The sequence below is a fragment of the Triticum urartu genome, chromosome 2A, assembly GCF_056163025.1.
Source record: "Triticum urartu cultivar PI428250 chromosome 2A, HENAU_Tu73, whole genome shotgun sequence".
NCBI lineage: Eukaryota > Viridiplantae > Streptophyta > Magnoliopsida > Poales > Poaceae > Triticum > Triticum urartu.
Genome location: NC_141874.1, coordinates 295,542,044 through 295,830,401, shown reverse-complemented (window position 1 = coordinate 295,830,401; position 288,358 = coordinate 295,542,044).

The window sequence follows — 288,358 nt, the reverse complement described above, 5'->3', positions numbered from 1 at the left end:
ACGGTTCAACGGCACCTGCAAACTGGTTTTGGAAGTATCTGTGAGTCACGGGGACTCAGCAATCTCACACGCTCGCGATCAAGACTATTTAAGCTTATGGGTAGGGTAAAGGTATGAGGTGGAGCTGCAGCAAGCGACTAGCATATATGGTGTCTAGCATACGCAAATGAGAGCGAGAAGAGAAGGCAAAGCATGATCGAGAAACTATGATCAAGAAGTGATCCTAGAACAACCTGCTTCAAACATAACTCCAACACCGTGTTCACTTCCCGGACCCCGCCGAGAAGAGACCATCACGGTTACACACGCGGGTGATGTATTTTAATTAAGGTCAACTTCAGGTTTTCTACAACCAGACATTAACAAATTCCCATCTGCCCATAACCGCGGGCACGACTTTCAAAAGTTCAATCCCTGTAGGGGTGTCCCAACTTAGCCCATCACAAGCTCTCATGGTCAACGAAGGATAAACCTTCTCCCAGACATTCCGATCAGACTCGGTATCCCGGTTCTACAAGACAACTTCGACAAGGTAAAACAAATCCAGCAACACCGCACGGATGTGCCGACAAATCCCGATAGGAGCTGCACATATCTCGTTCTCAGGGCACATCGGATTTTCCAAGGTACGGGTAGGCCAGCCCAGAGTTGCCCCTGGTGGCCACCGGCAGCTGACAGGTTGGACCAACACTCAGAGGAGCACTGGCCCGGGGGTTTAAATAAATATGACCCTTGAGTCCACGGAACCCAAGGGAAAAGAGGCTAGGTGGCGAATGGTAAAACCAAAGTTGGGCATTGCTGGAAGAGTTTTATTCAAGGCGAACTGTCAAGGGGTTCCCATTATTACCCAACCGCGTAAGGAACGCAAAATCCGGGAACATAACACCGATATGATGGAAACTAGGGCAGCAAGAGTGGAACAAAACACTAGGCAAAAAGGCCGAGCCTTCCACCCTTTACCAAGTATATAAATGCATTAAGATAACTAGATAATATGGTGATATCCCAACAATTAAACAATGTTCCAACAATTAAGACAAACGGACATAGATGAACGGGTCCTCACAAACGCGACGTTATTGGAACTAACCCGAAGAAGCAACACAGGAAAAGAAGCAAACAACATAGTAAACAACCAACACATAAACATGGCATGATGCACAACAAGTATGATGCATGTCCGGTTTAATGTAGCATGGCATGGCAAAGAGCACAAACAAACCTACAAATTAAGTGGAGCTCATTATGCAGCGGAGTTGCATATTGAAGAAAACACCACATGACTTATTTAGTCCTCTCCCGTTTATGTACCCAACAAGGTTAAATGTTATTAGCATGACAAGAGGTGAAGCATGATGAAACTATCTAATCTAGGCAAGTTTAAATGAGGCCGGAACAACAAAACAACAAGTCCGGAAACTCCTCATATGCATATATTAGGTTTGGTACTGTTCTGCCCTAAACCATATTTTATAGTTATTAAACATGCAAGATGATGCCACCATGTTAAACTACGCAAAACTCTACCCCATTTACATATAAAGATTATTTAAAACCGAGCTACGGTTATTTAGTTATGAAATAAAGCATTTTAGCATGGCATTTATGCAAAATTAAACAAACAACTTTTTAGACATTTTTAACATTCATGAAAGTGGCATATTATTAATCTACTCAAAATTCTAAGCAAGTTTCCTATATAAAACATTTTAATCCGATGCACAGTTGTGAAGTTATTAAATGCATGAAGAACAGGGACTTTTCTGTAAAATAGTCATCTCTGGAATATTGGCAAAAATAGCAGGACCAGGGAGAAACCATAGCGGGCCAAATCTGGCCGCCCAAAAGTGCAGGGGGGGGCTCGGGTGCATGCTCACATCGGGCCAGCTCTGGCCGAAACCGGAGCTGGGCCGGCTCTCCAAGAGGCCCAAGCGAAGGCGATGCTGGGCCGAAGCGCTGGACTCGCTCGAGTCAACGCGGGCGCCTGACTTGGAACGGATCGGGCGAGGCGTTCGTCCTCCTCTTCTCGACAGGAAGACGAGCAGCGGTGGTGTGGATGAACTCCGGCGAGATCTGGGACTCCAGCGGCATGGGAAGATGGCGGGAATGGGTAGATCCGGTCTCTGGGCACCGGATCCGGCCGGAGGTGGACGAGGACGATAAGCTGTGACACGGATCCGAGAGCAAAACGACGGGGGTCGCGAGATCCGGTGAACTCCATGCGGCGGCGCGATGAGGCTCCGGGGTCCTGCGGAACATGGGGAGAGAGAGCTCTGTCAGAGGAAGAAACAGAGGCAGGGGAAGGAAAGAGGAGCAGGTGGCGGGATTCTGCCTAGGTTGGTGCTCGTCAGCGGCGGAGTGACGAGGAATGTCCGGGGCGGCACCGGCGGAGTACGGCGGTGGGGATCAGGGTCGCCGGCGGGAGGTTTGCGGGGTGCTGCGTGGATCGTGCGCGCGGGCTCGCGACGGGTGGCCTCGGGCCCAGGTCGGCCCGCGGCGGGTCTGCCATGGGCTACGTCGGGCTCTGCGGGCGGTGGAGGGAGGCAAACACTAAGGTAGCGTGCGGCGGTTGGTTGCAACCAGCGCGGATGGCGGCGGGGGCGAATGGCGGTGCGCCAAGTGGCGGCGGCGGGTTAGGCCGACGCTGAGATTGAGGAGGGGGGTAGGTGGCTGCCGGCTGAGAGGTGGGAGGAGGTTTAGGGTAGGTTTAGGGGCTAGGGACGCCCAAAATGGCAAGGGGGGCTGCTTAAATAGGAAGGGGCTAGGGTTTTGTTGGGTTTGGGGGGCTTTTGGAGCATTTCAGAGCCTTCAATCGCGATCTGACGGTCCGGAACGGAGGGGGGTTTTAGGTGGGCTGCAGGTGGGTTGTGAAAAGAGGTTGGGCTGAGATGAGAGAAGAGGAGTGCAGCCCGGCAACTGTTTCCGGAGACCGAAAACGTCCGACGTTTTGACCGACTATATTGCCGCTATAAAATATCCGTTGGGGCATCAAACGGACTCCGATTGTGATGAAACTTGGCACGCGGTCTACCTAAACTATAGCAAGAGCACACGCCAACTCTCATCCCATTCCAAGAACATTATCCGGCCACTTATAAAATAATATTCGGATGTGCCGCGGGCGCGTGCGAGTGTGACTGGGCTCAGAACGGACAACGGAAGGAACTGGGAGACCGGGATGGATGCAAGTTTTGAAAACATGATGATGCAATGCACATGATGACATGATATGAGATGCATGACACGCAAGCAATGACAAGGCAACAACAGCGAATAACTGGACGACACCTGGCACATTGGTCCCAGGGCGTCACACTGGGCCCGCATATCAGTGACCTACACTAACTAAAATTAATTAGCGCTAACCCTAGGTTAATTAGCAGAGGGGGGGCCACTTGTCATAGACTTAGGGGAGTCAACCTGGGCCCACCCAGTCAAAGTCAACGGGTCAAACCCGCCAGTGTTTAGCCACCGGCGAGGCCAGACGCGGCGGAGGGCTTCGGAAAATGCCCACAGGTGACCATTTGCGCGGCAGAGAGGCTCTACGCGTTGCTGGGAGCAAGCCGCAGCGTTTGGTGGTGGAAGTGGAGCTCGGGGAGGCCGGGAATGACGCTGGCGACGACCTTGGCGGTCGCTGTAGCTCGGGTGAGCTCGGGCTCGTTGCTGCAGTGGCCTAGGCGGGGCGGCGCTAGCATCTACGGCTCCTACGCGATGCGGGGAGTGTGTTGGACACAAGCCCGGGACCAGTGGGTGGCCGGATCATCATCGGCGACGAGCTCCGTGGCGGCGCGTGCGGGTGAGCTACATGCGGTCGCTACGGGGCTCGAGAGGGAGGACGGAGAGGATAGGGAGGTGGCCAGGCTCACGGTGGTTGCAACGGAGCTGACGACGAGGTCGGGGACGACCTGTTGCGGCGGTGACGGCGGAGGGGATCTCCGGCGGTGGTCGACGAAGACGGGGTCGATGGGGGCGGTGCAGGGCGTGCGAGCGCTCGGGGCTCGGCCTGCGCGACGTAGTCGACGACGGCGGACCGAACGGACACGGTGGCACAGCACGGGGACGACGGTGGCTACGGCTACGGCGGCGGCTGGGTCGTCCATGGCTTCGGAGGAGCGAGGGAGAGAGTAGGGGGGAAGAGTGAGGTGTCCAGGGGGTTGGGGTGGCGCCGCGGAGGCATTTCGAGGCGTCGCACTGGCGCAGGCGATGGCAGGCAGGCAGGGAGGTGGCGTGGCGAGCTCGGCGGTGTCGCGGTGTCCCTCCTCTGCCTACTGGCAGAGGTTGGTGATGACTGGCACAGGCCACATGGGCCGGGCCAGCCAGGTAAGTGGCCTCTGGCCTTTCTCTCTCTCTCTTTCTAAATTGTTTTCTGTTTTCTAATTTTCTGCAACTGTTGGGCTTTATTAAAAATACTAAAATGTTTCCAGAAATCCTGAAAATAATTACAGGCTCTGTTTAGATTATTTCCAACAGCCCACACTTATTTCCAGAATTATTTGAGCATTTAAAATATTTTATAGTATTTAAATGCCCAAATTCAAATACTTATGATTTAATTCAAAAAATCTAGAATGTCCTAGAAAAGAGTGCACCATTTTTGCCAGGGCTTTTAGCCCAATCAAGAAATGATGAACATTTTGTGAAGGGCATTTTGGGTTCATTGAAACCAATTTTAGTAAACCCTAGTTGGTTTAAGGGGGTGCTGGGGGTTCTATTATCCCCATTTCATCTTTCTGGGAGAATTGAACATGATGCAAACACTCTAATGCATGAACTTGCTAGGATGTGATAGTTGGAATTTAAAATATTACCTTCTGTTTGGCTGTTTATCCAATCTGAGAGATGGCTAGTCCTCGGCTTCTGCCCCCATGCCACGAGTGCTGGGGTGTTCGGGATAAACCTGAGCACTCTTGTTCCCATGTTTGGGTCCTTCGAGGGAGGTGCTCAACACAACAAACAAGGCAACCGGACTAATAATGCTTTATCACTCTCACTTAGCCATAGAATTCTATAATTTTAAATTTCGGCGAAGCCCCTGGTGTTCAGAAGGCCGAATTCAGGGCGCGATACACGCGTGTAAGCCGGACATGGCCAGCCCCTCGCCCTAAGCGGCATAAATCTTTAGGGACTCGAAAAACCTCGCCGAATAGCGACCAGTCTCTCGCCTTATCATGACAGTCAGTTTTAGCTTTCTCTACTGAGGTGCTAAGCCCGGCAGAACCGAGGCACAATCGCAGTAGTTCTCCTAGCGATACCTTAGCCGATAGAGCGGAACGTAAGGTACCAAAACATAGGAGCCGGGCAAACCCAACATTTGACCAAAGACATGATTCGGAGCTGATGCATATAATGCTATAAGTTCGGGGTGCCGCACTTGTGAAAGTGTTCGGACTTTTCACACCGCATTGTGGTGTACGTGAGCCCCTGGTGTATTGGCCATACCATAGTGTACGGTTGCAAGGCATCATCAATGAACACATAGATATATATAAAAAGAATGCAATAATAGTCGTAATGTCATGCATTGTTTATTAAAAAATTGCGTTAAAGCAGAGTGATACAAATAGTGCGATAAGCAAAGAGTAGGACTATGTCCCTTGCAAGGGCAAGCTGAGGAATGATGTTAAATTGAATATTTCACTTGTTACTGTAATCAACCTGGGAATTCTGTGGTATAACGTAGTTGTCTACCTCCTTGGTTGCTGCATCATGTGTTCGGCAATAGTGCTGCCGGGCAGTGTTTCCAGAGATTAAGGTCCTGAAAGAAAACGAAAAATAACCGAACGGGAAGCCCCTAGTGCGGTTTACGTAGCGTCTTGGGGCGTTCCGCAGTTGTGCCCCCCTCCCCACCTGTGCCCATGGTAAATGCGTAATTATGTATGCACGGCACGAGTTTCGCCACTGGGCTGGGATTGGGGTGGCCGCTGCATTGCTGCGCGAGCTCAGATCGCGCCAGTCGGTCTATTTGCCGATTGCCCCGAGCGCGCTTGAAGGTGTCCGGGCTGTGAAGCGCCGAACTGGTTGATTTCCTCGAGAGGCTGCTTTGCGTTTCTGCTGCGAGGGCTGCGGTGTGCTCCTCTGTTCGGAGAGAGCGCTCTGTGTTTCCATTGACTGTAATAACTCTACAAGGTCCTGGCATCTTGAGCCTGAGGTATGCATAATGCGGTACCGCATTGAATCTAGCAAATGCGGTTCGCCCGAGCAGCGCGTGATAACCACTACGGAACGAGACTATATCGAAGATTAACTCTTCGCTTCGGAAGTTATCCGGGGATCCGAAGACCACTTCCAGTGTAATTGAGCCTGTGCAATGGGCCTCTACACCTGGAATGACACCCTTAAAGGTCGTTTTTGTGGGTTTGATCCTTGAGGGGTCTATACCCATTTTGCGCACTGTGTCCTAATAAAGCAGGTTTAGGCTGCTGCCGCCATCCATAAGGACTCGAGTGAGGTGAAATCCGTTGATGATTGGGTCTAGGACCAGTGCGGCGAATCCGCCATGACAGATACTAGTGGGTTGGTCCCTGCGATCGAAGGTGATCGGACAGGAGGACCAAGTGTTGAACTTTGGGGTGACTGGCTCCAATGCATATACGTCCCTGAGCGCACGCTTCCGCTCCCTCTTGGGGGATGTGTGTTGCGTATATCATGTTCACCATCCGCACTTACGGGAGAAACCTCTTCTGTCCTCCAGTGTGCGGCTGCCGGGGCTCCTCCTCATCATCGCTATGTGGCCCCTTGTCCTTGTTTTCGGCAATTAACTTGCCGGCCTGCTTGAGCACCCAACAATCCCTGTTGGTGTGATTGGCTGGCTTGTCTGGGGTGCCGTGTATTTGACACGAGCGATCGAGTCTACGGTCCAAGCTGGACGGACCTGGCGTACTTTGTTTGAATGGCTTTTTCCGCTGACCGGGTTTAGAGCCTTAGAATCCGGCATTGACTGCCGTATCCTCAGTATTTTCGCTGCTAATGCAGCTCTTATGCTTGTTGTGACGTGACCTGCTATTGCCGTCCTTGGTATCTGAGGTACCATGGATCTTTGATATGTTATTACTGCAAGCCAGCCAGCTGTCTTCTCCCGCACAAAAGCGGGTCATGAGCGTCGTGAGAGCTGCCATAGATTTCGGCTTTTCCTGACCAAGGAGCCGGGCTAGCCACTCGTCTCGGATGTTGTGCTTGAAAGCCGCTAAGGCCTCCGCATCCGGACAGTCGATGATTTCATTTTTCTTTGCAAGGAACCGAGTCCAGAATTGCCTGGCCGACTCTTCTGGCTGCTGAATTATGTGGCTGAAATCATCGGCGTCTGGTGGTCGCACATAAGTGCCCTGAAAGTTGTCGAGGAATGTGGCTTCCAGATCATCCCAACAGCTAATGGAGTCCGCTGGCAAGCTGTTAAGCCAATGCCGCGCTGGTCCTGTGAGCTTTAGTGGGAGGTATTTGATGGCGTGTAAGTCATCGCCGTGGGCCATGTCGATGTGGAGGAGGAAGTCCTCAATCCATACTGCGGGATCTGTTGTGCCGTCGTATGATTCAATATTTACAAGTTTGAAACCTTCTAGGAATTGATGTTCCATTAATTTGTCTGTGAAGCATAAGGGGTGTGCGGCGCCTCTGTATTGGGCTATACCGCGACGCAGCTCGAATGGGTCTAGCCCGCTGTGTTCGGCCCGGCCGGATTTGCTTTTACTGTATCCGGCGTGACGTTTGTCGTCTCGCAGAGTGGTGCGCCCTCGTGATCCTTAGATCAATCTTGAATGCTTTTCCTTGTCCTCCAATATGTCTCGCAGGTCTGGCGTATCTCCCCATGCCTTTTTATTTGAATGGCATTGAGGTGGAGGCTGAGCTTTTGGCTGGAATGCGTGTCTATCGCGGCCACGAGGTGGCCGATCAGCCGTATCATACGCTTCTTCCTCCAGTCGGCGTAGTAACACCCGCACATGAAAAGAGGCAAATGGGGGGCGCCTGAGGACGTAGGAGTGTCGGAATGCGAAACGGACAACGGGGAAAATGCTCGGATGCATGAGACGAACACGTATGCAAATGAGATGCACATGATGACATGATATGAGATGTATGACATGGACAAAATGCAAAATGAAGACAAAACCTAACCACGAGGGAATATCATAACTTAGTGCCGAAAATGGCAAGAGTTGGAATACAAATATGGCAAGTTAGATACGGGGCGTTACAACACTCCACCACTACGAAAGGATCTCGTCTTGAGATCTAGGACTGAAAAACTCCGGATATTCGAAACGGAGGTGGTCCTCGTGTTCCCAGGTGGCTTCACGGTCGGAATGATGTGACCACTTCACTTTCAGGAATTTGATAGACTTGTTGCGAGTCTTGCGCTTGGTTTCTTCAAGAATATCAATGGGATGCTCATGATAAGACATGTCTTCTTGGAGATCAATCACTTCAAAGTTGATGGTGCGGTCAGGAGTCTTGAAACACTTGCGAAGCTGAGACATGTGAAACATGTCGTGCACATTTGCAAAGTTGGATGGAAGCTCAAGTTGATAGGCGAGATCGCCTCTTTTGCCAATGATCTTGAAAGGACCCACGTATCTAGGCGCAAGCTTCCATTTGATACCGAAGCGACGAGTACCTTTCATTGGAGAGACGCGGAGGTAGACATGGTCTCCGATCTCGAAAGCCAAGTCACGATGCGTGCTATCATAGTAACTCTTCTGGCACGATTGCGCGGCTTTGAGATTTTCACGAATGACTTTGCACATTTCTTCAGCCTCTGTGATTAAGTCATTGCCAAGAAGTTGGCGTTCACCAGTCTCTGACCAGTTAAGAGGGGTACCACTTTCTGCCATAGAGAATCTCGAATGGGGCCTTGCCCGTACTCGCTTGGAAGCTGTTGTTGTAGGAGAACTCTGCATATGGAAGACAATCTTCCCACTTCATACCAAAAGAAATGACACATGCCCTGAGCATATCTTCAAGAATTTGATTTACTCGCTCAACTTGTCCACTAGTTTGAGGATGAAAGGTTGTGCTGAACCGAATGATGGTGCCCATGGCCTTCTGAAAAGAATCCCAGAACTTAGAAGTGATGATGCTTCCATGATCTGAAGATATCAACTGCAGAATGCCGTGCAAAGACACAATCTTGGAGGTAATAGCTCTACCAACTGAGCCGCTATGATAGATTGTTTGATAGGAAGAAAATGAGCCACTTTAGTGAGCTTGTCGATGACAACAAAGATAGCATCACTACCACGCTTGGACATGGGAAATCCAATCAAGAAGTCCATCTCAATATGGTCAAACTTCCATTATGGAATGGCAAGAGGTTGGAGGAGACCAGCTGGTCGTTGGTGTTCTGCTTTCACTCTTCTGCAGACATCACATTCATTCACGAACTAAGCAATCTCGCGCTTCATTCGAGTCCACCAATACGACTGCTTGAGGTCATCGTACGTATTTTTACTTCCAGGATGAATAGATAGGAGTGAATTGTGAGCCTCATTCATAATGACTTTACGAAGGTCACCCTTAGGAACAACAATTCTATCCTCAAAGAAAAGACCATCTTTGTCATCAAGGCGATAGCACTTGTACTTGGGTTGGCTCTTGGCAATCCCAATCTTCACCTTCTTCACCATTGCATCAAGAAGTTGAGCCTCACGAATCTGATCTTCCAAAGTAGGAGAGACTTGGAGGTTAGCAAGGAATACTTGAGGAACAACTTGGAGATTAAGTTTGCGGAAAGCTTCACAAAGATCCGGTTGGAAAGGCTTGAGAATCAAACTGTTGCAGTAAGCCTTCCTGCTAAAAGCGTCATCAATGACATTGGCCTTGCCTGGAGTATATTCGATACTTGGATTATACTCTTGAATCATTTTGACCCAACGAGTCTGCCTGTGGTTGAGGTTGGGCTGAGTGAAGATGTACTTGAGGCTCTTATGATTAGTGAAGATGTCCACATTCCTTCCCAACAAGATATGTCTCCATGTTAAAAGAGCATGGACAACTGCTGCCAACTCGAGGTCATGAGTGGGGTAGTTCTTTTCATTGGGCCTCAACTGGCGAGAGGTATAGGCCACAACTTTCTTCTCTTGCATTAACACAACACCGAGAGCTTGTAGGGAAGCATCACAGAAAACCTCAAACGATTTGGTTTCATTAGGAGGAGTCAGAACTGGAGCTGTGACTAACTTCTCTTTTAGGGTGTTGAAAGCGATGTCACATTCAGTCGTCCAAATATACTTCACATGCTTCTGGAGGAGGTTGGAAAGAGGCTTCACGATCTTAGAGAAATTCTCAACGAATCTTCGACAATAGCTTGCGAGCCCAAGGAAGCTGCGGAGTTTCTTCACATTCTGAGGCGGTTCCCAATTCACAATTGCAGACACCTTCTCAGGATTAACAGCTATGCCCTTTGGATGAGATGGTATGCCCAAGGTAGAGAACCTCATCGAGCCAAAACTCGCACTTTGAAAACTTCACATAGAACTGCAGTTCTCTGAGTTTGTCCAGCACCAATCTCAAGTGCTTGGCATGATCCTCCTTGTTCTTGGAAAAGACCAAAATGTCATCGAGATAGACCAAGACGAAGTAATTTGTGTAGGGGTTGAAGATGAATTTCATCATGCGAGAGAATGCTGGAGGAGCATTGACAAGGCCAAAAGACATGATAGTGTATTCATAGGAACCATAGCTTGTTCTGAATGTTGTCTTGGGGATGTCTTGTTCACGAATGTGAATCTGATGATAGCCCATACAGAGGTCAAGCTTGGAGAATACATGAGCACCTTTGAGTTGTTCGAAAAGCTCATTGGTGTTGGGAAGTGGGTACTTGTTCTTTATGGTCTTCTTGTTTAATGGACGGTAGTCGACACAAAGACGGTCCGTGCCATCCTTCTTCTTGACAAAAAGAACACCACAACCCCATGGAGAAGAACATGGTCGGATCAGACCCATATGCTCTTGTTCATCGATTTGTTTCTTCAGCTCCTTTAACTCTTTTGGTCCAAGCTTGTAAGGACGTTTGCAAACAGGTTCTGTGCCAGGCTCAAGATCAATGACAAATTCAACTAGCCGGTGAGGAGGCATTCCTGGAAGCTCTTCTGGAAAGACGTCTTGATATTCACAAACGACTGGAATCTAAGAGATGGCATCTAACTCGCCCTTCTCATTCAGAGAATACAGTCGAATGGTATCGTCACGAGTTGCATGGATGATCACATGCTTAGACGAGTGTGTCAATTGAATCTGCCTGGCAGCACAATCAAGTTGAGCCTTGTGCTTAGAAAGCCAGTCCATGCCGAGAATTAGATCAATATCCAAGTTACCAAGGACCACTGGAGAGGACAGAAATTTATAATCTCCAATCTTGATAGAAACATCCCGAGCCATCATTTTGGTGTTCATGAAGAAACCTGGAGAGGAAACTGCTATCGGCTTAGGTAAATCGATAGTATGCAAATCGTGCATGCATGCAAAAGGCTTCGATATGAATGACAAAGATGCACCAATATCAAAAAGAACTCTTCCAGGAATAACATTAATGGGAAGGTTACCCATGATCACTTCTGAAGAGTCCTCTGCCTGAGCTGCGTTCATCATGTTGACCTTTGCAGACTTGGGATTATGCTTGACCACTTCATTGCTGGCAGATCTCACAGGAGGAGGAGGCGGAAGACGCCTCTGGTTGAAGCATTTGTTTGCATATTGACCCTTCTGCTGACACTTGTTGCACGTCACCTCTGAAAGCGGCCGGTGATACAGAGCAGTTGACCTTGGAGCATGAGACGAAGCTTTGTTCTGAAAGCCTGGGTTGGGTGGGTGGGAAGATCCATTGCCACCTTTTCTCTTCTGCTGATAAGGCTGACAGAACGGAGGTGGAGGAGGCAACCAATACTTTTGCTGCTTAGCTACCATTTGAGTTGCAGAAGAATAAGGAGTTGCATCCCTGACTCTCTTGTGGGAAGCATCGCACTTGAGCTGAGCAGCCTCTTGCTTTAATGCCATGTTGTAGAACTCATCATACTTTTTCGGCTCAAAAAGCACAAGAGCTAGTTGCAGATCTTCTCTGAGGCCACCTCTGATCTGATAAATCATGCTCTTCTCGTCAGGGACGTCTTGCTTGGCGAAGCGAGCGAGCTTCTGGAGCATGATGTTGTATTGGTAAACAGACAAGTTGCCTTGCTTCAGGTTGCGGAACTCCTCACGCTTACTCTCAACAACACTCCGAGGAATGTGGTGAGCTTTGATGCCTTGGCAGAAATCATCCCAGGTAATCACACGACCTCCTCTGGAATCTTTATATTGTTGATACCACTCAGCAGCTTGGTCTTTGAGTTGGAACGAAGCAAACTTGACAAAGTCCTCAGGCCTGACGTTGCAACACTCAAAATGTTTGGAGATATCCACGAGCCAATCATCAGCGTCTATGGCCTCGACACAGTTATTGAAAGACTTCGGCTGGTTTGCGAGGAACTGGTTGAGGGTAGCAAATAGAGTTTGATTGTTGTCATTGCCTTGATTTCCTTGGTTGCGCTCTTGCAAGAGTTACATAATCAACTACGTGTTGGCGTTGGTAGCGGCCATCACAGCTTGCCATGCCTCCGGAGGTGGAGGTGGTGGCGGAGGTTCCAGATTCTGACGCGTTGGAGGAGCCATCCTGAAGAGGGTGACATCCGTTAGCATCTTGACAGACATATATTCAAGATGAATCAAATGGATCAAAATATCAACATGTAGCCTTAACATTTGAACAAGAATGAACGAATGAGTTCCAAATAAATGATCACACTTCCATAAATTGAGAAGCCACTTAGATAGAGGTAGATGAATAAAGCAACAAGGTACGGATATGAACAAATACTTGGTATGCATTACGCAATCACAAACCAAATATCTGTGGAAGAAATACTAGAGCTACATGAATTCCCACCTATGAAACTCCCGAAACTTTCCGGTTATGCAATCAGGTGTTGGGGATACAGGGGAAGCATAATATCACACCCAAAACTAGCAAATCCTACATCCAGCTATATCCATCCTTCAACACATAACCAAAAAACCTTCGGAAATCATTTACCTCAACCTTCTAAAAGCATCCGTTATACGAGTTATGGCAATACTCCCAAACTCCCGCCCCAGTACTGGGTGGCGTCGAGGTTATCTCACCAACAACTGCATAAAAGAGATTTTTGATGTCGGCGAAACTCAGGTATTCCAGAATTGCAACAATAAAATTGTGACGACAACACCTCAGAGCTCAACTCCTCGGGACACTGCCACAACCCCTAAAAGTCAGGAGGCAACAAGAACAATGTTCTCGTCACGAAACCATCGGAACGATTCCAAGATACCCGCGTGATCCTAAATTTTTTTTAGTGAAATTTGAGAAGAGAAGAGTCAAAACTCTATGTTAGGATGCCTCACCAGAGCAACGAAGGGACTGAGGAGTAAAAAGAATCCTACTCTCCGATATATATAATCCTAAAAGACTCAAAACATTTTTCTAGACTCAACAACGCCAGCGATTCGATCAAGCAGGGGGCTCCTAAGTCGGGGAAGGCTCTGATTACCAACTTGTAACACCCACGATGCGGCTATATCTCCCACGTGTCGGAGCACGACTTAGAGGCATAACCGCATTGTAGGCATATCGCAAGAGGGGTAATCTTTATACATCCCATGCACTGAATAAGAAAGAGGTACATAGTTGGCTTACAATCGCCACTTCACACAATACATAAATATAGCATTACATCATCCAAATACAATCAAGGTCCGACTACGGAACAAAAATAAAGACAACCCCAAATGCATAAGATCCCCGATCGCCCCAACTGGGCTCCACTACTGATCGTCTGGAAAGGAAACGTAGTAATGTCCTGAGTCCTCATCGAACTCCCACTTGAGTTCAGTAGCATCCCATGGAATGGCATCATCGGCACTTGCATCTGGTTTTGGAAGTAATCTGTGAGTCACGGGGACTCAGCAATCTCACACCCTCGCGATCAAGGCTATTTAAGCTTATGGGTAGGCCAAGCTAGTGAGGTGGAGCTGCAACAAGCACTAGCATATATGGTGGGTATCTTACGCAAATGAGAGCGAGAAGAGAAAGGCAAAGCATGGTCGAGAATCTATAAGATCAAGAAGTGATCCTAGAACTACTTACGTTCAAGCATAACACGAGACCGTGTTCTCTTCCCAGACTCCGCCAAAAACAGACCATCACGGCTACACACTCTGTTTATCCATTTTAACTAAGTCTAGTGTCAAGTTTTCTACAACCGGACATTAACAAATTCCCATCTGCCCATAACCGCAGGCACGGCTTTTGAAAGTTCAAAACCCTGCAAGGGTGTCCCAACTTAGCCCATCACAATCTCTCATGGTCAACGAAGTATAATCCTTCTCCCAGGACAGCCCGATCAGACTCAGAATCCCGGTTACAAGACATTTCGACAATGGTAAAACAAGACCAGAAAAGCCGCCGATGTGCTGACAAATCCCGATAGGAGTCGCACGTATCTCGTTCTCAGGGCACACCGGATGAGCCAGACGTCGGGTTGGCATAAACCCTGGATGCCCAGAGGGCGCCGAATATCACTCAGGTTGGACCAACACTTAGAGAAGCACTGGCCCGGGGGGTGGTTAAAATAAAGATGACCCTTGAGTCTGCGAAACCTAAGGGAAAAAGGCTAGGTGGCAAATGGTAAAACCAAGGTTGGGCCTTGCTGGAGGATTTTTATTCAAGGCGAACTGTCAAGGGGTACCAATTATAACCCAACCGCGTGAGGAACACAAAATCAAGGAACATAACACCGGTATGACGGAAACTAGGGCGGCAAGAGTGGAACAAAACACCAGGCATAAGGCCGAGCCTTCCAACCTTTACAAGGTATATAGGTGCATTAAAGTAAACAAGATATAATAATGATATCCCAAATAATAAACATGTTCCAACAAGGAACAACTCCAATCTTCACCTACAACTAGAAACACTATAAGAGGGCTGAGCAAAGCGGTAACATAGCCAAACAACGGTTTGCTAGGACAAGGTGGATTAGAGGTTTGACATGGCAATATGGGAGGCATGATATAGCAAGTGGTAGGTATCGCAGCATAGGCATAGCAATAGAGCGAGCAGCTAGCAAGCAAAGATAGAAGTGATTTCGAGGGTGTGGTCATCTTGCCTGCAAAGTTCTCCGAGTTGACGTAAGCTTGATCCTCGTAAGCGTACTCAACGGGTTCCTCGATCACGTACTCATCTCGCGGCTATACCCAAAGCAAGAACACAAGCAAGGGAAACACAATCAACCGCGGTGCAATGCACAAGCAACATGATGCAAAACATGGCATGCCATGCGGGATATGATATGCAATGCATATGCGTGCTCCGGAAGGAAAAGATTGAACCAGGCCTCAAATTGGCAAACCAAGTGCGCCGCTGGAAAGATGAGTTTATTTCGGTCGAAATCGATATAAAGATCACCGGAATCGGATGCACGGTTTGCAAATGGCAAGCAAAACAATAATGGCACTATTCTGCGATTAATAGCATGATGCCATCTAGAATGCAACAAGAAACAAAGCTGCTGCACTCTAACATAACAACAAAGAACATGGCAGTGATCCACTCAAGATGCTTGACAAAAGATGAACACTGAGCTACGACTAAATCACAAAATAGCAGGTTCAAACAAACATGGCAAAAGTGCAAAAGATATCAGGTTCACAGACTTTGTGAAAATAACATGTCAGGATTTAACATCAGGAAGCAATGTTTAGAGCAAGATAACAACATGCTACATGAACATATCATGGCAAAGAAAATCATGGCATGAAACTACTCAAAGCATATAACAAAAGTCCCTTACTGACCATAAGCCAAAAGGGATCAGAAAATATTGTGGCACCCATGTAAACATAGCAAGTCGTTAACAGATTCAGACTTAACAGAAAACTGGACATGGCATAAACAGAGTTACGTAGGCATGTTTGCGAGCTCGATGCACTCACCACAAGGCATTGCATGAAAACTAAGCATACACCAAGCAAGAATACATGATCAAGTAGCTAACCATGGCAAGAACAATCTCATAGCATGCATGGATCAACTACAACAACCTTGGAAAAATTGATTAACACGTAAAGAATCTGCCAGGAACATTTTATAGCAAAAGTAGAGCAAGATTGAGTCATGCTAGGTTACTCCATAATTGCAAACAAAGACATGGATGGATAGAACATAACAATATCTCAAAATCATCCTTACTAAACATGCTCAAAAGAGGCATGGATCACTCTATAGCAACATGTCACACCCTAGCTGGTTCATGCATTAGAGTGTTGCATCATGTATTCTTTTACAGAAACTTGAAATGGGGATGACAGAACCCCCAGCACCCCCTGGAAACAACTAGGGTTTACTAAAATTATTTCCAATGAACCCAAAATGCCCTTCATAAAAGCCCACCATTTTTGGTCTTGATTAAAACCTCTGCCAAAATGGTCTTGCAATTTATGGAGCCATTCTGGATTCTTTGAATTAAATCATAAGTATTTGAATTTGAGCATTTAAATGCTATAAAATATTTTATATGCCCAATTAATTCTGGATTTAAGTGAGGGCTGTTAGGAATAATCCCAACAGAGCCCACAATTATTTTCAGGATTTTAGTAAGTGCCTAAGTATTTTTAATAAAGCCCTAAAATTACAGAAAAATAGAAAAAGAAAACAGAAAAGAGAGAGAGAGAGTTAGAGCTTACCTGTCGCCCTGGCCTAGCCTAGCTCGGCCCAGCCCACTGGCTACTGCCAGTCATCCCCCTCCTCTCGCCAGGTGGACGAGAGGCGCATGGCCGGCGCCCGCAGCCACACGCCGGCCACCTCCTGCTTCTGCCGACACCTAGGATGCCGTCTACGAGTGCCACACACTCTCCCTCATCCCCCTCTCACTTTCCCCACTCTCCCCGTGCCCCTCTCCCCCCTCTGGCTCTCTCCCCATCCCCTCCCGAGAGGAGCTCGTCGCCACGGACGCCGTCCACCGCGGCCATCGACCCCCTCTTGTCTCTTCGTCGTGTCCCCGAGCACCACCGACGTCTTCCTCTTCCTCACTGGCGAGCCACGACGCCTCGAACACACTGCAATGCCGCTAGCGCCATCTTCTTCCACCTCGGTCCGTCGAGATCGCCGGCAACCGTATGCCGCCCCTGATGCCTCCCCGAGCTCGCTGAGGCCACCGCTACACTCCCTGTGAGCTCCTTCTCCGTTCCCCTCTCTTTCCTTTGCCATTTTCTCCCTCTAACCGCGGGCTCCGTTGAGCTCGAGAGCTCGGCTCCGCCGGCCATGTCGCCGCCGTGTCCACAGGCGCGTAAGCTCGATTCCGAGTGTGTCACCACACTCACCACGTTCCCAGGAGCCTAACGCACCACTCCCCGCGCCTCGCCATGCCCCGTAGCTTCGCGTTTATCCTCACCCGAACTCCGGCGACCGCCAAGGTCATCGCCGGTGTCGTTCCCGACCTCCCCGAGCTCCACTTCCACCACCAAACGCCACAGCTTGCTCCCAGCTATGCGTAGGACCAATCCGCAGTCGATTTGGTCAACTGTTGGCAAAACCCGAGCCCCTCCGCCGCGTCTGTCGTCACCGGCGTCAAGCCACCGGCGAGTTGACCACGTTTTGACCCATGTGGGCCCAGGTTGACTTCCCCCTTGAGCCTATGACAGGTGGGGCCGGCCTGTTAGTTAGTTTAGGATTAGCTATTAATTACAATTAGTTTAGGTCACTGACATGTGGGCCCAGACCCCACCGACAGTTAGTTACTATTAACTTAATCCTGTTAGTTAGCTGAGACACTGATAGACAGGGCCCACCAGTCAGGTTTGACTGGCCCTGGTGCCTTTGACTCGCTGACGTCAGTGTGACGCAGTACTGACGCAATTATTCATTTTCTGGATTTATTTTTATATAGGAAATTCCAGAAAATAGCCAAAACTTCTAAAAATCATAGAAAATCAACCATAGCTCCAAATCAAACAAATTATATATGAAAAATGATCAGAAAAATTCAATCTATCCATCCGTAATGGTTTCATGCAATACAAACCACTTTAACCTTGCTGTTTAGGTGAAACAGGCTAATACACTTTTTATGCATAAGAACTTTAACCTTCATTTGAATCTTTGATTCAAATGGACCCATTTCAACTTGTTTCACATTGCATTAGGCAGGACACATCTTTTTGCCATGTCATAGCATGCATCATATTGTTTCACATTGTCATGTGATGATTATGTGTTGTGTGTCCTTCGTGGTAGGTTCTGCCTCCGAGGATATCTCCGAGTATCCAACTGAAGGGCAGTACCCTACTACCGCTCCATCAGGCAACCAGCCCCATTGATCATACCGATACAATCCCATGTTCTCGCATCTGCTCTCATTTACTACATTAAGACAACAACATTTCAAACTGTTGTGTGCTACGGTAGTTGAACCCTTATCCTCTGCATGACCTGTCATTGCCACCGTAATTAGATGAAACCCACTTGCATGTGTAGGAGTTGATTGAGCCATGTATGTGTTTCCTACCTTGCTATGCCCACTATGCTTAGAGTTGTGTCAGGTCTGGTTCATCTAGGTGATGGGCTACAGTGAAATGATTATGTCGGTAATGTGAGGGATGTGTTGAACATGATTTGGTAAAGGTGTCTATGAGAGGCCATGTAGGAGTACATGGTGGGTTGTTTCATTGAGGCCGTCCCTAAGAACTGAGATCTGTATGCGTGATTTAAGATTCAGCTACTACCACACATTGGGCCTTGAAGTATGACTCCGCTCGACTTACTGACCCCTCTCGTCCTCTGTCCAGGAGTTGCAACTAGTTTCTGGTGTTTTTAGGTTATGTGTTGGCGGCCGTGCATAGCGCTGACCTTAGGGGTGGGCTATGATGCGGTAGATACACCGTGGCAGGGTGTACCGAGTCGCCCGTTTGGTGTCTCGGGAACCCTGCACACATCGTTTGGGGCCGTTGAGGACACCCTGGCCGGATTTCCTTGCGGATGGAACGTGAATAGGAGATAAACCTGGACTAGGGACTTGTGTGGTTAGTCAGGTCGTGGTCTACACCGACGTCGGCTTTCGCTTGAAGTCTGCCGAGCACATGTCATGTGCAGATGCTAAGTCGTGGAAACATGTGTGATGAAGTACACCCCTGCAGGGTATAAAACTATTCGAATAGCCGCGTCCGCGGTAAAGGACTACTTGGTTGCCTATACAGTTCATAGACAAGTTAATGGATACTACTAAAAGACTCAAGATAAGTGTGAGTACCGAGGATGGCCCTCTCGTAGGATGACGAGAGAGGATCCCCGGTGGAGTATTGTCTTGGTGAGTAGTGGACTCATGTGCGAAAACTATTTTACTAGTGGAGTCTCGTAGGATAGCTTAGCCAAGAGTCAAAGCTGGCTTGCTGCAATAACTCCACCACCTTCTTGAGAATGAGCATGTATAGTAGGTTCTGATGTAAGACTTGCTTAATTACTGATTTCAGACGACGACAACACCCCCTCCGATGGGTTTTATGTAGATCTCGACGTTGATGAGTGACTTGCCACCCAGGTGGTGATCCTGGCCATGGAGGGCCCTATGTAGATAGACAGGCTTCGAGAAGCCTTCTTTCTTTCTAGTGTCTGTACTCAGACTATTTGCTTCCGCATGTGCTTGTATGCTTGTATGACTTGAGTGTCGGGTCATGTGACCCCTACCTATATGAACATGTTATGTATGGCTCTCTGGAGCCTTTAAAATAAAGTACTTGAGTTGTAGAGTTTTGTTGTGATGCCATGTTGTATTTGCACATATCGAGCATATTGTGTGTATGATTGAAATGCTTGGTATGTGTGGGATCCGACAATCTAGTTATTTATCCTTGGCAGCCTTTCTTATGGGGAAATGTAGTCTAGTGCTCCTCGAGCCATAGTAGTCCGCTATAGCCCGGTTCATGGGAGTCCTGCTAGCCCAGCACTACTTCTCAGGACACTTGACTGGCCGGCATGTGTTTCACTTCGTTCCTATGTCTGTCCCTTCGGGGAAATGTCACGCGGTGACATCCGGAGTCTTGCCTAGCCTGCTACAGCCCGGGTTCCCCGGAGTCCTGTTAGCCCAGTGCTACAGCCCGGATTCACTTGCTGATGACCGACATGCTCGATGTGATTCATGTATGCCTATCTCCATAGGTCTGTGCCGCTTTGGGTTCACGACTAGCCATGTCGGCCTAGGTTCTCTGTCATATGGATGCTAGCGACACTATCATATACGTGAGCCAAAAGGCGCAAACGGTCCCGGGCCATGGTAAGGCGACACCCGTGGGGATACCGTGCGTGAGGCCACAATGTGATATGAGGTGTTACCGGCTAGATCGATGTGACTTGGAATCAGGGTCCTGACACAACATGAATACATGGCATAAAAATAACATCAGGGAAATGACTTGGAAGAATTCTAAGTCCCTGAAATCAGCAACATCACGAGAGCTACTTTGCATGCTTGTGCTAGTCACCACATTGATCACAAAAATACATGGCATACACCCCTGTAAAGATGGCATGGCATAGCCCAAAACAAATGTAGGGCTCAAGTTCATAGGAGGCACACAATAATCATGGCAAAATGACAAGTGCTCAAGATCTGCTAAGTACCAGGAACCAACATTATGAAGCACTCTTGCAACATCATTATAGGCATGAAGATGGACTCAAACAAGCATGATGCAATGGAATGAAATGAAGAGAACATCCAGACGAACAAATTGATATATGGCACGCTCAAAACAGAGCTATATGCAACAAGTTATGGCACGTCAAACAGGGGCTAAAAATATGATAGAAAAAGACTTAGACGAAAATCGGGGTCAACCTTCCCAACTGGATCTAGGGTTCCGGGGCACAGGGTTCGAAGATCGCCGGAGCAGCTGGCCGGAGAGATGCGGGGCTCACCGGAGTGATGCGGATCCAGGCACCGGGGAGGAGGAGCAGGGCGGCGGAGACGGTGGCGGCTCTCGGTGGCGGAGCAGCGGGCGGCGGCAAGCTCCGGTCGCGGCGGGCGCGGCCGGCTCCGGTGGCCGCGAGCGGCGCGGAGGAGCAGGGCGGCGGCCGGCGTCGGAGATCGGCGATGGGCGATGTGGGGAGGCGCCTCGCAGGCGGCGAGCGGCGACCCAGGCGCGTGGGCCGGGAGAGCCCCGCCTGGGCCCGGCGGGCTGGTGCGTGGGTGGCGTCGCGGGGATGTGGGCGCGGGCGGCGGCGAATCCGGAGGCGACACATGGCTGCAGGCGGCGGCGGGATTTGTCCGGCGGCGCCCGGACACGTCCGACAACGTGGAGGGGAGAGGGAGCTAGGGTTTGGACCCGAAATTTCGGAGGGGGAGGCCTATTTATAAATAGAAGGAGCCAGGAGACTCCAAATGGAGTGCGGTTTTCGGCCACGCGATCGTGATCGAACGACCGAGTGGATGGAGGGGATTTAGGTGGGTTTTGTGCCACTTTGGAGGGGTGTTGGGCTGTCACACACACGAGGCCTTTACGGTTCCTCGGTTAACCGTTGGAGTATCAAACGGACTCCAAATGGCACGAAACTTGACAGGCGGTCTACCGGTAGTGAACCAAGACCGCTTGGCAAGTCTCGGTCCAATCCGAGAACGTTTAACACCCGCACATGAAAAGAGGCAAAAGGGGGGCGCCGGAGGACGTAGGAGTGCCGGAATGCAAAACGGACAACGGGGAAAATGCTCGGATGCATGAGACGAACACGTATGCAAATGAGATGCACATGATGGCATGATATGAGATGTATGACATGGAAAAAATGCAAAACGAAGACAAAACCCAACCACGAGGGAATATCATAACTTAGTGCCGAAAATGGCAAGAGTTGGAATACAAATATGGCAAGTTACATACGGGGTGTTACAACAGCGTCCGCCTCAAGATCCCCAAGGTGACGGACGAGGCCATGATATCCATGTTCTCCGATGGCGTCTGCGACATCATGATGAAGGAGGAGCTCACCATCCATGAAGAGCTATGCTCGGTCCTGGAGATGTTCAACATGGTGACCAAGTGTGCAAGAGCTGAGGAGGGGCACGTCTCCCTCCTCGAGCTCCCTGCTATTGACCCCGAAGAGAAGAAAGCCAAGGCCAAGGACGTGAAGCGCAAGGGAGTAGCTATGCTCGCGGTGGAGCCGGACTCGAAGCGCGGTCGGGACCACCCCGAGTCGTATAAGAGCTGCCGTACATTTTGCGCCTTCCACAACATACACAGCCACAACACTAACGACTGCCAAGAGCTCAGGGCCATTCGAGATGGACGCTTCGGTCGGCGCCCTGAGCGCAATGACCTGGGCTACGGTCGAGGAGAAGGACAAAGTGGGGGACGCTGGGACGACCGCAGCCCCCGTCAGGAGTGGCGTGACTAGCCTCGCGAGGACCACTAGTAGGACTAGCCTCGTGAGGGTGCCTGGAGGGACCAGCCTCATGAGAACCATCCTCAGGGCAATGCTGGCCTCCCTCCGCTTCCGCCACCACCGAGGAGGAATGACAACCACCACCAGGACAAAGGGGCTGGGGGCTTCCAGGAGCCGCGCGCTATCGCCTGCATCCTGGGCGGTGCTCAGGCCCCAGCCTCCTAGTGCATCTTCAAGCAGTTTGCTCGTGAGGTGAACGCGGCCCTTCCAGGCTCGAGGCCACGCGCCTGCTCAGGTGGTCCAAGTGCACCATCACCTTCAGCTCGGCAGACCAGCTCAAGTGCGCGGCGACCACCGGCGTCATTCTGATGCTTTGTTCACTCGTCATCAGAAACGTCCAAGTCACGAAGACCCTCATCGACGGCAGCGTAGGGATCAATGTCATGTCCGTCGAGACATTCGACAGCCTCCAAGTGTCGTACGATAGCTACATCCTACCAAGCCTTTCTCAGGAGTGACCGACGGCTCCACCACCCCGATAGGGCAAGTCCACCTCCCTGTCACCTTCGGCCAGCATAACACCTACCGCACCGAGCTCATCGATTTCGACGTCACCCACATCCGCCTGCCGTACAACACCATCCTTGGGTATCCAGCATTGGCCAAGTTTATGGTCGTGACCCACCACGGCTACAACATCCTCAAGATGCCAGGCAGTGGAGGCATCATCACAGTCCCCTGTGAAGAAAGAGATGCGGTGTGCTCCCTTGAGCACGCCTTCCGAGTTGCTGTGATCGAAGACCCCGACAACGAAGGCATCATGTACCCTCCTGAGGCGATCCCCAAGAAGAAGAAGCAGCTACTCCTCTCGGGGCCTCAGGAGTGTAGCGTCTCCAATGGCACCACCTCAGGATCTACGCCAATAGCTGGGGCGCCCCCTCCCTCGCATAGGAAGGCGCGCCCGATGCCCTCCTCCGGCAAGGCTCGGGGGCTCTCTTCTAGAGGGCCTCAGACCTATCCAACATCACGAGGGAGGCGCTTGGGCACAATGTGGAGGCATGCTTCGCCGCACGTTTCCCTTAGGAGGGCACTGGGCAAGGAGCGTCCGGTGCTCAGGAGTTCATCGTCAAGGAGACCCAGGAGCTCCAAGAGGCCAGTGCCATATGTGGTGACCGCCACCGACCACCTACTTTAGCCCCCCATCCTAGCGAGTACGGCGGGCTGCGCGTCTGCATCGACATTCCAGGGCTCAACAGGGCCGCATCTCAGGAGCACTTTTGGCCTTCGCGCGTTGGTCGGTGCGAGGGTCCACCTCACCGCTATGTTCGCATGCCATTTGGATTGCCGAACGCGGCCGTCACCCACCAGCGCCACTTGCGGAGCATCTTGGCGGCTTAGGAGGCCAGGCATCACGCTGTCCTGGCGGAAATGGCGACGGTCCTCAAGGAACCACCCGAGCCCCCGGACCGCCCTGAGGCTCAGGGTCCTGGCGACTCGTGAGGAGCGACTCTTCGGCACACATCATCGGCTACTCCAACACCACTCCGGTGGCATTATCAGGTGACTTTTTTTAGTTCATTCAGTTGGGGGCGCCCCTCGGGTTGCATTATCCCCAAGTCATACGTGTCTGCCCTACGACGTGTATCCTTTTGCATCTCTAAGCTTACCCTGCTGGGGCCGCCCCTAGGGCTGCATCATCCCTAGGCCGCTCGGGTCTGTCCCGGTCGCATGTATCATTCCTGCATCTATCTGAGCTAACCTGCCCCTTTGCTTGAGTCATTTCATGATCATCACCTGCTTGCCTATTATCCATCGCGGCCAGCCGCCCTTCCCATTGGCCCCCTGCTCATCCCGCAATGGAGGCTACCCATGCTGGCACGACGCTTGTGCTCAGGTCCGTCCGTACACCGCTCACAAACCTGAGCAGTCGAGCTCTGGCTCGCGGCTCACCCCGCGCATGTCACCTCACCAGGCCCTCAGTGCCTTCACCTTCTTGCGGAACGACCTATGGCAGACCAGCAAGCACGGTTGTAGCCTGTATTCCTCCTTCGTGCTAACCTGCAGGAACCCCTAGAGGTGGATGGTGGGCGGCACGCGGGCTCCTCTCTTTTTTCACACAATTCACTTGCGCATTAAAGGGGGGACTCCTGAGCATCGCGACTCAGAAACTCTTACTATCTCTCCAGCCCTCAACCCCTGGCCTTGACCATGGCATCATGACCTGCCATATCGACGGCGGCTGAGCTCGCTCGAGGGCCGGGACCCGAGGACGCAGAGCACATAGAAGGGCGTGAAAGGAGGGGAAGGCTCGCGTGAGTTCGACCCAGTTGACACACGAACCAGCGCGGCACAAGGAATCGACTTTGGACCACTAAGATAAGTTTCGCAACCGAATCAGCCAAGCGTTGCGACACATGATTCCCATCTCTTGCAGCCTTGCTACAACGACGCCGCCTTCCTTTCCTACCTTCAGGTAGTTGCTTGCATGCTAAAGGGGACCTCTTGAGCATCGCGCCTCAGGAGCTCTTTGCAACACCCACAATGAGGCTATATCTCCCACGTGTCGGGGCACGACTTAGAGGCATAGCCGCATGGTAGGTTTGTCGCAAGAGAGGTAATTAATCTTCACACAATCCCATGTACTGAATAGAAAGGGATAACGAGTTGGCTTAGAATCGCCACTTCACACAAATACAAGTTAAACATACATCATCCAGAATACAAACAAGGTCCGACTACGGAACCAAAATAAAATAAGACAACCCCAAATGCTAGATCCCCGATCGTCCCAACTGGGCTCCACTACTAATCAACAGGAAACGAAACAAAACAACGATCAAGATCTTCATCAAGCTCCCACTTGAGCTGGGTTGCATCACCTGCACACTGGTATCATCGGCACCTGCAGCTGTTTGGAAGTATCTGTGAGCCACGAGGACTCAGCAATCTCACACCCGCGAGATCAAAACTATTTAAGCTTATGGGAAGGAAAGGGTAGTGAGGTGGAGCTGCAGCAAGCACAAGTCATATATGGTGGCTAACTTACGCAAATCAGAGTGAGAAGAGAAGCAACACAGCGATCGTGAACTAGAAGTGATCAAGAAGTGATCCTGAAACTACTTACGTTCAAACATAACTCCAAAGCCGTGTTCACTTCTCGGATTCCGCTGGAAAGAGACCATCACGGCTACACACGCGGTTGATGCATTTTAATTAGGTTTAAGTGTCAAGTTCTCTACAACCGGATATTAACAAATTCCCATCTGCCACATAACCGTGGGCACGGCTTTCGAAAGTTCAAACCCTGGAGGGGTGTCCCAACTTAGCCCATCACAAGCTCTCACGGTCAACGAGGGATATTCCTTCTCCCAGGAAGACCCGATCAAACTTGGAATCCTGGTTACAAGACATTTCGACAATGGTAAAACAAGACCAGCAAAGCCGCCAGATGTTTCAACAATCCCGATAGGAGTCGCATGTATCTCGTTCTCAGGACACATCGGATAGGTCAAGCTACGAGTAAAACCAGCCCTCAAATTGCCCCAAGGTGGCCCCGCAGGTTGCCCGGTTCGGACCAACACTTAGAGAAGCACTGGCCCGGTGGGTTAAAATAAAGATGGCCCTCGGGCTCCGGAAACCCAAGGGAAAAAGGCTTAGGTTGTTAGGAAAATGTGAAACCAAGGTTGGGCCTTGCTGGAAGAGTTTTATTCAAAGCGAACTGTCAAGGGGTTCCCATAACACCCAACCGCGTATGGAACCCAAAATCAAGGAACATAACAGAGGTATGATAGAAACTAGGGCGGCAAGAGTGGAACAAAACACCAGGCATAAGGCCGAGCCTTCCACCCTTTACCAAGTATATAGATGCGTTAATTAAATAAGATATATTGTGATATCGCAACATATCCATGTTCCAACATGGAACCAAACTTCAGCTTCACCTGCAACTAACAACGCTATAAGAGGGCCTGAGCAAAAGCGGTAACATAGCCAAACAACGGTTTGCTAGAAAAGGTGGGTTAGAGGCTTGACATGGCAATAGGGGAGGCATGATATAGCAAGTGGTAGGTAGGCAGCATGGCAATAGAGCGAGCAACTAGCAAGCAAAGATAGAAGTGATTTCGAGGGTATGGTCATCTTGCCTGAAATCCCGCAAGGAAGAAGAACGAGTCCATGAAGAAGACAAACGGACGTAGTCGAACGGACCCTCACAACTCCGGAACGGAGCCGAAGCTAACGAGAGAAGCAACCCGGAAAGAAGCAAACAACATAGTAAACAACCAAGCATAAACATGGCATGATGCGCAATCAATTATGATGCATGTCCGGTTTAAATATGCATGGCATGGCAACGTGCACACACAAAAACTATAAGTTAAGTGGAGCTCAATATGCAATGAGTTGCATATTGACGAAACACCACATTCGATCATTTAGTTCTCTCCCGTTTATGTACCCAACAATATTAAATGTTCATTAACATGGCAAGAGGTGAAGCATGAGTAAAATACACAATTAGGCATTTTAAATGAGGCCGGAAACATCAAACAACAATTCCGGTAAATCCTCATGTGCATTTAGCAATTTAAAGCAAACAACAATTTTAACCATTTTAAATGTTGTTATCATGATGCGCATGACATTTGCAAGTTTATGCAAGTATTATGAAAATGTTGATAGGAGAATTATATGAAGCATTTTTCATCGTGGTGGAAACGAGAGTGGTGCCACGGCAACAAATCCAAAAATGATGCCACGACAGCATAACGGTTCCGGTAGCTCATGGAGATACCGGTGCAAAAGGAAAAGTGACGTGAGCGTGTCATGCAAGATGGTGGGGTGATCTCGGTAACCGGGTTCCCACGGGTTAGCGGAAAACGAGGAGGACCGAGCAAGCAGCGATTCGACCATGGTGCAAACATGGGCATCTCAAAACCCGCATTCCTTCGTTCACGGGCATCGTCTCGGGGTTATACCTTCAAAGCGTGCAAACGGGACGGTTCGAGTTCGTCGAGGGAAGTAGACGAAGTAGTCGTTCTGTGACGGTAGTAGAAGTAGTGGTTCTATCGGTCGTCGTCGGTAGTGGTACATGTTTGTTTTTAAAGAGGTACTTGACGCATCCGAGGTTTCCGGAGGCAACGGTAGTGGAACTTGGTGAATCCGAGTTCTTCGGAGGTCGTTATCGAACTTGGTCAAAAAAGACACGGCGTGGGTAGGTTCACCCGACGGTCTTTGGCAACGGCCATCGTACACGGTTCGTAGATGTTCGGGTCTTCCGTAGAGGTACTCGACGCATCCCGGATGTGTAGTCGTACACGCATGTAGATGAACTTGGCGGGTCCTCAACGTCATGGTACTTGGCGTTCGGTGTGGTACTTGTCGAGCAAGAGGCGAAGTCATGGTACTTGGTGTATCCAAAGGGTACTTGGTATTCGGTCAGAGGTACTTGACGGTCGTCAATGAGGATCACAGATGCACGGGGTGCAAGTTATGCCAAGGTGGAATTTGGCAGCGAGCGTGGAGGCCTCGGGGCTGCGTCTTGGCGGTCCACCGACCGTATGGCCTCAAGGTTGCACAACCAAGTCAAGAAGTGGCAGGTGAGGGAGTCCTGGATTAGGGGGTCTCCGGACAGCCGGACTATCTCCATTGGCCGGACTGTTAGACTATGAAGATACAAGATTGAAGACTTCGTCTCGTGTTCGGATGGGACTCTACTTGGCGTGGAAGGCAATATAGGTAATACGGATATGGATATCTCCTCCTTTTGTAACCGACCTTATGTAACCGTAACCCTCTCCGGTGTCTATATAAACCAAAGGGTTTTAGTCCATAGGACAACAACCACAACATACAATCATACCATAGGCTAGCTTCTAGGGTTTAGCCTCTCCGATCTCGTGGTAGACCTACTCTTGTACTACCCATATCATCAATATTAATCAAGCAGGACGTAGGGTTTTACCTCCATCAAGAGGACCCGAACCTGGGTAAAACATTGTGTCCCCTGCCTCCTGTTACTATCCGGCCTAGACGCACAGTTCGGGACCCCCTACCCGAGATCCGCCGGTTTTGACACCGACATTGGTGCTTTCATTGAGAGTTCCGTTTTGCCGTCTCCACCAGGAAGGATGTCTCATCCCGTCTTTAAAGACGACACTGTTGCTGAGGGAGCTTTGGCTATCGGCCAAACTCTCCGGCTAGGTGGTTTTCTTATGACCGCCTGTTCGTCCGCTGCGTCGACGATGACTTCTCGGGTCATCGAAAGCAATCTTCACGTCAACTCGGAACTCGCTGAGCAGTTAGATCCAAGGGAGCTCTCTTCCCTGAACGAGCTCTTGGATCGCATCGCCGCCCTGGGAGTCGCTATAGACTATGATTAGATTGGGCTATAAACCCGATCTGAGAGAGATCAACTCTCCCCAGGTCACCCATCACGTTGCAGTGGTGGAGGAACAATGTGGCAACCCTTCATCTATCTTAAGGACTAGCTATGTCCGGATTCCCGATCCCTCCAAGCTGGATACCCGCGGAGGGGAGGACGTCACTCAAGGCCCGAACCTAGAGTCAGGCAGCGGGCTAGATTTATCAGAAAACATCCAAGAATCGAAATTTCCGGAACTGGGACATTTTTTCCTGGCAAAAATAGCTTCCGTTGGGGCACAATTAAACCCTGATGTCGACGCCACGCTGCGAGAGTTTCTACGCGAGAACTGGGACATTTTTGCCTGGCACCCTTCAGACATGCCAGGAATCCCACGCAGGCTGGCCGAGCACAGCCTAAATATCCTAAAAGGATTCAAGCCAGTTAAGCAGGCTCTTCGTCGTTTCTCCGAACCTAAGAGACAAGCCATGGGAGCGGAACTAGCCAAGCTATTGGAGGCCGGATTCGTTAGAGACATAAAACATCTGGACTGTCTAGCAAACCTGGTGATGGTACCAAAGAAGGACAAATCCTGGAGCTTGTGCGTCGATTTTAAGGACCTTAACAAGGCCTGCCCAAAGGATCCTTTCCCCCTACCCCACATCGATCAAATCATCGACGCCACCGCAGGACACGATTCATTGTGTTTCCTCGACACATACTCCGGCTACCATCAAATTAAAATGGCAAAGCCAGACCAAGCCGCAACGGCATTCATCACAGCATACGGCCAATTCTGCTTCAACACAATGCCCTTCGGGCTCAAAAACTCCGGCGCAACATATCAGCGCATGATTCAGACATGTCTGGCAAACCAGATTGATAAAATAGTGGGGCATACGTAGATAACATGGTCATTAAAACCAAGCATGTATAAAACTCTAGTATACGACTTGAGGCTCACATTCGATAACCTCCGAACATATGACATCAAGCTCAATCCGGAAAAATGTGTTTTCGGCGTACCAGCCGGAAAGCTCCTGGGATTCATTGTCTCCAGTAGAGGTATTGAAGCTAATCCATCAAAAATCCGAGTGTTGTCGTACTTGGCTACCCCAACAGACCTCAAACAAATACAAAAAATGACTGGATGTGTGGTGGCTCTAAGCCGCTTTATCCCCTGCTTGGGAGAAAAGGCATTACCCCTTTATCGCCTCCTCCGGCACACCGAACACTTCGAGTGGACGGATGCCGCCAGGGCCGGACTCAACGAAATAAAAGCCATATTGGCAACAAACCCAGTCCTGGCCGCGCCAAACATTGGCGAAACAATGCTATTATACATTGTGGAAACTCATCAAATAGTAAGCGCAGTACTCGTCGTTACTATGTGTCCACTGCGCCAAACATTGGTGAACCAATGCTATTATACATTGCGACACAAATTCCCCCTTCAAAAACTGGTTTACTATGTGTCGAAACGCGGTATTTATGGCATCCCGGAAGCTGCGACACTACTTTCAAGAGTGTTCGATAACGGTAGCCTCGGAAGTACCACTTAACAATATTATAAACAACCGTGACGCGACGGACCGGATTGCCGAATGGGCCATTGAGCTCCTCCCGTTCGACATAACTTACAAGCCATAGCGAGCTATTAAATCGCAAGTTTTGGCTAACTTCGTCGCCGAGTGGACGGAAGCCGAACTCCCTAATGATTATGGCACATATTCAAACTGGATCATGCACTTCGACAGCTACAAAATGTTGGCTGGTTAGGGGGCTAGCGTCGTTTTGACGTCCCCAACAGGAGATTCAGTTCAATATGTACTACAGATAATGTATACGGACACCAACAACGTAGCATAATATGAGGCCCTTCTACATGGTCTCCGAATGGCAGTATCCATGGGCATTCAACGCCTAGAGATGCGCGGGGATTCGAACCTCGTGATATCCCAAATAAATGGAGACTTTGATGCCAAGGATCCGAAAATGGCAGCTTATTGCAATGCCATCCTAAAAATGTCAGCTCGGTTCGAGGGGCTCGAATTTCACCATGTGGCTCGGGAAAATAATCAGGCGTCGGATATCCTCGCCCGCATCGGCGCAAAACGCGACGCGGTCCCTCCCAACATATTCCTGGAAAGGCTCTTCAAGCCGTCCGTAGCATGGGAAAGGGACACCGGTAACAACAGTCCGGACCCGGCCAAAATACCCGATACCGAACTCTCTGACACAATCGGAGGCTCTGCCACCGAAATAACACATTCAGCCCACGAAATAATGGCCATTATTGCCCCGTGGATAGAACCATTCCTGGCCTACCTAACTAGACATGAACTTCCGGAGGACAAAAATGAGGCATGCTGCGTAGTGCGGCGATCCAAGGCCTACAGGGTCCATGAGGGAGAATTGTACAAAAAAGCGCTACCGGAGTCCTTCAAAGGTGCATCTCCGAAGAGGAAGGGCAGATCCTTTTGGCAGAAATTCACGCCGGACTCGGCGGTGATCACGTCGCAGCCCGGGCTCTTGTAAGCAAGGCCTTCCGTATAGGATTCTATTGGCCAACGGCCCGGGCAGATGCACAGGATTTGGTCCAACATTGCGTCGGTTGCCAGCTCTTTGCAAATCAAAGCCACATGCCACCCACCACCCTCCAAACAATCCCCATTATGTGGCCCTTCACGGTCTGGGGGCTTGACATGGTAGGACCCCTTAAAGGGGGAACCCACAAGAAAAAAAATACTTATTGGTCATGGTGGATAAATTCACCAAATGGATAGAGGCTAAACCGGTTAAAACAGCCGAATCCGGACCGGTGATAGATTTCATATCCAGGGTTGTACACCGTTACGGCGTCCCCCGCAGCATCATCACTGATAACGGCACGAACTTCACGGCCGACGAGGTAAAACTCTGGTGCAGCAAAATGGGCATCAAGCTCAATTATGCTTCAGTCTATCACCCACAAACCAACGGTCAAGTCGAACGAGCAAATGGTCTCATAATGAGCGGCATTAAACCCAGATTAGTGCCCTCCTTAACGGAGTCTGACACGCACTGGGTAGAGGAGCTCGACTCCATACTCTGGGGGCTGTGGACCACGCCGAATCGTAGTACTGGATATACACCGTTTTTTTATGGTGTACAGCGTAGAGGCAGTCCTGCCCTGTGACATAATTCATTACTCACCTCGAGTGCGCATGTACGAAGAAAGAGAAGCCGTGCTCAATCGGCAGGACTGTCTGGACACCTTGGAGGAAATGCGCGACGTAGCCAAAGCCCGTTCCGCATTTTACCAGCAACAAGCTCGCAGATACCAAAGCAGGGAAGTACGGGCCAAAACTTATAACGTTGGCGAACTAGTTCTACGACTGCCGGATAAGAAAAAGAACAAGCTTGAGCCCAAATGGGAATGTCCCTTCATTATCGACCAAGTTCTGACCAGTGGAGCGTACCGACTGCGGGATGCATCGACTAGTCGACTCGAGCCGAACCCATGGAATGCAGCCAGGCTTCGAAGATTCTACGCCTAGCACCGGACTCTATGTTAGTCCCCTCCCTTTGTCCATTTTCTGCATTTGCATCATCTGTCTTGTTTCCCTTTCTTTCTTTTATTTCTCTAGGCCTTCAAGGGTCACCTTGTGCCTCACTCATACATTACAGATGCGCTAGCCGCACTCTTCATACCTGGGGGCTTCTTTCACAGAAGCTTAAATTATTTACCTGGGCCTCACGCCCAACACATGTGTTATACTTCCACATGTACCTTTTTTTCACCATTATATGCATCAATATGACTTCAGTTTTGGCCAAGATGGGTTGCCTGGCTCTTGTATTTATGCCCTACGTTCCCGTTAATTCGGCTAGGGCATAAGGGGAGCACCTCTGTGATTGTTACCGCCGGGTCAGCCGGACGTCTACCTCAGACTATGTGAAGCCAAAAGCTAGCGTTCTTAAGGGAATATTCGGTCGGTGAACAAAAGATGACTTTTATTTATTATCCATATCTACCCCCAGATGCTTTTTCTGCACTTCTTATCGCAGTCCGGACATGCACTTTAGGGCATGCTTACCCAGGGAAAGGAACCCTTAATGGAACTATTCTCCCTGGAAGATGTTTCTTACTACCCATGTAATATAACGTAACTAGTTGGGCACTTGTCTGATAAAGCACTAATGTCTCCTATGTCTGGTCTCCACGCATGCCCCGGTTCTTACATAACCGAGAGGGTATTAGGATACACTCCGGACCGTCGGGTCGCGAGGTTCAAGCAAAAAGGTCCGCCACGACAAACGATCTACAATACGGCTAGAAGGCATTATACATGTCACTTTAAAATTACATAGTCAATATGACTGATTGAATTCCTCTTCAATATCATCCAATAGGCTGTCCAGTCTACAGTCCTGTTGGGAATACTTTGCGGCCAATTCTACTTGGCCATACACTAAGCTCACAGGGATCTCCTTCCCATCAGGCCCCAAAGGTCCGACTTCGTCCATGTGGTTCGGGTCAGCCTTCGTGTACCATGTCTTCACCATTGCCCAGGCTTCCCTGGCGCCCTGACGGCAGGCCGATATCTTCCATAATCGGAAGCACTACCGCGCTCCCTTCAGCTTTTCTGCAAGCTCTCCAAGGCCTTCGGGTATGGAGACGGATGGCCACAAGGCCTGGGCGACGCCTTGCATCACCTGCCGAACTCGTTCGTGCAACTGTGAGAGCTCGGGAAGAAGGTCACCCGTTGAACCGGGCATTTCCTTGGCAGGACAACCTGTTAGCATACCTACAGACATAACTCTGTCAGCCAGCTTCATCGCTGAACTCTTTTTCAAAGTTTGTTCAAGCACTTACTAAATATGCCGCGTCGAAGCCGCCGGTTCTCCTTAACAGAGTCTGACAGTTGGGCACGAACATCTTTTAGTTCCACACCCAGCTTGGTGTTGGCATCTAGGAGATCATTCTTCTCCTGCCTCACCCTCATAAGCACGCTCTCACCGGCCTTCAGCTGGCGTAGGAGCTGTTGCTTATCCAGATTTATTCCAGCGTCATCTGCAATTTTATGGTCAGATCTGCATATACGTCGCATTCTATATGATACTTATCATTTGAAGGATATGTTACCAGAGGGGGTCTCTTTGGGCTCCCCTGCTGCGGCCAGTGCAGCCTGAAGTTGGCCTTTGCACTCTTCCAGCTCCTAGGACAGTTGAGTATTCTTTTCTGTAAGAACTTGCATATCAAATGATCCTTAAATCAATTATCCTAACTGTTTCAAGTCTCAGGGGCTACTGATATATATAATCACCAAATTTTCTCACCCGTATGTCTTTTACACACTGCTCCGTGGCTCTGACTAGACCATTTTAAGTGGCACGGAGGTACGCGTCTCCCGAGTTGAAGGCATCCAATGCCTCTTGGGAGAAACAAGCATCACAAAGAACAATCCGGCGACGCCTGTGGTTCACGACACTTTCCACCTCGGAATTGGTGGCGGACAATTTATCCGCATCCTCTATCGGAGGAGCGCCCAGAGCACGCCTTGTATTCGTTCCCGCCTCCGAATCTGGCCTTGGAGCCTGGCTGGTGGAGGCGCGATTGGTAGCCTCTCCGGGTACAGTCCGGCGAGCACTCTTTTTCCTGAAAAGAAGGCATGGGCGTTAATATGCCTCTAAGAATAATGTCTTGTAATAAAGACGGCGCACCGTACCGCTACGCCGGTGTCACAATACGGACTGTGGGTCTTTTCAGCCGCCTGGCCTCGCGGCCCCTTGTTGGCGTCGCCACAGGCTCGGCCTTCCGCCTCGAGGACCTCCCCTGCAAAACACGGCTATTATACAGCAATCAAAAAAACGCAAGGACGGATCCCCTTTCGAAGTGCTGGGACTTCGGTCTCAGTCACCTGTGTGGCTGGAAGTAGCCCAGGGTAATCAGCCGTAATGGCCACCAAAGCGTTGTCATTACTCGATTGGTAAAATACCCCATCGATCAGCTCCACAGATATGTCCGGATCATCCTGGGAGGCCGGGTCAAGGGACCGTCCAGGGTCCTCTGGTTGTGGAGGAGGGCTGTTTATCTCCTTTATAGCCTGGCGCAGCTCCAGCGATGAAATCGCTAGACTGAATACTTAACCACGGGAATATGAAACGGATGGGCGAGAAAAAGTCTCCGCTTACCTAGTTCGGAGGATTGTACATAGAAAATCCGCACTGCCAGTTGACACGAAGGAATTCCTCCTCTTCTCCCTCGTAAAAAAGTGGATAAGATCTTTATTAGATCAGCAGCCGATCCCGGCCCTTTGCGGCCGTGGCGGGTGGCGTCATCCTCCCCGTTGAAATCCCACATGGGGTGGCCTCTATACTGAAGCGGCTGCACCCCCCGCATAATACATATGGCCACGACCTCGATCATGGTCAATCCTAATCGAGCTAAAAAACTTATCCGGCTCATCAGGTAAAGAACGTCCATGTCATCTTCCTCCAGGGAGCTCCATGGACGCCAGCTCCGGCGCTCCTTCAAAGGGGCGTTGTCAAAATCAGGAAGGCCGATTCTAATAGGATCCGGGAGGGGGACGTCTTCTATATAAAACCATTCTGAAGACCAGTCTTCGGACGTCTTCTTTAGGGTTCCGGACAGGTATCCAGTCCCGGCAATACGCCACACTTCGGCTCCGCCCACTTGATATATTGACCCCTTCTGAGAACGGGGCACAAGGCAGAACAGCTTCCTCCATAGAGCGAAATGAGCCTCACAGCCCAAAAACAACTCGCAAAGGGCTACGAATCCCGTGATATGCAGCATGGAGGCAGGCATAAGGTTATGCAACTAGAGGCCGTAGAACTCCAGGAGCCCCCGGAGAAACGAATGAATTGGAAATCCAAGCCCTCTTACCAAATAAGGGACAAGGCATACCCGCTCTCCCTTGGAGGGATTGGGAATGCTGTCCGCTTGCTCTCCGCCATTATAGGTGGCATGCCCGACTTGAACTGGGACCAGGTACGCTAGGGGAAGAAATCCCTTGGTCTGAAGCATCACTAATTTGCTGTGCGGGACGGAACATCTCTCCCAATATCCAGGCTTGGGGCTAGGGGAGCGAGAGAAGGAGCTGCGTCGACCGGCCATGATGGAATGGATCTCTGTCGAATGCGCTCCAATGAAGGCTCGCCAAGGAAGAATGGTGTGATTTGGATCTGAATCCTCGTCTTTTTAATAGGCAGCTCATTCACACAGCTAGGGGGGTAAATGTAAAAACACCCTGGCTCTTCACATTTGCTCGACACGTGGAAAGTGGCCATTATTGGGTGTGGAAGCCAAGGAGTGCAACATTCACAAGAGGCCGAACACTATTTCGACAGGTACACGGGATTTGGAGAGGAACCCGCCTTGCAATGCCGAAGACAATACTGCGTGCCGGACTCATCGTCATTGAAGCCTGGTTTAGGGGCTACTGAGGGAGTCCTGGAGGGGGTCTCCGGACAGCCGGACTATCTTCATTGGTCGGACTGTTAGACTATGAAGATACAAGATTGAAGACTTCGTCTCATGTCCGGATGGGACTTTACTTGGCGTGGAAGGCAAGCTAGGCAATACGGATATGGATATATCCTCCTTTCTAACTGACCTTATGTAAACCTAACCCTCTCCGGTGTCTATATAAACCGAAGGGTTTTAGTCGTAGGACAACAACCACAACATACAATCATACCATATGCTAGCTTCTAGGGTTTAGCCTCTCCGATCTCGTGGTAGATCTACTCTTGTACTACCCATATCCTCAATATTAATCAAGCAGGACATAGGGTTTTACCTCCATCAAGAGGGACCTAACATGGGTAAAACATTGTGTCCCCTGCCTCCTGTTACCATCCGGCCTAGACGCACAGTTTGGGACCCCCTACCCGAGATCTGCCGGTTTTAACACCGACAGCAGGACACAACATCAGGTAGAGCCATGGCAGCATGGAGCATCCCAGATGGCGAGCTCGGGGTGCTCGGGGCTTTGCGGCAAGGCGATGAGGACGAGGCACGTCGGGACCGCAAGGCGGAAGGTGCATAGGTGAGGATGAAGCAGAGAGGTTGCCGGGGTGCCTTGGCACAACGAAGGTGGAGCAGAGGAGGGCAGCAGCGGCGCGCTTGCTGGACGAAGCAGGGGCGGCAGAGCGGAGCAGAGCTGCAGCGCTCGTGCTCAGCGGCGGGCAAGAGATTTCACGGCGTAGATGGGAGCAAAGGGCGACCTGAGGAAAGGGCGTCGGAGTTGGCCTCCAGTGGCGGCTCGGGAGTCCCGAAGCGGCGGAGGGGACGCCCACGGCGGAAGCTGGTCGCCGGCAGGGGCGGCTAGAGCGGGTGCAGACGCGGAGGAGAGGAATGAGTGGAGACGGGGTCGGCCAGCAGGTGGTGGCACGCTCGGGCTCCAAGGCGATGAAGAGGAGGAAGTGGGATGAGGGAGCGAGCGAGAGGAAGGAAGAGCATGGGGATCTCCTCTCCCTGGTGCGATGCGGTTGTTGCGAGGCGGCGTGAGGGAATGGGAGGAGGAGATGGGATCGAGCAGAGCCCTCTCCTATGGCTAGGGTTAGCAGAGAATGGGCCTTGGAGGCCGGCCCAGTGGAGAGGGAGGCGCCTAGGCGCAGATGGGCCTTGCTGCGGATGGCCTATAGGCCAGCTGTCCGCTGGCCTAAGAGGCCGGCTGGGCTGGCTCCTCTCTCCTCTCTTGTATAAAAAAGGAAATCCCAGGCTAAGAGAAGGAAAAGTCCCAGCAAATTTGAAAAGGAAAAAGAGGGATATAAACATACCCTTGTGCTCCTGGATTTATCTAGTATTTGAATAAAATGCCTTGGCAATTTTAGAGGCTGCAATGTTTATGCATGTTTGAAAATAACACAAACTCGAATAAATCCTTAGCCCAACCAATACACTTCCACAAGACCATAAAATTGGAGGAGGTGCTCTTGGCACGGTCTAGTATTTATAGGTAAAAGTTGAATATTTGAAAGAAGGAAGAAGTGAAATGGGTGAAAATGGGTGAAAGAGGAGTACGCCACTTGCAATAAATGGGTGAAAATTTGAAAGAAGGAAGAAGTGAAATGGTTTACACTTGGAGAAGGGCCTTGGAGGAAAGAACATGGATGCAAAAAAATAGTTTATAAATGAGAGGGATTTATAATGCAAGTTTGTTGCGGTTAATTCCAAACAAATGGAATATTTTATATAGCTCCGTAAATATCGGGAGGGTATGTTTTAAAGAGAAACCACCATGTGAATTCCCTCAATTTAAATAGATCGAAAGATCTATGCAATTTATTTAGTTGAGTTGAGATGCAAAGATTAATGACATGATGGCATGATGACATGATGCAATCATGAATGCAACAAACCAACAACTCACATGACGAAACTCGGAAAACATGGAAGGCATCTGAAGCTCCGGTCTTGGGGCGTCACACACCAAAACTGTCTGGTTATGCAATCAGGTGTTGGGGATATAGGGGAAGCATAATATCTCACCCAAACTAACAATTCCTACATCCATATGTATCCATCCTTCAACACATAACAAAGAAACCTTCGGAAATCATGTACCTCAACCTTCGAAAAGCATCCGTTATACGAGTTATGGCAATACTCCCGAACACCCGCCCCAGTACTGGGTGGCGTCGAGGTTATCTCACCAACAACTGCATAAAAGAGATTATCAATGTCGTCAAACTCAGGTATTCCAGAACTGCAATGATAAAATTGTGACGACAACACCTCAGAGCTCAACTCCCCGGGACACTGCCACAACCCCTAAATGTCAGGAGGCACCAAGAACAATGTTCTCGTCACAAAACTATCGGAACGATTCCAAGATACCCGCGTGATCCTAAAAAAAATTGTGAAATTTGAGGAGAGAAGAGTCAAAACTCTACGTTAGGAGGCCTCACCAGAGCGACGAAGGGACTGGGGAGCAAAAAGAAACCTACTCTCCAATATATATAATCCTAAGACTCAAAACATTTTGTTCTAGATTCAACAACGTCAGCAATTCGATCAAGAAGGGGGCTCCTAAGTCGCGGATGGCTCTGATTACCAACTTGTAACACCCACAATGCGGCTATATCTCCCACGTGTCGGGGCACGACTTAGAGGCATAGCCGCATGGTAGGTTTGTCACATGAGGTTCCAGGAGCCTTGTCTACAGGCATCACCGCCGATGCCATCATCAACAGTGGGCCACGATGGGCTAACACCAACCCCATCCAGATCAACAGCGACGGCGGGAAGACGCCGCCGCAGCACTCCGGGCACGGCGCGAGCTCAAGGGCACATAGCTGTCATCGCTCGTCTCCGGAGTCTCGTCGGGCTCGGGAGAGTCGCTGGCCCACCAGGAGCCACCGCTGCTGTTGGAGGAGCTGTCGGCAGGACCAAGGGCGGGCTGAGCGCCTGCCGCCGCACCGTCCTGGTGGCCCCCTCCAGGAAAGCAATCCAGGTGATTGCCCTCCTCGTCGAAGACCTTGAAGAATAGCATGGAGGTGCCGTCATGCTCGAAATGGATGGTGAGCGCCCCCTCCGCACAGGAGGCACAGGCGACATCACCCCATCCGCGGGTCATGAAGACCTTGCCCCGGGAGACGACCTCAACCTCCGCCCCCGTCGCCTGGGTGTCGCACCCAGCATGCTACAACCACAACTCCAGCGGTGCCCTCGGTGAAGAACAGCGGGAACCAGATCCACGTGCTTGGCGGCATCACCTCCCACACCATGAGTTCATGCGAGGAGCCCTCGGTGTGGGTTCACGGGGTGGCGGCGCGCGTCGCCATTGCATGCCCACCGCGGCCATGGCACGGGGGGCCGTCGGTCCCTGCTACCTCCTCTGGAGCCCTCTGCCTGGGCATACAAAGGTAGAGGATAGCCCGGGGGAGGCCGTTCGTGCCAAGGACTCGTCACCTCCAGCCTCACAATGGCATCACGCGAGCGAGCCAGCCTCTTCTTCGGCGGGTGTCGGTGTCAACACCGGCGGATCTCGGGTAGGGGGTCCCGAACTGTGCGTCTAAGGCGGATGGTAATAGGAGGCAGGGGACACGATGTTTACCCAGATTCGGGCCCTCTTGATGGAGGTAATACCCTACATCCTGCTTGATTGTTCTTGATGATGTGAGTAGTACAAGAGTTGATCTACCACGAGATCAAAGAGGCTAAACCCTAGAAGCTAGCCTATGGTATGACTGTATGTCGTCCTATGGACTAAAATCCTCCGCTTTATATAGACACCGGAGGGGGCTAGGGTTACACAAGGTCAGTTACAAAGGAGCAGATATACATATCCATATTGCCTAGCTTGCCTTCCACGCCATGTAGAGTCCCATCCGGACACGGGGCAAAGTCTTCAATCTTGTATCTTCATAGTCCAACAGTCCAGCCAAAGGATATAGTCCGACTGTTCGGAGACCCCCTAATCCAGGACTCCCTCAGTAGCCCCTGAACCAGGCTTCAATGATGATGAGCCCGGCGCGCTATATTGTGTTCGGCATTGCAAGGCGGGTTCCTCCTCCGCATACACCATGGTAGAGTTTTGAATACAAGGATAGTGTCCGGCCCTGCAAAATAAGTTTCACATACCACTAGAGAGAATAATATTTCCACAAATCTAATCTGCTGACACGTTCTAACAGCATGACATCACGCCATGGCCCGGTCTTTATTCGAACCGTTTTTCTCAACCATCTCCACACATATCGCGAGGCGGTTTTCTTGACATGTCATGTCAAAGCAGATATCGTGTTCCCCTTATCACAGGATTCTCATCAATACAGACGTGGGTAACCCAACCGTGCCTGTTGGTATGACTCCTAGATCTTAGGCAAGCCCAAATGGCCACAAGGAGGACGCTTGATATTAACCCTCTTTATAAAGAGGACGAGGCTTTTTCTTTTTTCCCTCCCGTGCTCAATCGAATCCTACCCCCGCCTCGAGTTCTAACACCCAAAGCTCAGGTCAGGTGCGTTGGACCTTCAACTATGTCCGGATCCAACCTTCAAGGTTGGTGGATGCCTTCCTCCGTCACAGAGGAGGACATCAAGAAGTTGACAGAGGCCAGATATCTCACCGCCGAAATTTCGCATAGGCTGTCCCTACTCCCGAACCCAACGAGAGCGTCGTGTTCAGCTCCCACTTCCTGCGAGGATTAGGCCTAGCTCTGGATCCCTTTGTTAGGGGTCTTATGTTCTATTATGGGCTGGATTTTCATGATCTGGCCCCGGATTCCCCTCTTCACATCTCGTCATTTATTGTCGTATGTGAAGCCGAAGATGATCGAGGGGCGACACTCAGCGTGCGGAGGCGCTTTAATAAGCAAAATCGCTGACGCTCCATGCCCTGAGGGTTCCTTCCCAGAGGTGTCCGGATTGTGGCAGCGGGAGTGGTTTTACATCACAGCTCCCCGAAGTGCCAAGTGGGTAGCTGCCCCCACCTTTCGCTCTGGTCCCCCACCACAACTGATGTCATAGATAAGCAGGGGGCTGAGCTAGGGTCCAGCCAAGGACGTGCCAATACTACAAACCGTATCTGAGATCTCTTTGAGAGAGATTTCAGTCTGGTTATGGTAATGCAAGTTATGTTAGTTCGTCAAGTCCAGCCTTGCAAACGCCGGCCCCTCCGCATGTGGGAATTCAACCCGGAAGGACTGCGAGCTATTCAGCATTTCCTCGGCATGACGAACGAAGAGATGTACAAATCGTTCATCGGACCCCAAATAGAGTGTCCGGATACCACCGAGGATGTGGGCCTGAGCTGCAACCGCCCTGCTGACCAAGTAAGTAATCCCATGCCGAACCTGCTGTCCTTTTATTTATCATGGCATCATTCTAAAGAGCCACTCTTTGACCAGGACTGGATAACAAAGGCGATGATGATCAGGTGTTCGTCCCCCCTTCCTGAGGGCTTGGATAATCTGGTACTGGACAAGATGCTCGAGCCGGCGTCGTATCCAGTTCCCTCAAAGGAAGATGATGGGGGGAATAGAGAGGGTGAAAGCGGGCCTCACTCGCTATTTATTCCAGCCGGGGGAATGAGCGCCTCCGCGAGGGAGAACAACCAAAGGGAAGAATCTGACATTCTCGCTCCCCGGGGAAGGAAGGGGACTACCTCTGAAGATCCAGAAACTAAGGTTTCCAAACGGGAGAAGAAATCTTCATTAGAGGGTCCTGCCTAGGAGGGTATTCTTGCCGCACAATGTCCGTGCAGGGATCAGCCCTCTGTCAAGCTATAAGTAGTCGAAAATTACTTAATAGTGGAAACATCCTACCTTACTTCCGAAGAAATTAACCAATGCTTATAAATTGTAGTCCGGATCGCAGCCCGTCTCGACAGAGTTCGTCTTCGGGGGATCTTCTACCAGAGATGATGGAGAGCGAAATGCCTCCCCTCAACACCCCGACTCATGAAGCAGGCGACCTTGAAGTGTCGTCGCGAAGGGTATCTCCGGATCCACTAAGGCCAGGGGATAACCCTTTGGCTACTCGGAATCCCTGGTATCCGGCTCCTTAGGAGAGCGACAACAAGGGTCCGGAACCGTACAGTGTGCGGTCAGAGGCTCTGAAGGATCTTCTAGGGCAAGCGGCTGTCTCGAAAGCGCATCATACACTAATGGGTACGGTGATTGAAAGGATTTCCTCCGCTGAAAGCGGTTTGCATGAAGCCTTTATGAGTCTACTAAAAGGCTTTGAGGTACGTGAAATAGTGTATGTCTTCGATAGTACCGCATACATTAGGTGTGCCCTATCCAGATAGTAGCCCCTAAGACTCTGGTTGTCGTCAAAAACGGCGGCAAACAGAGGATCATAGTCCCAGGAAATAACCAGACCGCCTTGATGTGCAGGTGGCTGAAGCTCCTGTGGCTAGCCGGACTGATGGGTTTGACGAGCTAAAGAGACAACTGGATGCGGCAGATGCCGACATCGTGCGTGTCAACAAGCGGCTTGTCGAGGCACAGGGTAAGTGATTTTTCCGGTGATCAACACATAGTAAGAGGAGCATCATGCCAATATCTTCAATATGTTGTGACTGCAGATGGAGCTACCACCGTGGAGACCCTTCGGGCGGAGCTTGCCCGAGCCAAGGAGCAAGCAAGGAGGAGCAATGCGGCCGCTCTAAAGGCGGCCGAAGAGTTAAAGGCCGAACAGGCCGCGCATTTCGAGAGCAAGGAAAAAAAATCCAAGATGGCTGTAGAGTTAAAAGATGCCGCTGACCATTACCAGATTGTTGAAGAAGAAAACCGGGCGAAGGTGACGGACATGGAGAAGGCCCTGGTGGCTGCCAAGGAAGCCCGCTCCAAAGTTAGAGCGACAAAGGAGGAGCTGAATCAAGCTACGTATATCGTGTCTGGGAAACCCTTCTTGCTACGGACTAAGTTCGGAGATCCGAAGTATGCACCTCTGGACCGGCTATAGAGTTCTGCGGACGCCTACGTGGATTTGGCTGCAAGTGCTGCTGATGCGGCAGAGTACTTCAAGGATCAGAAAGATCACGAAGTGGAAAAATTGTTCTGGTCAAAGTTTCGTGCTCCAGTCCGTCCGCTGCTGTTGAATGAGCGAATGGCCGAGTGGGCCGAGCTCCATAGGTTGTCCGGACTTGCCATGTGGTCCGTTGTGGATCACCTGTGGCCGGGAGGGCCAGGGCCGAATAGCTACTTTAGTTTAGTGCAACAATTCCTTGGTGATGTGCCACGCATCGATGCTGTAAAGAGATCGGCGTGCATAGAGGGTGCACGGATGGCCTTTGCCCATGTCAAGACATGCTGGGCAAAGATGGAGGCCACCACTGTTGCAACACAGGGTTCGGCCATAGGCCGATTGGCTACCGAGCACTACTTTGAAGAAGTTCTTGAAGGCGCTCGTTCGATAGAGGCTCAATGCTCGAAGAATATTATGTTTTAGTGACATGTATTCCCATTGTAAAAACAATGTTTATTAAATTATCAAGGTTGTATTTATACTTTTGCCCGAAAGTTCTATGATGCCTCATGTGCGGCCGTTTATGTATATATGTATATAACCTGAAAGTTTGGAGTCGTCGGCTTCTGCCCCCACGCATATAATGCGGGGGTGTTTGCAAAAAATGCATATCCACACTTGATCCAACGTCTTGGTCCATTAAGGAGGTGATAGCGCAGCGAACGAGGCAACCGGACTATATTGCTTCAACACTTTCTCTTAGCCATAGGAGTTTGACAATGGGGTTACTATATAGCCCCTGGTACTTCTGCGCTCGTCCGAATACGGGGCACGTACGTACATGACCGGGAAACGGCCCTTCGTTAATGTGGAGGAATCCCGAAGATACCGATGAGTCATCGAGTGGTTGACCAGTCTCTCGCTATATCATGATAGTCAGTTTTCGGCTTTCTCTACTGAGGTGCTCATCCAGATGAACCAGGGCACAATCGCAGTAGTTATCCCAGTGCTACCTTAGCCGATATGACGAACCATAAGGTACCAAAACATGGGAGCCGGGCAAACCCAACATTTGACCAAAGACATGATTCGGAGCTGATGCATATAGGGCCAAACTCGTGACACCGAACACTCCCTAAGGTGTTTGGTCCTTATAACATATACCAGGCTAAACAATGCCCTTAATATGAAACCCCATGTGTGCAGGTACGTGCAAAATCCTGGCGTGGCCACATGCCAATAACGCCAGCATCCTTCTCGGTTGTGTGGAGTATCCGGATGATGTGAGCAACAAGAGACAGTAAAAAATGTTTACGCAGGGTCTTAATCTAAAAAGAAACCTTTGGGTGGGTCCCTGCTGCACGTCTGCGCCTGTGTCTCCGTTGTGTCGTGTTGTGGACGGCTGTAGCACGATTTTCATCTGTAAAAGGAAAGAACTTAGGTGAAAGTTGTCATGCCAAAAAAAAGAAGAATTGGTTATTATCGATGAACTATCAAAATTCAGGAGAAGTCAAGTTGAGCCGGGCTGGCCCTGATTACACGCGGGGAGCCCCTTGTATCGTTTATGAGGGTTTGATCATCAAACCCATCTCATGAATATGTGATGGAATGCCAGATTCGTCTAACCGCGTACATGGTCTTGATGACCTGCCATTTTTTCTAGTTGGTGAGGCCGTCTAGTTCGCGGCTGTTAGAGCCGCCGCGTCCTCTTCCGTACGTAAAAAACATTCGGTATTTCCACTAACTATGATGATGCCGCCCTTCCGAGTAGTGCTTGATAATCACTTCGGAATGGAGTGACATGAAAAGTTAACCTTTCGCTTCGGAAGTTATCGGGGGAACCGAATACTACCTCTAGTAGTAGAGAGCCCGTACAATGGGCATCTTGGACTGGTATTAATCCCTTGAAGGTAGTATTACTATGGCTTATTTGTGTCAGGTCTATCCCCATTTTGCGGACTGTGTCCTGATATATCAGATTTAGATCACTACCGCCATCCATGAGGACTCGTGTGAAATGGTACCCGTTTATTATTGGGTCTAACACCAAGGCCGCCAGTCCTTCATGCCGGATCTTTGTATCGTGATTCCTACGATCAAAAGTGATCGGGCAGGCCAACCAGGGGTTGAACCTAGGGGTGACAGGCTCTATGGCGCGTGTGTCTCGGAGTGCATGCTTGCTTCTCCTCTTTGTCACATGGATCACGTTTACCGTTTTAACCTCTGGTGGGAACTTTTTCTGTCCTCCGGCGCTTTGCTGGCGAGGTTCATCCTCGTCTTCGCTTGGCGTCTCTTCCCCTTTGTGTTCGGTGTTTAGCTTACCAGCTTGCTTGAAGACCCAACATTCTCTATAGGTATGATTTGCAAGCTTGTCTGGGGTGCCATGAATCTGACAGAGTTTGTCAAGAATTTTGTTTAGGCCAGATTGTCCTTCTCTGCTGCCTTTGAAAGGCTTTTTCCGCTGACCTGGTCGGGAGCCCCTGAATCCGGCATTTACCGCCATGTTATCTGGGCTACCTTCTTTATTTCGACGCTTGTTTTTGTTGCGTCATGGTTTACCATTGCCATCCCTAACTTCGGATGTGCTTGGGTCGCTGGTGCTGCTACGGGCCAACCAGCTGTCCTCGCACACACAAAAGCGGGTCATGAGGCTTGTTAGGGCTGCCATCGTTCTCAGTTTTTCTTGGCCGAGGTGTCTGGCGAGCCATTCGTCTCGGACGCTGTGTTTAAAAGCTGCTAAGGCTTCGGCGTCCGGACAGTCGATGATTTGGTTCTTCTTGGTGAGGAACCTATTCCAAAGCTTTCGGGCGGACTCTCCGGGCTGTTGGATTATATGACTTAAATCGTCTGCATCCGGAGGTCGGACATAAGTCCCTTGAAAATTGGCTCGAAAAGCGTCCTCGAGCTCCTCCCAACTTCCGATTGAGTTTTCGGGGAGGCTTTTCAGCCAGTGCCGAGCTGGCCCTTTAAGCTTGAGGGGCAAGTATTTAATGTCATGGAGATCGTCTCCATGAGCCATATGAATATGGAGGATAAAGTCCTCTATCCAGACTCCCGGTTCTGTGGTCCCGTCATACACCTCTATGTTCATCGGTTTGAATCCCTCTGGGAATTCGTGATCCAGCACCTCATCAGTGAAACATAAGGGGTGTGCGGCACCCCTGTATTGGGATGTGCCATGGTGTTCGGACGGTTGCAGTATTCGGTGTTGGTTTTGTACCATAGCACGCTTCCTAGATCCATAGACGGATCTGGTCGCGCCGGATTTTTGACACAAGTTCTCACCTATATCGTGTGTTGACTTATGCGTGACTTTGTTAGCCGCTCTATCGCGTTCACAAGGTGGTGAATCCAGCCAGTTGGTCGTATCATTCTTCGGCTGTATCGGCTCTAAGGCCTCGTCGTCGAATTCCGGTAATAGCTTGCGCTTTGGATATCTGTTTTTATGGTAGCTTCCACCATACTTTGTTACTTTGTTCCACCTACTATTGAGCGTATCTTGTGCTACCTTGAGCCTTTGCTTCTGTTTCTTCAGGCTCCTCACAATGGCAATAAGCCTTCTGCGGAGGTTCTCTTGCTCCAAGTGTGTTTCCGGGATGATGTGTGCATCTTTGTCCGGACTGTTTTCTTCCCCAGACGGGGTTTGATGAGGCTTATCTTTGGCGTCATCGTGTTCGGACGTCGGATCCATACTATGTTTGCAGTTTGCATCTTGATCGTGCTCTGCCGCCGGGGTGGTACAGTCGTCGTTTCTTCTAGAGTCGACTAGACTATTATTTCCTCTTGCGCTGTTATCACTGTTTTTGCTATGGCGGGACTTAGAGTGGCGCCGCTGACGTCGGTGCTTGGGTTGCTTGGAGGGGGCATCCTCCGCTGTCTCTTTGCCATTGCCCTCTCTGGGTGTATCCACCATGTATACGTCATGTGATGAAGTGGCGGTCCGTCGCCCTGTGGGCGGTGGTTCCTGTTCGTCTCCTGTGTCGTCGTCCATACCGTCGATGTCTTCGGAGTCGAAGTCGAGCATGTCGGTTAGGTCATCGACAGTGGCTACTAAGTGGGTGGTCGGTGGGCCGTGAATTTCTTCGTCATCCGCATCCCATTCTAGCCGGACATAGTTCGTCCAAGGTTCTCCTAACAGGGAGAGAGACCTTAATGAATTTAGCACATCTCCGAAGGGCGAGTGCTGAAAGATATCCGCAGAGGTGAACTCCATGATCGGTGCCCAGTCGGATTTGACGGGCATGGATGTGAGCGGCTCAGAGTCCGTTGCCGGAGATGAACCGAGTGGTTCGGCGATACGGCTCTCTTAAAGGGTGAAGTCAGTATCTGGCTCTATCGCCACTGAGAGGGCGGCCTCCATGGCGGGGTCTATCCCTCCGCTCTCAGACGACGCAATATGCTCCGGATTAACAACCGGAGTAGTTGCAGATACGTTCTCCCGAACACTGTCCGACGGCAGAGTTACGTCATGCTCGTCATGACTGTGCATCTCCGACATGGGCTCGAATCCGTCGAAGATCAAGTCTCCACGGATGTCGGCGGTGTAGTTTAAGTTTCCCAACCAGACCTGATGGCCAGGGGCGTAGCTCTCGATCTGCTCCCGATGGCCAAGCGAATTGGCCCGCAGTGAGAAGCCGCTGAATACGAAGATCTACCCGGGGAGGAAAACCTCGAACTGGACCGCATCGCTAGCGATGATCATAGGAGCCATCAAGCCTTACGGTGACGACACAGTGGAACTCTCAATGAAAGCACCAATGTCGGTGTCAAAACCGGCGGATCTCGGGTAGGGGGTCCCGAACTATGCGTCTAAGGAGGATGGTAACAGGAGGCAGGGGACACGATGTTTACCCAGGTTCGGGCCCTCTTGATGGAGGTAATACCCTACTTCCTGCTTGATTGTTCTTGATGATATGAGTAGTAAAAGAGGATATCTACCACGAGATCAAAGAGGCTAAACCCTAGAAGCTAGCCTATGGTATGATTGTATGTTGTCCTATGGACTAAAACCCTCAGGTTTATATAGACACCGGAGGGGGCTAGGGTTACACCAGGTCGGTTACAAAGGAGGAGATATACATATCCGTATTGCCTAGATTGCCTTCCACGCCAAGTAGAGTCCCATCCAGACACGGGACCAAGTCTTCAATCTCGTATCTTCATAGTCCAACAGTCAGGCCAAAGGATATAGTACGGCTGTCCGGAGACCCCCTAATCGAGGACTCCCTCACCGGGAGAGGCCCAAGCTCTTCGAGGGGGGATTTTTCCTTCTCGGCGGCGGAGAACCTCCGTGTCGGTGCCATGGGTGACGCGGAACAACAGCGAAGCGAGAAGGAAGAAGGATGAGTAGGAGGAGGGGAGGAAGAGATGGGTGGCGGGCGCTCCGCCCCCCTTCCCATTTATAGCCATGAGGAGGCCAACCACCGGCCTCCACGATCTAAGGTAATAATGACCTTCTTCTGCATGCAACAGGGATTCGTTAAGTCAGGCAGTTGCCGAGGCAGTGTGGGGAAGCGGAGACGCCCACGACCCGTTAAGTGCCATGCGTCAATCAAGACCGTAGGCTGTTAGGGCCCGCGGTGCTCTGCACTTGGCTTTGCCGCGAAGCCAAGCACGAGCGCGCCTTGGGCCCGAGAGCTACTGTCGGTGTCCCGGGAATGGGGGTACCCAGACCTGCCTGCCTGCGGCCCAGGGCGTGGCTCCACCAGCGGCCTGGTATGGCCTCTCTTCATCAACAAAGGCTCAAGACCCTCGCGAGGGGCCAAGTCTCGTGAGGCAGACGACACAAGACCTCCTTAGGGGCAGCCTCACTAGGCTGTCTCACGAGGAGCGGAGATATCAAGGCAAGGGGCACCTCGTGAGGTTCCCGTGACGTGAGCCATGACGACCAAGGCTAGGCAGGCACTAGTGGGCGCAGAGTGCCAGTTTCCTCTTTGGTGCTAAAGAGGCAGGTGCAGGCGAGGAGTCTCGAGGCGTCAGGCAAAGGTTTCCATATCGGTGCAACGAGACCAAGACCAGCTGGGCGGCAAGATGGAGGTCACCACGGAGCCCACGACAGCGTGACCAGCAGAGCCTTTGGCAGGAGAAGACCACCTTTTGTCAGGATAACTTGTACTTGTTGTCCCCCTTCAAACTGGCCGTTGTGGGATCCCTTCCCGCCTAATATTTGTGGAGAGGACCCGGGCCGATATAAATGGGGCTAGCCACCACCGTAGCCAGGGAGGCTCATCTAGATACAGATCATTCAGATCATCCCTAACCACACAAGCTCATCGAGCTCAAGAACACCTCTCCTCAGGAGGCTGTTCTTCCCTTTTACTTGTTCATCCCCAGCCTACAAGGCAATCCACCACACCACAGTGGAGTAGGGTATTACACCGCAACGGTGGCCCGAACCAGTATAAACCCTCGTGTCCTTTGTTCCTTAGGTTCGGCGAGCTAGGCTTTGAGATCATTGCAAGAGCGTGAGCTAGGGGGAGAGATTTTCGTGTGCACCCTAGTGTTCAACCTCAAGGGTTTGCTGGAAGCCGTAATCCGACATAATGTAGGCCTGTATTCCGAATATAGTCATACGTGCTTATGGAAAAGAACTTGGATGACATCTTTTTTCCTACCCTCCCGTGGCAGTTGGGTCCTAATGGAAACTAAGGGATATTAAGGCCTCCTTTTAATAGAGAACCGGACCAAAGCATTAGCACTTAGTGAATACATGAACTCCTCAAACTACGATAATGACCGGCAATAATCCCAATTATTGTCACCTTGGGGTATGAGGATCATAACTCGTATTAGGTGTCTACAACTTGCAAGATAGGATCAAGAACACAATTATATTCATGAAAACATAATAGGTTCAGATCTGAAATCATGGCACTTGGGCCCTAGTGACAAGCATTAAGCATAGCAAAGTCATAGCAACATTAATATCAGAACATAGTGGATACTAGGGATCAAACCCAAACAAAACTAACTCGATTACATGATAAATCTCATCCAACCCATCACCGTCCAGCAAGCCAACGATGGAATTACTCACGCACGGCGGTGAGCGTCCTGAAATTGCTGATGGAGTAAGGTTGATGATGATGATGATGATGATGATGATGAATCCCCCTCTCTAGAGCCCTGAACGGACTCCAGATCTGCCCTCCTGATGAAGAACAGGAGGTGGTGGCGGCTCCGTGTCGTAAAACGTGATGAATCCTTCTCTCTAATTTTTTCTCCCTAAACGTGAATATATAGAGTTGGAGTTGAGGTCGGTGGAGGTCCAGGGGACCTATAAGGTAGGGGGTAGGGCTCGCCCTCCACCCTTGTGGACAACCTGTGGGTCCCCTCTGCTTGATTCTTTCGTCAATATTTTTTATTTATTCCAAAAAATATTCTCGATAAATTTTTAGGTCATTCCAAGAACTTTTATTTATGCACAAAAATAACGCCAAGGCAATTCTGCTGAAAACAATGTTAGTACGGGTTATTTCCATTCAAATCATCCAAATTAGAGTCCAAAACAAGGGCAAAAGAGTTTGGAAAAGTAGATACAATGAAGACGTATCAACTCCCCCAAGCTTAACCATTGCTTGTCCTCAAGTAGTTGATAAACTGATAGTGATAAAGAAAAACTTTTACAAACTATGTTTGATCTTGTTGCTGCAAATATGTAAAGCCAGCTTTCAGGTTTTTACAACACTTCTTCAAAACAATCATAATATAATATAACAGAATGGTATCTCGCTTGCCCTTTCTGAGACAGCAAAACATAAATGCAGAGCACCCCTGAAGATCAAGGACTGACTAGACATCGTAATTCATGGTAAAAGAGATCCAGTCACAGTCATACTCAACATCAGTTAATAACAATGCATACAAATGACAATGGTGCTCTGTAACTGGTGCTTTTTATAAGAGGATGATGACTTAGTAATAAAAGTAAATAGATAGGCCCTTCGTAGAGGGAAGCAGGGATTTGCAGAGGTGCCAGAGCTCAAGCTTTTGAAACAGAGATGGATAATATTTTGAGCGGTATGCTTTCATTTTCAACATCACAACCATGAGATCTCAGTATCTTCCATGCTAAATACATTATAGGCGGTTCCCAAACAAAATGGTAAAGGTTTTACTCCCCCTCCACCAACAAATGAATTCCACGGCTGGTCCGAAACAAAAAATTGTCCTGGGGGAGTTTTGCTTGAAATTATATTTTGATTTTATCTGAGCATGGATGTGGGCATACCGAATACCAACCACTTTCTCATGAATGACAAGTGAGTCAACACTCATCGTGAGAATAACCCACCTAGCATGGAAGACACTGACAGCCCCCAGTCGCTACATGAGCGACTTAGGCATACAAAACAGATTATTATATGAAGGTTTAGAGTTTGTCACATGCAAATTTACTTGGAACGGCAGGTAAATACCGCATATAGGTAGGTATGGTGGACTCATCTGGAACAACTTTGTGTTTATGGAAGTGGTCTTCGGATCCCCGGATAACTTCCGAAGGAAGGAGTTAATCTTTGATATAGTCCCGTTCCGCAGTGGCTATCATGATAGCCACTGCGGAACGGGACTATATCGAAGATTAACTCCTTCCTTCGGAAGTTATCCGGGGATCCGGGGATCCGAAGTCATAAACATGCATTGAGATTAACCAACATTGACTGCAAGCATGAGTAGCATATAAATCACAATGAACATAAATATCGTGGAGGCTATGTTGATTTTGTCTCAACTACATGTGTGAACATGTGCCAAGTGAAGCCACTCGAATCATTCAAAGGAGGATACAATCCTATCATACTACATCACAACCATTTTAAAAGCATGTTGGCACACAAGGTAAACCATTATATACTCCTAGATAATTAAGCATGGCATGAGTAAATGTAATCTTTAATTGTCATTGAAAACATGTTTCATCCATAATGAGCTGAATCAAGAATGATGAACTAATCATACTTACAAAAAATGGGTCGAGTTCGTACCAGCTTTTCTCCATATCAATCATTTCATCATATATCGTCATTATTGCCTTTCACTTGCACGACCGAACGGTGTGAATAATAATAAGAGTCCACATGCATTGGACTAAGCTGGAATCTGCAAACATTTTATCCAAAGGAGAAGACAAGGTAATATGGGCTCTTTGTTAGATCAACAACAATGCATATGAGAGCCACTCAACATTTTCATCATGGCCTTCGCCTCTCGACCAAAGAAGAGAAAAAAGAAATTCAAAGAAACACACTGAAATATTTTTATAGTTTTTGTTTTTCGGAAGGAAGTAAAAAAAAAACGAGAAAAACTATTTACACAGGAAAGCTCCCAACAAGAAAAAGAAGAACGAGAAATCTTTTTTGGTTTTCTTTTACTCATACTAAATAAACATGGAAAGGAAACTAAAAAGATGGTACAACTATTTTTTTTGGATTTTCTCAAAGCTTTTCAAACACACAAGAAGAAAGTGAGAAAATGAAATAAACTAACATGGATAATACAATGAAAAAGTATGAACATCGACAATGGAAATGAGTGTGTGATCATGAATGTAATGTCAGTGAGAAATACGTACTCCCCCAAGCTTAGGCTTTTGGCCTAAGTTGGTCTATGCCCATAGATCAAAGTAACCCTCTCATGGGTGCTGAGGAGGATCCTGGGGGTTCCAGTAGTTAGCAAGCTCCTATGGTGTGTTGTTAGTGCCATAAATTATTAAATATTTAATAAAAAATCACCCTAAATTTTCAGGGAATTTGGAGAACTTTTATTTTCGGGACATTTTTTATTGCACATATAGTTCAGAAAACAGACGAATAATACTATTTTTACTTTATTTCTTCCAAATAATAGAAAGTAAAAGGTAGGTACAGAAAGTTGTGTTCTCTAGATTCATCCATCTCATGCCCATCAAAAGGAATCCATTAACAAGGTAGATCAAGTCTTATTAACAAACCTCTTCCGAATGACATGAAACCGGAGAACTTTCGAATAACACTAGGTTACCTCAACGGGGATATGCATGTCCCCAAAAATAAGAATGTCATATTTCTTTTTGACAGTAGGAAGAGGGAATTCAAAACCTCCAATAGCAATTGTTGAATTTTTTTTCAATAGAATTGATACTATTCACTTCAGGTTGTTTCTTCGGAAAGTGTTCCTTATGATCGTTACCATTAACATGAAAAGTGACATTGCCCTTGTTGCAATACATAACAGTCCCTTTAGTGTTCAAAAAGGGTATACCAAGGATGATCGACATACTGTCATCCTCGGGATTATAAAGAATAACAAAGTCCGTTAAGATAGTAACATTTGCAACCACAACAAGCTCATCCTCACAAATACCGATGGGTATACCAGTTGATTTATCAGCCATTTGCAAAAGAGATTTCAATAGGTGTCAACTTATTCAATTCAAGTCTATGATATAAAGAGAAAGGCATAACACTAACACCGGCTCCCAAATCACATAAAGTAGTTTTAACATAGTTTCTTTTAATGGAGCATGGTATAGTTGGTACTCCTGGGTCTCCTAGTTTCTTTGGTATTCCACCCTTAAAAGTATAATTAGCAAGCATGGTGGAAATTTCAGCCCGCGGTATCTTTCTTTTATTTGTACCAATATGTAATACCCCGGATGTAACTTTCCCTATTTGTACTCCAACTCTTGCCGTTTCCGGCATTAAGTTATATTTATTTTCTCGGGTTCGGGTCTTCGTCTCCGTGTGTTGTTTTCGTGGTCATGCATCTCATATCATGTCATCATGTGCATTGCATTTGCATACGTGTTCATCTCATGCATTCCAGCATTTTCCCCGTTGTCCGTTTTGCATTCCGGCGCTTCGTTCTCCTCCGGTGGTCATTTCTAGCTTTCTTTCGTGTGTGGGGATTAAACATTTCCGGATTGGACAGAGACTTGCCAAGCGGCCTTGGTTTACTACCGGTAGACCGTCTGTCAAGTTTCATATCATTTGGACTTCGTTTGATAATCCAACTATTAACCGAGGGACCGAAAAGGCCTCGTGTGTGTTGCAGCCCAACACCCCTCCAATTTGGCCCAAAACCCGCCAAACTCTGCTCCATATCCTAGAGCGTTCGATCACGATCGCGTGGCCGAAATATATATGTGCACCTCATTTGGACTCTCCTAGCTCCCTCTACCTATATATATGTGATCCCCTCCGAAACATTCGCGGTACAAACCCTAGTCCTCTTCCACCTCGCGCCCGGACGTTTCTTCCACCGACGGACACGTCCGCCCTCCAGCTCGCTCCGGCCAGTGGCGTCGCGCCACGTCAGCCTACCGCCGCCGCCAACCAACCGGGCACCGCCACGTCATCCCAGGCGCCTCCTCTCTCTCCTCCCCACCGCGTCGGCCCGCGGGGCCCGAGGCAGGCCCGCGCGGGCCCAGTTCCATCGCCGCCGCCACGCGCCGGGGGTCCCCGCAGCGCCCGACGCCGCCCCGGCCTTCGTCGCCCGTGCTGGCGCCGCTCGCCGCCGCCGACGTCCTGCCCCGCCGCGCCGGTAGCCCGCCGCCTCGCCGGCGCCACGGCCGCTGCCCGCCACCACCGGCCGGCCGGCTCCGCCGCCCTCTCCACCGACCTCCTCGCCGCCCCGGTCATCTTCTCCCCCTCCGGCGTCATCCTCCTTCCCGGTGAATAGGAACTCCGGCGAGACTCTGGCGAGTGCATCGGGAACCGCGCTGGATCTGGATCTGAAAAATATCTCGGTTGACTTTTTCGCTCCGAACCCTAATTTTTATGCCAACTTTGACCCGCCGTATCTCCGCGTCCGTAGCTCCGATTTGGACATATAGTATATCATAATGTTCGTCTCGACGAGTACATCATTTCATTCCATTGCATAATTTTCATTTGAGCTCTTCTTGATGCCTGAAATGCTGTTAGAAGAGGCCTTCGTGAGTTAATTGTCAGATCTGCTAGTTCATCTTAGACTTGTCATTTTTTCCATGATTAATGTGTGCATGATATGCCTGTGGGTCCTTCATATGTTTTGTTAAGCATCTTGTTATCTTTCCAGAGGTGCAACCCATGCATTTTTAGGATGTGTGTGGTGACTTGTGCAAGATTGCAAAGTGAGGCACCCGGCAAATCTGTTTTCAAGGACTTAGTAGTTTTCACTAAGTCTGGGAGTATTTAGTTCATGATGCCATATGTTCAGCTTGTTTCCTAGCGATCCGTGCCTCTTTTGAGGATGATCAGTAAAGGAGTTTTGTTAATCATGTTATTCTCTATCCATCCATGTCTATACTTGAAATTATGGAGCAACCTAGCTTGAGTCAATCAAGCTCTACTTTTGCTTCGTTGTGAATATGGGTAGATCGTCAACTCGTTTGCGATTTTTCCGATGCTATTGTAGTTGGTCCGTGCATGCTATGCCATTTTTCTTGCCATGTCTAGCTAGAATTTTGTGCCTTATTAATGGATGTATGGTTGCCTTGCCATGACTTGCACCTTGGTGAGTGCATCGAGCTCGTTTACATGCCTTCGTGAGTTATATTTCAGCATGTCTCAGTTTTCACTAAGTCTGAGAACTGATTGTGTTTTAGCTATGTTCGTGTGCCCGTTAGTATATTTTGTGAACCCCTTTTGGCCCCAGGTCACTTTGGGTATTTTGTTAATCTTGTTGAGTAGCTCCATTCCATGTTCTTACTTGTCTTAATCAGGTCATGTATCGTGTTGTTTTGCTACTCCGAAGAGGGCTTGGTGATCTGAAATTTCAGACAAGTGTTAATTTCACTAAGTCTGGAATCTGTTTTGCATTTGCGTTTTTGCCATGCTTGTTTGAACCTCATAATGGGTGATTTGGGCATAGCTCAGTGCTAGACTTTGTTAAGCATCTTGTGTACATCCCTGCCATGTATTTTGTTGTCTTGTTTGGTTGCTGTAGCATGTTCATCTCATTGCATTTAGATGCCTACTTGCTGTAAATCGCAGACCGGTGTCATTTTTGAAACGCTTGCCATTTCCAAACCGTAACTCCGTTTCCAGCGTTCTTTATATCATTTTCAAGTGATTTCATCTCATATTTCCAGTGGCACCATTGGAATTCCAAGTTGAGGCCAGGTTCATGCATTTCATGTCATATCTTGCATTTTGCATCCCGCATCGCATCCCGCATAGCATATCATCTTCGCATCGTGTTGTTTGAGTTTGCACGTGGTTGAGTGTATCCTTGTTGCTTTTTTGTCTTGTTTGGGTAGAGCCGGGAGACGAGTTCGCTAACGAGGAGCCCGTTGAGTTTGCTTTTGAGGATCCAGTCAACTCTGACAACTATGCAGGCAAGATGATTATACCCTCGAAATCACTACTATCTTTGCTATGCTAGTTTGCTCGCTCTTTTACTATGCCATTGCTACGATGCCTACCACTTTCTTGTCAGCCTCCCGAATTGCCATGTCAAACCTCTAACCCACCATTGTCCTAGCAAACCGTTGATTGTCTATGTTACCGCTTTGCTCAGCCCTCTTATAGCGTTGCTAGTTGCAGGTGAAGATTGGAGGCCGTTCCTCGTTGGAACATCTTTTATTTACTTGTTGGGATATCATTATATTGCTATGTTATCTTAATGCATCTATATACTTGTTAAAGGGTGGAAGGCTCGGCCTCTGGCCTAGTGTTTTGTTCCACTCTTGCCGCCCTAGTTTCTGTCATATCGGTGTTATGTTCCCGGATTTTGCGTTCCTTACGCGGTTGGGTTATAATGGGAACCCCTTGATATTTCGCCTTGATTAAAGCTTTTCCAGCAATGCCCAACCTTGGTTTTACCATTTTCCACCTAGCCTTTTTTTCCCTTGGGTCCTGCAGACTCAAGGGTCATCTTATTTTAACCCCCCCCCCCTTGGCCAGTGCTCCTCTAAGTGTTGGTCCAAACCGTCAGCCGCCGGTGGCTACCAGGGGCAACTCTGGGCTGGCCTACCGGAAGTTTGGACAATCGGAGTGTGCCCTGAGAATGAGATATGTGCAGCTCCTATCGGGATTTGTCGGCACATTCGGGCGGTGTTGCTGGTCTTGTTTTAACCTGTTGAAGTGTCTTGAGTTACCGAGATACCGAGTCTGATCGGAATGTCTTGGGAGGTCTAACCCTTCGTTGAACGTGAGACCTTGTCATGGGCTAAGTTGGGACTCCCCTGCAGGGATTGAACTTTCGAAAGCTGTGCCCGCGTTATGGGCAGATGGGAATTTGTTAATGTCCGGTTGTAGATAACTTGAACCTTAATTAATTAAAATGAATCAACTGAGTGTGTTACCGTGATGGCCTCTTCTCGGCGGAGTCCGGGAAGTGGACACGGTGTTGGAGTAATGCTTGCTCAGGTTGTTCCTCTAGTTTTTCACGCTCGCGCTTGGCCTCCTCTTCTCGCTCTCTTTTGCGAATAAGATAGCCTCCATATATGCTAGTCGCTTGATGCAGCTCCACATATATTTCCCTTACCCTTCCTATAAGCTTAAATAGTCTTGATCGCGAGGGTGCGAGATTGCTGAGTCCCTGTGGCTCACAGATACTATAACTCCAGATGCAGGTCCAGGTGATTCCGCTCCAGGTGACGAGTATGAGCTCAAGTGGGAGTTCGACGAAGACTCTCAGCGTTACTACGTGTCTTTTCCTGATGATCAGTAGTGGTGCCTAGTTGGGGTTTGATTCGGGGCCTTGTCGCATGTTGGGTTCTTTTCTATTTTGGCGCCGTAGTCGGGCCATGAGTGTTTGTATGATGGATGTTGTTTATGTACTTTGATGTGACGTGGCGAGTGTAAGCCAACTATGTATCTCCCCCTTTTATTATACATTACATGGGATGTTGTGATGATTGCCTAACTTGCGACATTCCTTTCACTGCGGTTATGTCTCTAAGTCGTGCCTCGACACGTGGGAGCTATAGCCGCATCAAGGGCATTACAAGTTGGTAATCCGAGCGTTCCCCGACCTTAGGAGCCCCATTGCTTGATCGTTTTAGCAGCCGAGTTGTGTCTAGAAAAAAATGTTTTGAGTCTTTAGGAATTATATATCGGAGAGTTTAGGAATTCTTTTTACTTCCCAGTCTCCTCATCGCTCTGGTAAGGCATCCTGACGTAGAGTTTTGACTCTTCTCTTCTCAAATTTCACTAAATTTTTTTTAGGATCACGCGAGTATCTTGGAATCGTTCCGATGGCTTATGATGAGAATACTGTCTTGGTGCCTCCTGTCAGGGGTTTAGTGGAAGTGTCCCGGGGAGTTGAGCTCTGAGGTGTTGTCATCATAATTTTGTCATTGCAATTCTGGAATACTTGAGATATTTTCGCCGACATCGAAAATCTCTTTTATGCAGTTCGTTGGTGAGATAACCTCGACGCCACCCAGTACTGGGGCGGGAGTTCGGGAGTATCGCCATAACTTGTATAACGGATGCTTTTCGAAGGTTGAGGTAGATGGTTTCCGAAGGTTTCTTGGTTATGTGTTGAAGGATGGATAGAGCTGGATGTAGGATTTGCTAGTTTGGGTGAGATATTATGCTTCCCCTGTATCCCCAACACCTGATTGCATAACCGGAAAAGTTTAGGAGTTTCATAGGTGGGAATTCTAGTAGCTCTAGTTCTTCTTCCATGGATATTGGTTTGATATTGGGATTTCTTACCGATTATTCGTTCTTGATCCGTACCTTGTTGATTTATTTCTCTACCTTAATTCTATGTGGCTTCTCAATTTATGGATATGTGACCATTTCAAGAGGAATGCATTCGTTCATTTTGTTCGGATGTGAAGACTATATGTTGCAATTATCATTCCGTTGGATTCAGCTTCAATATTTATTAGTCAATGTGCTAATGGTGGTCAACCTCTTCAGGATGGCTCCTCCAACGCGCACGACTCCGAATCCTGATCCGCCACCACCTCCACCTCCTCCAGAGGCATTGCAAGCTGTGATGGCCGCAACCAATGCAAACACACAGCTGATCATGCAAATTCTTCAAGAGCGCAATCAAGGCAGTCAAGGGAATCAAGGCAGCAATTAGAGTCACTTTGCTACACTCAACCAGTTCGTTGCTAACGGGCCAAAGACTTTCAGCAATTGTGTTGAGGCAACCGATGCTGACGATTGGCTTGTGGATCTGTGTAAGCATTTCGAGTGCAGTAACGTCGGGCCTGAGGACTTTGTCAAGTTCGCTTCCTTCCAACTCAAAGATCAAGCTGGAGAATGGTTCCAGCAGTACAAGGACTCCAGAGGTGGACGTGTTATCACTTGGGATGATTTCCGTCGAGATTTCCGAGCTCATCATATTCCGCAGAGCGTGGTTGAAAGCAAGTGTGAGGAATTCCGCAATCTGAAGCAAGGCTCTTTGTCTGTCTATGACTACAACAAGTTGTTCCAGAAGCTTGCCCGCTTTGCCAAGCAGGACGTGCCTGATGTGAAGAGCATGATATATCAGTTCAGGGGTGGTCTCAAAGAAGAAATTCAGCTCGCTCTTGTTCTCTTCAGATACGATGAGTTCTACAACATGGCGCTGAAGCAAGAGGCTGCTCAGTTGAGGTGTGATTCTTCCAGGAAGCGGGTCAGAGATGTTACTCCTTCTTCCTCTACTCAAGTGGCTATGCAGAGAAGTTTTGGCTTCCTCCTCCTCCGTTCCGTCAGCCGTATCAGCAGAAGAGCAAAGGTGGTAGTGGTTCTTCCCACCCACCCAACCCTGGCTTTCAGAAAAGGGCTTCGTCTCAAGCTCCAAGATCGAGTGCTCCATATCACCGTCCTCTTTCAGAGGTCACGTGCAACATGTGCCAACAGAAGGGTCACTATGCCAACAAGTGTTTCAACCAGAGGCGTCTTCCTCCTCCTCCTGTCAGATCGGCAAGTACAGCTGTGGTCAAGCATAACCCCAAGCATGCGAAGGTCAATTTGATGAATGCAGCTCAGGCAGAGGACTCGTCAGATGTGATCATGGGTAACCTTCCTGTTAATGATAAACCTGCAAAAGTTCTTTTTGACACTGGTGCATCGCATTGCTTCATCTCAAAACCTTTTGCATCTAAGCATGAGTTGACTTCCCAAGTTATGCATAAACCGTTAGCAGTCGTCTCTCCGGGTAAATGTTTTCTTGCTAATCACGAGATTCCGGATATTTCTATCATTATGGGTGATTTCAAGTTTCTGGCTTCTCCAATGGTTCTTGGTAACTCGGATATTGATCTTATTCTCGGCATGGATTGGCTTTCTAAGCACAAGGCTCAGCTTGATTGTGCAGCCAGGCAGATTCAATTGACTCATTCGTGTGAGGATGTAATTGTCTTTGCCGCTCGGGATAATTCCATCCGTCTGTTTTCTCTCAATGAGAAGGGTGAATTGGATGCCATCTCTCAAATTCCAGTCGTTTGCGAATATCAAGACGTCTTTCCAGAAGAGCTCCCAGGAATGCCTCCGCACCGGCCAGTTGAATTCGTTATTGAACTTGAGCCTGGCACGGAACCTGTGTGCAAACGTCCTTACAAGCTCGGACCTGAAGAGTTGAAAGAGCTGAAGAAGCAACTCGATATGCAAGAGAAAATGGGTCTCATCCGGCCTAGTTCTTCTCCGTGGGGTTGTGGTGTTCTTTTTGTGAAGAAGAAGGATGGTACGGACCGACTTTGTGTTGATTACCGTCCAGTGAACAAGAAGACCATCAAGAATAAATACCCACTTCCCAACATCAACGAGCTGTTCGAACAACTCAAAGGTGCCCAAGTATTCTCCAAGCTTGATCTCCGTATGGGTTATCACCAGATTCGCATTCGTGAAGAAGATATTACTAAGACAGCATTCAGAACAAGCTTTGGTTCATATGAATACACCGTCATGTCTTTTGGCCTCGCCAACGCTCCTCCGACGTTCTCTCACATGATGAACTTCATCTTCAACGCCTACACCAATGACTTCGTTTTGGTCTATCTCGACGACATTCTGGTTTTCTCCAAGAACAAGGAAGATCATGCCAAGCACTTGCGTTTGGTTCTTGATAAGCTCAGAGAACATCAGTTCTACGCCAAGTTCTCCAAGTGTGAATTTTGGCTCGATGAGGTTCTTTATCTTGGTCATATCATCTCTGCCAAGGGCATTGCCGTGAATCCTGAGAAGGTGTCTGCAATTGTGAATTGGGAACCTCCTCAGAACGTGAAGCAACTCCGCAGTTTCCTCGGTCTCGCAAGCTATTGCCGAAGATTCGTTGAAAACTTTTCTAAGATCGCGAAGCCTCTCTCAAATCTTCTTCAGAAGCACGTCAAGTACGTTTGGTCTCCGGAGTGTGATATTGCTTTCAACACTTTGAAAGAGAAGTTGATCAATGTTCCAGTTCTGAATCCGCCTGATGAATCCAAGCCGTACGAGGTCTTTTGTGATGCCTCTCTCCAAGGTCTTGGCGCAGTATTGATGCAAGAGAAGAAAGTTGTTGCTTATACATCTCGCTAGTTGAAGCCTAATGAGAAGAACTACCCCAGTCATGATCTCGAGTTGGCGGCAGTTGTGCATGCTCTTTTGACTTGGAGACATCTTCTATCGGGAAGAAAAGTGGACATTTTCACTGATCACAAGAGTCTCAAGTACATCTTCACTCAGCCTAATCTCAACCTCAGGCAAACTCGATGGGTCGAAATAATTCAAGAGTATAATCCGAGTATCGAGTATACTCCAGGCAAGGCCAATGTGATTGCTGACGCTTTGAGCAGAAAGGCTTACTGCAACAGTGTAATTCTCAAGCCCTATCAACCCGAGCTTTGTGAAGCTTTCCGCAAACTTAATCTGCAAGTTGTTCTTCAAGGTTTCCTCGCCAACCTTCAAGTCTCTCCTACCTTAGAAGACCAGATTCGCCAAGCCCAACTTCTTGATGCTATGGTGAAAAAGGTGAAGATTGGGATTGCCAAGAGTCAGTCCAAGTACAAGTGCTACCGCCTTGATGGCAAGGACACTCTCTTCTTCGAGGATCGTATTGTTGTGCCCAAAGGTGACCTCCGTAAAGTGATCATGAACGAGGCTCACAATTCTCTCCTCTCCATCCACCCTGGGAGCACGAAGATGTATCAGGACCTTAAGCAAGCTTATTGGTGGACACGAATGAAGCGCGAGATCGCTCAATTCGTGAATGAATGTGATGTCTGCAGAAGAGTGAAGGCAGAACACCAAAGGCCAGCTGGTCCCCTCCAACCTCTTGCCATTCCAGAATGGAAGTTTGACCACATTGAAATGGACTTCGTGACTGGGTTTCCAAAGTCCAAGTGTGGCAATGATGCTATATTCGTTGTCATCGATAAACTCACCAAAGTGGCTCAGTTTCTGCCTATCAAAGAGTCAATCACTGCAGCTCAATTGGCGGAACTCTATACCTCTCGCATTGTCTCTCTGCACGGTATTCCTCAAGTGATTTCTTCAGACCGTGGCAGCATATTTGCCTCTAAGTTTTGGGATTCTTTTCAGAAGGCCATGGGCACCAACATCCGCTTTAGCACAGCTTTCCATCCTCAAACAAGCGGTCAAGTCGAGCGTGTCAACCAGATTCTTGAAGATATGCTCAGGGCTTGTGTGATCTCATTCGGCATGAAGTGGGAGGATTGTCTTCCTTATGCTGAATTCTCATACAACAACAGTTTTCAAGCAAGTTCGAGCAAGGCCCCATTTGAAATTCTGTATGGCAGGAAGTGTCGTACCCCTCTCAACTGGTCTGAAACCGGTGAACGTCAGCTTTTGGGTAATGATTTAATCACAGAAGCAGAAGAAATGTGCAAAGTCATTCGTGATAACCTCAAAGCAGCCCAATCCCTCGAGAAGAGTTACTATGATAGTAAGCACCGTGATTTGGCTTTCGAGATCGGAGATCATGTTTACCTCCGTGTCTCTCCTATGAAAGGTACTCGTCGCTTCAGTATCAAAGGGATGCTTGCCCCTAGATACGTGGGACCTTTCAAGATTGTCAGCAAGAGAGGCGACCTCGCCTATCAACTCGAGCTTCCTTCAAACTTTGCAAATGTTCATGACGTGTTCCATATCTCTCAGCTTCGAAAGTGCTTCAAGACTCCTGACCGCATCATCAACTTCGAGGACATTGAGCTCCAAGAAGATCTCTCTTATCGTGAGCACCCAGTTGCTATTCTTGAAGAGACTGAACGCAAGACTCGCAACAAGTCAATCAAATTTCTCAAAGTCAAGTGGTCACACCATTCCGACCGTGAAGCTACCTGGGAACGCGAGGATCACCTCCGTTATGAGTACCCGGAGTTCTTTCAGTCCTAGATCTCGGGACGAGATCCTTTCGTAGTGGTGGAGTGTTGTAACACCCCGGATGTAACTTTCCCTATTTGTACTCCAACTCTTGCTGTTTCCGGCGTTAAGTTATATTTATTTTCTCGGGTTCGGTTCTTCGTCTCTGTGTGTTGTTTTCATGGTCATGCATCTCAAATCATGTCATCATGTGCATTGCATTTGCATACGTGTTCATCTCATGCATTCGAGCATTTTCCTCGTTGTCCGTTTTGCATTCCGGCCCTTCGTTCTCCTCCCCTGGTCATTTCTAGCTTTCTTTCGTGTGTGGGGATTAAACATTTCCGTATTGGACCGAGACTTGCCAAGCGGCCTTGGTTTACTACCGGTAGACCGCCTGTCAAGTTTCGTATCATTTGGACTTCGTTTGATACTCCAACGGTTAACCGAGGGACCGAAAAGGCCTCGTGTGTGTTTCAGCCCAACACCCCTCCAATTTGGCCCAAAACCCACCAAACTCTGCTCCATGTCCTAGAGCGTTCGATCACGATCACATGGCCGAAAACCGCACCTCATTTGGACTCTCCTAGCTCCCTCTACCTATATATATGTGATCCCCTCTGAAACATTCGCGGTACAAACCCTAGTCCTCTTCCACCTCGCGCCCGGACGTTTCTTCCACCGACGGACACGTCCGCCCTCCACCTCGCTCCGGCCAGTGGCGTCGCGCCACGTCACCCCGCCGCCGCCGCCAACCAACCGAGCGCCGCCACCTCATCCCAAGCGCCTCCTCTCTCTCCTCCCCACCGCGCCGGCCCGCGGGGCCCGAGGCAGGCCCGCGCGGGCCCAGTTCCATCGCCACCGCCCCGCGCCAGGGGTCCCCGCAGTGCCCGACACCGCCCCGGCCTCCGTCGCCCGCGCCGGCGCCGCTCGCCGCCGCCGACGTCCTGCTCCGCCGCGCCGGTAGCCCGCCGCCTCGCCGGCGCCGCGGCCGCCGCCCGCCACCACCGGCCGGCCACCTCCTCGCCGCCCCGGTCATCTTCTCCCCCTCCAGCGTCGTCCTCCTTCCCGGTGAATAGGAACTTCGGCGAGACTCCGGCGAGTGCATCGGGAACCGCGCTGGATCTGGATCTGAAAAATATCTCGGTTGACTTTTTCCCTCCGAACCCTAATTTTTATGCAAACTTTGACCCGCCGTATCTCCGCGTCCGTAGCTCCGATTTGGACATATAGTATATCATAATGTTCGTCTCGACGAGTACATCATTTCATTCCATTGCATCATTTTGATTTGAGCTCATCTTGATGCCTGAAATGCTGTTAGAACAGGCCTTCGTGAGTTAATTGTTAGATCTGCTAGTTCATCTTAGACTTTTGTCATTTTTGCCATGATTAATGTGTGCATGATATGCCTGTGAGTCCTTCATATGTTTTGTTAAGCATCTTGTTATCTTTCCAGAGGTGCAACCCATGAATTTTTAGGATGTGTGTGGTGACTTGTGCAAGCTTGCAAAGTGAGGCACCCGGCAAATCTGATTTCAGGGACTTAATAGTTTTCACTAAGTCTGGGAGTATTTAGTTCATGATGCCATATGTTCAGCTTGTTTCCTAGCGATCCGTGCCTCTTTTGAGGATGATCAGTAAAGGAGTTTTGTTAATCATGTTATTCTCTATCCATCCATGTCTATACTTGAAATTATGGAGCACCCTAGCTTGAGTCAATCTAGCTCTACTTTTGCTTCGTTGTGAATCTGGGCAGATCGTCAACTCGTTTGCGATTTTTCCGATGCTATTGTAGTTGGTCCGTGCATGCTATGCCATTTTTCTTGCCATGTCTAGCTAGAATTTTGTGCCTTATTAATGGATGTATGGTTGCCTTTCCATGACTTGCACTTTAGTGAGTGCATCGAGCTCGTTTACATGCCTTCGTGAGTTATATTTCAGCATGTCTCAGTTTTCAGTAAGTCTGAGAACTGATTGTGTTTTAGCTATGTTCGTGTGCCCGTTAGTATATTTTGTGAACCCCTTTTGGCCCTAGGTCACTTTGGGTATTTTGTTAATCTTGTTGAGTAGCTCCATTCCATGTTCTTACTTGTCTTAATCAGGTCATGTATCATGTTGTTTTGCTGCTCCGAAGAGGGCTTGGTGATCTGAAATTTCAGACAAGTGTTAATTTCACAAAGTCTGGAATCTGTTTTGCATTTGCGTTTTTGCCATGCTTGTTTGAACCTCATAATGGGTGATTTGGCCATAGCTCAGTGCTAGACTTTTGTTAAGCATCTTGTGTACATCCCTGCCATGTATTTTGTTGTCTTGTTTGGTTGCTGTAGCATGTTCATCTCATTGCATTTAGATGCCTACTTGCTGTAAATCGCAGACCGGTGTCATTTTTGAAACGCTTGCCATTTCCAAACCGTAACTCCGTTTCTGGCGTTCTTTATATCATTTTCAAGCGATTTCATCTCATCTTTCCAGTGGAACCCTTGGAATTCCAAGTTGAGTCCAGTTTCATGCATTTCATGTCATATCTTGCATTTTGCATCCCGCATCGCATCTCGCATAGCATATCATCTTTGCATCGTGTTCTTTGAGTTTGCACGTGGTTGATTGTATCCTTGTTGCTTGTTTGTCTTGTTTGGGTAGACCCGGGAGATGAGTTCGCCAACGAGGAGCCCGTTGAGTTTGCTTTTGAGGATCCAGTCAACTCTGACAACTGTGCAGGCAAGATGATCATACCCTCGAAATCACTACTATCTTTGCTATGCTAGTTTGCTCGCTCTTTTGCTATGACATTGCTACGATGCCTACCACTTGCTTGTCAGCCTCCCAAATTTCCATGTCAAACCTCTAACCCACCATTGTCCTAGCAAACCGTTGATTGGCTATGTTACCGCTTTGCTCAGCCCCTCTTATAGCGTTGCTAGTTGCAGGTGAAGATTGGAGACCGTTCCTCGTTGGAACATCTTTTATTTACTTGTTGGGATATCATTATATTGCTATGTTATCTTAATGCATCTATATACTTGGTAAAGGGTGGAAGGCTCGGCCTGTCTCCTAGTGTTTTGTTCCACTCTTGCCGCCCTAGTTTCCGTCATATCGGTGTTATGTTCCCGGATTTTGCGTTCCTTACGCGGTTGGGTTATAATGGGAACCCCTTGATATTTCGCCTTGATTAAAGCTTTTCCAGCAATGCCCAACCTTGGTTTTACCATTTTCCACCTAGCCTTTTTCCCTTGGGTTCTACAGACTCAAGGGTCATCTTATTTTAACCTCCCCCTGGGCAAGTGCTCCTCTGAGTGTTGGTCCAAACCGTCAGCTGCCGGTGGCTACCAGGGGCAACTCTGGGCTGGCCTACCGGAAGTTTGGACAATCTGAGTGTGCCCTGAGAATGAGATATGTGCAGCTCCTATCGAGATTTGTCGGCACATTCGGGCGGTGTTGCTGGTCTTGTTTTAACCTGTCGAAGTGTCTTGAGTTACCGAGATATCGAGTCTGATCGGAACGTCTTGGGAGGAGGTCTATTCCTTCGTTGACCATGAGAGCTTGTCATGGGCTAAGTTGGGACTCCCCTGCAGGGATTGAACTTTCGAAAGTCATGCCCGCTGTTATGGGCAGATGGAAATTTGTTAATTAGATAACTTGAACCTTAATTAATTAAAATGAATCAACTGAGTGTGTTACCGTGATGGCCTCTTCTCGGCGGAGTCCGGGAAGTGGACACGGTGTTGGAGTAATGCTTGCTCAGGTTGTTCCTCTAGTTTTTCACGCTCGCGCTTGGCCTCCTCTTCTCGCTCTCTTTTGCGAATAAGATAGCCTCCATATATGCTAGTCGCTTGATGCAGCTCCACATATATTTCCCTTACCCTTCCTATAAGCTTAAATAGTCTTGATCGCGAGGGTGCGAGATTGCTGAGTCCCTGTGGCTCACAGATACTATAACTCCAGATGCAGGTCCAGGTGATTCCGCTCCAGGTGACGAGTATGAGCTCAAGTGGGAGTTCGACGAAGACTCTCAGCGTTATTACGTGTCTTTTGCCTGATGATTAGTAGTGGTGCCTAGTTGGGGTTTGATTCGGGGCCTTGTCGCATGTTGGGTTCTTTTCTATTTTGGTGCCGTAGTCGGGCCATGAGTGTTTGTATGATGGATGTTATTTATGTACTTTGATGTGACGTGGCGAGTGTAAACCAACTATGTATCTCCCCCTTTTATTGTACATTACATGGGATGTTGTGATGATTGCCTAACTTGTGACATTGCTTTCAATGCGGTTATGTCTCTAAGTCGTGCCTCGACACGTGGGAGCTATAGCCGCATCGAGGGCGTTACACAATATCCTTTATATACTCAGCATAAGGAGACATTTTCGGAATATCAGTCAAACGAATACGCAAAAATACAAGTCTAAGCATTTCAACAAAGCGCTCAAAATCCTCATCTTCCTTTTTCTTGGATGGTTTAGGAGGAAAGGACATGGGTTTCTAAACCCATGGTTCTCTTTCTTTACCATGTTTCCTTGCAATGAAGTCTCTCTTATCATAACGTTGATTCTTTGATTGTGGGTTATCAAAATCAACAACAGGTTCTATCTCCACATCATTATCATTACTAGGTTGAGTATCAGCATGAACATCATCATTAACATTAGCACTAGGTTCATGCTCATCACCATATTGTGTCTCAGCATCAGAAATAGAAATGTCATTTGGATTCTCAGGTGTATCCATAACAGGTTCACTAGAAGCATGCAAAGTCCTATCAGTTTTCCTTTTCTTTTTATTACTAGGACCAGGTGCATCAGTATTAATTTTCTGAGAATCTTGCTCAATTCTCTTCGGATGACCCTCAGGATACAAAGGTTCCAGGGTCATTTTACCACCTCTAGTCATAACCCTAACAACATTATCATTATTTTTACTATTCAACTCATTGAGCAAATCATCTTGTGCCTTAAGTACTTGTTCTACTTGAGTTTTCACCATGGAAGCGTGCTTACTAATAATGTTAAGATCACTAACAGTTCTACTCATGTAATCACCCAAGCAATCAAGCATGTAAGCATTACATTTCAATTGTCTACTAACACAAGCATTGAAATTTTCTTGTTTAACAATAAAATAATCAAACTCATGCAAGCATTGACTAGCAGACATATCATGAGGAATATCACCTTCATCAAATCTATAGAGAGAATTTACCTCTACTACCAATGCCAGGTTATCAAGACCATGTATTTCTTCAATAGGCGGTAAATTCTTAACATCTTCAGCTTTAATACCTTTTTCTTTCATTGATTTCTTTGCCTCTTGCATATCTTCAAGACTGAGAAATATAATACCTCTTTTCTTTGGAGTGGGATTAGGAGTTGGTTCAGAAAGTGAACAACCGTTAACATTACTCAATATATTATTCAATTGCAATTCCGCTTGATCAATAGTTTGTTCCTGAAAACACAACGAACACAACTATCTAGGTGGTCCCTAGAAGCATCGGTTAGTCCATTATAATAGATATAAAGTATTTCATTTTTCTTGAGAGGATAATCACGTAAAGCATTAAGTAATAGGAGAAGCATCCCCCAAGCATGTGGGAGACTCTCTTCTTCAATTTGCACAAAGTTAAATATTTCCTTTAAAGGAGCTTGTTTCTTATGAGCAGCAAAATATTTTTCAGAGAAGTAGTAAATCATATCCTGGGGACTACACACACAACCAGGATCAAGGCAATTAAGCCATAACTTAGCAGCACCCTTTAACGAGAAAGGAAACAACTTAAGAATATAGTAATAGAGATTTTTTTCCTCATGAGAAAATAGGTTGGCTATATCATTCAATTTAGTAAGATGTGCCACAGCAGTTTCAGATTCATAACCATGGAAAGGATCAGATTCAACCAAAGTACTTAACTCAGGATCAACAGCGAATTCATAATCCTTATCAGTAACAAAGATAGGTGAAGCAGAACACTTAGGATCATATTGCATTCTAGCATTCAAAGATTTTTCTTTCCATTTGCATAATAATTTCTTAAGATCATCTCTATCCTTACAGGCAAGAAAGTCTCTAGCTACCTCTCCATCCATAACATAACCTTCAAGCATAACTAGAAGTTCATATCTAGGAGAGTTAGTCTTATCAGGAGTTTCAAAGTTTCTAGTTTCAATAATTTCACCAGTTTCAGAAATATCATCATCTTCATCATAATCAATAGGTCATACTCTAGCAAGATGGTCATCAAGTAATTCACCCAGTAGCACATTTTTATCAAGCAAAGTAGTAGCATCATAAGCATCATTCATAGTAGAAGTAGCACCATCAATAACATGCGACATATCACAATCAATAGCAGGTGTAGGTGTCGCAAGCTTACTCAAAATAGAAGGTGAGTAAAGTAAAGAGCTAGATGGCAGTTCCTTATCTCCCCTCATAGTAGACGGAAAAACCTAGGTTCTAGTATCTTTCAAATTCCTCATACTGAGGAACATACATAAATCCTAAGTGACTCAGAGAATAGAGCTATGATCCCCGGCAACGGCGCCAGAAAAAGGTCTTGATAACCCACACATATAGGGGATTGCAACAGTTTTCGAGGGTAGAGTATTCAACCCAAATTAGTGTTCTGACACAAGGGGAGCCAAAGAATACTCTCAAGTATTAGAAGCTGAGTTGTCAATTCAACCACACCTGAAAGACTTAATATCTGCAGCAAATTATTTAGTAGCGAAGTAGTATGGAAGTAATGGTAACGGTGGCAAAAGTAACAGTAGTAGTTTTGTAGCAATTGTAGTAGTGGTAACGGCAAAGTAACATAGAAAATATCAATATGTGAAAAGCACGTAGGAAATGGATCAATGATTGATAATTATGTTGGATGGCAATCATCATGCAATAGTTATAACCTAGGGTGACATATTGTCGGATTTCGGGTTCTGGCAGACCCTTGAGGTTCGAACACTGGGGTGTGCGCGGAGCTTTCGTCTCCTACCTACCCGCACCCCTCCGCCTTGCTAGGATCTAAACTAAGGAAAGAACAACATAAGAGACACAGGGTTTATACTGGTTCGGGCCACCGTTGTGGTGTAATACCCTACTCCAGTGTGTGTTGTGGTGGATTGCCTCATGGGCTGATGATGATGAACAATACAAGGAAGAACAGCCTCGCGAGGGTTTGTTCTTGGCTGGGGCGATGAACTGCTGGGAGGAGCTTAGTCGCCCTTCTCTCTCTCTCTCTTTCTTTTTACCCTCGGTCCTCTCTCCCCTGTCTAGCGGGTGGCTGGTCCTATTTATAGGGGCCCTGGTCCTCTTCCCAAATATCGAGCAGGAAGGGAGCCAACAATGGCGGGCTAATTTAAAGGGGGACAGCTAGTACTAGCTATCCTGACAAAAGTAGTCTTCGCCTGCGCAAAGCTCTGGTGATGACGCCGTCTTGGGCTCCACGGTGACCTCTATCTCGTAGTCCTTCTGGTCTTGGTCTCGTTGCACCGAAATGGCAACCTTTGCCTGATGCCTCGGTACTCCGCGGCTGCGCTTGCCCCCTTTGCACCAAAGAGGAAAGGAGGACATTGCGCGGGCTGGCACCCGCCTGGCGCCCTCGGTCGTCATGGCTTGCGTCACGGGCACCTCATGAGGTACCCCGCCTTGATCTCTCCGCCTCCTCGTGAGCCAGCCTGACGAGGCCGTGCCTAAGGAAGCTCCGCGTCATCTGCCCCGCGAGGCTTGGCCCCTCGCGAGGGTCTTAGGTTTGTGTTGGTGAAGATGGGCTGCGCTGGGCCCCCTTTTGAGCCACGCCGCAGGCCGCAGGCAGGCAAGTCTGGGGACCCCCATTCCCAGAATGCCGACACAAATAGCTAGATCCAATTCATCAATATAATGTAGGCATGTATTCTGAATATAGTCATACGTGCTTATGGAAAAGAACTTGCATGACATCTTTTGTCCTACCCTCCCGTGGCAGCGGGGTCCTAATGGAAACTAAGGGATATTAAGGCCTCCATTTAATAGAGAACCGGACCAAAGCATTAGCACCTAGTGAATACATGAACTCCTCAAACTACGGTAAGCACCGGAAAGAATCCCAATTATTGTCACCTTGGGTTATGCGGATCATAAATCGTAATAGGTGTCTAAAACTTCCGAGATAGGATCAAGAACACAAATATATTCATGAAAACAAAATAGGTTCAGATCTGAAATCATGTTACTTGGGCCCTAGTGACAAGCATTAAGCATAGCAAAGTCATAGCAACATCAATCTCAGAACATAGTGGATACTGAAGGAAATATGACCTAGAGGCAATAATAAATTTGTTATTTTATATTTCCTTATATCATGATAAATGTTTATTATTCATGCTAGAATGGTGTTAACTGGAAACTTGATACATGTGTGGATACATAGACAAAACACTGTGTCCCTAGTAAGCCTCTACAAGACTACCTCATTAATCAGAGATGGTTAAGTTTCCTAACCATTTGATGAACGGTGTCGGTGCAACAAACCCTGGGTCTATTGCCCAGACTGTGAACAGGCACGAGAAAAAAATAAAGCATCAGCCCAAGTCAGACTACAAGGACCCAAGAGATTTGAAGGACCAACATGCAGATCAGAGGGACCAAAAATGAACCAAGGAAGAAGGATATCGTCAAGAGAAAAGACTCCCTTGCCAGGCAGGCGAGTCCGGCAAGGGGCGAGGTCCCCTCCAGAAGCATACAACCAGGGCACCCCGGCAGGGTCTGCCGGGGCTCGCGGAGGTAGAACCACCTCACCAACCACTCCACCACGACCCACGTCGTCAATCAGTGCGGTGTCGAGCCGCGAAGTGATTAAGTGGAAGCCATTCTCCACATGGCAGCCATTTCCTACAGAAGAAACCCACAGATGACACCCGTCATGGGAAGTGTCAAGAGAACAGGCGCGGAGCTAGCAAGATAGCCCGGCAAGCCTTGACGGGCAACCAACAATGTGACGTTAAGCGGTGCATTTAATGTGCCCTGTTAGCCCGTAGAGTTAGGTATGATAGCACTATTTGCCATCTGATCAGTGCGTAATGACTACTTTGCCACTGTGGTTAGCCCTTGATCTATAAAAGGAGGCCCATGGCAACCGTAGAAAGGGTTAGAATGTTGGATAACTCACACCCCCATACGTGCGTAGTCGCTGGTGCCCCAAGGCGACCCCTGCCGGGCAAGTGTACTATGATCTTCACCACATTTTCCACAATCAATCCACCAAAGCAGGAGTAGGGTTTTACACCTCATGGCGGCCCGAACCCGGGTAAATTGCCCGTGTGATCTCTGTCGTGTTTCGCCACACTCGTCTGCTCTTTGTGCAACGCAAGCCCCCTGCCAAACCAGCACGGGACCTCTTGGTCCAATAGGTGGCCGTTGTTTCCCACCACATCTTTGGCGCGCTAGATAAGGGGCTCGCTTGCGCGAACCTGAAGGCGTGCGCAGCACGTCATCTTCACCACCATCTTCATCTTCGGTGACGCCATCGACTATGGCGCCTAAAAAGAAGATCGGTCCTCCAGCTCATCCATCCACCTCGAAGGCTCCGCCGCCTGCGGCCCCCAACGTTGCCGGGGGGGCGGAAGCGCGCAAGGATGCGGACGCTGCTAGGGAGTGGTCGGAGCAGGCGGTGCCATCACCACTTCCCCCGCGACCGACGTAGGAGCAGGAGGTGCCAGAGGAGAGCCACATAAGCAGCAGCCCAACAGCCACGCTCCCCAAGGTACGGGTGAGGGCGTCACTCCATCTTCGCCCCTCACCCCCACCGACGGGAACAACCACAACAACGACGCTCGCACTGGGCCAAACCTCCGCTCTCCGGCCGCCCCCACCACAGGTGTGGTCGTAGTGCGTGCACCTCCCCCGGGAGAAGCCGACCAAGCCGATGCGCCCGACGGAGCCACTGGCCCTCGACCACTGAGGGAGTCCTGGATTAGGGGGTGTTCGGGTAGCCGGACTATACCTTCGGCCGGACTCCAGGACTATGAAGATACAAGATTGAAGACTTCGTCCCGTGTCCGGATGGGACTTGCCTTGGCGTGGAAGGCAAGCTTGGCGATGCGGATATTCAAGATCTCCTACCATTGTAACCAACTTTGTGTAACCCTAACCCTCTCCGGTGTCTATATAAACTGGAGGGTTTTAGTCCGTAGGACAACTTCATCATACAACAATCATACCATAGGCTAGCTTCTAGGGTTTAGCCTCCTTGATCTCGTGGTAGATCTACTCTTGTACTACCCATATCATCAATATTAATCAAGCAGGACGTAGGGTTTTACCTCCGTCAAGAGGGCCCGAACCTGGGTAAAACATTGTGTCCCTTGTCTCCTGTTACCATCCGTCTAGACGCACAGTTCGGGACCCCCTACCCAAGATCCGCCGGTTTTGACACCGACATTGGTGCTTTCATTGAGAGTTCCTCTGTGTCGTCGCTTTTAGGCCCGATGGCTCCTTCGATCATCAACAACCATGCAGTCCAGGGTGAGACTCTTCTCCCTGAACAGATCTTCGTCTTCGGCGGCTTCGCACTGCGGGCCAATTCTCTTGGCCACCTTGAGCAGACCGAAAGCTACGCCCCTGGCCATCAGGTCAGGTTTGGAAGCCTAAACTACATGGCCGACATCCGTGGGGACTTGATCTTCGACGGATTCGAGCCACAGCCAAGCGCGCCGCACTGTCTCGATGGCCACGATATAGCTCTGCCGCCGAACAATGCCTTGCAGGCCGCACACGCGTCGGTTACGACCATTGATTCAGAGCCTACTGCGCCGATCGAGGATCAGTGGTTGAACGCTGCCTCAGGGGCTGCGATCGAGCCAAACTCCAGCCCCGCACTCCGCATGGCCCGTGACTCCGAGGAGCCGGATTCTTCTCCAAACTCCGAGCCCCCGCGCCCCTGCCGATCGAATCCGATTGGGCACCGATAATGGAGTTCACCGCCGCAGACATCTTTCAGCGCTGCCCTTCGGCGACATCCTGAATTCGCTAAAGTCTCTCTCTTTATCAGGAGAGCCCTGGCTGGACTACGGTCAGCAAGAATGGGTTTCGGATGATGAAGAAATTCAAAACCCATCCACCACCCACTTTGTAGCCACTGTCGACGACTTAACCGACATGCTCGACTTCGACTCCGAAGACATCGACGGTATGGACGACGATGCAGGAGACAACCAAGAACCAACGCCTATAGGGCATCAGACAGCCACCTCATCTCACAATGTTTACATGGTGGATACCCCTAAAGGAAGCAACAACGAGGAAAACGGGGATGGAAAGAGGGATCGATCTCTCGAAAAACATCCAAAGCGTCGGCGCAAACGCTGACCCAAGCCCCGCCTCGATAAAGACCCAACCATAGAGCAGGATGAGCCGGTAGACGACGAGCATGCCTTAGATAGGTGTCCTCCGCACTCCACATCCGGTCCAACGGAGCAAACTTCGGATCCCAAAACTTCCTCCGCGGCATAAAGGGCTTTCCAGCCGCAATCTGTCTGGCCTGACGCAGCTCTCATCACAGAGCGAGCATCCTTGGCATCAGCAACGGCTTCTCTAAGTTCGTCTGTCTCGCCCGGTCTTCTTTCTCAAGAAACTTGCAACGGTTAGCAGCACTTTTTAACTTCACGGCCATCTCGGCCACCTCCTTCTTGCTCCGGCAGTGAGCAGCCTGTTCGGCTCTCAGCTCTTCAAGGGCCTTCTCGGCAGCTGCATCACTTTTCCTGGCTTGTTCCTTAGCTCGGGCAAGTTCCGCCCGGAGACTCTTCATGGTGGCCGCACCATCTGCGTCAAGCACACACATTGTAAGATACTGGCATAACGCTCCTCTTACCAAACGCTGCCCGAGGAATTTTATACCTTGAGCCTCATCAAGCCGCTCGTTGACGAGCGCGATGTCGGCATCTACCACGTCAAGTTGCCGCTCTAGTTCGGCAAAAATCATCAGTTCGGCTCGATTCTGGACGCTTCGCCACCTGTATACAAAGGCGACATTTTAGACCTGGGGTTATGATCCTCTACGCGTCGTCAATTTTGACAACGCACAGAGTCTCAGGGGCTACTATCTACACAGGGCGCATCTTGTTTATGCGCAACTGACAAAGAAGTACATTATCAAACGTACCTCAAAACCCGTCAGCAAACTTCTGACGGCCTCATGCAATCCGCTTTCCGCGGACTAAATCCTTCCAATCACCGAACCCATCAATGCATGGTGCTCCTCTGAGATAGAAGCTCGCCCGAGCAGAATCATCAGCTCCTCCGACCGCGCACCAGACGGTGCCGGACTCGTCCTATGATCTCCATCGAAGGCCGGACACGGAGAACCTTGGGCGGCCACATGGCTACCTTCCACCCCTGCCGGATTTGGAGAAACCCTCCGTGACGACACCTCAGGGTTGCCCGCCTCGCCAGGCGGTACGGCAGGGGGAGGCGTTCCACTCTCCATCATCTCCGGAAGAAGATCCCCCGAAGACGAGCTCTGCTGAGAAGGGCTGAGGTCCGAGCTACAAAGTAAAATTTCGGTTAATCTCTCAGATAAAAAGCAAGGATTTCTCTCATTCCTCTAAAGGAAAATCTTTCTCTACTTACGGCTCGCTGGAGGGCTGAACCCTTTGAGGGCGTAGTTCGGCCGAGGATCTCCCCGGCGTCTGACCCTCTGACGAGGACTTTTGCCCCGCTTTGAGGCCATGGTCTCCGGGTCGTAAGAGGTGGCCCTCTTCTTCCCCTTAGGAGAGGAATTGTCGGTTCCTCCCTTCGGAGCAGCCTCCTTCGAGGAGGCCATAGTTTCCTTGTCCTCCCCCTCACTTCCCTCCAAAGGCACGATCTTCAACATCCTGACTAGCACGGGATCCAGCCTGGTCTCAGGAAGGGGAGCCAGACACCTGATCAGCTTTTCCTTCGCTATCCACTCCTGTTTAAAAGGACAGCTCTTTTAGGGGCGAATTTATGACGATTTTACGGATAGCGAGTATGGGCACAAGGTTACTTACTTGATTATCCGGGTGATTGCAGCTTAAACCTGCGTCCTCGGTCAAATCCGGACACATTTCTTGTGATCCGAAGAACATTTTATACATCTCCGCGAGTGTTGCGCCCATAAAATGCTGGAGAGCTCGTGGTCCCTCGGGATTAAACTCCCACAAACGAAGGGAGCGACGTTTGCCGGGCAGTGTTAGGCGAATCAGCATGACTTGCGTCACCTTGACCAGGTTTAGGTCTCTTTCTAAGCGATCCCTGATGCGGCCCTGCAACAAGGGCACGTCTTTGGATAACCCCCAATCTAATCCTTTGTTGACCCATGACGCTAGCCGTGGTGGGGGACCCGAGCGAAAGGAAGGAGGCGCCGCCCACTTGGCGCTCCTAGGAGCGGTGATATAGAACCACTCTCGTTGCCACAAGCCGAGCTCCTCTTGAAAGGAGCCCTCGGGCCATGGAGCATCAGCATTCTTGCTTATGACAGCACCTCCACACTCTGCGTGCCGTCCCTGGATAATCTTCGGCTCCACTCCAAAAGTCTTGAGCCATAATCCGAAGTGAGGAGTAACACGGAGGAACGCTTCACACACAACGATGAATGAGGAAATGTGGATGATGGACTCCGGAGCTAAGTCATGAAATTCCAACCCATAATAGAACATCAGCCCCCTCACGAAGGGATCCATCGGGAAGCCTAACCCCCGAAGGAAGTGAGACATGAACACTACGCTCTCACCGGGCTGGGGACTGGGGATAGCCTACCTTTGAGCAGGCAACCTATGCGAAATTTCGGCGATCAAGAACTTAGCCTCTCTCAACTTTAGCACGTCGTCCTCCGTGACGGAGGAAGGCATCCGTCGGCCTTGAAGGTCGGAACCGGACATTGTTGAAGGTCCGAAGCGCCTGGAATCTGGAGCTTAGGGTGTTGGAACTCGAGGCGACGGGCGAACTTGTTTTGAGATTGGGGAAAAGGAGTAAGGCCATGGTCTCTTTATAAGGGGTTGAATACTAGGAGCCCTCCCCGTAACCATTTGGGACTCGCCTTTGATCGAGAAGACGTGCTAACAGGCACGATTGGGTTACCCACGTCTGTATTAATGAGAATCCAGTAAATAAAGGGGACACGATCTCTGCTTTGACAAGACGTGCCAAGGAAACCGCCTCGCGAAACACGCTGAGGTGGAAAAATGAAAATGATTCGGATAAAGGCTTGGCCGTAGTGCGATGTCACGCTGCGGAATACGTCAACAGATTACATTTGTGTTAATATTATTCTCTCTGTGGCAATACATGGAAACTTATTTTGCAGAGCCGGACACTACTCTTGGTGTTTACAAACTTTTATGAAGAATTTGGAGGAGGAACTGGCCTTGCAATGCCGAAGACAATCTGCGCGCCGGACTCGTCGTCATTGAAGCCTGGTTCAGGGGCTACTGAGGGAGTCCTGGATTAGGGGGTGTTCGGGTAGCCAGACTATACCTTCGGCCGGACTCCAGGACTATGAAGATACAAGATTGAAGACTATGTCCCGTGTTCGGATGGGACTTTCCTTGGTGTGGAAGGCAAGCTTGGCGATGCGGATATTCAAGATCTCCTACCATTGTAACCGACTTTGTGTAACCCTAACCCTCTCCGGTGTCTATATAAACTGGAGGGTTTTAGTCCGTAGGACAACTTCATCATACAACAATCATACCATAGGCTAGCTTCTAGGGTTTAGCCTCCTTGATCTCGTGGTAGATCTACTCTTGTACTACCCATATCATCAATATTAATCGAGGAGGACGTAGGGTTTTACCTCCATCAAGAGGGCCCGAACCTGGGTAAAACATTGTGTCCCTTATCTCCTGTTACCATCCGCCTAGACGCACAGTTCGGGACCCCCTACCCGAGATCCGCCGGTTTTGACACCGACAACCACCTTCGCCACACCACATCCAGGTGGTCGCCCCGCAGCGACAGCGGGGGCACAGCGCTACCGCTGCTGGCACCGTCGGGAGCCGAGCGACAGTACGATCGACTTGATCAACATCCATGCCAACTATGGCTTCAAAGGCCGTGGCGCGAGCTCAGCTGCTGCTGAGGTTTCCTCCGGCGGCCGAGCAGATGGACGAATGGCATGCCACCATCCAAAGCCTACTCGGTTTCTCCAAATCTGGGGGCTCACGGTGAGCTGGTCCGCCACGACCTCCCCAAGAGACAGCAACGGCTCATGCTGCTGACCATACGGAGGGCCCATCCCCACGGTGTAGTCCCCACCGCGGCAGCCAGCGTGAGCGTGACCAAATCAGGACCCCAGCGATGTCTCGAGGGCCTCTTCAGACCCTCGAGCACGTCCAGGCCAGCGTCGAGCCCTGGAGGATAGGCAGAGAGGAGACCTATGCGTCCTCGAGCAGCGCCGCGACGACCGCCGCCGGACGACGGGTACGACGGCCTCAACGTCGACGAGCCTGCACTCGGTGTTGGCGGGTGCCTAACTTTCGAGGTTGGCTGCCTTGCCTTTACATGAGAGCTACGGCAAGTACGTTGGCCGTCTGTTCGCACGCTCAAGCCAAAGATACCTAAGAAGTACGATGGGAGGCTGAACCCAGCAGAGTTCCTGAGCATCTACACCATCGTTGTTCAGGCTACTTGGGGAAGAGATGAGAAGGTATTTGCCAACTACTTCCCTTTGGCCCTCAAGTCCAATGGGAGGTCTTGGATGATGCACCTACCGGAGAACTCCATTTCATCATGGGCTGACTTGTGCCTTGAGTTCATTGGCGCTTTCACTGGCGGTCATCAAGAACCCGACAGGCCGAGGGATTTGTATCTTCTCCAGCCGAAGGAAGGAGAACCCCTCCGTAAGTATTTATAGAGATTCAATAAAGTCAATAGAAATATCCCAAATATCTGTCCGACAACTATAATAGCTGCCTTCCAGTCCAATGTGCGCAACCGTCTGCTACCTCTTGAGCACTGCGTTGGTTTTCCCTTGAAGAGGAAAGGGTGGTGCAGTAAAGCAGCGTAAGTATTTCCCTCAGTTTTTGAGAACCAAGGTATCAATCCAGTAGGAGACCACGCGCGAGTCACCTCGTACCTACACACACAAATAAGAACCTCGCAACCAACGTGATAAAGGGGTTGTCAATCCCTTCACGGCCACTTGCAAGAGTGAGATCTGATAGAGATAATAATAATAAGATAAATATTTTTGGTATTTTTATGATATATATTGAAAGTAAAAGATTGCAAAATAAAGTAGATGGAAACTTATATGATGGAGAATAGACCCGGGAGCCATAGGTTTCACTAGTGGCTTCTCTCAAGATAGCATAAGTATTAAGGTGGGTGAACAAATTACTGTCGAGCAATTGATAGAAAAGCGAATAATTATGAGAATATCTAGTTATGATCATGTATTGCAAATTAACTAAAGTCATGACCTCTCCAAACCCACTTTTATCAAAATTTTCATAAGATTGAACATTCTCCAAATATGTGGGATCTAAAGTTGACACTCTTCCAAACCCACTTTCAATAATATTGCAAACACTATTATCAATCTCATATTCATCATGGGGCTTAAATAAATTTTAAAGGTCAAAAGGAGAATCACCCCAATCATGATCATTGCAACAAATAGTAGTCATAGAAAAACTAGCATCCCCAAGCTTGAGGTTTTGCATATTATTAACACAATTGACATTAAGATAATTTATAATAACATCATTGCAATCGTGCTTTTCATCGAAGGAAATATCAAGTATGAGTTCAATAGCAATGATCACATGTTTAACATATGGAACTATAGCAAACTCCTTTTCAGAAGTATTGGCATCATGGCCACAAGAATAGCAAGCATCATGTTATCAAGGGATATTTCAGTCAAATCATCGGAATCATAATTATCTATAGATTCATGCATATCATTATTTTCTTCCGAAGCATCGGTCATTCTTTCAAGAAATTCTTTGACATAGACATTATGAGCATAGTTTTCATAGCAATATTTAAGTATGTCAACATCTTCAGATTCGTAAAGAGTAATATCATACTTTTCAAACAAAGAAGCAACTTCGTAAGAACCCTTAAAAGCAACAAATTCTTCAATTTGTTCGATATCGTAGTAACTATAAACACCCTTTTCATAAGAAGATAAGATTTCATTCTCATTAAACTCACATAGGTAGGGGAGGTGTTTTTTAGGGTTCTTAGAGCAACAACTAAGATCACAAATTTCACAAAGATTGCAAGCATAACATAGCAATCTGTTTATTTGATCCCATAAGTGTGTCCCTTTTCAGACAAACGGTGACACACAAAATGACCATGCTCATTTAAAGATTTCCCATCAACTAGGCTAGTTGGGGTTTCAACACGAGCGCATAAGGATCGAAGATGATCCAAGTAGAACACTTTAAGTGGATCCATATCAATAGATTTTTAGCAAACAAAGATGCAAGCAAATGGAAGGCAGATGGAAACACAAACAAAGATACATACGGGAAGAAGGCAAAGAAAAGGGGCGAGTAAAACGACAAGGGTGAAGTGGGGGAGAGGAAAACGAGAGGCAAATTGCAAATAATGTAATGCGAGGGATAAGAGTTTGTGATGGGTACTTGGTATGTCTTCACTTGGCGTAAATCTCCCCGGCAACGGCGCCAGAAATCTTTCTTGCTACCTCTTGAGCACTGCGTTTGTTTTCCCTTGAAGCAGCATAAGTATTTCCCTGAGTTTTTGAGAACCAAGGTATCAATCCAGTAGGAGACCACGGGTGAGTCACCTCGTACCTACACACACAAATAAGAACCTCGCAACCATCGTGATAAAGGGGTTGTCAATCCCTTCATGGCCACTTGCAAGAGTGGGATCTGATAGAGATAATGATAATAAGATAAATATTTTTGGTATTTTTATGATATAGATTGAAAGTAAAAGATTGCAAAATAAAGTAGATGGAAACTTATATGATGGAGAATAGACCCGGTGGCCATAGGTTTCACTAGTGGCTTCTCTCAATATAGCATAAGTATTACGGTGGGTGAACAAATTACTATTGAGCAACTGATAGAAAAGCGAATAATTATGAGAATATCTAGGTATGATCATGTATATAGGAATCACGTCCGTGACAAGTAGATCAAAATGATTCTGCATCTACTAGTATTACTCCACACATCGACCGCAATCCAGCATGCATCTAGACTATTGAAAGAAAGATCAATCTAGTAGGCTAAACCAAACAGATAATTTGAAGAGACTTGCAAAGATAAACCAATCATACATAAAAGAATTTAGAGAAGATCCAAATATTGTTCAAAGATAAACTTGATCATAAACCCACAATTCATCGGATCTCGACAAACACACCGCAAAAGAAGATTACATCGAATAGATCTCTAAGAGAATCGAGGATAACTTTGTATTGAGATCCAAAGAGAGAGAAGAAGCCATCTAGCTACTAGCTTTGGACCCGAAGGACTGAAGTAAACTACTCACACATCATCGAAGGGGCCATGGAGTTGATGTAGAGGCCCTCTGTGATCAATGCCCCCTCCGGCGGAGCTCCGGAAAAGGCCCCAAGATGGGATCTCTTGGGTACAGAAGGTTGCGACGCTGGAAATAGGGTTTCACGGTGCTCCTGGATGTTTGCGGGGTATATTGATATATATAGGAGGAAGCAGTAGGTCGGTGGAGCAACAAGGGGCCCACGAGGGTGGAGGGCGTGCCCAGGGGGGTGGGCGCGCCCCCCTGCCTCGTGGCCACCTTGTTGATTGCTTAACGTCCACTCGAAGTCCCCTGGATCACGTTTGTTCCAAAAATCACGCTCCCGAAGGTTTCATTCCGTTTGGACTCCGTTTGATTTTCCTTTTCTACAAAACACTGAAATAGGCAAAAAAGCAGCAATTTGGGCCGGGCCTCCGGTTAATAGGTTAGTCACAAAAATTATATAAAAGTGTAAAATAAAGCCCATAAACATCCAAAACAGATAATATAATAGCATGGAACAATCAGAAATTATAAATACGTTGGAGACGTATCACTGTCGTATCCGTTCCAAGATGAACGTGCGGTTCCCCAAGACTATGAAGGAGCTTTACACACTAGTGGATAAGTGTGCTCGGATGGAGGAGGGAAGGAAGTTACCCTGAGAGGAAGATTGTGCCAATGTTGATTCAGAAGATGATGATGAATCAACCAGTCAGAAAAAGAGCAAGAAGCAAAGTAAGAAGTGGAGAGATAAAGCAGTGATGACTGTTGAAGGATTGGCTACACCTAGTACCGGCAAGAAGGCCAAAATTGAGGCCCCGGTAAGGAAGATGCTGCGTGCAGGGACTGTCGGGAAGCCGCTACCTCCAAGAAAGCTGGGAAGGGCGACGGGGCGTACTTCATGATTCATCAGACCAAGGGCCATGACCTTCAAGAGTGTTACTAGGTCGAGCAACTTGTCAAGAAGCAGAGAGTGGAGTATGAGAAGAGTGATAACAAAAAAGGTCAGAACATTGCGGGTGGTAAGGGCTGAGGTGGTGAAGCAAATCACCCCAGCAAACCCTTTTGGAACCAAGGAAACCAGCCAGAGGCCGAGAGAAGGAAACCTTTGATTATGAGAGTGATGGAAGGGATGAAGAGGAAACCAGTGAGCAGGAGTTTCAGAAGGCCATGGACGCCCTGTGCATTGATGGAGGTGCATCTCTGCACACTTCTCACCGCCAGCTCAAGCATTGGGCACGGGAAGTCAATGTCGTGGAGCCAGCACCAGGTCCCCTACGCCCATCATCTTCGACGAAGAGGACCATCCTAGCCATACCACTGCGGTAGGATGTTTGCCGTTGTTGGTCTCTCCAACAATCCACAACCTCACGGTCACAAAGATGCTGGTGGATGGTTGGGCCGGGTTGAATCTCATTTCCCTGGTAGTTATGAGTAAGCTTCAAATAGGAGAAGAAGAGCTAGAGTTTACCGACACGTTTCAAGGAGTTATTCCTGGCAGGAGCCATCCTAAGGGAAAGATCACGTTGCTGGTAATGTTTGGGGGAGAGCTAAACTACCGGACTGAGAGGATTGTCATGTATGTGGTTGATCTCCCCCGACTGTACAATGGGATTCTTGGACGCCCGGCTCTGGCTAACTTCATGGTGGCATCCCACTATGCCTACAACACATTGATGATGCCTGGGCCACTAGGAGTCATTACCATCCTATCAGATGAGAAGGATGCAATCATTTGTGTGGAGAAGATGTACCGGGACGCGGTCGTAGCAGCGGCAGATCCCGCCAAGGGAAGTAAAGGAAAGAAGAGAGACTATAGAGACTCCGGCAAAGAGTGTGGGAAGTGTGCCCCCACCGAGTGCACAACACCCATTAACAACGTGCCGGAGTGTTCTAACAGCAAGAGATCCGAGGTTGCTACACCCCAAGTGAAGAAGGACCTGGCACGGCTGGCTGGCGTTGATGGTACTTTTACTATCAGGGCCACCCTCGATGAAAAATAGGAAAGCACGCTCGTTGCCTTCCTACGAGCGAATATCGATGTGTTTGCCTGGCCACCATCTGATATCCCCGGTGTTCCCAGGCAGTTTATTGCAGAAGAGATCAAGAAGCTTGAGGCAGCTGGTTTGTTAGAGGAGTATTGCACCCCACATGGTTGGCAAATCCTATGGTGGTCAGGAAGGCTAACGGGCAATGGAGGCTTTGCATAGATTTCACAGATCTCAACAAGGCTTGCCCAAAAGACCAATTTCCCTTGCCTTGCATCGAGCAGATTGTGGATTCCACTTCGGGTTGTGATTTGCTCTCCTTTCTAGACGCATACTCTCGGTATCACCAAATCTTCATGTCCAAGGAGTATGAAGAAAAGACATCGTTTATCACTCCATGTGGTACGTACTACTTTGTCTGCATGCCGAGTGCCAGGTCCATTTTTGCAAGGGAAATCCATATTGGTTTTGAGCCACGATTGCACACAAACATAGAATCCAACATGGATGATATCGTGGTCAAGACCAAGGTTAAGGCCTCCCCTATTCAGGATTTGTAAGATACATTTGATAATCTATGCAAGATCAATCTAAAGCTCGATCCATAGAAGTGTGTATTTGGTGTTCCCTCTGGCAAGTTGCTTGGTTTTTTTGTATCCCACCGCGGGATCGAAGCCAACCTCGACAAGATCAAGGCCATCGAGCAGATCGAGGCGCCAAGGACAGTTAAGGATGTGAGGCGCCTAACAAGATATGTTGCTGCGCTAAGCAGATTCATTTCCAAGTCTGCCAAACGCGCCCTGCCGTTCTTCAAAATTTTGAAGACCGGCCCTATGAAGTGGACTCCATAAGCAGATGTAGCTTTGCAAGAGTTGAAATCTTACTTGTCCTCTGTGCCTACCTTGGTTTCTCCAAAACCCCAGGAGCCGTTGTTGATTTACGTGGTGGCAACCAACCAAATGGTCAGTGCAGCCCTGGTAGCGAAGCAAGAAGGGGATGAGGCAGAAAGTGAAGAGAGATTGGCAGAATCCGAGAAGGATCAGGGTAGCAATGAGCAATCCAATGAGGGCAACCCCAAGGATGCGGCAAGGAAGAAAGTGGTGCAGTGCCCAGTGTACTTCGTCAGTTCCTTGTTACAGGGGGCCAGATCGAGGTACTCTGGTTTGCAGAAGTTGATCTTTGGTCTCATCCTGGCCTCAAGGAAACTTCATGACTACTTCCAAGCCCATGAGATCATGGTTGTTACTCGTTTTCCGTTGCAACGGATACTCCGAAACCTTGAGGCTACCGGCAGAATAGTGGAGTGGGCTTTGGAGTTATCCAGTTTTGGTTCGAAGTTTGAGAGCACATCAACTATTCAGAGTAGGGCATTGGCAGAGTTTATTGTTGAATGGATGCCAATCACTGGCCAGGAAATGCCCCAAGAATGGATTATGTATTTTGATGGTGCTTTTTCCCTACAAGGTGCAGGAGCTGGTGTGCTTCCTGTCGCCCCCTCTGGGGAGCACTTGAAGTATGTTGTGCAAATGCATTTTGCCTGGCAAGAAGCAACCAACAGTACAGCTGAGTATGAAGGGCTTCTTGCTGGGCTCAGGATTGCAGCTGAATTGGGAATTAGGAATCTGATCATTCTAGGAGATTCACAGCTTGTGGTGAGACAAGACAACAAATATTATCAAAGTCCACTGATGGAGGCATACGTCGAGGAAGTGAGGATATTAGAGGATCACTTTGACAGATTGCAAACAGAGCACGTACCCCATGCGGAAAACAACATAGCTGATCATCTGTCAAAGTGTGCTCGTAGAAGCTTCTTGTGGAACCAGGGAATTTTGATCTCCATCTCACTCAGCCCTCTGTAACCCCACTGGCAATGGCCCAGGAGAGGAGAAAGTTGGACTACGGTAAGCCTCTCCAGGCAGAGTCATCCGCTCCCGGCAGAGACCCTGCCGGAAACAACTCCTCACAGCCTGCCGGACCACCACTGCTGCAAGATGGTCCAAACGCGACACTATGATCAGAGACCCTTCGACGAAACTATGTGTGATGCGATAATTGCAAACAGGGTGTAAAAACCCGTCAAAAAAGGTGCAAAACGTTTGCAATGACGGATGCATCAAACATGGTTCAGATTTTAGTTATGTGTGCGATGCAGGGCATACGGTTCAGTTCAATTAATTGTTTGGGATGAGGAGGAACAAAAGAAAAGGGCATCCAGATGAAGGCGTGTGCAATATATAGCATACGGTTCACTAGGATGAACTGCGTGCGATTAGGCAACACAATGGAAATGGTTCAACTGAACAAGATGTGTGTGATACGTGGCAAACAGGTCCGTAATCAGAAATGTGTACGAAGACCAATAATAACATAGACGATTGCTGCTAATAAGCCGTGTGATTTGCTCTGTCTACCATATAATAACATGTATATATATAATTGAAATAAACATCCAATTACATAAGTGACTATAATGATCATTCGCACACACCTCAATAAACAATTGCATGCATTCTAAAGTAGGAGAAACGATCGTCTACTCATCTACTTCTTGTGACGCTCCCGCCACTGCTATGTGGCTCGATCCCTTGTCTAGGTCAAGAAGAAGACAATTCCTCATTTCAATGATTTGCCTGTACATCTCGTAGCTTGTGTATGTGTCCATGGCCACATACTTGACATGTTGTTCATCCAGTCTCTTATGCCACACTATGCCAGGTGTTCCTGTCCTTATTGCTCTCATTCTTCATCTTCAGGCAGTAGGGGTCGATGATGGCCGAGGCAAGGTCAACCAGGGTGTTTAGTTTCTTTTTGTCCCTGGTCGAGACCTTGTAGTGGCGCTGGATGTTGACAAGATTCGGGCATTTCAAGCACGAAACCTTGAGCGCTTTTAGATCATTGGTGGTGTCCACCGCAGCAAAACTGAGCTGTTGATAAACCTCGAGAAACGTTCGCAAGGCATTATGGCTAGGATGTAGTGGTAGATGAGTATGTCAAGTTGCACGCACAACTGGGCGACGACCACCTTCTGATTGTCCCCGGCACGACCCATGGTGTACTCGAGGTCAAAGCCGACCACTTGGTACTTGTCCTTGACAAGGAACTGCTCCATAGTTCGGATGGAGCTTTCCACCGAGACCGGATCGTTCGTGTACACCAGCAGAGAGCCTTCCCCCTCACGTGGGTGTCCACGACGTGTTGTGTGGTGAACTGCTCGCCGTTGTTGTTGTCAGTCGCTAGGACCACCATTGAAGCCACGGGGAGCGCCATTGGAATCGCTGGATGTCCTCTCTGTATGTGTCCTCGTGGGTGTGCTTATTGTGTCGTGTGAGACGAGAGATGAAGGTAAATGGCCGCAGGAATAAAAGGGGGCCGGGCGGCGTGGATTCTAGGCGCGTCTGCATGGCTGTTTTTGCAATGGCTAACTTCATCATCACACCGCGCCCGGCGCAACCGCATGCACACGAACATACGTGATCGTGCGCTGGCCCCAAACACTGGCAGCGCGCGTGGAGGGACGAGGGCAGGGCACCCGAAGGGACACGAGAGAAGAGTGTGCGCGGTGGGACGCGAGCAGAGCGTGCCGTGGCCGCCTGAACCGCAAGCAACCACACACATAGAGCAGTTGAACACGAGGGAATTGGTCGCCTACAAGCCGGCCGACAGTTGCGTCGCTGTCGGAGTAATGGGCCACGGGTAGGCCAACCCGAGCCCCATAACCTTTTCAAGACATCGGGGCAGGCTGCACCCCTCAAGACCCCGGGATGAAGCGCCGCCTCTTGAGGAGTCGGCAGTGGGGCGGCCGACTGCCCGCTCACGGCCGAGTCCTAGGGACGACTTCCAGAGGAGCCGGCTTCGGGGAGTCGGCCGGCGACTCCAACAAGTCATGATCTCACCGAAGGGGACGGGGTGAGGGCATGGCTACAGTGAAGCCCACTCCCCGCCCCTGACCAAGGGCAGGCATGGCCACAGCACGCCGTAGTCAGAAAGATCTCCATGCGGCGTGGCACTGTTGCCCGGCCGGCCCTGACATCAGCACCACAGTACCGAGTCCTGTGCCCACGACGGCTTGTCTGTACGGCCTGGAAGCAGCGGGGCCCACCTGCCAGCGAGACCTCGGGAGACGGCAGAAGAACCAGCAGTCAGACCCGATGGGAGTCAGCCTGGGGGAGTCAGCCGAGCCCTCCCCCGGGGCCAATGCGCCATTAATCAAGATGAGACAGGGAGTGGCCACAGTGATCGCCCGCCAGGCGGAAGGGCTGTTGCCACGACCCCATCACCAAGCCTGCGTCATCAGAAGCACAGCTACAGTAATCAGCAGCCGGCAATTCCCGCCCGCGGCGGACGCGGCCTGTCGGCTCCGTACCAGACCAGTCGGCGGGCCCCAGCAGTCGGCGGAGAAGTCGGAGGTCGGAGGCACTGACGGCTGGGCCCGCGCCCAGTCGAATTACCATTGTACCCCTGGGGGGTAGGCCTATCTAAACCCCCCGGGGCACCCATGCAAAGGGTTGGATGCTAGTAGTTCTATACCATACCAGACAGAAGGAGGGAGCTAGCCTTGCCCTCTCCTACCACCAGATACAGCTCAAGGAGCAACTGTGTAATCCCCTGACCATAGTGATCATGCGGAGACCCCGCATAGCAGCAGTAGGGGTGTTATCTCCTCGGAGAGCCCTGAAGCTGGGTAAGATTCGCCAGCGTGCATGTCTTCGCCTCATCCCGTTTCCAGGCACCGGCGATGTTCTACTCGCCCCCACCATGATAAGCCACCCGTTGGCATATGTCGCTCCAAACCCTCGACATTTGGCGCCCACCGTGGGGCGAGGTGCACCGCCGTCCGGAGATCTGTTCTGGACGGGAACCCTTTTCCTCCCTGGCGAGCGCAGCTAGCCAGGCATGCCAGACGAAGTTTGCATCGATGCGCTGCGCGGCGTTGAGATCGCCTGCGCAGCCAGCTCCTTGGCCGAGCTTGTCGGCAAGGTCCGCCTCTCCGACGAACCTGCGTCCGACGCAGGCACGGGCGGCCCCGAGAGCCTCCTCGCGGGCCTCCTCGATCAACTCCACGTTTCCGGCAAGCCTGCCGCAGACATGGAGTCCGTTGGCTCCACCGACCCGATGCTGGTCGACTCCGACACTGCGTCGCTCGACGCATTCCCCACCAACGTGGTGGTCTACGACGAACCTCTCCCCCGCGCATAGAGCGACAGAAGGACCGTCACTGAGGTGCTAGTCATCAGTCATGACGAGTTCCCCGGCGGAGGAGCGCCCGACTCGCTCGGCGTGGCGCTGCAAGACCTAGCCGCGCCCATTCCGGAAGATGCCGATGCAGAGACGTTAGAAGCGCGCCGCCTTCAGCTCGTTGAAGGCGCGAAGAAGTTGGCCAGCATGAGACGCTTGTCAGAAGCTTACCAGCGGGAGATGGATCGTGCCGTTGGCAGCTCGCTGGCCCCGACAGGGCCCAGCCGCCTTGGCGCGGTCCAGCAGCGCGGCGTAGCCATCGCCAGCCTATTTGGGGCTAGCCGCCCCGTGTACGGTACACCAGCGGAGAACATCCGAGCCGCCCAGGCAGCAATGGATGAGCTGGACAATTTCGAGGGCGAGGAACGCCGCCTCATGATGGAGCGAGTCCAGCAGCTTCTCAACGCGGCCGCCGCACAGAAAGAGGCTGGCTGCCGCAGCGGCCAAACGACGACCCGCACCGAGATCAAGGCGCGGCGTCTCGGACGCCGACTGGCGGCACCCGAGGAAGAAAGGACAAGGAGCCGGCTGTCAGCCACAGTCAGACTTGGATCACCATAGAGCGCGACCGAGACGGCCGCCCGAGAGCAGTGGAACGACAAGACGACTGTCCGCCTCCCCCTCCCCGCAAGGAGAGGCGACTCTCCCCGCCGCCTATTGACCATCCGACTCTCGGTGACTGCCTTGGCCGCCGAGAGGGAGTCGGAGAGAACGACGCCTGCCTCCAGATCGACCGACTTCACCGGTCCCTGGCGCTGGAGGAAGAAGATGAGCTGGGCCCGCCTTGCTTCGGGCCCCGCATTCGGGATGAGCCCTTTCCCAGAGGGTTCACGCTCCCAAGAGACACGCCAAGTATACCGGCTCCGTGAAGTCGGAAGACTGGCTAGTCAACTACTCCACGGCTGTCAGCATAGCAAACGGCAACAAGCGTGTCGCCGTAAAGTACGTTCTGCTCATGCTCCAGGGCACGGCCCGGACATGGCTGAACAGCCTAAAACCCCGCAGCATCAACAGCTGGGTCGACTTCACCGAAGCGTTCATCCGCAACGTCACCAGCACGTACAAGCGTCCTCCCAAGCCTTGTCAACTCTCCTTGTGCGTGCAAGGTCCTGACGAGTCGACTCGCGACTACCTCACGCGTTTGGCTGAGCTCCGGAACTCCTGTGAGGGCGTGCACGAGGTGCAGGCCATCGAGTACTTCACAGCCGGGTGCCGAGAAGGCACCCTCCTCAAGAACAAGCTCCTCTGCGACGAGCCAGAAACCCTCGACGAGCTGCTGATCATTGCAGACAAGTACGCTACGGCCGACTCCTCCATGAAGGTGGAAATTCAAATTAGCACGACCGGCACAGTGGCTCCTCTAGCTCCAAGAACTCCAGCGGCAGACGCCGGCCGGCGACAACAGCAGGGCGACAACAAGAGCAAGGCCCCGCAGCCGGCTTCCGGCAGCTGGTAGGTCGCGACCATTGAAGCTCAACAGCCAGAAGAGCAGCCTCCGCCCAAGCGACAGAAAGGCGGCAAGCCGAACTGGTTGCCGGCCTTCTCCTATGAATAGACCTTTGATGGACCTTGCAAGTTCCACAGCGGCGTGAAGCTGTCGAATCACACCACCCGGAAGTGCCACTGGCTCACCAGGATCGCGAAGGGAGACGGCCTCCTGCCACCCCAGCCTGCTGGGCAGCCACCTCCGCCTCCGCCCCAGCAGCCGACAGTCAGGCCAGTCGGCGCAGTGCAAGACGAATACCCTGAAGAGCATGGAGCCTATGTGGTGTTCACCAGTGTGGCTGATGACCGACGCAGAAGGCGGCTGCAGCAACAAGAGGTGAACGCATTAGCCTCAGAGACGCCAGAGTTCATGCACTGGTCTGAGAAGCCCATCAGTTGGAGCAGGGCTGACCACCCAGAAGTGATGCCGAGTCCGGGCTCCTATGCCTTGGTCCTAGACGCCACCTTTGCCACGGATAAACAGGCCGCGCGTTTCTCGCGAGTTCTGATAGACGGGGGCAGCAGCATCAATATCCTGTACAAGGACACCATGGAGAAGTTAGGAATCAAGCAAAGGCAGCTTCAGAATAGCCAGACTGTGTTCCACGGCATCGTTCCTGGGCTTTCCTGCTCACCAATCAGCAAGATCCTGATTGACGTCCTCTTTGGGGACAAAGATCACTTCCAAAGAGAGCCTGTTTGGTTTGATGTGGTGGACCTTGAGAGCCCATAACATGCGCTACTTGGCCGACCCGCCTTGGCTAAGTTCATGGTGGTCCCCCACTATGCTTACCTCAAGATGAAGATGCCCAGTTCCAGGGGAATTCTGACTGTGGCCGGCGACTACCGGAAGTCGTCCGCTTGCGCAGCTGAAAGTAGCCGGCTGGCTGAGTCACTGGTGATCGCAGCCGAGAAGCGGCTCCTTGAACGAGTTGTGGCGATGGCTGGCAAGCAGCCGGAGATATCTCCCGACCCAAAGGAGTCGGAAGCCGAAGGTTCGTTCAAGCCGCCCAAAGAGACAAAGAAGATACCCTTGGATCCGGAGCACCCAGAGAGGTACGCAGTCGTAGGTGCAAACCTCGAGAGCAAATAGGAAGGCAAGCTCGTCGATTTCCTCCGTGAGAATCGGGACATCTTCGCATGGTCTCCCAAAGACATGCCAGGTGTTCCGACAGATTTCGCCGAGCACAAGTTACATGTCCGATCTGATGCAAAGCCGGTCAGGCAGCCCCTGCGCCGCTTATCAGAAGAGAAGAGAAGAGTTGTCGGGGAAGAGATAGCCCGACTCCTAGTAGCCGGCTTCATTATGGAAGTTTTCTTTCCAGAGTGGCTAGCAAACCCGGTCCTGGTACTAAAAAAGAACAAGCAGTGGCGAATGCGTATTGACTACACAAGCCTCAACAAGGCCCGCCCCAAGGACCCATTTGCCCTACCAAGAATCGATCAGGTGATAGACTCCACAACCGGATGCGAGCTGTTGATCTTCTTGGATGCATACTCAGGGTATCACCAGATCAAGCTGAACCCGGCTGACAGATTGAAGACCGCCTTCATCACGCCGTTTGGAGCATTCTGCTACCTCACCATGATGTTTGGCTTGAGGAATGCCGGCGCCACCTTTCAGCGTTGCATGCAGAAGTGCCTCCTCAAGCAACTCGGCACAAACGCCCACGTTTACGTGGACGACGTGGTGGTGAAGACGGAAAAGCGAGGAACACTGCTGGAAGACCTCAAGGAGACCTTTGAGAACCTGCGCCGGTTCCAAATCAATCTCAATCCCGAGAAGTGTGTCTTCCGAGTACCAGCCGGCCAGCTGCTAGGCTTCCTGGTCTCTGAACGCAGCATAGAATGCAACCCAGTAAAAATCAAGGCCATGGAAAGAATGGAGGTACCAGGCCGACTGTTGGATGTGCAGAAGTTCACCGGCTGCTTGGCATCCATCAACCGATTCATCAGTCGGCTGGGCGAGAAAGCTCTCCCCTTATACCAACTCATGAAGAAGACCACTTTTTTCGAGTGGAACCATAAGGCGGACGAAGCTTTCCTTCAGTTGAAGAAGATGCTGACTACTCCAACCGTCCTGGCGGCTCCGACTCCCAAGGAACCAATGCTCCTTTACATCGCCGCCACCAGCCGAGTAGTCACACAGTCATTGTAGTAGAGCGCAAGGAGGAAGGCAAGGCGCTACCGGTCCAGAGACCAGTATATTACCTGAGCGAGGTACTGTCGACCTCCAAGCAGAACTACCCCCACTACCAGAAGATGTGCTATGGTGTGCACTTTGCTGCCAAGAAGTTAAAGCCTTACTTTCAAGAGCATCCAATCACAATGGTCTGCACGGCTCCATTGGCCGATATCATTGGTAGCCAAGATGCCTCCGGTCGAGTGGCCAAGTGGGCCATAGAGTTGGCTCCTTACACCATCTACTACCAACCCCGCACCGCTATCAAATCACAAGCACTGGCCGACTTCCTCGTCGATTGTTCCGAGATCCAGTACCTGCCTCCAGCACCTGACTCCACCCATTGGCGGATGCACTTCGACGGCTCCAAGATGCGCACCGGCTTGGGAGCCGGCGTTGTCCTCACCTCTCCTAAAGGCGACAAGCTCAAATATGCACTACAAATCCATTTTGCCACCTCCAACAACGTTGCCGAGTACGAGGCGCTCATTCACGGGCTCCGGCTTGCCAAAGAACATGGCATCCGCCGGATCTTGTGTTATGGCGACTCGGACTTAGTGGTCCAGCAGTCATCTGGCGACTGGCACGCGAAAGACGCAAACATGGCGAGCTACCGTTTCCTCGTGCAGCAACTCAGCCGGTATTTCGAAGGGCGCGACCAAGCAGACGCCTTGGCCCGAATCGGCTCTACCCGCCAGGCAATACCCTCTTGTGTCGCCCAGCAACGCCTCCTCAAGCCGTCTGTCAAACCTTCACCAGAATCAAACTCCATTTTTGTGTTGGCTCCTCCCGAAGACGGCGGATCCGACACCAGAGCTCCGGCAGTCGGAACGGGGACTTCGGCGGATGACTCCAAAGCCGCCACGGCCGAGCCCGGCCCGGGGACTGCGGTGGCGGACTAAAAAATTCCAGAACTCGGCCCAAGGACCGCGCCAATCGGCCTGGGGACTTCATCAACCCAGCAAGCGGCGGTTGACTCCAACCCGCCACCTCCCAGCCCAGCTGCCCTCGTCCAAGTCAAAGTTCTAGTAATCGAAGAAATAGCAGCACCCTCATGGGCCCAGCCCATCCTCAAATTTCTGGTGAACAAAGAGCTACCAACTGATGAGACCTTAGCTCGGCAAATACAACGCCGGGCGGCAGCCTATACCATAATAAACAGAGAGCTGGTCAGGCGCAGCGTCACTGGTGTCTACCAGCGCTGCGTAGAGCCAGAGCAAGGCCAGGCGATTCTCAAAGACATCCATCAAGGCGAATGTGGCCACCATGCGGCTTTAAGAGCAGTCGTCGCCAAAGCTTTTCGGCATGTTTTCTTTTGGCTGACTGCCTTGGAAGAGGCCAAGGAGTTGGTCCAAAAATGCAAAGGGTGCCAGAAGTTCAGCTCCAAGCTGCACCAGCCGGCTTCCGTGCTCAAAACCATCCCCATTGCCTGGCCCTTTGCAGTTTGGGGTCTAGACATGGTGGGACCATTCAAGACAGCACGAGGTGGTTTAACTCACCTAGTTGTCGCAGTGGACAAGTTCACCAAGTGGGTGGAAGTGAAACCAATTAAGAAACTGAACGGTCCGACTTTCGTGACCTTTATCACCGATATCACAATTCGGTACGGCATACCACACAGCATCATCACCGACAACGGCACAAATTTTGCCAAAGGCGCCTTGGCCCGTTTCTGCGCAACACAGGGCATCTGACTGGACCTAGTGTCCGTCGCCCATACGCAGTCAAACGGCTAAGTGGAGCGGGCAAACGGCCTCATCCTGTCCGGCATCAAGCCTCGGTTGATCGAGCCTCTGGAGCGTTCGGCTGGCTGTTGGCTCGACGAGCTGCCAGCCGTCCTTTGGAGTCTGCGCACGACTCCAAACAAGTCAACCGGCTTCACGCCCTTCTTCCTCGTCTATGGTGCCGAAGCCTTCATCCCAACGGACATAGAGTTTGACTCCCCACGAGTCACCATGTATACCAAGGAGGAAGAAGAAGAAGCATGACAAGACGGCGTCGATCTGCTGGAAGAAGGCCGGCTGTTGGCACTCAGCCGGTCCGGCATCTACCAGCAGAGCCTGCGCCGATACCACAACAGGAAGGTCAGGCCAAGATCTTTCCAAGAAGGCGACCTTGTGCTCCGGCTGATCCAGCGAACAGCCGGACAGCACAAGCTATCGGCGCCTTGGGAAGGCCCTTTCATCATCAGCAAAGTATTGGGCAACGATTCCTATTACCTGATCGACGCTCAGAAGCCCCGGGCACGCAAGAGGGACGACTCTGGCAAGGAGACAGAGCGGTCATGGAATGCAAATCTCCTCCGAAGATTTTACAGTTGATGCAGTATGTACCACGCTACCCTTTGTGTCTAAGTATCAAGACTTCGGCCCCCCCGAGACGAGCTCGGGGACTGCCCTCTTTTGTCTATATGATAAAAATTATGCCTACAAGTATGTTACTCTTTGTCATGCCGCTTGGCACCGGGCTCGACAAGTTGGCCGTCAAGCTGGCGGACAAGTAGTGTGTAAACGCCTAAGCCGTCTCCTGTCAGAAGCTGCAGTTCGCAAAGCGACTGTTTGGTGAGCAGCAGTAAGGTAGAATGGGCATTCACATGAAAAAATGGCTAAGGACTCAAAGCATAAAACATAGCTCAAGACGGCTTCCAGCCTTTCTCACAAACCGACTCTCGGATAATCAGACTACCATCTTCTATCCAACTTGCTCAAACAATCTTGAAAACGGCTAAGTACTTGCTTTCCCAAAGTAGCCGGGCACTTGATCCAGCGACAGTTCGCAGAGCAGCTGTCCGATTGGCAAGGCAGGCAACTAAAATAAAGCGGCAAAGGAAAACAGCCAAAAGAATAACGAGCAAGAAAAGATAGATATTTACATAACATAGGCCCTTGGCCGAATTATCGAGTAGAGGTCCAAAATACACCCCGCGGGTGGAATTGTGCGAATTAACAAGTTCTTCAAAGACTACTGAAGCAGATAAAACCAAAGACATAGCGGCAGCTCAGGAGGCGGCAGGCGGATTTGGGGGGTCGGAGGAGGCGCCAGCATTAGGCGTCGGGGCGGTCGGCCGGCTAGTCTTGGCTTGATCGCCTCCGGCAGCAGTCGGGTCGGTTGCACGCGGCCCTTTGCTGGAGGCTCGGTCGGCCTGAGGCTGGCCGTCTGCTCCGTCTTCTGGTGCCTCCGCCTCGCCCTCATCCTCCGCCTCGTCCTCCTCCTCGACGCTGGAGCCGATCACCTCTGCCGAGTCTTCGCCGTAGTCCGGGTTCATCCCAAACCACTCTGACGGGACCTCCTCGCCGTCTTCAGACCGCTCGGGGATGAAGATGCTGGTGTCGGTGTACTCGGCGATCGCCGCACCGTGTTTGACGAGGGCATCTTCCGCAGCCGCCAGCTCCGATTGGGCCTCCGACCGAAGCATGGCCAAACGGTCTAGATCCAGCCCCGGGTACCACGCCTTGACGAACTCCAAGGCCCGACGCACTCCAGCCCGGGCCAAGGAGCCCTTCCAGGCCTCAAGACGACCAGCCGCGACCTCCAGCCAGTTGGCCGTCAAGCTGGCGGTGCGCGGAGCCTGCATATCCGGCCAGGGGGCGGAATCACCTAGGGGCCAACGTTGAAGCCGGCGCAGCATCCGGTGGGCCGGCCCGAGGCGAGCCTCGATGCTCAAGATGTGCTCATCAAGAGTTTGGGGGGCATCAGCGGAGATCTCCGCGCCCTCCGCCCTCCGACCTTCACGGTCGGCCTCGATGGCTTGGATGGCGGCCTGCGACTGCCCAGGGAAGAAGTCTGCAAAGACACAAAGAAACGAAGAAGCAAGTCAAAAACAAGGCGTCGGCACGATCTAAGTCAACAGCTCAAAGAAAGAAAATAAAGAGACTCACCATCAATGATGTCTTCAATCTCATGGAAGTCGGAGGACAGCAGTGCCTCCTTGTCGGACCAGGAGGAGCGCTCGCTCGCGAACTCGGCCATGCGGGCGGTTTCCGCTCCTCCGCGTCCTTCTGCGACTTCACAAGCAGCGCCTTCTGCTCTGCCAACTAAGTGGCCAGCAGATCGCGCTCGGTGGCGAGCCTGCTGCACTCCTCCCCCTTGGCACGTAGGGCAGAGTTGGCCTCGCTTAGCTGCTGCTGAAGAGCAGCGTTGGCTCCTGAAGGAAAGGAAGAAAGACAACAGTCGTCAATATAGTAGGTGGCCGCGGAGATCCAGCCAGACTGCTCAGCAGTCGGCCCGAATCTCGGGGACTACAGCCCGCGGGTGTGCCAGCGCGCCCCCGTAGAGAAGAAAAAGAGGGACTTATTCCGGCTCTCCGCCAAGTCAGCGGCCCGCTTGCACAGCTCTTCAACATTACGGTTGAGGGCAGTAACGCGGAGGTTGTGGTAATCCTGCGACAAGCATTTTAGACAAAGTTAGTACCCAGAATTTCATCAATTGGAAGTTCCGGGCCGCCTGCTCAGCAGTCGGCCCGAAACTCGGGACTACACCCAGTGGGTGCGCTGGCGCGCCCCCATAGAGAAGAACAAGAAAAACAAAGGCCCAAAGAAAAACATACCCGGACGGCCGCCCGCGATGCCAGGAACACCTTGGTGCAACTCTGGAGGGCGTCGCCCTCAGCGCGAAGCTTCACCTGGACGTCCAGGAGCGCCCAGTTCAGCGGCCCTATGCCGCCTCCTCGCACCCACCCAACGGGTGCGGCGCTCGTCGCTTCGGCGTCTGGAGCCGCCGAGCTGGCGGTGCCGGCTTCCAGGGGCGGGGTGCCGACGTCGCCTTCTCCAGACGACGGCGCGCTGGCGAGTCGACCTGGAGGAGCAGCCTCGGCACAACCTCATCTTCGATCGGCGGCACCGGAGGGCCCGCTGGCTGCTCGCCTTGCGCGCCTTTGGACGGCGGCGGAGGCGGCGGCGGGACGTTCGCGCCCGGAGTAGAGGGCTCGCCGCCTTCCCTCTCCTCGACGAGGTTCTCCCCGCGGGCTTCTCCAGTCTGCCCGTGGACTCCGGAGGCGGCGGCGCAGAGTTCAGTGGGGTAACGAGCAAGGCCGGCTGACGGCGTGCGGCTTCGTCAGCCTGCTGCTTCGCTGCGGCAGCGGCTTCGGCCTCCGATACTTTTTTCTGAGCGGAGGCCTCCGCCCTGTAGGCCTCCGCCTTCTCCAGGCGGAGGGCTTCTTCTTCATTGCGCTTCTCCTGCGCATTCCGCTCTGTCGCCTCCCGGAGGTCGGCAGCGGGGTCTATCCGCCGAGTGGTGGCGGGCGTCTCCGCTGACCCCATGACGGAGGCGGCAGCGACCCGCTCAAGGGAGAGGGGAGCCCTGAAGAAAGAGGGGAGAGCAGAGATTTAGACAAAACACGAAGAAGGAGTAAACTTTGAAAACAGAATACTTACGCAAAGACCAACGGCGGCTTCTTCACTTCCTTACGGAAGCGGATGGCCTTCGCGGCTGCCTCGTCCCGCCGGGTCGCCGCAGCCGAGCCCTTGGGCTTCTTCGGCTGGCTGCTGAATAAAGCCGGCGCAGCCCGGCGCTTCTTCCCGCCGCCTGGAGCGCCCGACGCGGCAGAAGAGCCCATGCCCGGCTGGCCGATGGCGAGGGGCGACCCCTCCCTCGGCGTCATCTTCAGGCCAGTCGGCGAAGGTCGCCGAGGGACTGAAGTCGCCTGTCGTCCCTCCTCCTCCCTCGGCGTCGTCTTCCAGAGCCGCCGCCCCCAGATCAGGGTCATCGACGTCGCTCTCCGCCCGGTCGGCGACGATCTCACGGGCCGGCCCCGAGGTGCCGGCTGGCGGGTGAAGAAGGGGATTCTAACCAGAGCCGGCTGATCAAAACAAACTCGGCAAGAAGACAATCCAAAGAAAGAAAGAAAGGCGACTCACCACGGGCGGGGGGTTGGCGCGGGAGTATGGCTCCTTGCCGAATCGCCAGTCCTCCGGGAGCCTGCTGTCCGAGAGGTAGTTCACCATAAGGGCCACCTCTTTGTGAGGCATGTCCTTGGTGCACATCCGACTCGGGTGGCGGCCCCCGCTCATCTGAAATATCATGTGAGGGCGGCCTTGGAGTGGGAGAACTCGGCGCGAGACGAAGGCGGCCAGCAGGTCCGGGCCAATCAGGCCCTCCGACTGCATCAGCACTCGAAGTCGCGTGACGGCGCCGGCTCCCACAGGCGTCAGCGATCTGGCCCGGTATGACCAATTGGGCAGTCTGCCAGCCGGCGGGCCGGCTTCGAAGGCCGGCAGATTGATCCGGTCGCCCCTCATGGCGACGTTCCTCACGTAGAAGTAGGACCTCTTCCACATCTTCACCGACTTCAACAACGAGATGGAGGGGAAGTGGTTGTCGGCTCTTGTCCTTCGCACGGTGATGAAGGCGCCGCACTGAGCCTGCACGCCCGCGGCCTGAGTGCCGAGCTTGGAGAAGAAGAACTCCCCCCAGAGCTCGAGGGTGGGGAGGACTCCGAGGAAGCCTTCGCACAGAGCCATGAAAGCGGACGGCAGCACCACTGTGTTGGGGGTGAGGTGGTGCGGCTGAAATCCGTAGAACTCCATGAACGACTGGAAGAAGTTGCTCGCCGGCAGCCCCAACCCGCGCAGGCAGTGCAAGCGGAAGATGACCCGCTCGCCCTCCTGCAGGGCGGGGGAAATCTCCCCCTCCGGTGCAAGATGCACCTGCACGCGATCCTCGCCGGGAAGCCGACGGGTCTGGCGGAGGAACTCGATATGGTCTTCGTGAACTTCAGAGCCGTCCCAGGTGCCGGAGCGCACTGGGGGAGGCATGGCAGCGGAGGAGGAACTCATCGCGAAGCGGTCGCCGTGGTGTTGGCTGGAGCTTGGGCGTGCGGCGGAGCGAAGAAGAGAGGAAGCAGGAGAGCAAGGATGAAGAGAGTGAGAGGTAGTGGGAAGGAGGGGCGCGTGTGCCCCCCTCTTCCCCCTACTTATAGCCCCGTGGGCTGCGAAGCCGAGCGGGCGGACGTGGGGATTTACTGCGCCCATGACCCCACGTCCCCCACGATCCCTGAAAAGTTACTGCATGCAGTAACTTCACGGGAATCCCAACCGTCCAGCGGGACCATAGCAGATCCACTTGAGCACCGAGGCGCGGTAGTGGCGGGCCCCGCCTACAGGCCTGTCCCATCGCGCGCGTGGGCTGGCAGGATGGCCTGGCCACGTGCCCTCGCATGACAGGCCAAGAACGGGCGGCGGCCCGAAAGCTTAGCTAGCACGCCACTTGAAATCCCGCCGCAACGTTCGAACTACTGAGCAAGTCGGAATTGAGTGAGTCTGAGTTCGGTGAGTCCGACTCCTTCTAGTCAGCCCGGCAGAAGTCAATCAAGACCATGTGTTGGGCACCCGGAAAGAGAAACTGCTGAGGCCTCTCGGCCGATCGTCCGCGGCGCCTCACCAGCTTCGGGGACTACTGTCGGAGTAATGGGCCACGGGTAGGCCAACCCGAGCCCCATAACCTTTTCAAGACATCGTGGCAGGCTGCACCCCTCAAGACTCCGGGACGAAGCGCCGCCTCCTGAGGAGTCGGCGACGGGGCGGCCGACTGCCCGCTCACGGCCGAGTCCCAAGGACGACTTCCAGAGGAGCCGGCTTCGGGGAGTCGGCCGACGACTCCAACAAGTCATGATCTCACCGAAGGGGAAGGGGCGAGGGCATGGCTATAGTGAAGCCCACTCCCCGCCCCTGACCAAGGGCAGGCATGGCCACAGCACGCCGTACTCAGAAATATCTCCATGCGGCGTGGCATTGTTGCCCGGTCGACCCTGACATCAGCACCACAGTACCGAGTCATGTGCCCACGACGGCTTGTCTGTACGGCCTGGAAGTAGCGGGGCCCACCTGCCAGCGAGACCTCAGGAGACGGCAGGAGAACCAGCAGTCAGACCCGACGGGAGTCGGCCCGGGGGAGTCAGCCGAGCCCTCCCCCGGGGCCCACGCGCCATTAATCAAGATGAGATGGGGAGTGGCCACAGTGATCGCCCGTCAGGCGGCAGGGCTGTTGACACGACCCCATGACCAAGCCTGCGTCATCAGAAGCATGGCTACAGTAATCAGCAGCCGGCAAGACCCACCTGTGGCGGACGCGGCCTGTCGGCTCCGTACCAGACCAGTCGGCGGGGCCCACCAGTCGGCGGGCCCCAGCAGTCGGCGGAGAAGTCGGAGGTCGGAGGCACTGACGGCTGGGCCCGCGCCCAGTCGAATTACCATTGTACCCCTGGGGGGTAGGCCTATATAAACCCCCCGGGGCACCCATGCAAAGGGTTGGATGCTAGTAGTTCTATACCATACCAGATAGAAGGAGGGAGCTAGCCTTGCCCTCTCCTACCACCAGATACAGCTCAAGGAGCAACCGTGTAATCCCCTGACCATAGTGATCATGCGGAGACCCCGCAAAGCAGCAGTAGGGGTGTTATCTCCTCGGAGAGCCCTGAAGCTGGGTAAGATTCGCCGGCGTGCATGTCTTCGCCTCATCCCGTTTCCAGGCACCGGCGACGTTCTACTCGCCCCCACCATGATAAGCCACTCGTTGGCATATGTCGCTCCAAACCCCCGACAATCGCTGCGTAGAGAGCGGCCGTGTGCTATCACCTCTGTCTAGTCTATAGTCCCCTTTATATTCTACGCCATACTTTGCCCTCAAATTTAACCAACAAAATGTTAATGCATGTTATAAAAATCAGATAATTGGAAACTATGTTCAAATAGGAATCGAACTATATAATCTTTGGCAACATGAATTCGTATTTTACTAGTTAAATCATACTTATAAACTAGGAAGGGGGTATAGTAGGTAATTAAATCGATGTCCTCCTCTCGCATGTCTTGTCACCCCGCTGCCGCAGACGGCTTACAGCGCAAGCTTGCCCAGTGCGCGAGGGCCTTCTTTTGGCCAAACGGTGGCGCCAATGAATCGTTGGTGAGCCCGTTCCCGCGCAACCTCGCAGGTTCCTGCACAAGATTCCTGCCCAACTCGGTGAAATCCCCAAAAATCCCAATGCTGACCGGCCTGCTATAAAACCCCTCACGGGCGGCAACTCTTGCGTCGCATTTTCCCCTCCCTCCTTGTAGCTTATCTCATCTACTTCACCCACAATCGCCAATGGCACCGGTCCGTCGTCGTCACTCAGCTACTCCGCCATGATCAGAGGACAACTCCACCTGGCAGTCTACACCGCGGCGGCAGCGCAGTCCCCAGCGTAGTGTAGTGCGCGTGGCGTCCCTGTTGGGTGTGTGCGGAACACCCACCACACGCTCCGTCGCCGGTACCCGCCGGCCACCGTTGCTACCACACCACCGTCAAAAGCTAGGGCCATCACCCGCTCCACCGCCGCAGTCGGAAGACGGGAGGTGGCCGTCGTGGCCGCCACCCCACTGCCGGCCACAGTGGCCATCAACCGCTCCACCACCGTCGCCCGAAGGCGGGAGGTGGTGGTCATGGCCACCACACCGTCATTGGCCACCGTGGCCGCCAGCCCACTGTCGACCGCCGGGGTCATCACCCGCTCCGCCACCGCCGCCCAAAGGCGGGAGGCGGAGGTGGATGCCCGCACGTGCATCAAGCGACCTTGCACGCTACACCGAGTTCCTGCGGGAGGAGGACCACCGCGTCGAGCACGCAAAGAGCCTTACCGCCGCCGCTTCGAGAGGGGTCGTCTGGAGCGGCAGAGGGCATTCGAGGTGAGCGTCGCTGAAGCTGCAACAGCGGCAGGCACTGTATAGCGGTTTCCCAGCTCGTCGGTAGGCTCCTCCTCCTCCGCCTGTTACTGAGCGCGCTCGGCAGAGGAGAGGCAGCCAGAAGTAGTACAAAGCCCCTCCGCGGTAGTAGTATTTAGGGGCTATTTTGTTCAGTTCATCTGACTATAGATGTGGTGGAACTGTAAAACATACTTAGAATTAGCTAGTATATATAGTTGAACTAGCTATTTCAGTACGTGGTTGGCAACAATTGGGGAAAAGTTTGGTCGGCTCAGCTGTCGAGTTGAACTGTTTGTATAAATTAAGAAAGAATGCTTAATCTGTGAATGAAATATATGCTTAATTACTGAATTTTAGTCGCAAAAATTAGATACTATTAGTTATTTTTAGTTCATATTTTGACAAATCGCAGTGTTACAAGGTTGAGAAATGGCAACGTTACTAGATCAACAAATGTTAATCTTTCCTGTTTGACAAATGCTAACATACCCAATATGACAGATGCAAATATTACCAATTTTTTTGTAAGTGGTTGCACAAGGGTCATCCAAAAGAACCGTTTGCATTGAAGAGGTGCACAAATCCTGCTCTCACTTTGCATCATGTCGTCCTGGGGTCGACGGGCGGGGGGCGGGAGGACGACAGCTGGTGGCGCTGAGAGGTAGCGTTCGACGGCAGCGTCCCATGCCGCTGAGGGGGGCGCGTGCACGGTGAGGAAGGCGGGCGACCATGGAAGTCAAAGGACTGGCTTCCCAGTGAGCCTGCGCAATGTACAGCTCGCACGCTTCCCGACAAGCCTACGTATTCGAGGACAGCTCGCACTCCTCTCAGTCAACCTGCGCTCCGGACTGTGCTTGCACGCCTCCCGTTCAGTCAAGGTCAAGCAGTTGTTTGCACGGCACCTCCTACAGCCATTAAAACCAAGACACGTGGCGTCATGTGAATGGTTAACAAAACGCACAGGGTTTGAATTATACAAACATTTGAGATATTAAAGTGGCAGCTATTTTTTCAACATGCCTTTGTTGGCTGTCATTATTCGACTACGCCTTCTCCCAAAATGGATACGAAAAATACCACATCATGTCGGGTGCCATTCCATGCTAGCATGCCAAGAATTTTACCACGTCATGTTTTGAAGGAAATATGCCCTAGAGGCAATAATAAAGTTTTTATTTATATTTCCTTATATAATGATAAATGTTTATTATTCATGCTAGAATTGTATTAATTGGAAACTTTGTACATGTGTGAATACATAGACAAACAGAGTGTCACTAGTATGCCTCTACTTGACTAGCTCGTTAATCAAAGATGTTTAAGTTTCCTAGCCATGGACAAAGAGTTGTGATTTAATGAACAGGGTCACATCATTAGAGAATGATGTGATTGACTTGACCCATCCGTTAGCTTAGCACAATGATCGTTTAGTTTACTGCTATTGATTTCTCCATAACTTATACATGTTCCGATAACTATGAGATTATGCAACTCCCGAATACGAGAGGAACACTTAGTCTGCTATCAAACGTCACAACGTAACTGGGTGACTATAAAGATGCTCTACAGGTGTCTCCGATGGTGTTTGTTGAGTTGGCATAGAACGAGATTAGGATTTGTCACTCAGTGTATCGGAGAGGTATCTCTAGGCCCTCTCAGCATTGCACATCAATATAAGCCTTGCAAGCAATGTAAGTAATGGGTTAGTTATGGGATGTGCATTACAGAACGAGTAAAGAGACTTGCCGGTAACGAGATTGAACTAGGTATTGAGATACCGACGATCGAATCTCGGGCAAGTAACATACCGATGACAAAGGGAACAACGTATGTTGTTATGCGGTTTGACCGATAAAGATCTTCGTTGAATATGTAGGAACCAATATGAGCATCCAGGTTCCACTATTGGTTATTGATCGGAGATGAGTCTCGGTCATGTCTACATAGTTCTTGAACCCGTAGGGTCCGCACGCTTAACGTTCGATGACAACCGGTATTATGATTTTATGTGTTTTGATGTACCAAAGGTTGTCCGGAGTCCCGGATGAGATCACGGACATGATGATGAGTCTCGGAATGGTCGAGACATAAAGATCGATATATTGGAAGTCTATGTTCGGCCATGTACCGGAGTATCGGGAAGTTACCAGAACGCCCGGAAAGTATATGGGCCTTATTGGGCCATAGTGGGAGAGAGGAGAAGGGAGCCTAGGAGGGGGTGCGCCCCCCCCCCAAGCCCAATCTGAATTGGGTGAGGGGGCCCGCCCCCCTTTCCTTCCCCCTCTCTTCCCCTTCCTTCCTCTCCTTATCCAACGAGGGAAGGGGGGGGGAATCCTACTTCCGGTAGCAGTAGGAGTCCCCTTGGGTGTGCCATATAGGGGCCGTCCCTCCCGGTCCTCCACTCCTTTATATACGGGGGAGGGGGCACCCCATAGACACACAAGTTGATTGTTTAGCCGTGTGAAGTGCCCCCCTCCATAGATTTCCACCTCGGTCATATCATTGTAGAGCTTACGCAAAGCCCTGCGTGGGTAACTTCATCATCACCATCATCATGCCGTCGTGCTGAGAAAACTCTCCCTCGACACTCAGCTGGATCTAGAGTTCGTGAGACGTCATCGAGCTAAACATGTGCAGATCGTGGAGGTGCCGTAAGTTCGGTGCTAGGATTGGTCGGATCGTGAAGACGTACGACTACATCAACCGCGTTGTCATAACGCTTGCACTTATGGTCTATGTGGGTACATAGACAACACTCTCCCCTCTCATTGCTATGCATCACCTAGATAGATCTTGCGTGTGCATAGGATTTTTTTTTGAAATTACTGCGTTCTCCAACACTGGCATTCAAGCCAGATCTATGCGCAGATGTTATATGCACGAGTAGAACACAATGGAGTTGTGGGCGTGGGTATATACATATTGCTTGCCGTCACTAGTTGATTCTTGAGTCAGCGGTATTGTTGGATGAAGCGGCTCAGACCGACATTACGCGTACGCTTACACAAGACTGGTTCTACCGAGGTGCTTTGCACACAGGTGGCTAGTGGGTGTCAGTTTCTCCAACTTTAGTTGAATCGGATTCAATGAACAAGGTTCTTGCTGAAGATCAAAAATCAATCACCATACCGCATTGTGGTTTTTGATGCGTATGTAAGAATGGTTCTTACTCATCCCATAGCAGACACGTAAAACTTGCAACAACAAAGTAAAGGACGTCTAAGTTGTTTTTGCAGGGTATGTTGTGATGTGATATAGTCAAGACATGATGCTAAATTTTATTGTATGAGACGATGATGTTTTGTAACAGAGTTATCGGCAACTAGCAGGAGCCATATGGTTGTTGGTTTATTATATGAAATGTAATCGCCATGTAATTGCTTTACTTTATCACTAAGTGGTACTGATAGCCGTAGAAGCAATAGTTGGCGAGACAACAATGATGCTTCGATGGAGATCAAGGTGTCAAGTCGGCGACGATGGTGATCATGACGGTGCTTTCGAGATGGAGATCAAAGGCACAAGATGATGATGGCCATATCATATCACTTATATTGATTGCATGTGATGTTTATCCTTTAGGCATCTTATTTTGCTTAGTTTGGCGGTAGCATTATAAGATGATCTCTGATAACCCACAAGTATAGGGGATCGCAAAAGTTTTCGAGGGTAGAGTATTCAACCCAAATTTATTGATTCGACACAAGGGGAGCCAGAGAATATTCTCAAGTATTAGCAGCTGAGTTGTCAATTCAACCACACCTGGAAACTTAATATCTGCAGCAAAGTGTTTTGTAGCAAAGTAATATGATAGTAGTGGTAACGATAGCAAAAGTAACGGTACCAAAAGTAACAATTTTGGGTTTTATAGTGATTGTAATAGTAGCAGTGGAAATGTAAATAAGCGAAGAACAATATATGGAAAGCTCGTAGGCATTGGATCGGTGATGGAGAATTATGCCGGATGCGATCGATAATGTAACAGTCATAACCTAGGGTGACACAGAACTAGCTCCAGTTCATCAATGTAATGTAGGCATGTATTCCGAATATAGTCATACGTGCTTATGGAAAAGAACTTGCATGACATCTTTTGTCCTACCCTCCCGTGGCAGTGGGGTCCTATTGGAATCTAAGGGATATTAAGGCCTCCTTTTAATAGAGTACCGGACCAAAGCATCAACACATAGTGAATACATGAACTCCTGAAACAACGGTCATCACCGGTAATGGTCCCGATTATTGTCACTTCGGGGTTAACAGATCATAACACATAATAGGTGACTATATAATTGCATGATAGGATCAAGAACTCTCATATATTGATGAAAACATAACAAGTTCAGATCTGAAATCATGGCACTCGGGCCCTATTGACAAGCATTGAGCATAGCAATGTCATAGCAACATCAATCTCAGAACATAGTGGATAATAGGGATCAAACCCTAACAAAACTAACTCGATTACATGATAAATCTCATCCAACCCATCACCGTCTAGCAAGCCTACGGTGGAGCATCAGGGGGCCCACGAGGAAGGGGGGCGCGCCAGGGGGTTGGGCGCGCCCCCACCCTCGTGGACAGTGTGTGGGACCCCTGACGTGGATCTTTCTTCTAGTATTTTTTATATATTCCAAAACAATTCTCCATTAATTTTCAGGTCATTCCGAGAACTTTTATTTCTGCACAAAAATAGCACCATGGCAATTCTGCTGAAAGCAGCGTCAGTCCGGGTTAGTTCCATTCAAATCGTGCAAGTTAGAGTCCAAAACAAGGGCAGAAGTGTTTGGAAAAGTAGATACGATGAAGACGTATCAACTCCCCCAAGCTTAAACCTTTTCTTGTCCTCAAGCAATTCAGTTGATAAACTGAAAGTGATAAAGAAAAACTTTTACAAACTCTGTTTGCTCTTGTTGTTGTAAATATGTAAAGCCAGCATTCAAGTTTTCGGCCATGAGTATGAACTAACCATATTCACAATAACACTTAGGTCTCATGTTTACTCATATCAATGACATAATCAATTAGCGAGCAATAATAATAAATCTTGGATGACAACACTTTCTCAAAACAATCATGATATGATACAACAAGATGGTATCTCGCTAGCCCTTTCTGAGACCGCAAAACATAAATGCAGAGCACCTTTAAAGATCAAGGACTGACTAGACATTGTAATTCATGGTAAAAGAGATCCAGTCAAGTCACACTGAATGTAAACTAACAGTAATGGATGCAAATGACAGAGGTGCTCTCCAACTGGTGCTTTTTAATAAAAGGATGATGACTCAACATAAAAGTAAATAGATAGGCCCTTCGCAGAGGGAAGCAGGGATTTGTAGAGGTGCCAGAGCTCGGTTTTGAAATAGATATGAATAATATTTTGAGCGATATACTTTCATTGTCAACATAACAACCGAGAGATCTCGATATCTTCCATGCTACACACATTATAGGCGGTTCCCAAACAGAATGGTAAAGTTTATACTCCCCCTCCACCAACAAGCATCAATCCATGGCTTCCGCGAAACAACGAGTGCCTCCAACTAACAAGAGTCCCGGGGGAGTTCTGTTTGTAGTTATTTTGATTTGATTTGTATAAAGCATGGGACTGGGCATCTCGGTGACCAGCCATTTTCTCGTGAGTGAGGAGCGGAGTCCACTCCTCTTGAGAATAACCCGCCTAGCATGGAGGATATAGACAACCCTAGTTGATACATGAGCTATTCAAGCATACAAAACAAAATGTTTATTTGAAGGTTTAGAGTTTGGCACATAAAAATTTACTTGGAACGGCAGGTAGATACCGTGTATAGGTAGGTATGGTGGACTCATATGGAATAACTTTGGGGTTTATGGAATTGGATGCACAAGCAGTATTCCCGCTTAGTACAAGTGAAGGCTAGAAAAAGACTGGGAAGCGACAAGCTAGAGAGTGACAACAGTCATGAACATGCATTAAAATTAATCAACACCGAATGCGAGCAAGAGTAGGATATAATGCACCATGAACATAAATATCGTAGAGGCTATGTTGATTTTCTTTCAACTACATGCTTGAGCACATGCCAAGTCAAGCCACTCGAATCATTTAAAAGAGGATACCACCCTATCATACCACCTCACAACCTTTTTAATAGCATGTTGGCACACAAGGTAAACCATTATAAGCTCCTAGCTAATTAAGCATGGCATAAGCAACTACCATCTCTAATTGTCATTGCAAATATGTTTCTTTCATAATAGGCTGAATCAGGAACGATGAAATAATCATATTTACAAAAACAAGAGAGGTCGAGGTCATACCAGCTTTTCTCATCTCAATAAGTTCATCATATAATCATCATTATTGCCTTTCACTTGCACGACCGAATTGTGTGGATAATAATAATAGTGCACGTGCATTGGACAAAGCTAGAATCTACAAGCATTCAATTCAAGAGAGAAGACAAGGTAATATGGGCTCTTTGTTAGATCAACAATAATGCATATGAGAGCCACTGAGTATTTTCATTATGGTCTTCTCCTCTCGACCTCCAAAGAACAAGAAAAGAAATAAAACTAATTACACGGGAAAGCTCCCAACAAGCAAAAGAAGAACGAGAAATCTTTTTGGGTTTTCTTTTTAATTACTACTACTACAGGCATGGAAAGTAAACTAACTAAAAGCTACAACTAAGTTTTTTTGGTTTTTCTTAAGGTTAATCAAACACACAAGAAGAAAGCATAGAAAGGGAAATAAACTAGCATGGATATTACAATGAAAAAGTATGAGCACCGACAACTAGCATGAGTGTGTGAGCATGAATGTAATGTCGGTGAGAAATATGTACTCCCCCAAGATTAGGCTTTTGGCCTAAGTTGGTCTATGGCCACGGCTAGCCTGGCGGATATCCAAAGTTGTAGCTGGGGTCGTACTGAGAAGGATCCCCCTGGTGCCACTGGTTGGCGATCTCTTCCGGATTCCACTGATAAACAGACTGCCGATGAGGATCAAATTGTGGTTCCGGCTCTGGCTCTGTAGCTGATGTGGGGTTTCGGTAGGCATAAATGGCCTCCGGCAGAACAAGGTACTTGCCTGCAGATAAGTCAAACAAGGAAGGAGCAGGCAAAGTAATAGTCTCAGGGTGATTTTTATCAAATATCAGCTTGTACTTAAGCATCTTTTCCTTATTCTTAACAATAAAATCATGTGCTACCATACTCTTATAGTCTAGAAAAACAGGAGGCAGCAACTTTTCTTCCTTCTCATAATGTCTAATAGGTATGTTAAAATGTGCAGCGAGGCGCGAGGCGAAGATACCTCCCAAGATGGGGCCCTTAGTATGGTTAAGATTTAACCGCTTTGCAACAATAGCGCCCATACTAAATGTGTCATCAGGAACAAGGCATGGCACAAAATAACAATATCAGGGGCACTAAGGTTTCCACGGTTTCCGCGACCAATTAAGCATCCACCAGCAGATATTGCAAAGTAACGTAAAACGGGAAAATGTATGCTAGTCATTCTTCCAGCGGAAACTTTCCTCGTTTCCCCTACAGCAATTGTATCAATAAACCCTTCCACATTGTCACGATGTGGTTCCTCTACACTGCCCTCAAAAGGGAGCAAACAAACCCGACAAAAATCACGAAGTGACATCTCCTTATGCTCATCATATAAATAAAATTCCACCATAGGTGGTGAGTTCCTAGCATGGAAATGAAAGTTTTGCACAAAGATATTGGTGAGTAAGAGATATTGTTCGCGTTGGTCATGGAGGAAGGCGGTGAGGCCTGCATTCCCAGCAAACTCATAGAAATCATCACAAATCCCAGCTGCTCTCAAGAAATCATCACAAGGCCATTCACACGGCAGGACCTCCGTGGTGCGAGGGAGATTATACTTGGGCTTCTCTTGGTGGTTCCTCGTCCGCATCGCGTATTGCGGGTCTGGGTCCTTGCTTCCTTGAAGAACCACCTTGGTACATTTTCCTAAACATATTTCTTCCTCGGAAAATTTTCTGAAATTTTTAGTAACTCATAATAAATGTGAACCAAACTCACAAAATTGATAGCAACTACTCCTACAAGTGCCTAGATGCTATATCATGCAATAAAACTACTTTTGACCACATAAATTTGACATGCAACCTCAAGAACAGGGTCACCTAAGCAGCAAAAATTTGCAATGAATAAAGCACTAGAACAAAAACTAATTAGACCATTGGAGGAGTCACATACCAAAGAACAATCCCCCACAACAGTTTTGTGAATGGAGCTTTGAGCTAGGAGATCGAAAATGGCAGCAAGATGAGCTAGAACTCATGCTTGAGCTGGTTGATGATTTTTTTGGGAGGAATAAGGAGTGTGTGGTGGCTGGAATAAGTGGAGGGGAGCCACCATGGGCCCACAAGGCAGGGGGCGCGCCCAGGGGGGTGGGCGCGCCCTGGACCCTCGTGGCCAGGTGCTTGCTCCCCCTAATGAGTTCCTAGTGCCAGATATTCTCAAATATTCTACAAAAAAATCATATTTAAATTTCAGGGCATTTGGAGAACTTTTGTTTTCAAGGTATTTTTTTATTGCATGGATAATTCAGAAAACAGACAGGAAAATACTATTTTTGCTTTATTTAATATAAATAACAGAAAGTAAAAAGAGAGTACAGAAGGTTGTGCCTTCTAACTTCATCCATCTCATGCTCATCAAAAGGAATCCACTAACAAGGTTGATCAAGTCTTGTTAACAAACTCATTCCGAATTGCTTGAAACCGGAGAAATTTCGAATAACACTACGTTACCTCAACGGGGATATGCACATCCGCAACAATAAGAATATCATATTTCTTCTTGACAGTAGGAAGAGGAAATTCAAAACCTCCAATAGTAATTGTTGAAATTTTTCCAATAGAATTGATACTGTGGACTTGTGGTTGTTTCCTCGGAAAGTGTACCATATGTTCATTACCATTAACATGAAAAGTGATATTGGCTTTGGTGCAATCAATAACAGCCATTGCAGTATTCAAAAAGGGTCTTCCAGGAATAATAGACATACTATCGTCCTCGGGAATATCAAGAATAACAAAGTCTGTTAAAATAGTAACGTTTCCAACCACAATAGGCACATCCTCAAAAATACCGACAGGTATAGCAGTTGATTTATTAGCCATTTGCAAAGATATTTCGGTAGGTTTCAACTAATTCAAATCAAGTCTATGATATAAAGAGAGAGGCATAACACTAACACTGGTTCCAAGATCACATAAAGCAGTTTTAACATAGTTTCTTTTAATGGAGCATGGTATAGTTGGTACTCCTGGATCTCCAAGTTTCTTTGGTATTCCACCCTTAAAAGCAATGTTGGGGATATCGCTTATCAGGAACTTATCGGTCGACCCATGATACGGGGTAAATCGGCCAGTTTATCGGTATATCGACCAATTTATCGCCATATCGGCTGATTTATTGGCCAAGTTATCTTATCAGTCAAACACAGGTAAGAGGTAAATCGGCCGATTTATCGGAATATCGGAAGATATCTTAAACAGTGCTTAAAATTATAATTAGCAAGCATGGTGGAAATTTCAGCTTCCGGAATCTTTCTTTTACTAGTAACAATTTCCTTCATATATTTAGCATATGGATTCATTTTAAGCATATCAGTCAAACACATACGCAAAAAGATAGGTCTAATCATTTTAGCAAAGCACTCAAAAATCCTCATCATCCTTTTTCTTGGATGGTTTAGGAGGAAAAGGCATGGGTTTCTGAACCCATGGATCTCTTTATTTACCGTGCTTCCTAGCAACAAAGTCTCTCTTATCATAACGTTGATTCTTTGATTGTGGGTAATCAAGATCAATAGCAGGTTCAATCTCTACATCATTATTATTGCTAGGTTGGTTATCAATAAGAACATCATCATTAACATTATCACTAGGTTCATGTTCATTACCAGATTGTGTTTCAGCATCAGGAATAGAAATATCATTGGGATTCTCAGGTGTGTAAATAACAGGTTCACTAGAAGCATGCAAAGTCCTATCATTTTTCTTTTTCTTCCTCTTAGAAGGACAAGGTGCATCAACATTAGTTCTCTGACAATCTTTCTCAATTCTCTTAGGATGGCCTTCAGGATACAAAGGTTCCTGAGTCACTTTACCTCCTCTAGATGCAATCTAACAGCAAAGTCATTATTTTTACTATTCAATTCATTAAGAAAATCATTCTGAGCTTTAAGTACTTGTTCTACTTGAGTGGTAACCATAGAAGCATGTTTACTAATAAGTTTGAGTTCACCTTTAACATTGGGCATATAATTACTCAAGTGTTCAATCATATAAGCATTATGTTTCAATTGTCTACCAACATAAGCATTAAAATTTTCTTGTTTAACAATAAAATTATCAAACTGATCTAAGCATTGGCTAGCATACTTATTACGAGGAATATCACCTTCATCAAATCTATAGAGAGAGTTTAACTTTACTACCTGTGTCGGGTTATAGAGACAGTGTGTTTCTTCAATAGGTGATGAATTAAGACCATATATTTCTTCAACAGGAGGTAAATTCTTATGATCTTCACCTTTTATACCTTGTTCTTTCATAGATTTCTTTACCTCATGCATATCTTTAGGACTGAGAAATAGAATACCCCTTTTCTTCGGAGTTGGCTTACGGGTTGGTTCAGGAAGTGTCCAATTATTTTCATTGGTCAACATATTATTCAACAGAATTTCAGCTTGATCAATAGTTCTTTCCCTGAAAACACAACCAGCACAACTATCCAGTTAATCTCTGGAAGCATCGGTTAGTCCATTATAAAAGATATCAAGTATTTCATTTTTCTTGAGAGGATGATCAGGCAAAGGATTAAGTAATTGGAGAAGCCCCCCCAAGCTTGTGGGAGACTCACTCCTTCAATTTGCACAAAATTGTATATTTCCCTTAAAGCAGCTTGTTTCTTATGAGCGGGGAAATATTTAGCAGAGAAGTAGTAAATCATATCAAGAGAATTAAACCATATCTTAGCATCACCATTTAATGAGAACGGAAATAATTTAAGGATATAATAATAGTGAGTTTTCTCATCATTAGTGAACAGGGTAGCTATATCATTTAATTTAGTAAGATGTGCCACAACAGTTTCAGATTCATAGCCATAGAAAGGATCAGATTCAACCAAAGTAATTAACTCTGGATCGACATAGAAATCATAATCCTTATAAGTAATAAAGATAGGTGAAGTCGCATAAGCAGGATCATATTTCATTCTAGCATTCAGAGTTTTTTCTTTAAGCTTAGCTAATAACTTCTTAAGATCAGATCTATCATTGCAGGCAAGAAAGTCTCTAGCAGTTTCTTCATCCATAACATAACCCTCAGGCACAACGGGCAATTCATATCTAGGGGGAGAATCTTCATCATCACTTTCATCAATATTATCAGTTTTAATAATTTCATTCGCTCTAGCCCTAGCAAGTTGTTCATCAAGAAATTCACCAAGTGGAACAGTAGTATCAAGCATAGAAGTAGTTTCATCATAAGTATCATGCAAAGCATAAGTGGCATCATCAATAACATGCGACATATCAGAATTAATAGCAGAAGCAGGTTTAGGTGTCGCAAGCTTACTCAAAACAGAAGGTGAATCAAGTGCAGAGCTAGATGGCAGTTCCTTACCTCCCCTCATTGTTGAGGGAAAAATCTTGGTTCTTTGATCTTTCAAGTTCTTCATAATGATAAGCAGATATAAATCCGAAGTGACTCAAAGAATAGAGCTATGCGCTCCCCGGCAACAGCGCCAGAAAATGTTCTTGATAACACACAAGTATAGGGGATCGCAATAGTTTTCGAGGGTAGAGTATTCAACCCAAATTTATTGATTCGACACAAGGGGAGCCAAAGCATATTCTCAAGTATTAGCAGCTGAGTTGTCAATTCCACAACACCTGTAAACTTAATATCTGCAGCAAAATGTTTAGTAGCAAAGTAATATGATAGTAGTGGTAACGATAGCAAAAGTAACGGTAGCAAAAGTAATAATTTTGGGTTTTATAGTGATTGTAACAGTAGCAGCGGAAAAGTTAATAAGCGAAGAAGAATATATGGAAAGCTCGTAGGCATTGGATCAGTGATGGAGAATTATGCCGGATGCGATCGATCATGTAACAATCATAACCTAGGGTGTCACAGAACTAGCTCCATTTCATCAATGTAATGTAGGCATGTATTCCGATTATAGTCATACATGCTTATGGAAAAGTACTTGCATGACATGTTTTGTCCTACCCTCCCATGGCAGCGGGGTCCTATTGGAAAATAAGGGATATTAAGGCCTCCTTTTAATAGAGTACCGGACCAAAGCATTAACACATAGTGAATACATGAACTCCTTAAACTACGGTCATCACCGGTAAGTATCCCGATTATTGTCACTTCATGGTTAACGGATCATAACACATAATAGGTGACTATAGACTTGCAAGATAGGATCAAGAACTCTCATATATTGATGAAAACATAACAAGTTCAGATCTGAAATCATGGCACTCGGGCCCTAGTGACAAGAATTAAGCATAGAAAAGTCATAGCAACATCATTCTCAGAACATAGTGGATACTAGGGATCAAAACCTAACAAAACTAACTCGATTACATGATAAATCTCATCCAACACATCACCGTCTAGCAAGCCTACGATGGAATTACTCACGCATGGCGGTCAGCATCATGGAATTGGTGATGGAGGAAGGTTGATGATGACGATGGCGACAGATTCCCCTCTCCGGAGCCCCGAACGGACTCCAGATCAGCCCTCCCGAGAGAGTTTTGGGCTTGGCGGCGGCTCCGTATCGCAAAATGCGATGAATCCTTCGCCCTGATTTTTTCTCCCCGAAAGTGAATATATGGAGTCAAGGTTGAGTTCAGTGGAGCATCAAGGGGCCCACGAGACAGGGGGCGCACCCAGGGGGTAGGGCGCGCCCCCACCCTCGTGGACAGCGTGTGGGCCCCCTGACTTGGATCTTTCTTCCAGTATTTTTTATATATTCCACAATAATTCTCCGTTTATTTTTAGGTCATTCCGAGAACTATTATTTCTGCACAAAAATAACACCATGGCAATTCTGCTAAAAACAGCGTCAGTCTAGGTTAGTTCCATTCAAATCATGCAAGTTAGAGTCCAAAACAAGGGCAAAAGTGTTTGGAAAAGTAGATACGACGAAGACGTATCAATATCTCACTAAATTTCAATGTATAAGTGTTCTCCCTGAGTATGCACCATTGCTACAGTTCGTTGTGCCGATACCCCACGTGATGATCGGGTGTGATAAGCTCTACGTTCACATACAACGGGTGCAAGCTAGTTTTGCACATGGGGAATACTCGGGTTAAACTCGACGAGCCTAGCATATGCAGATATGGCCTCGGAACACTGAGACTGAAATGTCGAGCGTGAATCATATAGTAGATATGATCAACATAGTGATGTTCACCATTGAAAACTACTCAATCTCACATGATGATCAGACATGGTTTAGTTGATATGGATCGCGTGATCACTTAGATGATTAGAGGTATGTCTATCTAAGTGGGAGTTCTGAAGTAATTTGATTAATTGAACTTTAATTTATCATGAACTTAATACCTGATAGTATTTTGCATGTCTATGTTGTTATAGATAGATGGCCCGTGTTCTTGTTCCATTGAATTTTAATGCGTTCCTAGAAAAGCTAAGTTGAAAGATGATGGTAGAAATTACAAGGACTGGGTCCGTAACTTGAGGATTATCCTCAATGCTGCACAAAAGAATTATGTCCTGGAAGCAAAGCTAGGTAACAAACCCGCTACAGGAGCAACACGAGATGTTATGAACATCTGGCAGAGCAAACCTGATGACTAGTCGATAGTTCAGTGTGCCATCCTTTACGGCTTAGAACCGGGACTTCAACGACGTTTTGAACGTCATGTAGCATATGAGATGTTCCAGGAGTTGAAGTTAATATTTCAAGCAAATGCCTGGATTGAGAGATATGAAGTCTCAAATAAGTTCTACAACTTCAAAATGGAGGAGAATAGTTCTCTCATTGAACATATACTCAGAATATCTGTGTACCACAACCAGTAGACTCAGCTGGGAGTTAATCTTCCTGATGATAGTGTCATTAACAGAGTTCTTCAATCACTGCCACCAAGCTACAAGAGCTTCGTGATGAACTATAATATGCAAGGGATGGATAAGACATTTCCCGAGCTCTTCTCAATACTAAAGGTTGCGGAGGTAGAAATCAAGAAGGAGCATCAAGTGTTGAAGGTCAACAAGACCACCAGTTTCAAGAAAAAGGGTAAAGGGAAGAAGGGGAACTTCAAAAAGAACAACAAGCAAGTTGCTGCTCAAGTGAAGAAGCCCAAGTCTGGACCTAAGCCTGAGACTGGGTGCTTCTACTGCAAAGGGGCTGGTAACTTGAAGCGGAACTACCCGAAGTATTTGGCGGAGAAGAAAGATGGCAAAGTGAAAGGTATATTTGATATACATGTTATTGATGTGTACCTTACTAATGCTCGAAGTAGCGCTTGTGTATTTGATACTGATTCTGTTGCTAATATTTGCAACTCGAAATAGGGGCTACGGATTAAGCGAAGATTAGCTAAGGACAAGGTGACGATGCGCATGTGAAATGGTTCCAAAGTCGATGTGATCGCCGTCGGCACGCTACCTCTACATCTACCTTCGGGATTAGTATTAGACCTAAATAATTTTTATTTGGTGCCAGTGTTGAGTATGAACATTATATCTGGATCTTGTTTGATGCGAGACGTTTATTCATTTAAATCAGAGAATAATGGTTGTTCTATTTATATGAATAACATCTTTTATGGTCATGCACCCTTGATGAGTGGTTTGTTTTTACTAAATCTTGATAGTAGTGATACACATGTTCATAGTATTGAAGCCAAAAGATATAAGTTTAATAATGATAGCGCAACTTATTTTTGGCACTGCCGTTTAGGTCATATTGGTGTAAAGCACATGAAGAAACTCCATGCTGATGGACTTTTGGAATCACTTGATTATGAATCACTTGATGCTTGTGAACCATGCCTCATGGGAAAGATGACTAAAACTCCGTTCTCTGGAACAATGGAGCGAGCAACAAACTTGTTGGAAATAATAGACATTGATGTATGCGGTCCGATGAATGTTGATGCTCGCGGCGGGTACCGTTATTTTCTTACCTTCACAGATGATTTAAGAAGATATGGGTATATCTACTTGATGAAACATAAGTCTGAAACATTTGAAAAGTTCAAAGAATTTCAGAGTGAAGTGGAAAATCATCGTAACAAGAAAATTAAGTTTCTATGATCTGATTGTGGAGGTGAATATTTGAGTTATGAGTTTGATCTTCATTTGAAACAATGTGGAATAGTTTCGCAACTCACGCCACTTGGAACACCACAACGTAAAGGTGTGCCCGAACGTCGTAACCGCACTTTATTAGATATGGTGCGATCTATGATGTCTCTCACTGATTTACCGCTATCGTTTTGGGGTTATGATTTAGAGACGGCTGCATTCACGTTAAATAGGCACCATCAAAATCCATTGAGATGACACCTTATGAACTATGGTTTGGCAAGAAACTCAAGTTGTCATTTCTTAAAGTTTGGGGCTGCGATGCTTATGCGAAAAAGCTTCAACTTGGTAAGCTCGAACCCAAATCGGAAAAATGTTTCTTCATAGGATACCCAAAGGAAACTGTTGGGTACACCTTCTATCACAGATCCGAAGGCAAGATATTTGTTGCTAAGAATGGATCCTTTCTAGAGAAGGAGTTTCTCTCGAAAGAAGTGAGTGGGAGGAAAGTAGAACTTGATGAGGTAATTGTACCTACTCCCTTATTGGAAAGTAGTTCATCACAAAAATCAATTCCAGTGATTCCTACACTAGTAAGTGAGGAAGCTAATGATGATGATCATGAAACTTCTGATCAAGTTACTACCGAACCTGGTAGGTCAACCAGAGTAAGGTCCGCACCGGAGTGGTACGGTAATCCTGTTCTGGAGGTCATGTTACTTGACCATGACGAACCTATGACCTATGAGGAAGCGATGATGAGCCCAGATTCCGCAAAATGGTTGACCCCATGAAATCTGAGATGGGATCCATGTATGAGAACAAAGTATGGACTTTGGTTGACTTGCCCGATGATCGGCAGGCCATAGAGAATAAATGGATCTTCAAGAAGAAGACTGACACTGATGGTAATGTTACTGTCTACAAAGCTCGACTTGTTGCAAAAGGTTCTCGACAATATCAAGGAGTTGACTATGATGAGACCTTCTCACCCGTAGAGATGCTTAAGTCCGTCCAAATCATGTTAGAAATTGCCGCATTTTGTGATTATGAAATTTGGAAAATGGATGTCAAAACTGCATTCCTTAATGGATATCTTAAAGAAGAGTTGTATATGATGCAACCAGAAGGTTTTGTCGATCCAAAATGTGCTAACAAAGTGTGCAAGATCCAACGATCCATTTATGGACTGGTGCAAGCCTCTCGGAGTTTGAATATATGCTTTGATAATGTGATAAAAGCATATGGTTTTATACAGACTTTTGGAGAAGCCTGTATTTAGAAGAAAGTGAGTGGGAGCTCTGTAGCATTTCTGATATTATATGTAGATGACATTTCGTTGATCGGAAATGATACTGAATTTTTGAATATCATAAAAGGATACTTGAGTAAGAATTTTTCAATGAAAGACCTCGGTGAAGCTACTTATATATTGGGCATCAAGATATCTAGAGATAGATCAAGACGCTTAATTGGACTTTCACAAAGCACATACCTTGATAAAGTTTTGAAGAAGTTCAAAATGGATCAAGCAAAGAAAGGGTTCTTGCCTGTGTTTCAAGGTGTGAAGTTGAGTCAGACTCAATGCCCGACCACTGCAGAAGATAGAGAGAAAATGAAAGTCATTCCTTATGCTTCATCCATAGGTTCTATCATGTATGCAATGTTGTGTACCAGACCTGATGTGTGCCTTGGTATTAGCTTAGTGGGGACGTACCAAAGTAATCCAGGAGTGGATCACTAGACAACGGTCAAGAACATCCTGAAATACCTGATTAGGACTAAGTATATGTTTCTCATTTATGGAGGTGACAAAGAGCTCGTCGTAAATGGTTACGTCGATCCAAGCTTTGACACTGATCCGCATGACTCTAAGTCACAAACCGGATACATATTTTTATTAAATGGTGGAGCTGTCAGTTGGTGCAGTTCCAGGAAGAGCGTCATGGCGGGATCTACATGTGAATCTGTGACGCCCCAAGACCGATGCTCCAGATTCCTTTCATGTTTTCAGGTTTAGTCGTGTGATTGTGATTTGTTTGGTTCATTGCTTTCATATTTGCATCATTTGCATTGCATCATGTCATCATGCCATCTTTTTCTCAACAATCAAATTGTATGGATCATCAATCCATTTAAACCGAGGGAATTCACATGGTGATTCTCTTTATAACATATCCTCCTAATATATTAGGGAGCTATAATGAAATTTCCATTAACTAGGAATCACCCATAAAATAATTGCACTACTCTTCAACTCTTCTTTTATCCGACTCAACTTCCCTATCCTTCCTTTTCGACCTTTTAGTAAATTGAGTTGCAATCCTACTTCTCCATAAATGTTCCAAATCGTCCCATAAATCACATCTAATGTGCGGGAGCATCTCCTCAAATCTCAGCCCATTTAGAGTCCATTCGAATGGGCTTCGAAATTCAAACATCTTGAATTAAATTCAACATGTGCGAATTTATTTTATCTAAAAAATCCTCTTGCCATTTTATTTAAATTCCTCGCATTTTTGTGAGTCCGGGGAAGTTGTCCCCGTGCCCAAATTCCTTCTCCAACCTTCTCTTTCTCTCATTTTCTTTCTTTGCTATTTGTCGTTTTAGAAAATAAAGAGAAATGGGAGAAAGAGAGGAGTTCAGCCTAACTGGCCACTTGGACCTCCCACCCAGCCGGCCCATTAACTCAACCAAGCCCTGGCCGATCTCCTCCCTAACCTTAGCCCACACCCTGCTCGATCCCCTATCTCCCTTCGCTCTCTCCCTCATGCCGCCACCCTCACGCAGCGCCTCGCTCGATCCCTTTCTCTCCCTCGATTCCTCCTCCCGCCGCATCACGCACCCACATGCATCACTAAGGAGAGGAGGTCCCCATCACGCGCGCGCCCATCTCTTCAATCGCCCCCTCTCCAGTCCCTCGCTTGACCCCCCAGACTCCTCACGTGGAACAGCAGCACAGATTATCAACCCTGTCGCCTACTGGCACTCCAGCGCCGCCGCAAGCCCCTGCACCGCATCACCGGACTGCCGCCAACCGTTCGCCTGCTTCCCCGGCACTCGCGTTCGACCTCTCCGGTCCCCTCCTCTGCGCATCCAGCGTGCCATGGCTTCTTCCACCTCAGCGCCAGCCATGGCTGCCTCGCTAGCAAGCCCTGCATGGCGCCCGACGAGCTCGCCCCCGCTTCTTCCTCGTACCATCGAGTCGCGCCGTCCTGACCACAGCTAGTCCGCCCCAAGCCCGCTCCTCCCCTGCATCAGCGGCCCCTTCATCATTGTCTAGGGCTGCCTATAGGTTATCGCACGACCACATAGGGCCACATCTGCCAGTAATCTTTCGCCGAGTCCCTTGTTATCGTCCCAAACACAAGTTCAACAATGCTTTGCCACCCCGACTAGAGCGGCCAAGTACCCCGACGACCCTAGGATTCGTCAAGTTCTACTCTAGCAAGTGTACATGTATGTCATGGGTTTGCCAAGTACCGCACCGGACGCCAAGTACAACGATGAACCAAGTACCTCTACAGACGACATCGGACATGTACCAAAAAGTGTACCACTACCGTCGCTGAGATCGCGAGAACCTCTACCGACGACCTCGGAGCATGTACGATGACCGTTGTCGAAGACCCATACCTCTACCGCTTCCTGAACATGAAGGACTACTTCCTCTACTTCCCTCGACGAACTCAAACCGCCCCAGATATGCACGCTTCGAAGGTATAACCCCGAGACGATGCCATGGACCGTATGCATGTGTGTTGTATGAGATGCTCGTGTTTGCACCGTGTCCGAGATGTCCTTGCACGTTCCTCCTCGTTTGCCATGCTGTCGACCCGTTGGAACCTGGTTACCGGGATCACTCCACATCACTCTTGCATGTTTCGCACACTTGTTCTTTTGCACAGGCACTTTCACGAATTGCCGGATCATTGGATATGTTACCGCGGCACCATTTCCATTGTAGTTGCCATGGCACCCCTTTTCGTTCCGCCACTGCAACAAATGCTTCATAATATGCTCTTATCAACATTTTCATAAATTTCATAAACTTGAATATGTCATCCTCATGCATGCTAAAACCTTTAAATTGTTGTTTGCATCAAATTGCTAAATGACATGTGGGGATTACCGGAATTGTTGTTTGTTCTTTCTGGCCTCACTTAAACTTGTGTTAATTATGCGTTACATCTTGCCATGTTTAACAACATTTAATATTGTTGGGTACATAATCGGGAGAGAACTAAATAAATGCATGTGGTGTTTTTTCAATATGCAACAAGTTGCATATTGAGCCCCATTTAATTTATAGTGTTGTTTGTTGCAGTTTGCCATGACATACCTCTTTAAACCGGACATGCATCATACTTGTTTGTGCATCATGCCATGTTTATATGTGAGGGTTGTTTAGTATGTTGCTTGCTTCTTTCTGGTTTGCTTCTCTCGTTGGCTTCGGATTCGTTCCAGAGTTGTGAGGGTTCGTTCGACTACGTCCGTTTGTCTTCTTCTTGGACTCGTTCTTCTTCCTAGCGGGATCTCAGGCAAGATGACCATACCCTCGATATCACTTCTATCTTTGCTTTCTAGTTGTTCGTTCTATCGCTATGTCGTGCTACATACCACTTGTTATATCATGCCTCCCATATTGCCATGTCAAGCCTCTAACCCACCTTCCTAGCAAACCGTTATTTGGCTATGTTACCGCTTTTGCTAAGCATCACTTATAGCGTTGCCAGTTCCAGGTGAAGTTGAAGTTTGTTCCATGTTGGAAGATGGATATGTTGGGACATCGCATTATCTCTTATTTAATTAATGCATCTATATACTTGGTAAAGGGTGGAAGACTCATCCTTATGCCTAGTGTTTTGTTCCACTCTTGCCGCCCTAGTTTCCGTCATACCGGTGTTATGTTCCTTGATTTTGCGTTCCTTATGCGGTTGGGGTTATAGGACCTCCTTGATAGTTCACTTTGAATAAAACTCCTCCAGCAAGGCCCAACCTCGGTTTTACCATTTGCCACCTAAGCATTTTCCCTCGGGTTTTCGCGAGCCCGAGGGTCATCTTTATTTTAACCCCCGGGCCAATGCTCCTCGGAGTGTTGGTCCAACCTGGGGTTGTCTGGCACCCCCTAGGCAACCAGGGTCTATGCCAACCCGACGTCTGGCCCATTCGGTGTGCCCTGAGAACGAGATACGTGCGACTCCTATCGGGATTTGTCGGCACATCGGGCGGCTTTGCTGGTCTTGTTTTACCATTGTCAAAATGTCTTGTAACTAGGATTCCGAGTTTGATCGGGTCTTCTCGGGAGAAGGAATATCCTTAGTTGACCGTGAGACCTTGTGATGGGCTAAGTTGAGACACCCCTGCAGGTATAAACTTTCGAGAGCCGTGCCCGCGGTTATGTGGCAGATGGGAATTCATTAATATCCGGTTGTAGAGAACTTGACACTTGACTTCATCAAAATGAATCAACCGCATGTGTAGCCGTGATGGTCTCTTTCCGGCGGAGTCCGGGAAGTGAAAATGGCCTTGGGTTATGTTTGAACGTAAGTAGTTTCAGGATCACTTCTTGGTCACTTCTAGCCTCACAATCGTTTCGTAGCTTCTCACCTTACTCTTATTTGCGTATGTTAGCCACCATATTTGCTTAGCGCTTGCTGCAGCTCCACCTCATTACCTTACCCTACCCAGAAGCTTAAATAGTCTTGATCTCGTGGGTGTGAGATTGCTGAGTCCTCGTGACTCACGGATACTTCCAAACAGTTGCCGGTGCCGACGATACCAGTGCAGGTGATGCTAGCGAACTAAAGTGGGAGTTCGATGAGGATCTGGGTCATTACTATGTTTCGTTTCCTGATGATCAGTAGTGGAGCCCAGTTGGGACAATCGGGGATCTAACATTTGGAGTTGTCTTCCTGTATTTTGGTTCAGTAGTTGTTCCTTTGATTGTACTCTGGATGATGTATGTTTAACTTGTTATTTGTGTGAAGTGGCGATTGTAAGCGAACTCTTTATCCCTTTCTTATTCAGTACATGGGATTGTGTGAAGATTAGCCCTCTTGCGACAAAACCACCATGCGGTTATGCCTCTAAGTCGTGCCTCGACACGTGGGAGATATAGTTGCATCGTGGGCGTTACAAGTTGGTAATCAGAGCCAACCCCGACTTAGGAGACCCCCGCTTGATCAAATCACTGATGTTGTTGAGTCTGGAACAAAGTGTTTTGAGTCTTAGGATTATATATATCGGAGAGTAGGATTCTTTTTACTCCTCAGTCCCTTCGTCGCTCGGGTGAGGTCTCCTAACGTAGATGTTTTGACTTTCCTCTCCTCAAATTTCACTAAATTTTTTTAGGATCATGCGGGTATCTTGGGATCGTTCCGATATTCTTGTGACGATAACATTGTTCTTGGTGCCTCCTGACATTAAGGGGTTGTGGCAGTGTCCCGGGGAGTTGAGATCCGAGGTGTTGTCGTGACAATTTTATTGTTGCTGTTCTCGAATACCTGAGTTCGCCGACATCGAAAATCTCTTTTATATAGTTGTTGGTGAGATAACCTCAACGCCACCCAGTACTGGGGGGGGGGGAGTTCGGGAGTATTGTCATAACTCATATAACGGATTCTTTTCGAAGGTTGAGGTACACGATTTCCGGAGTTTTCTTGGTTATGTGTTGATGGATGGATATAGCTGGATGTAGGGATTGTTAGTTTGGGTGAGATATTATGCTTCCCCTGTATCCCCAACACCAGATTGCATAACCAGAAAGTTTTTGGAGTTTATAGGTGGGAATTCAAGTAGCTCCTAAGATATCTTTACGACAGATGTATGATATGAGATTTGGGTTCGACGTCTAGTGGTCTGCCTATCCACGGTTGGTTTTACAGTGGTCTCGTTGTGTCTTAAAGAGTCCTTGGCTATATTGACTCGGGGACGCTTCATCTGTCATGTGCACTGCCTTGTACATGATGGTGCTATACGATCGAGCCCGTGTGGGCCCCACCATGAAAATTTCGGATGAAATCTCTATCATATGTTTGTTTCTGGCTTATTTTGCAAGCCAATCCTTTGTTTTGTTTTGGTTTGTGGTATTTGAGTTTCCTTGAAGTCAAGTGTTGATTCCATACCTTTCCTAAGCGGTGTTCTCATATTTCTATGTGGATACTAATCCTTCTTGATAGTCGAGATTGTCTTGTCAATCGTTTTCAACCGGCGTGCTTCCCTTCAAGTGGATCTGATCATTTTCAACACCCGCAAGATCAACTCTAAGTTTTCTCAATGGTATCCTTTCCATCTGCCCAAGTTGCCTTTGTTTTCCCGACCACCCACCCTTTTCTTCAAGGATTCATATTGGTTTATCAAGCATCCTTTTATTTATGGGAAGCCTCTCCATTATTTTCCGTCAATGTTCTTATCTGGTGATTCTCAGGAAGATACTAACGGAGCTTCAAGTTATCATTCTTCGTTCTCTTTTCTTCTCTGGTGGGTTCAATTCAAGCTTTCGGTGTTCACCATACCCTTTTCCCTGATTCAAATGTTTTCTCATTCTGGTGCTCCTCTTAATCGTTCATCTCTCTCTATTCATATCCGAAGTGCCAAAGATATCTCAGAGGATTCATGTTTCCATTCTCGATCCATTCAAGTTATTTCGAGGTTGTTATCTCATTCAAGCAACTTAATTCATCCGGCGCAATCTCCCATTCAAGTAATCGTTCAACGGTGTACCTTTTGAGTGGGCCCTAACCCACATGTCTTTTCTAAGGATCTTACCCGACTCTTCTAATTTTCCCGGAGTTACTCTCAAATTTTTCTCCATGTTTGACGTAAGAATGAATTATCATCAGTCATATGTATTTCTCCAAGATCTTTCAAAGTCTTTCTATCGTTGGTTCAACCTTTCTATTTTTCATTCCAGAGTGCCTCAACAATTTATGGTGGTATTTCTCGTCATCATTCTCGGATTTTGAAGACCGAAGAAGAGTTTCTCTTCAATCATATATGTTCTCTTGAAGATTCAAGGTTCTAGCTTGATGCCATCCTCGCATAATTGTTTCGATTGTGAGAATTCTTTAAACCCATCCGGAACAATTCAAGAGTCTTTTTAGTTTGATTCTTCGAAGGCCATCATTTCGGGTTTATTCATTCTCAGCTTTCATCTCTCATTCTCCAAATCTTAACGGTGGTTCATTCAAGATTCCTTTCCTCTTGTTATCATACCAATTCATTTGTTCTTTTCAAGTCGTATCGGTGGTTCGTTGAAGACTGTACCAGGATTACGCTATATATCTCCTTAATCCTTTTCAATGAGAATGAGTAGTATGCCAAATCCATTGTGTGTCATCAATTTAATTGATGTAGGATAAGCATAATGTAATTCTTATTCTTGTTTCATCGGGTAAAATTCAATTCCTTATTCCGAAGGTTCATCAAAATTCTCGGTTCCAAGTTGTTCATCTTTGTTGTCCGGGGTTCAAATTCTTCAAATTTCGTAGCTCCATCTAAATCATTGCAAGGCCTCACCTTGTGTTTTCAACTTCTCTTTCCTTTTGTTTGATCATTCTTTTGTTACCGGAGTTATTCATGGAGGCTCTACATGGTGGTTCATCATGGATCCGTTTGTTTGATCGAACCCTTAGTGTCTGCTTGCTTAATGTTCGACGACGACTAGTATTATGAGTTTATGTGTTTTGAACTACCGAAGGTTGTTCGGAGTCCTGGATGAGATCACGAAAACGACGAGGAGTCTCGGAATGGTCGAGACATAAAGATTGATATATTGGAATCCTATGTTTGGACCTCGGAATGGTTCCGGCTGAGTTCGGGCATATACCGGAGTACCGGGAGGTTACCAGAACCCCCGGGAAGTCTATGGGACTTATTGGGCCATAGTGGGAGAGAGGAGAATGGAGCCAAGGAGGGGGCGCGCCCCCCAAGCCCAATCCAAATTGGGTGATGGGGCTTGCCCCCCCTTTCCTTCCCCCTCTCTTGCCCTTCCTTCCTCTCCTAATCCAACTAGGGAAGGGGGGATCCTACTCCCGGTAGGACTAGGACTCCCCTTGGGTGCGCCATATATGGGCCGGCCCTCCTGGTCCTCTACTCCTTTATATACGGGGGAGGGGGGCACCCCATAGACACACAAGTTGATTGTTTAGCCGCATGCGGTGGCCCCCTTCACAGATTTCCACCTTGGTCATATCGTTGTAGAGCTTAGGCAAAGCCCTGTGTCGGTAACTTTATCATCACCATCATCACGCCATCGTGCTGACAAAACTCAACCTCGACACTCAGCTGGATCTAGAGTTCGTGGCACGTCACCGAGCTGAATGTGTGCAGATCGTGGAGGTGATGTACGTTCGGTGCTAGGATCGGTCGGATTGTGAAGACGCACGATTATATCAACCACGTTGTCATAACCCTTCCTCTTACGGTCTACGAGGGTACGTAGACAACACTCTCCCCTCTTGTTTCTATGCATCACCTAGATAGATCTTGCATGTGCATAGGATTTTTTTTGAAGTTACTGCGTTCCCCAACAGTGGCATCCGAGCCAGGTCTATGCGTATATGTTATATGCACGAGTAGAACACAAAGGATTTGTGGGCGTGGGCATATACATATTGCTTGCTGTCACTAGTTCATTCTTTATTTAGCGGTATTTTTCGATGAAGCCGCTCATACCGACATTACGCGTATGCTTACGCGAGACTGGTTCTACCAACATGCTTCGCACACATGTGGCTAGTGGGTGTCAGTTTCTCCAACTTTAGTGGAATCAGATTCAATGAACAGGGTTCTTGCTGAAGATCAAAAAGCAATCACCATACCCCATTGTGGTTTTTGATGCATACGTAAGAACGGTTCTTGCTCAGCCCGTAGCAGCCACGTAAAACTTGGAACAACAAAGTAAAGGACGTCTAACTTGTTTTTGCAGGGTATGTTGTGATGTGATATGGTCAAGACATGATGCTAAATTTTATTGTATGAGATGATCATGTTTTGTAATAGAGTAATCGGCAACTAGAAGGAGCCATATGGTTGTTGCTTTGTTGTATGAAAGGCAATCGCCATGTAATTGCTTTACTTTATCACTGAGTGGTAGCGATAGTCGTAGAAGCAATAGTTGGCGACACGGCAACGATGCTTCGATAGAGATCAAGGTGTCAAGCTGGTGACGATGGTGATCATGATGGTGCTTTGGAGATGGAGATCAAAGGCACAAGATGATGATGGCCATATCATATCACTTATATTGATTGCATGTGATGTTTATCCTTTAGGTATCTTATTTTGCTTAGTTCGGCGGTAGCATTATCAGACGATCTCTCACAAAATTTCAAGTATAAGTGTTCTCCCTAAGTATGCACCGTTTCTACAGTTCGTCGTGCCGAGACACCACGTGATGATCGGGTGTGATAAGCTCTAGTTCACATATGACGGGTGAAAGCTAGTTTTGCACACGCGGAATACTCGGGTTAAACTTGACAAGCCTAGCATATGCCTATATAGCCTCGGAACACTGAGGCTGAAAGGTCGAGCGTGAATCATATAGTAGATATGATCAACATAGTGATGTTCACCATTGAAAACTACTCCATCTCACCTGATGATCGAACATGGTTTAGTCGATATGGATCACGTGATCACTTACATGATTAGAGGCATGTCTATATAAGTGGTAGTTCTTAAGTAATTTGATTAATTGAACTTTAATTTATCATGAACTTAGTACCTGATAGTATTTTGCATGTCTATGTTGTTGTAGATAGATGGCCCGTGCTGTTGTTCCATTGAATTTTAATGCGTTCCTAGAAAAGCTAAGTTGAAAGATGATGGTAGCAATTACATGGAATGGTACGTAACTTGAGGATTATCCTCATTGCTGCACAAAATAATTATGTCCTAGAAGCACTGCTAGGTGACAAACCCGTTGTAGGAGCAACACCAGATGTTATGAACATCTGGCAGAGCAAAGCTGATGACTACTCGATAGTTCAGTGTGCCATGCTTTACGGCTTAGAACCAGGACTTCAACAATGTTTTGAACGTCATGTAGCATATGAGATGTTCCAGGAGTTGAAGTTAATATTTCAAGCAAATGCCCAAATTGAGAGATATGAAGTCTCAAATAAGTTCTACAGCTACAAAATGGAGGAGAATAGTTCTGTCAGGGAACATATACTCAGAATGTATGGGTACCACAACCACTAGACTCAGCTGGGAGTTAATCTTCCTGATGATAGTGTCTGTGATAGAGTTCTTCAATCACTGCCACCAAGCTACAAGAGCTTGGTGGTGAACTATAATATGCAAGGGATGGATAAGACAATTCCCGAGCTCTTCGCAATACTAAAGGCTGCAGAGGTAGAAATCAAGAAGGAGCATCAAGTGTTGATGGTCAACAAGACCACCAGTTTCAAGAAAAAGGGTAAAGGGAAGAAGGGGAACTTCAAAAAGAACAACAAGCAAGTTGCTGCTCAAGTGAAGAAGCCCAAGTCTGGACCTAAGCTTGAGACTGAGTGCTTCTACTGCAAAGGGACTGGGTCACTGGAAGCGGAACTGCCCCATGTATTTGGCGAAGAAGAAGGTTGGCAAAGTGAAAGGTATATTTGATATACATGTTACTGATGTGTACCTTACTAATGCTCGTAGTAGCGCTTGGGTATTTGATACTGATTCTGTTCCTAATATTTGCAACTCGATACTGGGGCTACAGATTAAGCGAAGATTAGCTAATGACGAGGTTATGTTTCGCGTGTGAAATGGTTCCAAAGTCGATGTGATCGCCGTCGGCACGCTACCTCTACATCTACCTTCGGGATTAGTATTAGACCTAAATAATTTTTATTTGGTGCCAGCGTTGAGCATGAACATTATATCTGGATCTTGTTTGATGCGAGACGGTTATTCATTTAAATCAGAGAATAATGGTTGTTCTATTTATATGAATAATATCTTTTATGGTCATGCACCCTTGATGAGTGGTCTGTTTTTACTAAATCTTGATAGTAGTGATACACATGTTCATAGTATTGAAGCCAATAGACATAAGTTTAATAATGATAGTGCATCTGTGACACTGCCGTTTAGGTCATATTGGTGTAAAGCGCATGAAGAAACTCCATGCTGATGGACTTTTGGGATCACTTGATTATGAATCAGTTGATGCTTGCAAACCATGCCTCATGGGCAAGATGACTAAAACTCCGTTCTCCAGAACAATGGAGCCAGCAACAGACTTGTTGGAAATAATACACACTGATGTATGTGGTCCGATGAGTGTTGATGCTCGCGGCGAGTACCGTTATTTTCTTACCTTCACAGATGATTTAAGTAGATATGGGTATATCTACTTGATGAAACATAAGTCTGAAACATTTGAAAAGTTCATTGAATTTCAGAGTGAAGTGGAAAATTATCATAACTAGAAAATTAAGTTTCTACGATCTGATCGTGGAGGTGAATATTTGAGTTATGAGTTTGGTCTTCATTTGAAACAATGCGGAATAGTTTTGCAACTCATGCCACCTAGAACACCACAACATAAAGGTGTGTCCGAACATCGTAACCGCACTTTATTAGATGTGGTGCGATCTATGATAACTCTCACTGATTTACCGCTATTGTTTTGGGGTTATGCTTTAGAGACGACTGCATTCACGTTAAATAGGCCACCATCAGAATCCGTTGAGACGACACCTTATGAACTATGGTTTGGCAAGAAATGCAAGTTGTCGTTTCTTAAAGTTTGGGGGTGCGATGCTTATGTGAAAAAGCTTCAACCTGGTAAGCTCAAACCCAAATCGGACAAATGCTTCTTCATAGGATACCCAAAGGAAATTGTTGGGTACACCTTATATCACAGATCCGAAGGCAAGATATTTGTTGCTAAGAATGTATCTTCTCTTGAGAAGGAGTTTCTCTCGAAAGAAGTGAGTGGGAGGAAAGTAGAACCTGACAAGGTAATTGTACGTACCCCGTTATTGGTAAGTAGTTCATCACATAAATCAGATCCAGTGATTCCTATAATAGTAAGTGAGGAAGCTAATGATGATGATCATGAAACTTCTGATCAAGTTACTATCGAACCTCGTTGGTCAACCAGAGTAAGATCCGCAGCAGAGTGGTACGGTAATCCTATTCTGGAGGTCATGTTAGTTGACCATGAGGAACCTACGACCTATGATGAGACCTTCTCACCTGTAGCGATGCTTAAGTCCGTCCGTATCATGTTAGCAATTGCCGCATTTTATGATTATGAAATTTGGCCAATGGATGTCAAAACTGCATTCCTTAATGGATACCTTAAAGAAAAGATGTATATGATGCAACCAGAATGTTTTGTCGATCCAAAAGGTGCTAACAAAGTGTGCAAGCTCTAGCGATCCATTTATGGACTAGTGCAAGCCTCTCGGAGTTGGAATATACGCTTTGATAGTGTGGTCAAAGCATATGTTTTATACAGACTTTTGGAGAAGCCTGTATTTACAAGAAAGTGAGTGGGAGCTCTAGAGCATTTCTGATATTATGTATACTTCCAAATAGTTGTAGGTGCCAATGATACCAGTGCAGGTGATGCTACCGAACTCAAGTGGGAGTTCGACGAGGATCTGGGTCGTTACTATGTTTCGTTTCCTGATGATCAGTAGTGGAGCCCTGTTGGGATGATCGGAGATCTAGCATTTGGGGGTGTCTTCCTGTATTTTGGTTCCGTAGTCGGACCTTTGATTGTACTCTGGATGATGTATGTTTAATTTGTTATTTGTGTGAAGTGGCGATTGTAAGCCAACTATTTATCCCTTTCTTATTCACTACATGGGATTGCGTGAAGATTACCCATCTTGCAACAAAACCACCATGCGGTTATGCCTCTAAGTCATGCCTCGACACGTGGGAGATATAGCCGCATCATGGGTGTTAGAGAAGCGGAATACATAGCTGCTTCGGAAGCAGCAAATGAAGGAGTCTCGATGAAGGAGTTCATATCCCATCTAGGTGTCATACCTAGTGCATCGGGTCCAATGAAAATCTTTTGTGATAATACTGGTGCAATTGCCTTGCCTGATAGTTCAAGAAAGCAAGAGCTGAAGGAAATATGCCCTAGAAGAAACAATAAAGTTGTTATTTATATTTCCTTATATCATGATAAATGTTTATTATTCATGCTAGAATTGTATTAACCGGAAACTTAGTACATGTGTGAATACATAGACAAACAGGGTGTCGCTAGTATGCCTCTACTTAAATAGCCCGTTAATCAAAGATGGTTAAGTTTCCTAGGCATGGACAAAGAGTTGTCATTTAATGAACGGGATCACATCATTAGAGAATGATGTGATTTACTTGACCCATCCGTTAGCTTAGCACAATGATCGTTTAATTTACTACTATTAATTTCTCCATAACTTATACATGTTCCTATGACTATGAGATTATGCAACTCCCGAATACCGGAGGAACACTTAGTCTCCTCGTCACAACGTAACTGGGTGACTATAAAGATGCTCTACAGGTGTCTCCGATAGTGTTTTTTGAGTTGGCATAGATCGAGATTAGGATTTGTCACTCCGTGTATCGGAGAGGTATCTCTAGCCCTCTCGGTAATGCACATCACTATATGCCATGCAAGAAATGTAACTAATAGGTTAGTTATGGGATGTAGCATCACGGAACGAGTAAAGAGACTTGCCAGTAATGAGATTGAACTAGGTATTGAAATACCGACGATCGAATCTCGGGCAAGTAACATACCGATGACAAAGGGAACAACGTATGTTATTATGCGGTTTAACCAATAAAGATCTTCGTATAATATGTAGGAACCAATATGAGCATCCAGGTTCCGCTATTGGTTATTGACCGGAGATGAGTCTCGGTCATGTCTACATAGTTCTCGAACCCGTAGGGTCCGCACGCTTAACGTTCGATGACGATCGGTATTATGAGTTTATGTGTTTTGATGTACCGAAGGTTGTTCGGAGTCCCGGATGAGATCACAGACATGACGAGGAGTCTCGGAATGGTCGAGACATAAAGATCGATATATTGGAAGCCTATGTTTGGGCATCGGAATGGTTCCGGTTGAGTTCGGGCATATACCGGAGTAACGGGAGGTTAGCAGAACCCCCCGGGAAGTATATGGGCCTTATTGGGCCATAGTGGGAGAGAGGGGAAGGGAGCCAAGGAGGGGGTGCCCCCCCCCATGCCCAATCCGAATTGGGTGAGGGGGCCGGTCCCTCTTTTCCTTCCCCCTCTCTTCCCCATCCTTCCTCTCCTCATCCAACTAGGGAAGGGGGCGAATCCTACTCCTGGTAGGAGTAGGACTCCCCTTGGGCGCGCCATATAGTAGATGGCCCTCCCCCTCCTCCACTCCTTTATATACGGGGGAGGGGGCACCCCATAGACACACCGGTTGATTGTTTAGCCGTGTGTGTTGCCCCCCTCCACAGATTTCCACATCGGTCATATCGTTGTAGAGTTTCGGCGAAGCCCTGTATCGGTAACTTCATCATCACCGTCATCACGCCGTCGTGCTGATGAAACTATCCCTCACCACTCAGCTGGATGTAGATTTCACGGTACGTCACCGAGCTGAATGTGTAAAGATCGCGGAGGTGCCATACCTTCGGTGCTAGGATCTGTCGGATCGTGAAGACGTACGACTACATCAACCGCATTGTCATAATGCTTCCGCTTACGGTCTACGAGGGTACGTAGACAACACTCTCCCCTCTCGTTTCTATGCATCACCTAGATAGATCTTGCGTGTGCGTTGGAATTTTTTTGAAATTGCTGCTTTCCCCGACATGTTGATATCGCTCCATGATAGCATGCAAAGTTTCATGAATTTCAGACAAGTTTTGCATTTACAAGAATTTAAACACCAGGCATCTCAATGTTTTGCTGGCAATCAACGGTGCCCTGGTGTTTCAAATTCATTCCCATTTCTTGCATGGGACCTAAGCATGCACTCAAGGACACATATTTGATTTTCAACCAATTTATATGCACTGGAGCATCTGCATGTAGTTCAAATTTGACTTATGCACATAAATGCATTGAAAACTCAGTTAATGCCTAAAAATATCCAAATGAACCCCGAAAAATCACAAAGCTTGACACAACACTCCAGGTTTTGCTATTGGTTATTGACCGGAGATGAGTCTCGGTCATGTCTACATAGTTCTCGAACCCGTAGGGTCCGCACGCTTAACGTTCGATGACGATCGGTATTATGAGTTTATGTGTTTTGATGTACCAAATGTTGTTCGGAGTCCCGGATGAGATCACAGACATGACGAGGAGTCTCGGAATGGTCGAGACATAAAGATCGATATATTGGAAGCCTATGTTTGGGCATCGGAATGGTTCCGGTTGAGTTCGGGCATATACCGGAGTAATGGGAGGTTAGCGGAACCCCCCGGGAAGTATATGGGCCTTATTGGGCCATAGTGGGAGAGAGGGGAAGGGAGCCAAGGAGGGGGCGCCCCCCCCCCATGCCCAATCCGAATTGGGTGAGGTGGCCGGTCCCCCTTTTCCTTCCCCCTCTCTTCCCCATCCTTCCTCTCCTCATCCAACTAGGGAAGGGGGCGAATCCTACTCCTGGTAGGAGTAGGACTCCCCTTGGGCGCGCCATATAGTAGATGGCCCTCCCCCTCCTCCACTCCTTTATATACGGGGGAGGGGGCACCCCATAGACACACCGGTTGATTGTTTAGCCGTGTGTGTTGCCCCCCTCCACAGATTTCCACATCGGTCATATCGTTGTAGAGTTTAGGCGAAGCCCTGTATCGGTAACTTCATCATCACCGTCATCACGCCGTCGTGCTGATGAAACTATCCCTCACCGCTCAGCTGAATGTAGATTTCACGGTACGTCACCGAGCTGAATGTGTGCAGATCGCGGAGGTGCCATACCTTCGGTGCTAGGATCGGTCGGATCATGAAGACGTACGACTACATCAACCGCATTGTCATAACGCTTCCGCTTACGGTCTACGAGGGTACGTAGACAACACTCTCCCCTCTCGTTTCTATGCATCACCTAGATAGATCTTGCGTGTGCGTTGGAATTTTTTTGAAATTGCTGCTTTCCCCGACATGTTGATACCGCTCCATGATAGCATGCAAAGTTTCATGAATTTCAGACGAGTTTTGCATTTACAAGAATTTAAACACCAGGCATCTCAATGTTTTGCCGGCAATCAACGGTGCCCTGGTGTTTCAAATTCATTCCAATTTCTTGCATGGGACCTAAGCATGCACCCAAGGACACATATTTGATTTTCAACCAATTTATATGCACTGGAGCATGTGCATGTAGTTCAAATTTGACTTATGCACATAAATGCATTGAAAACTCAGTTAATGCCTAAAAATATCCAAATGAACCCTGAAAAATCACAAAGCTTGACACAACACTCCTATTGTTCTATGTTGGCACGAGAAATTTTTTGGAAGCAATAAGAGGCAATGGATATCGTTTCGTCCCCAAAGGTGGGACGTTCCCTACCCAAACCATCGTGCTTGTTGTGAGAAGCTCTGGTTTGTGAGAAGCATATACCCAAACCTGCCCCTAATGGGAAAAAAATTTACCACGACATGTTGATGCCGCTCCATGATAGCATGCTAAGTTTCATGAATTTCAGATGAGTTTTGGATTTACTAGAATTTAAAAACCTGATATCTCAATGTTTCCTGCCGAGTGACGGTGGCAGGGTGTTTGACATTCATTCCCATTTCTTGCATGGAACCTAAACAGGCAACCAGGGACACAGACTTAAATTTTCAACTAATTTATATACATTAGAGCATGTGCTTGTAGTTCAAATTTGAATTATGCACATGAATGCACAAAAAACTCAATTAATGTATAAAAATGTCCAAGCGAACCCCGAAAAATCCCAAAATTTTACACAACACTCCTGTTGTTTTATTTTGACACTAGGAAAAAAAATTAAATCGAGAAGAGATAATAGATATCGTTTCGTCAAGAAAGGTGAAATGTTCCCTACCGAAACCATCACACTTGTTGTGTGAGAAGTTCTAGTTTATAAGAAGCTTATACCCAAACCTGCCCCAAATGGGACAAAGTTTTTACCATAGCATGTTGATGCCGCTCCATGATAGCATGCCAAGTTTCATGAATTTCGGATGAATTTTGGATTTACAAGAATTACAAAAACAAGTACGTCCACGTTTGCCGGAGAGCCACGGTGTCGTGGTGTTCGAATTTCATCCCCATTTCTTGCATGGGAGATAAGCATAAACCCATGGACACATATATGATTTTACAACCCATGTTGGTGCACCGGAGCATGTGCATGTAGTTTAATTTAGAATTGTGCACCTGAAATGGCTAGAAAACCAATTTAATGTATAAAATGTTCAAACGAACCCTGAATAATTCCAATTCTTTTACGACACACATATAGTTGCATGTTCACTCTAGATAAAAGGTCTAGCAATTCAAACACCGTCCATTGCCGTTGTGTCCCCATTATGTAATTCAAATCAAGATGAAAAATCAAGTAGATCGCACACAGTTTATTATAACCAACCGTGTGAGATGTAGCAGAAAATATCCTGGAGCACCTCGGTGTATACTACGCCTATGGCTTACGTGAGAAGGTGTGTTGGCTACAGTCCACAGCCGGCGTCTCAAGCACACTAGCTCGCTCCCCAAATATAATTTCACTATTCAATCGTCGCCGGTGAAAGATGAGCACGTGGACCGCGTCGTGAGGGCAACTTCGGTGGCCCACTCCGGCGAGAGCGCGGCCACAGCCGCCATGCGTGTGCTAACAAGGTGCATGAGTGCGGCCACAATCTGTGACTGGGTGGCCATGGCAGCCCAAACGGCCGGTGTTGCTTCTCAGGTGGCGGCAGTAACATCTGGCTCGGGGATAACAACTGGCAAGAGCAGCACAGCAGCTGTTCGTTCCGCAGCGACGGCTTATCCCTGATGGAGGCCGCCCACGACCACGTCGAGGCCGCCCACGCCTAGCTCCTGGCGGTCATCGCACAAATCGAATGAAGCTTCACTGACAACGGTCGTCAACCCACGTCCGAAGAGATGGCAATCGCCGAGAGCGTTCAAGCAGCCGTTCGTTCCTCCGATGCATACTTTGGAACGACGGAGCCCGTCCAAGCCCAGATCGCGTCCGCCCATGCCTAGCTCATGGTGGCCTTTTCCAAAGGGACGGCGGACACGGATGGCGAGATGCTTGCCGAGTATGGTGCGATGGATGCCATGGAGACCCTTCCCCAGGAGACCATCGAGCGCGAGCAGGACATGGAGGCGGGGGCGGAGATCGACCAATACCAGCCATAGTAGTAGTCTTTGTTTTTTTTAATTAAGAGCACCGGTCTTTAATTTGTTAGAGTAATGTTTAGGTCAACTAGCTATGTTTAATTGCTGAACTTGCTCGATTAAGACGTTAGTCTCCTTTGTGTACCCAAATTATGCAATGACGTGGATGATCACTATAACCATGGAAATTTGAACCGAAATTTTTTACGTTCAAACTCATTACACACGGGTTAAGCTATCTGAGTCGTTTTAGATTTTCATATATCGTACACAGTTCTGAATAAGGGGCCGTGTCTGATGGCACTTTGCGTGCCAGTTTTTTCGTTGAAGCGATTCCAAATTTTCGGCTTTCGCGGAAATAACTACCTCCCGGCACCCTCCCCCTTACCAAAAGCCACATTTCCCCTGTTTCTGCCTTCCTTTCCAAGTTGAAACCTTCACTCCTTGCTTGCAGCGCCGCCTCCTCATCGGCGACCCTCCTTCACACTTCTCGGCCTCGTCTATCCAGGCAGGTAATCCACACCCGACCCCCATCCTCCACCTCCTTCCACATCCCACATGCCCCAACCGTCAGCACGAGCGCGTCACCTTCCACCCAAATCACCGACCCCTCCACCAAATAAGAGAGGCCCTAAGCCATGGTGCATGCAGTATAGCTAGGATCTCAAGGAGCATTTGGCAGCGGAGAAGCAAATCACGGCTGCATGCACGGATGAGGTCGCGATGGCTGCCATTCGTGCTGACCCCCAGATCTTGGAGGAGCACCTTGACATTTGCTAGCTACGCCGGTTAAGCATGCACGGTTTAACCCGTTGCGTGTGCTGCTCCTGCCTTTCCTTCACAAATTCTAGTGAATTGTGCTATCTAATTTTACCAAGCAATATGTTGCTCTAGTGTATATGTTCTATATGTCACGTAGTGTGGTGCTCATTTATTAACTGTTTTGTTAATTAGTTGTCATCTTCAGTTAACTATTTCGTTCAATTATGCAAATGTGATGTTCAATTCTTCAGGCTGCAATTTTGTAATGTCTTCCATGTGAGAAATAACTCGAATTTATCTTTACAAAATACATGAGAAACGAATACAATTGCTATATTTCTGCAATGTGATGTCTAATGTGGTGCTCAGTTAACGTTTGGTTCATTTGTGTTGTGGTGTTTAGTTAATTGATTGGTTCATTTCTACAATGCGATGTTCAATAGTTGTGGGTGCATTCTGATATTGTATACCATGTGAGGACTAAATTGAATTTGGCTGTAGTAAATACTTAACCTGATGACTAACTACCTTATATGTGTTGCAGGGAAACAATGGGAAGCACTGAGGTTCACAATCGAGGTTAGCACGTGCGTGGTCTGTTGTCGAATAGAAAATTATTGTGCAAATGCAGGAACCATTCTAATATTTTGGTTTTTAACAATTTGGTCTTGCACATGTAGGTCCTGCAGTCAAAGGTTTTCACCTCTGTTCGACCCTTGTTCCATATGGGGAAATGAGTTGTCCGTGAATATCAATCAAATAAAGAAACTCAGAAAGAGTGTTAGGATAAAGAAATTAGCGATGAAAAACAACAAGATCTTTGTGTGCACAATGAAGAAGATATCAGTTCACTACAAGACTATTATACCTTGCCTTTTTTTATTCCTTTGCCCCATTTCCTATATAGAGAAGATATTTATGCACATCCTTGTTTTCAGGCCTTCCCAAAGTAGTTCACTGATGATTACATCTCAACCCACATCTGTGGTCAGGAGGCAAGGATGGTTTTCATAGAACACCCACCGTTCAATATTGAAGTGTTCTTGAAGAGCACGAAGGATGGACGGTCAATTATCCACACACACTGGCCTAAAGTTGCAAAGACCTTCAACATGAATGAAGGCTCAATATTCGCCTTCCGCTTCAGCAGTTTTCTAGATGAGATGCATCTGTCTATATACCATCTATGATGCTAATTTCGAAAGGTTCTACCAGTTGCATGTGAAACTTGGTGCTGGTGCAGTTGTGTAATGGGGTACCTGACTGCTGAAGCTATATCATGTTGCACTCTAATGTATTTCAATTATAAAATTCTGCTTCCTTTATATGGAAATGAAATATATTATGTGCTTAATATGAATGTCAATTAGATTAATAAATGGAATATTAATAATAGGGCAATTAGCATGCTAATGGTGAATTAGCATGCTAATTGGGTTTTGCTATTGCAAATGGTTGTTTACAAAATACCGTGGGCGATGACCTCACGCAACGCACACAGTTCCTAGGAATAAACTATGTTGGATCAATGAATAATCACACACGACTTTCTCTTGAAAACTGTTTGTGTTAGGCCACCTTGCGCAAACATATACTAGATAAAAACGGTGTGTGATGGACAGCCTTTGCCACAGAGTTTCTTCTATGGTGCGTGTGTGATACATACAATAACGCAAACGATTTAACGGGAAAAATTGTGCGTGATGTACCTGTGAACAGAAACGTTTTCCTTGGAGCGACCATGTGGGATGTACATACGAATGGAAACATTTAGCGGGGACTGACTGTGCGGGATGTACCTGCGACCGAAAACAATTTTGCCATATAATTGTATTTTTAGCTCTACTATACGTATTTCCGTATTTGAGCACTCGTCGGTCGCACACAACCTAATTTTGCCGAGCGTGTGTGCCAGGAGGGCATATTCCCGACGGTTTTTGGGTCGTGTGGGAAGGAACCCTCTATCGCCCACACTCACTTGGCGATGGTTCCAAATGCTGTAACGGAAAGGGGTTAAAAACCGTTTGTTTAGGACCGACGCATACCAGTGCAGCCCGTCTAGCCAGGCCTGCAACCCCTCCAGCCGGGCCTATGGACCCCGCGAACGAGGCTGGTGCTCCCGCAATAGAGGAGGTGCCGCTAGTCCTTGTTGCCGAGCCCCAGGCTCCAACTTGGGCAAGGCACATTGTCCTCTTTCTCCAAACCGGAGAGCTTCCCGGCGACCAAGATGAAGCTGAAAAGGTAGTCTCGGGGCCAGTATGTATCAGTTTGTCGAAGACACTCTGTACAGAAGGAGGCCCAATGGTGTGAAATTGATGTGTGTCTACCAGGAAGAAGGAAAGGAACTGCTGGCTAAGATTCACAGAGGAATGTGCGGCTCCCACATTGGATCATGGGCATTGGTTGGGAAAGAATTCCGGCAAGGATTCTATTGGCCCACAACCATCCAAGATGCGATCGAGCTAGTCACAAAATGTGAAGCCTGCCAGTTCCATTCCAAGAAAACATACCAGCCCGCCCAAGCTCTTCAAACAATCCCTCTATCGTGGCCATTTTCGGTCTGGGGGCTCGATATCCTCAGCCCCTTCCCCCGTGCAATCAGGGGCTTTGAATTCTTGTTCGTTACCATCGACAAGTTTACCAAGTGGCCGGAAGTGACGTGACAAAGGTGACTGCTCAATCAGCAATCAAGTTCTTGAAAGAATTGGTGTGTCGCTTTGGAGTTCCGGCAGGGATCATCACTGACAATGGCACCTAGTTCACGAGCCGTGCCTTCATGCAATATGTTCATGTCCTCAGATGCAAGATCTCATTTGCCTCTGTGGCACACCCCCGGAGCAATGGACAAGATGAGAGGGCGAACACTAAAGTGCTGCGAGGACTCAATATGTGAACTTTTGATACGCTACAAAAGCACAGCAGGTGGTGGATCGATGAGCTGCCGGTAGTTCTCTGGTCCCTCAGAATGACACCAAACTGAGCTACCAGGCAGACTCCCTTCTCCCTAGTCTATGGTGCAGAAGCACTTCTCCCCATGAAACCCATTTACGGGTCACCTTGATTGCTTGCCTACGTTGAAGTAGCGTAAGATCAGCACCGGTGTGATGACAATGTGCTACTCGAAGAGAACCGTCCTCAGGCTACTACGCTTGTTGCACGCTACTAGCAGGCCATGTGTCGCTATCATAGATGCAGTGTTCACGCCCAGTGTTTTGAGGAACTTGACCTTGTCCTCAGGCGCGTTCAGTCTGCCAAGTGTACAAACAAGTTGTCACCGAAGTGGGAACGCCCTTACCAGGTAGTACGAGTCACCAGACCTGGAGCAGTTCATTTGGAGACCGGAGGTGGCACTCAGTTGCAAAGCTCATGGACTATTGAGCATCTCCGCAAGTTCTACCCATATGGCGTGCCTGTAGGGCCCTGCCTGGCAGCCACCCTTTTGTAAAGGTCTTGCCTCAGCTGCATGTAACCCCTCGTACAAAGCTAGGGCGATAACCCCGAGCAAGAGAAAATAAAGAAGCGCCGTGGGGGGCCCCCGACCAAGATTGCATGCATGCATTCCATGATCACTACATAAGCATTTCATGAGCAATTGCATATGCATATAGATAGGATCGCATCCTGCATTCATTCTCATGTACAGGAAGTTGCAGGTTCCTGCCGTGAACTTGGCTTTGACAAGGAGTGAGAACATTGCCCAGCACAGCGATCCCTTGCAAGCCAAACAGATAAGTTCTACCTCCTGTCCATTAGTGTTATGTAAGGCTATGACTTAGCATGAGAAAGCCGTGCCTCTCTTTTGAGACTTAGGTGCTCCCATCCATGACTCGAACGCTTCTTCGGTTAGGATGGTCGCAGTAGCCTTTGGTGAAAAGGAGTTGGCGGGGGCTGGTCCCTCTATCTGTTCCCCCGCAGACATGCTCTCCAGCAGACAAGAAGGGTACCGGCAGGATAGCCTGCCGGGGAAAAACTCATTTATTTATATTACAAATGTATCCCACCTCTGCATGGACGTACACATGCATGGGTTCCCGGCAAGGCTCACCTTTTTCATTAATAAGTTGATGCAAGTACAAGCATTACAGGACACAGACATGGACTTGAGGGATTACATTACTCGAATTAAAATTTGGCATGTGCTGGAAGATTTAAGATTGAAAGAAGATAAGTGCCCCATTACCCCCTCTTTTCGTTTTCCCTCCTTCAGGCACTACAACAGAAGGAGGAAAATATGAGAAAAGGGGCACCCAAGCAGGAGCCCACCCCCATCCTGTCAGGAACCACTCAGCGCGGCCTGACAAGACCAGGATTGGTGAGCACTAGTACGCATCAGTGTTATACAAACGGTTTTTAACCCCTTTCCTCGACGGCATTTGGAACCGTCGCCTAATGAGTGTGGGCGATAAGGGGGTCCTTCCCACACGACCTAGAAACCGTCGGGGATCGGCCCTCCTGGCACACATGCTCGGCAAAATGAGTTCATGTGCGACCGGCGAGCGCTCAAATACAAAAATACATACAATAGAGCTAAAAAATTACAATTATACAGATGAAATTGTTTCTGGTCGCAAGTACATCCCACATAGTCAGTCCTCGCTAAACGTTTCCGTTTGTATGTACATCCCACACAGTCGCTCCAAGGAAAATGTTTCCGTTCACAGGTACATCACACACAATTTTTCCCGTTAAATCGTTTGTGATAGCGTTTCCATTGCACACGACATTAACAATTTTATCGTTTGCGTTATTGAATGCATCACACACGGTCTGTAGAAGAAACTGTGTGGCAAAGGTTGTCCATCACACATAGTTTTTATGTGGTAAACGTTTGTGCAAGGTGGCCTAACACAAAGAATTTTCAAGAGAAAGTCTTGTGTGATTGTTCATTGAACCAACACGGGTTATTCCTAGAAACTGTGTGCGTTGCATGAGGTCATCATCCACGGTATTTTTTCAATAACCGTTTGCAATAGCAAAACCAAATTAGCAGGCTAATTCGCCATTAGCAGGCTAATTGCCCTATTATTAATAATCCATTTATTAATCTAATTGAAATTCATATTAAGCACATAATATATGTCATTTTCATATTAAGGAAGCAGAATTTCATAATTGAAATACATGAGAGTACAACATGATATAGCTTCAGCACTCAGCTACCCCATTACACAACTGCACCAGCACCATGTTTCACATGCAACATGTAGAATCTTTCAAAATCAACATCATAGACAGTATATAGACAGATGCATCTCATCTGGAAAATTGCTGAAGTGGAAGGCGAATATTGATCCCTCATTCATGTTGAAGGTCTTTGCAACTTTAGGCCAGTGCATGTGGATGATTGACCGTCTGTCCTTCGTCCTCTTCAGAAACACTTCAATATTGAACCATGGGGGTTGTATCAAAACCTTCCTCGCCTCCTGACCATAGAGGTGGTTTGAGAGGTAATCATTAGTGAACTACTTTGGAAAGGCCTGCAAACAAGGATGTTCATAAATATCTTCTCTATATTGGCAATGGGGCAAAGGAATAAAAAAGGCAAGGTATAATAGTTAGTACCATGTTGTAGTGAACTAATGTCTCCTTCATTGTGCAGACAAAGATCTTGTTGTTTTTTGTCGCTAATTTCTTTATCCGAACAATCTTTTCTGAGTTTATTGATTTGATTGATAATCATGGACAACTCATTTCCCCATATGCAAAAAGGGTCGAACAGTAGGTCAAAACCTCTGACAGCAGGACCTACATGTGCAAGACCAAATTGTTAAAAACCTAAATATTAGAATGGTTCCTGCAATTGCACAATAATGTGCTATTAGACAATGGACAATGCACGTGCTAACCTCGATTGTAAACCTCAGTGCTTCTCATTGTTTCCCTGCAACACATATAAGGTAGTTAGTCATCAGGTTAAGTAAGGGTTCGCATGCTATCCATAAATATGTTGATGAAAAATAAGCACATTGCAGGTTCATCGGATTAATTCAAGCCACATGGAAAACCCGTTTATGCAAACCAAGCATGATTAAGAACTAGGAAATATAGAACTTGTATATGTTTCTCATGTATTAAGTGTAGCCAAATTCGAATTATTCCTCACATGCACAACAATACAAAATACTCCCCATGACAATTGGACATCGGATTGCATAATTGAATCAAGAAGTTAACTAAACACCACTAGAAATGAACCAAACATTAACTAAGCACCACATTGCACAATAGAAGATCAGATAGTTAACCAAACCAAGCATGCTTAACAACTCAGAAATATAGCAATTTTATTTTTTCTCATGTATTTACTACAGCCAAATTCAATTTATTCCTCACATGGTATACAATAACAGAATGCACCCACAACTGTTCAACATCGCATTGCAGAATTGAACCAAACAGTTAACTAAACACCACAACACAAATGAACCAAACGTTAAGTGAGCACCACATTGCACAATGTATAACCAAACCAAGCATGCTTGACAACTTGGAAATATAGCAATTGTATTCGTTTTTCATGTATTTTGTAAAGAGAAATTTGATTTCTTTCTCACGTGGAAGACAATACAAAATTGCAGCCTGAAGAATTGAACATCACATTTGCAGAATTGACCCAAAAAGTTAGTTGAAGACAACAACAAATTAACAAAACAGTTAATAAGTGAGCACTACACTGCACGACATATAGAACATATACACTAGAGCAACAGATTGCATGGTAAAATTAGATAGCACAATTCACTAGAATTTGTGAAGGAAAGGGAGGAGCAGCACACGCAATGGGTAAACCAAGGATGCTTAACTAGTGTAGCTAGCACATGGCAAGGTGCTCCTCCAAGATTTGGGGGTCGGCACGAATGGCTTCCATCGCGACCTCATCCGCGCATGGGGCCGCGATGTGCTTCTTGCTGCCAAATGCTCCTTGAGATCCTGGCTATAATACGTGCACCATGGATTAGGGCGGCGCTTATTTGGTGGAGGGGTCGGTGATTTGGGTGGAAGGTGTCACACTCACGCTGGTGGTCGGGGCATGTGGGATGTGGAAGGAGGAGGAGGATGAGGGTCAGGTGTGGATTACCTGCCTGGATAGATGAGGCCGAGCAGCGTGAAGGAGGGTTGCCGGTGAGGAGGCGGTGTTGCAATCAAGGAGTGAAGGTTTCAACTTGGAAAGGAAGAGGGAAACATGGGAAATATGGCTTTTGTTAAGGGGGAGGGGGCGGGGAGGTAGATATTTCCACGGAAGCTGAAAATTTGGAATCGCTTAAGTGAAAAAAATGGCGCGCAAAGTGTCATCAAACACGGTCCCTTATTCAGAATGGTGTACGATATGTGAACATCACAAATGATTCAGATAGCTTAACCCGTGTGTGATGAGTTTGAACGTCAAAATTTTTGGTTCGAATTTCCCTGGTTACAGTGGTCGTCCACGTCATTGCATAACTTGGGTACAGAAAGGAGACTACAACACACCCACACTTCTTAATTGAGCAAGTTCAACAATTAAATAGAGTTAGCTGACCTAAACATTACTCTAACAAATTAAAGACTAGTGCTCTAAATTAAACAAAACAAAGAGTACTAGTACTATGACTAGTGCTCGTCGATCTCCGCCGCCGCCTCCATGTCCAGCTCGCGCCCGATGGTCTCTTGGGGAAGGGGCTCCGTGGCATCCAGCGCACCATACTCGGCAAGCATCTCGCCATCAGCGTCCGCCATCTCTTTGGAAAAGGCTGCCACGAGCTGGGCGTGGGCGGCCGTGATCTGGGCTTGGACATGCTCCGTCGTCACAAGGTATGCGGCTGAGGGACGGACGGGTGCTCGAACGCACTCGGTGATTGCTAGCTCTTCTGCTGTGGGTTGCCGACCATTGTCGGAGATGCTTCGTTCGATTTGTGAGGTGATCGCCAGGAGCTAGGTGTTGGCGGCCTTGACATGGTCATGGGCGGCCGCCATCAGGGCTAAGGCCACCGCTGAAGAACGGACAGCTGATGTGCCGCTATCGCCAGTTGCTATCCCCGAGGCAGATCTTGCTGCCGCGACCTAAGAAGCAAGAGCGGCCATTTGGGCTTCCATGGCCGCCCGGTCGCAGATTGTGGCCGTGCTCATGCACCTTGTTAGCACGCGTGTGGCGGCTGCAGCCGCGCTCTCGCTGGAGTGGGCCACCGAAGTTTCCCTCACGATGCGAGTCCACGTGCCCGTCTTTCACCGGCGATGATTGAATAGTGAAATGATATTTGGGAGCGACCTAGTGTGCTTGAGATGCCGGCTGTGGACTCTAGCCGATACACAGACGATACTCCAGGATATTTTGTGCTGCATCTGACATGGTTGGTGACAATAAACTGTGTGCGATCTACTTGATTTTTTCATCTTGATTCTCATTACATAATGGGGTCACATCGTTAATGGACAGTGTTTGAATTGCTTGACCTTTTATCTGGAGTGAACATGCAACTATATGGGCATTAACTGAGTTTTCAATGCATTTGTATGCATAATTCAAATTTGAACTACATGCACATGCTCCAGTGCATATAAATTGGTTGAAAAATCAAATCGGTGTCCTTGGGTGCATGCTTAGTTCCCATGCAAGAAATGGGAATGAATTTCAAACACCAGGGTACCGTTGATTGCCGGCAAAACGTTGAGATACCTGGTTTTTAAATTCTAGTAAATCCAAAACTCGTTTGAAATTCATGAAACTTAGCATGCTATCATGGAGCGGCATCAACCTGCCCTGGTAAATTTTTGTCCCATTGGGGTCAGGGTTGGGTATACGCTTCTCACAAACCAGATATTCTCACAAGAAGCATGATGGTTTCGGTAGGGAACGTCCCACCTTTGGGGACGAAACGATATCCATTGCCTCTTATTGCTTTCAAAATTTTCTCGTGTCAACATAGAACAACAGGAGTGTTGTGTCAATTTTGGTGATTTTCGGTGTTCGTTTGGACATTTTTATGCATTAACTGAGTTTTCAATGCATTTATGTGCATAACTCAAATTTGAATTACACGGGCATGCTTCACTGCATATAAATTGGTTGAAAAATTAAATATGTGTCCTTGGGTGCATGCTTAGGTCCCATGCAACAAATGGGAATGAATTTCAAATACGAGGGCACCATTGATTGCCGGCAAAACATTGAGGTACCTGGTTTTTAAATTCTAGTAAATCCAAAACTCGTCTGAAATTTATGAAACTTGGCATGCTATCATGGAGCGGCATCAACATGTCGTGGTAAAATTTTGTCCCATTTGGTGCAGGTTTGGGTATATGTTTCTCACAAACCAGAACTTCTCGCAACAAGCATGATGGTTTCGGTAGGGAACGTCCCACCTTTGGGGACGAAACGATATCAATTACCTCTTATTGCTTTCAAAATTTTTCTAGGGTCAACATAGAACAACAGGAGGTTAGACATTTTTATGCATTAACTGAGTTCCAAATGTATTTATGCGGATAATTCAAATTTGAACTACATGCACATGCTCCAGTGCATACAAATTGGTTGAAAAGTCAAATATGTGTCCTTGGGTGCATTCTTAGGTCCCATGCAAGAAATGGGAATGAATTTCAAACACCAGGGCACCATTGATTGTCGGCAAAACGTTGAGATACCTGCTTTTTAAATTCTAGTAAATCCAAAAATCGTCTAAAATTCATGAAACGTGGCATTCTATCATGGAGCGGCATCAGCATGCCATGGTAAATTTTTTGTTCCATTTGAGGCAGGTTTGGGTATATGCTTCTCACAAGAAGCATGATAGTTTCGGTAGGGAACATCCCACCTTTGGGGACGAAACGATATCCATTGCTTCTTATTGCTTTCAAAATTTTCTCGTGTCAACATAGAACAACAGGAGTGTTGTGTTAATTTTTGTGATTTTTCGGGGTTCGTTTGGACATTTTTATGCATTAACTGCGATTTTAATGCATTCATGTGCATAATTCAAATTTGAACTACATGCACATGCTTAGGTCCCATGCAACAAAAGGGAATGAATTTCAAACACCAGAGCACCATTGATTGCCGGCAAAACATTGAGATACTTTATTTTTAAATTCTAGTAAATCCAAAACTCGTCTGAAATTCATGAAACTTGGCATGCAATCATGGAATGGCACCCGACGTGCTGTGGTATTTTTTGTGTCCATTTTGAGAGAAGGCGCACTCGAATAATGACAGCCAACAAAGGCATTTTGAAAAAATAGCTGCTACTTTAAAATCCCAAATGTTTGTATAATTCAAACCGTGTGCGTTCTGTTAACCATTCACGTGACACCACGTGTCTTGGTTTTAATGGCTGTAGGAGGTACCGTACGGACAGCTGCTTGACCTTGACTGAATGGGAGGTGTGCGAGCGCAGTCCGGTGCATACGCTAACCGAGAGGCGTGCATGCTGTCCTCGGATGTGCAGGCTCACCGGGAAGTGTGCGAGCTATACGCTGCATAGGCTCACTGGGAAGTGAGCCCTTTAACTTCAATGGCCACCCGTTGTCGGTGTCAAAACTAGCAGATCTCGGGGTAGTGGGTCCCGAGCTATGGATTTAGGATCAATGGTAACAGGGACGATGAACATTGTGTTTTACCCAGGTTCGGGCCCTCTACCCCGAGATCTGCCGATTTTGACACCAACAATGGTGCTTTCATTGAGAGTTCCGCTATGTGATCGGCAAAGGATCAATGGCTCGCCTGCAGATCAACTGCGACATCAGCATCTTTGTCTCCGACTCGACTGGTTACCTTGGCTCGACTGAGGACCGTCCTCTGCCTCCAATCATCATGTTCTGATGAGGGCATTCATCAACATCAACTCCGATCTCTATTATGATCATGGAGGAATCATCCATGGAGCTTGGGGGCTCAACATCAACATTGCCTCGGGCGACCATGGTGTTTTTTCGGACACCAGACCTATATCCGCAGCCACCGCCTCCTCGATCATCGATATGATGATTCCTTTGGTGGAATTGTGCGGAATTGAGTCTATAACAACCCTGTAAAATTTATCATGTTTTGATGGAGGAATCTCCGGCGATCTACAATATACCAGAGCCCTATCGAATCTGGACGGGAATCAGGATGAGTTTGGGGTGAGGAGTCCAGCGTCTAGCTCGAAAGTCCTTTGGAATATCCAACCATTCATCTGCTGTGGAATTGTTATATCCACCATGCCTCAAAATTTCAGCTCGATCCGACCGTTCAAACTCCGGGAACCTTCCTATGAGTGGACCAATTTTTGAATCTGTTTTCTACGCGAATACGAATCCGACCCGAGTTCATGTTTCTTCATGAACGGGATATTGGACAACCTTTTTGAAGGAATTTTTTCTAGGGTATTGTGTGTTGTTCTTAAACACGTGTCCATCGAGAGCGCCCGAACCTGGGTAAACATTGTGTCCCCCGCCTTCTGTTACCATCAACCTTAGACGCACAGTTTGGGACCCCCTACCTGAGATCCGTTGGTTTTGACAACGACATTGGTGCTTTCATTGAGAGTTCCACTGTGCCGTCATATAAAGGCTTGATGGCTCCTTCGATCATCGGCAACGATGTGATCCACGGTGAGGTTTTTCTACCCAGACAGATCTTCGTATTCGGCGGCTTCGTACTGTGGGCCAACTCGCTTGGCCATCTAGAGCAGATCGATAGCTACGCCCCTGGCCATCAGGTCAGATTCGGAAGCTTGAACTACATTGTCGATATCCGCGGAGACTTGATCTTTGACGGATTCGAGCTCATGTCAGGGGTGCCGCACAGTCACGACGAGCATGACTTAGCTCTATCATCGGACGATGTTCGGGAGATCGCACCTACGGTTACTTCGGCCCTTAATCCAGAGCAGATCGTGCCATCCGAGGACGGGTGGATGGACCCTGCCACGGAGGCCGCACACTCAGCGGCGATAGAGCCGAATACTGACTTCACCTCCTATGAGACCCGTGTTACCGGACCCTCGGATTCGTCCCCGGCCATAGGCTCCGAACCGCATGTGTCCGTGCCTATCCAATCTGATTGGGCACCAATCATGGAGTGTACCTCCGCGGATATTTTTCAGCACTCGCCCTTGGGCGATGTGCTAGATTCATTGAGGTCTCTCTCCTTGTCAGGAGACCCTCGGCCGAACTATGTCCGGCTCGAGTGGGAAGTGGACGACAAAGGAATTCGTTCCCCACACACCACCCACTTAATAGCCACTGTCGACGACTTAACCGACATGCTTGATTTCGACTTCGAAGACATCGACGGTATGGATGATGATGCAGGAGAGAAACAGGAACCACTGCCCACAGGGCGCTGGACAACCACTTCATCACACGATATATACATGGTGGATACACCCAAAGAAAACAACAACGAGGAACGGGAGGATGCAGCAAAGGATAGTCCCCTCGAGAAGCAACCAAAGCGACAACGTAGGCGCCGCTCCAAATCCCGCCTCAGCAAAAACAATGATAACAGCTCAAGAAAGAATAATACCTCGGTCGACTCCAAAGGAAACGACAACCAGATGGGCCCAGCGTTGGAGCAGGATGAGCCATCGGACGGCAAATATAGTACAGAGCCGCTGTCCGATCACGGCGATGCCGAGGGTAAAGATCATCAACCTGTCTCCGGAGAGGAGAACAGTCCGGACGACGATGCACACATCATCCTGGAAAGGCACTTGGAACAAGAGAACCTCCATAGAAGGCTTATCGCCACCGCGAGGAGCCTGAAGAAGCAGAAGCAAAGGCTTAAGGCTGCGCAAAATACGCTCAATAGCAGATGGAACAAAGTGCTTGACACTTAAGAAAGGTACGGCGGCAGTCACCACACAAAGAGCTATCGAAAGTGCAAGCTGCTGCCTAAATTCGACGACGAGGCTTTAGAGCCCATTCAGCCAAAAAATAAAAGCGGCTAATCAGCCGGATCGACCACCCCGTGGCCACGACGGGGCGGCTAACGACGTCGCACACAAGTCAGCACACGATTTACGTAAAGACCTGCACAAAAAAGCCGGTATGGCCAGGTCCATCTACGGATCTAGGAAGCGTGCTCCGGCATAGAATCATGGCCACCCAAACGACTATACTGACCGAATAATAGCTCGGAATCAAAACCAAATGCTACAACCGTCCGAACAATGCCATGACACATCCAAATATAGGGGTGCCGTGCACCCCCGATGCTTTCTCGATGAGGTGTTGGACCATGAATTTCCAGAGGGATTCAAACCCGTGAACATAGAGGCATACGACGGAACGATAGACCCTGGGGTCTGGATTGAGGACCTTATCCTTCACATCCACATGGCTTGCGGAGATGATCTCCACGCCATCAAATATCTGCCCCTCAAGTTGAAAGGACCAGCTCAGCACTAGCTGAAAAGCCTCCCCAAAAACTCAATTGGAAGCTGGGAAGAGCTTGAGGATGCTTTTAGGGCCAATTTTCAAGGGACCTATGTCCGACCTCCGGACACAGATGATTTAAGTCACATAATTCAACAGCCCAGAGAGTCAGCCCGAAACCTTTGGAAGAGATTTCTCATGAAGAAGAATCAAATCATCGACTACCCGGATGCCGAAGCCTTGGCGGATTTAAAGCACAGTGTCCGGGACGAATGGCTCGCCAGACACCTTGGCCAGGAAAAACTGAGGACAATGACAGCCGTAACAAGCCTTATGTACCGCTTTTGTGCGGGCAAAGACAGTTGGCTGGCCCGTAGCGACACAAGCAACCAAGGCACATCCAAAGTCAGGGGTGGAAATGGGAAACCGTGACGCAATAAAAGCAAGCGTCGAAACAACAAAGATAGCCCAGACAACCGGGCGGTAAATGCCGGATTCAGGGGCCCTTGACCCGGTCAACGGAAAAAGCCATTTAAAGGCAGCAGAGATGGACCATCCAGCCTAAACAAGATTCTAGACAGATTATGTCAGATTCATGGCACCTCTGACAAACCTGCAAATCACACCCACAGAGAATGCTGGGTCTTCAAGCAGGCCGAGAAGCTAAATGCCGAACACAAGGGGAGGGAGACACCAAGCGAAAACGAGGATGAGCCTCGCTAGCCGGTGGTCAAAACACTGGGGGACAGAAAAAATTCCCACAAGTGGTCAAAACAGTGAACATGATTTACGCAACTCACATACCAAAGAGGAGGCGCCAGCGCGCACCCCGAGATGTATACGTCATGGAGCCTGTCACCCCCAAGTTCAACCCTTGGTTGGCCTGCCCGATACTTTTGATCGCAGGGATCACCCGACTAGTATCCAACGAGGATCAGTTGCCTTGGTGCTAGGCCCAATAATTGACGGATACCATCTCACCTGAGTCCTTATGAACATCGGCAGTAGTCTTAATCTGATATATCAGGATACCGTCTGCAAGATGGGGATAGACCCGACAGGAATCAGCCAAAGCAATACTAACTTTAAAGGAGTAATACCAGGCCCAAAGGCCCGCTGCATGGGCTCTCTAGTACTAGAGGTTGTATTCGGTTCTCCCGACAACTTCCGAAGCGAAGAATTAACTTTCGACATCGCTCATTCCGAAGTGGCCATCACACACTACTCGAAAGAACGGCCTTCGCTCGGTTTAATGCAGTACCACATTACGCTTATCTTAAGCTTAAGATGCCCGGTCCCTATGGCATCATCATAGTTAGCAGAAACAAAGAGTGTTCCTCACGTATGGAGGAATACGTGGCGGCTCTAGTAGCCAATCACTGAATGGACTCTCCAACCAGAAGAAATGATCGGTCATCAATATCGCAGACACGGTTAGACGAGTCCGGCGCACCACTAGCTGTAACAGCTCAGATAAACCTGAGATTGGGTCGATGGATATAGCCCCATAGGTGGTGCTAGGGGCTTCCCACATGTAAAAAGTGTTATAGTTTGACTTGACCCTATTTAGATTGCATTTTAATGGTTCATTAAAAATAACCAATTTTTCGCATGAAGACTTTCACCTGTGTTTTTCTCTTTTACAGATGATCATCGTGCTACACCCTTCCAGAATACGGCACAACGGAGACACAGGCGCAGACGTGCAGCAGGGCCCCTCTCAAAGGCTTCTTTTTAGATTAAGACCCTGTGTAAACCTTTTTTACTGTCTCTTGTTGCTTCACTCCCTCCAGATACTCAACACAACTGAAAGGGATGCTGGCGTTATTGGCATTTCGTCACGTCAGACTAATGCAAGTACTTGGAAATTCAGGGCTCATAATCGAGGGCGTTACTCAGCCCAGTATATGTTGTAAAGTCCGAATACCTTAGGGAGTGTTCGGCGTCGCGAGTTTGGCCTTATACGCATTAGCTCAGAATCATGTCTTTGGTCAATAGTTGGGTTTTCCTGGCTCCCGTGTTTTGCTACCTTACGTTCCGGTCTATCGGATAAGGTGGCACCGGGAGAACTACTGCGATTGTGCCCTGGTTCATCAGGATGAGCACCTCAGTAGAGAAAGCCGAAAACTAACTGACATGATAAAGCGCGAGACTGGTCAACCACTCGATGACTCAGCGGAATCTTCGCGATTCCTCCGCATTAACGAAGGACTGGTTTCCCGGTCATGTATGTACGCGCACCGTATTCGAATGAGCGCGGAAGTACCAGGGGCTATATTGTAACACCCACGATGCGGCTATATCTCCCACGTGTCGGAGCATGACTTAGAGGCATAACTGCATAGTAGGCATATCGCAAGAGGGGTGATCTTTACACATCCCATGTACTGAATAAGGAAGGGATAAAGAGTTGGCTTACAATTGCCACTTCACACAATACATAAATATAGCATTACATCATCCAGAATACAATCAAGGTCCGACTACGGAACCAACATAAATAAAGACAACCCCAACTGCATAGATCCCCGATCGCCCCAACTCGGCTCCTCTACTGATTGTCTGGAAAGGAAACATAGTAACGTCCTGAATCCTCGTCGAACTCCCACTTGAGTTTGGTCGCATCCCCTGCACTGGCATCATCGGCACCTGCATCTGGTTTTGGAAGTAATCTATGAGTCACGGGGACTCAGCAATCTCACACCCTCGCGATCAAGACTATTTAAGCATAAGGGGGTAGGAAAAGGTAGTGAGGTGGAGCTGCAGCAAGTAGTAGCATATATGGTGGCTAACTTACGCAAATGAGAGCGAGAAGAGAAGCAAAGCACGGTCGAGAAACTATAATGATCAAGAAGTGATCCTGAAACTACTTACGTTCAACCATAACACGAGACCGTGTTCTCTTCCCAGACTCCGTCGAAAAGAGACCATCACGGCTACACACGCGGTTGATCCATTTTAATTAAGTTAAGTTTCAAGTTTTCTACAACCGTATATTAACAAATTCCCATATGCCCATAACCACGGGCACAGCTTTCGAAAGTTCAAAACCCTGCAGGGGTGTCCCAACTTAGCCCATCACAAGCTCTCATGGTCAACGAAGGATATTCCTTCTAGCGGGAAGACCCGATCAGTCTCGGAATCCCGGTTACAAGACATTTCGACAATGGTAAAACAAGACCAGCAAAGCCGCCCGATGTGCCGACAATTCCCGATAGGAGTCGCACGTATCTCGTTCTCAGGGTACACCGGATAGGTCAAGATACGAGTAAAACCAACCGTCAAGTTTCCTTGAGGTGGCCCCGTAGGTTGCCCGTTTCGGACGAACACTTAGAGGAGCACTGGCCCGGGGGGGGGGGGGGGTTTAAAATAAAGATGACCCTTGAGTCTGAAGAACACAAGGGAAGGTATATGGTGGTAGGTAGGGGCAAATGGTAAAACCAAGGATGGGCCTTGCTGGAGGAGTTTTATTTAAAAAGAACTCTCAAGGGGTTCCCATAACACCCAACTGCGTAAGGAACGCAAAATCAAGGAACATAACACCGGTATGACGGAAACTAGGGCGACATGTGTGGAACAAAACACCGGGCATAAGGCCGAGCCTTCCACCCTTTACCAAGTATATAGATGCATTAAAGAGAAAAATATATAATAATGATATCCCAACAATATCCATGTTCCAACAAGGAACAAACTCCATCTTCACCTACAACTAGCAACGCTATAAGAGGGGCTGAGCAAAGCGATAACATAGCCAAACAATGGTTTGCGGGGAAAGGTGGGTTAGAGGCTTGACATGGCAATATGGGAGGCATGATATAGAAAGTGGTATGTATCGCGGCATAGAAAAAGAGCGAGCAATTAGCAAGCAAAGATAGAAGTGATTTCGAGGGTATGGTCATTTTACCTGCAAAGTTCCCTGAGTTGACGAAAGCTTGATCCTCGTAAGTGTACTCAACGGGTTCCTCAATCACGTGATCGTCTCCCGGCTCTTCCCAAAGCAAGAACACAAACAAAAGGACCAACAATCAATCACGGTGCAATGCGCAAGCAACATGATGCAGAACATATCATGACATGCGGGATGTGATATGGAATGCATATGCGTGCTTCGGAAAGGAAAGATTGAACCAGGCATAAACTTGGCAAACCAAGTGTGCTGCTGGAAAGATGAGTTGATTTCGGTCGAAATCTATATAAAGATCACCGGAAACGGATGCATGGTTTGCAAATGGCAAGCAAAACAATAATGGAACAATTCTGCGATTAACAGCACGATGCCATCTAGAATGCAACAGGAAACTAAGCTACTGCACTCCGACATAGCAACAAAGCACATGGAAATTATCTACTCAAGATGCTTAACAAAATATGAACACTGAGCTACGTATAAAACACACAAGAGCAGGTTCAAACAAGCATGGAAAAACTGCAAAAGATATCAGCTTCACAGACTTTGTGAAAATACTAACATGTCATGAATTAACATCAGGAAGCAATGTTTAGAGAAAGATAACGACATGCTACAGGAACAGAACATAGAAATACAAGACATGGAATGTATCTACTCAAAGCATAGAACAAAAGTCCCTTACTGACCATAAGTCAAAAAGGATCAGAAGATATGATGGCACCCATGTAAACATTGCAAGTTTCGTTATCAGATTCAGACTTAGCAGAAAACTGGACATGGTAAAAACAGAATTATGAAGGCCTCTTTGCGAGCTTGATTCACTCACCACAAGGCATTGCAAGACAAGATAAGCATAGAAATAGCAATAAGACATGTTAATGAAGCTAACCATGGCAAGAACAATCTCATAGAATGCATGGATCAACTACAACAACCTTGGCAAAATTGATTGACATGTAAACAATCTGCCAGGAACATTTTATAGCAAAAGTAGAGCAAGATTGAGTCATGATAGGGCACTCCATAAATGCAAACAGGGACATGGATGGATAGAGCATGACCATATGTCTAAATCATCCTTACTGAATATACTCAAAAGAAGCATGGATCTCATTTTAGCATCAAGGATACATGGCATAAAAATAACAGCAGGGCAAAGACTTGGTGAAATTCTAAATCCCTGAAATCAGCACTATTATGACAGCTACTTTGCATGCTTGTGCTAGTCACCACAATGATCACAAAAATACATGGTATGCACCCCTGTAAAGATGGCATGACATAGCCCAAAACACATGTAGAGATCATGACCATATGCAGCACACAATAAATGTAGAGCAAATGACAAATGCTCATACTCTGCTAAAAATCAGCATCTAACATTTTATAGAACTCTTGCATCAGTCATTTGGGCATCAAGATGGGCACAATGGAACAAAATGAAGAGCACATCATGGTGAACACTTTGATATATCATGCATGCAAAACGGAGCTACGGTGACGGAGTTATGGCATGTTGAACAGGGCTTGAAAATAACAGAGAAAAAGACTTAGGCAAAATTTCAACCTCTAGATCTAGGGTTGACTTTGGCATGCGAACCGAGGCAGGGTCTGGATCTCTCGCCGGAGATGTGGGACGCGCCGGAGGAGACGGGGAGTTTGCTGACGAGGTCGTGGTCGGGCGGATCCGGCCGCGGCTTGCCGGATCCGACCAGTCACCAGCGAAGGGCGGCGGCGCGGGACGACCGAAGCCGGGTGGCTAGGAACTCGACGCGGCGGCGGGAAGGCTCAGCGAGGGTCGGCGGCGGCCGAAGTAGTCGGCGGCGAGGAGAGGAGGCGCGAGGCGGCGGCGGGCGGAGTGCTCGGGCGGCGACGGGCGGAACAGGCCGTGGGGGTCGGAGGCGGGCCCGGCGGGCTTCGGCGGGGAAGTGGGCGCGACGCCACTTGGCGCTCCCTGATTGGCCGGGTGGTGGCGGGCGGACGCGTCCGGTGGATGCAGACGTGTCCGGCGGCGCGGGAGGAGTGGGGCTAGGGTTTTGGACCCGAAAATTGGACGGGGAGGACATATTTATAGGTAGGAGGAGTTTGGAGAGTCCAAATGAGGTGCGGTTTTCGGCCACGTGATCCTGATCGAACAGCCGAGAGGATGGAGGGGGTTTGGATGGGTTATTGGGCCACTTTGTAGGGGTGTTGGGCTGCAACACACACACGAGGCCTTTACGGTTCCCCGGTTAACCGTTGGAGTATCAAACGGACTCCAAATGGCACGAAACTTGACAGGCGGTCAACCGGTGGTGTACCAAGGCCTCTTGGCAAATATCGGGTCATTTTGAGAATGTTTAACACCCGCACACGAGAAGAGACAAAACGGGACGCCGGAGGACGTAGGAGTGCCGGATTGCAAAAAGGACAATGGGGAAAATGCTCGGATGCCTGAGACGAACATGTATGCAAATGCGATGCACATGATGACATGATATGAAATGCATGACATGGAAAAAATGCAAAACAGAGACAAAACCCAACCACGAATCTCATAACTTAAATCCGGAAATGGAAAGAGTTGGAGCACAAATATGGAAAATTACATCTGGGGCGTTACAACACTCCACCACTACGAAAGGATCTCGTCCTGAGATCTAGGATTGAAAGAACTCCGGATATTCGGAACGGAGGTGGTCCTCGTGTTCCCAGGTGGATTCTTGGTCGGAATGATGTGACCACTTCACTTTCAGGAATTTGATAGAATTATTGCAAGTCTTGCACTCGGTTTCTTCAAGAATAGCAACGGGACGCTCAAGATAAGATAGGTCTTGTTGGAGATCAATCTCTTCGAAGTTGATGGTGCGGTCAGGAGTTTTGAAACACTTGTGAAGTTGAGACACGTGAAACACGTCGTGCAGGTTTGCAAAGTTGGATGGAAGCTCAAGTTGATAGGCGAGCTCGCCTCTTTTGCTAATGATCTTGAAAGGACCCACGTATCTAGGGGCAAGCTTCCCTTTGATACCAAAGCGACGAGTGCCTTTCATTAGAGAGACACGGAGGTACACATGGTCTTCGATCTCGAAAGCCAAGTCATGATGCTTGCTATCATAGTAACTCTTCTGACGCGATTGCGCGGCTTTGAGATTTTCACGGATGACTTTACACATTTCTTCAGCCTCTGTGATTAAGTCATTGCCAAGAAGTTGGAGTTCACCAGTCTCTGACCAATTAAGAGGAGTACGACACTTTCTGCCATAGAGAATCTGGAATGGGGCCTTGCCCGAACTCGCTTGGAAGTTGTTTTTGTAGGAGAACTCGGCATATGGAAGACAATCTTCCCACTTCATACCGAAGGAAATGACACACGCCCTGAGCATATCTTCAAGAATTTGATTGACTCGCTTGACTTGTCCACTAGTTTGAGGATGGAATGCTGTGCCGAAGTGAATGTTGGTGCCCATGGACTTCTGAAAGGAGTCCCAGAACTTAGAAGTAAAGATGCTTCCATGATCTGAAGATATCAACTGTGGAATGCCGTGCAAGGGGACAATCCTGGAGGTATATAGCTCTGCCAACTGAGCTGCTGTTATAGATTCTTTGATAGGAAGGAAATGAACCACTTTAGTAAGCTTGTCGATGACAACAAAGATAGCATCATTGCCACGCTTGGACTTGGGAAATCCAGTCACGAAGTCCATCTTAATATGGTCAAACTTCCATTCCGGAATAACAAGAGGTTGGAGGAGACCAGCTGACCGTTGGTGTTCTGCTTTCACTCTTCTGCAAACACCACATTCATTCATGAACTGAGCAATTTCTCACTTCATTCGAGTCCACCAATACGACTGCTTGAGGTCATGGTACATCTTTGTACTTCTAGAATGAATAGATAGGAGTGAATTGTGAGCCTTGTTCATAATGACTTTACGAAGGTCACCTTTAGGAACCACAATTCGATCCTCGAAGAATAGAGTATCTTTGTCATCATGGCGATATCACTTGTACTTGGGTTGGCTCTTGGTAATCCCATTCTTCACCTTCTTCACCATGGCATCAAGAAGTTGTGCCTCACGAATTTGATCTTCCAAAGTAGAAGATACTTGGAGGTTGGAAAGAAATCCTTGAGGAACAACTTGGAGATTAAGTTTGCGCAAAGCTTCACAAAGATCCGGTTGGAAGGGCTTGAGAATTAAACTGTTGCAGTAAGCCTTCCTACTCAAAGCGTCTGCAATGACATTGGCCTTGCCTGGAGTATATTCAATACTCGGATTGTACTCTTGAATCATTTTGACCCAACGAGTCTGCCTGAGGTTGAGGTTGGGCTGAGTGAAGATGTACTTGAGGGTCTTATGATCAGTGAAGATGTCCACTTTCCTTCCCAACAAGAGATGTCTCCATGTTAACAGAGCATGGACAACTGCCGCCAACTCAAGGTCATGAGTGGGGTAATTCTTTTCGTTGGGCTTCAACTGGCGAGAGGTATAGGCCACAACTTTCTTCTCTTGCATTAACACAGCACCGAGACCTTGCAGGGAGGCATCACAGGAAACTTCGAATGGTTTGGATTAATCAGGAGGAGTCAAGACATGAGCTGTGATCAACTTCTCTTTCAGGGTGTTGAAAGCGACGTCACATTCAGGCGTCTAGACATACTTGACGTGCTTCTGGAGGAGGTTGGAAAGAGGCTTTGAAATCTTAGAGAAATTCTCAATGAATCTTCGACAATAGCTTGCAAGCCCAAGAAAGCTGCGGAGCTGCTTCACATTCTGAGGCGGTTCCCAATTCATAATTGCAGACACCTTCTCAGGATTAACAGCTATGCCCTTGGCGGAGATGATATGCCCAAGGTAGAGAACCTCATCGAGCCAAAACTCGCACTTTGAAAACTTCGCATAGAAATGATGTTCTCCGAGTTTGTCCAGCACCAATCTCAAGTGCTTGGCATGATCCTCCTTTTTCTTGGAAAAGACCAAGATGTCATCGAGATACACCAAGACGAAATCATTTGTGTATGGGTTGAAGATGAAGTTCATCATGCGAGAGAATGTTGGAGGAGCATTGACAAGGCTGAAAGACATGACAATATATTCATAAGAACCATAGCTTGTTCTGAATGTTGTCTTGGGGATATCTTGTTCACAAATGCAAATCTGATGATAACCCATATGGAGGTCAAGCTTGGAGAATACTTGAGCACCTTTGAGTTGTTCGAAAAGCTCATTGATGTTGGGAAGTGGGTACTTGTTCTCTATTGTCTTCTTGTTCAATGGACGGTAGTCGACGCAGAGTCGTTCTGTGCCATCCTTTTTCTTGACAAAAGGATACCACAACCCCATGGAGAAGAACTCGGTCGGATCAGACCCAGACGCTCTTGTTCATCGAGTTGTTTCTTCAATTCTTTCAATTCCTTTCGTCCAAGCTTGTAAGGACGTTTGCAAACAGGTTCCATGCCAGGCTCAAGATCGATGACGAATTCAACTGGCCCGTGAGGAGGCATTCCTGGAAGCTCTTCTGGAAAGACATCTTGATATTCACAAACGGCTGGAATCTGAGAGATAGCATTCAACTCGCCCTTCTCATTGACAGAAAACAGTCGAATGGTTTCATCACGAGCGGCATAGATGATCACATCCTCAGACGAGTGTTTCAATTGAATCTACCTGGAAGCACAATCAAGCTGAGCCTTGTTATTAGAAAGCCAGTCCATGCCGAGAATTAGATCAATATCCGAGTCTCCAAGAACAATTGGAGAAGCCAGAAATTTGTAGTCGCCCATCTTGATTGACACATCAGGAGCTATCATGCTGGAGCTCAAACGTTTACCCGGAGAAATGACAGCCATGGGTTTAAGCAAAAGTAAAGTGTTGAAGTCATGTTTGGCAAAAAAACGGTCTTGACATGAAATAATGCGATGCACCAGTACCAAAAAGAACTTATGCAGGAATAGAGTTAACTGGAAGGTTACCCATGATCACTTCTGAAGAGTCCTCTGCTTGAGTTGCGTTCATCATGTTGACCTTAGCATGCTTGGGATTATGCTTGACTACTGCATTGCTGGCAGATATCACAGGAGGAGGAGGAGGCAGAAGGCGCCTTTGGTTGAAGCATTTGTTTGCATAGTCCCATTTCTGCTGACACTTGTTGCAAGTAACCACTGAGAGCGGACGTGATAAGGAGCACTTGACCTTGGAGCATGAGACGAAGATTTGTTCTGATAGCCTGGGTTGGGTGGGTGGGAAGATCCATTGCCACCTTTAGTCTTCTGCTGATAAGGCTGATGGAACATAGGAGGAGGAGGCAACCAGAACTTCTGTTGCTTAGCTGCCACTAGAGTTGAAGAAGAAGATGGAGCTGCATCCCTGACTCTATTCTTAGATGCATCACAGTTGAGATAAGCATCTTCTTGCTTTAGTGCCATGTTGTAGAATTCATCATACTCGATCGACTCAAAAAGCACAAGAGCTAGTTGCAGATCTTCTCTGAGGCCACCTCTGAATTGATAAATCATGCTCTTCTCATCAGGGACATCTTGTTTGGTGAAGAGAGCGAGCCTCTGAAACAGGATATTGTATTGGTAAACAGACATGCTGCCTTGCTTCAGATTGCGGAACTCCTCGCGCTTACTCTCAGCAACACTTTGTGGAATGTGGTGAGCATTGAAGTCTCAGCGGAAATCATCCCAGGTAATTACACGACCTCCTCTGGAATCTTTGTATTGTTGATACCACTCAGCAGCTTGGTCTTTGATTTGGAACGAAGCAAACTTGACAAAGTCCTCAGGCCTGACATTGCTACACTCAAAATGTTTGCAGATATCCACGAGCCAACCGTCAGCGTCTGTGGCCTCAACACAGTTACTGAAGGACTTTGGCTAGTTTGCGAGGAACTAATTGAGGGTAGCGAACTGAGGCTGATTGTTGCCTTTGCCTTGATTTCCTTGGTTGCGCTCTTGCAAGAGTTGCAAAAGAATCTGAGTGTTGGCGTTGGTGGCGGCCATGACAGCTTGCCATGCCTCCGAAGGTGGAGGTGGTGGCGGAGGGTTCGACTGTTCCCCATCATTGCGGTCCGGATTCTGACGTGTTGGAGGATCCATCCTGAAGAGGTTGACATCCATTAGCATCTAGAAAGACATATATTCAAGATGAATCAATGGATCAAAATTGCAACATATAGCCTTACATTCGAACAAGAATTTTTTTAGTGAAATTTGAGAAGAGAAGAGTCAAAACTCTACGTCAGGAGGCCTCACCAGAGCGACGAAAGGGACTGAGTAGTAAGAAGAATCCTACTCTCCGATATATATAATCCTATAAGACTCAAAACATTTTTTCTAGACCTAACAATGTCAGTGATTCGATCAAGCAGGGGGCTCCTAAGTCGAGGAAGGCTCTGATACCAACTTGTAACACCCACGATGCGGCTATATCTCCCATGTGTTGGAGCATGACTTAGAGGCATAACCGCATAGTATGCATGTCGCAAGAGGGGTGATCTTTACACATCCCACGTACTGAATAAGGAAGGGATAAAGAGTTAGCTTACAATCGCCACTTCACACAATACATAAATATAGCATTACATCATCCAGAATAAAATCAAGTTCCAACTACGGAACCAACATAAATAAAGACAACCCCAAATGCACAGATCCCCGATCGCCCCAATGGGCTCCTCTACTGATCGTCCAGAAAGGAAACATAGTAACGTCATGAATCCTCGTCGAACTCCCACTTGAGTTCGGTCGCGTCCCCTGCACTGGCATCGTCGGCACTTGCATCTAGTTTTGGAAGTAATCTGTGAGTCACGGGGACTCAGCAATCTCACATCCTCGCGATCAAGATTATTTAAGCTTAAGGGGTAGGAAAAGGTAGTGAGGTGGAGCTGCAGCAAGCACTAGCATATATGGTGGCTAACTTACACAAATGAGAGCGAGAAGAGAAGCAAAGCACGACCGAGAAACTATAATGATCAAGAAGTGATCCTGAAACTACTTACGTTCAACCATAACACGAGACCGTGTTCTCTTCCTGGACTCCGCCGAAAACAGACCATCATGGATACACACGCGGTTGATCCATTTTAATTAAGTTAAGTTTCAAGTTTTCTACAACCGGATATTAATAAATTCCCATCTGCCCATAACCGCGGGCACGGCTATCGAAAGTTCAAAACCCTACAGGGGTGTCCCAACTTAGCCCATCACAAGCTCTCACGGTCAACGAAGGATATTCCTTCTAGCGGGAAGACCTGATCAATCTCGGAATCCAGGTTACAAGACATTTTGACAATGGTAAAACAAGACCAGCAAAGCCCTCCGATGTGCCGACAATTCCCGATAGGAGTCGCACGTATCTCGTTCTCAGGGCACACCGGATAGGTCAAGCTACGAGTAAAACCAACCCCCAAGTTGCCTCGAGGTGGCCCCGCAGGTTGCCCGTTTCAGACCAACACTCAAAGGAGCACTGGCCCCGGGGGGGGGGGGGGTTAAAATAAATATGACCCTTGAGTCTGCAGAACCCAAGAGAAGGTATATGGTGGTAGGGAGGAAAATGGTAAAATCAAGGTTGGGCCTTGCTGGAGGAGTTTTATTCAAAACGAACTGTCAATGGGTTCCCATAACACCCAACCACGTAGGGAATGCAAAATCAAGGAACATAACTGTAATGCCCCAAGACCGGAGCTTCAGATGCCTTCCAGGGTTTCCTGGTTTCATTGTGTGATTTGTTTCGTCTGTTGCATTCATCTATGCATCGGGTGCATTGCATCATGTCATTTCTTTTTCTTAACTCAACTAAATAAATTGCATGGATCTTCGGTCCATTTAAAATCGAGGGAACTCACATGGTGATTTCTCTATATAACATATCCTCCCAATATTATTAGGGACCTATAATCAATATTCCATTCTTATGGAATCAACCAAACACAATTACATCTTTCTCTTGCCACCAAATCCCCCTTCAAGTTGAAAGCCTGTCACTAGCTTCTTTCTTTCAAATTAAACCATCCATTGTAGGTGACAATTTTCTATCACATAAAAATGTTCACCTTTTCTCTATAAATCATACCCCATGCATACCACCTCCGTGTCAAATTTCAGCTCATTTGGGTTTGGTTTGGTTGGGTTCAAAAATGGCTCAAGTTTGAATTAAATTCAAACTTGAATTATTTTTCTATCTCTAAAAAATTGCCAAACCATTTTATTCTATTTCTGCAAAGTTCCAGCACTCCAAGAATATTTTATTTTCTGAAATATTCTACCTCTAGCTCCTCTTTCTTTTCTCCACATATTTCTGTTGGAGGGAATTAAGAAAAGAAAGATGGGTTAAGAGAGAAGGATTCTAGCAGAACCCCCTCGATCCAGCCCATTTTGTCTATCCTTCCGCGCAGCTGGGCCGGCCTCCGAGGCCCACCAAAGCCCCTCTCCTAACCCTAGCGCACCCCTAGCCCGTTCGATCCCATCTCCCCTTGCGCCGCCAGGGTCCCGCGCAGCCCGACTCCTTCCTCCCTCGACACCTCTCCCCTTCCTTCGTTCCTCTCGCCCGTGAACCATCTCCGCCCGATCTCCACCTCTCCTCTTGCTTCTCCTCGCAGAGCCCCCATCGCAGCTCCTCCCTCGAACACCGACGAGCCTGCTCCACCGCCTCCTTACCTCCCATGCCGCTGCTGTGCCGTCCAGCGACCGCCACTGCCGGAGCTGCTCCTTCTGCCGTGCGCCACCCTGAGCCGTCAAGCCTCGTCCTCGACCAGCCAGTGCCTCCACCGTCGCTGCACCGCGCCGGCGTGCGCCACCGGAGCATCAAGACCACTTCCCCACGAGCACCACCAACATCCGTCGCTGCTCAAGTCTGAGGGCCCCGCCTCCGCGCGTCTCCTTCCTCGTGCCCGACCAGCAAGGCCCCGCATCCGCGCCGACCTCCTTTCCTCTACTTCGTTCGTGGCTCCAGCCGCCCCTTCACGCGCCCCTATGCTACAGCCGACGCCTCTGCTCGTCATGGCCGCCGGCCATGGAGTCCTCCGTATTGGCCCTGGTGTATTCGTGGAGCCACTGTACCATGGCCAAGTCCCGCGGCCGTCGCCCCTGCATCGCGCCAAGTCCCTGCGTCGTGCCCCTGTTGTTGTTGATGCCAAGTCCAACGGTTACCGAACAGGGAATATGCCGAGTACCAGGTCAACAAAATCGCCAAGTTCGTCTTTCGATGTCTCCGAAATCGCGAAGTACCACGATGTCAAGTACCTCTATGCACGGATAACGCTAAGTACATGGATACGCCGAGCTTCTCTCCGAATGTGTGTACGACTACCGTAGCGCCGAAGACCTTGGATGCTCGAACGAGTACCGTACGAAATGCCAAGTACCACCATCGCCGAGTACGACTACTTCCTCGATGATACGAGAACAACTACCATCGACCCTCGAAGCCTCCGTGGACGTCAAGTCCCTCGCCGTGATCCCGAACATCTACGGAAAATTGTGCAACTATGAATTGTGCTTCTTCGGGTTGGTTCCGACAATGTTGCATTTGTGAGGATCCGTTGGCTACGTCCGTTTGTCTTCTTCATGGACTCGTTCTTCTTCCATGCGGGATCTCAGGAAAGATGACCATACCCTCGAAATCACTTCTATCTTTGCTTGCTAGATTCTCGCGCTTTTGCTATGCCTATGCTACGATACCTACCACTTGCTTATCATGCCTCCCATATCTCCATGAGCCTCTAACCCACCTTGTCCTAGCAAACCGTTGTTTGGCTATGTTACCATTGTGCTCAGCCCCTCTTATAGCGTTGCTAGTTGCAGGTGAAGATTGGAGTTTGTTCCTTGTTGGAACATGTTTATTGTTGCGATATCACAATATCTCTTATTTAATTAATGCATCTACATACTTGGTAAAGGGTGGAAGGCTCGGCCTTATACCGGTGTTATGTTCCTTGATTTTGCGTTCCTTACGTGGTTGGGTTATAATGGGAATCCCTTGACAGTTTGCCTTGAATAAAACTCCTCGAGCAAGGCCCAACATTGGTTTTAGCATTTGCCACCTAGCCTTTTCTTTCCCTTGGGTTGATTGGCTCAAGGGACATCTTTATTTTAACCCCCCCGGGCTAGTGCTCCTTTGAGTGTTGGTTCGAAATGGGCAGCCTGCGGGGCCACCTCGGGGCAACTCGAGGGATGGTTTTACTCGTAGCTTGATCTATCTGGTGTGCCCTGAGAACGAGATATGTGCAGCTCCTATCGGGATTTGTCGGCACATCTGGGTGGCTTTGCTGGTCTTGTTTTGCCATTGTCGAAATGTCTTATAACCGGGATTCCGAGCCTGATCGGGTCTTCCTGGGAGAAGGAATATCCTTCGTTGACCGTGAGAGCTTGTGATGGGCTAAGTTGGGACACCCTTGCAGGGTTTTGAACTTTCGAATGGCCTGCCCACGGTTATGGGCAGATGGGAATTTGTTAATGTCCGCTTTGTTGAAAACCTGAAACTTATCTTAATTAAAATGCATCCACCGCGTGTGTAGCCGTGATGGTCTCTTTCCGGCGGAATCTGGGAAGTGAACACGGTGTTGGAGTTATGCTTGACGTAGGTTGTTCTAGGATCACTTCTTGATCATAGATTCTCGAACGTGCTTTGCCTTCTCTTCTCGCTCTCATTTGCGTATGTTAGCCACAATATATGCTAGTCGCTTGCTGCAGCTCCACATTATACCTTTTACCCTTCCTATAAGCTTAAATATTCTTGATCGCGAGGGTGTGAGATTGTTGAGTCCCCGTGACTCACAGATACTTCCAAAACCAGCTTGCAGGTGCCGATGATACCGTGCAGGTGACGCAACCGAGCTCACGGAGAAGCTCGAGGAAGATCTTGTTCGTTGAGTTGTTTCGTTTCAGTTGATCAGTAGTGGAGCCCAGTTGGGTCTATCGGGGATTTGTAGCATTAGGGGTAGTCTTCTTTCATTTTGGTTACGTAGTCGGACCTTGATTGTATCTGGATGATTGTAATGCATTATTCATGTATTGTGTGAAGTGTCGATTGTAAGCCAACTCTGTACCTCTTTCTTATTCAGTACATGGGATGTGTAAAGATTACCCCTCTTGCGACATTGCCTTCAATGCGGTTATGCCTCTAAGTCGTGCTCCGACACGTGGGAGATATAGCCGCATCGAGGGTGTTGCAATAACACCGGTATGACGGAAACAAGGGCAGCAAGAGTGGAACAAAACATCGGGCATAAGGCCGAGCTTTCCACCCTTTACCAAGTATATAGATGCATTAAAGTAAACAAGATAAATAATGATATCCCAACAATATCCATGTTCCAACAAGGAACAAACTCCATCTTCACCTGCAACTAGCAACGCTATAAGAGGGGCTGAGCAAAGCGGTAACATAGCCGAACAATGGTTTGCGGGGAAAGGTGGGTTAGAGGCTTGACATGGCAATATGGGTGGCATAATATAGCAAGTGGTAGGTATCGCGGCATAGCAAAAGAGCGAGCAACTAGCAAGCAAAGATAGAAGTGATTTCGAGGGTATGGTCATCTTGCCTGCAAAGTTCTCCGCGTTGACAAAAGCTTGATCCTCATAAGCGTACTCAACGGGTTCCTCGATCACGCACTCGTCTCCTGGCTCTACCCAAAGCAAGAACACAAACAAAAGGACCAACAATCAATCACGGTGCAATGCGCAAGCAACATGATGCAAAACATGGCATGACATGCAGGATGTGATATGCAATGCATATGTGTGCTTCGGAAAGGAAATATTGAACCAGGCATCAACTTGGCAAACCAAGTGTGCCGCTGGAAAGATGAGTTTATTTCGGTCGAAATCGATATAAAGATCACCAGAAACGGATGCACGGTTTGCAAATTGCAAACAAAACAATAATGGCACAATTCTCCGATTAACAACACGATGCCATCTAGAATGCAACAGGAAACTAAGCTACTGCACTCCGACATATCAACAAAGCACATGGCAGTTATCTACACAAGATGCTTGACAAAAGATGAACACTGAGCTACGGCTAAAACACACAAGAGCAGGATCAAACAAGCATGGCAAAAGTGCAAAAGATATCAGCTTCACAGACTTTGTGAATATACTAACATGTCAGCAATTAACATCAGGAAGCAATGTTTTGAGCAAGATAACAACATGCTACAGGAAAAGAACATAGAAATACAAGACATGGAATGAATATACTCAAAGCGTAGAACAAAAGTCCCTTAGTGACCATAAGCCAAAAAGGATCAGAAGATCTGATGGCACCCATGTAAACATAGCAAGTTTCGTTACCAGATTTAGACTTGGCAGAAAACTGGACATGGGAAAAACAGAATTTTGAGGGCCTCTTTGCGAGCTTGATTCACTCACCACAAGGCATTACATGACAAGATAAGCATAGAAATAGCAAGAAGACATGTTAATGAAGCTAACCATGGCAAGAACAATCTCATAGCATGCATGGATCGACTACAACAACCTTGGCAAAATTGATTAACACGTAAACAATCTGCCAAGAACATTTTATAGCAAAAGTAGAGGAAGATTGAGTCATGATAGGGCACTCCATAAATGCAAATAGGGACATGGATTGATAGAGCATGACCATATGTCTAAATCATCCTTAATGAACATACTCAAAAGAAGCATGGGTCTCATTGTAGCATCAAGGGTACATGGCATAAAAATAACAGCAGGGCAAAGACTGTGAAATTCAAAATCCCTGAAATCAGTAATATTACGAGAGCTACTTTGCATGCTTGTGCTAGTCACCACAATGATCACAAAAATACATGGCATACACCCCTATAAAGATGGCATGGCATAGCCCAAAACACATGCAGATATCATGACCATATGCAGCACGCAATAAATGTAGCAAAAATGACAAATGCTCATACTCTGCTAAGAATCAGCATGTAACATTTTATTGCACTCTTGCATCAGTCATTTGGGCATCAATATGGACTCAAACAAGCATGGCACAATGGAACAAAATGAAGAGCACATCATGGTGAACATTTTGATATATCATGCATGCAAAACTGAGCTACGGTGACATAGTTATGGCATGTTGAAGAAGGCTTAAAAATAACAGAGGAAAAGACTTAGGCAAAATTTCAACCTCCAGATCTAGGGTTTACTTTGGCACGCGAACCAAGGCAGGGTCTGGATCTCTCTCCGGAGATGTGGGATGCGCCGGAGTAGACGGGGAGCTCACCGGCGAGGTCGTGGTTGGGCGGATCTGGCCGCGGCTTACCGGATCCGACCGGTCACTGGCGAAGGGCGGCGGCGCAGGACGACCAGAGTCGGGTGGCTGGGAGCTCAACGCGGCGGTGGGGAGGCTTGGCGAGGGTCGGCGGCGAAGAGAGGAGGCGCGAGGCAGCGGCGGGCGGAGCGCTCGGGCGGCAGCGGGCGGAACATGCCGCGGGGGCCGGAGGCGGGCCCGGCGGGCTTTGGCGGGGAAGTGGGCGTGACGCCACTTGGCGCTCCCTGATTGGCCAGGCGGCGGCAGGCGGACGCGTCCGGCGGACGCAAACGTGTCCGGCAGCACGGGAGGCGCGGGGCTACGGTTTTAGACCCGAAAATTGGACGGGGAGGACATATTTGTAGGTAGGAGGAGTTTGGAGAGTCCAAATGAGGTGCGGTTTTCGGCCACGCGATCGTGATCGGACGACCGAGAGGATGGAGGGGGTTTGGATGGGTTATTGGGCCACTTTGGAGGGGTGTTGGTCTGCAACACACACGAGGCCTTTACGGTTCCCCGGTTAACCGTTGGAGTATCAAACGGACTCCAAGTGGCATGAGACTTGACAGGTAGTCTACCGGTGGTGTACCAAGGCCGCTTGGAAAATCTCGGTCGATTTCGAGAAAGTTTAACACCCGCACACGAAAAGAGACAAAAGGGGACGCCGGTGGACTAAGGAGTGCCGGATTGCAAAACAGACAACGGGGAAATGCTCGGATGCCTGGGACGAACACATATGCAAAAGCGATGCACATGATGACATGATATGAAATGCATGACATGGACAAAATGCAAAACGGAGACAAAACCCAACCACGAATCTTATAACTTAAAGCTGGAAATGGCAAGAGTCGGAGTATAAATATGGAAAATTACATCCGGGGCGTTACATATATAGTAGCCCCACCGTCAAATTCCTATGGCTGAGTGAAAGTGTTAAAGTTGTATAGTTCGATTGCCTTGTTCGCCGTGCTATCACCTCCTTAATGGACCAAGACGTTGGGTCAAGTGTGAATACGCATTTTTCCGAACACCCCCGCATTATGTGCGAGGGGGCTGAAGCCGACGGCTGCAAACTTTCAGGTTATATACATACATAAATGGCCGCACAGGAGGCATCATAATACTTCCAGGTAAAAGTATAAACACAACCTTTATAATCCAAATAGCATTGTTTTTACAGTTGGGATACATGTCACTCGAACATGATACTCTTCGAGCACTGAGCCTATATTAAACGAGCGCCTTCTAGGACTTCTTCAAAATAGTGCTCAGCCGAGACCTGGCCTACGGCCGGATCCCGGGTTGCAATAGCGGTGGCCTCCATCTCAGCCCAGTATGTCTTAACACGGGCAAGAGCCATCCGAGCACCCTCTATGCACGCCGACCTCTTTACAGCATCGATATGCGGCACAACACCAAGGAATCGTTGCACTGAACCAAAATAACTATTCGGCCTTGGTCCCTTTGGCCAAAGATGATCCACGACAGACCTCATGGCAAGTCCGTACAACCTATGGAGCTCGGCCCACTCGGCCATTTGTTCATTTAACAGTAGCGGACGCGTTGGAGCACTGAACTGCGACCAGAACAATCTTTCCACTTCATGATCTTTCTGATCTTTGAAAAACTCAGTCATATCAACAACACTCATTGCCAAGTCCAGGTACGTGTCTGAAGAACTCCATAATTGATCCAGATGGGCATACTTCGGATCTCCAAACTTCGTCCGCCACAAAAAGGGCTTCCCAGCCATGATATCTCCGGCTTGATGTAGCTCCTCCTTCACCGCTTTGATTTGAGAGCGGGTTTCCTTGGCTGCTTCCACGGCTTTCTTCAGGTCAGCCGCTTTCGCTTGGATTTCCTTTTCAAGAAGCTCGTATCGGCCGGCGGCACCTTTCAGCTCAACAACCATCTTGGCTATTTTATCTTCGATCTAGCGATGAGCAGCCTGTTCGGCTCTTAAGCCTTCGGCCACCATTAGGGCAGCCGCATCACTTCTCCTGGCTTCTTCCTTGGCTCGGGCAAGTTTCGCCTAAAGGGTCTCCACGGCGGCAGCACCATCTGCAGTCACAACATATTATAGATACTAGCATCATGCTCCTATTAATATTTGTTGACCACCCGAAAATACATACCCTGTGCCTCGTCAAGCCGCTTGTTCTCAAGAGCAATGTCGGCATCTGCCGCGTCAAGTTGCCGCCTCAGTCTGGCAAACTCAGCAGTCCGGCCAGCCACCGGACCCTCAGCCGCCTGCACATGAAAGCAGCGCGAGCATTACCGGCGACTATGATCCTCCGTTTGCCGCCTCTGGACAGCAACCAGAGTCTCAGGGGCTACTATCGAATGGTTAAGCACCTCAGTGGAGAAAGCAGAAAATTTTCTATCACAATGGGCGTAAACTGGTCAGCGATCCGATGACGGTGTCAAACTATAGATCGATACCAATTACCCCGTGATAAACGATGGGACTTTCATAACATTGGCCGAAGTGTTAATGGCTAGACTTCGATCGGTGCCGAGCACTAACAGGGGGCTCATAGCTAGCTTCCCCAGTTTAAAGCTCTTATGACTAAGTGAAATTTATAAAGCCTGCATATCTGATTGCCTTGTTTCCGCTAACACAACCGCCTCCTGGCACCAAGACGTCGGCTAAGGGTTGTCTTCTTACTGCAGAAACACACTTCATAGTATCTACAAAGGGGTAGAAGCCGACGATGGGCCACTTTCAACTGATAAATGGTCGCAACGGAGTCAAAATAAACATATATCATCAGTGTTTGTATGAAGTATACAAGCGCCGCCTTCTGTAATTATCCTTATAAAGCCATAAATATGCATCAAATTTGACTTAAGATTTTGGGCAAGCTGGGTTGCCTGGCTCCTGTACTTAACCCTACGTTCCCGATTGTTCGGCTAGGGGGTAAAGGGAGCACCTCTGTGATTCTTACTACCGAGTCATCTGGATTAGTACCTTAGACTGGGTGAAGCCGAAAGGTAGTTATCTTAAGAATATAAATGGTCAGCAATGATGGAAGCGAAAATTCTGGTTCATCATGGAACACAGAGTTTGGGAAGTTTCCCTTAACTAAATCCTCAATATTTTCCTCCCGCATTGATCGGAGATGAGGTTTCATGATCATTGCCAGCATGAGTACCCAAAGAAAGGAACCGATAGCGGAACTATTTTGTTTGGAAGATGTTTCTTACATAGTAATATAACCTATCTCTATACATACCTTTGTTTATAAAACCGTATGGCCGGATTGCCTCATTTGCCATAGATCTTTGCCCTCATAAAGGCTTTAAAAGTGGGACAAACAGTCCTCGGCTACTAGATGAGGATGTTGAAGCTGATGGTTGGTCAACAAAGTTTTGTACATTGCGGATCCGAGCTTTAATGATGTAAAGTACTTAGGTACATATAATCATTACACATAAATTGCGAGCAAAAGTAAAATAATTGTAGCCAATATTTCAAAGAGTCAAGGGAACAATCTTACTGAGACAACAGAGCAGCTGACACAACAATCTCATAATTCCCTATTGGCATTGATTTCCTATCTATTAAGCCCCTTGAGGCCGACCTTGGCGAGACCAGCTTTTGTTAGCTCTAGATCCTTTAAGAGATCTTTATTCTCTTGATAATAAGTTCGTGTTAAACACAACAAATTTTTTTGTCAAATAGATATCAATCCTTAATTCGGCCACCCTGTGCCCAAATTAAGGCTCAGGGCTACTTGGCTTCGTGCTTATCATTTACAAATATTAAAGGGGCACATCGATCCCCTAATCTGGTGTTGCCACCCGACTAGTGGCTCGGGGGCTACTGCATTGCCTATTCAATGCAGAAAATTCATAATGCCCAGTGTTCGGCTTGACCGAGCTATGAGCAAACACGTCTTCGGACAACAATAGGTACCATTTGGACCTATCCGGCATCAAGCTAATATATTACGGCAACTTCTCAAGACCCTCTCTCAAGGACCCGTCTGCCGATCACTATTTCCTACAATATATTACACCATGTTTCAATTGCTATGTATGCTGCCGAGCTAGGAGTTGATCCTCAGGACGATTTCGCAAATCGACCTGAGTCTCAGGGGCTAATGGGATCAGCGGTTTCATGTTTCCTTCAGGTGCATCTCGAGTTTTAGACCGACACACACCTTGAGGGCTACTAGTTATATATCTCGACAGAGAATAAATTGCACCAATCAAGAAAAATATATCCAAAAAAATCAGCCCATACCTGAGGTAGTGCACCACCTGAGATGCAGTCTGGCATAAAGTTCGGATACAAGTAGTTGGCTCCATAAAGGCCATTTCCAGCATTAAGCTCGACTGGACTCCTTTAGAGTTTTTCATATATCAAGGTAATCAATGACGCCTCGGATATAGTCTGACTTTGGTACTCGAATGCGAGAGGACACGTCGGATGCAGTTCGGTATTGGAGTTCGGCTTCAAAAATATACCTTGGATGCAGACCGGTGTTGGACTTTGGCTGCAAAGATATACCTCAGATGCAATCTGGCGTTGGATTTCGAATGCAAGAGGTCACTGCCGCACGAGAAACACTTTAAACCAGAGGTGTGGCGTAAAAATAACAAGGCATTGATAAAGGCCGAAGACTTAAAGGCCTCCTTGGATGCCCGACGTGTAAACTCTTTGGATTTAGCTCGGCAATCCTCAAGATCGAAGATGGGAAGATTTGTTGAACCAGTTTTCAAGGCCAAAGACCGAAGATGAATAAAAGTTGGGAAGAACCAAGGAGCGTCCCCAACTTGAAGACCGGTTCAGAGGGCTACTGTCGGTGTCCTGGACATGGGGGTACTCACCACGTCGTCTCCTGACCAGTGGATAGGGCCGAGGACGCCCATGGCGCTTCACTAATGGGCTAGTTCGGACAGTCGATTATGTATACGAGGAAGATTCCACAAGACTTGGTGATCAGGACAAGGACTACCTCTCCACTTACGTATTCGACTAGGACTCTTGTTATCCTAGCCCTCTGGTATATTATATAAGCCGAGGTCAGGCTAGTCGATAGATCATTATGACATTACTCATCATACGCCTAAGCTTTAGACCAAAATATATGATCTCAAGGTAGATTAAATCTGTACCTTGATGATTCATCAACATAAACAAGAGTAGGACGTAGGGTTTTACATCCATCAAGAGGGCCGGAAGCTGGGTAAAACACCATGTTCATCGTCCCTATTACCATCGATCCTAAATCCATAGCTCGGGACCCCCTACCCCGAGATCGTCCGGTTTTGACACCGACACCCGCCTTCCTTTCCATTTGCGCGCCCTCCTCAGTGGCATGGGACGCCGCCGTCGACAGCGGCGTCCCGGAGGACCATAACGACAATGATTGCACGGCACACCGCCTCCGCCGCTGAAAATAGTTTTTTTTCTTGGGTTTAATATTGTATCTCGATCATATGAATATAAATTTGCAGTATGACTGAATGAAAGATATGGTTTGAGCGAACCTGCATTTTTCTCTCTTAATGTACAGACATATCAAACGATTTTATTTTTTAAAAACAACAATGGTTTTAAATATAAAACAGTCATCGCAAACGTTTTAGTTACAACACCTGTATGCAAACCGGGAGCTTCCCCAGGAAGCCAAGGGAAAATGTGCTGAGCAGGATTTTTGCGGCTCTTGATAGCAAACGTTTTAGATAGAACACCGTATGCAAAGTGAGAGCATGATTTGTGCATCTCTTCAACGCAAATGGTTCTTTTGGATGACCCATGTGCAACCACTTACAAAAAATTTGGTAAGATTTGCATCTATCATATTGGGTATTGAAAGTGCGTTAAGTCGACTAGAGGGGGGTGAATAGGAAATTTTTATGAATTCTTCACTGAGGAATTTCAGGGTGAGAAAATTCCTAAGAGAAGAACTACTTGCAGCGGAATAAGTACTCGGAAGTAAACATAACAGAGCATGAGCATGGTCTTCATGATGAAACGAAAACAAGCATAGAGTACCGAAAGCGTAAACACAGGAATAAACAGAATGAAGATAAACAGACTGAAGAAATTGAGCTGAGGAAATAGAGAAAATCTTCAGTCAAAGTCTTCAAACAGATATGAACAAGCACACAACACAGAAATGAGGAAAGGGAAGGGTTGAGGAAATGGAACCAGTTAGCTCGATTAAGACAATGATTTGGTAGACCAGTTCCAACTGTTGTGACGGTTGTATGTCTGGTTAGGGCGGCTAGGTATTTAAACCTGAGGACACACAGTACCGGACACCCAGTCCTGAACACACAGCTCAGGACAGTTAGTCCTCACCGTATTCCCCTTGAGCTAAGGTAACACAGAGCTCGCTCAATCACTCGTGGTAAGTCTTCAGGTGACTTCCAAACCTTCACAAACTCGATCACTTGGCGATCCACAATTTCCTCCTGTATACTCTAGACCATGATGCCTAACCATCTGGAAGATGCACAATCTTCAAAGGTAACAAGCGTCGGATCCGCGCAGGATCAATCTCTTAAGGGATGCTCAATCACTTTGGTTTTGAAGGTGTTTGGGTTGTCCTCACTTGATGATTTTCGCTCAAAGTCCTCGGAGGATGGGATGCTCTCAAATGACAAGTGTCAGTTTGTCACTTATAGGCAATTCACACTGGCGAATTGCTAACTCCTTAGTCAGAACAAATTCCTCAGAGACCAGAAGAGCTTCATCTCTGTCACTGAAGAAATTTGACTGAACTGTATGAGATTTCCAATGGCTTCACTCGAAGGGATTGGTAGGTGTAGGAATTTGAGTTGAGCATCACTTGGAAATTTTTCCTTAGTATTTCCTTCGCCCCCTTTAACTGTACGACGTTTCCTATGACTCAAGAAAGAGAAAATGAAACTACGAAAACAAAAGTCTTCACGCTTCATGGTCCTCGAATGAATACCAAGTCTTCAGGATCACACCAATTTCTTCACTTCCAAAGTCTTCAAAAAGTCTTCAGTAATCCAAAGTCTTCAGTTGAAGAACTTCATTTTTAGGGGTCGACTTTCTCTGTAAATATCAAACTCCTCATAGACCTATAGACCTGTGTACACTCACAAATGCATCAGTCCCTTAACCTATAAGTCTTCAATATACCAAAATCACTAAGGGGCACAAGATGCACTTACAATCTCCCCCTTTTTGGTGATTTATGACAATATAGGTTAAGTTTTCAACGAGGATAAACATATGAACTGTAAATACTGATATTGAGGAACTTGATTGCAAGATATAGAAGAACTCCCCCTGAAGATGTGCATAGTGAGGAATTAGCTTTTGAAGCTATGCACACTTGAAGATTAGAATCATGGAGATCTCCCCCTATATCTTGTAATCCAGACACGCATTTAACAAATAATATGAAGAATTTGAAATGCATGATGAAATATGGTGACTGATGTAATTCAGCATGCGTGCATGAACATATATCAGGAATAAGCATGCAGAAGAACACAACAAAAGTATCAGACCACCATCGGGTTTAAGTTTACAACATCCTTTCCTCTTCAAGGGAAACACCAACGCAAGCTCAAGAGGTAGAGAACGCGCATATTCTATTTGACTTAAAACCACTATTATGGAGATTTTTTTTACTCCATTGTACTCTAAATCTCTCCTCACTGGTTGTCACAGAAAACGCGCAAGCCTCTTGTTTGATATGGTTTCTCATGTCTCGCTCTCTCACCCTCTCCATATCTAAACAATATGACAGTGTCTACTCTAAATCTCTCCTCACCGGTGGTCACAGATCCGGCCGGATCATGTCCGTTGCGGGAGGTGCGGAGGTGCAGCGTTAACGTTGTCGTCAGCAGCAATGAAGGAAGCTGATGCACAGCGTCCTCTCTGAGCCAGTGTCTGCGCCAACGAAGGTCCTCCGCACGCTTGTTGGCTACTGTCGTGTAGGCAGATATCCTACCCGCCCGCCCAAGCGACCTCTCGCCCACCGAAGGTATAAATTCTTTCGGATTTCATGCTCCAACTCCTCAGGTTGCTGCATGCGTGTTTTCTTCTATACCACTACTCCCCAGCTCCCCATGTACAGTAGGTAGGGTTCGTCGGCTGGTCCAACATCACCTACTTTTTACTAGTATTATAGGAAAGGACACTCCAAAAGTTGTCCTAGTTTATGCCTCGGTGGAGGTAACATGTTTTTTTGACAACAGTACATGGTGGGTGTGTGGTCATTGTCCCATGCTTCTACTAATCTAGAACTATCACTGGTAAAATGAAGCAATGCCCATGTTAAAGTGACGTCCCTTTTAAGTAATGATTCTATCTATCTAGAGGCGTCGATACATGGTTTTGTCCTGCTTTAGTTTTTTTTCCCGGTATCCTGCTTAAGTTTCCATCAGGATAATCACAATGCTTCAACTTTTTGATCTACATTTCATTAATTCTTATTGACAATTAAGATGTTGTTGTTATTCTAGTTCCACTGCCAAAACAAAGTAATGACACTAATTAAATATCATTTTTTTATATTTTTGCAAACAACGATGCATATCTCCATAACCGAGCATGTCTTCGTCATTTTTAGTGGAACTGCACAAAATTGGATGGCCACTATGGCTCTGCCTCACTTTTCTCTGCCAAGTGGTTCTTCCTTGCTCGAGCTTGATTACCAAGAAGAAACAAACCACAGTGAGGATTACCAAACTTCATTGGTGCCTGACCCAAACTTGATGCCAAAATCGATGATGCGTCACCACAATGACCTATCGATTCTCATGGTTGCGTCTCATGGTTGTATCGGATGGTGAAGCTGATTGATGATCAGTGAAGAAAGGGCTATCTTCCATCAGTGCTCTTTGCTTGTTACCCACATAGACGATATCCTTCATTAGTTCACCTTGGTTGCGTTGGAGACGTGGTCGTCTTTCATGTTGGTGCAAGTTTATCACACAATTGTCTATGAACAAAATGTTTCCTTGAAGAATCAGCAACATTGGTACTCAGATCAGAAGTTTTGTATTGACTTCTAAGCCTTCTCACAACTTTGTCTTCAGCTCCCCTATAATTCCATTTGTCCAGCTATTAACTAAATATGTGGTCAGACTTTGATTAAAAATTTGGTGTGTACTAAAAACCCGGATGGAGGTAGTACCCCCTTTGTTTTTATTTACTCTGCATATTAGATTTAACTAAAGTCAAACTTTGTAAAGTTTGAACATGTTTATAGAAAACAACGTAAATATTTACCATAATAAATCTATACGATGTGAAAGTATATTCAATAATGAATCTAATGGTATTTATTTGTTATTGTATATGTTAATATTTTTGTTTAGAAACTTTTTGATAGTTTACAAAGCTTGACTTTGACCAAAGCTAATACGCGAACTAAATAAAAATGGAGGCGGTACGAGAATGGTGGTACACTGATTTAGGATGAACACAACAACCCATAATTACTGAGAGAGGGCAAATTGTACATACAAAATAATTGAAATTAAATTTCTTTATTCGTACACACTCTCACACTTTTACGGTAATTTGGCGTGCATGTGGTTGTTCACTTAACAGGGGGTAGTGTACCACAGGTGAACAACAGGAAGTGCGACCAGGACACATGGATCGTTAGTTGATCATAGTTTTCTTCACTGGTACGTTAAATAAGGAGTTTTGTTTGATACACAATTCGAAACGATTGTTATGAAGATAAAAAGAAAACCACTCCACTATTTTAGTACTATATACAAGTACTATATAAGCTGGAGCCTCAACGCTTGTTTGTTAGGGTTTGCACTCTTCACACTCTTGCTGCAGTACATATATATACACGTTGGAGGCTCAGCGGTCCTTTACTAGGGTTTGCTCTATTCATAATTCCTCACCCTCTTCATCAGATATAAACAAGACTATGTTAGAGTCTCTCTCTCACTCTCTTCCCCCTCACAGCTGGTCAAGGAGCCGTCTGGATCCCGTCGGACCGGTAAGGGGAGGAGGTGCAGCGTTCACTTTGTCGAATTTGGCGAGGGAGGCAATCCACTGTCCGCTGTGTTGTTCTCTTTCACCTAGCGCCTGTGCGGGAGGGCCTCCGACCCCTTCTTCCTCCCTGATGTACATAGTGTGGGCAGATCCGGCCTCCCACCACATGCCTAGCCACATCCCGATGACCCTAAGGTATTACTTTCTTGAAACCGTCATTGCTCTAGCTACATACGGATCTTTTTCGATTTTGTAGTCGAATCTAGGTCTTGGTTCAAAGAGGAAAGAAGGGGTGGGGTGCGGCAGAGCATGAATCTAGGACATGGTTCAATGAGGAAAGGAGGGAGGGAAAGTAGTATAGACTGGCTATCCAGCCACTCTGTTGGTCGAAAAGGGATAAAGGGGGTAACCCAGTACACACATTTATAAGGAACCGATCTCTTTGATGGAAAATGAAAGAAACCGGGGGGGTTGGGGAGTTTGTGCAGGACTAGATTCATTGCCCTCACATAGGAATAAGGTTCAAAGAGAACAAATAGGGGACCAATATAGATATGTTGCTTGGCAACATACTCTACATCACCCATTTATACGTGTGGAGGCACATGGTGCTGGCATGTCCCATGTCCCATACAACTATTTTGCTTTTGTTAATCTAAGAATGCTACTGGAAAATTTATGCGATGCCCCTATTAAAAGTAAATTAGATTTTTAACGAATGTTATTTTAAGAGAATGTCTGTGTTAATATGAATCAATGCCACCATTTTAGAAATGCTACTATCCTACTTTGTTTTCCATCAAGACAAGGTAGGTGCTTATTTTTGTGGCCGTATGTTTCATCCTCCTTTATTGTCCACTAATTGTTTCCTTTTTTACACCTTTGAAAACAGGGATATCTATTCAACTCATTGCTAATGTGGCCTTTTGCTTCACTACGCAAAACATTTATTCATGTAGGAAGATTCGTATTTGATCTTGTGTGCCTCATGAAAGGTTAATACGTACATCCTGCATCATGTTTTCCTACAATTATTTCTAGTGTTTTTATGCTTTATAACACTTTATGGAGTAATTCTAGAGCCCTTTCTCTCGTAATATGCAAGGTTTACACAAAAGAGGGAGAATACCGGCAGCTCGAATTCTGGACATGAAAAAGCTATGGCAGAGATACCTATTCTGCACATCTCCAAATGAGCTGAAATTTTACAGAGGATTATTTTGGAATATACACTAGTGCAGAACCGGGCTTTAGCACCGGTTCATAAGGCCCTTTAGTGCCGGTTCTGCAACCGGCACTAAACTGTGGGGACTAAAGCCCCCCCCCTTTAGTACCGGTTCAACATGAGCCGCCACTAAAGGGCCACCACATGGCATGAGGCGCGCCGTGGTCTGGGGGACCTTCAGTCCCGGTTGGTAACACCAACCGGGACTAAAGGGTTTTTTTGAATTTTTTTGAAATAAAGCAAAAACAGCCCACCTACTGGGCCGGCACGGCCTGTATACGACAAGAAACCCAACGTCTAGTTGGGCCAGGATGGAGGTCCGTATGGCCCAGTAGGCCCCACAGTGCAGAATACATGCAATAGGCCCACAAAGGCCTGCTTAGAGAGGTGGGAGATCCTCTTAACTAGCGAGGTGGGACTAAACATTGTGCATTGCGGGTGGCAACACACCCCTTTAGTACCGGTTGGTGGCACGAAACCGTACTAAAGGGGGTGTTTTGTACCGGTTGGTGCCACCAACCCGTACTAAAGGCCACCACCTCTTTAGTACCAGTTCATGGCATGAACCGGTACTAAAGGTTCGCCACGAACTGGTACTAATGAGCGTCGCCCACCTTGCCATTGGAACTGGCACCAATGGTCACATTAGTGGCGGTTCAATTACAAACCGGGACTAATGAGCTTCACTTTAGGCCATTTTTCTACTAGTGATGTAACAAATATTGGAGAAAAGAACTACCAGAGGTGGCTGCCAGGTTCCCACAAGACACTAGGGCATGCCCTAGTGGGTAGTGGCCCCCTCGGCCCACCTTCGGTGCCCATCTTCTGGTACATAAGGTCTTTTGACCTATTAAAAATAAGGAGAGTACTCTCAGGATGGAGCGCCACCATCTCAAGGCGGAACTTGGGTAGGAGCACTTTTTCCCTCTGGCGGAGCGATTCTGCCGGGGTGGAAACCGAAGCCATCATCATCACCAACGACCCTCTCATCTTTGGGAGGCCAATCTTCATCAAAATCTTCAACAACACCATCTCATCTCAAACCCTACACTGGTGCGTGTCGTTCCTAAACAAACGGGTTTTGACCCCTTTCCACGATGGCATATGGAACCGTCTCCAAGTGAGTGTGGGCGATAGGCGTGTCCTTCCCACACGACCCAGAAACCGTCGGGGATAGGGAGCTTTGATGCATGCAGTTGTCCCTGTATAACCGTTTTTGATATCTCGAATATCTGAAACGCTTCATCCTTTCCACCCGTTTGTGCTCGCATTGCCATCTCACTCGGAGTTTTGTGGTTCTGCATAAAACTGGGCAGATTCCAGGCACATCAGTTTTCTAGGCAGATTTTAGGCACGGGAGATTTACGATGCCTGGTACATCACAAACATTTCATGATTATAAAATGTGTACGATAGGTAGACAATCACACACATTTAGTTTCCCCGCATCGTATGTGATAGTGTTTGCTTGCACATGTTTCCTCTCTGTGAACCATCTTGGATTAAGGTGTATATCAGAAACGTTTGCGTTTTACCAACCGTGTGTGCCGTAATGACCTGCACAACGTAATTTCACCTTAATTTAAGTGCTGCTATTTAAAATTGTACCTAATTTAAACTTGAAAGTAGGCTATAGCTTTATTCATATCCACCAGGTTCAAACAACCAGTGCATTATTTGATTCACAGGTACAGATGTTTAAGAATTACAGAAGCACCAAATAAAGAATGATGTACCAGTGTTCTATACTTGTACTATTACAGATGGTAAAGAAAGAGGTGACAGACATTCCAGTTGCTGAACAAGGAGAAGCGGAATCGCCCTATTGTGCTCTCCTGGATGCAGAAGGCATGCAAGACTCTAGTCAAACCCCTTGTGATGGCCGGCTGCCAATAATGTAGTTTGAGAGGTAATCTTGAGTAAACTGCTTTAGGATCTACTGCAAAAAGAAAAATGATTCAGATATTGTCATCTAACACAACTCTTTACGGGTAGTAAAAAGAAGGCTACATGATTCTTACTTACCGTCATGCAGTTCACTGTTGTCTTGCATAAAGTGTAAACAAATAGTTCGATTGACATCTTTTGACCCATTTTCCTCACTTGATGCTGGTTCATGAATATCTCATGGCCCCATACGCAGAAAGGGTCGATGTTTCGATCTTTGGCAATGATATATGTACCTAAAAGCACCAAGTTCATATTAGAAGCTAACCAACAATTTAAAAATGATGTAGTACAACACTCCATCCATCCCCTTATATAAGATTTTATTTCGTGTATATCTAGGCATCATCAGAACATTAAGGTAACACTCTTCCTTGCTGCTATGTGGCCTGGGATTGCATATTTAGTCATTCAGTACAATGCATGTTCCTAAACAACAATTGAAAAACGAAAAGGCATGTTAACTGCAATATCCTTAAGAGCAGCCAAATATCGTAATTCATACTGGTATTGTTGAAACTGTTATTGATGAAATTGAACTACCTAGCAAATAGTTGCACATATAGAGCATCACATTATGAAGAACTGAAATAAACAAGTCATAAGGACATCTCTAGGCGATCCTTAAAAATTTATGTCACATTTGCATTGATTGTGTTCTTCTCTATTGCCGGTGTTTGTCCCCTCTCGGTAGGCATATCCCGACGATGCATTCGATGACACCGATGAAGAGCTATAATATCTTCAGAAGTGCCAGGCAAGCAAAACCCCCTTGTTCATTCCGATAAAAACCAACTCTCTCGCTCCTGCTCTCTTTTACTGCATTAGGACAACAACGATTTAACTATTACATGCTGCGGTAGTTGAACCCCTTTCCTTTGCATGACCTGTCATTGCCACAGTAAATAGATGAAACCCACTAGCATGAGTAGGAGTTGTTTGAGCCCTGATGTGCCTACTCATTCATGTTTGCTTGTCATGCCTGCTATTGCTTAGAGTTGTGTCAGGTCTGATTCATCAAGGATGAATTGGAAAGTTGTGAACATGTCCTACTGTGTGTGAGCTAAGTGTGTGAAGATGATTTGGTAAAGGTAGCGGTGAGAGGCCATGTAGGAGTACATGGTGGGTTGTCTCATTGAAACAGTTCTCAGGAACTGAGTTCTGTGTTTGTGATCCATGAAACAGCTACTACCACACATTGGGCCCTGAAATATGACCCCGCTCGACTTACAGACCCCTCTCGTCCTCTGTCCAGGAGTTGCAACTAGTTTCTGGTGTTTCTAGGAAATGTGTTGGCGGCCGTGCGTAGCGCTGACCCTAGGGGTGGGCTATGATGCGGTAGATACTCCGACCGGATCTCCTCATGTATGGAACCCGAATAGGCGATAAACCTGGACTAGAGACTTTTGTGGTTAGTTAGGTCGTGGTCTACACCCACGTAGACTTTCGCTTGAAGTCTACCGAGCACATGTCGTGTGCAGACGCCAAGTGGTGGAAACATGTGTGACGAAGTACACCCCTGCAGGTTATCAAACTATTCGAATAGCCGCGTCCACGGTAAAGGACTTCTGGGTTTCCTATAACAGTTCGTAGACAAGTGAAAGTGGATACTCTAAAATGCGCAAGTGAAAGTGGACTTCTGGATGGCGTTCTCGTAGGGAGACGGGAGCGGATCCATAGTGGTGTATTGATATGGTGAATATGTGGACTCGTGTGCGCCACCTCAAAAGAGTTACTTGCAGTCGTAGTTTAAGATAGCCACCGAGTCAAAGTTGGCTTGCTGCAGTTAAACTCCACCACCCCCCTGTTGATACCGATGCATATGTAGCTAGTTCTGATGTAAGTCTTGCTGAGTACTTTTGTACTCACATTTGCTTAATTTATGTTTTGCAGAGAGACTTCAGTCTCGCTAGTAGTTTCATGTGGACTTCGACGTTTAGCTTGATACCTCAGCTACGATCTTGTGCCCTCGGCAGGATCTGGTAGATAGTCAGGCTTCTTAGCCTCTTTCATTTGTAGATGTCTGTACTCATACATGTTAAGCTTCCGCATGTGCTTTGATTTGTATGCTATGATTGTTGGGTCATGAGACCCATGTTTGTAATATCTCGCTCCTCGGAGCCTAATGAATAAATACTTGAGTCGTAGAGTCTTGTTGTGATGCCACGTTGTATTTACACATATCGATCATATTGTGTGTATGATTGAAATGATTGGTATGTGTGGGATCCGACAATCTAGTTGTTTATCCTTGGCAGCCTCTCTTATGGGGAAATGTAGTCTAGTGCTTCCTTGAGCCATATTAGTCTGCTACAGCCCGGTTCACCGGAGTCCTGCTAGCCCAGCACTACTGCTCAGGACACTTGACTGGCCGGCATGTGTTTCACTTTGTTCATGTGTCTGTCCCTTCGAGGAAATGTCACGCGGTGACATCCGGAGTCCTGCCTAGCCTGCTACAGCCCGGTTTACCGGAGTCCTGTTAGCCCAGTGCTACAGCCCGGATTCACACGCTACTGACCGACATGCTCGAAGTTGATTCATGTATGCCTGTCCCCATAGGTTAGTGCCACTTCGGGTTCACAACTAGCCATGTCGGCCCTGGTTCTCTGTCATATGGATGCTAGCAACACTATCATATACATGAGCCAAAAGGCGCAAACGGTCCCGGGCCATGGTAAGGCGACACCCGTGGGAATACCGTGCGTGAGGCCGCAAAGTGATATGAGGTGTTACCGGCTAGATCGATGCGACTTGGAATCGGGGTCCTGACAGCTTTGGTATCAGAGCCTGACTGCCTGTAGGATTACCAAGCCAAACTGGTCGAAGTCGAGTCTAGAAATGCTTTAGTTATGTAAGGGAATTGATTGTGGAAGGGAACATAAGGCTCTTTTTACTCCTTTACCCTATGCCCTTCTGATCTAAGTCAACCTCTTCTTTTCTACGGGGATTTAGAACTAGGCCTTCTCATCTATCTATCAGGATGGCGTGTTACTAATCCATAGATTTATAGAATTGATAGTTTCAAGCCTCAGTTTCATTCCTACTACTTCTGTATGTTGACAGTTGATCTCGGAACCTTGATATTGTGTTGTTGAGTGGTTATGCCACCATTTTGTAGGATGTCTCAAATCTTTTAAGCATTTACAGCCGTTATGATGTCCGAGTTATCCCAGGTCTCTAACTAGTCTGATGCATTTGCAAATCCCTTCTTCCCATTTCCGATGTCCTTTTGGGCCAGATTAAGCACACTAGCAGTCTGTTGAGGTACTCTACTCCTTGACATATATGTTGGAGCTATTATTATGACCCTAGGTGTTTAGGGAGTCACCTAGTAATCTAGCCATGTTTTGTGTTCGCGGTGTCATGATTCTGGCCATTATTCTCGAAAGCATCCCGTGATGTTATTAGTTAGTAGGTATTCTATTCCTGGGTTCTTGAACCCGAGATTCACCTTACTTAATTCATGTTGATAGTGCTTGCTAGTTCCTTTAGGATAATTAGTAACCCTTGTCATAGTCCTCGAGGACCAAGGTATATCATTCTTCCAGATACCCTGAACCATCCTTGGCGGAAGTTCTTTGAACCAAAAGATCACAACTAGAGTGCTCTTGATGAGTTCTCCATTATACTTGTGACTCTGCCAATCCTACCTCTCTGCATGGGTTATCCGGAAGAAATAAGTTGAACTCGTTCGACAAGTTAATCTACGCATCCACAACTCAGAAAGTTATATGTTCCTTTGAGTTGTCCCTCTTTAGTTGTTTCCTGACCTTCGGATATCAATTGATAGTCAAGGGTATGCGTGCATTCGTCCAACGATGCCTATTATTCTTGTGGTCCGTTAAGCCATTCTATTTCAGGATGACTAGGAGAAACAAACTCCAGTACCTCATCCATATCCAGGATTGGGTCAAAGTAGTTGTGTTCTGCAGATCAAATGCCAACCCAATTTTTGCTCTGTTCTACCCTGGAGTATTACCCCTTTTATGTCAGGATTGTCATGAAAATTGCACCATCTCTCATGAATTCTTGACGCAGTGATACTTCTTGCCATCATTTTTTCATTCCTCGGTTCCGTGTTGTCGCAACCGGAATGCCGAAAAGTGAATCGTGATGTGTGAAATCAATACTCCTAGCAACTAGTTGCTTGGTAGTAAATGGACAATATTCTCATTCTTAGCGTGCTAGTTATTGAACCGCCATTCTAAGATTAATCGTGCTACCTAGTCCATCTTCCCTGGTGCACACCTCGATCAATGAGTTAGGATTATGTCAATCCCTCACTCTTTTGATCATATCATCTTGCCCTGAAAAGCAAGGTTGTTCTCGAGCCTAGTAACATATCGGTGGTTCGTGATTTTTCGAAGATCTTCTCGGAAGTATTACCTGGTTGTCCCCTGACTATTATGTTGAGCTCGTGATCAAGTTGGCTTCTTGTAAACCACACCTTCTCCAAGAATATGTGTTGGATACACCTGCACTAGTTGGTTAAGCTGAACAACAACTTGGAGAGTTGGAAGATAAAAGCTTGTCTGACTTAGTTCATGTTAACTGATATCTTTGTGTGTGTGTGTGTGTGTTGAAAAAAGAAAGATGATATCTCCGTCGATTGGTCCTCGTGATCAGTTGTTGAACCTATTGTCTTGTCCAAACCTTGATTTGAGTATGGGCTATCATCAAATCAAGTTAGAACCAACGATATTCGTAATGTTGTCTTACTCATGGTTGATACCTCGAGCATACACCATTACATCTTTTGGTCTGACCAATGCTATCACCGTGTTCACATGATGGTCGAAGTCCTATGATATGGAAATTCTGATGAGTTGCTGTTGAGCCCGTCAGCAACATTTTGTCCCCCCATGATTCATGTTGAACATTAACCTAGTGTTGGAAACTTTGTAAGGAATGCCTTCGTGTTCCATTAATGAAGCTTATGCTTGGATGAAAGAAGTGACTTTCTCCAAGTTCACATGCATTAGGTGTAAGTTGCCGCCATGAATTCGAGAAAGATTGTTCTGTTTCCTCTAGTACCATCCCAAGTCAGTTATGCATGTGCGAATGTATTCTATGGTTTGGTAGATTAATTACCTCCACTCCATATGTATTCCCTACCACACCAAGCCACTGATTGATTTGCTCAAGGAAAAGGAGTCTGTTGTGTTAATTCTAGATCATGCACAAGACTCCGATATCCTCGACGATGGTTCCCAACTAGGACTCGGTAGTGTTTCATTGTAAGACTACTATGTGGTCATGCTTGTCTGGGACAACATGTTGACATGTGTTTAGCAGAACCAGCTCATGTTTTGGAGCTTACTACCACAGTCCATTTCCCGAGAATCTCGCAACATCGTCTCGTCAGTTTGTGTTGCAAACTTTCTTTCCGGACATGTTGTCTGAAATATCCCGTTACCAACCAGATCTGAATCTCAAGCAGATATGATGGTTGGAGCTATTCCAAGATTTATGATGTAGGTCCCGACAAGGTTGATGTTCTGGCCGACACACCTAGCCGGAATATCTATCATTGTAGTATCTTGATTGAGCTATTTGACCATCTTCTCCATGAGGATGTAGTGCAACTTATTCTAGAAGTTGTTCCTCAGGGGTCGTTGTGCTCTTGGTTTCCTCGATTATACTAGAACCATTCAAACAGTGGAATCACTCTCTACTATTGAGTTTATCCCCAGTTACTAGAATCATTCCCAACATTTGCATTTTGTTCCCAGCTTGCAGCGCCATTGTGCCATACTATCTTGGACTACCTTCTCGGTAATTCCTGGTGAGGATCATCTTCAACAGTGGTACTACCATGGGTCCCATCCATTTCCGATGATAAGCAAAACCATCCATCGCGTTGTCTTCAACAAGGTAGTCCACATCATCCATTCGAATCCAGGTATGCCATTCCTTTGAACTCCGCCAAACGATCGATTGTGATTGCCTTAGGCTCATACAAAGAGTTTCAATGATCTAGATATCAAAAGTAATTCTTTTTGCCACTGAAGGGAATAATTATACGTGTCACCTCCCCTAAGGTGCCCCATTATGGAATCATGGCGATTATTTCATCGCTATCTTGAGATCTTGCCCCCACCCTCTTCAGCGTGAGATTTTCGCCTACCCAGTAGAACCTTGTCATCTACCTCTTTCCATCACTCCTAATGTGTGATTCGCGTCTCAGCTCGGGTGATGTTTCAATGTCTCACTCCATGAGTTGATCCTGAGTTGTTCGATCTTCGAGAAAATTGATCCTTCTGGAGTTTTCCCTTTCCTCTCATTGTCATGTTAGTTGGAGTTCTCAGAGGAAGACATCGAGACAAAGATGGTGATCGTGTCAGTGTTCTTATGAAGTGCAACCTGGATCGTGAAGACCGTGTTAGTTTGTGTCCCCTCCATCCCCTTACCTCACATCTTGAATCTCGGGACGAGATTCCTGTTTAGTGGGGGTGAGTTGTCACAGCCCTAGAGTTTGTTTGCAATTAGTTTCATAATCATCCATGCATCATGTCTATATTTGTTTGAAATTTGAAATGGGGATGACAAACCCTAGCACCAAATGCAATGCAATTAGGATCAAAATAAAAATATTTTCAATGAACCTGATTTGCCCTTCAAAAATGTTCATCATCTTTGCCTTGGTCTGGAACCTCTGACAAAAATGGTGCACACTTTTCTAGGACATCATAAGGTCACTGGATTAAATCATATGTTATTTGCATTTGGACATTTTAAATGGTATAAAATATTTTAAATGTCCAAATAATCATAAACTTAAGTGTTTACTGTTGGATATATTCCAAATAGCGGGCTTGAGAAAGTTTCATGATTTTTGAGTGTGCCTAAGTACTTTTAATAAAGCCCTGAAACTACAGAACAAATAGAAAAATAGAACATAATTAGAAAAGCACAGGAAGACTAAAACCTTACCTGGCGGCCCAGTAGGCCGGCCCAGCCCACCAGGGGCAGAGGCGTCTTCCACCTCGCGCCAGTCGGACGCAGAGCTTGTGCCCGACAGGCGCGCGCCCGTAGCTCGCCACATCCTGCTTGCCGCCGACCGCCTGGAGTTGGCTAAGGGCGCCACGCAACCCCTCTGGCTCTCTCTCACTCTCCCCATGCTCCTCCTCCCCTCTGTCTCTCTCTCACGCGCATGGACGAACGCCACCGTCGCCGCTGCTCGCCGTAGCCACAGCCACCGTCCACCCCTCGTCCTGTCGATGCGTCCAGAAGAACCGTCGTCCACTCTTGCATCGTCTACGCCAACCTGTTCAACCGTGGGAGCTTTGCAACGTCGTCTTCGAGCTCATCTTCACCGTGCCCGCCGGAGATCGTTCTCGCCGCCCCGCTCGCTCCGACGCCTCCCCCGAGCTACTAACCTGCTCATCAACTCCTCCATGAGCTCCTCTCTTTTCCCCCTCTTCTTTAGCGTTCGCTCTCGTCCCCTAGCTGCGTTCCCCACCGCGGCCGAAACGCATCGCCGCCTGCGCTCGTCGCCGGTGACGTTCCGGTGACCATTTGGTCCCAGCCGTGCGCCCAACATGCTCACCGCCGCGCGTAGAGTCTCCCCAGTGCCACGTTGCACTTGTTTGCACACCGCAACGCTGTCTCCACAAACACCTGAGCTCCGGCCGCCGCACAAGTCGCCGCCGCCGTCGTTTTAGGCCGCTAACTTGGTTGCCTCGGGGCGCGGAGGAGTCTCCTCGTCACGTAGAGCATCTCGGCCGCTAATTTGGTCGCCGAAGGAGCTTTTCCGGCGCCCTCCGCCGTCTCTGGTGTCGCCGGCGACGACACGCGGGTCAACTCCGGTGAGTTTGACCCAGCTGACCAGGGGTTTGACCTCCCCTGGCTCACTGACACGTGGGCCGTAGGCCACTAACTAAACTAGGATTAGCATTAGTTTAACGCTAACTAAATTTAGTTAGTTAACTAACCACTGACCAGTGGGTCCCACTGGTCAGGGTTGACCTGGACCGCGCCCGTTGACCGCTGACATCACAGTGACGTCATGCTGATGCAATAACTCTTTTCTAGATTTATTCTTTTACAAGAAATTCTAGGAAATTGCCTAAACTTCTAAAAATCATAGAAATCAACCGTAACTCCAAATTAATTAAATTATATATGAAAAATTATCAGAAAAATCGAATCTATCCATTTATGCTACTTGCATGCATGTTCAACCAACTTATACCCCCTATATAAGTGAAAACATGATAATGGCATTTTAAATACCCCTTATGGAGTTTGTATATGAACCCTTGGTTCATATGGACTTCATTTAAATTGTTGCTAGATGCATTAGCACAAATCATAGCATATTGCCATGTCATGATCATGCATCATATTGTCGCATTTGCATTGATTGTGTTCTTCTCTATTGCCGGTGTTTGTCCCCTCTCGGTAGGCGTATCCCGACGATGAGTTCGATGACACCGATGAAGAGCTATAATATCTTCAGAAGTGCCAGGCAAGCAAAACCCCCTTGTTCATTCCGATACAAACCCACTCTCTCGCTCCTGCTCTCTCTTACTACATTAGGACAACAACGATTCAACTGTTACATGCTGCGGTAGTTGAACCCCTTTCCTTTGCATGACCTGTCATTGCCACAATAAATAGATGAAACCTACTAGCATGAGTAGGAGTTGTTTGAGCCCTGATGTGCCTACTCATTCATGTTTGCTTGTAATGCCTGCTATTGCTTAGAGTTGTGTCAGGTCTGATTCATCGGGGATGAATTGGAAAGTTGTGAACATGTCCTACTGTGTGTGAGCTAAGTGTGTGAACACGATTTGATAAAGGTAGCGGTGAGAGGCCATGTAGGAGTACATGGTGGGTTGTCTCATTGAAACTGTTCTCAGGAACTAAGTTCTGTGTTTGTGATCCATGAAACAGCTACTACCACACATTGGGCCCTAAAATATGACCTCGCTCGACTTACTAACCCCTCTCGTCCTATGTCCAGGAGTTGCAACTAGTTTCCGGTGTTTGTAGGATATGTTTTGGCGGCCATGCGTAGCGCTGACCCTAGGGGTGGGCTATGATGCGGTAGATACACCGTGGCACGGTGTACCGGGCGCCCGTTTGGTGTCTCGGGAACCCTGCACACATCGTTTGGGGCTGTGAGCGAAACTCCGGCCGGACTTCCTCGCGGATAGAACCCGAATAGGCGATAAACCTGGACTAGAGACTTGTGCGGTTAGTCATGTCGTGTGCAAACGCTAATTGGTGGAAACATGTGTGACGAAGTACACCCCTGCAGGGTATCAAACTATTCGAATAGCCGCGTCCGCGGTAAAGGACTTCTGGGTTGCCTATAACAGTTCATAGACAAGTGAAAGTGGATACTCTAAAATGCGCAAGTGAAAGTGGACTTCTGGATGGCGTTCTCGTAGGGAGACGGGAGCAGATCCATAGTGGTGTATGGATATGGTGAATATGTGGACTCGTGTGCGCCACCTCAAAAGAGTTACTTGCAGTCGTAGTTTAAGATAGCCACCGAGTCAAAGCTGGCTTGCTGCAGTTAAACTCCACCCCCCCCTGTTGATACCGATGCATATGTAGCTAGTTCTGATGTAAGTCTTGCTGAGTACTTTTGTACTCACGTTTGCTTAATTTATGTTTTGCAGAGAGACTTCAGTCTCGCTAGTAGTTTCGCGTGGACTTCGACGTTTAGCTTGATACCTCAGCTACGATCTTGTGCCCTCGGCAGGATCTGGTAGATAGTCAGGCTTCTCAGCCTTTTTCATTTGTAGATGTCTGTACTCATACATGTTAAGCTTCCGCATGTGCTTTCATTTGTATGCTATAATTGTTGGGTCATGAGACCCATGTTTGTAATATCTCGCTCCTCGGAGCCTAATGAATAAATACTTGAGTCGTAGAGTCTTGTTGTGATGCCACGTTGTATTTACACGTATCGAGCATATTGTGTGTATGATTGAAATGCTTGGTATGTGTGGGATCCGACAATCTAGTTGTTTATCCTTGGCAGCCTCTCTTATGGGGAAATGTAGCCTAGTGCTTCCTTGAGCCATAGTAGTCCGCTACAGCCCTGTTCACCGGAGTCCTGCTAGCCCAGCACTACTGCTCAGGACACTTGACTGGCCGGCATGTGTTTCACTTCGTTCCTGTGTCTGTCCCTTCGGGGAAATGTCACGCGGTGAAATCCGGAGTCCTGTCTAGCCTACTACAGCCCGGTTTACCGGAGTCCTGTTAGCCCAGTGCTACAAGCCGGATTCACACGCTGCTGACCGACATGCTCGAAGTTAATTCATGTATGCCTGTCCCCATAGGTTAGTGACGCTTCGGGTTCACAACTAGCCATGCCGGCCCGGGTTCTCTGTCATATGTTTGCTAGCGACACTATCATATACACGAGCCAAAAGGCGCAAACGGTCTCGGGCCATGGTAAGGCGACACCCGTGGGAATACCGTGCGTGAGGCCGCAAAGTGATATGAGGTGTTACCGGCTAGATCGATGTGACATGGAATCAGGGTCCTGACACCAATAAAGTCGCAGAAGAACGAGAGTTGTAACTTAACAAAAAACAACCATATAGAAAGACCAACTTGAAGACTAACTCAAAATTCTCCCCCATTGTCATCAAATGACCAAAAGGATCTAATATGAGGACTAACGCCCCCGAACAATATAAAGTTGATGAAGGAGCGCCAGCGTTGTTGGGGTCGTTTGTCGTAGTAGGGCCTACCGCAGTGTCGTCCAAGCCTTCTCAAATTTCCTCTTTTATTCTTGAATGAAGTGGGTCAGCATGTGACTTTGGCCAGCAGTCAGCTTGAAGTCAGGCAAGGGGGTGTTGGGGTCCTTGTGCCAAACATCAATGTAGTCGAGGATCAACTTTGGAGCCAAAAGCAGTGGCACCTCTGATCCTTTGGTTCTAGCGGCCCTGACTTGCCTGTCTCTAATGATTTCTGCAAGTTCATCATCATCAGCTTCGTCTTCTTCTGACGGTACTTGGAAAGCGACTTGTTTCTTCTGAGGACTTGGGCGAGGACCTCGTCCAGCAGTGGCCTTTGTCTTCACAAGTGAGGGGCCAGCTGAGGAACTTGGTGCAGCTGAGGAACCAGCTGAGACACCTGAGGCAATAGAGATGCCTTCAGTCCTTTGGCACGAGGCGAGATGCACAGGTGCTGAGGATTTAGTCGGAACAGCTGAGGTGAAAGTGCGTTATGTCGACTAGAGGGGGGGTGAATATGTGATTTTTATGAAATTCTTCACTAAGGAATTTGCCGGTGAGGAAATTCCTTAGCGAAGAACTACTAGTAGCAGAATAAGTACTCAAAAGTAAACATAACAGAATACAAGCATAGTCATCATGATGAAATGAAGACAGGCACAGAGTACAGGAAGCGTAATCACAGGATAACACAGGATGAAGACAAATAGACTGAAGAAATTGAACCGAGGAAATTGAGAAAGTCTATAGTCAAAGTCTTCAAACACAGATATGAACAAACACACAACACAGTTATGAGGAAATGAAAGAGTTGAGGAAATAGAACCAGTAATCTTGGTGAAGACAATGATTTGGTAGACCAGTTCCAACTGCTATCTTAGTTGTACATCTGGTTGGAGCGGCTGAGTATTTAAACTCAAGGACACACAGTCCCGGACACACAGTCAAGGACACTTAGTCCAAGACACCCAGTCCTCACCGTATTCTCCTTGAACTAAGGTCACACAGACCTCGTCCAATCACTCGTGGTAAGTCTTCAGGCGACTTCCAAACCTTCACAAACTTGGTCACTCGGCGATCCACAATTCCTCTTGGATGCTCTAGACCATGAGGCCTAACCGTCTGGAAGAAGCACAGTCTTCAAAGGTAACAAGCGTCGGATCCACTCAGGATCAATCTCTTCAGTGATGCTCAATCACTTGGGGTTTGTAGGTGTTTGGGTTTTGGGTTTTTGGTTTTTCCTCACTTGATGATTTTCGCTCAAAGTCCCCGGAGGATGGGTTGCTCTCAAATGACAAGTGTCAGTTTCCCTCAGAGCAGCCAACCAGCTAGTGATTGTAGGGGGCGGCTATTTATAGCCTAGGGAGCAGCCCGACATGATAAGACATAAAATGCCCTTTATGATATGACCGTTTGGTGGATAGATATTTTGGGACAGCTGGCGCATAGCACAACAACGGTCAGAATTTTGAGTAGTAAAATCCTTAGGGCTATCATGTTCCTCACTATGTAGGCAATCCGCACTGGCGAATTCCTAACTCCCCAGTCAGGACAAATTCCTCAGAGACGAAAAGAACTTCGTCCCTATCACTGAAGAAATTGACTGAACTGTATGAGATTTCCAATGGCTTCATCGAAGGGATTGGTAGATGTAGGATTTTGAGTTGAGAATCACATGGAAATTTTTCCTTAGTATTTCCTTGACCCCCTTTAATAGTACGGTGTTTCCTATGACTCAAGAAAGAGAAAAACAAAACTATGAAAACGAAAGTCTTCAAGCTTCATATTCCTCGCATGAATATCTAGTCTTCACGGACACACTAATTTCTTCACTTTCAAAGTCTTCATGAAAGTCTTCAGAAATACCAAAATCTTCAGTGAAGATGTTCATTTTTAGGGGTCGACTTTTCCTGTAAATATCAAACTCCTCATAGACTTATAGACCTGTGTACACTCACAAACGCATTAGTCCCTTAACATATAAGTCTTCAATACACCAAAATCACTAAGGGGCACTAGATGCACTTACAATCTCCCCCTTTTTGGTGATTGATGACAATATAGGTTAATTTTTCAACGGGGATAAACATATGAAGTGTAACTACCGATATTGAGGAATTTGACTGCAAGATATAGAAGAACTCCCCCTGAAGATGTGCATAGTGAGGAATTTGCTTTTGAAGCAATGCACACTTGAAGAGTTGAATCATGGAGATCTCCCCCTATATCTTGTAATTCATACACGCATTTAACATATAATATGAAGAATTTGAAATGCATGATGAAATATGGTGCTTGATGAAATTCAGCATGCGTGCAATAATATTTAACGAGGAATAAGAATGCAGAATAGTGCATTAAAAGTATCAGAGCATAGTGCATCAAAAGTATCAGGGAACCATCGGGTTTAAGATTACAACTCGATCCAATAAAGTTTCAGAAGAACGAGAGTTGTAACTTAGCAAAAAAACGCCCATATAGTAGACCCGCTTGAAGACTAACTCATATTTCACCCCCTTTGTCATCGAATGACCAAAAGGACCAAAAATGAGGACTAACGCCCCTGAAGATAATCATGTTGATGAAGGAGCACCGGCGTTGTTGGGGTCGTTTGTTGATGTAGGGCCTGCCGCAGTGTCGTCCAAATCTTCATCTTCATCAGTGTCGCGTGCTGAAGAAAATGAGCTGGCCACCAGAGAAGGAACTTCGAACTTCTTGAATTTCTTCGGTGGAGGTGCAGACCAATCAAAATCTTCTTTGAGACCAATGTTCTTCAGATCTTCTTCGCCATATAGATGTGACAGGATTGCCCAGGTGCGACCGAAGACTTGATGGAGGTAGTAGTGGTTTTTCTTCACTGCATTGTGTGTGGCAGTCATGTTGTGAAGAAGTGAACCAAATTGACTCTTAACCGATTTGTATTTCGATCCACCTTCTGCTGAAGACTAAGCAGAAGTTCACGGTCAGTCATCACGCATGGAGCAATGGCTTGAGGAGTGGACTTGGGTGCATTGGCAGAGTCATGTGTGGCAGAGTCATCATTGGTGGAATAAGATGCAGCTTTGCGAAACTGACCAACTAATGGACGAATTCCTTCATCTATTACAGCTGGTGCCTTGCCCTTTCCATCAACTGAGGAATATGTCTGCTTGAGGACTTCAATTGGGGGCAAGTAGCTGAGGTGATTCTGGAAATCAGCTTTGTAGTTGAGTGAAGACCTTGTTCTGAGGAATCTCATAATCCAAGGTACATAAGGCTTCAGTTCAAACAGATATAGTGCAACATTGGCATAGTCCTCATGAAGAAATCGTGATAATTGACAGGAATGCCATGAACGATGTTGAAAACCAGATTCTTCATGATGCCAACGATTTCCTCATCAGATGAGTCATGGCCTTTGATAGGACTGATTGTCCTCGTAAGAATACGATAGATAGTTCTGGCACGTACAACAATTCCTTCACGAATAATTTGGTTCTTGGTGCTTGACCTGGCTTCAAAGGTTTCATCAGCACCTGCATGTAATGATGTGTGAGCTTAGGTTCACTGTAGATGCAGTGAGCTTCTTCAAGGACTGAGTGGTATAGCACGAAGCAATTCAGAGGCTGGTGTAGTGTAGTGAGTGTTTTCAGACATCCTGTCCAGCACCCATGAATTCACATCGTCAGCATCTCCGGTGATGTGCAGCGTTGCATAGAATTGAAGAATCAGTTCTTCATTCCAATCGCAGATGTCAGAGAAAAAGTTTAGCAGTCCAGCGTCGTGAAGAACACTCAGGACTGGTGCGAAGCACGGCAGAGATTCCATATCCACGTGAGGAATATGCTCATGGTAGAAGATCTTCTCCTTTTTGAACAGCACTGAGGAATAGAAATTGGCTTGACTAGCAGTCCAGAAACACCTCTTCCTAATGCGAGCAGAGTCATATGGGTTGTAATCTTCGAAGAAATCATCAGCCTTGAACTTTTGCTTGCGTGAGAATGGATCCTTTGGCTTCGATAGAGGAGTGTCAGTGAGTTGCATCACGACCTCAGGAATCTCAATCGCAGGTTCTTCAGGCTGAGGAATTTCTGGTTCCTCCTCAGTGGCAGTCTGCATAGTTGGTTGTTCAGCAGCAGCAGTTTCTTCAGCGCTAGTGGCTGGAATTTACTCATGGACAGATGCAATGGGATGAGTTTCTTCAGAGCCCAGGTGAACAGTTTGTGTGGGGGACTGAGGAATTTGCTGTAGAGGGGTGAACATTGGAGAGTTTGGATGCTGACTTTCCCAGAATTCATCACTGATTACGGGTGTGGAGCAGCCAATGTCCACATCTTCATCTTCCATTTCTTCAACGCCAGCCTCTTCAGCTGTGAACTGAGGCACATGCGAGGAGATGATAGGTGTTAAAGGGATCGCATCCACTTCAATTTCTTCATCCAATGGTTCAGACGAAGCAGCAGAAGGAGTTTCGTCATCAGATCCGCTGGGGATCACATATTCTTCATCAAAAGGAACAAGGTCCTTTGATGGCCTGGTTGAGATGGGAACAACATCAATCGGTTTTGCAAATGAGGTTGTCATAGGCTTCATTTTCTTCGGAGCTGAAGAATCTAAAGCAGCTGATGCTTTCCTTTTCTTCACTGCAGCACGCTCTGCAGCCTTGGTCTTCTTCACATGTGATGCAGATGGAAGGATTGGAGGTGAAGTTGGTGAAGAAGCAGCTGAGGAATTTGGTTGATTTTCTTCAGGCACAACTGATGCAGTTGCCCTGAGTTCTTAAGTTTCTTCAGGCACACCACTAGTGGGTGCCCTGGCAATTTCTTCAGTGGCTGGAATGCAGTCATCAACCCTGGAACTCACATTATCTTCAGCAGCCTGATTGTCATCTGCGGTGCTGGCATTTTCTTCAGTAGGCTGAGCAGATGCTTCAGCCTGAGGAATTTCCTGTTGCGTTGGGGCTGCAACATTGGAAGTGAAGTTATCCGCAAGTTTCACAAAACGAACCTTGGCTCCAAGCCAATCAGTGCGATATGCGTCAAAGTCATCACTGAGTTTCTTAATCTCAGTCTGAGTAGTGACAAGTTCTCCAGTTGTCATATAGACAACGTTTTTCTTCAGATAGCGCTCTTTCTTGTACTGCTGCCGGGGTTTCTGATCCACGGGCACCTATGGGACCAGCGGACCTGGTCCCTTTTGGTTCGGCGGGGGGCGGAGGTTGCGCAAAGAGCAGATCGAGGCGAAGCAAGCGGGCGGTTGGTCGTGCCAGGAGTAAATCGAAGCGAAGCATGCGAGCGATTTAACCAGGTTCGGGCCGCACGGATGCGTAAAACCCTACTCCTGCTTTGTGGATTGGTATTGATTTCTAGCTCCGGAGCGAGCGTGAGTGTGTGGAATTGCTGAACCTCGCAAGAGCTCTTGAGGTGGCCGACCTCCTCTACGTTGCACACGGGCCTCCTTTTATACTCAAGGGGTTACCGACATAGAGCAACGGGGGCCAAGGGCAAAAATGGAAAGGGCGCCGTGGGTAGGCACAGCTAGCTGCTACAGTGTTATCATACCTAACCCTGACGGCAGGGGACAAGGGCATTAAATGCCCGTCTGTGTCGCCTAGACAGCACCGAAAGGGACCGCTAGGGACGCCACCGTCTTGCCACGATGGTTGTCTTGCCAGCGCCCGCGTGCCACCGCACGCCCCTAGCTGTACAGCCTCCTGCCACATGCGCTCGGGAGGGGCCCCGGAGCGACACGTGGGTGGATGTGCTGGAGCTCGGGCGTGGAGTGGGGGCTTGCCGCGGCAAGCGCCTTGCCGCGGCCGTTGACTTGTCGCTTCCGGGAGCTTGTCGCTCGCCGGGCCTTGTCGGGGCGCGTAGCGCGCCGCGGCAAGTTCCTTGGAATGCCTCGGATGGCCTTCCCGGCAAGCGCCTCTTGCCGGGGTCTTGGGACGCTTCTGATGGCCTTCCCGGCAAGCTCCTCTTGCCGGGGTCTTGCCTTCTTCCCGGCAAGCTCCTCTTGCCGGGGTCTTGTCTTGAGTACTTTGTTCTTGAAAGGTCTTTAGAGGGACCACAAGGAATCTTGGCGGTGACCTGGCAGGCCTTGCCGCGGGACGCTGCGACTGCCCGTGCACAAGTTCGGGGTACAAGGGTACCCCTACTCTAATACACCGACAGGAGCCCCCGGGCCTGGGCCAGACACGGTGCCGAGAGCTGTTGGGCCAGGCCCAAAACAGTGCACGGGCATGCGCGGTCTAGGTCGCGCCGCACCTTCCTCCGCTTCCATCGCGCACGCCTGTAACGGCGCGCGTCGAACGCGGCGTCGTGGGTGACGCGGGCGGCGCGTGCGTCAAGCCATGATGAAGGGGAACGGCCCACGCCCTCTTCTCCAAACGGAGGTAGGCGTGGGGGCGTGGCGCATTTACTGGACGGGGCCGGTGCGCGATTTCCGAAGCGCCCACTCCCCGAGATCACGGGGTAGGGTGAGGCCGCCCCATCCGTCACCTCAGTTCTGCATCTCCGCCACGCGGCTCCCATGCATTTGGGATCGCGGACGGCGGGAGCGGGAACCTGGGCCGTTGCGAGCAGAGGGGATGGGTCGGCCCGCCTCCCTGCTCTTCCTGTGCCTTGATTCGCTGAGCGGGGCAGCTGGGCTCCCACTTCGCTCCTTTATAACGAGCGGGAAGGGAGCACCGAAGCCTGCACTCTCCCGTCTCCTCCTTTCTTCAGCTTCTGCTCCCCTTTCTCTCATTCGCCATGGAGAAAGGGAATCCTGGGCCTTCATCGGTGGCGGCGAGGGTTGCCGCCAGACAGCGCACCCTCCCCTTTTCCTCGCTCGTGGTGGCAGAGCCAGCCGTAAGGGGGAGAGGGAGGGGGCGAGGTCGTGGACGAGGTCGAGGACGAGGTCGAGGCGCTCGGGGAAGAGGCAAACGGGGTGACGCGCCAGCTTCGCCCCCGCCGGCGGCTCCTCCCCCCGTGGCGGTCCATATAGGGGACAACCCTTGTGAGTTCTTCGTCAAGCTGCGCTGTCACCTCGTCGTCGCCTCCGGCTTCCGGCTCCGTTCGCGGGCGCGATGGAGTCGGACCCGCCCGAGACTCTGAGATTACACATGAGGGGCTGTAGGATCAGCGGCACGCGAGTCCGCGTGGCGTTCCCAGCCCCTGGTGTGATGTATCTCGATCGAGGGTGGAAGACGTTCGCCCGCATCCACAGCTTGACGGGGGGACTCACCCTCCATTTTAAGCTGGTGGAGGGCGATCTCCTTTCCGTCAAGGTCTTCGGGTGCTTCGGCACCCGGGCGAACTGCTGCGTGGACAGCTCCTCCGATAGCGAAGGTTCCTCCTCGAGCGAGAGTGACGAGGAGGAGAGCGGCAGTGATGGTGAGGGTGGCGGGCGGCAGGACGGCGGCTCCGACTAGGTGTCGGGCGCCGTCTCGTGCGGCACCGGTGACCCTATCATCCGCGGCGCCGGCTTCTTGAACTCCCCGGGGGCGTCTCCTTGGACGGCTGGCGTAGGGAGGTCGCGGAAGGGGAAGAGGGCTGGCGACAAGGCCGTCAGGTCGGAGTACGAGGGCGTGGTGCCCCCGACAGCGTGCTGACATCCTGCTGCCCCTCCTTCGCACCCTTCTCCCGGCGTCGCCATCACCGTCCGGCCCCCGGATGTTCTCTTGGTGTCTTCTGGCACTTGTAGCTCGCCTTGGCGCCCCTTTCCCCTTTTCGCCTGCTTGTTCTACCTCCTGAAGAGAGGGACAAGAAAAGGATTACGGGCACCTTATCTTTTTAATTGTAAGCCTTCGGGCCTTTAGCTGTATCTTGTAATCCTCTCTTTCATGTTTTTCATCCTCTATGGACTATACCTGTATGGGATGTTTTTTGATGAAAAGGGGATGTTTGCCAGGTTATTTGCCTCACGGGTCGAACCCATGCCAAGGAGCAAATCCTTGGTATCTCTCGGACAGGCATTCCATTCCCCGACAACAAGCCCCGCCGCCTTCCCACGCCGCTCGACCTTTCTCACGCCTTTGACGGAGGTGGGAACGAGGTGGGCGCGGCCTCCTCGTTTCATCCCTTCTGCTGCCGCGACTACGACCAAACTTGGCCCCGGGAACGCGCTCCAGGGCCTAGAGTCGGGGGAGCACGGCAGTTTCCGGGAAGAAACGGGGTTTCGCATTCCCCAGTCCATAAGAGGATGCATGAAGAGGGATGAAAGCTTATCTGATATCGCAGCCCCCGGCAACTCTGGCTTGCCGGGGGTGACATTTTGGCATTCACAGCCCCCGGCATTCTTGCCGGGGCCCAGGTGCCGGCGCGCCCTTCTTCTCCTTTTCGTCTCCAGGTGGCCTGGCCAGGACGTGCGAGCCCTGCGAACGAAGGAAAAGCAAAGGGACGGACTCTCGACCTCTAAGCTAGGGGTTAGCCGCTGTTAGGGACTATCGACCCTAACCAAGGACGAGACTCAGACTCAATCTAGCATGCATGCTATAGCCCCCGGGGTATGCAGCGCTTCATTTTCTGGTGCCAGGGTCTGCGCCTGGCTCTGTACAGAGGTTTACATGCAACAGCGGCAAGACTCGCACAGAGAAGTGGTTGCCGGACGGGGTCCGACAACCGCGCCTTATGAATGAAACTTGCGAAGAGGCTCGATGTCCTAGGAGTTGCTCACTGGCGTGCCATCTTCGGTCTCCAGGGGGACAGCGCCAGGCCTGGTGACTCGTTTCACCCGGTAAGGGCCTTCCCACTTCGGCGTCGACTTGTTTGGATCTTGGCCGACTGAACGTGCCAAAGAACAAGGTCGCCTTCCTCGAAGCTTCTGGCACGGGCTGGGAGCGACGGCTCGCACAGCGGCCTGAAGACGATCTTCCTCAAGGAGCAGCGCGTCATCTTGCCGCAGCCGCTCTTGCTCAAGCTCATCATGAGCGAGCACTCGAGGTGACCCGTATACGAGTTCCGTGAGGATATCTGTTTCTGCGCCAGGGTCTGCGCCTAGCTCTGTACAAAGGATTACATGCAGCAGCGGCAAGACTTGCACAGAGAGGTGGTTGCCGGACGGGGTCCGACAACCGCGCCTTGCGGGTAAAACTGGCGAAGATGCTCGATGTTCCAGGAGTTGCTCACTGGAATACCGTCTTCGGTCTCCAGGCGGACAGCGCCAGGCCTGGTGACTCGTCTCACCCGGTAAGGGCCTTCCCACTTCGGCGTCAACTTGTTGGAATTCTTGGCGGACTGAGCGCACCGAAGAACAAGGTCGCCTTCCTCGAGACTCCTGGCATTGACTCTGCGGCTGTGGTAGCGGCGCAGAGCTTGCTGGTAGCGAGCAGCTCGGACAGCAGCCTGGAGACGATCTTCCTCAAGGAGCAGCGCGTCCTCTTGCCGCAGCCACTCTTGCTCAAGCTCATCATAAGCGAGCACTCGAGGTGACCCGTATACGAGTTCCGTGGGGGTAACTGCCTCTCCTCCATAGACTAGAGCAAAGGGTGTCTGTCCAGTGGCTCGATTTGGCGTCGTTCTGATCGACCAAAGAACCTCCGGTAGCTCCTCGATCCAGTTTCTTCCACACTTGTGCAGCCTGTCGAAAGTTCTGATCTTGAGCCCGCGCAGCACCTTGGTGTTTGCCCTCTCCGCTTGACCGTTGCTCCTTGGGTGAGCAACAGAGGCGAAGCAGACTTCGGCGCCGAGATCTTGGATGTATTGCATGAAGGCGCGGCTCGTGAACTGTGTGCCGTTGTCGGTGATTATCCGGTTAGGGATCCCGAAGCGGCAAACAATCGACCTGAAGAACTTGACGGCTGACCGTGCAGTCACCTTCCTCACTGGTTCCACCTCCGGCCACTTTGTGAACTTGTCGATTGCGACGTACAAGTACTCAAAGCCCCCGACAGCTCGGGGGAAGGGGCCGAGGATGTCGAGCCCCCAGACCGAAAAGGGCCAGGATAAAGGGATCGTCTGGAGAGCTTGAGCTGGCTGGTGTATCTGCTTGGAATGGAACTGGCACGCTTCACACTTGGTTACTTGTGCAGTTGCATCCTGGAGGGCTGTTGGCCAGAAGAAACCTTGCCGGAATGCTTTGCCGACGAGTGCTCTTGCGCCAATGTGGTGACCACATATGCCTCCGTGTATCTCTGCCAACAGCTTCTGTCCGTCTTCCCGGGGAATGCACCTCAATTTCACACCGTTGAGTCTTCTTCTACACAGCGTCTTGTCGACGAACTGGTACATACTTGACTGCCGGGCTACTCTTTCGGCTTCTTCTTGCTCTTCGGGAAGTTCTCCCGTCTGAAGGAAACGGACAATCTGCTGCGCCCATGTTGGAGCCTGTGGCTCGACAACAAGGAATAAAGGCAACTCTGCTGCTGCAGGAACGCCCGCTTCTATGGCAAGAAGCTGTGTCTCTGCCGGAGCTTGACGTTCCGCGACAAGCTTGCCGGGAGCTTCAGCTTCAACGGAACAAACCCTAGGGCTTGCCGGAGCATCTGGCTCACCGGCGCTCTTGGCGTTGGTCTTGGAGGTTGCTGCGGGAGTATCTGCTTCGACGGTGAGAAGCTGTGTCTCTGCCGGAGCTTGACGTTCCGCGGCAAGCTTGCCGGGAGCTTCAGCTTCAATGGAACAAACCCTAGGGCTTGCCGGAGCATCTGGCTCACCAGCGCCTTCGGTGTTGATCTTGGGGACCTTCTTGGCGGCGACTTCGGGAAGCTCTGCCGGCAGGTAGCCACCAGGAATCAACTTCCTCTTCTTGCTTTGTCCAGTTGATGGTGTTACGGACGGTTGAGTCAGCTTGAGCACAAAGGTCCCTGGTTCCACAGGTAACTTAAGTGCGGCGCACTTTGACAGGCCATCAGCAATGGTGTTCTGAGTTCTCGGAACGTGCTCGATTTGCAGGCCGTCAAAGCGCTCTTCTAGCTTTCTCACTTCGTCGACGTAAGCTTCCATCAACGGGCTCTGATAATTCTTGTTTACTTGGCGGACGACAAGCTGTGAGTCACCCCTGACAATGAGCTTCTTAATCCCAAGGTCTGCCGCGATCCTGAGACCAGCAAGCAATCCTTCATACTCTGCAGTATTGTTTGTTGCTTGCTCCTTGGGAAAGTGCATCTGGACTATGTACTTGAGGTGCTCTCCGGTGGGCGTGATAAGCAGCACACCGGCGCCGGCGCCTTGCAGCGAGAAAGCACCATCAAAGTACATCAGCCACTTTTTGCTCGCTTCTTTGTCGGGGATGCTCGTCTCCGGGGTTTCTTCGTCCGGAGTTGGCGTCCATTCCGCTATGAATTCTGCCAATGCTCTGCTCTAGATAGTTGAAGTGCTTTCAAACTTGAGACCAAATCTTGACAGTTCCAGTGCCCACTCAACAATCCTGCCTGTCGCTTCAGGATTCTGCAGTATCCTCTTCAGCGGAAAGCGAGTGACCACTGTGATCTCGTGTGCTTGGAAGTAATGGCGCAGCTTTCTCGAGGCCATGAGAAGGCCGAAAAGCAGTTTCTGCACACCAGAGTACCTTGACCTAGCCCCCTGCAAGAGGGAAATGACAAAGTAAACTGGGCGCTGCACCGTTTTCTTCCGTATCTCCTCGTGTATCAGCGCGGGTTCATCTTTGTCGGGACCAGAGCTCGTTGGGGAAGCCCCCTGCTTGTCGCTGGACGCGCTTGCCGCGGTTGCTGGCTCATCATCCGCCTCCCTCTCTGCCACTAACGCGGCACTAACCACTTGATTGGTTGCCGCTATGTACAGCAGCAACTTCTCTTGTGGCTTAGGCGCGACAAGTATTGGAGGGGAGGATAGGTATCTCTTCAGGTCTTGCAGCGCAGCCTCCGCGTCCGGAGTCCATTTCATTGGACCTGCCTTTTTCAATAGTTTGAAAAACGGCAGGGCGTGCTCAGCAGACCGAGAGATAAACCTGCTGAGAGCAGCCACGCAACCGGCAAGTTTCTGAACATCTTTGACGTGCTTCGGGGCTTCAATCTGCTCAACGGCCCTGATCTTGTTGGGGTTGGCTTTAATTCCCCGCTGAGACACGAAGAACCCGAGAAGCTTGCCGGAGGGAACTCCGAACACGCACTTCTCTGGGTTGAGCTTGAGGCTGATCTTGCGCAGATTTGCAAAAGTCTCGTCCAAGTCTTGGATCAGGGTTGCTCTGTCCTTGCTCTTGACCACTATATCATCCATGTAGGCTTCCACATTTCTGTGTATTTGTGGCTCAAGAGCAATATGGACTACTCTTGCAAATGTTCAACCGGCATTTTTTAATCCGAAAGGCATTCGTACAAAGCAGTACGTGCCACATGGAGTAATAAATGCGGTCTTCTCTTCATCCTCCTCTGCCATGAAGATCTGATGATACCCGGAGTATGCATCAAGAAATGAAAGCAAATCACACCCAGCTGTGGAGTCAACAATCTGGTCAATGCGCGGCAAAGGAAATGGGTCTTTGGGACAAGCTTTGTTAACATCGGTGAAATCGATGCAAAGCCTCCATTTCCCGTTTGCCTTGCGCACGACTACAGGATTGGCCAACCACGTGGGATGGAGCACTCCTCTAACGAGGCCTGCTGCTTCCAGTTTCTTGATTTCCTCCGCAATGAATTCTTGGCGCTCCACCGCCTGCTTCCGGACTTTCTGTTTGACGGGCCGCGCATGAGGACAGACGGCAAGGTGGTGCTCAATCACTTTCCAGGGAACACCGGGGATGTCAGACGGTTGCCATGCAAACATGTCGACGTTCGCCCGCAGGAAAGCAACGAGCGCGCTTTCCTATTTAGGGTCAAGCGTGGCACTGATGGTGAAGGTACCACCAGCGCCATCCTCCTTGGCGGACACCTTCTTCGTCTCTGGCGGAGCCGCCATCGTCTTATTGTGCTTGCCAGCGGAGCTCGATGGTGCGTCCTCGACGGTAGCGCAGCACTCCGAAGAGGCGCGCTTGCCGGAGTGGGCACCAGAGCTTTTGCCGGACTCGGTCTTCTTGCCGGTGGAGCTCGATGGTGCGTCCTCGACGGCAGCGCAGCACTCCGAAGAGGTGCGCTTGCCGGAGTGGGCACCAAAGACCCTGCCGGACTTGGTCTTCTTGCCGGTGGAGCTCGATGGCGCGTTCTCGACGGCAGTGCAGCACTCCGAAGAGGTGCGCTTGCCGGAGTGGGCACCAGAGACCCTGCCGGACTTGGTCTTCTTGCCGGTGGAGCTCGATGGCGCGTCCTCGACGGCAGCGCAGCACTCCGAAGAGGTGCGCTTGCCGGAGTGGGCACCAGAGTCCTTGCCGGACTTGGTATTCTTGGTCCCGGGAGCTTCAGCAGCAAGTGGATCACGGTCTGCCGTGGCTGCTGCTTCCCGGTAGATCTTGTCGGCACAGATAAGAGCGTCCTTCTTGTCGCCGGGGACAGAAATGACGCTTATCGGGCCTGGCATCTTCAGCACGTTATACGCGTAGTGAGAGGCCGCCATGAACTTGGCGAGCGCTGGACGGCCAATTATCCCATTGTAAGGCAATGGGATATCGGCAACGTCGAACGTGACCCTCTCAGTCCTGAAGTTTAACTCGCTGCCGAATGTTACCGGCAGCATGACTTTCCCCTTCGGCTTGCTCCTTCCCGGGTTGATTCCTTGGAATGTGCCGGTCTCTTCGAGCTTGCCGTCAGGGATCTGGAGTTTTCGGAGCACAGCGGAGGAGATCAGGTTTAAGCCGGCCCCGCCGTCCACTAGCATCTTGGTGACCTTGAGGTTGCGGATGGTTGGTGAAACCAACATCGGCAGACACCCGACCGCGGTTGTGCGATCAGGGTGGTCCTCAATGTCAAAGATGATAGGCGTGCTGGACCACTTCAGAAGCTTGCGCGATTCGATGGGTGGCTCCGCTGCATTGACTTCCCGCACCCACTGTTTGAGTTGGCGGTGCGAGGTATGCAGGGAAGCACCCCCATCAACGCACAAGACTTCTGTGGCTTTCTGAAACTCCTGCTCACTGGTCTCAACGTCATCCATGTCTTCATCCTCGCCGTCGTCGTCGTCGTTGTCGCGACCGCGGGGAGGTCTGTCTCCTTGCCGCTGCTTGGCCTTGCCGCGGCGTCCTTCCTGGCCGATGCACTTCTGGCCAGGTTTCTCGGCACCCCCTTGGGCTCTCTCTTTGTCGCGCCGCTCGTACTCAGCCCTCTGTTGCTGGACGAGCTGCTCGACCTTCTTGCAGTTCTGGAGGTCATGGCCCTTGGTGCGGTGAATCTTACAGTACCTCTTGCCGGAGCCGTCCCGCTTGTTGGCGACCGCCACAGCCTGACAGTTGGTGCACGCGGCAACTTCCTTGCCGGAGCTACCAACTGTAGCCTTCGTGGCGTCACCTTCATTGCCGGACTGCTCAACGACCAGCACCTCGTTGTTCTGCTTCTTCCTGTTGTTGCGCCGCCGGCTTCTCTTTGCCGGGGCGGCATCCTAACTGTCAGATCCTCCTGCTCCAGTGCTTTCGCCGGGGAATTTCCTCCCCTCCTCAGCGCGTGCACATCTGTCGGCCAGGGCATAAAGCTCGCTGACGTCCCGAATCTTGCACATCGCCAGCTCCTCCCGCATCCTGCGGTTACGCACGTTCTGATGGAACGCGCTGATTACCGCGGCAGGGTGGATATTTGGGATGTTGTGGTGTACACGGCTGAACCTCTGGGTATACTGGCGCAGGGGCTCTCCTTCCTTCTGGACGAGCAGATGAAGATCGCTCTCTTGGCCATGAGGTTTGTGGCCGCCTGTGAAGGCGCCAACAAACTGATGGCATAGCTCAGCCCAGGAGGATATGGAGTTGTCCGGCAAGTGCATGAGCCAGGACCTGACGTTGGGCTTGAGTACCAACGGGAAGTAGTTGGCAAGGATCTTGTCGTCCCGCCCCCCAGCAGCCTGCACCGCGATGGTGTAGATGCTGAGGAACTCTGACGGATGCAACTTGCCGTCGTACTTCTCTGGTACGTCGGGCTTGAAGTTCTTCGTACTGGGCCACTGGACTTGCCGCAGCTCACAAGTGAACGCAGGGCAACCTACCGGGTATGGCAGGTCGCCTGGTTCCCCTGGCGCATGCATGTCGACAGAGGGCCCAGCGCGCTGGTCTGACTGACGTCGCGCTTCTCTCCGGCGCTCGATGCGTGTACGAGCGTGTTCCCGCTGCCGTTCTTGAAGAACTTGTCGTTGGTCGCGACGAGCTCGCGGATCCGACGACGCGGAAGAGTCGCTGTCGTGGCGGATCCGGCGGGTCGGCGATCTTGGCCTTCGGGGTGGGGAGTGCATAGTAGTTGCACCCCCTCCAGTCTTGTCTCCACCGGTTTGCGCCTGGCTGACTCGCTGCGGCTGCAACGTGCTCGGCCGCCGAGGAGTGTCGCCGTTGGCGAAGCCGATGAGACTCTGGATAGTGGCCCTCCAGTCGTCGATCTTGTCCGCCGCTGGAGGATAGTCTAGGAGCAGCTGAGCTCGCGCCAGAGCTTCCGCTGCGGTGGCGGGCAGCGGTAGCGAACGGTGCGAAGAGCGGGATACGCTCGGACTCCTAACCACGTTAGAAGGAGCAGTATCCCGTCCAGGCGACCGTGTCTCGCTCGCGCCAGCTTGTTGACGCGCATGGTGGTCCTGGGCGCTCCGGGGTCCACCAGCTCGATCTTGGTCCAGCGAGCGCATGGTACCGTGAGTACCATGGCGCTGCCGGTCCCGCGCCTCTGGGATGGGCGCGGTGCGTGCACGGACGCCGAGGTCTTGGAGTGCGCCCGGTCGTTGTGGGAGCCGGCCACGCCGCCGATGGGCAGCGCAGCCTTGTCCTGGGACCTGGCAGCACCAAGAGTTCCCTCGTCGATGCGTGCCCTTCCGCCGGCGCCTGCCCCACCATTCGTTTGCTTCGGCGGTGGGTGGCTCGGCGCGGACGGAGCAGCTGCCTCCGAAACTTTCTTCTTCGGCGGCATGTTGATGAAGATGATGAAGATCGATGAAGAAGATGAAGATCTAGCCCGCAAGAACACCGGATCTGATTCGCACAACTTCGACTCCCCCTACCTGGCGCGGCAGAGATGCCGGGGTTTCTGATCCACGGGCACCTATGGGACCAGCGGACCGGGTCCCTTTTGGTTCGGCGGGGGGCGGAGGTTGCGCAAAGAGCAGATCGAGGCGAAGCAAGTGGGCGGTTGGTCGTGCCAGGAGTAAATCGAAGCGAAGCACGCGAGCGATTTACCCAGGTTCGGGCCGCACGGATGCGTAAAACCCTACTCCTGCTTTGTCGATTGGTATTGATTTCTAGCTCCGGAGCGAGCGTGAGTGTGTGGAATTGCTGAACCTCGCGAGAGCTCTTGAGGTGGCCGACCTCCTCTACGTTGCACACGGGCCTCCTTTTATACTCAAGGGGTTACCGACATAGAGCAACGAGGGCCAAGGGACAAAATGGAAAGGGCGCCGTGGGTAGGCACAGCTAGGTGCTGTAGTAGGCACAGCTAGCTGCTACAGTGTTATCATACCTAACCCTAACGGCAGGGGACAAGGGAATTAAATGCCCGTCTGTGTCGCCTAGACAGCACCGAAAGGGACCGCTAGGGACGCCACCGTCTTTCCATGATGGTTGTCTTGCCAGCGCCCGCGTGCCACCGCACGCCCCTAGCTGTACAGCCTCCTGCCACGTGCGCTCGGGAGGGGCCCCGGAGCGACACGTGGGTGGAGGTGCTGGAGCGCGGGCGCGGAGTGGGGGCTTGCCGCGGCAAGCGCCTTGCCGCGGCCGTCGACTTGTCGCTTCCGGGAGCTTGTCGCTCGCCGGGCCTTGTCGGGGCGCGTAGCGCGCCGCGGCAAGTTCCTTGGAATGCCTCGGACGGCCTTCCCGGCAAGCGCCTCTTGCCGGGGTCTTGGGACGCTTCTGATGGCCTTCCCGGCAAGCTCCTCTTGCCGGGGTCTTGCCTTCTTCCCGGCAAGATCCTCTTGCCGGGGTTTTGTCTTGAGTACTTTGTTCTTGACTGGTCTTCAGAGGGACCACAAGGAATCTTGGCGGTGACCTGGCAGGCCTTGCCGCGGGACGCTGCGACTGCCCGTGCACAAGTTCGGGGTACAAGGGTACCCCTACTCTAGTACACCGACAACTGCGCTTTCTTGATCTGCCTGGCCTTCTCAAATTTCCACTTTTCTTCTTGAATGAAGTGGGTCAGCATGTGACTCTGGCCAGGAGTCATCTTGAAGTCAGGCAAGGGAGTGTTGGGGTCCTTGTGCCAATCGTCAATCTAGTCAAGGATTAGCTTGTGATCCAAAAGTAGTGGCACCGCTGATCCTTTGGCTCTAGCGGCCCAGACTTGCCTGTCTCTGATGATTTCTGCAAGTTCATCATCATCAGCTTCGTCTTGATCAGACGGCACTTGGAAAGCGACTTGATTCTTTTGAGGACTTGGGCGTGGACCTCGTCCAGCAGTGGCCTTTGTCTTCAACAGTGAGGGGCCAGCTCAGCAACTTGGTGCAGTTGAGGAACTAGCTGAGACACCTGAGGCAATGGAGATGCCGGCAGTCCTTTGGCACGAAGCGAGATGCACAGGTGCTGAGGATTTGGTCGGAATAGATGAAGGCTTTGGCGGAGGAGCTGAGGACTTTGGAGGAACAGGAGCAGCATGAGGAATTTGCCGTGAGGGCTTTGATGATTCTGGCCATGAGGGTATTGCTGAGGAAGTACTTGGCTTGCGCGCAAGCTTCTTTGACATAGCCTTCTTTGGCTTGACAGCAAGGACCTCAGCAGAGGCAGCAGCAGCAGCAGAGTCTGCATTGAATTTCCTCACTGCTTCTTTGGCTTGCTTAGCCAACTTGCCTTGGCGCTTGGCCCATTCATCAGGATAGTCCTCACCGCGCTTGAGGCTGGTGGGATCTGCTATTTGTCCAGGCGCCAATGAAGCTCTTGGGCATGGAGGATTGAGTGCGAATTTCTTCATGTACTTAGGAGTGATATATTTGTACTCCCTCCATTCTCTTGCCCATCTCCTCTCTATCTTCTGAATACGCACTGCACTCACTCTTGGTTTCCTCAGTAGTTGTGCAGTACCCAGCATATATTTCATCAGGGACCTCAAACGTTGTATTTACCTCAAGCCTCTTTCCTCCCTTCTGTGGCCTTTTACCATCAGCCATTTTCTTCAGTTGAGGAATTTGAACAATCGAATTCTGTGAAGAAGTATGCAACTTTTCTTCGAGGAACGCTTCAAATGAGTTAAGTTGATGAGAACCTAGTGATTCAGCAACTGACATGTGTACCTGTGAACAGAGTATAGTTGCATGGAATTTGGAGACGTCATATGCGTTCTCAGAAGGTTTTTCAAAATGAGCAAGTTTGAGGAATTTGACCAGATGAGTCTTGAAGATTTTCACTAAGCGTTCTTTGTCTTAGGTTCCAGAGTTGTATAGATCAAAGATCCACACAATTGAGGAATCTTGAAGAAAAATGATGCTTAGAGAAACGAATCAAGAACGGAGGACTTGTGAGGTGTTCAGTGTGTGAAGATATGAAGAAAAACACTTTTGAAGATTTTGTAGATAATCATTCGAATCAATGAGGGCAGTAAAAGTAACTTTTAATTACCCTGGACGAAGAACACGACGAACTGGAGTGAGGAGATGTGAAGTTCGTCTGTGCAGATCTTCCATGCCCTAACTTGGTGGAGGAATACGGCTACGGCGGCGGCGGAGTGAAGATGTCCGCGGTCGGCGCGAGTACGTCGGCGACGAGGTCGAGGCAGTGAAGCTCTTCCTCACCGGCGGCGATGAAGTAGCGACGGCACTAGGGTTTGAGAAGCTCCAGCTGGAGAGAGAGGTCGAGCAGAGTAAAAGAATTAAAGGAGGGAAGGAGGGGTATTTATAGCCATGGTGAAAAACTGCTCGCCCGAAGAAATTGGACGAACGTGCCCCTGACCCTTCTCATTCGCATGCCATGTGTCACCCAAATAGTGAGAGGTGGAGATCGTGTTAGATCGTGGGTGAGTGGATAAGTGTATCAAGGGATGCGAAACGGTTTGAGCGGCAAGACCGAAAATTTCGATAAGATACGTTTTAAAGTTCCGTTCGCAATTTCTTCAGCTGACAAGGACACAGTGAAGATTTTGAACGAGTTTCAAATAGAACGCACATGAAGAATTTGTGAACAGATTGGGTTGAGTAGAGCATAGAGTGGAAGGGTACGATCACATTCACTTAGCAGAAAACCAACTTGAAGAATTAGCAATAAGTGAATGCTGTAGAGGACATAAACTCATATATATATATAGCCAATAAAGAAAAACGACGGAACTAGTGAAGACTATGCAATGTTGAAGAATATGAATAATTTGAGGAATTTCAACTTTTGGTGGTGGCGTGACCCACCGTATAAGAATGATGATTTCAGACACCACGTACAATTATCGTAGGGTTCTGAGAATCAAATTCTTCGTTAATTTCTTCACACTAAGAGTGTCATTCTTCATTGATTGAAGAAAAACGTTTCTTCATGTGTTGCACATCTAAGTCATCAATTTTGCATAAGTGTTAGGATGAGTGTCCTTTTCACAGAACATTCGAAGATTCTAGGATATTTAGCTCACACCGCAACTTGCTAAATCTCTTCTCATCCAAGGGCTTTGTGAAGATATCGCCTAGCTGTTCTTCAGTCTTCACATGCTCAATAGAAGTGTTGCCCTTCAACACATGATCACGAAGAAATGATGACGAATCTGAATGTGCTTTGTCTTCGAGTGCTGAACTGGGTTGTGAGCAATCTTGATGGCACTCTCATTGTCATAGAAGAGAGGCACATTCTTCATGTTCACGCCATAGTCCTTGAGAGTTTGCTTCATCCATAGCAATTGGGCACAGCAAGAACCAGCGGCAATGTACTCAGCTTCAGCAGTAGATAGTGATACGCAGTTCTGTTTCTTCGAGGACCAACAGACCAAAGATCATCCGAGGAAATGACATGTACCAGATGTTGACCTGCGATCCACACAGTCACCAGCATAGTCAGAGTCAGAATATCCAACAAGATCAAAAGCCGAGATCTTGGGGTACCTTAATCCAAGTGTTGGTGTGTGAGCTGGATATCGAAGAATATGCTTCACAACCTTATGGTGTGATTCCTTCGGTGCAGCTTGAAATCGGGCACACATGCAAACACTAAGCATTATATCTGGCCTAGATGCACATAAGTATAATAAGGAACCTATCATGGAGCGGTATACCTTATGATCGAAGTCAATACCATTGTCATCAGTGCATAGATGGCCATTTGTGGGCATAGGAATTTTGACGCCTTTGCAATCTTGCATGTCGAATTTCCTCAGTACATCCTTGAAGTATTTCTCCTGAGATATGAATATGCCATTGTATTGTTGACGAATTTGAAGACCTAAGAAGAATTTCAACTCTCCCATCCTAGACATTTGATATTCTTCACTCATCATATAGGCAAATTCATCACTATAACGTTGGTCAGTACAGCCAAAGATAATATCATCAACATATACTTGGCATACAAACAATTCACCATCATAAGATTTAGTGAAAAGAGTAGGGTCGAGTGAACCGGGTTTGAAGCCTTTCTTCATGAAGAGTTCCTTCAGGGTATCATACCAAGCCCGTGGGGCCTGCTTGAGGCCATAGAGGGCCTTGTTAAGTCTGAAGACTTTGTCAGGATTCTTTGGATCTTCAAAACATGGGGGTTGAGCAACATATACTTCTTCCTCGAGCTTACAATTGAGGAATGCACTTTTCACATCCATTTGATACAAAGTGATATTATGATGGTTAGAATAAGCAAGTAATATGCGAATAGCCTCAAGCCTAGCAACAGGTGCAAAAGTTTCCTCGAAATCAATTCCTTCAACCTGTGTGTAGCCTTGAGCTACAAGCCGTGCCTTATTCCTCACCACAAGGCCATTTTCATCTTGCTTGTTGCAGTAGATCCACTTTGTGCCGATGATATTGTGCTTGCGAGGATCTGGAGGATTAACTAGTTCCCAGACATTGTTAAGCTCGAACTGATGTAATTCCTCTTGCATGGCCTAAATCCACTCAGGCTCCAGAAATGCTTATCTACCTTAGTGGGCTCTGTAATAGAGACAAAAGCATACTGCCCACAAAAGTTAGACAAATGTGAAGCTTTTGAGTGTGTGAGAGGACCTGGCGCTTTGATGTCATTGATGATCTTTTCAACTTGCACTTATATTGCAATGCGAGGATGAGCTAGTTGTCGTTGAAGAACTTGATCAACGTTTTCTTCAGCACCATTTTCTTCAGCATTTTCTTCAGGTGCATTAGCTCGACGTTCTTCATGTTCTGGAATGAATTCTTCAGCAGATTCTTCAGTAGGAATGACATCCTCAGTAGCCTTGAACTTGATAGTTTCCTTAGGTGCTGGTTCATCTATCACAGTAGGTAGGTGCTCTCTTTGCGAGCCATTAGTTTCATCGAACCACACATCTACAGTTTCAACAACTTTGTGAAGAACGTTGTTGAAGACTCTGTAGGTGCGCGAGTCCTTTCCGTAACCAAGCATAAAACCTTCATGTGCTTTCGGTGCAAATTTTGAGTTGTGATGAGGATCTCTAATCCAACATTTAGCCCCGAAGACTTTGAAATAACTTACATTGGGTTTCTTGTCAGTGAGGAGTTCATAGGCAGTCTTTTTGAAGAATTTGTGAAGATATACTCTATTGATGATGTGGCACGCAGTATCAATTGCCTCAGTCCATAAACGACAAGGCGTTTTGTATTCATCAAGCATAGTGCGAGCCATCCAAGCAAGAGTCCTGTTCTTGCGCTCCACGACGCCATTCTGCTGAGGAGTGTAAGGAGCAGATAACTCATGAGTAATACCAAGTTCGTCAAGATAGTCATCGAGACCAGAATTCTTGAACTCAGTGCCATTGTCACTTCTGATGTGCTTGATCTTCACACCAAAGTTGGTTGAAGCCCTCAAGGAAAATCGGTTGAAGACTTCCTGCACTTCATGTTTGTAAGTAACAAGGTGTACCCATGTGTAGCGAGAATAATCATCAACAATAACAAAGTCATATTGAGATGCTTCATTTGAAATAGCAGAATAATGATTAGGACCAAAGAGATCCATGTGAAGCAATTCAAATGGGCGAGTGGTGGTCATGATAGTCTTCGCTGGATGCTTGGCCTTGGTCATCTTCCCAGCTTCACAGGCTCCGCATAGGTGATCCTTGAGGAATTTGACATTCTCGATGCCAATGACATGCTTCTTCTTCGCAAGCGTGTGCAAATTCCTCATGCCTGCATGACCAAGTCGTCGATGCCAGAGCCAGCCTTCTGAAGCTTTTGCAAGTAAGCACACGGCTGGGTGTGGTCCTGCAGAGAAATCAACAATATACAGGTCTCCTCTCCTAAAGCCTTCGAAGACTTTGGAATTGTCAGCTTCCATAACCACAACACAACGGTGCGTGCCAAAGATAACAACCATATCAAGATCACAAAGCATTGAGACAGACATAAGGTTGTATCCTAAGGACTCAACAAGCATGACTTTGTCCATGTGTCGATCCTTTGTAATCGCAACCTTACCTAGACCCAATACCTGACTTTTGCCTTTGTCAGCAAAGATGATATGCTTCAAATGTGACGGAGATAATGGAGCATCCATCAATAGATTCTTGTCACCAGTCATGTGGTTTGTACATCCACTATCGAGGAACCACTCGGTGGCTTTGGGTTGATCATCCTGCAGATGAATTAGTGCAGCTTACAAACTCATATACTTCATCAGTGAAGAATATGACATCAATTCATCAGATCAATTTCATCAAGTAAAAGAACTAATAACGCAATATGAGGATGTGAGAAATGAAAGTTCATTTCTTCATGATTAGCCTGTGTCCTATCAGGCATGCTCAGGTCTTGAGCAAATTCTTCAGATGATTATGTGCGTCTGGAGACCTGACCCTGCAGAAGAGATTAGTTCCTTTTCTTCACCACCCACATCTGAAGGGATGGCAAAGAGTTCATCATTCTGCAAGCTCCATACGAGAAGGATGGCATAGAAGCCAGTCCATTTCGTTTCACATAAGAGGGGTTAGAGTAAGCATAAGAGTATGTAGAGAAATTCTTTGAGGACTTATGGACATAATGGTTTGAAGAATAATGCATATATCCATAATCCTTAGATCTTCCCTACGAAACAGACGGGTTAGCACGATGATGTTCACATGAGGACTCTGCTCCATATGAAGAATTTGATCTGGGTTCCTATTCTTCACTGGTGGCGTCATGACGACATTCACCTGAAGATTTTCAAGACATCTTTTGGGAACCCAGATTTTCTTCATAGGGGAGCCGTTCCTGCAGTTAGTGCCAACATATCTAGCAAATACTTCACCATTCTGATTTTTGAATAGCTTATAGTTGGAGTCAATTGACTCATCATCACAATGAGGAGATTCACATGCAAATCCAGATAAGTTAGATGGATCAACTAGAGGTACCTTTGCAGCAACCCATGTAGTTTTGGGGTACTGCTCAGGCTTCCAATATGTACCATCAGCATTGAGTTTCCTCTCAAAGGCGATACCCTCTTTCCTAGGGTTCTTGCTGAGGATCTGCTTTTTAAGCACATCACAAAGAGCCTGATGCCCTTTGAGGCTTTTGAACATGCTTTTCGTGTACAATTCCTTCAACCCTGCATCATCAGTGATACTAGCAATGTCCTCAGATGTGGAATTAGTGATAGCAGAGGCATGTGAAGAATTTGAAACATTAGCAGCATTTGAACATTCAGGTGAAGAATTAGCAGATTCACGTTCAATGCACTTCAAGCATGGTGGAACAAATTCTCCCTGAGAAGCGTTGATTTGTTGAGCAAGTAATGAATCACGCTCCTTATGAAGATCTTCATAACTCACTCTTAGCTTCTCAAGGTCTTGCTTTCTTTTAAGAAATTCATAAGAAAGCTTCTCATGATCCGATAAGAGAGTGTTATGATGACTTTGAAGTTTGTCAAGCTTGGACTGAAGTCTCTGAAGATTTTTAGTCAAAGTTTCAGTGCGATCCATTTCTTCACCCAACATCTCATCACTTTTATTTAGCATGTTTTGAACCTTTTCTAAAGCCCTTTGTTGTTTTATAGCAATCTTAGCAAGTTTAGAAAAGCTGGGTTTAAGGTTTTCATCAGATTCATTCTCACTTGGTTCAGAGGAGGTATATTTGAGTACCTTGGCACCCTTTGCCATGAGGCAATAGGTGGGAGCGTAGTCATCATTGCCTTCATCAGCCTTGTTGGTGAGGTCATTTTCATCAGTGTCAAAGATAGATTTGCTGACGAATGCAGTAGCGAGAGCAAGGCTCGCCACTCCGGATTCGGACTCCTCAGATGGCTCCTCTTCCTCATTTTCTTCAGATGCAGCCTCAGAGTTCATTTCCTTGCCAATGAATGCCCTGGCCTTCTTGGAGATTCTCTTCTTGTGATATGAAGGCTTGGAGGATTTTGATGATGTGGATTTTTTGGATTTCTTATTTTTCTTCGTATCATCATAACTGTAATCCTTGTATTTCTTCTTCTTTGATTCCTTTTCCCACTGAGGACAATCTTGAATGAAATGTCCAGGTTTCTTGCATTTGTGATAGAGCCTCTTCTTGTAGTCACTGGATGAGGAATCATAGCTCCTTGAGGATCTTCCAAGGCGACCACATCTTGAGAACTTTTGGAACTTCTTCACAAGCAGAGCCAGATCATGGCTCAATTCTTTAGGATCACCAAGGCTGCTACCAGAGTCTTCATCTTCGGACTCAGATACTGCCTTGGCCTTCAGTGCACGGGTTCTGCCATAGCTTGAACCATATAGATATCTCTTTTCAGCAAGTTGGAACTCATGAGTATTTAGCCTCTCGAGAATATCAGTGAGATCAAGTGACTTGTAATCAGCACGTTCTTGTATCATCAATGCCAGAGTGTCAAATGAGGAATCAAGCGATCTCAGCAATTTCTTCACCACCTCATGGTCAGTGATGTCAGTGGCACCAAGTGCTTGAAGCTCATTTGAGATGTCAGTGAGGCAATCAAAGGTTTGTTGAACATTTTCATTGTCGAGTCTTTTGAAGCAGTTGAAAAGATTGCGAAGAACATCAACTCGAGAGTCACGCTGAGTTGAGACTCCTTCATTCACTTTGGACAACATGTCCCAGATAAGCTTCGCTGTTTCCAAAGCACTCACTCTGCCATACTGTCCTTTGCTCAGATGGCCACATATGATATTCTTTGCTTGAGAGTCGAGTTGCTTGAATCTCTTCACATCGGCAGCATTCAGAGAAGGTGTGACTGAGGGAACACCATTTTCCACAACATACTAGAGATCGTTATCACTTGCTTCAAGATGCATTTGCATCTTATTCTTCCAGTAGGGGTAGTCCGTCCCACTGAAGGTAGGACACCCAGCAGAGACCTTGATCATACCTGCGGTCGACATAACTAAAACTCCAGGAGGTTAAACCAAAATCACACAGAACAAGGGAGTACCTTGCTCTGATACCAATTGAAAGTGCGTTATGTCGACTAGAGGGGGGTGAATAGGCGGTTTTTATGAAATTCTTCACTGAGGAATTTGCCGGTGAGGAAATTTCTTAGTGAAGAACTACTAGCAGCGGAATAAGTACTCAAAATTAAACATAACAAAATACAAGCATAGTCATCATGATGAAATGAGGACAGGCACAGAGTACAGGAAGCGTAATCACAGGATAACACAGGATGAAGACAAATAGACTGAAGAAATTGAATTGAGGAAATTGAGAAAGTCTTCAGTCAAAGTCTTCAAACACAGATATGAACAAACACACAACACAGTTATGAGGAAATGAAAGAATTGAGGAAATAGAACCAGTAAGCTTGGTGAAGACAATGATTTGGTAGACCAGTTCCAACTGCTGTCTCAGTTGTACGTCTGGTTGGAGCGGCTGAGTATTTAAACTCGAGGACACACAGTCCCGGACACCCAGTCAAGGACACTTAGTCCAAGACACCCAGTCCTCACCGTATTCTCCTTGAACTAAGGTCACACAGACCTCGTCCAATCACTCATGGTAAGTCTTCAGGCGACTTCCAAACCTTCAAAAACTTGGTCACTCGGCGATCCACAATTCCTCTTGGATGCTCTAGACCATGACGCCTAACCGTCTGGAAGAAGCACAGTCTTCAAAGGTAACAAGCGTCGGATCCACTCAGGATCAATCTCTTCAGTGATGCTCAATCACTTGGGATTTGTAGGTGTTTGGGTTTTGGATTTTTGGTTTTTCCTCACTTGATGATTTTCGCTCAAAGTCCTCGGAGGATGGGTTGCTCTCAAATGACAAGTGTCAGTTTCCCTCAGAGTAGCCAACCAGCTAGTGATTGTAGGGGGCGGCTATTTATAGCCTAGGGAGCAGCCCGACATGATAAGACATAAAATGCCCTTTATGATATGACCGTTTGGTGGATAGATATTTTGGGACAGTTGGCGCATAGCACAGCAACGGTCAGAATTTTGAGTAGTAAAATCCTTAGGGCTATCATGTTCCTCACTGTGTAGGCAATCCACATTGGCGAATTCCTAACTCCTCAGTCAGGACAAATTCCTCAGAGACGAGAAGAACTTCGTCTCTGTCACTGAAGAAATTGACTGAACTGTATGAGATTTCCAATGGCTTCACTCGGAGGGATTGGTAGATGTAGGATTTTGAGTTGAGCATCACATGGAAACTTTTCCTTAGTATTTCCTCGACCCCCTTTAACAGTACGGTGTTTCCTATGACTCAAGAAAGAGAAAAACAAAACTATGAAAACGAAAGTCTTCAGGCTTCATATTCCTCGCATGAATATCAAGTCTTCACGGACACACCAATTTCTTCACTTTCGAAGTCTTCATGAAAGTCTTCAGAAATACCAAAATCTTCAGTCGAAGATGTTGATTTTTAGGGGTCGACTTTTCCTGTAAATATCAAACTCCTCATAGACTTATAGACTTGTGTACACTCACAAACGCATTAGTCCCTTAACCTATAAGTCTTCAATACACCAAAATCACTAAGGGGCACTAGATGCACTTACATGAGGGCTTTGGCGGAGGAGCTGAGGACTTTGGAGGAGCAGGAGCAGCATGAGGAATTGGCCGTGAGGGCTTTGATGATTCTGGCCGTGAGGGTATTGCTGAGGAACTTGGCCTTGAGGGCATTGTTGGTGAAGCACTTGGCTTGTGCGCAGGCTTCTTTGACATAGCATTCTTTGGCTTGACAGCAAAGGCCTCAGCAGAGGCAGCAGCAGAGTCTTCGTTGAATTTCCTCACTGCTTCTTTGGCTTGCTTAGCCAACTTGGCTTGGCGCTTGTCCCATTCATCAGGATAGTCCTCACCGCGCTTGAGGCTGGTGGGATCTACGATTTGGACAGGTGCCAATGGAGGTCTTGGGCATGGAGGATTGAGTGCGAATTTCTTCATGTACTTAGGAGTGACATATCTGTACTCCCTCCACTCTCTAGCCCATCTCCTCTCTATCTTCTGAATGCGCACTTTGCACTCATTCTTGGTTTCCTAAGTAGGTGTGCAGTACCCAGCATATATTTCATCAGGGATCTCAAACACTGTATTTACCTCAGGCCTCTTTCCTCCCTTCTGTGGCTTCTTACCGTCAGCCATTTTCTTTAGTTGAGTAATTTGAACAATTGAATTCTATGAAGAAGTATGCAACTTTTCTTCGAGGAACACTGCAAATGAGTTAAGTTGATGAGAACCTAGTGATTCAGCAGCTGACATGTGTACCTGTGAAGAGAGTATAGTTGCGAGGAATTTGGAGAGATCATATGCGTTCTCAGAAGGTTTTGTAACAAGAACAAGTTAGAGGAATTTGACCAGATGAGTCTTGAAGAAGTTCACTAAGCGTTCTTTGTCTTAGGTTCCAGAGATGTGTAGAATAAAAATCCACACATTTGAGGAATCTTGAAGAAAAACATGGCTTAGAGAAATGAATCAAGAACAGATGCCTTGTGAGGTGTTTAGTGTGTGAAGCTATGAAGAAAAACACCTTTGAAGATTTTGAACATAATCATTCGAATCAACGAGGGTAGTAAAAGTAACTTTTAATTACCCTGGACGAAGAACACAATGAACTGGAGTGAGGAGATGTGAAGTTCGCTTGTGCAGATCTTCCACGCCCTAACTTGGCAGAGGAAGACGGCTACGGCAGCGGCGGAATGAAGATTTCCACGTCGGCGCGAGTACGTCGGCGACGAGGTCGAGGCAGTGAAGCTCTTCCTCACCGGCGGCGATGAAGTAGCTGCGGCGCTAGGGTTTGAGAAGCTCGAGCTGGAGAGATAGATCGAGCGGAGTAAAAGAAGTGAGGAAGGGAAGGAGGGGTATTTATAGCGACGGTGAAGAACTGCTCGCCCGAAGAAATTGGACGAACGTCCCCCTGACCCTTCTCATTTGCTTGACATGTGTCACCCACGTACTGAGAGGTGGAGATCGTGTGCGATCGTGGGTGGGTGGATAAGTATAACGTGGGATGCGGAATGGTTTGAGCGGCAAAGCCGAAAATTTAGATAAGATAGGTTTTAAAGTTCTGTTCGCAATTTCTTCAGCTGACAAGGACACAGTGAAGATTTTGAACGAGTTTCAAATAGAACGCACATGAAGAATTTGTGAACAGATTAGGTTGAGTATAGCATAGAGGGGAAGGGTCCGATCACATTCACTTATCAGAAAACCAACTTGAAGAAATAGCAATAAGTGAATGCTGTAGAGGACATAAACTCATATATATATATAGCCAATGAAGAGAAATGACGGAAACAGTGAAGACTATGCAAAGTTGAAGAATATGAATAATTTGAGGAATTTCAACTTTTGGTGGTGGCGTGACCCACCGTATAAGAATGATGATTTTAGATACCGCGTACAATTATCGTAGGGTTCTGATAATCAAATTCTTCATTAATTTCTTCACACTAAGAGTGTTATTCTTCATTGATTGAAGAAAAACGTTTCTTCATGTGTTGCACATCTAAGTCATCAATTTTGCATAAGTGTTAGGATGAGTGTCCTTTTCAAAGAACATTCGAGGATTCTAGGATATTTAGCTCACACCGCAACTTGCTAAATCTCTTCTCATCCAAGGGCTTTGCAAAGATATCGGCTAGCTGTTCTTCAGTCTTCACATGCTCAATAAAAATGTCGCCCTTCAACACATGATCACGAAGAAAATGATGATGAATCTGAATGTGCTTTGTCTTCGAGTGCTGAACTGGGTTGTGAGCAATCTTGATGGCACTCTCATTGTCACATAAGAGAGGCACGTTCTTCATGTTGACGCCGTAGTCCTTGAGAGTTTGCTTCATCCATAGCAATTGGGCACAGCAAGAACCAGCAGCAATGTACTCAGCTTCAGCAGTAGATAGTGATATGCAGTTTTGTTTCTTCGAGGACCAACAGACCAAAGATCGTCCGAGGAAATGACATGTACCAGATGTTGACTTGCGGTCCACACGTTCACCAGCATTGTCAGAGTCAGAATATCCAATGAGATCAAAAGTCGAGCCCTTGGGGTACCATAATGCAAGTGTTGGTGTGTGAGCTAGATATCGAAGAATATGTTTCACAGCCTTATGGTGTGATTCCTTCGGTGTAGCTTGAAATGGGGCACACATGCAAACACTAAGCATTATATCTAGCCTAGATGCACATAAGTACAATAAAGAACCTATCATGGAGCGGTATACGTTATGATCGAAGTCAATACCATTTTCATCAGTGCACAGATGGCCAGTTGTGGGATAGGAAATTTGACGCCTTGGCAATCTTGCATGCCGAATTTCCTCAGTACATCCTTGAGGTATTTCTCCTGAGATATGAATATGTCATTTCTTTGTTGACGAATTTGAAGACCTAAGAATAATTTCAACTCTCCCATCATAGACATTTGATATTCTTCACTCATCATATAGGCAAATTCATCACTATAACGTTGGTCAGTACATCCAAAGATAATATCATCAACATATATTTGGCACACAAACAATTCACCATCATAAGATTTAGTGAAAAGAGTAGGGTCGAGTGAACCGGGTTTCAAGCCTTTCGTCATGAGGAATTCCTTCAAAGTATCATACCACGCCCGTGGGGCCTGCTTGAGGCCATAGAGGGCCTTGTTGAGTCTGAAGACTTTGTCAGGATTCTTTGGATCTTCAAAACCTGGGGGTTGAGCAACATATACTTCTTCCTCAAGCTTACCATTGACGAATGCACTTTTCACATCCATTTGATATAAAGTGATATCATGATGGTTAGCATAAGCAAGTAATATGCGAATAGCCTCAAGTCTAGCAACAGGTGCAAAAGTTTCATCAAAATCAATTCCTTCAACCTGTGTGTAGCCTTGAGGTACAAGCCATGCCTTATTCCTCACCACAAGGCCATTTTAATCTTGCTTGTCGCGATAGATCCACTTTGCGCTGATGATATTGTGCTTGCGAGGATCTGGACGTTTGACCAGTTCCCAGACATTGTTGAGCTCGAACTGATGTAATTCTTCCTGCATGGCCTGAATCCACTCTGGCTCCAGAAATGCTTCATCTACCTTAGTGGGCTCTGTAATAGAGACAAAAGCATAGTGCCCACAAAAGTTAGACAAATGTGAAGCTTTTGAGCGTGTGAGAGGACCTGGCACTTTAATGTCATTGATGATCTTTTCAACTTTCACTTCTTTTGCAATGCGAGGATGAGCTGGTTGCCGTTGAAGAATTTGATCATCGTTTTCTTCAGCACCATTTTCTTCAGCATTTTCTTCAGGTGCATTAGCTCGACGTTCTTCATGTTCTGGAATGAATTCTTCAGCAGATTCTTCAGTGGGAATGACATCCTCAGTAGCCTTGAACTTGATAGTTTCCTCAGGTGCTGGTTGATCTATCACAGTAGGTATGTGCTCTTTTTGCGAGCCATTAGTTTCATCGAACCGCACATCTACAGTTTCAACAACTTTGTGAAGAACGTTGTTGAAGACTCTGTAGGTGTGCGAGTCCTTTCCGTAACCAAGCATAAAATATTCATGTACTTTCGGTGCAAATTTTGAGTTGTGATGAGGATCTCTAATCCAACATTTAGCACCGAAGACTTTGAAATAACTTACATTGAGTTTCTTATCAGTGAGGAGTTCATAGGCAGTTTTCTTGAAGAATTTGTGAAGATATACTCTATCGATGATGTGGCACGCAGTATCAATTGCCTCAGTCCAAAACCGATGAGGTGTTTTGTATTCATCAAGCATAGTGCGATCCATCTCAGCAAGAGTCATGTTCTTATGCTCCATGACGCCGTTCTGCTGAGGAGTATAAGGAGCAGATAACTCATGAGTAATACCAAGTTCATCAAGATAGTCATCGAGACCAGAATTCTTGAACTCGGTGCCATTGTCAATTCTGATGTGCTTGATCTTCACACCAAAGTTGGTTGAAGCCCTCGAGGAAAATCGTTTGAAGACTTCCTGCACTTCATGTTTGTATGTAACAAGGTGTACCCATGTGTAACGAGAGTAATCATCAACAATAACAAAGCCATATTGAGATGCTTCATTTCAAATGGAAGAATAATGATTAGGACCGAAGAGATCCATGTGAAGCAATTCAAATGGGTGAGTAGTGGTCATGATAGTCTTCGCTGGATGCTTGGCCTTGGTCATCTTCCCAGCTTCACAGGCTCCGCATAGATGATCCTTGAGGAATTTGACATTCTCGATGCCAATGACATGCTTCTTCTTCGCAAGCATGTGCAAATTCCTCATGCCTGCATGACCAAGTCGTCGATGCCAGAGCCAGCCTTCTGAAGATTTTGCATGTAAGCACACGGCTGGTTGTGGTCCGGTAGAGAAATCAACAATATACAGGTCTCCTCTCCTATAGCCTTCGAAGACTTTGGAATTGTCAGCTTCCATAACCACAACACAATGTTACTTGCCAAAGACAATAACCATATCAAGATCACAAAGCATTGAGACAGACATAAGGTTGTATCCTAAGGACTCAACAAGCATGACTTTGTCCATGTGTTGATCCTTTGTGATCACAACCTTACCTAGACCCAATACCCGAATTTTGCCTTTGTCAGCAAAGATGATGTGCTTCAGATGCGACGGAGATAATGGAGCATCCATCAATAGATTCTTGTCACCAGTGATGTGGTTTGGACATCCACTATCGAGGACCCACTTAGTGGCTTTGGGTTGATCATCCTGCAGATGAATTAGTGCAGCTTACAAACTCATATACTTCATCAGTGAAGAATATGACATCAATTCATCAGATCAATTTCATCAAGTAAATAAACTAATAAAGCAATATGAGGACATGGGAAATGAAAGTTCATTTCTTCATGATTAGCCTGCGTCCTATCAGGCATACTCAGGTCTCCAGCAAATTCTTCAGACGATTATGTACGTCTGGAGACCTGACCCTGCAGAAGAGATTAGTTCTTTTTCTTCACCACCCACATCTAAAGGGTGGCATACTCAGGTATCCTGCCTTGGTCCTGGGCAATCCGGTGATAAAGTCCATGCCCAGTTTATCCCACTTCCATTCGGGTATCGGCATAGGCTGTAACAGTCCTGCTGGCTTCTGATGCTCTGCCTTCACGCGTTGACATACGTCACATACGGCGACATACTCGGCAATATCCTTCTTCATACCGGTCCACCAGAAACGTTCCTTCAAATCCAAATACATCTTGGTGTTTCCGGGGTGTATCGAGTATGGTGAGTCATGGGCCTCTTGAAGTGTTAACTTCCTGATCTCCTGGTTATTGGGCACATAAACTCGGTCCTCAAACCATAGGGTATCGTGCTCATCTTCATGAAAACCTTTGGCCTTTCCCTTGCCCATCTTCTCCTTTATCTTGGCAATCTCTTTGTCTTCTTTCTGGGCTTCCCGAATCTTGTCCAGCAATGTCGACTAGACCTCCATTGTTGCAATAAATCCTCTAGGAACAATCTCCAATCGAAGTTCCATGATGTCCTCTGCTAATTCCTTCGGCAGTCCCTTACTTTCAAGGATATTAGCATAACTCTTCCGGCTCAAAGCGTCTGCTACGACATTGGCCTTTCCTAGATGATAGTGTAGTTTCATGTCATAATCCTTTATAAGCTCCAACCATCTCCTCTGTCGAAGGTTCAGTTCCTTCTGGGTGAAAATGTACTTCAAACTCTTATGGTCCGTGTACACATCACAACGGTTTCCAATAAGGTAATGTCTCCAGGTCTTCAATGCATGCACTACCGATGCTAACTCCAAATCATGCATGGCATAGTTCAACTCATGAGGTTTTAGTTGTCGTGAGGCATACGAAACAACTCTCCCGTCCTGCATAAGCACACATCCAATTCTTAAGCGTGAGGCATCGCAGTACACTTGGAACTCCTTATGTATATGTGGCAGTGTTAGCACTGGCGATGTAGTCAAACGTTTCTTCAATTCCTGGAAACTGGCTTCACAATCTTCTGTCCATTTAAACTTGGTATCCTTCTTCAACAGTTCAGTCATTGGTTTTGCAATCTTGGAAAAATTCTCAATGAATCTCCGGTAGTATCCTGCGAGTCCAAGAAAACTACGGATCTCCCTAACTGAAGTGGGTGCCAACCACTGAGTGACTGACTGAATTTTGCTGGGTTCTACTGGTATACCTTCTCCTGATATAACATGTCCAAGGAACCCAACTTCCTTTAACCAAAATTCGCATTTGCTAAACTTAGCATACAACTGGTGTTCCCTGATTTTCTCGAGAACTAAGCGCAAATGCTCCTTGTGCTCCTCCTCGTTCTTTGAGTATACCATAATATCATCAATAAACACCACAACAAACTTGTCCAAATACTCCATGAACACCTTGTTCATCATGCTCATGAAATAGGCAGGGGCGTTAGTCAGTCCAAATGACATGACCATGTACTCGTATAATCCATATCGTGTTGTGAATGCTGTCTTCGGTATGTCCTTCTCTCGTATGTTCAACTAATGATACCCCGATTGCAAATTGATCCTCAAAAACACTTTAGCTCCTTGCAACTGATCAAACAGATCGTTGATCATCGGCAGTGGGTACTTGTTCTTAATCGTCACTTCATTTAATGCTCGATAATCAACAACCATCCTCAGTGATTTATCCTTCTTCTCAACCAAAATTACTGGGGCTCCCCAAGGTGATGAACTTATTTGGATGTATCCTTTCTCCAATAATTCCTTGATCTGTTTCTTAATTTCTTCTAGATCATTTGCGGGCATCCGATAGGGTCTCTTGGATATTGGTCCTGTACCTGGCAACAGCTCTATCAAAAACTCAATGTCTCTATCCGGTGGCATGCCTGGTAACTCCTCTGGAAAAACATCTGGGTAATCATTCACTACAGGCACTTCCTCCTGAACAACTCCCGTAAGGGCATTCACTTGACTCCTCCTAGGCACATGCCTAGATACATACTTAATCCTTTTTCCTTCCGGGGTGGTGAGATAAATCGATTTACTAGCACAGTCAATGCTTCCTCCAAACTTTTACATCCAGTCCATACCCAATATCACATCCAGTCCTTGTGAGTCCAAGATAATTAGGTCGGACAGGAAACATGTGTACCAATGGTTAAGGGTATCTGGTCACACCATCGGCTGGCCATATACTCTGCTCCGGGTGAACTTACTAAAAGAGGGGTCCTAAGAGTTTGGGTTGGTAGATTAAACTCATCCACGAATCCCCTTGATATGTATGAATGTGATGCACCAGTATCAAAAAGAACAAGAGCGGTAAATGACTTAACCAAAAACTTACCTATTACCGCGTCCGGCTGCTCTTCAACCTCCTCCATGTTAACGTGGTTCACTTGTCCTTTGTTGAATGGATTTGCCTTCTTCCCAGCGCTCCCATTTCCATTTCCATTCTTTCCTTCAAGGCACTCTGTGGCATAGTGTCCAGTCTTCCCGCACTTGAAACACGTAACATGGCTTAAGTCCCTTTTGGCGGGTGTGGCTGGGTTGGGGCGGTTATCATTATTGTTGGTTCCGTTCCCATTCCCATTCTTAGAACCATTGTGGTTATGCGATCCTCCTCCAGTGTGGTTGTGACCTCCATGGTTATGAACAAGTCCTCCCGAGTTCGGGGTTAGGCGAGTTTTCTGCTGAGCTCCTGAGTTATACTTCCCTTGTCCATACTTCCTCTTGCGGCTCTCAATCTGCTGTTGCTTCCCTTCAATCATAAGAGCCTTATCTACCAACTCCTGGTAGTTGTTGAAGGTTGCTACCATCAACTGCATACTCATCTCATTATTCAGCCCTTCCATGAACTTCTCCTATTTCGCTGCATCTGTGGCCACATCATCAGGGGCATAGCGAGATAACTTGCTAAACTCATCCACATACTGAGCCACAGTACGGTTCCCCTGGAGTAGGTTGCGGAACTCCCGCTTCTTCATTTGCATAGCTCAAGTGGAGACATGGTCTGTGCGGAAAGCTTGCTGAAACTGGTCCCAAGTGACATTGGCTATAGGAAAAGTGGCTGTGTAATTCTCCCACCATGAGTCTGCTGGTCCATCCAATTGATGTGCGGCAAAGCGCACTCTCTCAGCATCTTTCCAACCTGCGGTGGTCAACTCCCTTCTAATACGGCGTAGCCAATCGTCCGCAACTATGGGCTCGGTGCTACTGGAAAACACCGGCGGTTGTATCCTTAGAAAATGGGCTAGGTTGTCCACGGGCGGCGGGTTGTTGTTGTTGTTGTTGTTCCCCTGATTTTGAACTAGCAATTGCATCAACGTATTCTGCTGTTGGATCAACTGGGTGAGCTTCGGTGGGAAGGCAAAACCGGTGTCACGTCTCGGAGGCATCTGAGGGTTTTAGATGGAAGAGATTTAGAATAGAAAAGATGCCTAATGAGAAAACACTACCCATATGCACATGAGACAAACACAATCATTTCACTCAATCAATCAAGCAAGGGCATACAAATGATCTAGAACTGTCGCACAAGTGTTCAACTACTACTAAATACATGGGGGAATACTAGTGATATATGATAGTCATCTAGAAATTTTGATCGATGGAAGACTCCATGATGTCTGCTCTAGTTTCGTCTTCATAGTCATCATCACTAGGATCGGAATCGGTGTCGTCGATGATGATGTAGTTGTCCGGGCAAGTAGGATCTTCGTCTTCGTCTCCCGGTGCTGGTCCTCCCATGATGACTCCGATCTTCTTGACTAGGTCGTCATTCTTCTCTAGTAGTGTCTTGATTTCCTCCTCATATCCATCGCGTGTAAACTTGAGTTCTTCCTCCAGTTTGATGATCCTAGTCTTCGCCTTCTTCAAGTCCATCATGTCCGCACACATCTGGTTCTCCTGATGTCGAATGTGCTGGTTTAACTCCTGGATGAATGCTGCAATGGATCTATCCTTCCTGGTGCTAATTACTTCCCATTGCTCATCTCGGCGCCCACATATTTGGTAAATAGTGTCCTTAAGCTCCCTGTTGTAAACTTCTCCAATGCGTCCAATGGTAATGTGGGCTATCATGCTCTTGCCTAGACTCCAGGTGGGTGCTTCGAAAGAAAACTCTATGGGTTTAGAAGTTGGCGAGAACGTCCTTCCTGGAACTTGTACTTGAATCATCCAGCGCTCCTCTTCAGGTAAAGTGGCGTTGTACGTCCTGGTGAAGCTTGGTATTCCAATGTTCAAGTACCTAGTGACTTCCTTCAAGTGACGTCCAAAAGGTGTGTCTTCATCCGGTTGTGCAAACTTGTTCTTCATCTCCGTCATCCTAAAGAGTAGAAAATGGAGAGGAGTCAGAAATGAGAAGAGAGGTGTGACCTAGGGTTTACCTTAGTGGTCGTGTCCTACACTCAGCGTGTGCTATGATACCATCTTGTAGCGACCCGACCTCAGATGGTCAAGTCTCTGTGCTTCAGTGTCATCCCTGGATCGGTAATGCTGACACACACAGTACTCGAAGGATTTATAACAGAGTAGCAATCACACACTTATTACATCGAATGTCTCAAGAGAGAACTTATTACAATAATATGGCTTAAGGCCTTCTAATACGATAACAGCGAAAGGCTTGGAAGATAAAGTGAGTCCATCAACTCCAACGGCATAACTGAGCTGTACGGCAATGACCTAACGAACCTTACTCCTCGTCTGAAAAGTCTGCAACATAATACGTTGCAGCCTGAAACGGGTCAGCACATGGAATATGCTGACAAAGTAACACAATAGAGCAAGAACAAAATGATGCTATGACCACATGCATATTTGGCTGGTGGAAAGCTCTATGGTTACAGTTTGCGAAAAGCCAATTTTTCCCTACAACAAAGGAATAGATTTTAATTTTACTATCATGGTTGTTGAAACATCATTGAGAAGGTTCCTTCAACTCAATCCCAATTAAAGTGATTAACAACCCAACAATATTAATTAAACATGATGAGATACATGTGATAACCCAAGTACTAGATACTCAAGAATTGTCCATAACCGGGGACACGGCTAACCATGATTAGATTGTACACTCTTCAGAGGTTTGCGCACTTTTCCCCATAAGACTCGATCTCCTCTGTTGGATTTCTCGCACTACAGGGTGTTTGAGAAATGGATGATGGAGACACAGTCTTTCAGAAACATTAACTCTCTACTCTGGACAGACCAGGCCAAACCTACATCCCACTACCTGCTGATCTGCCTCTTCAAGAGCTTCACGTAACTTACTCAACTATGCTAGAGCCCATAATAGCTTGTTGCTGCACACGGAAGCTTCTAGCATGAATCATCTCAGTTCCCTTTGAGCCTGGGTGGCGGTCCATAGGATGATCACACGGGTACTCCGGGATTTCCAAAAAATACAGGCAACACTAGGTACTCCAAGTGCCTCAATCCACCCAGTTGTTTGATTAAGTTGCCACCTTAAGTTGAACCATTAATTTAACAATCTCACATCTGTCATGGATTTCACTCAAACCCAAACCACGTCTACGAGCATAACATAGCATAGTAATATAAGCAACACGTAGAGTAATTCCCAAGGGTTTGAATGTAACAGGGCAATAGGTTCTACCTCATCAAGTACTTCCCAACCGAGAAGTTAATGCCGTCCTAATCATGCAATGTTTGAGGATTGGAACTAATGCATAAAAACTGGGTGGTAAAGGGGTATGATCAAAGTGTTACTTGCCTTGCTGACAATCTGCGAAACCTAGGGACTCGTAGTAGCACACTTCGCACTCTGGGTGTTCTATCGCAAGCAAACAATAGCATACATAAGTAACAAGCAACGATGCACAAGCAAAACTCAAATAAAATAGGTTGACTAGAAAGTTCAAATTAAGAACTCTGGTTCGCAAAAAGAATCAAATCAAACGGAGCAACAAAACTCAATCGGTGAAAGAAAGAAGCTTCATTTACTAATCTGAAACTAGGTCACATTTTATAGTAGAGAAAACTTGTTTGAGTTGGTTAAATGGAAAGAGGGTTTCAAGATGAAACTCTAGGCGCTTGAATCGCCTGATTCCGACTAATGAGCGAAAAGATAAACAGAAACTAAGATCGGATCAGAAATCGTGATCAGAGAAAATCACGGATTAAATCCGATAAAAGAAAATTGACGAACAGACTAACGAACAAGCGTTCGTTAGCTGTATCTAATGGTCGACGAACCATTCGTTAACACGAACGTTCCGACGAACGTCCGCTAACTAGAAGAACCGAGAAAAACCGGCGAATCCAAAAAAACGGATCTAGGTTTAAAAAAACCGAATGGTTTTATAAAAAAACGGACAGCGGAGTCCGGCGACTACGTCCGGCAAGGGGTCCGGCGAGGTGAGGTGCCACGGAGGAACGGTGGCTCGCGGGGGCGGCGGCGACGTTCGGCGGCGGCGGCAAGGCGGCGGCGGCGCTCGGCTGCGGCTGGGCGCGGCGCGGGCGGCGGGGCTAGGCGGCGGCGGTGGCGGTGGCGTTTGGGGCGGGGTGGCGGCGTATATAAAGGGGCGGGGCGGGGCGGCTTGGAGGAGGGGTCAAGGCGGCGGCGGTGGAGTGGAGTCCAGCTCGCACTCCTTGCTCGAGTCGGCGGCGGCGGCGTGCGCGCGGGGGCGGCGGCGGCGGCGTCCTGCCTCGGCTGGGCCTTAGGCCCAGTCGGGTGCAGGAATTTTTTTTAAATAATTTCGCCGACCGAAATAAAATCCTAGAAAAATAAATAAAAAACTAAAAATGCGAAAATAAATTATCACCGTCTAAATAAAATATTTAGAACGAGATGAACATTTTCTTGGCCCTAAAATGAAATTTTGAAAATGTGCAATTTTTCTAATGCAAACAAAATTGCAATAAAATCCAAATGGAACAAATATTTGATTTTAGTATTTTTCCTCCAATATTTCATTTATTTTGGATAAGTCATATTATCTCCTCTCTTGTATTTTAATATGAAATATTTTCGGAGAGAAAAATAATTAAAACCAAAATCCTCATTTCAAAATTTGATAAAAGAATCAAATATGAAAACCGGGAAATCCCCAACTCTCTCCGAGGGTCCTTGAGTTGCTTAGGATTTTGAGGATTACGGAACGGAAAGCAATAAAACATGATATGCAATGATGATCTAATGTATAACATTCCAAATTGAAAATTTGGGATGTTACACTGTGACACCGCCAATCAGCACCTCGCGAGTTGCGAGGCTGAGGAAGAGGTGTTGTGTCGGCGCGCTAGGAAACAGCCACGCACCAGGGCACTCGTGGCGCGCCGCAAGCGCTCCTATGAGCGCCGTGGCTTTTAGCAGGAGTGTAATTTTTGTTTCATTAGGCGATCTCATTAGTTTTGGGACGCAAATGATAAATCTCGAACGTTCATGAATTATTAGCGTCCTTAATTATGTATGTAAAGGGAAAGTTCAGAAACCTTGTGTATTCGTACGCATTTTGCATGTACGTGCATATAGCACAAACTTTACTATATTCTATCGCACTACACGTCTCTCTCTATATATCCTTGCAGACTGTGCTACTCCCTCCGTCCAGGTCGATAAGTCATCTTTGGTTGTGCACCATGACCAAGAAGGAGGGAAGACTTATACACCTAGACGGAGGGAGTACTATTATTATTTATATACGTGCAAATGCACGTTTTAACATTACGATGCGGTTTTTGTAAAAGTAGAAAAACAGCACTAGTCAAGCTTGTTAAATGATTCAATGCAAAACAAATGCAAAGATGCTCGTTTGATTGCTTACATTTAGGTTCCTTCTCTATGGTTATTTCTCTATCGTACTTTGTACGGAGTATCTCACTGGTTGGAAAGGCATGCAAATTCCCAAACCGCTTCCTACACCCTGTTTCAAATTTTTTGCCTAACAAGTTTTGCCGTGCAATTGGAATTCCATCTTGAGTACTACTACTATTAGGAGTACCAGGGGCCAGTTCTTTTAGGCTTCTAGATTAGTAATCCCATAACTACTACCTCCGTCCTAGTTTATTGGTCCCCATTGTAATGTGTGTCAAATTTTGATCATAAATTTAACTAATGAAATGTTAGTGCATGTCACATGCACTAACATTTTATCAGTAAAATCTTTGGTCAAAATTTAGCACAAATTACAATGGTGAGGAATAAACCAGGACGGAGGTACTACTAGTAGTAGTTTAGAAGCCCAAATAAATGAGTGAGGCACCTTAATGTTACTCTCCACTATGACTAGTCTTATGGGAAAAGCTGCGGAAGCCGCCAAAAGAACTGGCCTAGGAGTAGTAGCTAGGGATACTAGGAGTAGTAGCTAGGGATCGAGTTTGCGAGATGAACTGGAGAAAGTAAATGCAGAGAGATGAAATGCAAAAAAGACAGAGGGATGTGATGGTTTCTTGTTCGTTTATTTTACCAGGCCACTTATTACTACGAGTGGTTGGGTTTTGTGATACGGCGGCTTTACTGCCGCGCCACGAGCGGGGTGAGAATATCGTGCAGCTCCGCCCTCTACACTAGTACTACTAAATCGGTCGTGGTTTATCCCCCATTGAATTTGACTAAATATTTAAGTGACAAAATGTTAGTGCATGTCAACAAAAACAATATCGTTTGGTTCGTATTTGAACATAGTTTTCAATGATATAATTTTAGGTGACATGCATCATCATTTATCGTACTATATATAAAGTTAGTTCGATTTTTGGTCGTACTAATCTATAGTAAGGTGCTCGTGCGTTGCACGGAAGAGTGAAATGCATTAATCGGCGAGTTGTTTATTTTGACAAAAGATGTGGGGGTCATATCATGTGTAACGGGTATCGATAGGTTTGTTCGGATATTATCTCATCCCTAGAGCTCACAAACATCTGGGTGAAATAGATAAAAAAGTATCTTTTGAAAACAAAAGCGTTCAACTGCTCAACCTGCATCCAAAACTTGTGAAGAAATAACTCTTATTGTGCTTTGCAGGAAATGATCTTCAATTAGTTTTTTGAGTATCCATTCTTATACATGTTGGTTACAGATGGCATGGCACTTTCTGATAGTCAACAGTTGGCCATACTATTTAAGTATTACCATGCTCTTATGCACCTAGACGGAGGGATTAAATCAGGATGACTTGGAAGGGGGTAGAGGATATGTAAGAAATGGTTCATCCTAAGTCTTTCACCAGCCCTGTAGTAAAAATTCATACATGGAAGATTATAGACTAAACCATAAATGGATACACTTTTATTCATGCGCGATACTCCAATAGAGCATGATCATGCATGGAAGTCTCCACATGCTTAGACAACAGATTACGTTGAGCGAAGACTAAGGATCAACATTTAACTTAGTAATGCACATGTCCAGGTGAACCTCCTTGGAGTCCCCATGCACATTGTTAGGGGTAAAATAATACCATTCTTCTTCACATCAGCAGGAAGGTCCCAGCTCGGCAGAGTCCAAGTCAGCTTGACATAGCCAGTGTCGCCGCCCACGTACCTCCGAGGGGTAGTAATAGTGAGCACGCACCCGTACATCGGCCTCGTGTCAGTGTCAGCGTCAGCGGCGTCGCCCCTGACGCACACTACAGAGATGTGGCGGCGGCCTGCGTGAGCCTCGCCTGTGGCCACGATCAAGAGGAAGATGCTACTGTCCTCCTCCAAGACTAGCAGGCGGCGCTGATCCTCTAGCGACTTTGGCATGGTGAACCAGTAGCACGAGTCATACTTGATGTTCTTCGCCAAGGGCAAGTAGTGATCGCCGCACGTCTGCATCAAGTGATGCACGATGTATGTCGGCGAGCCCCAAAACGGCACCGGGCACTCATAGCAGTAGACGAAGGGCTCCTTGGAGGAATCGACCAAGCCGTCCATGAAACGGGAGTGGCTATAGGGCACGTTCCGCCAGTTGAATATATGAGCAAGTTACTACGAGATTTACTACAAAATAAATCATGACAGCTATAACAGAGATTAAACTAATCATGCGGACTAGCATAGTAGATGAACAGATTGAATCTAGGACACAAACTATAAACATGATTTCTACGATGGTTTCGAACAGGAAGGACATCAACACATACGGTGCAACGGGAGTAGCACCATTGGCGTTGAGGTTGTCGCCCATGTCGTTGAGGAAGAGGTTGCCGAGGTCGGGGAATAAGTCGTCATTGGTGAAGTCGTTGCTGCTAGCGGTCGCGAGAGTGCACTCCCCAAATTTCAACAGTGCCCGCCGAATGGAGTGGAGGAGGGAGTGGCCGTAGGGGACGTTGCGGCGGCCGAATGAAGCGCATGAGTAGCCCACGAAGCAGTAGATGGTGCTCCTCCCTAGTCTCTATTCTTATCTCTATCTCTACTACTCTTCATTGTTTTTTATAATATACTAGTTGTAGTTGTGAAATCGAATAGTACTGTACCGTCCACTGCACGCCCTGCTGAACACGCCTCCTCGCCTCCATCAAACCCCTCCGTTAAACCTGCATGCAAACAGAGCAACCTACTCCGACCCGCGGGAGGAAATTTTCCGGTTGCCGTTGGAGAATAATAGAGTCACGTCCAATCCATTTGAGTTAATTGTGTGTATGATTCTCCCTCTATAAAAAGTTAATTGCATCCTTAATCTTTTATTCTAAGTACTCTGTGGGTTCCACTGTTAGTATAGTGTACATGACTCGCAGGCCGGCTACGAATTGGCACAGAAAGTTAAAAAGAAACAAATCCATGACTTGCAGGATTGGAGTTAGCACTGATGGCGGTTCGTAGTCGTTCCATGCTCGGGCATTGAAGTCTGTAACTATTTTAGATAAGAACTTACTACTCGTTTGGTGCTAGTAGTAGAGCAGAGTCCTACTCCACTACTACTCTACTCAAGCAAGTTAGGACACAGTAGCAGTTACTGTAGGGAGTACCAGTACTGTGATCACTCAAGCAAGTTGTCTGACTTTGATATGACCCTATGTTGTAGGATGCCTGGTGTCCCTACCCTTCCTAATCCCAAAACCTTTCAAAGAAAAGCAGCATGGCAGTTGTAGGTGGTTTCTGGCTCGATCAGACGATGGCGAATGATTGATGATTGTTCACACGTACCAGAAGTGTTGTTTCGCGGAATACAATCACAGTCACTACAAGGTCTTTGAGCATGATCACAGCTTCTTTGGGCCTTCTTTGCACCCATCTGGTTCAAGCCGTCACCCAATATCCGCAGCTTAATAAATAGGAACATCTAACTGAGCCAGTTAGTTAGATGCATACACTTGGTGTAGTAGGATCTTTATTTAGTTTGATGCATACAATTGTTCTTTTTTGGTAGCCCTTCTGTAATGATGGCTGATGTTTGCTTTGGAAGAGAGAGCTGCGTCTTCACTCTTCTGGCCTGCTTACTACTTCTGTTGCACCCCCAGCCCTGGTTGTTGTTGTTGCTGTTTTCAATGTACAATCAGTAGTATATTTCGTCTGTTGGTTGAATAAATGTGTTGTTAGAACGACAAACACAATGTTTTGCAAGTCGTTGCACGGTTCGATCCTTTATTGCCTTGTACCGTACGTAGCTCATACTATTTTTCGTACGGAACACATTTTCCACTTGTTGATAACATGGAGCCCACTGATGAAGACCTAATAGAGAAGCCCATAATAAACTAGAAGGGAGGCTCTCACATGAATCCGGTCCAGGTACATGGTCATGGTCCCCTAAACATAAATAAGTAAATAAATAAATAAAGCTAAATGCTCATGCATCAGTTCTTTAAATTCACGATTTAACAGGAGGATATTATTTCCTATGATAGTGTTGTTACATTCAGTCGATATTATCTTTCGGCAAAGATAGCGACCAGTCTTCTTCCTCCCAGCATTTTTTTCCTGCAACCAGCGGACCCGTGCAAATTGTAGTCAACGTCATAAATAGATCCGGTCCATTCTTATTTTTCAATAAGAATGTGCAACCCAGCCCAGCACATTGGCGACAACACTTTATCCTCCGCCTTGGTGCGCTCGCCGCGGCGCCGCCGTCCGGCCCTGTCAACATAGTTTTTTTCGAAATGGTCCCAATCAACATAGTGAATCGGGAGAGGACTGTACTTGTGAGTATGACAATACGGACCCACCAGGTCCACTCCCGAATACAAGCAAGCGCCTCTTTTACTACTCAGATGAACCCATCGTTTTTTTCTCTAATCCACCCTGCTGATATCTAGGACCCACATCATTTTCAATGTATAGTCAATTAACGACAGAATTGCACAGCTTTTTATTAGTAGTAATTCAGAGGAGCAGGCTATAAACTGGGTTGTGCGGTCTCTTTGGCCCATCTAACAACATGACCACCCCAACAGTTTTTTGTTTGGGAAAATAGGTAGCCCAGTATTTCTTTTTGAAGAATACCCAAGATAGGCCTATTTGTTTTCTCTGACTTACTGGCTGCAAATCTTTCAAGATGAGGAGGGATGCATTCCAGTCTGGCCAAAGAGTGTGGTCAGTGTCTATTAAAAGTAATATCAAAAGGGGTTGAAAATTCCAAAAAAATAGCAAATGGGATATTAGTTTCTTTTTTTGTTTTTGTTCTTCACTGATATCTTATACGTATTTCATTGGATTTAACATGACATAGTACTAATTTATGTTTAAATTTATTTTAGTATGGCTACTAATTTTTGGATTAAGAATATTTTGTTCCCTCGCAAAAATTTGCGAATTTTCAAAACTTCCCACATATTTAGTTAATTTTTTTAACCCTGGTACTGACCAAACATGGGCAACAATTCTAAAAATGGAAAACGGGCTGCAATAAATTCCATATGAATTAGAAAATGAGTAAAAATTATAAAAATAATAGCAAATGGGTTGTACATGCCCTAGATTTCGAGGTTGACTTGTTTACGAAAGGCTTTGTTAGTCAACACACGATTCAAGCAGCAGTGAATGTTGGATGTCCATCCAACGACCAACGTGCTTCTTCAATCTCTGATCTTCTTGCTCTAGCCGCCTAAACTAGCATCGGCGGGACTGCCTGCTTCCTCCTCTTGTGGCCCGCTGTGATGCCGCGCAGGCTTCCCCGGCCCACCCTACTCCCTCCGCTGGCCTGGCCGCACGCAATCAACTGCCTCCTTATTACGCAGAAAAAATGATTTCTCCCACTGACATCTAAGGCGCACTGGTTGGGAGGCTGACCTGTGGGCTTACTAAGTTGACGCGTACGCAGGGCTTGTCAACTTAGTAAAGAAACGATGCTAGCAGCAGTAACCGTTGGATTTTAATCGAACGGTCATGTTGCTTCTTCAATCGCCGCTCTTCTTACACCAGCCTCCCAAACTAGTGCCGGTGAGACCGCCAGCTCCTCCCTCCAGTGGCCGGCTATGCTGCCGTCGAGGCCTCATCTCCCCCTACTACTCACACCGCTAGCTAGGCCCGCGGCAACGGCAGCCTCACACCGCAGCCGAACCAGTGAACCCACACAATCCTCTCCATGTGGACAGCCACTGGCGCATCTTCCCCGGCTCCGCGTCCTCCCCTTCCTAGGACTCATCGTCGTCCACAGCCTTGGTGCTCTCGGCGCGGCTTGGTCAATGTGGTCAACGACCGACTTCCATCAGAAAAGTACTGTACGTGGAGAGGCAGACAGCTGGGTCCACAGCCACAACCCAGTCTTTTTTTATTTGCCAAGTAAGTCGCTTTGTCACGCCTATTGGGCTGCAAATCTTTCAAGATGAGGAGAGCTTTTTTAAAACACATCAAACCGACAATTAGTTTCAAAATTCTTTTTTTCATTTCAATATTTTAAATTGCATTGATTTTTATGCCTGGACAATTTGTTGGATTTTATATTGATATATATTTATTTTTAAAATCAGTTTGAACGTGACTCGAAATTTTGAGATTGAAAACAGTTCGGACCGCACTGAAATATGAAAAATTTCGTATAATTTTTTAACCGTGGCCACAATATGGGCTGTAATGTTAACAAAAAGAATATGGGCTCCAAAAAACCCTTAAGAATTAGCAAATGGGCTATAAATTATTATAAATAATGGCAGATGGGTTGTATGATGTTTTCCACAGATTTGAGGCTTTCGAAAAAAAGGTTGACGCGCAAGCAGTGACTGTTGGATGTCCATCCAACGGCCGTCGTGCTTCTTCAATCTCTGCTCTTCCTTCTCCAGCCGCTCAAACAAGCGCCGGCGGGACTGCCTACTCTCTCCTCCCCGCGGCTGGCTGTGTTGCCGCGCAAGCCTCATCGCCCAATCGTACTCCCATCGCTGGCCTATCCATCCCTCTATTATTGTCTTGAAAGATTTGCATCCCAACAGGCCTGAATAAGCGACTTACTTGGCAAATCACAAAAAAACTGGGATGTGGCCGTGGACCCAGCTGTCAGCCTCTCCATGTACAGTACTCTTCCGATGGAAGTCGTTCCTTGATCATGTTGACCACGCCGCGCGGAGAGCACCACGGCGGTGGACGACGACGAGGCCTAGGAAGGGGACGACGCGGCAGTGGAACCCCGCGCGGGGAGGACTACGAGGGTTCACTGGTTCGGCTGCGGTGTGAGGCTGCCTTCGCCATAAGCCTGGCCAGCGGTGGGAATAGTAGGGGGCGGTGAGGCCTGTGTGGCAGCACAGTCAGCCACGGGAGGCAGGAGCATGCGGCACGACCGGCGCTGCTTTGGGCGGCTGGAGCAAGAAGACCAGAGGTTGAAGAAGCACTACGGCCGTTGGATGGACATCATACGGTCACTAGACCTAGAATCGTTCATATTGACTAAGTTGACAAAGCCCTTCATCCCCGTCAACTTTGTAGGCCCACAAGTCAGCCTCCCAGCAAGGTGGGTCCCAACTAGCCGGGGGAGTATTCAATTTTTTGTGCGTAATAAGGAGGCACTTCTAGTGAGTCCGAGCTGACAGCAGGGGGGACGTTTTTTTCGCGAAATACGGTGGCCTGTCTGGTTGGTCCCAGCAGTCAGGGGGAAACGATTTTTTCACAAAATAATGGTGGCCCGTACGATGGGTCCCCGCTATCAGGTGGAGGAATAATTATTTTGCACATAATAAGGAGGCACTTCCTTGCTACGGCAGTGGACCCAGCTGTCAGCCTCTCCACATACAGTCCACGTCCGATGGAAGTCGTTCCTTTACCATGTTGACCACGCCGCGCCGAGAGCACCAGGGCGATGGACGACGGTGAGGCCTAGGAAGGGGACAACGCGGAGCCGGGGAAGACGTGACAGTGGATGCCCACGCGTAGAGGAGTATGAGGGTTCACTGGTTCGCTGCGGTGTGAGGCTGCCGTCGCTGCAGAATAACAGGGGGTGTGGGTGAGTAGAGGGAAGGCCTGGCCAGCGGTGAGAGTAGTAGGGGGCGGTGAGGCCTCCGCTGCATCACAGCCAGCCATGGGAGGCAGGAGCACGAGGCACGACCGGCGCTGGTTCGGGCGGCTGGAGCAAGAAGACCAGAGGTTGAAGAAGCACTACGGCCGTTGGATGGACATCGTACGGTCACTAGAGCTAGAATCGTTCATATTGACTAAGTTGACAGAGCCCTCCGTCCCCGTCAACTTAGTAGGACCACAAGTCAGCATGCCACTAAGGTGGGTCCCAGCTAGCAGGGGGTATTCATTTTTTTGTGCGTAATAAGGAGGCACTTCTGGTGGGTCCGAGCAAACAGCAGGGGGAATGTTTTTTTTCGTGAAATATGGTGGCCCGTCGGGTGGGTCCCAGCAGTCAGGGGTAAACGTTTTTTTCGCGATATACTGGTGGGAGTCCGGTGGGTCCCTGCTGTGAGGTGGAGGAATAATTATTTTCCGCGTAATAAGGAGGCACTTCCTTGCTGCTGTCGTGGACCCAGCTGTCATCCTCTCCACGTACAGTATTCTGCCGATGGAATTCGGTTGTTGACCACATTGACCATGCCGTGCCGACAGCACCACGGCGGTGGACGACGGCGAGGCCTAGGAAGGGGACGACGCGGAGCTGGGGAATTCGCGGCAGTGGATGCCCACGCGGAGAGGATATGAGGGTTCACTGGTTCGGCTGCGCTGCCGTCGCTGCAGAATAAGAGGGGGTGTGGGTGAGTGGAGTGGAGGGATGGCCTGGCCAGTGGTGGGAGTAGTATGGGGGCGGTGAGGCCTCCGCGGCAGCACAGCCGGCCACGGGAAGCAGCAGCAGGTGGCACAACCGGCGCTGCTTTGGGCGGCTGGAGCAAGAAGACCAGAGGTTAAAGAAGCACTACGGCCGTTGGATGGACATCGTACGGTCAGTCAAGCTAGAATCGTGCATTTGGACTAAGTTGACAAAGCCCTTCGTCCCCGTCAACTTAGTGGGCCCACTATACTGGGTCCCAGCTAGCAGGGGGAGTATTCATTTTTTTGTGCGTAATAAGGAGGCACTTCCTTGTGTGCGAAGATATAGCTGGTGGGTCCGAGCTGTCAGCGGCGGTAACGTTTTTTCGTGAAATACAGAGGCCATTTCGGTGGGTCCCAGATGTCAGGTGGAGGAAATCATTATTTTGCGCGTAATAAGGAGACATTTCCTTGCGTGCGGCCGTGGACCCAGCTGTCAGCCTCTCCACGTACAGTCCACTTCAGATGCATGTCGGTCGTTGACCACGCTTACCATGCCACGCCGAGAGCACCAGGGCGGTGGACGACGGCGAGGCCTAGGAAGGGAACGACACGGAGGTAGGAAGACTCAACCGTTGTTTTTGTTTCCCACGCGGAGGGGAGTACGATTGTACGAGGGTTTACTGGTTCGTCAGCCATCGCCGGAGAATAACAACAGGTGTGGGTGAGTAGAGGGATGGCTAGGCCAGCGATGGGAGTACAGTGGGGCGGTGAGGCCTACGCGGCAGCACAGCCGGCCGTGGGGAGGAGGGAGCAGGCAGTCCTGCCGGCGCTTGTTTGAGCGGCTGGAGCAGGAAGAGCAGATATTGAAGAAGCACGACGGCCGTTGGATGGACATCCTATAGTATACACGCCATCTGTGAAAAGCCTCAAATCTGTGGAAAACAGCATACAGCCCATCTGCCATTATTTCCAATAATTTACAGCCCATTTGCTAATTCATACGGGTTTTTTTGGAGTCCATATTCTTTATGTTAGCATTACAACCCATATTGTAGCCACGGTTAAAAAATTATACAAAATTTTGCATATGTCGGTGCGGTCTGAACTGTTTTTAATCCCGAAATTTCGAGTCTAGAGGCGGGGGACCTAGAGGGCTGGCCGGGGCAGCGGTGGCGAATTGTTTCGGGGCGGCGAGGCGTCGCTGGGGCCCGCGGTTCGGCCGGTGGTGGTTGGCGGCTCAGGGGGGTGCAGGTTGAAGATGAACCGCAGGCCCTCCCTAAACTACATGTCAAGTGCCTCTCTGCTACCATTGCGTTCAGTTTCAACAGTAGCATTCAGATTCCACAGTAAATTTCAGTTTTGACAGTTAAGTTCAGAGTCAACAGTTTTTACCTCATCTGTTGTAGTCAGGTGGTTTTTGGTGATGTTAATTTTACATCCATTTTACATCATCTATTGGAGATGCTATTAGAATCCCACTTGAGATTGACGATGTCTATCTTGTGCTGCTTCAGCCATGACGTCTTACGGCTCACCGGAGCTGCTCCAACGACAGAACGATCCGTCACAACAGAGCAGTGCCCTGGACGCCATCTACAGATTCCTCAGATCTTCCTCCACACCTCCAGTGGTGGACTGTTGTAACACGCCGAGGCCGATGTGCCAGGTGTCTTCCAGTTATTCGCTGTTCTTGCCTTGTCATTGCTTGCATGTCATGCATTGCATATCATGTCATCATGTGCATTTCATTTGCATACATGTTCGTCTCATGCATCCGAGCATTTTCCCCGTTGTCCGTTTTGCATTCCGGCACTTCTATGTCCTCCGGTGTCCCCTTCTACCTCTTTTCATGTGCGGGTGTTAAACGTTTTCGGATTCGACCGAGACTTGTCATGTGGCCTTAGTTTACTACCGGTAGACTGCCTGTCAAGTTTCGTGCCATTTGGACTTCGTTTGATACTCCAACGGTTAACCGAGGAACCGAAAAGGCCTGATGTGTGTTGCAGCCCAGCACCCCTCCAAAGTGTCCCAGAACCCACCTAAACCTCCTCCATCATCTAGATCGTTCGATCAAGATCGCGTGGCCGAAAACCGCACCTCATTTGGACTCTCCTAGCTCCCTCTACCTATAAATATGTGGCTCTCCCTGAAAATTCGCGCAGTCTAACCCTAGACCTTCTTCCTCTCCGCGCCGCCAGACAAAAGCCTCGCCGACGGACATGTCCGCGCTCTCAACCGCCGCCCCGCGCCAATCCAGAGCCGCCAAGTGGCGCCACCGCGCAGCCCCGCCGTCGGCCCGCCAAGACCGGGTCGCCCCCCCCCACCCCCCCGAGCCCGCGAGCTCCGTCGCCGGGTCCCTGCCACTCCTCACGCCCGCTCGCCGTCGAGGCACCTCGCTGCGCCGGTCGCCACCAACCGACGACTCCCTCGTCGCCCCGCCAGCCGTCGCCATTGACCGCTCCAGCGACGCCGCCCCTCCTCCGGCCGTCGACGCCGCACCTCGCCGGCCTCGGGTCCGGCCGCCTCTCCGGTCTCCTTCTTCCTCTCCGGTCGACTCCGGCGAAGCCCTCCAGTGAACATCGTTTTCCGTGCCGGCCAGATCCAGATCCAGATTCGAATCGGGTTGACTTTTTGCCCTAATCTCCGTAATTTTTGGCATTCTTCATCACATCTAAACTTCATCACCGTTGCTCCGATTCGTACGTGTAGCATATCAAAATGTTCGACTCGACGGGTACATCATTTCATCTCATTGCATCATTTTCATTTGAGCTCATGTTGATGCCCTAAATGCTGTTGGAAGAGGGCTATTTGATGATAGTTTCAGATTTGTTTCATCAAATGCACTTTTGTCATTTTTGCCATGTTTAATGTGTGCATGCTATGATCCTGAGCTCTACATGTGTTTTGCAATATGCCATGCCATCTTTATAGGGGTGTATGCCATGTATTTTTGTGATCTTTGTGGTGACAAGCACAAGCTTGCAAAGTAGCTTACTCAATGATGCTGATTTCGGGGACTTAGAATTTCACTAAGTCCTTGTCCTGCTGTAATTTTTATGCCATATGTTCATGTTGTTTCCTAGTGATCCGTGCCTCTTTTGAGCATGATCATTAAGGATGTTTTGTAGAGAATGTTGTGCTCTATCCATCCATTTCTTTGTTTGCAATTATGGAGCACCCTAGCTTGAGTCAATCGAGCTCTACTTTTGCTATAAAATGTTCCTGGCAGATTGTTAACATGTTTAACGATTTTGCCGAGCTTGTTGTTGTTGATCCGTGCATGCTATGTTGTTGTTGCCATGTCTAGCTTGTATGCCATGTCTATTTGCTGGGTGTATGATTAGTTTGTCATGCAATGCCTCATAGTGAGTGCATCGAGCTCATAAACATGCCTACTCGTTATTTGTTTGCCATGTTCCAGTTTTTCACTAAGTCTGAATCTGTTTATGTTTTTGCTATGTTCACATGCTTGCAATTATATTTTCTGATCCCTTTTGGTTCTTGGTCACTAAGGGAATTTTGTTATATGCTTTGAGTAGCTTCATGCTATGCCTTTCTTTGCCATGATATGTTCTTTAACATGTAGTTATCATGCTCTAAACATTGCTTCCTCATGATAAATTCATGTCATGCTGTCAATTTCACTAATTCTGAAACTTGTAATCTTTTGCACTTTTTCCGTTCTTGTTTGAACCTATTAATGTGTGAATTAGCCATAGCTCAGTGTTCATGTTTTTTCAAGCATCATGAGTGGATCCCTGCATGTATTATGTTGTCATGTTGGAGTGCTGTAGCGTGTTGTTCTTGATGCATTTAGATGGTCTCGTCCTGATTATCGCAGACCGGTGCCATATTTGTTTTGCTTGCCATTTCCAAACCGTGCATCCGATTCCGGTGATCTTTATATCGATTTCGACTGAAATCAACTCATCTTTATATTGGCGCTCTTGGATTTCCATGTTGAGGCTAGGTTCAATCATTCCTTTCCAAATCATGCATATGCATCACATACCGCATCCCGCATATCATACCATGTTCATGTGTTGGTTGTTTACTATGTTGTGTGCTTCTTTCCGGTGTTGCTTCTTCGGGTTGGTTCTGATAACGTCGCGTTTGTGAGGATCCGTTCGAGTTCGTCCGTTTGCCTTCTTCATGGACTCGTTCTTCTTCCTTGCGGGATTTCAGGAAAGATGACCATACCCTCGAAATCACTTCTATCTTTGCTTGCTACATTCTCGCTCTTTTGCTATGCCTATGCTGCGATACCTACCACTTGATTATCACGCCTCCCATATTGTTAAGCCAAGCCTCTAACCCACCTTGTCCTAGCTAACCGTTGTTTGGCTATGTTACCACTTTGCTCAGCCCCTCTTATAGCGTTGTTAGTTGCAGGTGAAGATTGGAGTTTGTTCCTTGTTGGAACATGGATATTTTGTTGGGATATCACAATATCTCTTATTTAATTAATGCATCTATATACTTGGTAAAGAGTGGAAGCCTCGGCCTTATGCCTGGTGTTTTGTTCCACTCTTGCTGCCCTAGTTTTCGTCATATCGGTGTTATGTTCCCGGATTTTGCGTTCCTTGCACATTCGGGCGGCTTTGCTGGTTTAGTTTTACCATTGTCGAAATGTCTTGTAACCGGGATGCCGAGTCTGATCGGATTGTCTTTGGAGAAGGAATATCCTTCGTTGACCGTGAGAACTTGTGATGGGCTAAGTTGGGACACTCCTGCAGGGATTTGTACTTTCGAAAGCCGTGCCCATGGTTATGGGTAGATGGGAATTTGTTAATGCCCGGTTGTAGATAACCTGAAGTTTATCTTAATTAAAATACATCAACCGCGTGTGTTGCCGTGATGGTCTCTTTCCGGCGTAGTCCGGGAAGTGAACACGGTGTTGGAGTAATGCTTGACGTAGGTTGTTCTAAGATCACTTCTTGATCATAGTTTCTCGACCGTGCTTTGCCTTCTCTTCTCGCTCTCACTTGCGTATGCTAGCCACCATATATGCTCGTCGCTTGCTGCAGCTCCACCTCATAGTTCACCCTTCCTATAAGCTTAAATAGTCTTGATCGCGAGGGTGTGAGATTGCCGAGTCCCCATGACTCACAGATACTTCCAAAACCAGATGCAGGGACCGATGATACCGCTCCAGGTGATTCAACTGAGCTCAAGTGGCTGTTCGATGAGGACTCAGGACAATACTACGTGTCTTTCCCAGATGATCAGTAGAGGTGCCCAGTTGGGGCGATCAGGGACTTTGTCGCATTTGGGGGTTGATCTTCATTTTGGTTCTGTAGTCGGCCCTTGAGTGTAATTGGATGAATGTAATGTTATTTATGCATTTGTGTGACGTGGCGAGTGTATGCCAACTATGTTACTCCTTTTCCCTTATTGTATTAAATGGGTTGTTGTGAAGATTACCTCACTTGCGACATTGCTTTCAATGCGGTTATGCCTCTAAGTAGTGCTTCGACACGTGGGAGATATAGCCGCATCGAGGGCGTTATACCAATTTTGACAGCCAATGTATATGATATGCTGCTTTGTTCCCTATATTTGCACTGGTGGCGAACTTTGATGCCTAGTGGATGTAATATGTATAATAGCCGTGATAGCCTAGCGTTAGTTGCTTGCTTATTTATTTCCTTGTTGTCTTTGTTTATTTGTTTGCTTGTAGTCATTGCAATTCTTTTTCCACAGTTAACTAGTGGCTAAAATAACCTATTTTTTAAAACTAGGCTACAATAACCATGGGCTAATATTTACTGTAGTGACACTGGACCTCCTACGGGCCGTAGAAACAGTGAGCCTTCTACGGGCCGTAGAAACAGTAGGCCTTCTACGGGCCGTAGAAACAATGGGCCTTCTACGGGTCGTATCATCAATGGGCCTTATACGGGCCGTATGATCCATTGGACAAACATGGGCCAATAACAGGCCGCATTATGGCCATAAACGGGCTAGAGTTGGAATCGTCCGTTCATGGGGCGACCGTAACGGGCCATCGTTAATAGGCCGTATTTGATGACGCTATGAAAACGGCCCAACTTATTAACGGACCACAAACAGGCCGACTGTAACCACGGGCTGAATTTGGCCCACAAGCAGAAAATGACAGTAACGGGCCGTAAGTAAACGAATGCTGGAAATGAGCCCAAGAATAAATGGGCTCTGAGAAGGCCGAAAGATAACATGGGCTGGAAACGGCCCAACGGAATAACGGGCCGTTAATGGGTATGAAGTGATACACTGTTCATTACGGGCCAGTTTCACCATGGGCCGTTAATGGGTGTAAAGTGATACACTATTCATTACGGGCCAGTTTCACCATGGGCGGTTAATAGGCCAAGAGTTACATAGGGCCTCATATGGGCCGAAAGACGTCATGGGCCATACATGGGCCAGAAGTGAAAATGGTCTGGACTCATATTGGATGGCCTAGATGCCACTACTGGGCCTAATTCGGATAGGGCGTAACGGGCCTTGGGTTAGCAGGCTGTAAATGGGCTATATGTGAACAGGCCGTTAACAGGCTTTCCATGGGCCGGCCTGCCACCTTTTGACCAAGTCAAACGGGCCAGCCTTTTCACAGTAATGGGCCTCTGTTGGGCCGCGCCATGTGTCGACGTATCATAGGCGCCTATCTGACCCACTGACGAGCTGACACGTGTTTCGTCCAGCCAATAAGAATTTTACACGTGGAAATTTCCCATTGGTCGGGGCTGTTAACGGGTTATCGGATCCAAACCCGACCCGATAGCTTAACGCCGTTCCGTTACGATGGATACCACGTGTCGGTCACCCTTGACGAAAGCACTTCTGTGACACGCGATTTATCGTCATGGAAGTGGACACTTCCGTGACGATAATTTTGGTAATGTTGTAGGACACTTCTACGACAGCACAGGTATGACTATCTTGATTCTGTCATAAATTTGTCATGGATGTACATGCATGACAAAAAAAGCGACCTACTGTGACAAACACGTATCATCACGGAAGTGTATTTTTTTTGTACTAACTCCACCGGCTACTGTTCAACCAGCCCTCTCCACGGGCTCCTGTTCAACCACCCCTCCACGGGCTACTGTTCATCCAGTCCTCCACGGGGTGGCCTGTTCATCCTGCCCTCCACGGGGTGGTCCTATTCATCCTACCCTCCACGGGGTCCTGTTCATCCAGCCCCAACCAGCTCGATTGATCGGGGTCCTGTTCATCTAGAGGCAACACCACGGGGTCCTGTTCATCCACCCCACCGGGAACTGTTCATCCAAACCCCCCAGCAACGCTCACTGTTCATCCAGAGGCAGCATCGATCGGCTTCAGTTAGCAGTAGTAGCAAAGGAATCGCTCGATCAGGTTCAGTTAATAGCCATCGATCGATCGCTCGGGTTCAGTAACGCGTAGCCTGTAGTGCAATCGCTCGGGTTCAGTTAGAGCCCAACGCCACGCTCGGGTTCACTTAGATCCCAACGCCTTGCACCCACGCACGTGCGTGTACGAGAGAAATGCGCATCGCTCGGCCCCGACCACCCACCGTAATCGGGAACACCCCGATATTTTCCTCGCCCTCGCTTCTACCAAGGTTATTTCCATCATGGACGGCCCAAAGAATGTCATGCAGCAGCGTCTCCGGCCCGCCCAGGACGAAAAGCCCATTTTCTGTCATGATTTTTTGTCATAGAAGTAGGACCCCACCACATCTATGATGATACCGTGTTTTTTCACAATTTTTGTCATAGAAGTGTCATAAGTATGACAGAAAAAAAATTCATTCGGCCCAAAATGTCACGGATGTGTCTTTTTTTTGTAGTGATGTTATTTTGCCGTTCGATCTCCCTTTGTATGTCCACCCTACGTTAATCGGGTAGGCTTGACGGCTTGGAACCCAGGCCGCGACGCCTTGAGCACGGATCCCCAATGGCTTGCCGGGTATGCTTGCTGCCGGGCAAACCACCTCACTGCTCTTAACGCGGCCGCTCGAGTTGTCGAGCGGACTCGAGACGGAACAAGAGCGTTGCCAATCGCAGAAGGTCACCCTGCCATTCTCGAGGCAGCCGCTCGAACTATTGATCATACTTGAAACAGAACGAGGGCGTTGCCAATCGTGGTAGGGACCCATTGCGTGCAGGTTTTCCTTACACAGGGCAAGATCCTCTAGGATGATAACCTTATATATAAAAAGGAATTACTCAAAGTTTTGCATGACTTAGCTTTTCTGCTGTTGCGTGAGCGTTCACTGCGTCAACCGAGGAGGCCACTGGTTCGGTCGTCTTCTTCCTTGAATTGACGACAATGATGAAGCCGCTGCTTCAACCAGATCGGATTTCCACAACTGCGCACCCCTACCTGGCGCACTAGGGATGTCGGTGGGAAACGACACCTATGGGGTCACTGGGATCTCTTCTATAGTTGGCGGGCGCGGGGTTGTGCAAAGAGCGGGTGTGGCGGTCAGCACGCAGATCGTTTACCCAGGTTTGGGCCGCGGAGACGCGTAAAACCCTAGTCCTGCTTTGATTTATATTTGAGTGTTCTTGTGTTCTTGAACGAGCTGTGGTGGCTCTCTAGTCCAAAAGATCCGCATCCCTCTCCAGTACGCCTCAGACCTCCTTTTATAGACCAAAGGGGTCACCACAGTGGCACAGGAGGTGGAAAGGTGTATAGTGGCTGAGTCTGTACTCTAGCATCGTTGGACAAACACATTTAATGCGTTGCCGACATGCCCCTCTTGCTTTATTGGGGATGGCAAAGAAGCTCCTCCCAGATGTCGTTGCTTCGCCTAGCTCCAACGCACGTCCAAGCCAACGAGGCGTTGTAGTGCCACGTTGGCTGGCTGCTGGTGTAACACCCCCAGTGTCATGCTACAGTAATCCATCATGATGATGCTAAGCTATTGAGATTTACAACAATAATCATGTTGGGACAATATCTATTTTCAAATTCCTTCTTTGAATTCCATTCAAAGTCAAAGTGCAAAATGAAGTTGATCAAAACTTGTTGGAAAAATGTTCACCTTTTAGCAAATAATCCAAAACTATTTGTTATTAAGGTACACAACATCATCATCAACTCTAAATGGGCCTAATGCTTTTAACAGAGCCAAAACAGCCTATTAAAATGCCATTTTCTTTTGTGAAAAATCCAAAACAGTTCAAACTCCTCCCAAACTTTTTGTGGCAGGTGCCAAATATTGTAATGTATTTATTTGGCCAAGTCCCACATTTTACAGAACTTCTTTTGGCAGCTCAAATAATGCATAGCATTTTTCTGTAAAAAGAAAATAGAAAAGGCCACTGTGCACTGGCCTAAGTGCACAGTGCCTAGAGCCCATCCCACCACGGCCTCCTCCTTCTCTCCGCATTCTCTGTTCAAGCGACCGAGGCGCACCCACCGTCGCCGCCAAGCTAGCTCACCGGCAGCGCTACTGGGTGGATAAGGCCTCCACCGAGCCCCCCCCAGATATCCCCCACCTACCTGCCACTCCACTCGTCCCACTCCCTCTGGATGCTCTCTCTCCCTGGTTGCCCTCTCTCTCATGACATCCCACCTCACCGAGCGCCATTGCCGCTGCCCACCGGCGCCCACTGCAGCGACCACTGCTCCCAACCCTCTTCAGCGCGTCCCGGAGCTTCACGGCGGTCAGCATCGTCTTCCACGCCCACAAGCAGGAGCCGGAAGCCCCTCCATCACCGAGCCAGCCATATTCTTCCTCCTCGGGCGCTGTCAACCTCGCCGACAAATCCGGCGCCAGCGAGCCACCTCGAGCCTGCTGCCCTCCCCTACCAGACCACAATGAGCTCGCGCTCCGCCTCGTCCCTTTGGTTTCGATCCCCGTGCCCCATAGCCTCTCCCCCGCCGTAGTCGTAGGTCGCCGCCGCCGTCCGCATCAACACCGCGGCCACCGCTGCTCACGCTTGCGTCCGAGCACAACGGCATGCTACGGGGTCTCCCAGGAGTCCAATGTGACCGCCTACGCCTCCGCTCGTTCCCCCTATCGCCGTTCCCGCTGAACCGTGACCCAGCCGCCGCCCTCGCCGCTTGCCACTGTCTCTGCAGGCGTGCTCCGGCCAGGCCACCATCGCAGACGGATGCGCGCGAGCTCCGCGGTGTTGTAGGTTCATACCGCGGCCAAAACAGGCGCCTGCGGCCGTTTTCCGGCGGATGCCGAGCCACGCCACCGTAGAAGTGGCTCGCCGGAGCTCCCTCCGGCACCGCCGCTGACGTGGCCGGCCACTGAGGCCCACCTGGGTCACTGCCAGTGGGTCCCCTGGCCCAGTTGACTGGGTTGACCCACTCAACTAAGCTGACTGGGCAGCCCAGTGGCACTGACATGCGGGGTCCACGCCATAAACAAAATAAATAAATAGATAATTTGCTAATTAATTAAACTAGTTAATTAAAACCCTAATCTCTCACTAACTACTGGGCCCCACCCACTAATTAACCCATTTAGTTAGTCTAAACCACCTGTTAGTGCCCCTGGCAATGACATGTGGGTCCCAATGGACCCACCTGTCAGGTTTGAATGGTCAACCGCCCAGTTGACCTGATGACATCACTCTGATGTCATGCTTGCGTCATCGTTCACTGTTTTGGATAATGTTGGATTTTAAAAAATAATTAAAATCAAAGGATGATTAAACCTTTAGAAAATCATGTAAAATAATCCGTAACTCGAATGTAACAACTTTATATATGAAAGTTGCTCAGAAAAATCCAACGAATCCGAATACGCGGTCCTTTCACCTGTCACATGCCCCTAGCATGCTAAACATGGAACCGTCCCCTCTCTTTCACATGCCCCTAGATGTCACACCGGGGATTCATCCTCGGATGTTTATGCCCTCCGTCTGCAACGTGTAGTACTACGTTAGGACAACCCTAGCTCTGCCTATCATCTTGTTATGCCTTGTGATGCATTGTTTGCTCTGTATTTACTGTTCCCCCCTTCTCTCCAGTAGACCCCGAGACCGATGCCGCCCCTGTGATCGACTACGTCGGCGACAACCTCCTCCTTGCCAGAGGAACCAGGCAAGAAAACCCCCTAGAGCATTCTGATATCGCCCATTTCTTTCCCTCTTATGCTTGCATTAGAACTGCTACTGCTTTCTGTATGATCCTACTCTGATGCATAGCCTATTTTTTTACCTGCTTTCATACCTTACCTGCTTATCCTAAACTGCTTAGTATAGGTTGGTTAGAGATCCATCAGTGACCCCACCTTGTCCCAGTTGCCTCGCTTTACGTTCGATGACTCGATCAACTTGATCCACGTCCAGTCCCCGACAACGCACATCACCCCCTAGTTGTACGACTCTACAGAGTTACCATAGAGTGCCGAGGGTGGAACCTCTTACATCACTCCTAATGATATCTCTGTAGTGTAGCTATCCGGTCGGGGTCATCGAGGGTGATTTCCTCCTTAACTACTTCTGTTATGGCTCTGTCGTGCAACCCCTCAAGTGTGAACCTCGAGGGTGGATCCTCTTACGTTCACCTTGATGACAACATCGAGTGGAATTCACCAGGGGTGATTCCTCGGGTTTTCCCCTTGGTGTTAGACACACAGTTACTATGGTTACTATGGCTTTGCACCGAGCCATGTTACTAAAGACGGGTCATCCCTTAGGGGTACCCGCACGAGCTTAATAGCGAGTGATGTGGAGTCGGGTTGACCTGGAAGGTGCCCATGAGATACTTACGAGGCATGGCCGGGCATTCTTAGCCCTTGCCGCAAGAACTCGAGATGGGGCGATGGGGTCACATCGATCGTGAGTCTATGCCCGTTACCACGTGCTCCTAATCCACTACTGTTTGGATATTTGATCCGATGGGCCTCTGGCCTGATAGCACTAACCATCACGTGGGCATAGTATGGGCGTTCTGCGTCGTACACATCAGCCAAAGCTTAATAGACGTCAGCGACTGAGCGGCGCGCGCCGGGTTGGACTGTGTAAGCACCTGCCTTTTTGAAGGAGGTAGCTAGGTCTGCTCACCGGCCGCCTACACGATGTGCAGGAGTTCCCGGGGCGATGGCCCATGACCCCTGGGGGCATATGTTTAGTCCGGCGTGCTGGCCTCTCTATTAAGCCTAGGTAGGGTTGCAGCGTATTGTTTGTCCGAGGCCGGGCATGACCCAGGAAAGTGTGTCCGGCCGGAGTTAATCGAGCGTGATGGGTAAGTTGGTGCACCCCTACAGGGAAGAAACATCTATCGATAGACTGTCCTACGGTAATGGACACTTGGAGTTGTATACAGATCGATACAACTAGAAACTGGATACTTGTGATGCGAAATGAATGGATATGAGAAATGGATAGTACGGCTCTGGGTTTGCTTTCTCGCAGGGGGTCGAGAAAGTGTCTCTGGTCAAGGTTGATAAGACTACTACTACTTTATATTATGTTGATCTGTACTTTTCTATATGCTGCAAGATGCTAGTCTTCGATAGGCTAGGCTTCCCCCTTCTCTTCTGGCATTCTGCAGTTTAGTCCACAGATACAGCCCATTTCCTTTGATACAGATTCGTATTTAGTTTAGATCTGATGTATGTCTTGCGAGTACTTTGGATTTGTACCCATGGCTGCTTTGCTACCTCTTTTCCCCCATACCCGATTGTTGCGACCAGATGACGGATCCCAGGAGCCAGACGACACCACTGATGATTACCACTACCCCGAGGGTTCCTACTACAATGTGAAGGCCGCTGACGACTTTGAGTAGTTAGGAGGCTCCTAGGCAGGAGGCCTTGCCTTTTCGATCGATGCTGCTTTTCTGCTAGCCTTCTTATGGCAAACTTGTTTAACTCATGTCTGTGCTCAGATATTGATGCTTCCACTAACTCTTGTGTATTCGAGCTTATGTATTCGAGCCCTCGAGGCCCCTGGCTTGTAATATAAAGCTTGTATTATTTTAATTTATGTCTAGAGTTGTGTTGTGATATCGTCCCGTGAGTCCTTGATCTTGATCGTACACATTTGCGTGTATGATTAGTGTATGGTCAAATGGGGGGCGTCACAAGTTGGTATCAGAGCCGACTGCCTGTAGGAACCCCCCTTTCCAACTCCTTGGTCAAAGTTGAGTTTAGTCTTTACAAAAGTTTTACTAACATGGCTGTGTGGCTTACGGGCCCAGGTCGCTATTGGGTGGTATTAGGATCTTTTATTCCACGTCTATACTCTAGGAATCTGATCTCTCTTCTATTCGGGTTAAAAGGTTTTACTAACTCGAACATTAGGATCTCGTAATCACATCCGCCCGGAGAGCCCCCTTATTTCAGATGATCGCCTGCTGCATCAGAAGATTCCAAAGATACTCTAAAATATTCTCTCGAGACTTTATGCCTGTTGCCTTTGCAATTCCCTACCAGCGAAATATCCTTATGGATAATTACACACACTTGCCAATCTTACATTCTATCCAATTGATCTTGTGATTACAAGATGCCCTGAACTGCTCTCCTTTTTCTGAGAATCCTTTGAGCTTACTGCCTTGCAGTTCCTTGTCATCTGAATACCCCTACGGATAACTTTGTGCACCTATCGAGTATCCTCTCATCCTCAGTTGATTCATGTACTTCACAAAAGTCTTCGTAATACCATTCATTCTTGTGAAAATCCTCAACAGCCTATTGTTCTTGAATTGATTGTTTGCTTGCATTATGGTCAGTACCATAAGTCTAGTAATCTTATTGTCAGCCTTTGTCATTATTATTTTGAGTCCGTTGATACAATATGTTGCGAATGCTCGCAATCCTCAATCAGATCCTAGAATTCATCCTTCCGGCTCAGACGTCATTTTAACATGTGCTGAATCTCGATCAATCAAATCGCCATCGATTGTACCCCTAAGGCTATTCTACCTATCCATCCCCAATCAGAGCATTACTTCTGATCCCTTGTCTTGGAATTCATAATTCCTTTGCAATTGAGCATTGAGTTAGTCAGTTGTTTCTATAATCTGATCTCCTTGCATTCTTTCTTCCTCTAGTTGAATATTGATGCTCACATCGGATCCCTTGTGGATGACTAGACCCCCCTTTTTCAGATTTTATCCGACAACGTCCTTCATATTCAATAAGATTGTGAGCTTTTCCTCGGATACATAGTGCTTTTGGTAAATTGTATCCTCCTCTTTCTCAAGCGTGCTCTACTACCGAGCTTGTGTTATTTATTCTCGAAATTTATGATATATGTTCCTAAGATGCCCCCCTGGGTTGAACCTATGCCTTCCCTAATCTATGTGAACTCGAAAGTTATGCAGTTTATACTCTAGTGGCTTTTCGTCAGATAAAATTTCAATACTACAGCTTCATCAAGAGCGAGAAGTAAAATGAAAGGTTATGCATTGTAGAAGTGGGAGTCGACCTTGAACCTTGTGTTCATGCCCACAGACACAGTGTGCGACTTATCATGAAATCTTCTTGCAAGGATATTTAATCATTTGAATAATTCTTCCGGTATCGTGAATTGGATCCCTTTTAGTTATGGTCCCGACCATATTTCCTCCTTGATCCCATTTACTGGGTAAGTTACAATTACTTATCCTCTGCAAATCATTCCCCTGTCCAACCTCTACTCCAATTTACCTTCTGGCATTACACCTAGTACTTGATACTGGGAAGCTTTATGCCCCTTCACATCATTCCTAGCCTGATCGGCTATATTTTTATCATGTCAACTTTTTAACTGTGCTACCTGGTCCTTATGCCCGGAGCAACTTCCGACGATGAGCTACGCTTACTTTGATATTCCTCATCTTATCATTTCACCTCGAACAACAAGATTGACTTTGAGCTTGAGTCGAATCCGTGGTTCTCATAGCCTTTCACTTCATCCTTCCTTTTCTTCTCGATGACATCTTCATAGAGTCTCTCGACAAAATTTGTCTTGACCACCGTTAACAATTTGGCTTCTTCAGAGATGCCAACTGAATTCATGGCTGGAAATACCATCCTTGCCTATCGATGATTTGTGTCGGCATCAAAAACACTCTTGTCTTCCCCCCAACACAAACTTGATCATATTAATTTTGGGAATGCGTCCTTTTTGACATGTCGATGGATTGCTACTGAACCCATCAGCCACCTCCTCATCTTTTCCCTGATAAAATAACATGATATGTTCTAGAAATTCCCGACGCATCCATTGTGAATCCAAGGTCCGACCTTTACCTGATGACCATGTCAATGCTACCCTGAAGCATGATTGTGGTACACAAACATCAACAAGAACATTGGTAGCCTAATGCAAAATGTTTCTTGTTCATTTATCCAAACACCATTGTACGTGTAACATCATGAATTCCCTCACCCCTTTACCTAATTGGTTATCTACTTACTATCCTGTCATGGATATCATCCTCTTCTTGTACTTGGGAAGGATATACTCCTGTTAATTGTGTTTAAACATATTTTCCATTCCATTATTTTGATTAATATACTAACCATATTTTCCTTTCCATTCTTCTGACATTCCGGTAACCACCGATGGACGAGAACTTTGCCTATTGGCCTGCCTCGTTCAACGAGCAGGAAAATGGTTCTCTTCGTCCCTCGCTCTTGGTACCGACGTTGTTGCCGACATAACTGACATGCTACCCTCTGACTTGCCTTGCTATCATGACCGTGCGAGATGTCATCGCTCCTTCTATTTTAACCCACATGGTGGGCCCATAACCCACAGTTCCACAGGATCGGAACCTGACTCTCCTGTATATCCTTTATTCCGAGCTATCAATTGCTCTTGGCTTTGTGAGTTGTCACGAGCCACCGTCTGAGAGATGATCTATTTCCGATGCTCTGAACCCCTTTCTCACACTCTATTCAGGTATCAATTTGTCCATTCACATGAAACTTCCTATTGTACCTTCATACTTTGCTCTCGATGTTTATTAAGTTTCAGCTCGAGAGATACTTCTGCCTCTTTCCCTGAATTGTTCACTAGATAATTAACCCTATAAGGGTCAATTCTCCCGAAGTTACTCTTTGCTTCCGCACTAAAATCTTGGGACGAGATTTCTTGTAGCGGAGGAGATTTCTAACACCCCCAGTGTCATGCTAAAGTAATCCATCATGATGGTGCTATGCTACTGAGATTTGCAATAATGATCATGTTGGGATAATATCTCTTTTCAAATTCCTTCTTTGAATTCCATTCAAAGTCAACGTGCGAAATGAAGTTGATCAAAACTTGTTGGAAAAATGTTCACCTTTTAGGAAATAATCCAAAACTATTTGTTATTAAGGAACACAACATCATCATCAACTCTAAATGGGCCTAATGCTTTTAACAGAGCCAAAACAGCCTATTGAAATACCCTTTTGTTTTGTGAAAAATCCAAAACAATTCAAACTCCTCCCAAACTTTTTGTGGCAGGTGCCAAACATTGTAATGTATTTATTTGGACAAGTCCCACATTTTATAGAACTCCTTTTGGCAGCTCAAATAATGCATAGCATTTTTCTGTAAAAAGAAAATAGAAAAGGCCACTATGCACTGGCCTAAGTGCACAGGGCCTAGAGCCCAGCCCACCACGGCCTCCTCCTTCTCCCCCCATTCTCTATTCAAGCGACCGAGGCGCACCCACCGTCGCCTTTGAGCCAGCTCGCCGGCAGCCATACTGGGTGGATAAGGCCTCCGCCGAGGCCCCCCCAGATATCCCCCCACCTACCTACCACTCCACTCGTCCCACTCCCTCGCGATGCTCTCTCTCCCTGGCTGCCCTCTCTCTCTCGCGAGATCCCACCTCACCGAGCGCCATTGTCGCCGCCCACCGGCGCCCTCCGCGGCGACCGCTGCTCCCAACCCTCTTCAGCGCGTCTCAGAGCTTCACGGCCGTCAGCATCGTCTTCCACGCCCACGAGCAGGAGCCGGAAGCCCCTCCATCGCCGAGTCGGCCATCTTCTTCCTCCTCGGGTGCTGTCGACCTCGCCGACAAATCCGGCGCCAGCGAGCCAACTCGAGCCCGCTGCCCTCCCCTACCGAACCATAGTGAGCTCCAACTCCGCCTCGTCCCTTTGGTTTCGATCCCCGTGCCCCATAGCCTGTCCCCCGCCGTAGCCGTAGGTCGCCGCCGCCGTCCGCATCAACACCGCGGCCACCGCTGCTCACGCTCGCGTCCGAGTAGAACGATGTGCTCCGGGGTCTCCCAGGAGTCCAATGTGACCGCCTACGCCTCCGCTCGTGCCCCCTGTCACCGTTCCCACTGAACCGTGACCCAGCCGCCGCCCTCGCCGCTCGCCGCCGTCTCTACAGGTGCGCTCTGGCCAGGCCACCACCGCAGTCGGATGCGCGCGAGCCCTACGGTGCCGTGGGTTCAAACCATGGCCGAAACGGGCCCCTGCGGCCATTTTCCGGTGGATGCCGAGCCACGCCGCCGCAGAACTGGCTCGCCGGAGCACCCCCTGGTGCCGCCGCTGACATGGCCGGCCACTGGGGCCCACCTGGGTTGCTACCAGTGGGTCCCCTAGCCCCAGTTGACTGTGTTGACCCAGTCAACTGAGTTGACTGGGCAGCCAAGTGGCACTGACATGCGGGGCCCACGCCATAAACAAAATAAATATATAGATAATTTGCTAATTAACTAAACTAGTTAATTAAAACACTAATCTCTCACTGACTACTGGGCCCCACCCGCTAATTAACCCATTTATTAGTCTAAACCACCTGTTAGTGCCCCTATCAAAGACATGTGGGTCCCAGTGGACCCACCCGTCTGGTTTGACAGGTCAACCGACCAGTTGACCTGATGACATCACTCTGATGTCATGCTTGCGTCATCGTTCACTTTTCTGGATAATGTTGGATTTTAAAAAATAATTAAAATCAGAAAATGATTAAAACTTTAGAAAATCATGTAAAATAATCCGTAACTCAGATGGAAAAACTTTATAAATGAAAGTTGCTCAGAAAAATCCAACAAATCCGAATATGTGGTCCTTTCACCTGTCACATGCCCCTAGCATGCTGAACATGGAACTGTCCCCTGTCTTTCATTTGTGAGAATTTTTCTAACGCCGGGGATTCATCCTCGGATGTTTATCCCCTCCGTCTGCAACATGTAGTACTACGTTAGGACAACCGTAGCTCTGCCTATCGTCTTGTTATGCCTTGTGATGCATTGTTTGCTCTATATTTACTGTTTCTTCCCCCTCTTCTCTCCGGTAGACCACGAGACCGATGCCGCCCCTGTGATCAACTACGTCGACATCGACCCCCTCCTTGCCAGAGCAACCAGGCAAGCAAACCCCCCTTGAGAATTCCGATATCGCCCATTTCTTTCCCTCTTATGCTTGCATTAGAACTGCTACTCCTTTCTGTATGATCCTACTCTGATGCATAGCCTGTTTTTGTTACCTACTTTCATACCTTACCTGCTTATCCTAAACTGCTTAGTATAGGTTGGTTAGAGATCATTCAGTGACCCCACCTTGTCCCAGTTGCCTCGCTTTATGTTCGATGACTCGATCAACGTGATCGATGTCCAGGCCCTGACACCGCGCATCACCCCCCTAGTTGTACGACTCTGCAGAGTTACCATCGACTGCCGAGGGTGGAACCTCTTACATCACTCCTGATGAGATCCCTGTAGTGTAGCTATCTAGTCGGGGTCATCGAGCGTGATTTCCTCCTTAACCACATCCGTTACGGCTTTGTCGTGCAACCCCTCAAGTGTGAACCACGAGGCTGGATCCTCTTACGTTCACCTTGATGACAACATCGAGTGGAATTCACCGGGGGTGATTCCTTGAGTTTTCCCCTTGGTGTTAGACACACAGTTAATATGGTTACTATGGCTTTGCACTGAGCCATGTTACTAAAGATGGGTCAGTGATGTGGAGTCGGATCGACCTGGAAGGTGCCCGCGAGATACTTACGAGGGGTGGCCGGGCATTCTTAGCCCTTGCTGCAAGAACTTGAGATGGGGCAACGGGGTCACATCGATCGTGAATCTCTGCTCGTTACCGCGTGCTCCTAATCCACTACGGTTTGGATATTTGATCCGAGGGGCCTCGGGCCTGATAGCAATAACCATCACATGGGCATAGTATGGTCGTTCTGCGTCATATACATCAGAAGAAGCTTAATAGACGTTAGCGACTGAGTGGCGCGCGCCGGGTTGGACTGGGTAAGCACCTGCCTTTTTGACGGAGGTAGCTAGGTCTGCTCACCGGCCGTCCACGCAACATGCAGGAGTTTCCGGCGCGATGGCCCATGACCCCTGGGCCATAGGTTTAGTTCGGTGTGCTGGCCTCTCTATTAAGCCTAGGTCAGGTTGTGGTGTATTGTTTGTCCGAGGCCGGGCATGACCCAGGAATGTGTGTCCGGCCGGAGTTAATCGAGCGTGATGGGTAAGTTGGTGCACTCCAGCGGGGAAGAAACATATATCGATAGCCTGTCCTACGGTAACGGACACTTGGAGTTGTATGCCGATCGATACAACTAGAACTAGATACTTGTGATGAGAAATTAATGGATATGAGAAATGGATAGTATGGCTCTGGGATTGTTTTCTCGCAGGGAGTCGAGAAAGGATCTTGGGTCGAGGTTGATAACACTACTACTAATTTTATATTATGTTGATCTGTACTCTTCTGTATGCTGCAAGATGCTTGAAGATGCTAGTTTTCGATAGGCTAGGCTTTCCCCTTCTCTTCTGGCATTCTGCAGTTTAGTCCACAGATATAGCCTATTTCCTTTGATACAGATGCATACTTAGTTTAGATATGATTTAAGTCTTACGAGTACTTTGGATGAGTACTCATGGCTCCTTTGCTACCTCTTTTCCCCCATACCCGATTGTTGCGACCAGATGATGGATCCCAGGAGCCAGACAACACCACTAATGATTGCTACTACCCCGAGGGTGCCTACTACAACGTGACGGCCGCTGACGACTTGGAGTAGTCAGGAGGCTCCGAGGCAGGAGGCCTTGCCTTTTCGGTTCATGTTGTTTTTCTGCTAGCCTTCTTAAGGCAAACTTGTTTAACTCATGTATGTGCTTAGATATTGATGCTTCCGCTGACTCTTGTGTATTCGAGCTTATGTATTAGAGCCCTCGAGGCCCCTGGCTTGTAATATAAAGCTTGTATTATTTTAATTTGTGTCTAGAGTTGTGTTGTCATATCTTCCCGTGAGTCATTGATCTCGATCTTACACATTTGCGTGTATGATTTGTGTATGGTGAAATGAGGGGCGTCACAGCTGAGCTGGCACGATGGTGGAGCTTTCACGAAGATCTATATGCCAATACGCAGGTGCTTGCTGAGTTGGGGTGGAGGCCACGCGCTGCCACGCAGATGCCTGCTCAGCTGGTCGAGCTAGCAGCTGCATGGGAGCTGCGGTGAAGTCTTGGCTGGTGTGAGCCTGGCTGCGGCCCCGCAGGTGTCTTTGACAAGGGCCTTGCCGGGGGCCCGGCAAGGGTCTTGCCGCGGCACCGCAGTCGTCCTCGGCAAGGATCTTGCCAGGGGTCTCTTCGACTTCCTTGGCAAGGATCTCACCAAGGATCGTCGTCTTCTAGTTCTCGCCTGATCTTGTGTATTTATGATCTCTACAAAGATCTGCATGCCACCATGGAGGTGCCTCCTGAGCCTTGGTTCCAAAGTGGTTGCTGGTGTTGGAACCCCTTGGTCTCAAGGGTGGCGTGCTCTGCTGGCTTCAGGCAAGTTGTCTCAGCAAGGATCTTGCTGAGGCTACGGAAGCCACCCCGGCAAGGGTCTTGCCGGGGGAGTCCACCTCGCCTTCTTGCTCTATTTGCGCCTCTGGTCTTGGCGTTGCTTTGGTCGTCTTGTGTCCCGGCTTCCCTCCTCTTCCCTGCTTAGTGTGGCCGTGGGCGCGGCTCTGACTGCCCGTGCACAACTAAAGGGGTGCAAAGGGAGAGCCCCTACTTTTGTACACCGACACTGGTGTATGTCCCCTCTACAGTAGATGACATTCTGACAATTTGATCGATGAAAGTGATGAAGAGTGTCGGTGTCAAAACTGGCAGATCTCGGGTAGGGGGTCCCGAACTATGCGTCTAAGGCGGATGGTAACAGGAGGCAGGGGACACGATGTTTTACCCGGGTTCTGGCCCTCTTGATGGAGCTAAAACCCTACGTCCTGCTTGATTGTTCTTGATAATATGAGTAGTACCAGAGTTTATCTACCACGAGATCAGAGAGGCTAAACCCTAGAAGCTAGCCTATGCTATGATTGTATGTTGTCCTACGGACTAAAACCCTCCGGTTTATATAGACACTGGAGGGGCTAGGGTTACACAGAGTCGGTTACAAGGAAGGAGATCTACATATCCGTATTGCTAAGATTGCCTTCCACGCCAAGGAGAGTCCCATCCGGACACGGGACGAAGTCTTCAATCTTGTATCTTCATAGTCCAACAGTCCGGCCAAAGGATATAATCTGGTTGTCCGGATACCCCCTAATCCAGGACTCCCTCAGTAGCCCCTGAACCAGCCTTCAATGACAATGAGTCCGGCGCGCAGATTGTCTTCGGCATTGCAAGGCGGGTTCCTCCTCCGAACACTTCATACAAGATTTTGAACACGAGGATCGTGTCCGGATCTACAAAACAAGTTCTACATACCACCATAGAGAGAATAATATTTCCACAAATCTAATCTCCTGACGTCCCTGTAGCATGGCATCACACCACAACTAGGTCTTTATTCGAACCGTTCTTCATAACCTATCTGAGCGTGTTTCGTGAGGCGGTTTCCTTGGCACGTCCTGTCGAAGCAGAGATCGTGTCCCCTTATTACGGGATTCCCATCAATACGGGCATGGGTAACCCAACCGCGCCATCAATTACGGTGCTTGGGGGATAAGCGAGTTTTACCAGGCTGGTGGGGGTGCATAGTTTTGTTCGCCATTATAAAGGGATAAGGTTTCACCTTTTTCTACCCACGCCTTCTTCCTCCTTGCTCATCCATTTTCGCGCACTCGAGCTCCAGCGCCCAAGTCCACATCCTTCTCCTCAACTCTCCCCAAACATGTCCGGACCAGGAGGCAAGTGGATGGTCTCCTTCGTCACGGGGGACATATCAAAAAACTATGTGTGGCCGGATACTTAGCCGCGGATATCGCGCACCGGCTGCCAGCCGCGGGGCAGATCATCCAAACCCCAGAACCTCATGAAAGGGTGGTTTTCCTCCCCCACTTCGTCCGCGGACTGGGGTTTCCCCTCCATCCATTCGTCAGCGGCCTTATGTTCTATTATGGGCTGGACTTTCATGATCTGGCCCCGAATTTCATCCTCAACATCTCGGCGTTCATCGTCGTGTGCGAGGCTTTCCTCCGCATCCGGCCCCACTTCGGCCTGTGGCTGAAGACCTTCAATATCAAGCCAAAGGTGGTTGGCGGCCAACAAGCGAAACGCGGCGGAGCCATGGTGGGCAAAATTCCCAACGTTACATGGCTCGAGGGCTCCTTTGTGGAGACCATAAAGGGGTGGCAATCGGGGTGGTTCTACATCACCGAGCCGCGTGACACCAACTGGGTTGCGCCCCCGAGTTTCGATCCGGAATCCCCAGCGGCTCACTTCTTGGAAGGAGAAGGGCTTGTCCTGGGCTCATCGGTGGTGCTGGACGGACTCCAGAAGTGTATCCAAAACATGATAAGCAAGAAACTTAAGCTTGTCAACATAGTCCAGGTCATGCTCTTCCGTCGGATCCTTCCGTGTCAACAACGAGCTTTCAACTTATGGGAGTTCGACCCGGCCCAGCACCACACTCTACACGAGCTCTTCGACACGACGCATAAGGACGTCTGGAAGGTGCTGTTCAAGGGTGCCGAGGTCCCCCCTTCTCTTACCGAGGACCGCGGGCGAAGCGCGAAGCGCCCTGCGAATCCGGTAAGTTATGTACATCTGGTAGGGTATTTATTTCCCATAGCTTAACCATGTGCAGGGTCTGAGCTCCCATGCCTTTAACAGGACTAGGTCGAGACATCGGAGCAGATTAACTGTCTGGCCCCTCTGCCCGAAGACCCTGCAGACGCTCTCCTGATGGAGAGGCGGACTCCGGCTCCTTATGAGGTGCCAGAGAAGACTAAGAAGAAGGCCACGGGAACCCGAAAGAGTTCCCAGCGCCGGGTGGTATTGGACACATCGTCCGATAACTCCGAGACGCACTCCTCCCATGAAAACGAGGAGGAGGAAGATGAAGATTCTCCCCCTCCAGCCGGGGGATACAACAAAAGGAAGGCCGCCCCAACCGGGGAGGCCGAATGGTCCAAGAAGAGAAGCACTCTCCTTCCGGACTGTTCCACCACCGCCGCCGACGGTGAAGACGAGTGGCTACTCAGGGCCAAGCCCCTGGCGAAGTCATAAGTATTCGGATACCAGAGTAACTCATAGCATACTTTTGTTGCACTGCTTCCCCTTACATCGAATATGATTATGCAGTCCGCCCCGAGCCCTTATCGACGTATCCTCGTCGGACGGTTCCTTGGACTCGTCGGACATGAATAGTGATACACTTCCAACCGCCTCCTCCCCTTGCCCTACGGACAATGCTGAGGTATTGTCTCAAGGGGCACCGAGCTGGGGGGAGGTAGTCCCAGAGGTGCCTCAAGGCGAACTTCCAGACTGCAGGCGCAAAGGGACCAAGATTCCCAAGGGCTCCAAGTTCGGCCCCCAGCCGAATGCCACGCTCCAAGTTCGGCAGGCGGCACCGTTCCAAGAGGGGCAAGCCGCCCGTGCCGGTGACCTCTGTCCATCCAGAGGCACCGGACAACCTACTGGGAGCGCTTCGCGGCGCTTCCATCGACGAAGAGCACTGCACTATTATGAGTGCGGTGATCAAGAAGGTTCAGTCTGCCAAGAGCGGACTGACTGAAGCCTATGCCAGCCTTCTAACAGGCTTTGAGGTAAGTATTTAAAATATAGGAAAATATTACCGCATAGACAGTAGCCCCTGTTGATCTGTTTGGTGTTCACAAAGAAAAGCAGAATAGAGGATCAAATGATATCTGCGTGAGTATAATATAAGTATGTCTGTATGCGTATGCAGGCTTCGCTGCTGACCTTTGCCGCACTGACTGCGGAGGTCGCCGCACTGAAGCAGAACCTCGAGCGGTCCAAGAGAGAGCTCGGTCTTGCCAAGAGGCAGCTCGAGGAGAACAAAGGTAAGTAATGCCTTGTCTATATATATATATAAAGATGCGGTTGCAAAATGATAGGATCGTCATCAATATGCCAGGGGCCTCGACCGAGTTGGCGACCCTGAAGCAAGAGCTGTCCGAGGCCGAAAACAAAGCTGCCAAGGAGCGCACCGAGCGGGAAAAACAAGAGGCACGGGTGGGTGAGGTGCAGCAAGAGCTCCAGGCTCGCGTGAAGAAGCACGACGCTTCGGAGCTTGACTCGAAGACGTGAGAGTTCGAGCTTGCCACGGCCCTTGAGAGCACAAAGAATGCCAAGGCTGAAGCCCAAAAGGCCCTCCAGGAGATTGAGGTGATGAGGAAGATAGCGGTGGGTAAGGCATTCAATATGCAAAGCAAGCATGCGAAAGTAAATTACTTGTTACTTACCCGAGTCCAGAGCTCTCTAGGAGCATTCACAGATTTGCCCCGCAGCGTGTCGGATGCCGCAAAGTATTACTAGGCCGAGGAGGGAAGCTCTACGGAGAAGTTGTTCTGGTCTCAGTATACTGGGACCGAACACCCAATGCCTGTGAGCGACCAGCGGAAGCAACTGGTCGAGCTGCACAAGGCGGCCGAACAGGCCATGAGGGGCCTTATAGTCTGGATGTTGCCTGGCAGCTCCCTTCCCTACAGCTACTTCGGCCTGGTGAGGCGGCTTGTGGATGCCTGCCCCCGGCTGGAAGTCATCAAGCGATCCATCTGCATCGAAGGTGCCCACCGGGCTTTTTCCCGTGCGAAGGTGCACTCGGCCAAGATGGACGCCGAGAAGCTGGTGAAGGAGGGACCGCCGCATGGCAAGGAGCATCGCCACCCCGAAATGTATTATGAGTTTGTCCTAAAGGGTGCCCGTCTTGTGGCGGACGAGTGTGTGAAGGATGTAATTTTTGAATGAACTTGCTCGTGTGATCCTGTATTATGAAAACTTGTTCATGTGCGCTATGCAACGCTTGTTTGAATTTAAAATATTACCTTCTGTGCGGCTGTTTATCAAATCTAAGAGATGGCCAGTTGTCGGCTTCTGCCCCCGTGCCATGAGTGCTGGGGTGTTCGGGATAAACCTGAGCACTCTTTTCCCCATTGTTGGGTCCTTCGAGGGAGGTGCTCAGCACAACGAACAAGGAAATCGAACTATAATGCTTTATCACTCTCACTTAGCCATAGAAGTCTACAATTTTAAATTTTGGCGAAGCCCCTAGTATTCAGAAGGCCGAATTTGGGGCGCTATACATGCCTTAGGCCGGAAAAAGCCGACTCCTCGCTTTAAGCGGCATAAGTCTTTAGGGACTCGAGACCTCTCGAATAGCGACCAGCTCTCGCCTTATCATGACAGTCAGTTTTAGCTTTCTCTACTGAGGTGCTCGCCCAGATGAACCAGGGCACAATCGCAGTAGTTCTCCTAGTGCTACCTTAGCCGATATAGCGGAACGTAAGGTACCAAAACATGGGAGCCGAGCAAACCCAACTATTGACCCAAGACATGATTTGGAGCTGATGCATATAATGTTATAAGTTCGGGGTGCCGGCACTTTCAAAAGTGTTCGGACTTCTCACGTCGTATTATGGGGTACGCTTAAGCCCCTGGCGTATTGGCTGTACCAGTGTGTACGGGTGCTGAATGTCATGAATGAACATATATATATATATATAAGAAGAATAGAGAATGCGATAATAGTCTAGTGCTATGCATTGTTTATTCAAAAAGGTACGTCGAAGCAGAATGATACAAGTAGTGCGATAAGCAAAAAGTAGGACTATTTGACATGTCCCCTCCAAGGGAAAGCTGAGGAATGGTATTTAAAGCAGGTATTTCACTTGTTATCAAAGACCACCTGGGAATTCCATGATGCAACATAGCTTTCTGCCTCCTTGGTTGTTGTATCGTGTGTCCGGCAATCATACTGCCGGACGGGGTTTCCAGAGAGTAAAGTCCTGAAAGAGAGAAAAAATAATAAGGCAGGAAGCCCCTAGTTCGGATAAGACGCGTTTTGGGACGTGCCGTAGTCGTGCCCCCCCCATCTATGCCCATGGTATTTTCAATACATAATTATGTACGCGTGGCACAGATTTCGCTGTTTGGTTGGGACTGGGATGGGGCCGCATTGCTATCCGAGCTCGGAATGTGCCAGGCGGTCTTCTTGCCGATTACTTCGGGTGCGCTTGAAGGTGTCCAGGTCTCTAATCGCCGGACTTTTGGATTGCCTTAAGAGGCTGCTTTGCGCTTCTGCTGCGAAGGCCGCAGTGTGCTCCTCCATGCGGAGAGAGCGCTCTGTGTTTCCATCGACTGTAATGACCCCCCGAGGTCCTGGCATATTGAGCTTGAGATATGCATAGTGTGGTACCGCGTTGAATCTCGCAAATGCGGTTCGCCCTAGCAGTGCATGATAGCCACTACGGAACGGGACTATATCGAAGATTAACTCCTCGCTTTGGAAGTTATCCGGGGATCCGAAGACCACTTCTAGTGTGACTGAGCCTATGCAATGGGCCTCTACACCTAGTATGACGCCTTTGAACGTCGTTTTTGTGGGTTTGATCCTTGAGGGGTCTATACCCATTTTGCGCACTGTGTCCTCATAAAGCAGGTTCAAGCTGCTGCCGCCGTTCATAAGGACTCGAGTGAGGTGAAATCCGTTGATGATTGGGTCTAGGACCAGTGCGGCGAATCCGCCATGACGGATACTGGTGGGATGGTCCCTGCGATCGAAGGTGATCGAACATGAGGACCATGGGTTGAACTTGGGGCGACTGGCTCCAACGCATATACATCCCTTAACGCACGCTTCCGCTCCCTCTTGGGGATGTGGGTTGCGTATATCATGTTCACCGTCTGCACTTGTGGGGGGAACCTCTTTTTGTCCTCCGGCGTTCGGCGGCCGGGGCTCCTTCTCGTCAGCGCTATGTGACCCCTTATCTTTTTCGGTGTTTAACTTGCCGGCCTGCTTGAACACCCAACATTCCCTGTTGGTGTGGTTGGCTGGCTCATCGGGGGTTCCATGTATTCCGCTGACCGGGTTTAGAGCCTCTGAATCCGGCATTGACCGCCGTATCCTCGGTATTGTCGCTATTGACATGGCGCTTATGTTTGTTGCGACATGACCTGCCATTGCTATCCTTGTTATCTGAAGTACCGTGGTTCTTTGATATGTTATTGCTGCGAGCTAGCCAGCTGTCTTCTCCCGCGCAAAAGCGGGTCATGAGTGTCGTGAGGGCTGCCATAGATTTCGGCTTTTCCTGGCCAAGGTGCCGGGCGAGCCACTTTTGTGGATGCTGTGTTTAAAAGCTGCTAGGACCTCTACATCCGGACAGTCGATGATTTGATTTTTCTTTGTCTGGAACCGTGTCCAGAATTGCCTGGCCGATTCCTCTGGCTGCTGAATTATGTGGCTCAAGTCATCGGCATCTGGTGGTCGCACATAAGTGCCCTAGAAGTTGTCGAGGAATGCGGCTTCCAGTTCTTCCCAACAGCCAATGGACTCTGCTGGCAGGTTGTTGAGCCAATGTCGGGCTGGTCGATTGAGCTTGAGTGGGAGGTATTTGATGGCGTGTAGATCGTCACCGCGGGCCATGTGGATGTGCAGGAGGAAGTCCTCGATCCATACAGCAGGATCTGTTGTGCCGTCATATGATTTGATATTTACGGGTTTGAAACCCTCTGGGATTTGGTGATCCATTACTTTGTCTGTGAAGCATATGGGGTGCGCGGCGCCTCTGTAGTGGGCTATGTCGCGACGTAGCTCGAATGAGTCTTGTCCGCTGTGTTCGGCCCGGCCGGATTTACTTTTACTGTATCTGGCGTGACAGTTATCGCCTCGCGTAGTGGCGCGCCCTCGTGATCCGTAGATCGATCTTGCGTGTGTTGCTTTGTCCTCCAATACGTCTTGCAGGTCTAGTGTGTTTCCCCGTTCCTTGTCATTTTTATTTGAGTGGCGTCAGGGTGCGGGCTGAGCTTTTGGCTGAAATGCCTCTCTGTCACGGCCATGAGGTGGCAGGTTAGCCGCGTCATATGCTGGAGATGTAGGCTTTAATGCTTCCTCCTCCAGATGGGGTAACAACCTGCGCTTTGGGTAAGTCCTGGAGGAGCGTTCGAGTTAATGTTCCTCGGCCGGAAGGACTTCACTCCATTTGTCAGCTAGCAAATCTTGATCAACTTGAAGCTGTTGCTGCTTTTTCTTAAGGCTATTTGCCGTGGCTATAAGACGGCGCTTGAAGCGCTCTTGCTCGGCGGGATCCTCCGGCACGACAAATTCGTCACCATCAAGGCTTGCCTCGTCTTCGGAGGGAGGCATGTAATTATCATCCTCTGCCTCTCCATCTGCCGCTATCTCGAGAGGTCTAGCTTCTCCATCCTCCTGCTCTAAATCTTGCTGGAGGGGATTGTCTTCGGCACTGTCCAGAGTGCTGTTATCTCATGTGTCGGTGTCACCTCTTTTGCTTTGGCGAGACTTAGAGTGGCGCTGCTGACGTTGGCGCTTGGGTTGCTTCTTGGAGGGGTCATCCTCCGTTGGCTCGTCGCCATTGCCTTCTTTGGGTGTGTCCACCATGTATATATCATATGATGAGGTGGCTATCCAGTGCCCTGTGGGCAGTGGTTCCTCTTCGTCTCCCGCATCGTCGTCCATACCTTCCATGTCTTTGGAATCGAAGTCGAGTATGTCGGTCAAATTGTCGACAGTGGCTACTAAGTGGGTGGTGGGTGGGCAGCGAATTTCTTCGCCATCCGCATCCCAATCCTGCCGAACATAGTTCGGCCAGGACTCTCCTGACATGGAAAGAGACCTTAATGAGTTCAGTATGTCACCGAAGGGCGAGTGCTGAAAGATATCTACGGAGGTGAACTCCATGATCGGCATCCAATCGGATTCGATAGCACGGGCGCAGGCGGTTTGGAGTCCGTGGTCGGGGAAGAATCCGGTAGTTCGGTGTCACGGCTCCCGGGGAAGGGTAAGGTCGATACTCAGCTCGATCGCCACTGAGAATACGGCCTCTATGGCGGGGTCTATCCACCCATCCATGGATGGCGCAATTGGCTCCAAATTGAGGGTCGGAGCGGTTGCCGGTGTGGTCTCCTGAACACTGTCCGATGGTAGAGCTAAATCATGCTCAACGTGACCGTGCGGCGCACGCGGCAGGGGCTCGAATCCTTCGAAGATCAAGTCTGCGCGGATGTGGGTCGTGTAGTTTAAGCTTCCAAACCTGACCAGGTGGCCAGGGCGTAACTCTCGATCTGCTCCAGATGGCCATGCGAGTTGGCCCACAGTGCGAAGCCGCCGAATACAAAGATCTGTCCGGGGAGAAAGGTCTCACCCTGGACTGCATCGCTGTTGATGATTGAAGGAGCCATCAAGCCTAACGGTGATGACACAGAGGAACTCTCAATGAAAGCACCAATGTCGGTGTTAAAACCGGCGGATCTTGGGTAGGGGGTACCGAACTGTGCTTCTAAGGCGGATGGTAACAGGAGGCAGGGGACACGATGTTTTACCCAGGTTCGGACCCTCTTGATGGAGGTAAAACCCTATGTCCTGCTTGATTGTTCTTGATAATATGAGTAGTACAAGAGTTGATCTACCACGAGATCAGAGAGGCTAAACCCTAGAAGCTAGCCTATGGTATGATTGTATGTTGTCCTACGGACTAAAACCCTCCAGTTTATATAGACACCGGAGGGGGCTAGGGTTACACAGAGTAGGTTACAAGGAAGGAGATCTACATATCCGTATTGCCAACCTTGCCTTCCACGCCAAGGAGAGTCCCATCCGGACATGGGACAAAGTCTTCAATCTTGTATCTTCATAGTCCAACAGTCCGGCCAAAGGATATAATCCGGCTGTCCGGATACCCCCTAATCCAGGACTCCCTCAAAGATTTTTACTATCTTCAGAAGTGCCAGGCAAGCAAAACCCCCTTGTTCATTCCGATACAATCCCACTCTCTTGCTTCTTCTCTCTTTTATTGTATTAGGACAACAATGATTCAACTGTTACATGTTGCGGTAGTTGAACCCCTTTTCCTCTGCATGACCTGTTTTTGCCACAGTAAATAGTTGAAACCTGCTAGCATGAGTAGGAGTTGTTTGAGCTATGTTGTGCCTACTCATTCATGCTTTTTTGTCATGCCTGCTACTGCTTAGAGTTGAGTTAGGTCTGATTCATCGGGGGTGAATTGGAATGTTGTGAACATGTCCTACCGTTGAGAGCTAAGTGTGTGTGAACACGATTTGGTAAAGGTAGCGATGAGAGGCCATGTGGTAGTACATGGTGGGTTGTCTAATTGAAACCGTCCTCGGGAACTGAGTTCTGTGTCTGTGATCCAAGACAGTTGCTACCACGCATTGGGTTCCGGTAACTCGACCCCTCTCGGCTTATTAATCTACTCGATCTCTGTCCAGGAGTTGCATCTAGTTTCTAGTGTTTGTAGGTAGTGTTAGTAGTCTATCAAGTGGCACACGGTATAGGTGGGCTTGCGACAGACTAGGCACCGTGGCCGGGTGAACCAAGCGTCACCCGTTTGGTGGGCTTCGAACCCTGTAAACATTGTTTGGGGCCGTGAGCGACACCCCGTCCGGATCTCCTTGCAGATGGAACCCAAAAGGCGATAAACCTGGACTAGAAACTTGTGTGGTTAGTCATGTCATGGCTGACTCCCTCGCAAGGATTTTTCTTCATGGTTGCCGAGATACACAACATGTACATGGTGGTAAGTGGCGAGAGCGTGTATTAAGAAGTACACCCCTGCCGGGTTAAAATGATCTATTCGAATAGCCGCGTCCGCGATAAAGGAATATTTGGTTACTTATGTAGTTCATAGACAAGGGAAAGTCGATACTCTAAAATGCGCAAGATAAGCATGAGTGCTATGGATGGCCTTCTCATAGGGAGACGGGAGCAGATTCATAGTGGTGTATTGACATGGTGAATATGTGGACTCGTGTGCGCCACCTCAAAAGAGTTAGTTGCAGTTGTAGTTCCGGGTAGCCACAGTCAAAGCTGGCTTGCTGCAGTTAAACTCCACCACCCCTTTGTTGATACTGAGGCATATGTAGCTAGTTCTGATGTAAGTCTTGTTGGGTACATTTGTACTCGCATTTGCTTAATTTATGTTTTTGTAGAGAGACGTCAGTCTCACTAGTAGTTCCACATGGACTCCGACGTTTAGCTTGTTACCTCAGCTATGATCTTGTGCCCTCGGCAGGGTCTTGTAGATAGTCAGTCTTCTCAGCCTTTTTCATTTGTAGTTGTCTGTACTGAGAAAAGTTGAGCTTCCGCATGTGCTTATTGCTTGTATGACTTGAATGCTGGGTCATCAGACCCATGTTTGTAATATTTGGCTCCTCGAAGGCTAATGAATAGATACTCTGAGTAATAGAGTTTTGTTGTGATGCCATGTTGTATTTGCACATATCGACCATATTGTGTGTATGTTATTGAAATTCTTGGTATGTGTGGGATCCAACAACCTAGTTGTTTATTCTTGGTAGCCTCTCTTACCGGTAAATGTCTCCTAGTACTTCCCCTGAGCCACGGTAGCTTGCTACTGCTCCGGAACACTTAGGCTGGCCGGCATGTGTCCTTCTTCGTTCCTGTGTCTGTCCGTTCGGCGAAATGTCATGCGTTGTTCCTTTATGCCCTTGTAGATTGCTACGACTTGGGTTCATATGTTGATGACCGACACGTTCGTTGATGGGTCATGTATGCCTATCCCTATAAGTTAGTGCCACTTTGGATTCCCAACTAGTCATGTCGGACCGGGTTCTCTGTCATATGGATGCTAGCGACACTATCATATACGTGAGCCAAAAGGCGCAAATTGTCCCGGGCCAGGTAAGGTGGCCCTCGTGGGAATACCATGCATGAGGCTGCCAAGCGATATGATGAGTTACATGATAGATCGGTGTGACTTAGGATCGGGGTCTTGATAGCTTTGGATATACTGCATGAAGGTGCGGCTCGTGAACTATGTGTCGTTGTCGGTGATGACTCTATTCAGCACACCAAAATGGCAGACTAGTCCCTTGAAGAACTTGATGACTAATTGTGTTGTCACCTTTCTCACCAGTTCCACTTCCGGCCACTTTGTGAACTTGTCGATCGTGACATACAAGTACTCAAAGCCCCCAACAACGTGAGGAAAGGGGCCCGGTATGTCGAGCCCCAAACCGAAAATGGCCAGGAAAGAGGGATTGTTTGAAGGGCTTTGGCTAGCTGATGAAGCTTCTTTGAATGGACCTGGCATGCTTCACACTTGGTTACTAGTGAAGTTGCATCCTGGAGGGTACTGGGCCAGAAGAAACCTTGCCGGAACGCTTTGTCGGCAAGGTCTCTTGACCCTATGTCGGAGCCACACATGCCTCCATGTATCTCTGCCAACAGCTTCAGTCCGTCCTCCTGAGGAATGCACTTCAATTTCACGTTGTTCGATCTCCTTCTGTATAGGGCATCATCCACAAACTGGTGCATGCTAGACCGACGAGCTACTTTTCTCTGCTTCTTGAAGTTCCTCAGGGAGTTCCCCAGTTTGGAGGAAACTGACGGTACGCTGCGCCCATGCCAGAGCCTGGGGCTCGAAGGCAAGGACTAAAGGATCATCTTCGTACTCTATAGTATTGTTTGTTGATTTTTCCCGAGGAAAGTGCATCTGGACTACGTACATGAGGCACTCCCCGGTGGGTGCGACGAGTAGCACGCTGGCGCCAACACCTTGTAGTGAGAAAGCTCCATGAAAGTACATAATCCAGTCATGGCTCGTCTCCTTCCCACGAAGAGTGGTCTCTTGAGTCTCTTCATCGTGCATTGAATTCCATTCTGCTATGAACACTTCCAAGGCTCGGCTCTTGATCATTGAAGTACTTTCAAAATTGAGGCCAAAGCTCGATAGTTCCAACGCCCACTCCACAATCCTCCTAGTTGCATCCGGGTTATGCAAGTTTCGTCGCAACGGGAGGCGGGTGACGACGGTGATCTCATGCGCTTGGAAATAGTGATGCAGCTTTCTCGAGGCTATGAAGAGGCTAAAAAGTAGCTTCTGTATACCAGATATCTTGATCTAGCCCCCTTCAAGAGGGAACTGACAAAATAAATCAGGTGCTGCATCACCTTCTTCTTCTGTTCGACTTCGCCCACTTGCGCAGACTCTGTCTTGCCGAGACCAGGCTTTGCCGGGGGTTCCGCCCTGCTGGTATCAGGCCCTGCCGGGGAGAACTTCGGCCCATCATTCGACGACTCTGCCGCAACCACTGCTTCTTCATCAAATTCTCTCTCTGCCACCAGCGCAACACTAACCACTTGATTCATTGCCGCTATATGTAGGAGCAACGGCTCTTGCGGTTCGTCTTCCTTCATCATGAAGATCTGGTGGTATCCTGAGTAGGCGTTGAGGCACGGCAGCAGGTCACACCTGGCAGTGGAGTCCACTATCTGGTCAATGCATGGCCGAGGGAAAGGATCCTATGGACAGGCTTTATTGATATCTGTATAGTCGATACATAGCCTCCATTTCCCATTTTCCTTAAGCACGACCACTGGGTTGGCCAACCACGTAGGGTGAATCACTCCTCTCACCAAGCCTGCCGCCTCCAACTTCCTAATATCCTCGATGATGAACTCTTGTCGCTCCAAAGCTTGCTTCCTGACCTTCTGCTTGATGGGCCGCGCATGGGGACAAACAACAAGGTGGTGCTCAATCACCTCCCTGGGAACACCGGGGATGTCGGATACTTGCCATGCAAACATGCCAACATTCGCCTGCAGGAAGGTGACAAGTGCGCTTTCCTATTTGCTGTCAAGGGTGAGGCTTACGGTAAAAGCTCCACCCTGCCATCCTCCTTGATGGGCACCTTATTTGTTTCTGGCGGGGCCGCCTCGAACATCTTGCTACCGCTGGCGGAGCTCTCGGGCACGTCCCCAACAGGAACGCGATGCCTCGAGGAGGCACATTTGCCCGAGGGTGTGCAGGAGTCCTTGCCGGGGTCAGAAGTCTTGCCTGAAGGGGCCTTGCGGCAGGGGGTAGAGGCCTTGCCAGTTTTCTTCCCTCCCGGGGTCTCAGCGGTAGGAACAAGTGCCTTGGCGGCAGCTGCTGCAACTGCCTCCCGGTAGAGTTGGTCGGCGCAGATGAGCGCGTCTTTCTTGTCGGAGGGGACGGTGATGATTCTCATTGGCCCGGGCATCTTCAACGTGTTGTAGGCATAATTTCATGCCGCCATAAACCTGGACAGCGCTAGGCGGCCCAGGATCCCATTATAGGGCAAGGGGATCTTGACAACGCCAAAAACAATCTTCTCTGTCCTATGGTTCAGCTCGCCCCCAAATCTAATGGGCAACATGATCTTACCCTTCGGTAAACTCCTCCCTGGGTTGACGCCTTGAAACGTGCCCGTCTCCTGAAGATCTCCATCAAGGATTTGCAGCCTCTCAATTACGGCGGGCAAGATCAAGTTCAGATTGGCCCCACCGTCAACTAGCACTTTTGTCACCTCAAGGTTGCGTATTGTTGGTGAAACTAACAGCGGAAAACACCCGACCGCAATTTTGTGATCAGGATGATCCTCGGTGCCAAAAATGATAGGCGTGCCGGACCACTTCAGTGGCCTCTTGGCATCGAATGATGGCTCCTCCTTAGTGACTTCATGCGTCCACTGCTTTAGTTGGCGGTGAGAGGTATGCAATGAGGCGCCACCATCGACGCACATGGCCTCCGTAGCTTTCTGGAACTCGTGCTCGCCGGACTTGTCGTGCTCATCATGATCATTGTCTCCCTCCTTCTTGTCGCAGCCCCGAGTGGGCCTCTCTTGTTGATTATCTTTTTCACGATGACCTCCTCGAGTGCCAGACTTCTTGTCGGACGCCTCATCACCATCCTGGTTCTTCTCCTTATTGCGCCTCTCATACTCAGCTTTCTGCTTCTCCGCAAGCAGGTCAACCTGCCGACAATTCTGGAGGTCATGGCCCTTGGTGCGATGGATCTTGTAGTACTGCTTGTCGGAGCCTCCCGGCTTGTCGGCAGCCGCCAAGACACAGCAGGCAGTGCACCCGGCAACTTCCTTGCCGGGGTCGTCAACCTTGGCCTTCTTGGTGGCGTCGGGGTCACCGGATCCCTCGACGGCAAGCACGGTCTTGCCCTTACGCTTCCTATTGCGGCATCGTCCCTTCTTTGCCAGGGCCGGCGTCTTCATCTATGGAGTAGGTTTCCGTGTAGATGTCTTTGCCTAGGTACATCCTCTCTTCTTTAGCCTAAGCGCATCTATCTTCCAGAACATAAAGCTCGGCTACATCCTTAACCTTGTTCATCGCCAGCTCCTCATGCATCATGCGGTTGCGCACATTCTGGTGGAATGCACTGATGACAGCAGCTGGGTGAACACGTGGGATGTTGTCCTACACATAGTTGAACCATTGTATGTACTTTCATGGGTTTTGCCGTCCTTCTGGGGGATGACATGCAAATCACTTGCCTGGCTAGGAGCTTGGTGGCCTCCGGTAAAGGAACCAACAAACTCATGGCACAGATCCGACCAAGAAGAAATGGAATACACTGGCAGGTGCATCAACCATGAGATGATGTTGGGCTTAAGTGCCAACGGGAAGTATTTGGCAAGCACCTTGTCGTCGCGAGCCCCAGTAGCTTGCATCTCCATAGTTTAGATGCTAAGGAACTCCGACGGGTGAGTCTTGCCATTATACTTTTCTCCGACCACGGGCTTGAATGTGTGGTGGGTGGGCCATTGGAACTGCCATAGCTCACGGGTAAAGGCTGGACAACCCACCTCGTAAGGTAGGTCACCCGAGCCCCCCGGCGCTAGGCGGTCCATAGTGGGCCCCGCATGCCTATCTTACTGATGGCTCACTTTCGCCACCGCTCGATTGTGGTCCGAGCGTCTTCCTGAGCTCGCTCCCGAAGAACTAGACGTTGGTCGCAGCGGGCTCGCGAGTCAGATGTCGATGTGGAAACGTTGTCGTGGGTGTCGGCCCGACGAGCCGGCGGCTGCTGTTGCTGGTGTGGGGGAGGAAAGTGCACATTGGTCGTAGCATCTCCAATCCTTCCACCACCGGCGTGCACCGGCTCAGCAGATCTCCAGCATGAAGGTCCTTCTGGTTCCGGTTCATCTTTATTCGCGAAGCTGACGAGGCTACGAATGGTGACTCTCCACTCGTCGAGCTTCTCCACAGCAGGATGGAAGTCGAGGAGCAGTTGCACGTGCGCCAATGCTTCCACTGGTATGGGTGGCGGCGAAAGCAACATGGACCATGACGCGCTCCGACTTCTAACAATGCTAGAAGGAGCTCTATTACGGTCTCGCAGTCCTGCGCCATTTCCGCCAGCGTCCGGGCATGCATGTTGGCCCGGTGCATCTCGAGGGTGACGCAAAGGGCTCTCCTCGTGGCGGCGCCTACGGGCATCGACATCGCGGCGGGGCCTAGGGGCACCGACATCGCGGCGTTGCTGGCCACGCGCTGCCTGGGAACACCGCGGCACGAGCGCCGGTTGGGGCATCCTAGAGGTCGCCGCACCGCCCGTGGGTAACACGGCCCCGCCCCTAAGCCTAGCGGCGTGTGGCTCGTCGTCTTGCAGACGAACGACGCCGCTCGCCTGGCTCCAATTGCCAGAGTGTCGTGGATGCACGCGGGCCAGGCCTCCACCACCATCCGCGACTGCCCCATCGCCCCCCCCCCCCGCGCGTTGGTAAGGGCGGTCCGGCTCCAGATGATCCGATCGCTGCGATCCCCTTCTTCTTGGGGGGGCATGGCGATGATGAAGTCGATGCGCTAACTTTTAAACCTGATTTTCACAACCTCAGCGCCCCCTGCCTGGCGTGCCAAAGGATGTCGGCGAAAACGACACGTATGGGATCCCAGGGAATCCCTTCTACGGTAGGCGGGGCGTGGGGCTGTGGAAAGAGCAGGTCTACCGATCAACGCGAGGGGATTTTTACCCATGTTCGGGCCACGAACGATGCATAAAACCCTAGTCCTACTTGCCAGTGTTTATTTTGTGTTCTTCCATTCTTGGACTAGCTACTATGTGTGCCCAGTCCAAAAAGTCTGAATCCTTCCACAGTACGTCTCGGGCCTCCTTCTATATGTCAAAGGGGTCGCCATAGTGGCCCACGGGAGGCGGAAAGTATCTACAGTGTACAAGTTTATCGCCTGACACCGTAGGACAAACACATGTAATGCGCTGCCTATGTGCCCTCTTGCTTTACCGGGGGTGCCAACAGAGCTCGTCCCATCCGTCGCCACCTCGCCTTGCTTCGACGTGCGTCCAAGCTGACGAGGCATGCAGCACCATGCTGGCTGGCTAGCTGATGTGCTGGTGCGGTGACAGGGTCTTCATGAAGTCCTGCATGCCACCACGTAGGTGCTTCACTAGTTGGCCTAGAAGCTGCATGCTACCACGCAGGTGCTTGCCTTGTGGGCGGGCCCATTTTCGCGTCGGGACGGTCGTGGGGTAGCGAAACGTTGGTGGGTGCGGGCCTTGCGGCAAGGGTCTTGCCGGGGTCTTGCGGGCGTCCCCGGCAAGGATCCTGTGGGGGTCTTCGGTCGTCCCCGGCAAGGACCTTCTCCGGGTATCTTCATCTTCTGGTTCTCATCCAGGCTCGCATGCCTTTGGTCTTCCCAAATATCTGCATGTCACCACGCGGGCGCCCCCCGAGTGTTGGTCTTGACGTTGTCGATGGTGTCAGAGCTCTCAGGCTCAAGGGTGGCGGCCTCACTGGTGTGGTGCATGTTGCCCCGGCAAGGCTCTTGCCGGGGCCATGTAGGCTGCCCCAGCAAGGGTGTTGCCGGGGGAAGCCTGTCTTGCTTCTTTTGCCTCGCCAAGCATGGCCATAGGTGTGGCTACGACTGCTCGTGCACAAGTAAAAGGGGTAAGGTCCCTACTTTTGTACACATACAAAATGACATTCTAGGTAGGTATGGTGGCTATTTTGATGAAGGGTATATGGTGGGTGTAAGGCACTAGCGAAAGTTGCGCGGCATAGGAGAGGCTAGAAATGGTGGAAGTGTGAGAGTGTGTATAATCCATGGACTCATCATTATTCATAAAAAACTGTAACACCCACAATGCGGCCATATCTCCCACGTGTCGGGGCACGACTTAGAGGCATAGCCGCATGGTAGGCTTGTCGCAAGAGGGGTAATCTTCACACATCCCATGTACTGAATAAGAAAGGGATAAAGAGTTGGCTTACAATCGCCACTTCACACAATACGTAAATAAATCATACATCATCCAAAGTACAATCAAAGGTCCGAGTACGGAACCAAAATAAAGGAAGACAACCCCAAATTCTAGATCCCCGATCGTCCCAACTGGGCTCCACTACTGATCATCAGGAAATGAAACATAGTAACGACCCGAATCCTCGTCGAACTCCTGTTTGAGCTCGGTATCGTCAGCTGCACTGGTATCCTCGGCACCTGCAATTGTTTGGAAGTATTCATGAGTCATGAGGACTCAGCAATCTCACACCCGCGAGATCAAGACTATATAAGCTTATGGGTAGGAAAAGGTACTGAGGTGGAGCTGCAGCAAGCACTAAGCATATATGGTGGCTAACATACGCAAATGAGAGTGAGAAGAGAAGCAACGCAATGGCCGAGAAACTAGAAGTGATCAAGAAGTGATCCTGAATCTACTTACGTTCAATCATAACACAAGACTGTGTTCTCTTCCCGGACTCCGCCGAAAAGATACCATCACGGATGCACACGCGGTTGATTCATTTTAATTAAGTTAAGTGTCAAGTTCTCTACAACCGGATATTAACAAATTCCCATCTGCCACATAACCACGGGCACGTCTCTCGAAATTTTATACCCTGCAGGGGTGTCCCAACTTAGCCCATCGCAAGCTCTCACGGTCAAAGAAGGATATTCCTTCTCCAAGAAAGACCCGATCAGTCTCGGAATCTCGGTTACAAGACATTTCGACAATGGTAAAACAAGACCAGCAAAGCCGCCCGACTGTGCCGACAAATCCCGATAGGAGCTGGACATATCTCGTTCTCAGGGCACACCGGATTGTCCAAACTTCTGGTAGTCCAGCCTAGAGTTGCCCCTAGTGGCCACCGGCGGTTGACAGGTTAGACCAACACTCAGAGGAACACTGGCCCGGCGGCTTAAAATCAAGATGGCCCTTGAGTCCGCGGAACCCAAGGGAAAAAAGGCTTAGGTGGCAAATGTTAAAACCAAGGTTGGGCCTTGCTGGAGGTGTTTTATTCAAAGCGAACTATCAAGGAGTTCCCATAACACTCGACTATGATGGAAACTAGGGTGGCAAGAGTGGAACAAAACACCAGGTATATAGATGCATTAAAGTAAATAAGAGATAATAAGGATATCCCAACAAAATCCATGTTCCAACACAGAACAAACATCAACATCACATGCAACTAGCAACGCTATAAGAGGGGCTGAGCAAAAGCGGTAACATAGCCAAACAACGGTTTGCTAGGAAAGGTGGGTTAGAGGCTTGACACGGCAATATACGAGGCATGATATAACAAGTGGTAGGTAGCGCGACATAACGATAGAGCGAACAACTAGCAAGCAAAGATAAAAGTGATTTCGAGGGTATAGTCATCTTGCCTGCAATGTTCTCAGAGTTGTCGAACTCTTGATCCTCGTTAGCATACTCAATAGGTTCCTCGTTCCCGTACTCGTCTCCCGGCTCTACCCAAGGCAAGAACACATGCAAAGGAACAACAATCAAACACGGTGCAATGCACAAGCAACATGATGCAATACATGGCATGATATGCAAAACATGATATGCAATGCATATGCGTGCTCCGGAAGGGAAAGAATGATCAAGGCATCAACTTGGAAAACCAAGTATGCCGCTATAAAGATGAGGTGATTTGGTTGAAATCGATATAAAGATCACCGGAAACGGCTGCATGGTTTGCAAATGGCAAGCAAAACAAGAATGGTGCTATTCTGCGATTAACAGCACGATGGCACTTAGAATGCAACAAGAAACTAAGCTACTACATGCCAACATATCAACAGGGCATATGGCAATGATGTACAAGAGATGCTTGACAAAACATGAACACTGAGCTACGGCTAAATCACACTAGAATAGGTTCAAACAAGCATGAAAAAAGTCCAAAAGATATCAGCATCACAGACTTGGTGAAAAATACTAACATGTCAAAAACAACATCAGGAAGCATTTTTTAGAGCAAGCTAACATCATTCTACAGGAACATATCATAGCAAACAAAGGTATGGAATGATTCTACTAAACGCATAGAACAAAAGTTCCTTACTGAACATGAGCCAAAAAGGCAAACAAGAGATGATGGCACCCATGTAACCATAGCATGTTTTATTAGCAGTTTCAAACTTAGCAGAAAAACAGAGCATGTCATAAACAGATTCATGATAGCAACTTTGGGAGCTCATGCCACTCACCACAAAGCTTTGCATGACAACATAAGCATACCAATAGCAATATGACATGTTCATGAAGCTAACCATGGCAAGAGCAAGTTCATAGGATGCATGTATCACTAGCAACAACCATGGCATTATTGATTAGCATGTTAACATTCTGCCAGGAACATTTTATAGCAAAGGTAGAGCAAAAAAATGACATGCTAGAGCACTCCATAATTGCAAACAGGGGCACGGACGGATAGAGCACAACCACATGTTGAAAACAACCTTACCGAAGTAACCCAAAATAAGCATGGATCTCACTATAGCATCAAGTTTACATGGCATCAAAGTAACAGCAGGAAAAAGACTTAGGAAAATCCTATGTCCCTGAAAACATCAACATTGTGGAGCCTACTTTGCATGCTTGTGCTAGTCACCACATAGATCAAAAAAATACAAGACTTGCACCCCTGTAAACATGGTATGGTGTAGTTCAAAACACATGTAGACCTCATGCTCATATGATGCATACATCAAATGCAACAAAAATGACAATACCTCATGATCTAATATGTACCAGCAGTTAACATTTTTTAGCACTCTTGCATCAAGGAAAATTGTATTATAACAGAAAGTAACATGCATGGAAATGCTTCTAAGGTGAAGAGATCAACGAGATGAACAATTCGACATATCATATACATGAAACGGAGTCGCAGTCACCGAGATACAATGCGATGAAGGAGGCATAAAAAATATCACAGAAAAAGACTTAGGAGAATTTGACCTCGCAGAAGCTAGATGAGGATGTTCCGGGATGGAGGGATCCGGGCACGGGATGTTGTTTGGTTGGACGAACTAGTGGATCTAGTCCAATCTACCAGATCCGGCTGGAGATGGTCAACGGGGCGGCGGCCGGCGAACTTGGCTTCGAGGCGGCGGCAGCGCGCGGGGCCGGCGAGGTGGAGCGGCCGGCGGCGAGCGGAGGCGAGCGCTGGTGGCAGTCGTTGGCGGGGCGTGGCGAGCGGAGGCCATTGGCGACAGGGACGACGACAGGCGGCGGCGCGACAAGCGGCAGAACGGCGAAGGAGGGCGGCGCCGGCGGGCGAAAGCGGCGGATCAGCGGCACTGGGTTGCGCGTGGGAGGAGGCGACGGGAGACTGCGGCGGAGCGAACCGGCCGGGGAGGCCCGACACGAGCTTCGCGGGCCGCGGCGGTGGTGGGCGGCGCGATGCCATGTGGCGGCATGGGATTCGCCGGGCGGCGGCGGGCGGAAGTGTCCAGCCGTCGCAGACGCGTCCGGTGGCGGCGTGGATGATTTCTAGGGTTTGGGACTGCTGGAATTTCGGAGGGAGACACACATTCATAGATAGAGGGAGTTTGTAGTGTCCAAATGAGGTGTAGTTTTCGTCCACACGATCGTGATCCAATGACGGAGGACATGGAGAAGGTTTAGATGGGTTATTGGGCCGTTTTGGAGGGGTGTTGGGTTGCAACACACAAGAGGCCTTTGCGGTTACCCGGTTAACCATTGGAGCATCAAACGGCCTCCAAATGGACCAAAATTTGACAGGCGGTTTACCGGTGGTGTACCAAGGCCGCTTGGCAAATCTCGGCCCATTCCGAGAACGTTTAACACCCGCTCAAGAAAGGAGACAAGAGGGGTGAGCCGGTGCATGTAGGAGTGTGGGATTGCGAAACGGACAACGGGGAAATGCTCGGATGCATGAGACGAACACGTATGCAAATGCGATGCACATGGTGACATGATATGAAATGCATGACATGAACAAAATGCAAAACGAACACAAAAACCCAACCACGAAGGGAATCTCATAACTTAAAGCCGAAAATGGCAAGAGTCAGAGTTACAATTATGGCAAGTTACATTCTGGGTGTTACAAGAACTCACATACTTATTTCCAAAATCTAGTAGTTATTGAGACAAAGTACTACGTGCATGCTCCTAGGGGAGAGGTTGGTAGGAGTTAACCATCGCGCACTCCCAACATTCACACAAAGGATGACAATCAATAAATAAATCATGCTCCAACTTCATCACATAACGGTTCACCATATGTGTAGGCTACGGGAATCAAAAACTTTAACACAAGTATTTCTACCAATCCACAATTACTCTATATCACCATCTTTATATCTCAAAATAGTCATAAGGAATCAAACTTCACATAGTATTCAATGCACTTTATATGAATGTTTTTATTGTATCCCTCTTGGATGCCCATCATATTAGGACTAAATTTATAACCAAAGCAAATTACCACGCTGTTGGGAGAGAATCTCAAAATAATATAAGTGAAGCATGAGAGTTCAACAATTTCTATAAAATAAATCCACTGTCGTGCTCTAAAAAGATAGTCCCTCCGTTCCTTTATATAAGGTGTATTTCTTTTTTGACAAAATTCCAGAATGTAAGGTGCATTTCTTCTAATTCCTCATAATTCCCTTGTTAGCCCTCCAGAACTAAGGAAAGTATCTCTCTCATGATTGTCTATATCTCTCCTTATAACAACAGAAGGAAACTATCTATCTGTCGATTGCATGTATCTCTTACTTTCCTAGAGTTACTGATTTACTTGCCACAAACCAATAAATTGGCCAAGGGTAGTTTTGTCCAAACATGTCTATAATTATGTGCCTTGGACATCATGCTAAAAATAATACACCTTACATAAAGGAACGGAGGAAGTATAAGTGAGGCATTGGAGGAAAATTTCCTAGCTCAAAAGATATAAGTGAAGAACATAGAGTATTCTAATGAATTCACGATTCATATGTGTCCCTCTCAAAAGGTGTCTAAAGCAAGGATGATTGTGTAAAACTAAAAATCAAAGACTCATATCATACAAGACGCTCAAAGAAAAACACATATCATGTGGTGAATAAAAAGATAGGCTCAAGTAAATTTACCGATAGACGAAGACGAAAGAGGGGATGCCATCCTGGGCATCCCCAAGCTTAGATGCTTGGTTGTCCTTGAATATTACGTTGGGGTGCCTTGCGCATCCATAAGATTAGGCTATTGCCACTCCTTATTCCATAGTCCATCGAATCTTTACCCAAAACTTGAAAACTTCACAACACAAAACTCAATAGAAAACTTATGTGATCCGTTAGTATAAGAAAATAAATCACCACTTATGGTACTATTGTGAACTCATTCTTTATTTATAATTGTGTAATGTCTGATCTATTCCAACATTTCCATGGTTCATACCCCCCGATACTACCCATTGATTCGTCAAAATACGCAAACAACACATAAAAAACAGAATATGTCAAAAAGAATAGTCTATAGCACTCTGTAAACTTTGAATACTTCAGTAACTCCAAAACTTCTGAAAAAAGGACAATATAGGCAATTTGTATATCAATCTTGTGTAAAACATTCAGAATTTTATCACGCTTCCATGATTTTTAATAATTCTGTGACTGGGCTCAAAAGTTTCTGTTTTTCAGCAATATCCAATCAACTATCACCGTAAGCCATCCCAAAGGTCTTACTTGGCTCAAATACTAATTAAAACACACAAAAAAATCTAACTAGAGGCTAGATGAAAATTTTATTGAAAAAAAGAACCAAAAAAGAAAGAACAAAAATAAAATTGGGTTGTCTCCCAACAAGCACTATTGTTTAACGCCCCTAACTAGGCATAAATCATAGATCTAAGTGTTGTCATCTTTGGTATGCAATCCATAAGTAGCTCTCATAATAGACTCATATGGTAACCTAATTTTATTTCTAGGAAAGTGTTCCATGCCATTCCTTAACGGAAATTGAAATCTAATGTTTCCTTCTTTCATAGCAATAATTGCACCAATAGTTCTAAGGAAAGGTCTACCAAGAATAATAGGACATGTAGGATTGCAATCTATATCAAGAACAATGACATCTAAGGGCACATAATTCCTATTTGCAACAATAATAACATCATTTATTCTATCCATATGTTTCTTAATGGTGGAATCCGCAAGATGCAAATTTAAAGAACAATCATCAAATTCAAAGAAACCTAACACATCACATAAAGTTTTTGGGATCGTGGAAACGCTAGCACCCAAATCACGCAAACCACAATCTTTAATCTTAATATTAATAGTAGGTTCCCACTCATCATAAAGTTTTCTAGGAACAGAAACTTCCAATTCAAGCTTTTCTTCAAAAGATTTCATCATAGCGTCAATGATATGTTTAGTAATAGCTTCATTTTGATTATAAGCATGAGGAGAATTCAACATGGATTGAAACAAGGATATACAATCTATCAAAGAAAAATTATCATAATTAAAATCCTTGAAATCGAAAAGAGTGGGTTCATCGCTCCTTAATGTTTTGACATCTCCAATCCCACTTTTATCAATTTTTGCATCAAGATCTATAAACTCCAAATTATTGGGAAGCCTTTTAACTAAAGTTGAATCATATCCAGTCCCATCTTTATCAAGATTTATATTATAAAACAAAGATTCAATAGGAGTCACATCAATCACTTTAAGATCTTCATCATTATTTTCACAAAAACTAGAAGAACACGCTTTTACAAACCAATCTCGCTTAGCACGCATCTTAGCAGTTATTTATTTGCACTCATCAATGGAAATTTTGATAGCTTATATTCATTAATATCATGCTTGGGTGGAATAGATCTCATTTTCAAAGAATCAATCTCAAGAGAAATTCTATCCACGTTCCTAGCCAAATCATCAATCTTAAGCAATTTTTCTTCAACCAAAGTATTGAAATTCTTTTGAGAACTAATAAATTATTTAATATTTTTTCTAAAGATCAGAGGGCATCTTATTATAATTTCCATAAGAATTGTTGTAGGAATTACCAGAATTATTAGAGGAATTACTAGGAAATGGCCTAGGATTAAAATTACCTCTGTATGTATTATTACCAAAATTGTTCCTACCAAAAAAATCACATCCATTGATTCGTTATTATTCTCAATCAAAGTAGACAAAGGCATATCATTGGGATCAATGGGAGAACTTTTACTAGGAAACAGTTTCATGAGTTCATCCATCCTTCCACTCAAAACATTAATCTCTTCAATCGCATGCACTTTTTTACTAGTAGAAGATCTTTTGGTATGCCATTGAGAATAATTAACCATAATATTATCTAGGAATTTAGTAGATTCTCCTAAATTAATTTCCATAAAAGTACCTCCCACGGCCGAATCAAAAAGAATTCTAGAAGCAAAATTCAATCCATCAATTTAAACCATGAGTGGGGCAATTTCATATCATCAATTTCATCCTCTCCCAAGATTGTGCAACATGTTCATGATCAGGTCCTTAAAATTCATAATGTTGTTCCTAAAGGAGATGGTCTTAGTGGGAGGAAAATACTAGGAAATAAAAGCATCCTTACACTTATCCCATGAATAAATACTATTTTTAGGAAAAGAAGAAAACCAAGTTTTAGCACGATCTCAGAGTAAGAACGGAAATAGCTTCAATTTAACAATATTATTATCCATATCTTTATTCTTTTGCATATCACCAACTCAAAGAAATTATTTAGATGGGATGCGGCATCTTCACTAGGAAGGTCAGATAATTGATCTTTTATAACAAGATTCAACAAAGCGGCATTAATTTCACAAGATCCCACACGAGTGGCGGGGCAATCGGAGTACTAATAAAATCATTATTATTAGTATTGGAAAAGTCACGCAACTTGGTATTTTCTTGAGACATCATCACAAAGCAAGCAGTCCAAAGCACGACCAAACAAAAAGATGAACGAAAGAAGAGCGAATAAAAAGGAAAATCTTTTTTTATTTTTCTGAAAACATTTTAGAAGTGGGGGAGAGGAAAACAAGAGGGCAATGGCAAATAATGTAATTCAAGCGATCAGAGTTTATGAAGGGTACTTGGTAGGCTTGACGTAGATCTCCCCGGCAACGGCAGCAAAAATTCTTCCTGCTACTTCTTAAGCTTGCGTTGGTCTTTCCCTTGAAGTGGAAAGGGCGATGCAGCACAGTAGAGATAAGTATTTCCCTCAGTTAAGAACCAAGGTATCAATCCAGTAGGAGATACGTGCAAGTCCCCAATATATGCACCTACAGAAACGATCAAACACTTGCACCCAACGCGATAAAAGGGGTTCGCAATCCCTTCAAGGTCACTTACAAAGGTGAGATCTGATAGAGATAGATATAAAACATTACTAAAACGCAAAAGTA